This window comes from Talpa occidentalis, unplaced genomic scaffold (assembly GCF_014898055.3).
Source record: "Talpa occidentalis isolate TD23 unplaced genomic scaffold, MPIMG_talOcc4v2.1, whole genome shotgun sequence".
In the NCBI taxonomy this organism is placed as follows: domain Eukaryota; kingdom Metazoa; phylum Chordata; class Mammalia; order Eulipotyphla; family Talpidae; genus Talpa; species Talpa occidentalis.
In genome coordinates, this window is record NW_026555331.1 from 105,513,732 (window position 1) to 105,799,555 (window position 285,824).

Here is a 285,824-nt window from a genome sequence, read left to right on the forward strand (position 1 = left end):
GGCAGGTTGCTCTTTGGAATTGATGTTTCTGTGTCCTTTGGGTAAATACTAGGAGTGGAATTGCTGGATCATATGGAAGCTCTATGTTTAGTAGGTCCAGAAATCTCCACACAGCTCTCCATAATGGTTGGACCAGTTTGCACTCCCACCAACAGTGCAGAAGAGTCCTTTTCTCCACATCCTCGCCAACATTTGTTGTTGCTAGTTTTTTAATATGTGCCATTCTCACACTGGTGTGAGATGGTATCTCATGGTAGTTTTGATTTGCATTTCCCTGATTACAAGTGATGTTGAACATTTTTTCATATGTCTGTTGGCCATTTGCATTTCCTCTTCAGAGAAGTTTCTTTTTAGCTCTTCTGCCCATTTTTTGACTGGATTATTTTCTTTGTTGTTGCTGAGTCTCATCAGCTCTTTGCAGATTTTTGTGATCAGTCTTTATCATTAGTGTTGGGTGCAAAATGTTCTCCCAGTTGGTGGGGTTTCTCTTTGTTTTTGTTATTGTCTCTTTTGCTGTGCAGAAGCTCTTTAATTTGATGTAGTCCCAGCTGTTTATCTTTGTCTTCACTATCACTGCTTGGGTGATGTGTCTGTAAAGATGTCTTTGATGTGCAAATCCGTAGTGTTTCGCCTATATTTCCTTCTATGTTTTTATGGTTTCAGGTCTTATGTCTAGTTCTTTAATCCATTTTGAGTTGATTTTTGTGTATGGTGTGAGGTAGTGGTCAAGCTTCATTCTTTTGCATGTAGCGACCCCAGTTTTCCAGCACCATTTATTGAACAAACTTTCTTTGCTCCAATGCATAGTCTTTGCTCCTTTGTCAAGATTAGTTGACCATAATCTGTGGGTTTATTTCTGGATTTTCTATTCGATTCCATTGGTCTGTATGTCTGTTCTTGTCCAATACCATGCAGTTTTGATGATTATGGCTTTGTAGTAGAGTTTGAAGTCTGGGAGTGTGATGCCTCCATTCCTTCTCTTTTTTTCAGTAGAGCTTTGGCTATTCGGGGTTTTTGGGTGATTCCATATGAATTTCATCAATAATTGTTCTATTTCTTTGAAGAATGCCATAGAGATTTTGATTGGAATAGCATTGAATCTGTATATTGCTTTTGGTAGGATGGCCATTTTAATAATGTTTATTCTTCCAATCCATGAGCAGGGGATGTCTTTCCATTCTTTTTGTGTCTTCTTCTATTTCTTTTAACAGTGTTTTATAGTTTTCTGTATAGGTCCTTTACCTCTTTTGTTAGATTTATTCCCAAATATTTGATTTTTTTTGTTTCGATAATAAGGGGTGGTTTTTTGATTTCTTCTTCTTCAGATTTATTGTTTGTGTATAGGAAGGCTACTGACTTTTGCGTGTTGATTTGTATCCTGCACTTTACTGAGCAATTCAGGATCTTTTACTCCCAAATATAAGACCCCTTGGACATCATTATATGTATTTTCTCTCTTATAGGAATGGAGAAGATAAGACTAATTACTTGTCAATCATTCAGAACTCTACTTCTAGAAAGACAGAATCAGAGCCCAATACATATGAATGGGTCACTCTAGAGCCCAATTTCAGCATAAGGCAGGATGAACTGCACTTTTCAATGCAGGATTCTGGTGTAAATACAGACATCACAGTCATGTACAGGCCTGAGAGGGACAGTAAAATGTGGAAGTGGATTTGGAAACCAAAATATTATGTCAGCAGTTTTCTCTTTCATTTATTCTCTCTTATCAAAACCAACTTTTAAACTCAGGGGCCCTGTTAATAAAAACATAGATAATTTCATTTGGAAAAACCCAAGAGCTTCATGTTCAGGGTTTTTTTTTTTTTTAAAAATTCCTCTCATCCCCTCCAGGCAAAAGTGTTGGGCGGCTAATTCTCCTTGCAGAGCCCCATGGATAAATCAGAGCTGGTGAACTTCTCTGCTCAGAGTGAAGGAAGGTCAGTTATTAAATACACACAGAGCCCTGCAGCTGGGATCTCTGCAAAAAGAAGTGAAACCTCAAATACAACCCCCAAGTTTAAGTCTTCCTTTTCATTTGTAACACCCTCAAAATCTCTTGAAATTCACTCTTATTTTCATAGGCATTTTTTTTTCATGAGAAGTGTTTAACAATGAAAATGATCAATAAAGTTATTTTTTCAGGACTATTATCCAAACAAGCATTCTTCTTCAGAAAGCCTTATTTTTGTGTAAAGTATTTGGAGGCGAATATTTAGAAAAACAATACTCCAATGCTTTGAATTTATAAGATACAAAATAATCAGTTTTCACTGCTCTGCTTTTCCATCCGCAGGGGATGGGCAGGTTCTGACAGGCACACATTTCCCTCCACATGGAATGGGTAAACCCACCAAGAAAGAAGGAGTCTCTGAATCAACGGTGTGAAGGCCCCAGGAGAGCTGCATTGTTAGTTCAGGTGTGGCCCCTGACTAGTTTTAGGTGTGAAGGGGCACTGGTGAGGACCAGGTGAGTAGTGTGAGGTAGGCACCACCACTGTCACCCAGAGAGGCGACCTCTACCCTTTCTAGGTTTTTGATGTTATGCCATAAAAAGGTGCCACCCTCCCATCATCTTCCTTAGAATATTCGCTCTGATCAAATTGTGCAGTTCTTGAAGTCCACATTTGCCATCCTGATTGCCAGGGTCCAAAACACTTCTTGTTTCTGGATGCATGCACATTCACCCAGGTCACCAGGAACATCTGGGTTAGGGAAGGCATTAGTGGATTGATACAAAGCAGTGGGGTATCCTGGCACCTCGCTGACTCTGGTGTTGACAGCTTGTAGTCCAATCTCAGTTCTACTATGGCATTCCCTGAGTCAGTTTCTTCATCCATAAAATGGGTTAATAATGGAACCGCCTACCTCATAGTACTGTGGAAAGATGAAAAGAATGACTGTGGGACACCCAACACCATTTAAGGCACAGAACATGGGCTCAATAAATGTTGGCTAATGATGAATATACATATCTTGCCACATGCACATGTATATGTATATATTCCTATATGTATGTATTGCATTTTTGGAAAAGTCATGGCGTATTTTTGACTTTTCTAAAAACCCAATTTATGTATGTGTGTATATATATATATATATATATATGTATACATATATATTCATGTGTGTATATTTGCATAAGTGGATGTGGGTAAAAAATAGATAATACCATGAAATATCAACTTCCACGATTTCTAGGAAAGGATAGAGAAGACCATAATCTTGATGTTTCATACAAACAACAAATATAATGGAATAAAGCAGAATGGCCAGCTCAAGGACGTAAAATTGAGAAGAAGGAAAGATTGGTGAGAAGTGATACTTCCAAGGAAAAGTCCTGTCCAATGTAGGCATCACCCTATCCCGCAACTGATGGGATTGACCTGGAGCTATCCCAGCGCCTAAAGAGTAGTAAGTCCTCACACACCCCCACCTGGGGTCTGAATTAGGAGAAAGAAATGGAAGCACTGACAGCTCCACATTTAAGGAGGCGCTGACTCTTGAGGTTGTGTGATTGTCACCCTGCACTTGCCAGTCCCAGAGAAAAAGAGCCTTCTTAAATTTTATGCCTCAGGCACCCAGTTTGCTTTAGCCTGTATTCAGTCACCACATTTTTTCCTAAAGAAACAGTGGGAATTTGGTAGATTACTCCCTTGAGCCAGGTTGCCTATGGAACCTATGGGAGAGGTCTCTTTCTCTCTCTTCACCAGCGGCTCACCTTTCCCCAGCATGACTGCCCCTCGCCCTGTCTGGATAGGCTAGTAGGCCATGTTCTGGCTCCACTCTACACCAGATGTGCATTCACTGCAGCCTGGCCATACCATTAGGCTTACATGCATACTTCTACCTAGATTGCTTGAGCCTTCTGTGCTCCATCAGTTTTTGTTCTGTCTTCCTATAGTCCTAGTCCTGAGTTGGTTAGAACTGTCACTGTGATGAAAAGTCCTGGTGGTAGTGTCCATTTTCTTAGGGTACCTCAGCTACTATGCAAGAAGTACCCCAAACAACAGAATGTCAAGTCTGCTCACCTCAACTTTCAATTCCCCTGGATCCTACATAAGGAAACCTGCAAAAACAGTCTAGGGTTAACTGCTCTGATAAGAACCTCAGGGCACTCATTTGGGCATTGCTGGTGTGTGGATCCAGGAAAAGGAGATTAAGAAGAATCTAAGGTACTTTAAGGAGAAGCAAGAAGCGGTAGAGATCAGGGACAGATGTTAATCAGATTTCCTAGGACTTTTCTTATTATTCTAGGTTTTCTGGATGTTCCAGATCTTATTTTTAAAAAATTTTGTGACCTTTTAAAAAATTACGTCATTTTCTATTGAGATGTTAGTTTGCAGCCCTGCATATGATTTAGGGGTATAGACTCATACCTTTTAAGATGTATGTATATCACCACACCACACTCACCCACTCTTGTAGCCTTAATTCTACCCTCATATTTCTAGGGGTTGTTTCAGTTTAGTTTTACCTGTTTCTTTGTTTTTTTTCCCCTATATATTTCATATGAGTAAAATCATCCTGTATTTGTCTTTCTCCTTCTGACTTATTTCACTTTAGCATAATTCCTTTCAGTTCCATCCATGTTATCAAAAACAGTGAGAGGTCATCTTTTTTCTTGCTGTGTAGCACTCCATTGTGTATATATACCACATCTTCCTAATCTACTCATCTGTCCTTGGGAACTTAAATTGTTCCCATAACTTGGCTACTGTAAAAAGTACTGTAGTGAACATAGGAGTGCACATATCCTTTCAAATTAGTGTTTTTGCACTCTTTGGGTAGATACCTAGGTGTGGAATTGCTGGATCATTGGTAGATCTATTTTTAATATTTTGAGAAATTTCCATACTGATACTGTTTTCCTTACAGGATGAACTGTTCTACATTCTCTACGCCAACAATGTAAGAGAGTTTCTTCTTCTCCATATCCTGAGCAATACTTGTTGTTTCTGGTCTTTTGCATATGGGCCATTCTCATGGGTATGAGGTGGTACCTCATTCCTTTTTTTTCATTTGCGCTTCCGTGATGATAAGAGATGATGCATATTTTTTTTCATGTGCCTGTTGGCCACCCTTGTCTTCTGTGGAGAAGAGTCCCTTTAACTCTTCTGCCCATTTTTTATTGGGTTATTTATTTTCTTTTTGTTGAATTGTATGTGTTTTTTGTAGGCCTTTGATATTAACCATCGTTAGATATACAATGTACAGGTATCTTCCCCCATTTGGTAGGGTGTCTTTTCATTTTACTAATATTTTCTATTGCTGTGGATGCTAAAGATTTTAAGAACAGAAAGAAAGAAAGGGCATTTGTGGAAGAAAAATGCTTAGAGAAGACAACCGCTTGTGCAGCCACCAGCCCAGGTTCAGTCACGCTTCTTAAGCACCTACTGTATGTGAATCAGGGGCTTGCTGTGAGCTAGACATGCCAAGATAGATAAGCCCAGGGCCTCCCTGGTGTTGTAGAGGTTAATGTCTCAGTGCTATCAAGCTATCACCAGCCACTGCCACGTGATTTCGATCCCTGGATGAGGGAGCTACCCACATGGTGCAGCAATCCTCTCCTGTGTTGCCCACTGCTCCCCTCAGCAGTGTATTACAGTAGATTCTACCTGTTCTGCTCCCCACTCTGATTCTGGTGCTCTCATCCTCCCCTCACCTGCTGCGCCTCTGACCTACATTCCAGTCCTTGTATGCATAAATAAATAAAAGTAATTTTTTTTAAAAAAAAAGATAAGCCTAGTCTCTACTCTGAAAAAGTGAACAACTTATGAGAAAGACAGGCTTGTAAATAGATACATTCCAAAACTGTTTTATTGCTTGGACAGAATCTGCTCCAGAATGCCACAGGAGCCCAGAGAAAGTGACACTCCTATCTCTGCATACTAGACCAGCAAGGCTTCACAGAAAAGATAGTGCCTGAGTTGAGGAGTGTATTCATTCACTAACTCATTCATTTATCCAACAAATGTGCATTGAGTGTCAACAGCTTTTCAGACTCTGTGATAGGCTTGAGTAGTTCAGTGACATACACACTTTAAAGATGAAGTCAAAGTTAGAAAAAGGAAATCCTATGAGTAGGCACGGCTGATAATAATTTTTAGGGGTGATCAAATGGCTCATATGAACTCCCAATTCCTACCGTGAGGCGTTCCAATGCTTCCATTATTAGAAAGCCATTTCTTTGTCTGAATCACATTCAGTGTCACCACTTCAGAACATTAGAAATAGATTTTGACACAGGAAGGGCCAGCAAGGGCCAGCCTGAGAGTTCTTGGTGTGAGATTGGGATATAGGAGTTGCAGGAAGTACAAAACAGTAGTAATCAAGGGTTGACCATTCTTTTGCTTTCTTCCTGGGAGTGCTTGGAGTTGACTTTAGCAGGCCATCTAAACCAGCTTATCCTGCTTGTGCACAGTTTAGATATATGCTGCATAGTTTCATACAGACATAACCCCCAACCCCCGCTGCTGTCCACCATGAAAACACGGGACACCCAAGTTGAAGGGAATGCTGAATGACAGACACCACGTGGGTATGCAGTGGTCTGTGACCGGAAGGTTCACTGGAAGCAATTTGCAAAGGAGGCCTTAGAAAACCACCTGGATGGTTATTGTAAATTAAAAAAGGAAGAGATGCCACTTTTTTCTGAATAATTTTTAATACTAGGTTTATGGCTGGGTACATGTGATAGTCATTACAGCTTATTTAACTCTGAAATTATCTGGCCCCTCAAATTCCACTGGGACCGTAGGAATCATGGGTTAAATTTTGAAAACAATGTATGAAAGAAGATGTTTTTCCTTGAGAAGAATAAATTCAAACCTTAGGGGGAAAAAAGAAAACCAGGTCTCTGTAGGAAGGATGGCTATTGTTTCTTCTATCTGCTGTGTTTTCCATGTTTGAATCAGAAATTTACCCAGTCACACAAAGGTTACTTCTGTTGGCTGGCGTGCCCCTGGGTCCCACACTCCAAGTTGTGCCTTTTCTGGTGGGCTGTTTTGGAGGGAATCCAAAAGCATTCTGAACTCTGAGCTCTAATCTCTGAGGTTTCCACTTCTTTGGAGCCGAACATTTCATCAGGAGCTGGGAGTAAGTGAGTGAGTTACACCGAACAGCTGCGCGGTACCCACCGCCCTCTCCCCAAGGATGACAGGTTCTGAAAGGAGGGTGTTGCAAGCATTCCTGAGCAAGCCAGCTAATCTGGAGGCCTAGCCTGTTGGCTGGGGGCTACTTCTAAGAAGGCTCCCACTGGAATTACAGCATCTCACGACTCCTATCTGCAAAGCCCCCCTTCTTCAGAAAAGCAGCTATGACATGGAAGGGGCTGGTGGGGGGTGGGGGGAGAGGCGTGAGAGAGCCAAATGGGTGAAAAAGGAAGCTCTTAAGTTGGAAGGGAATTTCCTTTAGGGAACAGGATATTCTCTATCATTAGCTGCTCACAGGAAGGGAAAGGGGAAAGCAGGGCTTCTTTTCAAGTGGGGAGAAAGCAAGCAGCCAGTGAAAATGCCTGATTTGGAATGGCAGGGGGGAGACTTCTGTTGGGACTAGCAAGTGCAAATGTAAATGCTCAGACCCCTTTGAACTCTGGAATTGATTTCAACTCAGACCAGCAAGCCAAAGACATTTTATGGGAATTTTAACATGTCCAGGCACATAATTGGCATGGTGGCATCATCACCAGGTACAGGGCCCTCAGATTTGGCTGGGTTCTAGAAGCCTCTTTCTCCTGGCAGGAGCAAGGATGCTGGTATGTCTCTCCATGTCTGTGCCTGGCTTTGGTCAAAATTTTGTTCCAAAGAGGCACAGGAAAGTTACCTTAACATAATCTTTATCTACAGCACAGAGTCCCTTTTAGACACTTGCTGGAGGAAAAAAAGCAGGGGTAGGACTGTAGCAGCTGAACCCAGTGCTTGTGTGTGACTGGTCTAAGAAAAATCTACAAAGCATTTTCCCATCGAGGTTACAGGAAGATGTCAATTTGGAAATCTCCACCACATGTCCATTTTACCTGCCTAAAATAATAGCATAAAGAAAGCATTTACATTTGAAAACTAAGGTGATGATGGAGGACATGTTGGGGAGAGTGGAGAAGGGAAAATCCTCTGCTTCATCCTAGCCAATGTGGTCAATGACTTATAAAAAGGAGACAGTAATTTATAGAAAATCTTGTCAACCTGCCTGGAAGTGGAAAGGCTTTGTAGGAGCTATTGTTTTATTTATTCCCTGCATCAGAAGAAAAATCAATAACTGCCTGGCAAGTCAGACGTAAGTGAGTTATACAGGCCACTGACATGGTGGACCAAACTTTATAACAACCACATTTGCTGCTGTCAGGCCATGGGCTTCAGTGGCGCCAGCTGTAATTACGGCCGATCACCTCTAATTCAGAGCTGCCTGCCTTGATAAAGGTGTCACTGGGGCAACTGTGGCATCAGCGTCAATTGAGGATGTCATGCTCCAGGGCAGACTGCTGGAGAAAGCCTTTCCTGGCCCAGCCCCCTGGGTCAGGGAGACTGTTGAGCCAAACTGGCCCTTTTTTTTTTTTTAATGTTATTATCAGATCTTTAATTTGGTTATTCAAGACTTTTAACATTTGCAGTAATTGCTTCTGGAGAGATTAACAGGAAAAAAATTTAGACAATGTTTTAAGACCCATGGTGGTTGAGAGAACTCAAGATTGAGAGCTTTTCTACTCAGGGCTAAGTGGACTATTGAAGATGAACATATTTTAATGTTTTGTTTGCCATGATCCTGGTTTTTTTTTTTATGTTTTGGTGGGAATTTTTTCATCCTTTTTTTTTTTTTTTTTTTTTGGATGTACTGCTAGTTTACATAGTTGTTTGTATTTGGGGAGTACAGGACCCTTCTTCCAGCCCCCTCCTCAAGTATTGTAGCCATAATGCACCCATCACCAAAGCCCCCTGGTTTACCACTTTAGTCCATTATGCTTCTTTCCACCTCGTTCTCACCCCTCTTCTCCCTCCCCTCTCTGAGTTCAACCTTGCTTTTTCTTTTTTATTTTAAATATTTCTTTTACTCCATCCTTTATTTCTTCCCCAAGTGATATTACAATTACATATGTTATGCCTTTTGAAATTGTCCACAATTTTTCATCTTTTAATTTTTTTATTTTCAGTTTTTTCTCCTCTTTGCATTTTATTTGGGTCTTTCTCTTTCTTTCTTTTTTTTTTAAGATTTATTTATTTTTATACAAGAGTTGGGTACAGGCCGAGGCGCGGAAGGGTGAGAAGATTCACCAGAGACAGAGTGGGGAGCAGAACAGGCAGATGACCAAAATACACTGCTGAAGGGAGCAGCAGGTGCGACAGGAGAGGTCTGTCACGCCATGTGGGTATCTCCCTGGCCGGCCGGGAATCGAACCCGCGTTGCAGAGGCTGCGGACAGCTTCACTGCTCTGTGCTCAACCCGCTGCACCACCGTGGAGGCCCTCAACCTTGCTTTTTAACTGCTCTGAGTGACTTGCTGTGATATTCCCTGAAGCTGATGACAGCCCTGTCCCCTAGTAGCAGATATATTTAAGAAATCAAGAGATTTCTTTAAAATGTAGTTTTTGGTGTTGTCTGCTTGGGAAATGTGAAGAGACAAATGTTTATGTCACCTACTCCAACCACTGGTTACAAAACCCATTGGAGGCAAGACATTATCAAAAACCTATGACTATTTTGGAGAAAAAAATTGCCAACCCATGCCTTTCTTCTGCTTTTGTGGTATTTGAAAAAAAAAATTAGTGCACTTCCCATTTTTTTAAAATTGCTTTTTTTTTTCTTTTCTTCTTTTGGAAGGAGGCCTGAGGGGTGAGGGGGAAAGAAAAGCGAGAGACAATACAGTTTAAAAGTCCTGCTAACAAAGCAGCTGAGTGTCTGGGCTGTTCTTGGTAAAATCCTGAGCAGGAAAGAAGTGAAGTGAGGATAGAATTTGGCAATTAAAAGGGCTTCACTGTCATTTGTGAATGATCCTGTTTGACTCCCCCTCCCCCCTGCTCCAGGCTGTTTTTCCTCACTCTGTAATTAAAAAAGAGACACACTTACTGTTTGTTCTTCTGTATCCTTTTAAACTCACAGACAGCCCCACCCGCACCAGCACCGCCCCCCCCCACCTCCCCAACAGTAAAGGAAGGGATATACCTTGCTTTCATTTTGGGGGTGAACATGTTTCAATTCCTGCTCCTTGGGACACCTCACCTGGAGGGGAGGGGGTGCTGATCTCGGAAAGGAAAGCCGATCCTTGTGTTTTGCTACTTGGTTCCTTTCCCCGTGCGCATTTCAAAGAGCGACCACTACGGGCCATCGGAGAGAGAACTGTCAACCCCCAGATCCTGCTGCCTGCAGACGCGGGCGCGCGTTTGGACCAGAAGTGGTTTTGCCCTTGCTGACAGGGAGGTCAGATGCGAGAAATCTCTGGAGGGGTGGTGGCTGGCATTCAGCAACAGAAACTCCCATCCAGCTCCAGGGAAAAAAAAAAAAAAAAAAAGGCCCTGGGCGATGGAAACCTTGTCACCTGGTTCCAGCAGAAGCCCGGGCTGGTAACCTGTCCTGCTTATTCATGCTCAGTCCTTCCAACCTGTTCCCGTCTCCTCTCCCTTTGCCCCCCACCGTGTCTCCATCTCTACAAGTGTCTCCATTGTTATTTCCCTTTCCCCAAACACCAGGGCATTTTCTTTCAGCCAGCGATGTTTTTTTCCCCCCTCCTCGGAACCCGTGGACCCCTGCCCAAAAAACTCGCAGCCCCTCTCTGCGCTCCCAGGCGGCACTGTTTCCCCCTCTGTTTACTGGTTTCCAAGGGCAATTGCACCCGTAAGGCTCCCTGAGTCTGGAACTCAGCCTGGGGCTGTTTTGGTTACATTGAAGTTTTTGCTTCAGTTCTGCCAGATTTAAATGGTGACTTCACCAGCACTGAGCTAAAAGGAGAAGGGGGAGGAGGCCGAGCCCAGGAGAAAGAGAGCGAGCGAGCCGGAGGGAGAGCTTAGAGCCAGGCGCAAGAGAAGGGCCAGCGCATTACATCATCGCTTGGCCTGGAATCAAATGGGAAGGATATGACTCACTCAGGCTAGTTAAGCTTTGGCTCAAATTCTACACACACTCATTCCAGAGCTCTCATGTTCTGCACCTCAGGAGGGAATTCAGCCTCAGTGATGTCCATGAGGTTTGTTTTTAATTTTATTTTCTTTTTTCTGATTTTATAGAATTTTTTGCCCCTGCCACCTTCTTTTCTCAAGTCTGGGTCGCCCTCCTGCTCTTCATTTTCTCCCCGTGTTTCCTTTCTCCCCGGCTTTGTTCCGCCTCTTCTTCCTTCTTCCCTTTCCCCAGCCTCTCCGCTTCTCCTCTTGTCCCAAAGAGGCATTTCTTTCCACTTTGATAAGAGTTTTGTTCCTGTACAGCGACCTGAGTGAGTTGAACAGCGGCAGGGCTGGGCGGGAAAGGAAAAAAAAAAAGAGCAAACCAAAGCGACCGGAGCTAAAGGGCCACAGATATAAAGCGAAGCGAGAAAGAGCAAACTTGGGCGAAGTTTCTTTGCTGCGGTGTCGCTCCTAATCGGAGGAGACGGGAGAGAGTTAAAATGCAGGAACCAATCGCTTGAATGGTGATGTAATGCAAGAACCGCAGGGTAGTTAAGTAATGTGAGAGCTAGGGGGTCAGGGTTGCAAAGCATTTACCTGCTCTCAAGGGGTTTTCAGTTTATTATCAATTGCAGTGACTGTAACTGGCTTCAGACTGCTATCTCTAATTATTCGCAGACGCCCCTTTTTTATCTTTTATTATTAAAAGTAAAACTGTACTATGGTATTTTAAAAAAACATGATATTATCACAGCTGGGTATTATTTTCCACCAGGATTCTCTCTGTCTCTCTCTTTTTTGAAATAGCTCAACATGGTTATCTTTTCATAAAAGGTCAAAGTAGTGGTGGTGGCAGCCAGGAGGCTTTTTGAGTGTAACTGGTGAATTGTAAATGCATGGAAAACTATTTGGTGGGTTGTCTGAGTATGATAGCTCCGCCTTTGCGTTTACTACTCAATACACTGTAGTTTTTTAAAGCAGGTGACATCTGATGATATCTTTCCTCCCTATTAGTTCACCTAATGATAACAGCCATTGTGCATTTCTTTGAGAAGCTTAGCTTTCTGTTGTTTCCCATGACAATTAACTTAGTCCAATGCTATCTTTTAAGACTTGTATGATCTTCAAATGCTTTTAATATGAGATGCTGGAGTTATAGGAGAGATGATGATGAAAATTTCGGGATTGATCCGTCTAGAAACGCCTAGTTAATATTTGCAGGTAAGGAATTAACATGAAATAAATGCAGAGGGTCCAAATAATCGTGTTCTTAAGGCCTTCAGGATCTCGTGTACCCAGAGAGAGAGACTTTTGTGTTTGGAAAGTTATTGCCACACATTTGTATGTTTCATAAAATATATTTAGTGCTGTGGTGCACTGCCTGTGTTCGTGCTTTCAGTGTTATTAAATAGTTACACACTGAAGCCCTCTGCAACTCAAGTGCCAGCCCAATGAGAGAGCAAGTCCTGTCCCTTAGCTACTCCAGTCGTCTTGGGCTCATTTAGTCCCTAGTCATCGTACAATCAGCTGTATATTGAGGTATAGAGTACATGACGGGAAGGTGTTTATGTTTATTTAATGCATGTTTTGGATATAATTGATCAAAACTTTTCATGGACATCTTCTCTCCTTTTTTGGGCAGAGATGAAAGGGAAGGAGAAGGGTAGGTAGGTCATTTTTGGAAGAAACATCACAGTGTAGTAGAGGCCAGGAGCCTGAGTGCTAATCCTGACAACCCAGAGCAGGACCCTGTAGCCCTCTGGCTTTACTGCAAAATGATGAATCAGACAAGGTGGCCAGTAACCCCTCCCTCACAAGTGGTGCCAACCTGAGGGGATCTCTGGTGTTGCTTGGAAACTGGAAAGTTCTGTGTCCCATGTCCATGTGCTATAAAAGTTTTGCTGAAAGATAATTGGCAGAACTTTTCAGAGAAAAGTGTGTTTGAATTAAGATGAATGAGTGCCTTAAAAGAACTGAATGGGGGAGGGTGAGAAGTAGCATATGTTCCCCCACTTGGAAGATTGGTTTTTGTTTTTGTTTTTGCCTTTTGTTTTGTTTGTTCATGGGGTGAAATTTTTAGTTGTCAAACACTACCAGCAGTCCTCAGTGAGAGGTAATTGGTTAGGTGAGTCAATCCAAAGAGTAGCAGAATAGACAAGAGAGAATTTACCTACCCAGTGAACTTTTCTAAAAGATCCCACATGTCCCTTAAATGCAAAAAACGGTGCTACAATAAGGGAGATGTTCATGCTTCACTTACGCATACAATGCAGAACAGTATTTGTAATGAATCCCCCCTCCCTCCAGGCCTGCCTGACTACTTGCAGGTTTCTGTAAATTTCTGTAATTGTAGCATAAATTCAAGTTTTTAGATGAGATTGAAGACTACGTTGTAAAACCTGCAACAAACATGAAAGATGCTTGTTAGAAAGATAATTCTAACAATATCCTATTCCTGAGCCAAAGTTCGTGGTAGTAGGCTTCTTGTAAAGTATGTATTTATAGGCCCAGCTTAATTGTGCATAGGGAAGGACCACACTATACCTATCTGGGGGAAAAATTACCCAGAGCTGAAACAAAACCAGTGATGAAGGTTATTAGTCATTGTGCAAGGTTTGATAAGTGCCAAGTATGTGCCTGGGACTCCAGGAATAAAGATGGTATGATTTCTTTTTTCAGAGCACTACCATTTAAACTGACTCGGCTCCAAGTTGTTCACCCATAATCAGAAATGTCCTGCTCGTGATGGACAGACAGACAAGGCAAAAAGCCCAGCAGTGATCCTGGGTCAGACTTAAATTACTTTATCTTATATTACTTATCTGTACTTATATTTACTTAGATTACTTAATTTATATTACTTTATCACAGTGACGCCGAGCATAAAAATCATTGGCTTGCCTGTTTGGTGACTGTTTTGCTTATTATTGTTGTTGTTTACAGGAAACATTTATTGAGTTAATTGCAGACTCATATGCAGTTGTAGGAAATAATAGATCCCGCGTACCCTTTTCCCCCCAATGGTAAAATCTTTCAAAATAGTGCCATGTCACAACCAGGATGTTGCCTTTGATACCATCCACTACTTTATTCAGCTTTTCTGAGTCTTGCTTGTACTTATTTGTGTGTGTGTTGTTTTCAGCCATGTGAAAACTGAGCATAGGATTTGCCATAGTTCACCCAGGCTAACCCCCTGAACCCAATCCTCTCTAGCTTGCTGTCACTGACAAACTTTCCAGTACCATCTCTTGACTTGATAAAGGAAGGAGCTATGCTGGTCAATTGAGAATCCTGGTGATGTTGTCATGTTTTATGTGCCCTTGAGACATTACCTGAGTCATAGTTTTGTCCTCCAGAAGAGTCCCTAGGGAGGTACCTCAGATGTTGGCAGGTGAAGGTGGAGACAAGCCTTTTATGGGACAACAGAAAAAGCACAAATCTATCCCCTCTGTATGCCAGGCACAAAGCAGAAGAATGCCAAATGTTCGTGTCTGCATTTAACCATAAGCAGTGCTGAAATCAACCATCTTCCTCTCGCCCTCCCTCTTTGCCCTGGTAGCATATGAAGAAAGAGGCTGACACAGGGGAAGCAGCCTCTGTTGATCAGAGAAGCAGTATGTGTGTGAGTGGGTGTGTGGAGGGGTGTCTCCAGAAAGAGCATGGCCTTTGGGGTCAAAATGCCTGGGTTCCTCTTATCTGCTGTGTGACTATGGCAAGCCTCTTAACCTCTCTGTGCCCTAGTTTCTATCCCTTTTGTAAGATGAGGACAATCCTACCTACAAGGTGGAATTGTGAAACTAGGAGATCCCGTCTTAGTCCATGGCACACAGTATGACTGCAGGGCAGCCTGAGTGGCTGCAGAACTGGTCCTCCTGGTGGACTTCCTAGCGGAAGTCTCTCCACTGCAGGTCGCTGACTCCGCAGACCCACTGGTTACCTTGTTCTCAGGGTCGTTCAGGCTGCTTCCTCCTCCAGACTCTCGTCTCTTAGCTTTCTTATTCAGAAAATCACACAGGTCTGAGCTCATGTTAGGTACTAGAACCAGAGAAATAAAAGCACCATTCTGATTAAAGTGAGGTGAGGACTAACGAGTACTGATAACACATGCCTCATTATCAGTGACCTGAGTGGAGAGAGAGACATGCACAATGCCAGTCTGAAAAAGACCTTAGTGTCCCCATCCATACTCAGTTGTGGCTTTGTGAACGGGAAAATGAAGTGAAATGGAGAGGAACAACCAGTTGTGAGAACCAGATTCCCCTTTGCCTCAACCAAGAGGAGTTTGTATTTGCAGGTGTCTATAACGAACCTGCAGTTGGGTGAGACCAGTTTTCAGCTTACTCCCTCCCTCTCACATATTTTTTTCTGGTGGTAAAATGGTGTTTCAGAGATTTAATAGAGGGGACTTCCAAGGTGGCAAGTGGAAAAGTGTTATGTTGGTGAAGTTGGTGGAATTATAAAACTTTGATGGGGCCCATTCTGGGCTCCCTGCATCTGTGCTGGAATGGTCTTAGGCTGTGGTAACATTGCGTGGTCACATTGCATGGTAAAAAATATTGTCTTGTATTTTACTTAGTAAGCACTGGGCAAGAAGGCCAGGTGAACAGTAAGAAGCAGTCATTAGTTTGGACTTGAGAACCAACACTGTGTGGGCCTGACAGAAAGCAAGTAGGCAAATTTGGAACTGGGATTAAAGAGGGGAGAAGCGGTAAATTGAATCCTGGTTCTTCTTTCTGCTCCCTTGGGTTTCATTTTCATGTGCCTCTGACTGTCGAAGGGACTCCTTTTGCACTGCATGGTGGAATGCCAAGTGAGGGACATGGAGAGTAGCCAAAAAGAGGAAGGAAAATGGAGGAGGAAGGATACATGTGGACCAGGTCAATAAAATTTCTTCAGTACAGATCTAACCTTGTGATTTCTAAACAGACTGCTGCTCTGATTAAAATATACGCTGTAAGGCTTGGCACTTTCACAGGCGTGTATTTCACGACTTACATCCTTGAATACTGACATTGACTTGACTTAGCATTCCAGAGTCCATTGCATACAGCGCAAACATTGGATCCCAGGCCCATACATCTTTCCTTCCTGGACCTACACTGGCAGGAGAGTTTATTTAATGATTGATACAGCAATGTTGTACCCAAGAAGAATCAATCAATAGCTTGCAATCATTGTGGAGAGCATGACAGTGGTTGTGTATTAGCCAAGACCCGACCAGCTATCAGCAAAGTCTTCCTTTCCTATGTGATATCAAGATTTGAATTCTTGCTTATCATTTTTTTTTTCTTTGCCATCTGAATGACTGAATGAAGGGCTGGATGTGTTCAAAAAAGCAAAGCCTAGAAAAAACAAACAAACAGTAGCTCTAAATGACTGGGAAGGTATCTATCAATGCATTGACTCACTTACTCATCTTAATGGAAAAAGGGGCCAGAAAGCTGTATTGGATAAGCCAGAATGCCTAACGTGAGGTTCTGTGTAGTAGGGGCCTATGAATGTATTTTTTTTTTAAATCAGTGATCCTTAACAAGTTGACACATATGCTGATGTGGCAAAGAGGCCACCTGGCCTTGTAGCTTGTGGGCCTGGCTGTCTTCTTGGCTCTGCCCCTCTACCCTCAGTTGGGCCCAGCTCATTGTTAAAGGAAGGAGACTGCAAAGGTAGAGACTGTTTGTTTACTAGAGATCATTGTGGTCCGGCATGATTGTGCCCTGTGCAATGGTCTGGAGTCAGACAGATCTGTGTTTAGACTCTGGCCTGGCCACTTGCTGTGTGATTTTTCACAATTTATTGAAACTTTGGAGATTCAGTTGCTTTATCCTCAAATTGGAATTTAGTGCTATTGACGGTAATAATACTTAACATAGTAAGTGCTCATTAAATGTTAGTTATTTAATAATGTACCAGTTGACTTTCTGAAGACTGGAAAATAGTACATTTGGGGCATTGAAAATGTAGTGAGAACTACTGTCATTTACCAGGTCCTTCTCAGAAAGTTAACTGAGTCACAGACCGTGAGGTTGTGTGTGCTGGAAAGGAGAGAATCGTTAACATTGGCATTGTTCTACCAGACTGTCTCTTCATTGGCCAGAAAGTGAGGTTTAAGATCTTACTTTAAAGCAATTTATCTCAACATCAAGAAGAGCCACATCTTTTTTTTTTAAATAATAGTTAACTTCTCTTTTACATGGCATCAAGCAATTTTTCTTTTATGTCTACCTCTTCTTGACCTTCTTATTTATCATACTTCAGGCAGCTTAGCAACACTCTGCCATAAAGGGCTGATCTTCTTTAATTCCTTTGGAATTAATCATAATAACAGCAATTATAATAAACCCATTTAATATAAATGTAGATGTAAATTACTCATGCTTTGCATTTCCACCAGCATCCACCCTAATATGGACTACACAGTCGGTGGAGTCAGTGGCCTCTGTTTGTCTTAGTACAGACCTGGCCCCAGCTGCTTTTTGCTGTTTCCTTCCACTGAGGGTAACACATCAAAAGGAACATCATTTGATTTGGCTTCCTTCTCTCACCTGGACCTTCCTTAGCAGTAGAATAAGAATCCTATAATTCCAAATGCATCCATAGGCAGGAACCTTAGAAATCATTTAGTCCAGGAATTCCATCTTCTCACTCAAACTTGTGCTTTTTAGCCCTCTTTCGTGTCTGGCTCCTGGGGTTGGTGGCATGGGGGAAATGCACAGAAAGACTTAGCTGTGCGGGACACAGTGGAGTGACCAGCAGACTCCAGGAAACCACCAGGAATCACTCAGGCACCTGACTATGCAGACTCCACCCTCTAGTCTGGAGGGAGGTGAACAAATAACTTGCTTTCTGCCTCCAGCCAAAAGCTCCCTGGTGTCTAGTTAGTGGGTGGGATGTGCTGTCCCTGTGCCATAAATGAGGGGGGCAAACATCCCGGAGTCCAGTGCTCTGCTTCCCACCACTCTCTCTCCATTCCTCCCTCTCCCTGCACCAGCCCTGGCTACACTGAGTGCATGTCCGATGAGGACAGAGCTTGGAAGCCGCCCCAGAACCAGCACCCACCCACCTGCAGGATGTGACCTCCGGGCTCTGAAACACGCTGCTTCCTCCCTCTTCCTCCCCACCTAGGGAACCGTTTTAGACCACAATTCCCAACACAGCCCACTTTGCACTTTAATCCCAAAGAGACCCAGGCACTTTGTGGCCACAGAAAACTTGTCACTTGATTACGATTCTGAAAAAAAAGAGAGCAAAGGGTAATTCATAGTGTTTTAATGACTTCGCATCCTTTCCCACGGAGGCAGCGTTCAGCTGCTAGGCACAAAGAACTCCTGCCGCCTCTGACATCTAACCATGTGATGGGGCAGCATTTTTCATCATGCTTTATCACAAGATTCTTCACAGCCAGTTAACCCAATTAATCTTCCCACAGTAATTATCCAGGTGCTGCACTATTCGGCTTCCAGAAGTCTCCAAAGCTCCGTTGTGTAGAGATGAACTATTGTGTCTCCCGACCTTGAAAAGATGTTTCTAACTAATTAATGATTGTTAAGTGCTTGGAAAATGCGCTTTGGAAATACGCCGGTGCTAATATGTCTGGATTTTCCACTGTGCCGTTGTACTGCATGCAAGTCGGAAATCATTCTTGCCATTTGTAAATCATAGTGAGATGAATATGACCCTTTCTTTACTCAGCTAGGTATCTGCCTCCTCTCCCTCCCCTGCCACACATTTTTTCTTTGTCCATTTCTCCTGATTTGTGTATTAAACCACCTTTGGTGGAAGAGGCCAGTGTTTCATAGAATTTCTTCCATGAGGTGAGGTCCTATCGAGTCTTAACAGCCTTGTGGTCTTTAATGAGACAAATTGAAAACCGCTCTCTGCTGAACTGACTGAATTACCAGTAAATGAAAGGTGGCTTTCTGTCTGGTAAAGTGATTCTGAAAGTGTTTTTAGGTGAACAATAGTCATAAATATATTTTATATTGCAGCCCTTTATCCACACTCACATGTGTACGTTGGCATGAGTATAATTTGACAAAATACTACTTATCTTCCCTGTGTATAAAGTTCATGGGTATCTTATATTCTATTCAGTTTTCTAATGTTAGTCACTTCAGTAAACAGATTTCACTAATTTCTCACTAAAGGACCCACCAGTGAACGCATCCACAGTTTGAATCACAGGGACATATTTAAAAGGGCCCTGGAACGCTGGACAACTCCAAAGTTCCTTCTAGATCTCAGTGCCCTCATATAAAATTAAGGTGTTTGTCTTTAAACTGAATTTACCCTCAAAGTATTTTTTTTTAAATCCTCCTAGATGGAGACCCAAACTGATTCAAAAGCTGCCCCCCTAACTCACAACCCCACCCCACCCAACAGTTCTCAGAACACAGCCTGAATATTACCGGACTAGAAATTTCATAAGCCCCTTCTAGTTCTGGCATTTGATGATTATTTCATTTCGTAGGTAACAGAATTACCTAATGAAACATACCACATTTTACTTCCATTGATTCTGAGCTAAAATTCTCAATTGGGACTCTCCAGAATTTGAAGAATCTGCAACAATGGGAAATTTCGCTCCAGGACTTTAGTTCTTTGCTGCTTCAGTTTTATAGCTTGTTCTTAGGCCCCATGGGATGGGCTTCTTCAGGGAAAGAACAAGTTTGAAAGGCCTCTGGTCGGTGTGTGAGCAAGCAGCCATGTGAGGACGCTTATTTATGTCACAGTGGCTGCAATTTTCTTGCCTCCTAAATCCAGCAGGTTCTTGATTTTTAATACAGCTCAACTCATTTGGCCTGCAGCTGGTAAAATACAATTTTCTGGGTCTCAGAAAGAAAGACTTTGCAGACTTATAAAAAGAGAAGCTTGTAAGACTTCTTGAACATCAAATGGCTCTTACAAAACACCATTTTGATGAGTTAAGTGTAAATGAATCAGAAACATACGGATTAAATTTCCCTTGAAAGACACATGGGTTTAAGAATTAAGGGGGGAAAGTGCTTGGCAAGATGGATTTCAGGTTTTTGCCAAACCTCAAAATGTTTGAAAAATGGTTTGAGACATTTTTACTGAACGCAAAATGCCGCGGAGTTCACCCATCCCAGACATAATAGCGAATCTTTTGACAACAACTTTATGACAAGAAAAAAGTCCTGAGGGGCTGAGCCATTTTCTCCGTTCTCCTTCAGTCAACCCCTGATCCCTCCACTCCCTCCCCCCAGCATTTGATAGGGCTAAAAGAACTGTCTGATTGACAAACTAAAGTTTCAAGCCAGGCAATTACCAGAAAATAACCCCACAACTCAAAAATACTACCCCAAGTCAATTATACCATTTTCTAAGTGGAATAATACACTCTCGGGATATACAGTATTTGATATATTTTATTCATTGGGCAATGCATGGTTATCCTAGTCATTTGTCTGACATTGTAATGCCAGCTTCTTTGGTATAGCGGGGGAAAAGTCCACTAAAAGCAAACATATTGGAGGGAAATATCTGCCTGTTTGATTATAACAGCTGCAGTGTGGAAATGCTATATACTATAGAGTAGGGCATGTTGAGGTATTCAGGTTGCTGAGAATGGCGTTAGAAACTCGAATTCTGTCATAGCTCTTTCACTTAATAAGCGATATTAGAACTTTTCCACACTTCAAAATTCTCATAGCATGTGGAAACACAGGAGTAACATTTTCAGGACCCGTGGACTGATTATCTTATGAGAGTTGTGCATCTTAGGTATTAAATGCCTTCCAATTATTTTTTACTAGCTATTCCTGACAAAAGCAGGCTGACACTTTTACAGCCTCATTTTTCATACGCTAAAGCACAGAAGGAGTGGATTTTTGAGCAAGTTGAATGCAGCAAGTGAGGGGAAAAACTCTAAATGAAAGACTTGGGCTGTGTTGTTTGCTCTTTGAAGCTACCTTGTCCCATGCTCTTGTTTCATTTTCATATTTAAGCCGGGATGGCCAAGGTTTGCTTGCCTGCTTCCTTCCTGCCTTCCTGCCTTCCTTCCTTTCTTCTTTCTTTCTTTTCCTTTGAAAGAAAGGGTGTATTCAGTGACTGCCAATATCGATTTAGAAACTAGGGGACAAAAATGTACTTTTCAAAAGATTTTAAGTCAATGTAGACCAAAAAAAAAAAAAAAGAAAGAAAAGAAAAAGAAAAAGCTATCTTTCAATCTACATGTTTTAACTCTGTGCTCAAAAAATGGGAAAATCTAGCTACTATCTTGCTCATGCTGCCTCTCACACAGTTCTTTGAGGTAGGACCTACTTCTCCAGGAAACAAAAATCATTTATTGTAACAGGTATACCCAAAAGGGAGAGTAACAGGCACAGAAAACACAGAAAATGACTTTCAGTACCTTCACTAAAAATACTACGTAACAGTGATTGTTAAAATATATCTCTTCCCCTATATTTCATGCCCATTTGTATTTATCAAGCTCAAAATAAGACATAAATGCAAACTAGAAATACTAGAGTGAAAACAGCTTTACCAACTTTCTGTTTTGGAAAAAGCTTTAGAATCAGAAAAAGTAGGGTCAGATTCTAGCTCGACTTTTACCTTCCCCAAAGCAGCTGACTATAGGATAAAAGGGCCGAGAGGGCTGCTTTGATTGCAAAGCGCTAAGCCTTTGCCCAGAGCTCCCAAGACTCCCTCCCACTTACCCCAAACTTATCTCTCCCTTTTATGCCCTTGACCTCTAATTCAAAAAGCACCACATTCGTGCAGTACAGTCTATCAGATTGTTTTCTGAGTTTATAACTCAGCCACCTGTATGAAATAATGGAAAAATCAGCTTAGAAAACTCAAAATGTGTATGGTTCCCAATTTGGCATCTATAAAGTGATGGTGTGAAAGAGACCTGTCACCCAGCATGTATTTCTAAATAGGGGTCGTTATCAACTAAAGCCATTATTTTCAACTCGTGTTAAGCAAGGGGCAACAGTAATGTTTAAATATATATATTCAACCTGTGTTGACATAATTTTACACTTTAACAACCTACCTTGCACAGCTGGTTAATTCAGCTACTGCCAATGCCTCAGACTCTCTCTCTCTCTCTCTCTCTCTCTCTCTCTCTCTCTCTGATACACACACAAACACACACAAATGTGTACACATGCATGCCTGCCTAACTTCTCATCTTTCCTGGGGCAATTCATGTGTCTCCTCTTGCAGAACCCCTCCCTGAACCCCCCAGAGTATTAGATGTCAGGGGGTGGGGTGGGGGTGTGGGGGTGGAGAGGGAGTTCTCCCATTACACCCTGCGCTGACTTCCAGGCCTTGTCTGTTTCCCTTCAGAGATGATGAATTTCTTGAGGGTAAGGATTGCAGGATGATCTCTATTCACTCTGGGCTCTCAGCACAGTTCCTGAAACATAGCAGGAGCTGAGTAAATGTTTTTTAAAAATAAGCTTAAAAAATAATTTTGCTTGTGTTTCTGTGGGATTGAATTTGTACTAAAGGCACAAAAAGTAGGTGGGACTGCTATCGCTTGTCCACAGCCCTCCTGGTTCTTAGTCCTTGTAGAAAACGTGAGGAGTAAAATGCAGTAAAGTTCTTGCTTGGATGATGAGCTCCTTGCTTGATTTCAACATTCTCCCCTAACCTGTGTTTATCTTTCTGGTCTTATTTATATCTGTTTTCTTTTGATAAAAACAGAAGCTCAAAAAAGTGAATTTACTGCACAAGGATGATGCTTTTGACTCAGGTTGAGTTCACAGATAGATAGAGTTAAGATGCTGCCCTGTGTGTGGATAGATGCCCATTTTCTGAGTCATCTAACTTCTGAGTTTTCACTTTTTTAAGAGTATAATTAAGATAGGTTCCCAGGGATTAAAAAAAAAAATCTCTATGAGTAAAGCAGACAGTCCATATGTTGAGACCCATATAAGGAGATGTGTGGGCACCTGCCCAAATTGAGAGAAGCATTAAAGCTATTCAAAACCTACTGAAATGTCAACACACTTTTGAAAAGGGTCCATTAGAGATGCAAATGTGTGGTTCCTTGATTATGATAAGCACTGGAAAGAAAACAGTGAAACCCATTAGGAGGTTTTGAGAACTTAGTTTTGAAGAGTGGGGCAGGCAACCTGGTTTCTGCTAAGGGCTGGGCTTCATTTCCTTAACCTTCCCTGCATTCTGAACCAACAATTCTAATGATTTACATGGTCCTAGAAATTCCTCCATTTTTGGATAAAGCCAATTAACTCATCTGTGATTGGGCCAACTTTGAAATTCCATATATGTCAGATAAAATTTATTTTAATAAGATCCATTCTTTGGATTACAAACTGTAACTTGCTTGTATAAAGGATCTACTCTTAGAAGGCTCACTTCAAGCTTTTGATGTGTTTTGATTTGGTCTTGCGGGGGGTTTACTTATAGCAGGATGAACTGTAATTTAAAATCTAGAATTCTTACTACATAGTTTCTAGAAATCATTTCACATGAGGGGTATATTTCTACCTAAAAATCCTTAAGGACCTTCCTGTGAAAATAACTGATTCATCTAATCAGAAGAACACCTTTAATTCTGACTGAATTGTTCACATGACGTCAAATGATATTCATAGTAATGGATAAATTGGGGCATAATTTTTGTGTAATCCCTCTCGACATAAAAAAAAATGTAATTGATTTTTCCATCTTTCTTGATCTGGAAGGAATTGTATCAATTTCCAGGACGTCATAAAACAAAATATTTAAAGTATGTTTCAAATAATAAAAAAAAGAACTACTTAACTTAATAAAGATGTGGAATTCATTTATGAAGAAAAACACTGGCTGTGGACCAATAGGCCAAAGAGCTTGCCAGAAGTCTGCTGTAGACATCATTCTTGTGTGTCCACACTGCCCTATCACTCCTGAGCCCAGTCCATATTAAGAAAACGGATTCTCCCAGCCACATTGGACTTTGAAATCATTGATTTTGTTTACCTTGCTTTTGAGTAAAAAAATATAAGATATTTATTCAGTTTTCTTCCTTACAAGGAAAACAGTCCAAGCCACTTTTAACTAATGTTCTTCATGCCCTATTTTAATGAAAGAGGTTTGCTTGGTGTATATATGTATTTGCTGCTTGGAAATTTTACATAAAAATTAGGGTCTTGACCCTCCTGGAGAACTTCAACAATTGAAACCATTGGCAAAAATGGAAAACAAAACTAAGAACAGTTGAAGGCGCAGGCATTAACCTAAAAAAAAATAATTGTAAGTCCTGGAATGAATATTTCCATTTGGCATTTTTGCTTTTGTGCTTGTCAAGAGAAATAGCCTCAGGCTTCAGAAAGGCAGAAAGATCTATTACTAATAGCGTGTGCACTGATACCCTGGTACTCACTAATGTTGGATCAATCCTCTTAACTTCTAGAGTCCTTTCCAGCTATGTAATGGTATTCTCCTTTCTCCTTCTCCATCCAAATCAAGTAGAATATTCCAGAAAGTAAGCACATATTTTCCTAATGGTCAAAAGAAATCAGAATGACTTTATCTCTGGTCGTGGAAAGATATGTAGTCTCATCAGGGAGGTATGTGTCTAATGGCAGAGATTGACACTAAATAAATAATCATACTATTAACAGATTATTACGAAAGGCATGAAGAAAAATAAATACAACTACATGACTCTCTAAATTAGAAGCACCTCTAATTTGGTGTTCAGAGAAAACTTTAAGAAAGCAATATTAAACTGAGACAAAAAAGATGGGTAAGACTTGGTTAACAAAAGAGCAGATGGCTAAGCAGTCCAGGCAAAGGCAATGGGATGTGTTAAAGCCCTGAGATAGGAAAGAGTTTGGCAAATTCTGGAAAAGGAATGAAAGCCAAGGTGGTTGAAATATACCCTATCAGAGGGGAAAGTAGTAGTACAGGCATCAAAGAAGTAGAATATTTAAGGGATAATTTGATTAAACCCTCAATGCAAAGGAAAGTTATAGAATAATGCTGAGTGGGAAAATGTCATGATTAGGTCATCATTCTATGAAGCTCATTCTCATGACAATGCAAAGGTGAGACTGGAGAAGAGCAAAAGTGGAGTAGAAACTGCTGGAAGGATTATATGGGAGAAGATAATGTTATGGACTTAGATCTTGGCATTGGGAATAGGCCAAGTGGGTGGATTCCAGACTGTTCCAGAGGGTGGAATGGATAGAGCTGGGTAAATGGTTGGAAGAAGAGCATGAAAGATGTTGAAGTTAATGCCTGATTCCACTAGTAGTCTACAATCACATATATTTAAAGATACATAGAACACTTTCTAGGGAAAGGATCTAAAGATGAGACACTGTGTTAGTCAAGGGTCACCTGAGAAACAGAACCAATATGACATGATTATGTATCACAATCTCATCATAATAAGATTTATTATAAGGAGATGGCTCACACCAGTTACGGAGGCTGAGATGTCCCACAATCTGCTAGAGACCTAGGAAAACTAGAGGTGCAAATTTCAGTTCAAGTGCAGACCTGAGACCAGGAACACAGATGTAAAATTCCATCTAGAAGCAGGAAAAACTGATATCTCAATTCAATCAGTCAGGCAAGAGAGAAAGAGAAAATTCAACCTTCTTCCCCCTTTTGTTCTATTTGGGCCCTCAACAAGTAGATGATGCCCCCCTCCCTTCGCCCCCCTCCCTGGGAGACAGTCTGCTTTACTCAGTTCACCAACTCAATGCTAATCTCTTCCAGAAACACCTTCTCACAGATACACCCAGAAATAATGTTTAATCAGGTATCTGGGAATCCCATGGCTCAGTCAAGTTGACACATGGCATTAACCATTCTAGGCACCACAGGCAGAATCATCCGCAGGCCTCAAAGCAGAAGCCTAGGGAGCATAACTTTAGCTCTTTAGCTAGTAGCATTTACTACTCAGTAATGAAAACGTTTCTCCTAGCAATTCATAGACTTGTGGAATTATTGTCATTCTCAAAATGCCCAGGTTAGATACAGCCCCAGCGGACCTGATGACACCACACACTGAAAAAATAGAATGCTCATTGGAAATTTGACCTACCTTCTCCAAAGGATGTTACTGTGTTTAATAATAAGTGACTTGCTCTAGTGCTCACAAGAGTGAAACCTTCATTCTTGCTAATTAGTAGAATCATTGTTTTATGGGAAAAGAAACTACCCACTTTCTTATCTTTCAGGAATCCTGGTTCTTGCCCCATTTTGCTAAGTATTACTTGCACTCAGGGATGTTTGGAACCTTTTGTTTGAGAAATGGAATATTCAAGAGAGGACAGGGATGAGTTACCCATTTGTCCCCAGCTTTGACTCACAATTAAAATGCTGCTTCCCCAAATAAGTAGTTCTGGACCTGTCTATCAGTCAGGTTAACATGTTGATCTTATCTCAACATATAACTCATTAGCTGAAAATGTCCTTGAACATCATTGGCTGAGCCTCTTCATTTTACACGTGAGAAACAGAAATTCAGAGGTCTTGCGGACACAGCCCAAGATTGCCAGGCTGATCAGTAGCCGAGGTGGCCTTGCAGGGTATTCTGATTCAAACCCACAGTGTGAAGGGCTCAGTTCATTTGCTGTATCTTTTTATGATCTTCAGATTGACTCATCCAAAGAAAGTACACTCTGCCTTCTGTTCTGGTGAGTGACTGATTTCCAGGGGCCTCCGGAGAAACCAAACTGTCATCACAGGCCAGTGAAGGGATTTCTTGAGCCAACAGTCAACTCCTGTGAGCAAGCGTAATGTGGTGCCTGTCCTTTAAATGTACTGTCAGTCATTTTCCATTTCTATTTCTAGTAGGGACTATTGTCAATAGCTAAAATTGACATTTACTGTGCCCATAACCCTACCACAAATTAAAATCAGATCCCAAGTCCCACTGTGGAAGATGTTTATTAAGCTGTAGGAAGACATCTGAAATGATACCAAATTACATTCTAAACTTGAAACCCCAAATACCACATTTGTTTGGGAGTAGGAACAGGACTGCCTAGGGAATAATATGGGAAACTGAGCAAGTTGCTCGCTGGCAAAATGCAGGGCCACCATGGAAGGGAAAAGAGCCTGAAAAGAGATACGTTATATATAACCCCCAGGATGGCTTTTAACTAATCATTTAAGCCTAAACAAAATATCTCTCAGTATGAACTTAAAGGAAAAAGAAGTCCTTTAAAGTGTCAGGCCTTTAATGAACAGACGCAGATGTTCCAATTGTACTTATAAATATACCAAGAAGGGGCTTGAAAGAAATAGAATAAAACAGTCTATCAAAATGCAAGCTTGAATTCTAAGATTCGAGTCCATAACCATAATACAGATGAGAGTATACTTGGGGCCCAGAATCTTTGCATTACGTCTGCCTTTTAGCATGTGCATGCCTCTGGGTATCTGTGTGGAGGGGGTTATGTTTATGTATCGTTGCAATCTCAGTCTCTGAAGCTAACCATAGAACTCATCCAGTCCAGAGTGAAGCTTTACTGTGTGGCTTCTCTTTGCTTGTGTGTACAGCCCAAGAATAGCTTTGAAAACAGCAAAACCTGGTTGAAAAGCCCTTTCAGATCCTTGGATACAAGTGCAAAGTAAATGTTAAATATCATTATTATGAACTTTATTGCTATTATTTTATTAAGTGTTTCAGATTAATATCAGTCTAGCTTCATAAGTGCTCCTGAAAGTGGGAGAACTTGAAAAGTAGCTCAGGGAAGGTTGCACAAAGCAGGCACACAAGTTTCCTAGAAACTCTACCCCTTCCCCCACACTCGTGCCCCAGCCACCATAAGTTGATTGTCCCTTCAGAATAGTATTTTAAGTTATTGTGGATGTTAAAATGAGGATTGTCGGGGGTATTGTCACCAGGAAATGAGAGACTATGACCTATGAGATAAACTCTTTAAGTTATTCAACAAACGTCCATGATGCTATCGTTGTGTGCCAAACTTGGTGCTCTATAGTATTCTTCCTCCAGTCAGCAGGAGAGACTGATCTGTGCTCTGAGAGTACATGACAGTGACCAGCCTGGCCTGAAGATGTCAGAACACCCAAGAGGATCATCAGTGTACCAAATATAGCAGGGCTCACAGTGATGGAAATGTTACCCCAATCCCTTAGAGAAAATGGATATTTCAGGTTCTCTACTTCACCCAATATACAATATAGCTTTATTTCATGTTTTAAAATGACACTAACAATCAACTTGTTTTCTAACGCAGATTAATCTTTTCTTTGAAAGATTATTGATCATCCTCTAAGGACCAAGCACACACATACAATGTTATCTCATATATGATTATAAAATCATCTTTCTACCATGCCTATCAAGTGGGTATTATAACTCTGGTTTTTTGTTTTTTGGGTTTTTTTATGAGAAAACAGAAGTTAAATGTCTTGGGCAGATCATACCCTTGCGGTCCCAGGCAAAGCCAGCAGGCAGCCCAAAGCCCCTGTATGCCTTGTCAGCCACACAAGACTCTTTATTCAATTAGGTGGTTAATGATGGCGGCCAGCATTATCTCTATAATTTCTGTCAGCCACTCTGACTAGAATAAGTGAGAATAATAGACCTAATTTAGGACTCTGAAAGGTCTGCCAGTTCCTCCTCCTCCTCCCTAGAAACCATGCCAGATGGGGACGAAACTTTTTTTTTTGAGGTAACATTAATTTACAACATGGAACAATCTACTTTTTAAGAGGCTGGCAAGAGGAAATCCCCAAACTTCAGAAAGGCATTTAATTGTTTTACACTATTCATTCTTGGGAGATTTTTTTTTTTCTAACTTAAATCCCATGTGCTACTGTTTTATTATTGCTATCATTCTGCTTCAGTTGAGTTTAAAAGTAACTGGTCACCATTCTCTTAAAATAGGAATTTGGAAACTTGAAGATGATTATTATCACCTCTCTATTGTCTCTTCCACGGACTAAAGAATTCTTGTTAGGTTTACTTTTCCACTTAGGTCTTGCCTTCTGACCTTTTAGTATTTTCTGTGAGTCTTAGAATCTTCTCCAAGTTCTCCATTCTTTGCCTCCTCCCTCCCTTCATGATGTTCACCCCTTGCCTGGCAAGGATTTCTTCATTCTCCCACACCCCACCCTATGGCTTTCAGTTATCTGATTCCAGGGGTGGTTTAGAGCTTGTGCCTCTCTGCTGGGATGTAACCTAGTGAGGAGTTTGTTAAGCCTTGAGTCATGATTCTTTCCTTTCCTTATAGACAAGTTACCCTCTCAGCACTTGTGTTACTTTTATCATTAAGAAAAGAGCTTGAGAAATCAGGCTTTTGGCAGGCTATGGTTACCTAGTCCAGGCAGGTAGTCATGCATGGCCTAAACCACTCCTGCATCGTTGACACATCCCCTCTCCTGCTGGTGTGGATCATGTCTGACACCCCCTTCCTAAAGAGCTGAAATAATCCTAGCAAGTGGGTGGGTGGAGAGAGTCATAAATTTGGTCTCCCAGGAGAGGTATTTGAAAATTGCCTGAGAGACTATGTCGAGATTCAGAGGGGGATGAAGGCAGTAATGTTGGTGACCTAGTGGGGAGCCTGCAGAATGTACAGATGAGTAAAGGATGCTGGGGTGATATTTTTCAAGAGCTTTTCTACTTTCATTGAAATCTTTTGCAGTAGGAGATACTGCCATTGAGCTGCAAAATACATAATTATTGAGAGATCCTGAGACATATGGGTGTGGATTCCACCACAAATGACGCCTTAAAACATAACTGACAAGCTAAAGTCCAGGAGAAACCAAAGCTGACTTAGACTGGGAGTGGGGGCTGGGAGTGGGGGATGATGTGTCTGGAAGCTCAGGGAACTAGCTCTGTCTCTCCAGAACATCCAGGCTAGTGTGTTCGTGTTTTCATGAATTATTCATTTATGGTGAATGAATGCAAGCAGCAATCACATGTAAATGACAAGGCTCATAATCAGAGGGCTACTTATTTGTCCTTATGAAGCAAGGAGGAAGCTTATTAACTCACAAACAGGAAGAAATTTTACTTAAAGATTTGTCCTTATAAATAATTTTTTCCTATTCACCAGATGTATATCATTTATCTGAGCTTGCATCCCAAATCATCTTTTATTATGTGTCTCTTGATCTACATTTACTTGCCTTTTTAAAGTATAATGTTATGAATAATGCAATGGAGAAGTTATTGGCTAATTGAAAAGACATCTCTTCATGTCCTTCAATCTGACCCATGGCTAAAGTCAAATTGTTCAGGCATTTTTCATTTAGGGTCTTTTGTAAAGGGTCTTTACCAAGAGCCGCTAGATTTTTTACAGGGAAAAAAATAACAGGTTTTGAAAATAATTTTTTTCAACAAAACATCAGAAGCCAATCCAACTATATTTTTGGTTAACTTAAATGAACCAGGCTGACTGCATGACTAAATCAGATTAATGGTGCAAAAATTAGTCATTAAAAAGAAAAAAGGATGGAATTAATAGTCTCAGTACAATGGCCATAAACTCGCATGTCCCCTCCTATTCCTGCTTTCTCTGTTTAAAACACTTGAAAGCATTGATAAACATCTCCTCCGCCAGAGTAGATGCAATGTATATACCATAAAACCCAGCAAAGCCTCTAGCGGGATGTAGCTCTGTTGGCTGTATTACATTTTATTACTATCACTGACTTTTTTGCAGACAGACTTTCATTTATAAAAAAGATGTTATCAGATACTACATGTACAAAATAAAGGCATCAATAGTACAAACTTGTTTTTTTTTTCTTAAAAAAGAAAAGAGGTTCAAATTTATCTTTCATGGTACATTTGATTTCTGACACCCTTGGTGGTAATGATTCCAAAAGTGTTCTTGTCATTATCAGTAAGTGAGAGCGAAGCAGAAGTTTAGTTGACCAGGGTGTGGGTGTAATTGGTACCTCCGAGCCTAGAGTTCTAAACCTAGAACATTATACAGTGCAACTTTAGTGCAGTGCAGACATTCAATTTTTTAAATGTTGTGTGGATTGGAGACAGATGAGTGTTCCTGAATTATTCTTGACTTTGTCTTATGGACTGCCTAAAATGTAATTTCAGATGGAAATGAACTTAATTGATCCAAAAACAAATGGGTCAAGAACTCATCTGAAAGTGTGTACTTAATCTCAGGGGTACTGAGAAAAAGTACAGATTACCTTGGGGGTGCTTTTCAAGAATAGAAATGGATTGTATTAGGCTGGTAACATGAATTGTAGTTTCATTATGATTTGTAAATCAGTTAAGTTCTTCTCATTAGCAAAAATAATTTATTGAACACTGTTCTTGCATGTTCATTGCTAGTTAGAGAGAACCTGTATATCTTGTGTCTTTGTTAATTCAAGAATTATTTATTAAACATGTAGTAGGTAGTATGCACTTCCTTAACTTTCAGAAGCATCTGTATTTGTAGACAAAACAGTTACAATCTCTGGAGTATGAAGTTTATTTTCTAGTAGGGAGGACAGACATTTTAAAAAATCACTCAAAATCATTGATGAGTTACAATTGGGAAACTGAGGTGGTAAACTGCAAGATATTATAACTGACCATACCTGGCACAAGACCATGAAACACATCTAATTTGTTTATCATCATTTGTCACCAATTGGAAATTTGGTGGTCTAGCCAGTTTTCTACTTTGAAATGTGAGTATATAGTATACGAAGCCTGACACATATTGGATGCTTAATGGGTGATTGATTGGTTGATTCGTTGATTAAATAAATGGTGATCAGTATTAGGAAAAGTACCAGGTTACACAAAGAACACACTGAAAAACAGCCCTATCTGGTGTGGTTGCCCGGAGAAGGTGGTGAGGATCACTTCTGTTAAGGTTGCATGGCAGGAAGGAAGGTGGCAGAAAGTCCCCATGGTACTTGCATGAGGAGCTGGTTTTCCTGGGACTTCTGATGAGGTGGAGCATTTGCTGTTTTGCTAGCTTTTAGGGACAGGTTGGAAGTTCGAGGTGAAGCAGAGAATACAATATATACTAAGGCAAAATTCTCATCCTGTCTGTGTCGCCAAAGGACAAGCATAAGGTGGACAGTCCTTATGGGAAGACTCCTCTTTGACAGAGGTCTTGCTTTGAGCCTAAGAAACCCATGAAAGGAAAAATGCACATTTTAATCGAATTCTACTGATATTTGGGTGTCTTTTCACAGGCTAATTATTTCTACTTCTTTGTCTGAAATCCCTCATTTATTAAAAGGGGAAATACTGTATTTGCTATCCAACTTCTTGAGCTTGGCAGTGAGACTTGGTGCAGAATATGAGCTCATTCAAAAAAGGACATAGATTAGATGATGTCTTTTAAAAGATGAACCAGATAACTCTTGTTTTCCCACTTATTGCTTCTCTTGGCCTTTTGTCATTGTTTTCAGGAAAAACAAGATACTGAGGACTGCCCTCTTGGGAAATAGTTTGATTTCATTTTGAAGAAATATTTCCAAGGGTCCTTTCTGAGAAATAATGACATCATTTGAAATTTTTGTCAAATTGTGATGAGAGGAGTCCATTTGTCTCTATAGAAGGGTTTGGAAATCTAAAAGTTGCTGGGTTTTAAAAGAAATATATATGCAAGGATTTGTGGGCATCTTTATATTCATTAGATTGTAGTTCTTTTTTTAAAGTGGAAATTTATTTTTTTAAAGATTTATTTATGTATATAAGAACTGGGGTACAGTCAGAGGCGTGGGAGGGTAAGAGAATTCACCAGAGACAGAGCGGAGAGCAGAACAGGCAGACAGACCAAAGACACTGCTAAGGGCAGCAGCGGGCAAGGCAGAAGAGGTCTGTGGCGCCATGTGGATTTCTCCCTGGCCGGCTGGGACATCCTCACAGCGTGGCGCTCCACCCGCTGTGCCACCGAGGAGGCCCAGTTCTTTAATTAAAGCTAAGAGTTGGTATTGCTTAAGATTCCAGTCTTAAACTACAGGTTGTTGGGAGAAATACAGTGATTAATCTATCATTATTCTATTATTTGATCAGCATTCCATAATAATAGTAATAATGATAAGAAGCTAATTTTATGGAAAATAATATATCCAATATTTAGGAACTTATTAATATTTAATGCAGTGAGGAAAACATTTCCATTATCACCATTTTGCAGTTGAGGAAATAGAGGCACAGAACAATTAAGCAACTTGCCCAAGGTCACACAGCTAGGAAATAGTTGAGCCAGGATTCCAACCTAGGCACACCTGTTCTTGAGCCCATGCTTGTCACTACCCTATTTTACAATATAATGATCTATGGAAGAAATTAACCATATTGTCTTTCCATTTCACATTCTACTTGATTGTCCTGACAGTTGTCTTTCTTTATAAAGATAGGATTTTTAAAATTCTACTTAGAATTATATTTAAACTAAGCATTTTTCATTACTGTCTTCTCTTAAGATTTAAGAGTTTGATTGTATTTCCTCTTTAGCTCTTTAGTCTTCCCATTCTAGTGAAAAACTAATTTGCCAAGTTAGGTCACAACACTTCACTTATAAAAGTCTAAAGAAAACACATGTTTCTTTTCATAAGCAAATACTTTGATAGTGGGCAATGCTTTTTCATAGTCTGCAAATATGCAGATAAATGAGCAAGAAGTATGGGTCCCATAGCATCAAGTTCTTTTTTAGTCCCTTCTCTATTTGTAGTTCAATTGAACTTCTCTATTTGTAGTTCTATTGAACTTCTATTTGTAGTTCATTCGTGTAGTCTTGACATAGAACTTAGTGGTACAGTGTCTCAATTCCATTTAATGACCACCTACTGTGTGCCAGCTGCTGGGTTAAGCACTGTGGATAGTCCCATGAGCAGTTGAAGAACACATTTATTACCATCATAGAAGGTGTAGTCTTGCTAGATTAGGAACATATCATTTTCATTCCAAGGCCTAGAATGTGAATTTTAGAGTTTCACATGATTTCAAAATGGCTTATAGTCTGATTCATTCATTAAACAGATGATGAAATGGAGAACACAAAAGTTAAGGAAACATATTCCCCAGAGACCATTCCTCTCAACTAGCAATGGTGTCTGCCCACTATTCCTGCCATTTATTGCTTTAAAGCTTTTTTATCCTGCCCGCCCCCCAATGTCCTTTTGTTGTTGTGTTTTATCTGCTTAAGATTTCTTCGCTGTCTATGGTCTGATTTGATATTAAGATCAATCTTCTGATTTAATGTAATTTCTTTATCATTTTGCCTCTTCCCTTTGTCTGACAACATACCTGGCAGATGTCCTGTCCTTAGAGTTTGATAGACAATCCCAAGGTGCCATAGACCTTTTGAAGACCTGGAAAAAGAGAACAGTCTGCAGTGATCTTTCTCAGTCTTCCATAGAAAAGCACTGACCCTTAGCTCCTTCAAGCTACTTGGGTTTGTCCAAGGCCAAGGCAGAGTGGCAGACACGGCTGCTGGTTTTCAGATACCTTGAGACTGGAAAACATCCTTTGGGGCGGGGAGAGAAATGAGGACATGAAATCGCTTGCTATGGTACCTATCATTCTGTTAAGGACAGTGAAAACACAGTCTGTCATCCTTGACATTTTAATTGAAAGAAAAGCTTACATAGATTTCAGCCGTAAGCAGTATGTTTATACAAGTGTATAAAGAGGAATAATCTGTCAAGTTGGAAAACTCTTAATGCTATGGGACTCAGTTTAGTAATTGAACAATCCAACATGAGCTCACACATCTTACCTTGTTCCATGCCTCAATAATTTTTAGTAGAAATACTTTACCTAGAGGCATATGGTTATTAAAAAGGAGGCTCGGCTTGCTCAAAGTCTGGAATTATTAGCTCATGGCAACAAGCCTGCACTGGAGAAAGACTGTTGGGTCTTTGTTTTCACAACTTTACTGCAATTTGCCATCTTATTTTCAGAGCCTAACTGATGTGTTGTTGGGGAAGTTTGTATTTGTTACTGTTTTTTTTTTTAAGTAAGAAAACATAATTTCACATGGGTGAGTGACTTCTCATGTTAACAATATTACAGAATTTTACTGTCTCATGGTAAGTTCAGAGAGCAATGTGAATAGCAAAAGAAAATGGACCATGAATTTGTTTTAGCCTAGAAAATCAATAACTTTGTTAGGGGAGCCATCAAGGTGTGATGGGGGAAGCCCTACGTACTGCAACTTGAGTCCAGGTCCTGCTTCTTTTCATGACCCAAGTGACCTTGGGTAAACTAAAGTGTTTCTGAATTCAGCTTAATCCTGAGTAAAGTGGGAGTAGAATGACCTGCCTATCTCTTTGCATTATTTCATGTTACACAAACCTGAAAATACTTTGAAAAATAGGAAGTGTGCAAGTGCATTATAAAAAGTTTTATGCAAGTGCAATGAATTAAATAATAATTATTTTTATAGACACAAAGGAATTAGACAATTAATGCAGTCATTTCGATACCACCAATGCTTCAGTGATCTGAATGTTCCGGACAAATGATTATTTCTTAGGCCAAGTGACATAATCACCAGTCTAGCCTTTTGTGTCCCTGTTGATCAGGAAGCACAGATTTATTTTTTCTTTTAGTCTCTGTGGTTTTAGAAGCCCGAGCAAGAAGTTTAAACAACTTCATCTCTAACTGGTTTTATAGATGGGATTGGGTTAATTATTTACAGAATTTGTATAAAATAATTCCAATTATTTAGAATTCAAAGATACAGGTCCTTAAATAACCATTTTTCTCCCTCAGCATTCATTGCTAATTGTTCTGATTGGTATCATTAGGTAATTATTTTTATAATCCCAAGAGAATCCAGTACCCTGAAAGCCTTTCTTAATTAATGAGGGAACACTTGATATTTTAAAATCTGGTAAATCATTCCATGATGTGGAAATAACTGACCTACTAGGAACATTGTATTAAATGAAACAAACCATTCCCCAATTATTCAATGCAACTGGGAGTTCTTCTGAGTTTGGGGAAGAATGAAAACTTATTTTAAATTTAATTTAATTTAATTACTTTTGTGTCTCCATTCAGATCATCATTAAATTGTTTGATTGCTTTTTTAAAAAGAACACATCAATAAAAATGAATAAGCAAGATTAGTATCTCAGGTTGGAAACAAATAATATCATGTTTTTGTTTGTGGGGATGATATTGCAAATCAACACAATAAGAAGTAACATTTTCAGTTTCTTATACGAGTCTGCTTGTCCCTGTCTGTAATAGAAGGATTCTCCCTATGACTAGGTAAACAGACAATCCACAGAAAGCTCTGTGTGTGTGTGTGTGAGTGTGTGTGTATGTAAATGTATGCATTTGTATGTCCAGGTGCATATGGATGTATATGTATGTACATCTATCTGGGTAGATGAACAGATAAATGAAAGGATGGACGAGTGGATGATTGATTAGTTGGCTGTGAGATGCTCTTAGTGAATCTTCCTCATTATGAAACTAAAGAGTTCAGACTATTAATCTTCTTAGAGGCACTGACCATTATTAAACATGAAATGCTTTGATATACGGCTGTTTTCTTTTCATTGAAAGTTCCAAACAAAATACTAAGACTACAGAATATGAATCAAATGTTATCTGTGGACTGATTCACATTTTATGCTGATCTGACAGGAACTATCCACCACTGAATAAGACTTAAAAAAAATCAGTGAAATTACAATCTACTATAGAATTTTGGAACAACTGAGGCCAGCAGTTTCCTAAAACTGCAAAAGCTACCAATCTTTATAGTTACCCCATGCTCCAGAGATTCCAAGGGTTCAAATCAAGAAATACCCATCAACCTTACTTTCCTAAAAACACTCATTCCATCATTACAAACAACATACATTAGCTTATCTACATAACGATTCAGGCATACATCCTATTAATAAAGCTAATTTGTTTACCTCTATATAAACTCTGTATAAAGATTTTATGCTCTTTTATGTTTTCATATATACAAACTTCCTAACCATGCAAATATTGACCAATGTATGACTAATCATTCCATATGTGTGACTGTGATGTGTATCATATAGTTAGTATATAATATATATTCCACATGTAATTTATATATATACTTATGTACATATGTATGTGTAGGTATATATACATGCATGTGTATTCCAGAGGACTTCTCAGGCACAAAGAGTGGAAGACCTATTCTTCTGTGGAATTAGAATAGCATGCAAAAACATGTTGGCATCCTTTCCCCCATTCTATCCCCCACGTTTCCATGAGTCACCCATCAAAGGCAATGAACACCAAAGAAGGGGCTCCTCTTGATGCTCTGATGACGCTCTGGACTGGGATGTCCTTCCAGGAAGCCCCTTGAGGTCATGGTTTTCAGAAACATCTCTGTCTACAACTAAAACCCAGCAGTTAGCATAAAGGGACCTTTTTTTGCCCCCTAAAGAAAATGTATTAATTTTGGAAGCACTAGTTTTTCTCATGTCATCCAGGATCAGGTTATTTAACATGGAAGATTCAGAGGTCATGAGGGATTTTTATTTATTTGTTTGTTTTGTTTTGTTTGTTGTTAAGTCTTTAATTTAACGGTTTGATATTTATATAGCTCCCCCAAGGCAAAAGCATCAGGAGATTGAGAATTTAGCTGAAGAGGTCACTTGTTTGCTATTTTTAATAAACACAAGTAATTCCCTTTTTCCCTCAGCCCCACATTCCCTAGCTCATTAAATCAATTTAAGGCCCTTAAAAAAATTTTCTGGCAAATTGAAGCAAAAGCTCAAACTATGTACTCCCTGGAGGAATGCTTACCCAATTCCTACAGGTCAGGCCAAGATCAGTTTCTGTCAAACAGCCTAACACCTCGAGTTATTATGAAATGAGGGATTGGTAATTGGGGGCTGGGCTCTGGGCTCTGGACTCGCCCGAGAGGCTGTAGTGCCTTGAATCACGATCCAGCTGCTTTGGTTTGTGACCTGGCTTTGGTTTTTTTCCACTCACAAGTGGAGAACTATGAAAAAGTCAGGATGGATTTCTATTGGGAATTCATGAATGAAGTTGGCTGCACAAATGCAGATAGTGAAAGTGTATCAGAGTAAAACCAGGAGGGCTTCCAGGTAGAGGTGTGGTGGAATGTGGAGAAAAGAAATGTATACAGATCTCAGCCTCTGACACCTGCTAGAGGGCAGAGACTTCTAAGTAAACACAATTTTGCCATCAAGTCCCTTTCCTAAGATTCAGGGCTTGTGGGAGATTTACCAGCTTGTTGTCTATTGAACATCAGTTAGGTAACAGAGATCAGGAAATGAAGTGGAATTTGATGTATTAACTAGGAAGCAGCAAAGGAAGCCAGCCTTGTGTTTTATTTGTTATTATTTCCCTAATATCCTCAATTACATGGTTCCCATCAGTGGGTCTGATCTGCTGCTCTTGTAATGGTGGTGTTCCTGCCGGTTCTGGACACAGGGAAGTAGGTAGTGAATCCCTTCCCAGGACATCAGGAATAATGTTTGCTTTTTTTTTTCTTCTTCATTCCAGGCCTGTTCCAGGCTCTCTATCTTCTCTGCTACATCTCCACAACAGACAGAGACAGCCCATGCCAGCCTCCATGCCCGGGACCCTGCCTAACCCCACGATGCCGGGATCCTCTGCTGTCTTGATGCCAGTAAGTGCTCATCCTTTCCAATAAGTCTTGCTCCTTTTGAAAAAAGAAGGGAAAGGGCTGAGATCTAAGCTGACTGGGAATATAGTGGCTTCTTTTGCAGAGTTGAACTGTCTGCTGGTTTGTTTAGAGGGCCCAGCTGTCTGTCCCTAGCAATTTCACTGGCTTTGTCACCCTGCTATGCTTCCCTAGAGAGGCAGGGTCCCATGTGGCCACTGCTGGCTGACAGTGAGCTTGCCACACTCAGGGGCTGGAATTTGTTCAGAAACACAGTATATCGTAACTACTCCATTGTCTATAGCTTGGGCTATAAGACAAAGTGTGTTTAAAATTGCGGGGGAGTCATCTGACCAGGACTCAGTAATTTTTATAATAATGGCAATAATAATGATGACACATATTAGCTACTGACATGTATTTGTGTTTGCTTATCTTGTTCTATAAATCATGCTAGCAGCATTTGAGTGCTTTCCACAAGCCAGTCACTCTCTGAACACTTTATCAACATATGTAACAACCCTATGAGATAGATACCATTGCCAGCCCCATGTTTTGAGGGAGGAAAATAAGGTAAGTTACTCCCTGAGCTGAGATGCAGAGCAGCTGAGTTTTGAATTTAGGAATTCTGGCTTTCGGGCCACCTCTCAGTCATTGTAAGATGTATACATTTGCTCTTTTCTTGACAAACTTTTGAGTTCTAGTATATTATTACCCCATTTTACAGACATGAAACTGAGGCACAAGAAGCTGAGCAATGTGGCTGAGGTCACCTTTTAGGTGATGGAGTCAAGATTTCAATCTAGTTGGCTGACTCCCAGGTCAACACTCATAATCACTGTATTATACTGCCCCCTCCCCTACCCCCTGAAAACAACAGATTAACAAAGGAGGGAGATACAGACTACATGCAAAACCTCCTCTCCTTCCATGGGATCCCCTCCTGTACTTGCTCTTCCTCTCTGTGGCATGGTGCTCTGGTGAACATGGCCAAGGAGTTCTCCCTGGTCCCAGAGATGGTACGACAATTCAATTAAAACTCACCCACAACAATGTCGGCAATGCCTTGCCTAACATTTTAGCATGCTAAGGAATTGTCTGCATTTAGGATTTCATTTTGTTCTCACAGCAATCCTGTGGAAATCTGGTAGTAATAACGACGATAAACTCATTTTATACATAAAAACTGAAGAGTAAGCAGTTGAAGATGGTTGTCTAATGTCACCCAGCTTGTGAGTGAAGGTTTGTGACTAGAACCTACAGCTCAACTTACACTAAGCAACTCAAATCACCCCAGGTTGAGCAATTTGCTAATTTATTTAAGTGGCGACAAGGGTATGAGGAAGGGCTCCATGACCCTAATTCTAGAAATGGACCTGTCCCCTACAAATAGCCAGTATCCACCCTGGAAATGGTCTTTGCAAAACTGGGCTAGAAGGACAGATGAGCTGACAGAATTTATCTGCATTGCTCATCTTAAACATCTTCAATGGAAGGAAAATCTCACCTTAGTGCCATACCAACATAATTTACTGCATAGAGCCTTCTACCACAAGCTATCTTCATTTAGGTTCCTATATTCCTCTTGTCCAAAAATTTCAAAGACTCTGCTTCAGTGATCTTATTTTTTTCATTTGACTAAACTGTGTATCATTCCCAGGAGCAAAAGTTGGACCCTTGGACTGAAAAGTTCCAAAGCAAAATTGCTTGGTGTTGGTTTCCACCATATCACCTCACTGTACAATTTGACCTCTGGTTGATGCTTCAGAATGGAAGGAAAGAATAAGGTGTATGGTCAAGGAGCAGTATAGACAAAAAGTCATGGATTTCACCCCCAGGAGACCCCAAACTGTTCAGTGATATGCACTGATGCCATGATAAGGTGTCGTGTAGATCAGTGATTGTCAACCGGGAATGGTTTGGTTCCCCGGGGAAACATTTAATAATACCTAGAGATACTATTGGTTGTCACAACTTGCAGGGAGGAGTATAATTGGCATCTTGTGGGTAAAAGCCAGGGGTGCTGTTAGGTATCCTATGATGTGCAGGACAGCCTCCATCACAAGGGATTATTTGACCCAAAATATCTGTCGTGCTGAGGATGAAAAACCCTGGTCTAAATGACACTGATATAATGAATGAAAATTAACACAGAGTCTCCAAAAATCCTGTCCTAAGAGTTCTAGCTCCTAGTAATCTGCGCCTTTTCCTCCTTGTTATAAAGTAACCAGCTCCTGTGCTTTCACTTTGGCATTTCCAGCATGTTCTTCCCCTAGAGTTTCTGCTCCGGGAAACCATGTTTCCCTGGATATAAATATAAAGCTATATCTTTTGGGTGAAGTTGAGATTCTTAACTGATGGATAGTGCATGCTGCCAGGCCACACATTTCACAAAGCCCTAGATCTGGAACAAAATGATACGTTTGTCCATTCACTCACTCGTTCATTTCACAGGCTTCTGTTGGGCACGTTCTGTGGCCCAAGTTCTCTGTTGGGGCGTGTGAAGGACAAGGCAGGTGTGAACCTTCAAGGGAGTTCACTGGGTGGCAGTTTCCTGTCTTGAGAGTCACCTGCATAAATAATTTGGGAATATGACCACCCTTACAAAAGTCCAATGAACTGCATATATTTTAGTTCCTGTTTTGCAATTTGTTTCAAGGGTAAAGAACACTCTCAAAAAAAAAAAAAAAGAAAAGGTGAACTTCTTTACTAGGGTATTTTACCTCCCGAGCTATGGTACTTGGTCTTCATGAAAGCTGCTCTCAGTTGCTGACTTCTTCATTCCAGTAACGCATAAAAGCCACGCGCAGGATGCACAGCCTTATTCGCACAAAGCATTGCATAGCAGTTTGGAAATGGCTCTTGCTGACCCACCATAAACACGAAGATGGAAAAGTGCAATTTTTTTTACATAGATCAGTTGGTTTTCAGAATTTTGTTTAATTTGTGAGTCACAGCGTAGAAATAGTCATAAATTCTAAGTGTTATTACTAAAAGCAAGAAACGTGGACTCTGGATCGAGGCTGTGTTGAACATGCCTCCCCCTCCTTTGTTGAACATGCCAGCTAGAAGCTTGGAAATCCTGGACAATTGTTTGTGTTTCTGAACGATCCTCCTTCAGAAAACCAAAGACAAAAGCCCATTTGAATTTGATTTCTCTCTAGGAGAAGGTCCCCAATGGAAAAAGGTCAAATTCGATTATAACTTTTGGTCTTCTAGCCACTGGAAGTGGGAGAAGTAATAAGCATATTCTAGTGCATTCTTTGGACCTAATAATTAGAATGCACAAATGTCCTTAATGGCGCTGAGCAGTGTATTTAAAAGTGGTTAAAATGATAATTTTATGTTATGTTCATTAAGTTTGTTTATATTATGTTATGTATTATAATTACATATTCTATGTTTTTGTATATTTTACCACAATTAAAAATAAACTAGAGCATCTAGATTGCCTGGAGATTTACTATGCAAGGGAGTATTTTATTTTGCAGAATTGGTAAGGCTTCCAAAGGTTTTGCAGGACTGCTCTTGACATGTGTATCATCCAGGAATTGCTCTTGAAGGTATAGAAAATGCTCCTGTATTAAATTGCTCCTTTGGAAGTAGTCTCACACAGTCGTACCCCATAACAGACTCAGGTGCTTTGCTGTGACAGGAAGTGCCCATATGTCATTGCCAAGAGTGACCGTGAGCACCTCTGCTAATCCACACAGTAATGTCTTAATTATCCCACAGGCCTAGGGTGGACACAGGAGGAATTGCAGTTACAGAACCTCAACAATGGAAGGACCGGAAGGAGTCATTTGTTCAACTATCATTCTCAACTCTTGTCTGTCAGGTTTCCGTCCACTCTTTGAAGAGCTCCAGCGATAAGGAGCTCTATTTTCAAGACTACCTAGGCTAACTTTGAACAAAAACCTGGTTCTCTAAAATTTCCTACCATTGTTTTCATTTCCAGCCTTTGGCAAATGGAAAAAACATCTACAGTGAAGAATCTATTTCTCCCAGCCCCCACTCCCAGGAAAGTAATTTTTTCTGTGGGATTTGATATTAAATATTTTTGCTTTATTCTAGTTCTTTGAAACATGCTAATTTTCTACAAAACAGACAGTATTAACCAGACACACCCTTCCCTGATTGGAACAGAAGTTTTGTGCTATTTACTTTTTCACAGGAACACCTGGAGGCAAGAATGCCAGAACTGCATTAAAGTATTTGGATGATGTTAATTCTAGACATGATGATAGGACGATGTGGGAGCAGTGGGTCGCGTGTCATCTAGCACTCTCAGCTGGTTTCTTCATCTGCCCAAAGACCTAGCCCTGCTGTGAGACATAAAATTGCACCTCTCATACCTGTGCTGGGTCATTAGGATTGTGTTCATGAGTTAGAATGACAAGAAAAGTCCCCATATTGGAGAGCATTACTTTTAAAATTAATTTTATTTTTCTTGGTGCTAAACTGTTTCTGTATAAAGTTTAAGAAGAATAAAAAGTTAAATAACCATTTGGTATGTTTATATATGTGATATATCTCACACGGGTGTGTGTATATGTGTGTAGCCTTGCAGAACTTTTTAATGCATATGTTATTCTTTACAGCTATAAAAATAAGTGTGATTAGTGGTAGTTGCTGGAATGTTTGCAAAAGTGGAAATATCCCATACTTTTGTTTGAAAATGACTGAGGACTGCAACTTGATTCTCTTTGGCTTGGGAGCATCTTCTATGAAAGGGGCAGCTTTTGATGAGCCTTTGATGTGCTTGGGGTCAAGGCTCAGGAGTGTGTTGTTCGCCCTTCCCCAGACCACAGAGTTATTCAAAGAAATTCTAACTGATCCATTGGAAGAGAAAAGCAGCTTTGTCTATGACCTAGGTTGCTTCTCTCAGACTTCTGATTCTATTACTTTCCCTGCTCTTAGATGGAGAGACAAATGTCAGTGAACTCCAACCTCCTGGGAATGCAAGGTCCAAATCTCAGCAACCCCTGTGCTTCACCTCAAGTCCAGCCAATGCATTCAGAAGCCAAAATGGTGAGTAGTGGTTATAATCACCTTTGTTATTTCATGATTTCTTCTTTTGATTTCTATTCTCACTTCCAAATTTCAGTTAAGTCAGATAGATGGCTCCATCTTTGTTTCAGTGAATAGGTTGTTTATGGAAAAGCAGTAAGCGCTTGGCTCTGTCTTTGAAGATATTTTTCAGCAAACGTCAGGGTCAGACGGCCATGTAACAAGCATTGGGTCGTCATGTGGCCTTAATAAATGGGATATAGGAGTTGATGTGGGGTGCACCCAAGTATGTGTATATTTGCTCATAATGTGAAGGTAAAAAAATAACCCAGAGTTTCTCTACTTCCAGGAGGTCATAGTTTCAATGTCACTATTCCTGTTCCCATATTCATTAAAACAGACATGTGATTTTTAAGCACATGCTATTATGGAAATATTTGTGGTTTTTGTTATGGTTGTCAGATGTGGCATTGATTTGAAGGATCAGGTCCTTGTTTTCTTGCAGGGCAGCTGCAGCCCTTACAGAAATACTTGATTTCAGGTGACACCCTTCAGTGACTTTTAACATATGAGATTTCTGAGCTGTAAGGTCAGTCTGCCCAATCATAGTGACAGATTCATGCATTTGTGTTCTATTAGGTATTAATAATGGCAGTGCATGTCCATTTTTGCAATCTAAAGTAAATTTGCTGCTTTTATTTAGTGGAGTTACTTGAAATGCATCCTTCAGTGATTTGTGTAGCTAAATTCTACCACAATTAGTAAGGTATCAGATAATAACAAAGCACACTGAAGTAGTTTTTCTAGTAACTGATACTGATCCAATATCATAAAGGATAACTTTTGTTATAAGTTTGAGATTTATTTGGTTTGCTGACAAACAGCATTGGGAATCATGTCGTTTGGTTGGTGTGAGGATGTTAGTGGTGGTTCTGGAAATTAGTCATCAAAACCCAGTGACTTCGTTTTCAATGGCAGCAAGTTTTTTGATGCCTGCTTTGGTTACTTTCTTTTGGAAACTTCACTCATTTGACTTGCAGTTTCTTGACCCAAGGAATCAACCGAACTCCCAGTGCTGGCTACCTTGGGCAAATAAAATCTGTGGTCAAGAGAGTTCTTCTTGCTGTGCCACAGTCCCTATGATGTGCCAAATGGCACAGGCATCTTCAGCAAAGCTTGTTAAATCTTTTTGGAATCGGCAAATATTTTTTCAACTCAAGCCCTACAGAGCCAAACCAAATACTTGTTGGCAGAGTAAAGTTCAAACTGGCATCTGTTTTGGAGACCAAAGTCATGCCATTTACTTTTTTTTTTTTTCAAAGGAAAATAAAAAGTGAACTGTGAAGGTACTTAAGAAAAAAACAAAATTAAATTATTCATGTGTGTGAATAAGTGTTCTGGGTCTGAGCATCAGATGCTACCCATCGCCCCAACTGGATTATTTATGAATCATCTTGTTTGGTTCAGGGTCTGTATCCTTTCTGAGGGACCTCCCAGAGAAAGTTGAGGTGGATTTGAAAACACAGTCCCACAGCAATTTTCTCTGCCAGTTGATTTTCACTGGATTTTATGCCACCACTTGACTCAGAAGTATCCCCTCTTCTTGCTGGCAAAGAAGAAAAGTTCTTTCAAAGGGATCACAGGTTTATAATTATTTGTATGTATGAAATAAAAACATGGTATGGCAAGTTAATAGTGAATATCAGCTGGAGACAAAAGGTATTTGGTCTGTTCTTATAAAAACAGTGTTGCCCCACAAATGTTTGTCAAGTTCAATTTACTAAGCGAATACACTGTGCTGCTGATTCATGTTCTAAGTGAATGAATATTTCCAGATCTGTGATGTCTGTCTGGGTTAATGAACTCAATCATGGAGCTGGGCTCAGGGAGCACAGTTATTCTCCATGCTGCAGAAACCCCCCTCCACCCCCTCGTTAATTGCTGATACATTAACCTAAAGGGAAAAACTGTAGATTGGCCACTTATATTTTGGAAGAATACTCATTTACTTAGCATCTTGGAAAAGTATTAAGTAAGTGACTTTTAGTACATTACTTCACACCTATTCTTATTCTGCTTTCTTTATTCACTAGAGAAACCAGTGATTGCCATCTAGTAACTGCACAGTATTTTCTAGCAACTTTGGGTTGCTCAGATGAAAAGCTTTTATGAAATTTAAAATAGTGAAGAAAAAAAAATCTTCCATGATTTTAATGTCAGCCAGAGCCTCCCCAGGTTTCTCTGAACTATGGGCTTTGTTGTTCTATGCCTAATTTTCTTCCTGTGTAAGACTGGAATGGATTCCAGATTTCAACTAAGACTCTTGTTTCACTGTTTTCAAGGACTTTTCCAAAGGTCACACATGGGCTATTGTGATGAATGCACTCGGTGGGGTGAGTTCTCCGAGCACACAGAAACCAGAGAGCTGCTAGTGAGGTGGTGCCCACGACACGGTACTGCAGACCTGTCCTCACGGGCACAGCGGTGTCAGAGTGTCCATTTCTCACTCTCTGCTAGCCACAGACAAACTTCTCTCTGTGAAACCCAAGGGTGCTGGTGGTAGACAGGCATTTAAGACAGGATCTCTTTAAATCTACAACTTTGTTAAAAGTTCCCTTACTGGTGATGGTTCCATGGAATGTGTCCATTTTCCTTGACTCTAATTGGTCATTTCTATTGTGTCTGAGAACAAAACATGTGTCTCCAGTAAGCTTTACATTGTGGTGATCTGGGTCATCCAAAATTAAGAAACACACATGTTCCCTTTTAATTTAGTGTACATGAGTATCAAACAGTGCACTTCTATGTACTGTAGCCACATCTGCCCAAACTGGTTTATCATAATTCTGGAAGATTAGATTTTAGTTTTATGGATTCTTTTTCTGAAGATTTAAGGCAACAGACATATGGTTTCATAATTATGTAAGTGAATACATGCGTGGGTCTTATTTGGGGTCACAGCATATGTAGAACCGTGAGAGCCTCTCACCTTTCTAACCACACAAAACAATAGGTTCTTCCTCTGAGACTCCTGGGGTCATTGGGTAACCCCCATGAAAATGCGGTCTGTGAAAAGTGAAAGTCACTGGATGCCGGGTGGGCATTTTTCACATTCAAAGGGGAAAGGGAAGACGAGAAGGGGATAAGCAGAGAGAAGTGGAAAGGGGAAGAAAGAAGCAAGGGAGGGGAAGTGTAAACTAGACCAGAATACATTCCCAGCCCCTGCCGGTCCACGCATTTCTGTAATGATGTGGATTTGGTGTTCTCAGAGTGATGTAGATTTGTGTTCATTTCTTCTTGTGAGAATTAGACCAATTCTCTCTAGCTTTGAAAGGTTCTCCCTTTTCTTTTGAGAAACCAATAATAAAGTTGGACACTAAATAAGGGGTGGGAGAAATTTGTCTGTATGTCATTATTGTGTCTCACTAGTGATGAGGTGACTCCTAAGATATTGAAACAGACTAAGAGAACTGAATCCTCTTCTGGCCACTCTGCTGAGATTTCAGCCTGTTTGAACCTAGTTAATGAACCTGGAGAGTATTGATACAAGGGAGAAAGTATGTATGTCTGTGGCCTGATCTTGTCCTTTGATAGCACCATTTTAGGGCTGTTGTTCCCATTTTATACCTAGCGCAACTGAGTTGCCAAGAGATTAAAAAACTGGTTCCATAGACACATCAGTCTGCAAAGGCTGATCTTTCAAACTCCAATAAGTCTTTTCATCATACCTTGATCCTTCAGTAAAAATGTCACATCATGTAGTTGCCAGATATTGGTAACCATCAGGTTAAATCAAATTTTGTGAGATTAATCTATATTTACATACAAATGGAGACAAGAATGGCAAGGATAGGGCCTCCCTGGTTGTGCAAGGGGTTAAGACACAACCTATGATGCTATACGCAGCCACTGCAGGACAAGTTTGATCCCTGGCCAAGGGGCAACCCACATGGTGCAGCAGACCTCTCCTGGCTCACCCATTGCTCCCCTCAGCAGTGTATTTTGGTTGATCTGCCTGTTCTGTTCCCCATTCTTGTCTCTGGTGAATCCTCTTAACCCCCACCCTCTGGCCTGTACCCTAGATCTCATAAGCATAAATAAATAAATCTTAAAAAAAAAAAAAAAAGAATGGCAAGAACAGTTTAAACCTCCAGATACCCAGGAAAAAGATACAGGGTTTTGCATAGTATTGAACTGTCCCCCAACCCATTGGTTTAGCCAGAGTTCTGTGGCCTCTAGATTGACTAAGTCGGCTTCATTCCCTCTTTACCCAAACACATTGCTATCTTGGCATTTAATATTTTACTTGTCCCCCTCCACTTGATTGTTTGGAAGCTCCTTGAAGATAATCCTTGTACCATTTAAGCTCCTTGTGCTGAGAAAAGGTCTGTGAATGAGAACTGAATTGAATTGAGTTGAATTAAAATTATGGAATTAAGGAATTGAATCCTAGCTTAGGAAATGGGGATGGGATGGATGCAAGAGTTGGGGTGAGAGGAGAGGGTAAAACTAGATGTTAAGTAATCCGCTTGGACAGTAGCTGACCATATTTGATTTCTTTCAAAGATATCTAGCAATAATCCTGTCATATTTTTTCCTTGAAGAAAAGCAGTATATCTGTTCCTTCAAAAACCAAAGTTGGATTATTATTGGTCACCTACAAATTGAGATGGATCAAAACTAAATGCTGTTTCTTCCACTGTGGTGAACTGGTCAAGCTGTGTTCTGGTCATGGGCTATCCATATGTCATCCACAGTTAGGTTTGCCATGTATTGACTAGATCATAAATATATGCATTAATGAATGAATAAAAAAAAAACAAAAACTGGAGAGTTCACCTGGGAGATGCAGTTTGCCAAATTTCTCATTTCACAAATGAGGACCCAAAACCCAGTCAAGACTTAGAAAGATCAAATCATGTAGACATAAAGCTTAGCCCCTAACTCAGGCCTTCATCATTCTTCCATCTGTGCTGCTGATAAATTACTAACAGCACTTCTTTTCTTGGCTCATAGTTTCCTCCTGGCAGATTGGCAGGCAGAACTAGGGTGGTATAGTGAGCAATCCATGGTTAAATCTCCACTTTGTTTTGAATGTCAACCTGGGTGTGTTTGTGTTTGCTTTTCCCCTCCCTAATTATCGAGCTGGATAGCTGTTTGCCTAAGGTGCCCCTTGGCCACCCACTGTCCAACAGATAAATCACAGGAAAGCCTGACTCCATATGGAGTTGCCTGGAAAGTTTATACACAAGAAATGACAGTCTCCAGGTAACATCTCTCTGGCACTTTTAAGAAATGCAGTTCTTCGATTTGCCTGTTTGCTTTAATCACCCCCAGCTTTACTTCCTAAAAGTCTAGAATAAAAAAGAGTGATGAATGAATAGGCTGTCTGCTTTTCAGAAGCTTTGTGGCAAGGGAGGAAACACTTGTGACTTTAAAGATGCTCTCATTAAATTTTGAGTCTTTCCAGCAGCTCTGTGCCCTTGTAACCGGTGATCAAAACATGATGGTGGACTGAACCAAAATGACCACTTTGTTCAGAAAACTTCCTCCTCACTTCTGAGAAAAAAAAAAAAAGAAAACACTGTTTAATATGCAGATGAATAGGAATGATGTAATACTCCATGACAACAACAAAAAAAATCCACTCCTACTAATATGGATGATGTCTCATTTTGAAGGGAAATTGCCTTCTTTAGACACCATGGCAAAACAGTAGTTATTCACGTTAATTAAGCACTTGTGTATGTGGCAGAAACTGTGTTATAAAGCACCTCGCAACTTATCATCTCATTTAATCCTCCTAGCAATTGGATGGGATATACTATTAGTTTCATTTTATCAATGAATAAACTAAGAAATTGGGTACCTTGTGGATGAACACTCTGGGAGGTGAACCAGGCATTGGGCCCATAATGTTTTGCCAGAGGTGTCTGAGGGCATGATGATCCTGTGTTATTAATAGAAAATAACAATGCATTTCCACATATGTTGTCTCAAGGATCCTCTGAGCAGTCCTGTGGGGTCAGCAGGGATGTGTTGTGTTGTTCCTCACTTTATAGACACAGAGGAGTCAAGTGTCTTTTCCAGCATTGTCTAGTGGCAAAACCAGACCCTGATCCCAAGTCTTCTTTGATTTTTATCATGCTGTTCCTGGTGTCCCCATGGTAACTTATTCTCAAGAAAAGGAGACTCGTGAGAATAAAACTCAGTGGAATAAAGTAGGATGAGGCTTAGACATAGCCACCTATTAGTTTATGTCTATGATTCTGTAGTCCTCATTTGAAGGCTGGAGAGAGGCTGATCCATGTTTTTGTTTGGCCAAGATATGTGTTGAATTTGAGTTTGCTAGCCGTTATTAAAGGACTGAATTTGAGCTCAGCTGGTATTATTAATGGACTGAAAGCTGCAAAACATCTCTCAAAGCTAACAGATACCACAGCTCCTCTGTGTTGACTGCAGGTGCACCTTGCACATGCCATTGCCATTTTGCCCATATAAAGTGTATGTGGGGCTATCCCTTTCATACCGTTTTTTGGTAAAAATATAAGTGATTAGATTATAAGATCATGGATATGAACAACCATTTATTTATATTTCTACACAATCAGAATTTCTGTTCAGAACAGAAAATCCCACAGAATTTACATTCCATAGGCCGATGAGTATCCCCAACATAGGATTATACATTTGATGGTATTTCTTTCAAAGATGAGAATTTAAGAGATTATCCATTACTTATGAATCACCAAATTCAAAAGCAAGAAAGGAGCTCAGGGCTTATTTTAGCAAAACCCTCTCCTTTGAGAAACAAAGGCCTGAAGTTCAAGTTAATAACTTGTCTGGGGTCACATAGTTGCAGAAGAAGGGAAATTATAACCCAGAGTCCCGGTGTTCAAGTTTATGCAGCTTCATGTGCTGTTCAGGAACTGGCAGGGAACGCTCTCGCTGGAGCTGTGAAGGAGATGTGGTAGAGGGTAGGCCAGTGGGGGTGTTTCCTAAAGCCTTTCCTGCAGTTTGGTTATGGAGACCCAGTACCTGAATAGAAGAAGGTCAGGCAGTTTTCTCTTTTATGTTACTTGGGAACTGAAGCTAGCCATCAGACTACAAGAAGGAATGGGCCAGTTCGCTGTAATTCTTTCTGAGATTTGGGGGTCTTGACATGAGAGCACTAAGCTATTCGGAATGTGGATACTCTCTGAGTATTTATCTCTCAACACTTGGAGCAAACTGCCACCCATCAAAACGAAACTTCCCAGTTCTCATCCCTGCTTTCTTTGGGGCTGCGTGGATTTCTTTGGGCTTTAGGAGATCTATGTTGTGCTGGTGTAAAACAGGGAAGGAGTTCACTGCTCATGGATCATGAAGGAGTACTGACATGCCCATCCGAGGACTCTCTTCTCATGGCTCTCCTGCTCCACCCTCACCGGCGGCTCTGCGTGCACTCATGCAGAGATTTTCCTAGGACTTCGTTGTCTTCCTAGTTTTCTTTCTTTCTCTCTGCACCAGTATCCACCCTGTGTTGGTAACCATGGCAATAGGTGAAATACAATCCCAATATTTGCTCGATGCCTCTGTCATCCAGCCCAGCACGCGCATTGCCGCGTCTTGTTTTTGTGTTTGTTTAATGTTCCCAAGTCAGATGCATCTGGGCAAGGACACTACACGTGATCTGGGTTGGAACATCCCTCCAGACATTTTTCAGGCACATCTTCTTTGTGTGTTTGTGGATGTGTGTGTGCGTGTGTGTCCCTGTCTGCTTTGGAACATTGTGCAAATAAGTTCAGCTTGTGTCAGAAAAGCCAGAGGGGGGGAAAAGGAATTTTACAAATCTTGTTACAAGGAAGTTGTGCTTTGCAGAGATGTATTTCAGTCTTTTTCTTAGAATTTATGTGGCTTTCACTTTCCAAGATTTTTGCCAGCACAACTAATAGCGAAAGTTTGCTTTGCACTTTGGGACAATGGCTCTGTATTGATTTGTTTTTTTTTTTTATATTGGGGACTGAGGGGTGCCATAAAATGTGTATCTTCAGAACAATGCAAAGAGGAACATCTGGGCAGAGCAGGCAAAGTTGTCCTAAAGTTTGGGGATTTTTCTTTTCTTATAAAATAGAAGGGAGAATCCAGTCTTCAACTCCAAAATAATAAAGAACATATTTTCCCTGTTGGTATCCTTTTAAAACTTTCTCTTTATCATCCCCTATTAGTTTGAAAAGCTACTGGGATAGCACTATATGATTGTTGTATTTGCTTTAAATGAGTATGATGAATCATTAAGTTCTCAGCATAAAGTTCTAAACAATAAAATTATACATCAAGTGTTTTTATTTGGAAACTTTATTTGTAATCACTAAAACAGAAGATGTGTTTAAGGAGGATGAGATTTTCACCCAAATGTGCCCTTAGGTTTGGAGATTTAAAGTGCAACCAGAGAGGCAAGCAGTAACCTGACTTCCAAGAACAAACCAGGTTCTGAAGTGTGAGGGAGAGCAGGGGCACAGGGGTAGAATTTCAAAGTTGGCAAATGTTTCACGTGCACCCTTTCCTGGAACATCTGTCTCCCTTTGGCATGTCTGCATGGGAATGTGTCTTTGTTTCCATGGCGCGAGGGGCCTCCGTCCCTCAGTCCCTCAATTCCTCAGTCTGGTCCTGTGTCAACTCTGCTCAGCTCTGCACTCCGTGGGCACTCTCAGAAAGCCCCTCCCAGGAGCCTGGCATTCTCCTGAGACCTTCTTGCTCTCTGCCTGCCTTGTCTAGCTGATTCTATTTTCTTTACCTCTGCAAATTCTATTCCTTTTTCTTAAGACTCAACTCTAATGCACCTTTCCAGTGAAATCTTCTCAACTTCTATGGTTAGATAGGAACCATGCCTTCTGCTAGAGGAGGCTCCGTTGGTACCTTGTTTACCTCTTCCTTGCAGAGCTTTATTACATGTCCTTGTCTGTGACCCACCTCACCATCAGTCCGTGAACCCCTTAAGAATGGAAATCAATTTGATTCACCTCTGTTTTCCCAGGTTGGGTTCTCTCCTGAACATTCTAGGTGATCAGTAAATGTTTATTGATGGAATGAAGAAAGGAAAGTCTGATAAACTAATTTCCATAGAGATGTTACTATGATTTAATGTCAACCGCCTCTGTGAATTTTTTTTTTTTTAAGTTCCAGGGATAAAGTAGGTTTTAACTTAGAAGACTCATGCGCACAGGCTAGGATTCCAGGGCCTATATGACAAGTGGGTGGAGGGAAGATATACCAGTAGATCAGAATAGTTCTCACAGTGTCCCATATCTCTGCATCAGTATGTAGGGGTCCTACCAGCTTCTGTCAAGGGCAGCTCTGAGAGGCTGTGCTAAGGCCCCTGCTGTGACAGCACCTTCAGGTGGGGTAGCTTTTTCTACTTCAGTGTGCTTTGATACTTCAGTATTGAAATTCCCTTTTTGCAAGCCCAAGATTTTACTGCTTTTTTTTAATATATAAATTCATGGATTCCAATGTAGTACTAGTCATAATTAATATATAGCAGAAAATTTTTTAGAATATGCTAAAAAATATTTTGTCTTTTTCTCCCATTCATTCATATATATATATGGGGGGAGAGAGAGAGAGAGAGTGAGATATGCTATCATAACTAGGTTTATGCTGAACATAGTTTATATCCTTCCTTAAAATAATTTCACAAGACATTATGTGCATTTTCCCATATTGCTGTAAACATGTTAATATTGTATAATTGTATAATTTATCCCATGGTTATCCTATTCCGTTATTTCTCTTTCTGGACACTTAGCGTTTCTCTACTAAAAATGACCTTTTGATTATAAAAATTAATCAAACAAGAAACCTGATATGAAATTATTTAATTACATTTTTTTATTCTTTCCTTGGGATAGATTCCCCGACCTAGGATTATTGGTTCAAAGGGAAAAACATTTTAAAGACCTTAGGTATATACTGCCAAATTTCTTAAAATTTATACTAATTTTTATTCCTGACTATAATATGTCATCTTACAGCATTTTCAAAAGTATTGAGCATTGTCATTTTTCAGCAAATTCAAGGCAAATTTTTGTTTATATTTCTTATTTTATGGGTAGTGTTGACATCTTTTTCTGTATTAACTGGCCACTTGATTTTCTCCTTTGATACATTCCTGTTTGTGAGTATAATTTTTCTTAATTGGGGTTAGCATTAGAATGCAGAAAACAAATAATAGAGCTGGCTGTCCTCCCTCTGCTGCATTTTTAAATTTGTTTTAATTAGTTAGTTGTGCTAAGACTAATAGCATACCTTAAAATATATGTAGTTCTGTGGTTCACATGTGGTTTTGTTTTGTTCACATCACTTTTTTTGTTTGGCAACACAGTGTTTTGAGGGTTTTAAAAAATTAAGTTTTCTGATTTTTATAGTTATTCAACTTATTTTTGCAAGAGTAAAACTATTGACTTCCTTAGGAATACACTATATATGCAACCCTTCCACATTTTCTGTTTACCTAGCTAAGCCTTTGCTTATATAAATATATATCTAAATAAAAGCTAAAGATCTCTTTGTGTCTTCCATAATTACATAAGGCAAAATTATAGGAATCCTGCTCTTATTCCATTTATGAGAAATCAATCTTTGACCATTTTTGTTTCATGAGTCACTATGTAAGTAGTGGATTTATATGATTAAGCATAATCATCGTTCCTGGATGGTTAAATATCACTGAATGCATCCTCAAGCAAGAAAGTTAAACAGAAAATATAAAATAGTTAAAAGCCCATGGTGATATTAATGGAATCTATTTAATGAATAAATATGAGTAATTAATTAAATAATAATAGAAAACCTGCATTGAGTGCTGATCATGGTCCATGTTACTATGTGTTGTCCATGTACTAAAGACTCAGGGAGGAACTACATATAGAACACTGAAACTAGACATTTACATGTATTGCCTTACTTAATCATCACAACTATCCTTTAAGGTAGGTATTCCCATTGTTACAGGCAAATGAAATAATGTACAGAGGACAGTTTCCAAGATCAGTCAGTTAGCAAATCGCAGCCTCAGGATACAAATTGAGCTCTGAGCTCTGACTCTTCCATGCTGTGTCTTTGATTTGGTGACCTAAAATCAGCATGGAATTCCAGTAGGGATCAAAGGATATAAGCAATGACAATTAGTTGGCAATTTATAATCAGTGTCAATTATGTACTTGTTCTTCTCTTTTTTTTCTTTTTTAACAGTGGGTCCTTGAGATCCCTGAGTGTTTTGCCTGACATTATTGTGAATCCCCAAACCAATACATGCAGTACCTTATTTTCCTGCCTCCAGAGCAATAAGCAGAGAACAAATCTGAATGGCAATCCTGACCCTGGATGGACAGCTAGATTGACTGTATTCTCTCCCAGAGTTGAGTAGCAAATGCAATTCAAATCTGTCTCCAACAGGAGTTCAAACTACTCTAGGTGATGGAATTTGAAGGTTCTTTTTGAATATTTGACACCTTGAAGATTATATTGGAATATATCAAGTGTTGTGTTTTTAGCAATAGTCTCATGATGTTGGCTCATACATATTTTAAGAAATGCAAAATATTTTCGTACCTTTTATGTAGATTATCAGGTTAACCTCACAGCTCTCAATTGGAAGCAAGAATAAGATGGTTTTCTTGTGTTTCTGTTTGTTTGTTCTGTTTTCTCTTTGAGAAGCAGGATGAAGCTTTGGTTGAGAACAAAGACCTTGGATTCAAATTTCTTGGCTTCAAATCCTAGATGTATTTTTTGCCTAGTTGTCTAATCTCTCTATTCCTCATTTCCTCATCTATAAAGTAGGGATAATGAATGGTAGGGCCTTAGAGTTATTCTGAGAATTGACTGTGGTAATACAGGGAAATCTTTAGCTACAGAATCTGGAATTAGTAATTTCTTTTTTTTTTTTTTTTTTCTTTTTGTGGGACCCTTGCTGGCGGCCGGGGAACGAACCAGCGCTGCAGAGGCTGCGGGCAGATACATATGCAGATATAGATTTTTTATATATAATATATATTTCCTTTTGTTTCTTGGTTCCAGGGTAACTTTTCTTTCTTTTATTGGCTTAATTAATCATGTTTAAAATATACTTATAAAATGTCCATAGTCTCGAAGAAAAAACTGAGACTAAGAGATTAAGTAACTTACCTTTGATCATTGCACAAAGTTGAATTCAATTCTAGAATGCAACTCTTAGTTTTGATTAATGAACTAAATTACTGCTCTTCATATATAGACACCCATGGGAATTATATAGCAGTTGCTTTGAATTCACCAATTAATTGAAATACGTAAAAATAAAGATGACTCTTCATAAGTTTTTTCCAAGTAGTTAAAAACTTATTGTAGAAAACAGTTCAGAGCAGCATTTTAAAAAATTTCAAACATATGTTATTGTTTTATGGTTTGCTAGTTCATGAACATAAATATGAAAACATTTTATAATATTAAATATTTTAGTGTAAAAATATTAGGGCTAAAATTACACAGAAGACCAAAAGCTCACCAAGAAATATATATTAAATTCCATTGCTTAAAATAGAGCTTTACTATGTCTGTACAAATTACTTTAAATTATACAAATATTTGGAATATGTCTAGCCATGAGACTCAACTATGTACCCTAAAATGAAATGAGCAGTTGCTATGCCAACTTTTAGCATTTGTTTTTTTCCAAAACACCTAGAATCATTATTGGTTTGAATGAGAGCTTCCCTTATGCTCTGCAAGTGGGTTTGGTAGAAATGCTCATGGAGGAGATAGAGCCCCCCAGCTCATTGAATGAGGGTGGTTGAGTCTCTGGGACATGGTTAAGAAGGCTCTTTGCCAACATACCCTTTGGAACAACCATATCCATGATAACAGAGTGTGAAGACCTGATTATTTTCAAATCTGATGAATGAGTCCAGCTGTTCTGTTGACCAGTACGGGATGTGTGAGAACATGGGATCACAGCAAAAACATCTTTATCTCACTCCATCACTGTAGTGAATTTTATCTCCTGGGAATTTTCTTAAAGAACTAGTCTGGACAGAGTCGGGGTTTAATGACCAGGGGCTCTCTAAATGAGTCTTTCCTAAGTTCCAGTTATGCAGAAGACAAGGTCCACATTTGTGAGGAAAGATAAGCTAAAGAGTCATGCGTGTTCCTTAGACAAAGATACTTTGTCATGGCAACACTATTAATCTCTTAATTCCCAGTTCACTTGGTTCTAAGAGATCTGTTTTGTGGACTTAATACCTTTGAAGAAATGTCTCTACTAGTCCACCGAGGAATCAGTCCATTTATTCATCATTTCATTCAAAAATTTTTTATCAAGCACTTCCAAAATGACATTATACACTTGGTTTGGGGGATAAGACTGTAAATGAAATGCAATTCAAGCCCAATGGTGAAATCAGTAAATAAATAGACAACTAAATATGTTTTGATAAATGTTATGAGTGTCAAGTACAAAGTTTAAGTGCCTGATCCACCTTCTTGGTGACAGTGCTGTGACTTCCAGAGAAGCTCTACAAGACATTCTCTTGGGTTAATCTAGCACATATGCTCTCTAGTACACTTGAAAATTGTCTTAAAAATATAATTATATAGGTACGTGTATATTTATTCAAAAAGCATTTATTGTTTGTGCTATAGCTGTGGATTTTGCAAAGATGCATAAAACACGGTGTCATCCTTTAGATAACTAACATATGTATGAGCAAAGTAGGGGTCATACAAAATTTAAAACAACCGTATTTTGAATTTGAAGGAAGACTAATTATTGAGTTTAGGGAAGGAAAATTGGAGGGTCAGGCTAGTCTTTAGTTCTCATAAAATTGATTCTTTTGTTCTGGGTTTCAAAGAGCTACTGGGAATCAGACAGGGAGCTAGAGTTAAATTCCTTACCTTGCTTAAAAATACATTTCAATTTCACAAAGTTCTTCCAGCATAAGGGTGCAGCACGTAACTGAGAAGCTGAGGGCTCTCCTCACTGGCATATTCATTAATGTCTTTCTATTAAGACTGCCCTTTATACAATGGGGAGCTTATTCGTCTGTGCCAACTTACACGGAATAGTCTCCCTTCTAAATGGTGTTAGCATGGATTAGTTTAGGGAAGCTTGAGCCAGATCTTGTTTGTATTAGGTGACTGAAGAAAGGATTGGGGGTGGGGGGGAGTGTATTAAGGATTATGCAAATCACTGGCTGATATGTAGGCTGGAAACTGGAGACTTCTAAAAGCAGTATTTTATATGCCAATAGGTGAAGAAACTTGGAAGCAGTTCTAGGTATGTTATGGGACAGATGATGTAGGCGGAGCCAATGAAATTATCAGTAAACAATGATATACATGTATAAATTTTGTTTTCTGCATTGTTCAGTCAGTCTCATAAAACTCACCCCTGGCAGTTTATTCACTGGAGTTGTGGACAGTGACTACTTGTTTTTCTATTTGTTTTTTATTCTACACTAAGAGTGTCTGTGAAATGCAGTTGCGCTATTGCTTATCACAAGAGCCACTTGGTCTTCCATTTCTAGGCTAATGATGTACCTTATTGTTTGGGAGAGACCAGTCACTAAAATCTAAGTGGAAGAAGGAATTCTTCCAGTCATCCAGAAGGTGACAGATTTGGGGAAGGAACAGAGAAAAATCTCCCTAACAAAAATGATTGTAAAATGTGCTGAACTCAGGTTGAAATCAGGGCTTTAGAAATCGTGTAAATAGTGAGTGAAATAAAAGGAAAAACTGTTTCTATAAATCACTATTTTATATCTCCTTTTCCAGTAGAAAATCCTGCAAAACTGTGAAAAGCAAAATGGCAATTAGAAAGATGGTGTGAATGGTTTGGGAGAAAAAGGAAATATTTTTCCATTGTTGCTTGGTGTGTGATTTCTGAAATTTGGTTAAATGTAGTTTGATATTTATTCAGGAAAAGAAATTCAAAAAGACAGTGTTCGATCTGGATTTTATGCTTCAAACTTCTCAAGAACACATTTAGAGCATCTCACCTCACCACACTGGGTTTCCTACCACACCTGTTAAGTTAACTGATTTCTGTTTGACTCAAGATTGCTGAGTAACCAAAGTGCTGTGGGGCTGAGCACATTTCAAACATTTATACTATTGCCTTTGGAACTCCAACGTGGATCTTCTGCAAACAGCTCTATTACAGGCAGCCCCCAATTCTCACACAAGAGTTCCCAAAGTGTTCCCAAAGTGTGTTTAAAAGTCAGTCATTCAGAACTCAAAACACACTTTTCCTGTCAGAGATGTCACAGTGTCAGAGATGGTTACTTTCCCAGGGCGGTCTACAAAAGCCTTTTATTTCAGAATGTATCTGGAAGAGTCCCTCTAATGTGGTGAGAGATGTGTAGGACCAGGTCCCCCATCCCTGGGGACGATGCTTATTATTTACTGTGGAGGCAGCCACCGGGTCTTCAGAGAGAAGGAAAGAGCATATTCCTGAAATTAACCCAGCATAGACATTTGCAGAATGAACCTTTAACAGTCAAGCTGTGCTTCTTTCCTAGAAGATAGCTCAGTCTCTGTAGTTAAATGTATTTCAAACTTTCCTTTTATCACTGTGAACTGGGCCGCGGCTATTCCACACCACTACTGGACATAGAAGCCAGACAAATGCCGACCACATGATCATAGAAAGCAGCGTCCCTGGGATTCGTCATTAGCAAAGGCAGACACATCTCCCAGCTTAACATATTGACGTTTTCGTAGCTCTTAAAAATAACCACATTGTGCTATTCTCACATTCAATTGATATATTGTGACTTTTTCATGTTGAAGCAATTGATTGATCGATTCTTTTTAGCTTTGAAACTAGACACAGGAGTGATGGAGATAACCTAGAGAAAGATTTAAATTCCTGTTTGTGAGGGCAGAACTCATTGGAGCAATTTCTGTATACTTACTTTATCTCCGGGAGCAAGCCCTTCAGCTCCTCGTTATTAATAACCCCAACATTTTCAATTTTTTTGTCTACCTGGACATTATATCTTTGATTCCTGACACTATAATTTTCTGTCCCTCAAAATCCTCATTTGACTGTAATGGGCTACTTGGGAAACAGTCAACCTTTATCACAGACTTTTGCTTTTTTTCTTGCTTTGTTTTGTTTTTTTTAAAGATTTATTTATTTATTTATTCATACAAGCACTGGGTACAGTCAGAAGCGTGGGAGGGCAAGATAATTCACCAGAGCCAGAGGGGAGAGCAGAGCAGGCAGACTGAAGAAATACACTGCTGAGGGGAGCAGCAGGCATGGCAGGAGAGGTCTGCGCACCATGTGGGACCCTCACCCGGGGCCTGGGAATCGAAACGGCACTGCAGAGGCTGCGGGCAGCTTCGCAGCCCAGCACTCAACTGCTGCACCACTGGGGAGGCCCTCTTGCTTTGTTTTCATTGAGAGTTGAGATTTGGATGATGGCATTGATTGCTGAGATGGCCTGAGATGCTATGATTCCTTGTACATAGTCATCAGGGCTATTTTTTTTAAATAGAAGAAACATCAGAGAAATTGACAGTAGAAAACTCAGAAAACATTCTGTATTGATTTGTTAGCATTGCCCTAACAAAGTCATAGACCAGGTGGCTAAAGCAACAGAAGGTGTAGCAGGGGTAATTTCCTTCGGGAAGGTTTTGATGCAGGCTCTGCCCTTGGCTTGCAGATGGCCACCTTCTCTGTGTGTCTGTGTTTCAATCTCCTGTTCTTATAAGGACAATAGTCATATTGAATTAGAGCTCACCCATATGAGTTTATTTTACCTTAATTACCCTTTTGAAGGTAATTCTGAGGTACTGAGGAATAGGACTTCACCATATATACTGAGGGTGCGGGTCACATAATTTATCCCAGTTTCATAAGTTTCTTAATCTTAAGATTACAGTAATCTGATGAGTAATCTTAAAATTGGCTATTAAGCAATGCAGGGGTGCCAAGAGCCCCCAGCAACCCAAAATCCATATATAACTTTTTCTCCCTCCAAACTTGACTACAGTCATCCCTTGGTATTCCTTGGGGATTGGTTTCAGAGCCCACCCCTCCCTCCTCTCCCTGAACCCCCTCCTCTCACCTCCCAATCCCACACACACAGACATCAAAATCCATGCATGCTCAATTCCCATATAATCGACTCTCTGTTTCTGTGGGTTCTGTATCCAGGGATTCAACTGACATTTGAACTTGTTGAATTTGTGAATGCAGAGCTCTTGGATATGAAGACAATTGTATTTATTGAAAAAAAAAAATCTGCATCTCAGTGGAATCCAGAAGTTCAGATTTAAGAAAGCACTCTTCCTCAGGGTTGTACAAATGATGGCTTTGCACATGATGCATTCCCACGACTCTGAGAGTGCATGCCTCCTTAAATCTTATGCCTGGGCCACCTCTCTTGCCTCACCCTAGGCTCGGCAGTTCTTCAGAGGTAGGCAAAAGCTGTTTCCATATGTCATAGTTGTGGCGTTCTTTCAACCACATGCTGGCAAGCACCTACAATTTAAGAGTTCTCAGAAGTAGACTGAAGCTGTGGTTTTTAACAGGGATGAGGGGGAGAAGGGGGTCCTGAATCCTTACCTTGTTGGTGACAGTCACTGAACTAGGAATAGATTCTGAGATCCCTGCCATATCTCTACATTCATAACTCATTGGAATGCTTAGCTGTAGTCTCAGCTTATTCTAGATGACCTAAAAAGCAGGAAGGAATTTGGGAAACAGGTTGATGCCTTTTTGTGTACACCTATGCCCAAGGCTCAAAATATGCTTAGGTCTCTGGTATTTGCTTAGTGGCATGACCCGACTCAAAGGGCCCCTCTGTATTCTCAGAGCTGGAAAGGACAGGCCCACCCTCATCTCTGCTGGTGGCTGTGGCAATCGCAATGAACTTGTAAAAGCCATTTCTGCCATAACAGAGCAGAGCCCCTCAGCCAAGAACAATGTGTCCCCACCACCAGTGCAAGCTGCTGCTGGAACAGTTGGCTTGGGGCTGTCTAGACAGGAGCAAGATTCCCTCTTACCCCCTGCAAGGATCTGACCACTGAAGCAATACTGATGTTTTTCTTCCAGAAGGGACATGATGAGCGAGGTAATAAACATTGCTGTTTTCTAAGACATCAGCAAGCATAGCCTTGGTTTTCAGGATTAACGTGTCATGCCATACAGGACACTTTGGCTTCCTCCATTTAGAATAAGATGTGCTTCATCTGAGTCTGCACGAGGGATCCCATAGGATGTCCAGCTACGTGCTGGCTCATGTGAATTTGTACAGTCTGTCTGAAAACTTCCTTCTTCTGAGGGGAAAATAAAAGTTATCTCTCCCTGTCCATCTGACAATTCAAAATGTGCTGTAGATTTCCTTTAGAAGTTGATCTCTAAGAATAAATGAAGCTAATTTTAGAATGCCCCCCCCCATTTTTTTGTGTTACATGAAAGCTTCACCATTAATATTAGCACAAATAAATTCTCCAGTGACGTGAGGAGAAAGAAATTTTGGGTATAAGGGCATTCTGTCTGTGACTTTCTCATTCTCTCACGCCATGTAGAGCCACAGGAAAAATTATATTCAATGCGACATCAGTCTCTAGCAGCTCATTTTAGCCCCACAAGGGCTCCTTGAATTGTATCTTATAATTAAACTATTTAATTGGAGAGCTTGTTGCTCAAAGTGGGTTTCCTGAAGCCACAGCATCAGCACCAGCTAGGAATGTGCAGGAGATGCACTATCTCGAGCTTCACCTCAGATGCACTCAATGCAATGCTGCATTTTAACAAGGTCCTCAGGTGGTCTTTGGGCAGTTGCACCTCAGGAGCAGTGACACAGGAGCTCCTGAGCCTGCAGAGGTTCTGCCCAAGATAGGAATATTTAAATTATCCATTCTACCTGAAAACTGCTAATTAACTTTAGTAGTTGTGTGACAAAAGATGGTTTCTTCTTGTCAAATCCTTCTGTAGTAGTCCCCTGAGTTAGCCAACCTTTTTTAAGACCCCTTCAGCTTCTAATGAAGCTTAATTGATTAGCTCTTTTTGAGAAAAGCTCAGGCCCTAGTAAGTACACATTCCCACTGGGTACACAACTAAATAGTTTATGAGGTAATTCGTATTTTAATGTCTTTCCTAATGAGCCCTTTCAGTAATGAAATCTCCAGAGAAAACATTATTGGTTCACAGACATTTGTTAGGATACTAGACAGGGAGGTTGATGGAGGCGGAAGCTATAGGTTCCAGTGTAGAAAACAGTTTCAGTTCAAAATGAGTCTTAGTTTTTTTCTAAAAAAATTTCAAATAAAATTTTTTTTTAAAAAATCTATAAGAAAGTAAAAATCAAAATCAACAAAAAACTATGAACCAGAGACACTCTATGGGGGGTGAGGGACAGGGAGGGGAGGGATTTGGGTCAAAATAAGGGTGTTGCAGTTATATGGGAAATATAAAAATAAAATTTATTAAAAAAAAAAAAGAAAAAAATCTATTTTTCTAAACCCCTGTCTTCTCAATCATTTTCCGTATTAGAAATCAGACTTCCTTTCCTAGCAGCTCTGAAATTCCTTGCCTCTGTTCTCAGTAAATAATATGCAGATGGCCAATGTGTGTAATCTTTATGGACAAGAAGGAAAGATGGAGAGGAGATAAAGGGAGGGATACATGAGCACACATGCACACGCATGCACACACACACACACACACATACACATAATGTGTGCACACATTGTAGGTGACTCGATGGTCTTTCTCGTTCTATATTTTAAATATCCTCAGCAGCTTCACTTTCATAATAGATGATGAATACATCAATCACTCCTCATTAAGGCTAAAGCCAAAACAAATCCCATAATGAGAAAGAAGCATTTAGAACTGCAAAGTGGCTGAGCAACAAGACAGTTATCTGCAGCGTGGCAGAATTCTTTCCAAAGGGTGTTGCAGTCAATTCCCTTTAAGTGAGGGAGGAAGCTATGTCATGGGTTTTCTGGCACTGTCTAGAACCTGTAATGATGAAAGATTCCCTTTTCTACTTCCACGATCCAGCAGAGAAAAGACACACACATTCTTGAACCCTAACTTCAAGCTGGACCAGGAAAGAACCAGTTTAGGCTTATTTTCCCCCAGTTTCTTCTGCTGATGAGAGTTCAGACCCTGGTCTGGGCTGACATGAAGCTTGCGCATGATGGGGAGGCATATCATGACCCTACTTTGCATGGCACAAAGATCAAAGACTTGTAGCATGTAATGAATGATGAAAAACAGCCTTTGTTTACCAGTTTTGCCCTTTAATTTGTTAATAGTGCCCCTCCTCTGAAGGAACACTCTTTCTCAGCTGGATTCTGGAGATGGAGCAGATCCTGAAAGGTGTCTGGGAAGGCCTCTCTATAAACTTTGCTCACTGTGATGTCTGTTTCAGTAGGAGAAAAGTCAGAACAACATGACAGGGTCCATAAATGTGTTTTGTTGATCCTGTGGCCTTATGACTGAATTCAGATTAAGATTTGTTACCTGATGGTGTTGGATAAGCAGGATAAAAAATAATGACTTCATAGACACTGAGCTCTATTAGCATGTCTGTAGGTCACTTGGAACAGGGACAGTGAAGAGCCCAAGTATATTATGTTGTTTTCCCTACAGGCAAGACCTGGTTGCTTCAGAATAGTCTGTGCAAGTCGAAATGCATACAACCCAAAATTTAGTGCTAAATCCCTATGTTTCTGGGCATCATCAAATTTTCTGAATGAGGCAAGTGATTAGATTTTTAGGACTCCTTTAAAATTCAAGTTCTAATTCTAGTTGTCATTGTGAGAATGAATAATGTGTGGGTGGGGAAATCTCTTTATTCAAAGCCAGAGTCAGACCTTGGAGGCAGAGATTGCATTCTGAGTGTGAGCCTCTGAAACTAGAGAGACTCCATCCGGCAAAGGAGGATGACTTATAGAGCTCAACGTTGTAAAACAAGAGGCATCTCAGAAGTCTGGAGAAGAGTGTGCAAATGTCCTGAATTTTGTTCTTGAGAATTGAGACTTCTTTATACATGAAACACATGAGTTAGAACTTGGCATTGAAGCATATTTCTGGCCTCGGAAGCCTTTTTTAAAAGTTAACTTGAGTTACTACCATATGCTAGGTAGTAGCCCCAACATGTGACTAGGATTTTAGAATGGTCTGTAGGTCTTGGACCCCCCCAGACAGTGAATCTGTGTGTCCCTGCGATGTTCTGTCTGGAAAGTTGCTGAATGAATGAAGGAAAGATCTCAGGGCATTTTCCTTCCAATATCACAGCTGTTTTTTGTGCAGGGACTAAGACAAACACCAAAGAGCAGAGGGCTGTGATTTTTCGATTTCATTATTTGATTTAACAATCAATGAGCATTTGATGGTCTTGAAAGTCTAATAATCAATGAGCATTTGATGGTCTAACAAAGCTTCCTTGAATCAGTGGTAACTATCCTTGAGGAAGAAAATTGGAATAGAGGATTTATATATAGAACCCAGGCTTGGCCTTATAAGGCATGTGCTCTTGCCCCTATTCTGAGTGTTTAGGTATCTGTAGAAGCCAATAATACAGTGGTGATTTCAGCAACTACTCTTAACATTCTGGGTGAGACAAGTCAGCTTCTTCCCATTTACTGATGAGTTAATTGCCACTTAAACTCAAGTCTCCAGGCCAGTTATTTATTTTAATAATATGTTAGCCCCATGGCAGGCCCATGACTTCATGACTGCAGTAGTGGAGAAAGGACACATTGCCCCAGTGGATGTCTTGGTGCTGCATGTGGCTGACTTACAAGGTGCCCTTTTGATTTCAGTCACTCTTATCTCTTCTGCTTTGGGCCCCTTTGAGAAGTTAACCTACTGTTGGAGGACCCACATGCTTAAAGAAACAGTTAAAAGAAGTGGATTGAACACAACTAATGTGGTGAAAAGTATTCTCCAACAAGAAATCATTTGATATTGAAAATTGTGGGGCAGTTTGTACATTGACCAAATCTGATCCATTTCCATAAGCATGTTGCATGCTGCTTTTGTTAAAACAAAATTCCATAGATGCTGTATGAAATCAGATTTTGACTTATTGTTTTACATTTTATCAAATGTCATCTGCATTTTATAGGTCTCATAACAATGTCCATAGTGATAGAGTCAGCTGGCTTTGGGGGGCAATCTTGAAGGTTATTTTGTGTTTATTAGGTTGCTAGGGGTACCTAATACATTAGTATGAATAGAAGTGTTTAATGCAGTTGCCAGATTTTTGTGCAAGATAAATAGTTTTACATGTCTCAGAAGTAGAATCCAGTTGGCCAAGAAGTTGGCCAAGAGCTGAACTTTGACATCATTCTTAGCAACTAATATTTTTTAATGTACACAGTATTAAAAAGTACACTATATCTTTGGCTAGATATTAGATCCAAAATATAACTTTGAATAGTAAATCTATATGTGCAAGTGATCAAGTATATTTTCTAATTGTTGGTCATAGCCATAGACAGCATTTCAAATAGAAATGCACATTTTCCTTTTTTTCCCTCGATATTTCCAACATGAGAATATATGTTGTATACCTGTATGTTATAAAGCACAAAGATATGACAAATGTCTGTGAACCCACCACCCAACAGCAGTAATAGATCACCATTCATTCTAACTACCTGTGTGTCCTTGATGTTCCATCTTCCTACTCAGGTTACCACTATTCTGAAATTTGTACTCATTATTCCTTGGCAAATAGCTTTATTATGCATACATGAGTTGAACAGCATCCCATTTAATGTTCGTTTTTAAGCTTCATGCAAAATATTATCTGGTATGAAATTGTCCAGATTTGTTTTTTCACCCAACATTACAAATTTCTGATGAGAAAACTCATGCATTTCATTATAAAGGAGAGCGTGGCAGTAGGTTAGTAATTTTTAACCTGTGTCGCCAGTATCTGATACACAAGAAATATGTGAAATTCACTTTGAACCTTATATGAGATATGTTAATTCTTTCTTATTAAAGTTAGATGCTTACAGTTTCCATAGTTATTATATCTTCATTAGTAAAAGATGATTAATATATATGAATTAGGTCTTATTTTGCTGTTTCTGCAATGTGGTAATTAAACCCAGAGAAGATACATTTTCCATGATACATCTACACCTAATTAGCTTGTAATAATTATCAAATTAAATGCTCATTTTAAATATGTAATTGAAGTGTGATGAGTTGAAATCTAATTTTTATGGAAAAAATTTATCAGGTAATGAAATTTCAGGTTTCCATCAGCTTTCAGGACTGTGCTAAACATAGGTCTAATTATCCCTATGGAATCTTTCAATTATCCATCTGGTTAAGAACAGATTCTGAACATTTTTAAGGGCAGAAATGGAAAATTTGATATCTCATCAAGAATTAAGTGACCTATTGCTGAATAAAAGGTTTGATTTAGATTCTGTAAGTTTCTCACAAATAGCAAGACAGTGTTTCCCTTCTTCTTTAGTCAACAGAGGAAGCAATTTGATTGTCTATGGCTGAGCATGAACTGACCAGTGGGATATATTTATTGACTAAGATGCCATTCTCAGCATTTTAAAAAAGCCTCTATTTGTGCTTGATGGGATGGCCATTATTATCATTTTGTTAGGAAAGAGAAGCTGACATAATTGGAATTTACTTGTTTACCATGTGATAATACAGTGGGTTTTGTGTATAACATGTCCTCCAATTTCAGTAGACAGATTATATTATCATTTCTGAACTGACAGCACTTTTCTACTTGTGGTTTGCAAATATCCTAGAGAACGCAGCACCTTCCACATGGGACTTGCTTCCTTATGTGAATTGTCTGCGTCTTATAGGTTGCATCTTATATTTTTCTCTTTGTTATTGACATTCTGATTTTTTTTATTTTGAAATAATTTTAGATTTACTGGAAAGTTGCAAAAGTAGTACAGAGTGTTCCCATCTACTCTTCACCAAGTTTCCCCCAATGCTAATATCTCATGTAACTTATAGTGTAATTATCAAAGCTAGGAAATTAACATTGGATAAACTACAGACTTCATGCAGATTTCCTCTGCACCCAACTGCCTTTAGTTGTCATGTCTCCCTCCTCCAATTTGAGTTAGTTTCTTGATCTTTCTTCAGTCCTTTATGATTTTGACCTTTTTAAGAGTCAGTTATTTTTATAGAATATCCCCCAATTTGTGTTTGTTTGCTGTTTCTTATGATTATTGGGCCTGTGCGTGTTTTGGAAGAGTACCCAAATGGGGAGGTTGTAGCCTTTTTTGGTGTATCTTGTCAGGAATCCATGGTGATGATAAATCTTAGTATGGGTGATATTAACCTTGATCACTCAGTTAAGGTGATGTCTGTCTGGTTTCTCTACTGTAAAGTTGCTATCTTTCCCTTAGTAATTCAAAAACATCTCAGGAGAATAATTTGAGACTAAGGTAAATCCTTGTTAAAGAAAAATCTTCACATAGAAATCTGAACGTATGAAAAAATGCTGATATAATTTCCTTCAGTGACAAAGGAATTCTTCCAAAGGATTCATCCCAGGCTGAGTTTTAGTACATTCAAAATATAGTATGTCTCATAAACACTGACAGTTACATAACTTTTTTCAGGCAATGTCTACTACAATGTTCTAGGAATAACAAATGTCTTCAAATAATGTATGAATATATTATCATCCCAAATATAATTAGAAAAATAAGTAGAAGTTCTCTTACCTGCCAGGTTATCAAAATAAGAAACCACAGCTTATCTTTCACTTTTTGTCCTTTTTTATTTTTTTAAAAGATTTATCTATTTATGCATAAAAGAGCTGGGGTACAGAACAGAGGTGGGGAGTGAGAGGATTCACCAGAGACAGAGTGGGGAACAGAACAGGCAGATTGACCGAAGTACACTGCTGAGGGGAGCAGTGAGTTAGACAGGAGAGGTCTGCTGCGCCATGTGGATTGTTTCTTGGCCGGCTGGGGGATTGAACTCGCACTGCAGTGGCTGCAGACAGCTTCATAGGTTGTATCTTTTTTTTTTTTTTTTTGTGGGACCCTCGCCAGTGGCTGGGCATCGAACTGGCGCTGCGGAGGCTGTGGGCAGCCTCGCAACCCAGCGCTCAACCGCTGCACCACCAGGGGAGGCCCTCATAGGTTGTATCTTAACCCCTTCCACCACCAGGGAGTCCCCATTTTGTCCTTTTTTCAAAGGAAACTTTTTATTTTATTGAAATAGGAGGTTAGGGGAAAATGTACATATCTAAGTGGAAAATGTTTTAAAAGTCCTGTTCTGTAACATACTTAATACCAAAGTAGATGAGATAAGAGGATGTCAATTACATGCCATATGATTCCACTTTCTGGAAAATAATTTGGCAAGATATAGTGGGTCCTTTGAGTGTGCTAGCCTTGAGGATGTCTGTATCCTCCAGTTCACCTAAAAGGATCAGTACTGAGAAAATAATTGCAGACCTAGCCAGAGATTTATGTTCAAGGATATTCATTACAGTGTTATTATTAAGCATTAAGGAAGTAATTTGGGAAATTGGAAATAATGTAAATGCCCAAGAATAAGGAAATAGAGGAATGTTGTACAAGAATGAAAATCAAGTTTTAAAAAAAAACAATGTGAGTAAATATTCAGGTGGCAACAATAGTATCATATGTGGAAAGAATAGAAATTACATTGTGTATACAGTATGTTCTCTCTCCTACACACACACACACACACTCATACACAATTTGTAAGGATACCTAATATAGTTATATTTCAGTGTTAGAATCATGAGTGATGCATATTTTCCTTTTTATACATATTTACTTTTCAACTTTAGGCTTCTTTTATTAACAAAAAAAGAGATATTTTTGAGAAAATTAAAATTAACAATAATCCCACAGGTGCCCTTTGGAGAAATGAACTCTTTGAAATCTTTTTCCAACCTTATGTGGATTGTGACTTTAAAAAAACTAAATGGCATGCTACTTTCTGAGTTTATTCTAAATTTGTATGTACAGATATGCACACATATTCAGAGATTATGATGAACTCCTTGGTTAAATACAGTGAATACAATTTTAAAAAGTTATATTTGTAATGTGAGAAAAAGAGTCAATGTCTAGATTTTTTAATGGTAAATAGAATGTCTGTGGGATCTAAGAACTGCGATGCTACTAGAAAGGATGACAGAAGGTTAATCTTGCCAGGGAATACAATTTTTCAGGGGAAAAAAGAGGATATTTTTCCTATTATTTTTTAAGGTTAGTCTTTAAAATTAAACTTATTTTTTAGAGAAACCTCCTTCAATCCCATCAAATTGCAGAAAACCAAATATCTAGCTTTCATTTTTAATCAAACAGGCTAAATATTCATGTTTATGTGACTAAATGAAACTTTTGTATGCGGTGTCCCACTCCATCTGCATGAATAGTAGCATTGTGACAGGGTGAGGTCACTGCAGAAGGGAAAGTGAGGTAAGAACACAGCTGAATCTACAGCTTTTCTGCTGCAGGGTGCACCAGCTCTTTCTTAAAGCCACAGAACTGCCATTCTCACACCAAAGGGTCTACGTTTGTTTGTGCCTGGCTGCAGCTCCACTGGCCTGTGTGTGGTGCTGCACTGTGTGTCGTGAATAATTCAGCTGTTCCGAGAGAGCCAGGGTGCACAGAGCTGCGTTCGTGCACAGTTTCTGCTCCTTTGAGCATCCACTGTGGCACCTGCTCTCAAATGAAGGAATGGCCTTCTCCATTCCCACTGCTCAGCCCCAGGCCCAGGAGGAATCGTGTGGTAGTGATGCATCCACCACGCTGTGTCTTCCCTACCACACAGTGGCAAGCTGACACCCCAGAGCCAAGTCACCAGAAGATTGATTAAAGAAGCATGTCAATTCATATTTTACCTACAGTTCCTTCTAATTTAGAGGATTAAGCCGGTTGCCAAGAGCACGCTGGCGAGTAGCCCCAGCCAACACATATTTAGTAGAGTTGTGAGAATGTGAAAAACCACTCCTTTTTTCCCCCAAAAGCTCTCCAAGTTTTTTTTTTTTTTTTTTTTTTTTTTTTTTACCATGGAGAGGGAGACTACTCTCCACTCAGTATCAAGCAGCATCCAGTTCCAATAATAAGACTTTTTTTCTTTTCTTTAGTTTTAATAGACTCAATTAAAGTACCCTTATCTCTCTATCTTTAAAAAATAATTGTCTTTCTTTCTTCAACATCATCTTTAGAAACAATTTCCAGCTGTCAATCACAGTATTTACAGAGCATAAATAATAAGATTTCTTAAGGACACGGATACCATGTCTTTGCTTGTGCCTACCTCCATAGGTGCCCCAATACCACAAATAGCAGCTGCTTTTCAAAAGTGCTCCAGACAGACTGTCTCACCTGAGGTCTGAGCTTATGAAAGCCCATTTCATAAGAGGGTAGCCCTCCCTGAACCATAACATAAGAATGGGTAAGGTTGGCTGTTCTTTAAAATTACCAGGTCCCGTAGACTACATTTCAGGAATAAATACTAGGTATAAACAAAAGCTAAAGGTGGGTTAGGTTAGGTATCCTGGGGACTGTGTGATCGATCCATGCCTTTGAGAAGTTTTTAAGCCTGTTGAAGTGGGGGAGCAGGAAGTTCATGAATGCAAAACAGTTTATGAGCAATGTGCCATAAGGAGGAAATACTATAGAAATTCAGAGAAGGACAATGTGCTTCTGGAGGGGTGGGCCTGGAGAGATCTCAGGGTAAAGGAAGAAGGAAAGGAACAGGTTGTTGTAGGAACAGGCTTGAGCGCCTCCAATTGAGGAAAATGGTGTGAAGAGGGAGGTGGTGATGCCTTATTTATCATAGCCGCTCAAGATACAAACTCTAGAAAAGATGAATCGACTGACCAGATGACCACTCTGGGAGATGGGCGTGGTGAGTTGAGAGACAGCGTGAAGGAGACAGGAGGACCAATTGGCAAGGCACACTGGGCTTTTGCCAGACCATGGAGCTCTGGAATGCCACTCTAAGGAAATGGTCATTATCTTTTAGGCAATAATGAGTCACTGAGGATTATGAGTAGGGAGGGACACAATGAAATCAGTTTTCTGGGAGATGCATCTGGCAATGCTGTGCAAGAAGCACATATCAGCTAATAACAAGGAAAAAAAAAAGCTAAGTTAGGAATAATCATAAGTCCCACTTTGAGCAGTATTAAACAGTGATTAAATGGCAAATGCTTTCGCTGCTCATTTCTGCTGATGCTGTTGAAAATATGTCCTAAAGGCTGCTCACAGGAGTGTGAAATGAAGGTTTCCAGGCTAGGATCTAACGATGACTCAGGTCATCTCTCAAACTATGCATCTCAGAGGCTAAACTGCGTTTTTGAAATGTGTCAGAGTCTCAAGTCCATTCATTCATCCATCATTTTTTTAGCAGACATTTGTGCAAGCCTACTATGTGCTGGACACTAATTAGCCTAAGGGTATCCAAGGAAATACATGCTATTTTCTCAAACTTACATGTGATTGTTCTAGGGTTTTTGTACAGAACATAGAAAGCCCAGAGTTGATAGCATATCTCTTACCTCTGTAATCCACATTCAGCATTTGCTGGTCTTACAGAGGGTCACTTACTTTAGGATCCTGGATGGGAGAGAAAAATGTAATGGAAGGCAAATTACAGTGGGAGGAAGGGTCTGCCAGATCCCTTTCTCACTCATGAAAAGTAAATTGTCTAGCCCTTGAATTTCAGTAGTATGGAGACATGCTTAGTTTGCTTTCAGAAAGAAATCTTTTCCAGAAATTTTAATTAAGAACCTGAAGCTTCCCTGACCAGCACAACCACCACTGGTGTTCTCCAGAGTGACACTTCTTTAATTCTTCACTGGGTATTAGTATCAGCCACAATCACATGCTTCCAACTATATAACTAATGTTCAGAAACACTGGTTGGGGGTTGACAGCAGTTTTCAGGGAGAGCGAGCAAGGTCATCTGGTTATCCTTGCATCATGTTTAAATTACTGGTTACAATAATTCAATAATTTTATGGATAATTGGTTCAGGCACTCACCTTTCTAAGAGTGTATAATCAACCATTAGTAAATGAATTTTGACAGTCTGCAATATGTTGTTTATAGCTACCAAGTTTAAATGTTAATTCCCATCATCTTGCATTATGCCCATTTATCAATTACCCATGCTCATTTTTTTAAGCATACTGTTATATGGTATTTTCCCTAAGCCAGCACTGTTCTAAATGCTTTATAAATATTAGCACACTGAATCCTTTTAACAATCCTAGGAAAGATACTACTACCATCCTTATTTTACAGAGAAGGAAATGGAAGCACAAAAAAGGTTAGTTTAGCTTCCTGAAAGTTACAGAGCTAGTCAGTAGCAGAACCAATATTCAAACTCAGGAGTTTCACTCCTAGAGTTCATGCCTTTCACTCTGCACCCCCATAACAATAGGCAACAAAGTGAGGAAAAGAATATATACTCACAGTACTAATAGTGGGAGTGAGTGGTAGTGGTAGTACAAGTGCAGCACTGACAATAGCATCACAGTAGTAGCACCACAGTAGCGACATTACAGCAGTCACATTATAGTAGAAGTGTTATAGTAGTAGCATTGCAGTAGTAACATTACAATAGTAGCATTACAGCAGTAATATCACAGTAGTAGCATTGCAGTAGTAATATCACAGGAGTAGCATTGCAGTAGTAGCATTGCAATAATAACATCACAGTAACATTACAGTAATAACATCACAGTAGCAACGTCACAGTGGTAACATCACAGTAGTAGCACTGTAGTAGTAGTGTTACAGCGGCGGCATGCAGTAGCAGCGCTTGAGCAGCAGTGGTAATGGTGGCACTCCTGCAGTAGTACAGTAGCAGTGACAGCAGCAGTGGTATTGTAGCCACAGCAGTGACTAGCCGCAGCAGTAGTTGTAGTAGCAGTAGTGATGGTGGTGGAATGGGAGCAGCACCTTGTAGCAGTGTGGCCACTGCAGGTGACCTAGTAGTAGCAGTGCAGCTGTGTATCAGCCAGTGGAATCGTGGCCGCAGCAGCAGTAGTTAAGCGAGGGTGGTGCTGTAGCAGGCAGCACAGTAGCCCTGGAAGAGCAGCAACAATCACTAGAAAAGTGGCAGCGGTGGGGGTTATGATGGAGTAGGAATGGAATTAGCGGGGCGGCGGGGGGGGGGGGGCGGCGGTGGTGGTGGTGGCAGCTGTCATCTCTGTCATCCTTTCCTTGTCTTCTCCATTCAGACATGAAGCTACTGATGCTTCGAAAGGCTGAATGATGGGTAAGAACAGTGGCAGAACTGGATGAGTGACCCCGTGTGTCTCAGGTTCTTGCTATCTCTCAGGATGAGCACAGAAGAAGAGAATAGCTGTTTCTGTAGCTTGTAGGAATCACTGCTCACATGTGTGAATGCTGATTCCAGCACGGCCATTGGTTTGGTGATGCTGCCCCAACTGAGTGGTCCATGGATGGCTCTGTGTGGCTGTTGTCCTTGGTCACATCTGTGTCATGTTCCAGCTACCAGTTTGTTGAGGGCAGCTGGGAAGCCTGAGGGCTGGCTTTGAACAGATGGGGGTCCATTGGGAAAAGTCAGTCAAATAGTTGTCAGTTCAGTGAGACAGACAAGCCAGTAGCCTCCTGCAGACACCCTGGGGTCTGGCCAGCAGTCTGTAGGTCACTGAGTCAGGCCCCTGTAAAATGCTCCGCCACTTAGAGCAGTAAAGACTGACTAAACATGTTTATATGTAATTTGAAAATGGTTCTTTCAGGAAACGTGTGGTTCTTTCAAGTCACTTTAAAACCTGAGATTTTACTTTAGTTTATTTATATTCTAGCCAAAAAGAGCCCAAAGTCGAGCACAAAGTCCCATGATGTATGGAGTCCTCCAGGAGAATTGTCAGAGCTGTTTTATATATTTTGACTCGATCAATATAGCCTTTCACAGTTCCTAATTAGTTTCGTTAGTTGACTTACAGAAAAGTGTATTTAAAGTGAAACGTCAGTAATTCCACCAAGGGAACAGCATTAATGAAAAGCACACACTGTCCCGAGGCCCGTGGAAGAGCAAAAGGCTCAGTCCTGAGCACCCTAATTTGTACAGAGGATGATTAACGCAACTATTTTCCTGGTTAGAAAACACTTCAGTGGAAACCTCAGAGATTTTTCAGGCATGATATGTGTGTTTGTGTGTTGCATGCACGGGCACACTCACATGCAAACACACACATTTTTTTTTTCCTTAAGCAAAACAAGAAAGATTAACTGAGCTTCTGCAATACCTACCCACGGCACTCCTGGAAACATATATGCCATAGAGATTGTATTGGAAATGCAACAGAGTTTGGGCTAAGGTACTGTGTATCTTGCCAAGTAGAAAGGAAATAGTTCCAAAATAAAGAGAAGGAGCAATAAAATATAAATTTACCCAATTTTGACATTTACTTTTGCCAGATATGTGCAGTCTGACTTCAGTTATTTATACTTACATGGGATTTCTTAGAATAATGTATTTGAAGAATGCTGTCTCAGAATTTCAATAGCCAGAGCAGATGTGTAGTGTACTTTTGTGGTTTTTACAGTAGATATGTGCAGTCTACCAGAAATTATCACTGCACAATTAGATTTTTACAATGTACACATTCATGCAGATGAAACCGTGTTCCTTAAATGAGGGCTTAGTTTTCTTTATTTCCTGCTGAGTTTACCAAGTGCAGCCTTGGCTGCCAGCATTTCTAACTAAGTAAGTTTGCTGCAAAACCACTTCCATTCATTTGTGTTCGGGGCAGGATGGAGGGTCACTTGCCTTTGTATAGAGAATGCTAAATAGGAGTGTCATGAGCGTTCACTCTAGCCTGTCTACTCCCGCATCTCACAGTGTACAGATCACGCAACTTTTCAGAAGGGGTGATGTGCTTAAGTTTGTGTTTGTCTGTGGTATATGCCATGGTTGTTTATTATGTGGAAGTAATGGAAGCATGCCAATCCACATCACTAATGCAAGTCTGACTAATGACATCAGCAGTAAACTAGAATTTAGCTTCTAACCACATACAAATGGGTCTCAGGCTGTTGGTTATGCCATGATGTCAACCTGATGCCCCCTTCATTAGCTGATGTGCTTTTAAAGGTAGATGCCAAGAGAAAGGAATTTGGTTTTGTTTTCCTAATGCACAAAACAGGTTTTGAACAATAGAAATACTTCTCTCTCAACAGTTTTCTGGCTTGTTGATTTCCCAACTCTGTTAATTACACCCTCTGAGTCTGTATTTCCAGGTCTTTATTAGAACACAACATTACCTACAGGAGAGTTGATTTCTAAATAAGATTGGGTTTCCACACACACCTCTCTCTCCTCTCCCTGGAGACTCTGTTGGGTATCTACATGTGGCAGCAAAACCAGACTAACCAAATTATTCTGCACTTCTGATGCATCACGGCAGGTTAAGACAGTAGCCCGACCAGTGGGGAAAGATGTTTACAAGGTGCTACTGATGATACCACCTTGAAGATCCCAAGGAATGATTCAGACCGCCAAGGTTTTAGCTTCAGCCAATGCTGCCTCTGCATGTTTGTGTTCATCTGATGGGCAGTCTTGCCATGACTTATGTGGGGCATATATTATCATTTGTGGCTGTCTCTTTATGAATCAGCATTTGCCTTTTGGTAGACTGTTTTGTCATGCACGATGAAACTATTTATTAAAAAGTATTTCACTCTAAAATATAGCACTGGCTTGTGAACATGTGCCCATTCAGGGCAGATCTGTGTTTAGAGACAAGTAATAAAATAATAGAATAAAAAAAAAGGAAGATGAAAGAGGCAAACCCTACATACAGTTTTCATATTAATGCCTCTATGAACCTACACAGCCATTTTCTTGGCACAGAAATAAATACAAATGAAATTGTTGCTGAATATATGAGAGAAATTTAATTAGGTGTAATAATAGCACTTTTCATTATCAAAGCACTTTACAAATGCTAACTAATTAATCTGCCATAATACTACCAAGTGACAGGAATGTATATTCTACTTGTGCTGAGATTAGCACATATAGGGTGCTCGCCTCATAGGAAGATGGGAGGCCCACATCCGCTTCCTCCTGCTTCCCACACATTAAACCAAAGCGAATTTCATCAGGTGGGGAAGATAGAACAGTGTAAGACTGACAGGGCTAGGAAGACACAGCAAGTGGATTCTAATACTGTTCAGAAATTCTAGATAAATCAGCAGCTGCATGATGATTGCAAGTTCAAGAAGACAAAGACTGAGGTGAAAGGATATGTATTTTTTCTTTTTCTTTTTCTTTTTTTTTTTTCACTTAGAGATGAGATGTGTTGGTTAAGCAGGGGGGAAGCTCGGATGAGACCAGAAAAGGGAGTCTGTACCTGTTGTTACCCAGTGTGAACCATATATGGCAAGTTATTAACTACTCTGAACTTAAGGTTTCCTCCTCTATAAAATTGTGTCAGATTAGCCCTTTAAGATCCCTTTTGTTCTAAAATTCGTGGGTCTCCGCTCATAGAGCAGACATATCTCCATTCTTCAGAAGGGTCCGGGCAGAGTGTTTTCTACTTGAGTACCTCTTCATCTGGTGCACAGGGACACAGTATAAATCTCCACACAGGTCATTTATTTAATTAAATTTAAACTCAAGTCCTAATTGAAGAGTTCTCTGCCTGGCACTGTACCAATATCACAAATGCAAATAGGATAGGTGCTTTTTCATCTGGAGAAAGTCATATAGCTAACATTTTGTATGACTGGGAGAGAGTCCAAATTTTTTCCTACATGTAGTCACTTTTAACGTGTGAGGTGTCTAACGTATGTGTCTATGTGTCTATTTATATTTTCTTTTATGGAAATGTTTATGTGAGGAGTAAAAGTAATAACTCAGCAAAATAAACCAATTATATATGCCAGGATTTGAGAACTTTTCAGAGTCTTTCAATGTTTCAAATAGTCTTAAAATTGTTTTAAATATTGTCATATAATATTGTATTGAAACCCTGGTTGTCCTTGCTAGCAGGATGATTTTTAGAAATGAATTTTTATCATAAAGATAGTGTGCAACACCTTAATCTAAACTATACTTAACTGGCTGAGGATAAAACTAGCCTGATTATCCAATTTCTTGAGGAAGAAAGTTTGTAGTGAGGGGAGGTATATTTGCCAGCCGAGTCAGCTAAATGAAAGCTTTCTACTCCCCCTTCATGCTGATATCCAGGTAGTTTTGATGGCCATTATGCAACCCACATTTATTTGTTTTTGAAATTTGCCTATCACATTTGGCATACAATATTCTTTTGCTTGTTCATCTGGGTCAGCTAACTTAAATTAAAATAAATTAATCTAAGATAAAATAAATAATTTTTACAAAACCAATTTTATTCAAAAAGAATTTCACAGTTCTAGGTGTGGAAATGATGTGCTCACATTTTCAGGTCACATAGTTTAGATTATTTTTAACTTTCTTTGTTTTGAATGATATTTTTTATTGAGGTACCATTGGGTTACAACACATGTATGATTCTGAGGTATAGATTCCTACCTCTTCAGATGCATGTTACCATATCAAATTTGCAATACATTGTATTTGGTGATTTGAATGTTCTGGTAAATGTTTATTAACTATTTTATTTGTTTTTATTGTAATTTTAACAAGGACTTGTATTTTGTGCCAATACATTTTAGTGATCTTTTTGTACTTATTTGCATTTCCATATCACTGTGTACCCAGAATTGAGATCTTTCTATTTCTTAAACCCTCTTTCCTACTTAAGACAAAAGAAAACAAAACCTTCATAAGCCCATTTTTGCATTCCTCCAGCAAAATAGTTATCTGTTCTAAAAGTAACTCTTAGCCTTTTTGTTTGTTTGTTTTTGAAACTCATGGATGACCTGTAGACAGTATGAAACTGAAAGACGATCTATTTTTTTTAACTTATTTATTTTTTTAAAGATTTATTTATTTTTATACAAGAGCTGGGGTACAGGCCAGAGGCGCGGGAAGGTGAGAGGATTCACCAGAGACAGAGCGGGGAGCAGAACAGGCAGACGACCGAAATACACAGCTGAGGGGAGCAACCGGCGCGACAGGAGAGGTCTGCCACTCCATGTGGCAATCTCCCTGGAAGGCAGGGAATCGAACCTGCTCTGCAGAAGCTGCAGAGCTCCTCTATAAAATTGTGTCAGATTAGCCCTTTAAGATAAGGACAGCTTCACAGCGCTGCGTTCAACCTGCTGCGCCACCGGGGAGGCCCTAACTTATTTACTTTTTAATTTTTTCATTTCCTTATTTAAAAAATCAAGTTGTGAAAATAAATTAATTAAAAACTACATTCTCATCTATGTCCTTACACATCTCTGTCTAATTGTGCTTTAAAACTGAGAGACATAAAAATTCCATTTAGAGATTCTTGGCTCTAATCATTAACTAGCATAAATACCGAATCCCAGAGGATCTTATTTACACAAGTGTTCAACTTAAATGTGGGGTTTGTTTCTTACCTTCATGGATATCACCCAGAGACCATATAGATTATCAGGAGCTTTTAAAAAATAGTGGAAATTACAATAGATTAGAGACCTCCAGAACTTAAAGAGGGTAATCAGATCAGAAGTTCTTTTGTTTTTCCAGTGCACTTTTCCTAATGATCTATTCTGCTCCTTAATGTAAAAACACATTTGCTCTCACAATCATGAAATTCACCTATTGTGGATATCTTTATCCATTATTAACAGGTATTCAAGGTTTGTGGTGTGTATGTAAAGATATCTATCTCCTTTATGGAATGCCGTGCTATTTCAAAGGGAGTCCTCTTTTTTTCCCCACAGTATGCTGCTCAAGAGATGTCCCTATTTCTTAGGGTTTTGAATGGGGACAAAAGCTTAGTCTTCAGGAACACAAAAACCTTGAATTTGTTGCTTCAATATTGTCTGGGAGTCTGTGGTGTCCCCCATGCGGTTATACACCTCCTACCCGAACCCTCCATTATCCTACCACATTTCAGTCTTGAAAAGCTAGTGCTGCTACAAGCCACCATTTTCTCTCTGTGCCTAACAAAATTACAGCATCGACCTGAAAAAAGGACCCTTGGGTATGTTTACAGTGGCTTTTCAATATTCCTGTAAACTAGCCTGTTCTTATACTGGAGTTTGGTAACAAGCAAATGTATTTCCCTTAAAAATCTTTCCTGAATTTTCTTTTTAATTCATAGGTTTTGAAAGCACAATATAATCACGGAGCATGGAGATTATTTTACTTGTTTGAGGGTAGTATAGAAATGCATTCACGGGGCTGGAGAAATTTCCTTCAGTGACTACTCGATGGATATAGAAACCATTTTTCTAGTGACCTGAACTCACCCCTCAGTCTCAACATTTCTTATGTCATTCTTTATTTTTAAAAAATTCAACCAAAACATAAGTGATATAATGTTAACATTATAATAAATTACCCAGTGTTACAGACAAGCCAGAGCTGAAATGCATGGAAGGTCCCGATTCTCTTCTAAGCCGACTAACCTAGAAGTTTACACTTTTAGTCTACCGTTAGCCGTTTGGGTTTTGGATGGCAAACACAACACTTTGCCAAGCTGTAAAATTCATGATGTTTAAGAGAAAGATCAAAACTAAAACGAGAGGGTTTATATGTACAAATATTTGCTTAGTGCAAATATTCCTGTTGGATAGTCTCAGGCCATTTGATTCTGGTGGGTTAAAAGAAGTTCTGGACTGTAATTTATTTGTTTTCTATTTTCATAGTATGCTTTTCCACGTTTTAAACCTCTTTGCAAACATTACTGATTTGTAAAACTGCTATCTTCCTGTGAAAAGTAAATATCCCTCTCTGTGAACTATTCGTTTTTTAAACTAACGTCTGTTTTACATAGTTTAAGAAGTGAGAGGTTCTTTCACATTTCGAAGGGTCACTTACATTCTGTTGGTGTCCGCTGATCATCTCTAGTCACTTCAGTATCTTATCTGACCAAATAAAATGCTGTTTCATGGATGTATGTGTTACAGTCATATCTGTTCTTTGTTTACACGGCCATGAAATATCTAAAATATTGGTCGTCAAAATGGTGACAAAGATAAGCTAGTTATCTCATTGTTAATTAGATGAGTGATGTTTCTATTATTTTGAATTAAAAATATTTGAAAGTAACCCAAAGCAGAGTGTATTATGAATTAGCCTTTGGATATTTCATCCACTATAGTCCCTGTGTCATTATAGAAGATGTCAAAAGCAGAGGCAGGGTTGGACATGTTTACATTGCCTTTCTGGTCTCATTTTCTTGAGTACGATCTGAGTGTTTTTGTTAAGGGTTAAGAACATAGGAGTCTGTATTTCCTAGATGTTTTACCTTTGTACAAATTCAGTACTTTAAAATATGAAAATATTTGTTCAAGAATCTTTATCAGCATTTCATTCCAGAAATAGGAAGGCAGTTTAGTGCAGTTAAATATATAGCTGTCATTTTTTCCTTTGGCATTCCTCTCTCTAGTTGAGTAAATGCCATATTTGCCTTATCAGTATCTTTGCCCATATATCTATTTTTATATTTCTTTGCAAGCCGTAATGTAAGTGGATAAAAAAGGAGAAGGAAAGAAAAAAAAAAAACACAAAAATGATCAGCATTACAAAAAAGAGTAAAATAGTTGTCAAGACATGAATGGCTGAAGAGAAGGAATTTTGCCTATGCCCACTGATATTTCCAGCTGAAAATCTGTTCCTCACACATTACCAGATCTCAAACCCAGCAGGATTTATGGTGGTCACATAGTAATGTGCTCAGAGAGCAAGTGGGGAGGTGGGGGAGCAGATAGAGCATGTTTCCAAATATGGCCAGCACCTGCTTCAGATCCCGACTCCCTACTCAGCGGTGGCAGAGCCAAAACTTGGGATGTTTACAGGCCACTTTGCGAATTTGTTCCAAATCTGACTCTAATCTCAGGAGTCTTCTCTGGGTGGTAGAGCAAGTTAAAACAAGGGCTTTGATATTAGAATAACATGAGTTTAACACCTTGCATGAGTTATTTAGATCTCTTGGGGCTACAATTTTCTAGAGTCGAAACCAGAAGTCCTAATACACACCAAATGAAAAAATGAGATAATTCTTGTTTGTTCCTTGGCACATGCTTTGTGCATAATAAGAAGTCAATATTACTGATTTAGCCATAGTGCTCATTTTATTTGTTATATACCATCTCTTAAAATTACTTAAGAATCTTTTAGCTAAACAATTGAGAAATATAACACATTCTAATGAAAAAGGAGAAAAGGTGATGCTTCCCAGCTCAGGATTTTTGTTCCCTGCTTACTTCTCCATAAGAGATTTAAACAGACCTCTCCAGCCCTATCTAATTGCCGTCTAGCTTTCTCCAGAAAGTACTAGGAAAATTGCATTGGTTGGTCACAGTCAGCATATAACATTCCAGGGCCCGGGAGTGGGAATATCAATATTTCAGCTGTAAGACTGAAGACTGTCCATCAGACTGTGGCTGTTGAGATGGAAACCTGAGTGTGTCTTTCATCGGTAGCTAAGCCTTAAATCATGACCCTCTCTCAGGCTTCAAGTCAGTCAGACCTGAGTACACCTCTTAGACTTTGGGGTCCCCTCAGCTCCTAGCCTCCATTGCCGTGCCTCCTCAGCAATGAAAAGTTTCATTTGCAAAATAACACTTGGGAGTGGTGACAACTTGCCTTGAACCTCTATACGGTGTGAAGTAAGTCTGTGCTTGTCACGGGTGCACCAGTTCAAACACAGCCTGGATGTTTTTTCTATGCCAATGTTTGGTTCTGATTCTTTTGTTTGTGTGTTTATTTTAAAAAGAGGAATACACACTTGATTTTAAACTGCCTACTGGGAGAAAAATTCTGGAAGAAGAATTACCCGAGACCCTATGTTTTATCTTTATGTCATGACTCAATTTTTCTTTTTTTTTTTAAAGATTTATTTATTCATGCATAGAAGAACCGGGGTGCAGGCCAGGTACGTGGGAGGGTGAGAGGATTCACCAGAGACAGAGAGGGGAACAGAACAGGCAAACTGATTGAAATACACTGCAGAGGGGAGCAGCAGGCGAGTCAGGAGAAGTCTGTCGCGCCATATGGGCATCTCCGCGGCCATCCGGGGTCGAACCCGCGCTGCAGAGGCTGTGGACAGCTTCACAGCACTGCACTCAACCGCCTGTGCCACAAAGGGAGGCCCATGACTCAATTTTTATAAACTCAAAATGACTTCATTCAGGTTTATGTGCCCAACTAACATAGCTCATTTTTAAATTGTTATATCATGTACAAATATATATGTTTTTTATTTGCATCATGATTATGTACACCAGGCTTAACGGCAGGCATTGTGCCACTGGCAAGTCAGAAAAGTATATGAGAGAGAGAGAATGGAAATTCTGAGATGGGTCAGCCGGGCTCTCTCGGGCTGCAATGTTCACAGCATTGTTTTCTTTGTTTGAGCTTTGCACTATCCTTTCAGGAATCTTCCTATTAGTAAATATCTTAACAAACCTGGGTTCATTTTGAACTTGGCAGTGGTTCTGATTAGAGATGTTGCAAAATAACCGTTTAGCCCAACATGGCCCTGAAGACTCAGACTTTCCAAGATGAATCAGGACAGACGTGGCACAGACTGATGAGCATTTTTAACCTTTAACCTGGGGGTAGGGGGAGGAGAGGCACACTGCAAATTGGCAAAAACTCTACCGCCCTAATTATATTTCTGTGGCTTTTTCCATGTGAAGGAAGGTTACTTTCAAAATTATGAAGAGCACTGTATCTATCCAGCCTTGCTTCAAAGCTCCCAACCAAGGGGCAGAAACAGCCCCTTTGCCTAAAGCCTCTGTAACCTAAAAGCAATTCCTTAAGCATCACTTCTTTCAGAGCCATCAAAATTTCATCCTGCTTAAAGACATTTGCATCCATTCAGGTGGCCTACAGATACATTAAAAATCAATTTCACTGTAAGAAGAAAAAAATTAAAATTTGGAGAGAGGCTCTTGAGAAAAATTCTCCAGCTGTCCTTAAGCATTTGAAAGTTGGTCAATTAAAAAAGATCCGCATAAGGTTAGAAAACATTTATGAAATCTTGGGATTTTTACCTATTGGACTCATTTGTTAAAAATGCAGAATTAAGTGTGAGTTGGCTGTATCCTGAAAGAGAGAAGTGAGGGTAGAAGCAAGAGTCCAAGGGGTAGTTCCAGGAGTGTGGGGGTCGTGAAGTGCCCTTTTGGAAGGAAGCCACTGTCTATCCTTTCTCAGAAGGGAGAGACGAAAGGTTTATGAAGAAGACTCTTGAGGGAAGTGGGAGGGTGTGGACACGAGACATTTCAAGGAAGTGACCAATAGCAACTGCAGGCTCTTGCCAAGCTTCAGTCTTCCATGCATTTAAGAGTGAGGAGAAGCTTTGGGATAGCTTTAACTTCACTGACATGAGAATCTGAAAACCAGGCTGCATAAAGAAGGGATGAAGAAACCCCAATATTTAATCTGAGATATAACAGTTATCCTTATATTTGAAAAATCTTGGTTTCAGAAAGACAGATATCTTAGTGTGAAATAAGAGGCTTTATAGTCAATGAGTCTTTTCTTTCTGGATCAGGGGATAAAATGACAACCTTGTGAGGAGTCTGCGTATGTGTTGGGAGAAGAGGGACTCCTGTGTGGTCTCTCCTAGTTCCAGTTCTTCTATTGAGATTTAAGGGGTTAAGCACTCACTTTGGGACAAGGACTAAGCGAGTCCTATACACAATGAAATTGGGTCTTGAGCGCCAATCTTGTCCATTCATGATGCCTAGAGAAATGCCTTCTACCCAAACGAGTCAACCATGGTGGCCATCCTCCCAGAAGGAGACCGTTTCAACCAGTTGATAAATCAGAGCAGAGCAGCTTGCCCTGAGGAGAGTCTTCAGTCCCTCTCAGCCCTTTCACTCTCAGACAGCCTCCTGGGCAAAGCAAGACTTTTATCCTCCTTCCAGACTGTGCAGAAGACCCTTCCCTGTGAATGGATAAGTGTGTTCACCTCTAGTCATAAGTACTGGGTGTAAATTTAGTCCCCTGGAACTCTAAAGAAAACACATATCTTGTCTGAATGATGAAACATTAACATGCAGAGAATTAGGGAGGTAGTGAATAAATGGATTTTTTTTTTCTTTCTTTCTTTTTGCTTTCATGACTCTCAATCAGAGCAATTAGTCTGTTTTGACCAGGCCTGCGGTTGTAAGCTCATTCAGTGGGGACCCGTCTGCTTATGGACCTCACTAAAGGACATGGGGGCTCAACATGCATATCCTGGTGCAGCCATGAAACAATAAAGACATTTTCAAGTGGGTGCAAGTAGACCTCAAAGTGAATTTTTTATGAAGAAGGACTGGGGAAGTCTCTTTGGGTACCTGGCTGAAGTGTAATTCACTGGGACCAAGAGACCAGTTAGAGTGTGACAATGGCTAAAATGAAGACATCCATTATTTGCTTTACTAGGACAATCCAGGAAGCTGGGAATTGGAATCAGATTTAAAAGATGAATCGGATCATTGGAACATTTTCTCAGGTTCAAAATCAACACGGGTGGGGAGGAGGGCGGGGGCGGGGTGGTATTGCCAGTAGTGAAATTAGGCCAGTCGTTGGCGGTAGGGCCCATAGTTCTGCACAACTGCCCCCGGCGGGAGGTACTGCTGGCCAGTGAGGACAGGAAACTGAGCTCAGGCTGGAGCAGGACCTTCACAACTTCTCCCAACAGCCTCATTCTTGCCTCAGATGGAAAATTTTGTATAGGAAGTGAGAGTTTTGAAAAAGTGAGCTGTGAGGAAGGGGAGGGAAGAGTAGAGTGAACACGTTGGGGCTTCAGCCAAAACTCAGGCTGTTATCCTGCCTAGAAGAGCAGAACTGTGACTACTCTGAGGCATGAACTGGCTCCAAGCCGTGGGCGTCCAGGGAAGCTCTTTGCCTCGTGTGTTGCAGCATCTGCTTCTAGTTGCTCGTAAGCTGGTTCCTCCACCAAAGCTAGGAATAGGGAGAGAAACAACAAAACCAGAGCATTTAGATGTTCTTTTACTGCCGTGCCCCAGAGCATCTCTGTTAATCAACCTTCTGGAATACAGCACAAAAAGGAAAAGAATGGAGCATTGTTTGTTTAATATGAGGAGGTACATTTCAGATTTTTCATCAGTCTGTTTTTTTCAATCATTAGTCCACTTGCTATTTTGGTTTTCATAAACAGAAGAATAACTAAGAAAAATGAGAGAAGACTCAACTATGGTAAAGACATGAGTTGATAATCTACGTATGGTTTTTGCCAGTAAACAAAATGTGGGTGGTCCTTAAATTCTGAGTCACAACATAAGCAGTACTTTTTTTTCTCTCTTTCTCTCTCACTAACCAAGGTGTTCTCTCAATGCTGAGGAAACATGGATTAATAGCAGTGCCCCAAAGAAGAAGTTGGCTGCTAGCTGGCTTCTGTCTGAATTAGTCATCTACAGCTCTGTGCCTCAGTTCCTTTCTTTATTCTGATGATGAATTGATCTCTAAGACCTCAGTAGTTCTGTAAGCAGAAAAAAAAAATCTGTTTCTTTAAAGAAGGAAGATGAGACTTAGAATTCCATGGTCACAATCCCCAGGATTTTTCAAGGAAAAAATTCAGAGTTAATGTTCCTATTTTTTTCAGGGGAATCATCTGAAAACAGGGAGAGTCTAATCACAAATGAGTCTGGGCAAGTTCTTCCTCCTATGAGAGCCCTGCTTCATCTTTACTAGGAAGATAATGACACCCACCTTAGAGAGAATTGTGTGAATGAATGCTTGAAACGATTCTTATTAGGCTCTTTGCACACATTAGAAGCAGGATGTTTCTCGTATCTTTCTCTCTCTGTGTGGGCATTTCATCTATAGCCCTAGCCTTTCCAGAAATTTCCAAGTGTATTTTTAAAGGACAAGTACCTAAAACAAAAACAAGAATCTGTATTGAGGCCCAGACCTGGCACTGCATAATGTTTAAAGCATTGCCTGCCAATTTACTGTGCCAGTAATATGTGATTTACAGTTCCCTATAGGTGGGTGGGTGGGTGGGTGGGTGGCAGGGTGGGGCCCAATCTCTCAAGAGAAGACTATTTTTCTCACTTGTAACTTTTTTCTTTGGTCATTTTAAAAACAGTTTGAGTGTGCTTCATGAAGTCAGAGAACACCCCAGCCTTGCTCTGCATGCTTGTTGTGTGAGTTTTTGCTTTCCCCTGGCAATGAAGTTCTCATGAGGGGCAGGTCGCCTTTTTCTCATGAGGGGCAGGTTCTCATGAGGGGCAGGTCGCCTTTTATCCTGGTCGGATAAAAATTAGACAGCAAAGGACAGTTCTCATCCTGAAACTCACTCACTTTCTTGGGCAGTCACCTGCTTTGGCTGCCCAACCTAGATTTTCAGTGGCCTGGGATAGTTTCACTTATATAATTCACTTCCCCAGAGAGCAGATGTTGGTGGAGTTTCCTGAATGTTTCAAACAGCTAGAAACTGGATGCTCAGGTTAATAGCCAAGAGGTGTTGGAAGCTGAGGCAAAAGGGTGTGATGGTAGCAGTGTGGTCAGAGAGACTGAAGGGGGCAACTGCTGGGAGCAGACTGGCGTGAGGTTCAGGCTGCCCGTGAGGCGCCAGGGGAATGTGACACTAAACCTACCAAGAAAATCTGTGAGCTCAGGACCTGCGACCCTTGCTTCCTTGGGGATAGCGGGAAGTAAAGCGTGTTGAAGGCAATGTGGGCGCCATACAACTTACCCCATATGACCACCAATTCATCTCACCAAACACCTAAGAAGAAAGCAACAAGAGTTGTTATGAACAAAGGAAACAGAGAAAGTAAATTCTCTTTGAAAGACCCCTTCCATGTACAGTGAGTAAAATTCTCAGTTACAGGTTTTGTGGAGCACAGCAGCACAGGCTTTGTAAAACATGTCATTCCTAAAAAATAAATTAACTGATATCCAGGGAGATTAAGACTTTTCCAAGATTAGTCAAGTTTAAGACAAGAACACTCAGTTTTCCTAAGTTAGCCTTTCTCTTACGGATTTGGAGGTGAACAATTGTGACCCAGCTCTGGTCTACCATTTTGCTCCATTTTGAATGTTTATAAGCCACTTCCTTAATCCCATTGATCTCAATTTCTTCACTGTGAAATGGCCTGTATAATAGCCGATGTATAGGTTATACATAGTATATAATGTAAAGATTAATTTGTAATTTGTTTGTTACAAGGCAAAGTTTTAAGGAGTTTTAGAAATTGCCACCATTATTTGCAAGTATGTAATTTTGCCTTTAAATCTATAGGCTAGCTACACTTTTTAAATACCTTAATATTTTCTTAAGTAGCTCGGTTTTCAAAAGCAAGCATCTCAAGGCTAATTTGTTGAACTTTATCTACCTTTTCTCTTCTGTCAAGCTCTTTTGTGAAGAGCAAAAAAAAAGTTAGGGATCTAATTTCAAATGTTATAGTCTAGTTGAATATATAATATATATTTACTCTTTATTAGGAAAGTAAAATAAGCAAAAACATAAAAATGGCCATAGGGAAATTACTTTGTGCTCTAAAGCGTAAATACTTAAAGTTGTATGCAGTTGTAGAGCTATTCTTTTAAATTATTACTCTAAAAAGTTTTTAACAACTGAAGCTATTCCAGACTGTGGTGAACTAAAGCAGAGGTAGACATACAAAAGGCCAGAGAATCAATATTTTAGCTTTGTGGGCCATATGGGTTCTGTAGCAATTACCCACGTCGACCATTACACCCCAAAATATCCATGGCAATCCTGAGTGAATGGGCATGGCTGTGTTCCAATAAAACTTTTGAAAAATCAGATAGCTTGCAAGAGGACCAGAGTTTGCAGACCCCTGTCTTAAATAAACCCTTTCCTTTCCCTAATTTATCTCTTTAAAATAATAATTTTGATTGACACCACTGTCCCCTAGAGCTCATACAATTTCACCTAGTATGGTTCCACCCAGGTTAGTGGCTTGAGAGACTTAGGGCACACTTAAATTCAGGGCTAATTTTTAATGAAGGGAGTCAGCCTGTAAAGGCATTAGTCACCTAATCTTATTCTAGCATCTTTCACTTCAGTTCACATGCCAGAGCTGTACAATATAGAGGTGGACGGAGAGTTATTTTCCAACATGAAGATTCAAGCTGGAAGATCGCCCAAGTCATTTCTTTCATATTTCCCTCTACTTAGAGGTTGTTCATTAACTGATTGACAGGGGAGAAGTTCACAGTCTTAACTTCTGAGGCATTCTTTCATTCTTTCATCTTTCCTTCTTTTATAAACTGAAAGAGCTACAATATAAGGGTTTTTGGTTTTTGTTTTTGTCTTTTAAATGCTAACTTAGTTTCCAGTTAATAGTTGCTGTCAGGTATTTCTGTTTTCTATCAAAAAGTTGCTTTCACACTTTTAGAATTTTGACTTGTAGGTAAAAACCAATGGCTGCTGCAGGTAGTAGTTGGAACTGAAGTGGGACAGTGAATAACATGAGTTTTGTCCATTTTTTAACATTCATTTTGTCAGGGACATGTCGCTCCATTCACACGGGCCTTCATTTCCTGGGCTATTAACAACACTATCCAAAGCCAAATATCATTCACAAAGTTGTCTCTGGGTCCTTTTGAAAGACAACCTTTCCTTAGCTTCTCTTCAAAGACCTTGCATTTTTCCCAGAATGCTCCATTTACAGTATGGACATTTGTTATTCTGAGACTTACTCTTGCCATAAGGTATTACATAATTATTTTCCCTTTAGGTATAATTACAGAATTGCCAACCCTGTGACTCTGTTTTGCATTATTTCACACGTATTTTCTAGTTTTGATTTAGGTCTCTGCGTGGTAGGCTATAAATCAGTAGAGTGGGGGTGGGTAGTGAAAGGACATCAAAACACAGCCCCCACTGCTATAGAATGTTCCTCAAGTGACACTCCATAATTCAAATACTGCAAACCACGGGGTAGCCAAAGCAGGGCAATGCGACAGTATGAGTTGTTTTTGTTAATAGAGATGAAATTATGGGTGTAACTAGCTGGCAGTCCTCAAACAGACTTCAGCAAACTGTTTACTCAGCTGTCCTCAGGCAACAACTTAATACTTGTGGATAAAATTATTCTCCCACCATCTCCCAAGTGGTATATTCCAGGGATCCCAATTTGTTCTCACTATTAGAAAGAAAGAACAAGTTTGCAACCCTCCAAACACAGTTTGAGATTCTGTTACATTTTGTTTTTCATGTATCAGCTTTTCTGCATCATGATTCATAAAAATCTCCTTGTCCTTTGTGTTGTGTGGCTCAAAAATAACTGAGGAACTGAAATCTAAGGTGCATTTCTGGCTTTATGAAACCTTGTTGTCACCAACTCTAAAACCTTATTATGTTTTTCTTTGCTTGCACTATTCCTTTCACCTGCAATGCCTTCCCTTTCTTTCTTTGCGTCAAAATCATACATCTTTTTAAGTCCAGGTCAGGTCCACCTTTCTAGAAATCTTTCCTTATGTCCCAAACTCACTCAACAGAAGTTGACCTATGAATTTTTCTCTAAACCAATTTTTAAAAAGTACCATGCAGTATTGAAGCTATACAAAATCATATGAGAAATAATACAATAATCACCCATTTACTCCCCACCTATAGAGCAGAAGGACCCTGAGTACTAGTAGAGCTATTATCTAATTTGGGTATATTTTATTCCCACGGGTACCCTCACATAAAAAATATATATTATATATAAAAATATATTTATAAAATTAGATGTACTAGAAAAATACACTGTATAATGTATATAACATATTAAGGAATAGCAATATTAGGTGATATACGTAAAGTATTAATCATATTCAGTATTTGAATATATCTTAAGCTTTAAGAAATGTTTTTATGCTATATGTATTCTTCTAGAATTTGGTTATTTTTGGAGGGGCTTTTTTATCTTTATCAGATCTATCATGTTGATTTTCACAATTCATTCATTTCTACAACTATATGGTATTCTTCATCAAAATGTCTTTATCCTTCGTTGGTGTAAATTTAAGGTGTTTTCATTTGAGCCCCTGAAATGTTTTAAGTCATATTATTACACTACTAATGTAACTTACGATCACTAATAACTCAAAATTTCCCTAAATATTTTGCCCTCTGTTCAAGTAATTTCTTGAGGGCAAAGGTCAGATGTTGCTCATCTTTCTGTTTGCCACAATGCGTGTTATTATGTCCAATAGGTGATCCATATGTTTGTTCTTTTGAAATAAGTCTCCACAAGATAGCTAGCTAGGTATTATCACCTTTTTACAAATGAGAACACTAACACTATGTCTTTGTCCCATAATTCCACTTTAGAAGTTAGATTTTCTGGTTCCCTTGGCTGGGAAGTTAAGCAATGCATCCAGATTATTTTTAATCTTTAGGTTCTTCTTTCTATGTAAAATGTATTCATAAACCCCTGAAAATTTTAGTCCAGAACTTGAGACTTATTTGAAAAAAAAGAGCAATCATATTACCTCTGCTTTTCATTTAGGAGAACTGCATCTCACAGTGAGAACGCCAATGGTAGAATTTTTTTTTTAAATTTAAACTGAGATAGAATTTATATAAATAAAGTTTTCCTTTCATAAAGATACATAATTCAGTGGGTTTTTTACTTATAGAGTTGTGCAACCGTCAACATGATCTAATTTCAGAACATTTTCATCACCCCCCCCAAAAGAAATTCCTTACCCATTAACAGTATCTCTCTTCCCCCCTTTTTAGCTCCAGGCAACCATTAATCTATGTTCTGTCTCTAAGAAGTTGCCTGTTTGGGATATTTAATATCAAAAAGATCACATAATCATACTGTACCAGGTCTTTTGTGACTGACTTCTTTCACTTACATTATGTTTTCAAGGTTCATCCACGTAATTCATGCCTTCCCTCACGAAATCCACTGACAAATATAGGGATTATTTCCATAAACATATAGGTAATAGGGAATGTGGGTATAAAATGAATTTAAATTATATTTACTATTATCATTTTTACTATTATCATTTTATCATATATCAGTGCTTCATTCCTTTTTATTGTCAAATACTATTGCACTGTATTGCTATCCCTCACTTATTCATCTGTCTGCAAATGATGGACAGTTGACTTGCTGACTTTTTGGCTACTATAAAAAAATGCTACTATGAACCTTCAAACACAAGTTTTTGTGTAGACATATGTTTTGCATTCTCTTGAATATATACTGATGTATATAATTGCTGTTTCATGCTTTGAGGAACTATGAAAATTGTTTTGCAAAGCAATGGTACCATTTTACATAATAGAGTCTTATAAAGAGCTCAATAGTCTAATGAGAATTCTATCTTCATTGTTATCTTTGTAGTACCCAATTTAATGTTTTTAAAAAAGTGTCTGAACCAACTGTATTGTGATGTGTCATTCTACTTAAAATTTCCCCAAAATTTCATCCTTGACCTTCCATTTGTGAATGGAATAATTTTACTCTAAGTTACATTATGTATTAATCTCAATTTGATGTCGTTTCCATACAGAAAAATTCTTGTAGTAATTTCCCTCCCAAGCTTATTTATATGTACCAAATTTGAATGACTTTGGTATAAAAAGATTAGTAGAAATATACCACCTGTCTTAAAAATAGAACTTTTCATGTAGCTACATTACAGTAACAATGTAGGTGATTCATATTTAAATGAAAAGAAAAAAATAGCCGGTGGGAAGTATCAAGTTCTGCAAACACCACCACGGAACAATCAGAACAAGAACAAATTAATCTGTTCTCCAGATGTTTGCCCATTGAAAGTTCTGGGACTTGTGATTCATCCCTGGGAGATTTTTCTTTTTTCCACAATGTTTTTTTTTTTTAATTTCTTAATGCTTGGTGAATTTTTAAATATTATTTCTTTCTTTCTGATTGAACAATAAATGTGAATTGTAAACACAATTTTTAGGGAATACAGAAAATGTAGAAGAAATTAAAATAAATAAAAGTAAGTAAAATGCCATGCACTCACTCAAAGATGACTGCTGTCAATAGAATATTTTCTTTTGGTCTTTTGTCTCTACATAATTATTCTTTGAAAACATGATTTCTCTGGTTGAATGATATTTCTTATATGAATGTAGTTTGATTTATGGGACCATTCCTCTGATGGAGCACTGTTTATTGATCTTTTCTATGTTTGTTGATGTTTTCATACCGAATAGTGAATACCTTTAATGTGTTTTCACATAATGGTGGGAAAGATGGCCCAGCCATATAGACTCTACCTACCCTTCCCACGGAAAAGAAAGTATTATGAAAAAATACTCAGAACTTGCAGGAACTTGAAAAAATCTTCATGTAAACAGAGCTGTCTAGTCATACTTTATAATTTAATGTGCAATTAATAAAATGTTGGGCAATATTTTAGTCCAATAGTGAAAAGGCAATAGCAGAAGATTATGATTATTGTGCATAAAAAGAAGCCTGATGACACTTTAAGGACTTTTGGAATAGTAAATATGTAGGGCTAAGAAATCACCATATCCTCTCCCCTCCTTTTAAGATTTGACTATCAGTTGTCACTGGCACCAATTTTTATTATAAATCTGTGATTCTTGGTTATATCAGTGATATGACACTACTTAGACTTAATTCATGCCTTCCCTCACAAATTCCACTTACAAATATAGGGATTATTTCCATACACATATAGGTGATAAGGAATATGGGTATGAAATGAATTTAAATTATATTTACTATTATCATTTTTGCAAGCCCTGTAAGGAAACAGAAAAAGTTCAAAAAACAACACAAAAAGTGACTGGGAATGTAGTGTAAGATCACCACTATAATTAATTAATGTGATCCAGAATAATAAGCATTATTTGGATAATTAAATCAGACTGAAAAAGAAAGTTAACAAAATAAACTTATTTCAAAATAGTGATAATTCTTTCCCCCAAATTCTTCCTTATGAGACAGACATATCAAATATATTTTGATGTTATGTTAGTATTTCATTACATATTTTTATAGATTTTTAAACATCTCATTCATTCTAAACAGAGGAAACCAATCATTTTTCCCAGTGTTGTGAAATACCAGCCAGATTTCTTCCCTCTCAATGCATTCGCAATCTTATAAAGAGCTCTGGTGAGTCAGAAAACCCCATGCATCAATTTTCCAAATTGGATTTTATGTGATTAAAAATAAATTTAAATCAAACAGAGACTTTGGTGTGCTTCTGAGAATTCCCATGTCAGGAGTTGGCAAGCATCACCCATGTGTAGGTGTATGTGTGCTCACTAATACTGTATGAGCATTTAGTACCTTATTTGAAAAGTTCTTTCCTGGAAGAAGAGTAAAGGGTACATTTTTGGAACTCGGCCTGCCACATCCAGCTCTGCTTCAGAGGTAAAGAAAAGGGAGTGGGGAGACACAAAGAAAGTCCACAGTTTAAAAATTAAAGAAATGGGCTCAGTGGACTTGTGATCCTGGTGTATTTATTAACTGGAGTTTTCTTTTCTGCATAGCCTTTCATAGATGAAGGAGAAGGGAGGAAAATGAGTATTCTTATAACACAAAAGTGCTTTTCTCCCAATTATATGGACTATCTAGTCCAAGTCTTCTTATATTGACTACCATCAATTAGTGGCAGTGACTTTTTTTTTTTTTAACAGAAAAAATTGACCAATCAAATGCATACCCTGCTTTTGGTTAGTGAAAGAGAAAGGCTGACCTGGAGAGATAATAAACATCTGGAATCACTTTAAGTAAATAATGATTCTTGGTGGTGAACAGAGGAACCGAAAAGGGAGATGTTTTCCACGAAACCCATATTGTTATCTAGATGAGGTCTCTAAGCCTTTTTGGGAACTTGGAATTTGTCCCCCTCAAAACATCCTGTAAGATCCTGCTGAAAACTGCCTGGTGGTGACACCTTTCTGGTCACTCCGGATGCTGCCAGGTTATTTCCTCTGACCCTCAATTTTTTTTTCTTCCACTAATTTACACTCATAGCTGTTCAGCTTGGGTGTGTGTACACTATTTCTCCAACTAGACAGTAAGTTTCCTGAGGGTAGGAACAAAGTCTCATCTCTACCAGCCATCTCCCACACCCTGTCAGCCTATTTGATTAGTTCTTGTGTTTGGGCAAGGAAATGGCCATCTGTAGCATAACCCCTATGCCTTTATTTATTTATTTTTTTAATAAATTTTATTTTTATATTCCTCATACAATTGCAACCCCCTTATTTTGACCCCAATCCCTCCCCTCCCCACCCCCCACCCCCCCAAAGAGTGTCTCTGGTTCATAGTTTTTTGTTGATTTTGATTTTCACTTTCTTATAGTTATTCATTTTCCTGGTCCCTTATTTAAGTTTTCTAGATTCCTGGTATGAGTGAGACCATCCGGTATTTTTCTTTTTCTTTCTGGCTTATTTCGCTGAGCATGATCCCTTCCAGCGCCATCCATGTTGCTGCAAATTGCATGTGTTTCTCTTTTTTGAATGCTGAGTAATATTCCATGGTGTATATGTACCACATCTTCTTGATCCAGTCATCTATTTTTGGGCATTTGGGTTGTTTCCAAACTTAGCTATTGTAAACAGTGCTGCTATAAACATAGGGGTGCAGGTGCTCTTTGGAATTGATGTTTCGGTGTCCTTTGGGTAAAAAGCTAGGAGTGGAATTGCTGGATCATATGGTAGCTCTATATTTAGTAGGTCCAGAAATCTCCACACAGCTCTCCATAGTGGTTGGACCAGTTTGCACTCCCACCACAGTGCAGGAGAGTTCCTTTTTCTCTACATCCTCGCCAACACCCCTATGTCTTTAGATTAAGGAGGTGAAGAAAATGAATGTCAAGTGAATGTTCAAAGCAACAATCTCCTGGCGAAGCTGGTGTGCCCACACCACAGAAAACTCAACTTTCCCAGGCTAAAGGAAAGAAATAGTCTTTCCCTAATAAAAAAGGCATTCCATAACTCAAAACAAAATTAATGCTGTATTTAAATGATTCTAAATCAATTTAGATCATCTGTACTTTGACTATAGTGGTTCTTTCAATATACTGGTGGTTCTTTGAAATATACTAACTATATATCCAACATACATGCTTTTTTTTTTTTCTTTTGACCTTTAATAGTTGCAGCCTATGTTTTCCTCTTCAACTCTGAGGTTTATATTTACGACAGAGTAGTAAAATTTATTTAAGCCATCACTGCCCAAAAAAAGTCATGACTGTTTAATAATGGTTTGCTCATTAATGGGCCACATTTATGAAGGTGTCCCAATAGGCTATACGATCTAGCCTAGGTGTGCAGGAGTCCAGATCACCCAGGTTTGCGTAATTACACTCTATGCCATTCACCCAGTGAAGATATTGCCTACTAATGCATTTCTCAGAACATTTCACCATCATTAAGTTCTCCATGGCTGTAGTGCCATATTTGGAATGCATATTTAATTAGAATTTGAGGAATAGATTTGTGTTATTTCTGTAACATTGACATCTAAAAGGAGAAGTATTCATTTCTGTCAGTGCCTCTCCCCACATTTTGCATTCTAGTGGTGGAGTGCGTCGGTTGTGGGTTTTGTGTGGAAGACATGTAGCTGGGATGACCTTCTGTGGGGCAGATGCCCCGGAAGACCCAGGCACAGTAATGAATGAAGCCATTTGGAGAGATCAGTGCCCTTTGATTATCCTGCCTGCAGCAAAGCAAATGGATACCCATTCTCTACGGAAAAGAGAAATCCTAAAAAATCCCTAATTTGCCTGTTTTGTATGGAAAAAAAAATCTGTCTTACTTGCAATCAATAGGCTAAAGGGGGAAATCTAAGAACTTCTAAAATGTCTATAGATGGTCTTTTTTTTTTTTTTTTTAGAGGCATGTTTTATTTATTTATTTGTTTGTTTTTGTTTATACATGCACTGGGTACAGTCAGAAGCACGGGAGAGTGAGAGAATTCACCAGAGCCAGAGCAGGGAGCAGAGCAGGCAGAAGGACCAAAGTACACTGCTGAGGGGAGCAGCGGGCGGCAGGAGAGGTCTGCGCGCCATGTGGGACCCTCCTCAGGTGGCCGGGGAGCAGCCGGGGATCGAACCGGCGCCGCAGAGGTCGCCGGCAGCTTCGCAACCCAGCGCTCAACCACTGCGCCACCGGGGAGGCCCTATAGATGGTCTTAATGAATCATGATGAATGATATTATCTGGCAGTGTTTGTATTTCCAAAGGAATAAGGTTGCAAATATAAAATGTGTGTCCCATTAGAAGAACCTCTGGAAGCAAACTCCAAAAGTCAATCTGATAAGTACTTTTGTGGAAGATCAAGAACTACTCAGGGAGGGCCTCCCCTGGTGGTGCAGGCGATTGAGCACAGCACTGTGAAGCTGTCCGCAGCCTCTGCAGTGCCGGTTCTATCCCGGCTGGCCGGCGAGGGTCCCATGTGGTGCGCAGAGCTCTCCTGTTGCGCCGGCTGCTCCCCTCAGCAGTGTATTTCATCAGTCTGCCTGTTCTGTTCCCCTCTCTGTCTCTAGTGAATCCTCTCATCCTCCCGTGCATCTGACCTGTACCCCAATTCTTGTATAAATAAATAAATCTTTAAAAAAAGAGAAAAAGAAATACTCAGGGAGAAATTACCCATAGCCTTTCCTTTCACACCACGGTAACTTCCATACAAAAGTGAGGATATTTCCCTCACTTGTAAGATATTTCTCACACTTTAAAAGTATAATTTATCACTTGAAATAAATTGAGACAAGATAGTTACAAAGAAGAGTCATGAATTCTTCCAGTGAAATGTCCTGTCAGTCAAATTGTCTGTTGTTTTATGTAAAGAATTGATTTTTGCTGGAAAACCTTATTTAGACTGCCGGGACAGAAGACTTGCACGGTTTTTTCTATTATTAAAAAAACTGAAAATAAACTTTAGAAGTCCATCTTTTACTGGAGATGTTGCTTTAATTTAAAAATACATCCTTTTATTAATGTGAAAACTTTAATTGAGGGACTTTTCTTACCTGTGAATCAACAGCCAAAACTAGATGAATATGCATATGCATAAATCTCTGTTCTTTTGGTGGAAATAGCAGTAAGAATGTATTTGACCCAGCCTTTATAAAGGCAATTTTTAAGGGCTTACAAGGCATATTTTAAGATACAAAAAAATTAATTAATGCTAGGATAGTTATTATGTTGACCTTGCCATGTCCAGATATAAATGTCACACAGATTTGTCAAGCCCCATGTTGATACACTGTCAGCAGGAGAAACTGAAACAGCACCCTTTACTAGAAAACTTGAATGCCTAAGAAAAATAGATTCAAAGTGAGGCAAAATATACCAGTTTTTTTAAAAAAATATATCAATATATCAACAAAATTATTTTATTTTACTTAAGTTGATCTGAAAATAGAAAAGAAGAAATGAAAGAAATACTAGTACATAGCCACATGAAACTTCCTTCCCATTTTTGAAAGCAGAAACTCCCAACCAGTCAAAACTGATGAGGCAAAAGATGTTAGTAGAATGATGAGATATATTTTCACTTGATTTTATACAAATCAATAGTCTTTTTTGTGTTATTAGAAGGCACATGTTGGATATACTATGAGGAGCTTACATTAAGAATTTGGTTTGGGTTGCATTTCAGAAATTAGCAAATTGTTAAGGGAGAAGGGAAGTTCAAAGTCAAAGACTGAACAAACCAATGGTGAAGGGGAGAGGGACAGTATAAGCTCCTTCACAGGCTATGCAGAGCAGGCAGGCTCAAGGTGCCCCAGCGCAAGATGGCTGTGCTACCACACACTTTTACCAGCACACCTGAGGATTTGTTTGTTTCAGTCACATACTGCATGCATGGAAGGGAGGAAAAATGGAAAGAAGGGAGGGACAAAAGATAACCTGATCTGACATTTCCAGAAGTTGGGGAGAAATCCTTGCCCCTACGTAATCAGTGATTCATATGGAACAATAAAGAGGTTCTAACTCTGGGAAGCTAGCAGTGCACACCTCCAGAATACTAACATTCAATTGAATACTCGAGGGTCTCACATCTCACCTTAGAGGAGGCTTTGGTCTAGGCTCACAAATCACATTTCCCTTAATATGCAATGTCCCCACTAAAGTGACTGCCTTGGCCTTAGTAACATCCTCTTCAGTCATATTTGCTCCTTGATTGTCCAGAATATTTGTCACACTCATATCATGATTTCTCTCTTCTCGTTTTTTATCTGTAATATCATTTGTCCCAAATTACATATGAAAATTTGTATACTTGCATGTTGGTCCAAAAGTCATCTTCTTCCAAGTTTATAACACACTTTATTTGCAAAGCTAATGAAGAAAATTATTATATTCTGCATGAGAACATGCACCGAAATGTATACATTATAATCATTGCTTATGATCAGGTTATCTTAAAATAAGACATTAAGTTGTAGGCATCCCATTTTTTCCCCTTTCTTCTCTGCATGCTGCCACAGGATTAGCAGAAAATGTGTGGTTTGGGTCATCGAGTGGACATGTGGCTTAGAGCAGCCAAGAGCAAAGTCAGACAGACAGCTGCAGTGAAAGGAGGAGGGCCTTGAGGGACACCTGTTTTCAGAGCTTTGGGGGAGATCTTGAGTGAATCAATTAAAATCTCTACCTTAACTGGCTCATGGCAAAAAAGGGCACCAATCTTAGGCAGCACCTAAGGATCGACATAACCAGTAATATCAGTAAAAGCATTGCAAGCAGATCTTGGCACAAATTAGACTGTTAATAAACCCTTCATGGATTTCCTTTAGTAAGTCATTTGCTGAATGAATGATTTCTTAGATCCTGGGTAAAGCTGACCTGGACAAACTGCTGATATGCTGACAGCCTTGTTTATAAATAATCACCAATGAATGAGAAAAAAAACACAAGTGACAACCAAGATGGGTCCAGAAAGGACTCCATATTGTGTCTAAAAGTGGCCACTGAATGGGTGATAAACACTAATGACCGTCATTACTCAGATGACTTTGTCCTGTCCTGAGCATCTTCCCACCCTAGTATTTCATTTCAATTGATGGGCTTTCTTGTCTCACACCAAGCGTCTGGGGTAGACGGCCAGCGCGACACTTCAAGTCTTGGGGGGTAAGAATGCATGTCTCCACTTGCTTGCAGGGCCTGCGAGAGACAGCTTGACACGGGCATCCTTTGGCCTTCTCACCGCCCCTGCTAACCCAGCCCTGATAAATAAGCCAGCTAATTGAATTAATAAACAACTTTCTTATTTTTTTTATAGCCAGCTGGCATGCAATCAAAATGTGTGATAAATTATCTGTCACTGCTTTAACCACAGCAGGAGGAAAGTGGAAAAATTAGCCACTTCAACCCTTTCTCACTGCTCTCAACCCTCTTGCTCGCTTTGCTTAACTATAGGATTTTTCCCCCTGCCTGGTCTTCTCACTTTGGCAGAGGTCCAAGACCAAGTCGCTATGGGTGGAGAAATGTATTTGGCTGCCCTGATGATGGATCTTTAAGCCCAGGCACTGTGGTGGGATGCTAAAATTCCACACCAGCCTGTGGGAAAGCAAGACTTGTCTGCTGTCCTGGCAAGGAAGGTTTGGTTATGAGCCTGTGGTTTAAGCTCACAAGATTCTCGTTAAGGGAGGGGGTGTGATGTGGTTCAGGAGTGAAGTGTTGTGATGTCTGCTTTTTCTTACTCCACCTCTAATGCCAAACAGCTTTTGGGCCTTCTGGAGTGAGTGCGAAGGACTCACCAGAGTCCCAGGGAAAACAAGCAATGGCCTGATGCACCGTGGTGCTTTTCACCCACTTTTGCATGTTGGCAGTTTTTTTTTTTTTTTTCCCCAGTTTCTCCTTCTGCCATTTTTACTTTGCATACTAAAGTCTGATTTTAAGTCACTGTTTCTAAAGGAATTGATTTTTTTAAGCGGCTCTTCAAGATTGTTCTCCAGACTTGTGCAGCCTATAAAAGCTTCTGGACAATTTAAGGAGACTCCTTTATTCATTTTTCTGCTGATCCCTGGTGCAATTTCTCAAAGTCAGAAAAATAAGCAGTCGCTGCCAGGTGAAATCCATGTGTGAACATCATTAGGCTTTTCTGTGTCTTCTCATCCTGCCTTGGGGAGACCTCCTGAGAGTCATCCATGTTGGGAAGCATCTGGATTGTATGTCCCAGAGTAGCACTGTGATTTTCTTAGAGGTGCTTTCATTTTAGGATGTTGCCTTGAGTAATAATATACAAATCTTCCACAAGAAATGATCTGGAACTGGCAGTAGAGTTAGGTTGGGTGAATGCAGGGATTCTTAGGCTTCCAGTCACTTACACCTCCCAGGACCGTTTTTCCAGTGCACATGTGCTTCACTGTCTGTGGGGAGCAAGACCTTCATCCACTACCTTTAAACAGGACCATGTGGAGATGGGATTAAGTGAAGAGATTTTTTTTTTTTTTTTTTGTCTTTTAGGAAAACAGAGCTCTTGGGTGCAAATCACGCCATTGCTAAAGTCAGACCTTGGCCATTATCAGGCAAAGATGGGAAAATGAAGACCATGCTCTTTGTTACTATTTGATCATTTTCTTGAATTGGAATGTTTATTAGAAGTTTCTTTTTATGTTTTCATTGGCATTTTCAGACCAGATTGTGCTGTGCCTGTCTGTGGATCCAGCAGCTTCTTAATGGGATGGGGGTGGGGTTGTAGAAAGAGGAATTAAAGTAATTCTGAACCAACAATGTGAAGTATTGTGCTTGTGAAACTCCAGGACATTCACACCTCTGTGGAACAGTAACTGGCTGCCCTGAAGAATGCACTTGAACTCCATGGGACAGAATCCAAAAATTCCAACAAGGATCCTGTTTAAAGGGCCATAGGAAAACCTCAGAGCAGACTTCTGCATTATTTCTGAGACCTAGTCATGTGACACTGAAGCTTCCCCTTCCCTTACCCACTTCATCATCTTGCACACACACGCACACACACACACACACTCTACTTTGTTCCATTTCCTTGGATGAAGGACAGATCTGATGGTGTTGGGAGGCAGATGGAGACAGTGGAAAGGATATTATCAGTGATAGTGTGCGTAGACTGAGGAAGACAATTGCCAACTTAAATGAAGTTTCAGGACTGCCCATTTTATACACCTTTCGCCCCAACCCTTACAAAGAAAATGCACAACATAAAACAGAAAAAATTCAGACTTAAATTTTGTTTTGGTATACTCTGTATTTATTTACAAACTATCTGAAAAGAGAGAGGAAGTTAGGGGAAGTCATGTGGATACTTTGATTTCCATACTTCCAGGGCCCTTTTGAAATTCTTTATGCAGAGAAGGTAGGGTGGAATGTGAAGAAGTCCCCTGTCCTACCTCTAGTGAATAAATAAATGTTAAGTCTATCTACTAACAAGATATATGAGGACATTTACTAGATCTCTGGATTGGGGTTCATTATTTGTAATGAAGTATTAAAGAGAGAGTAGAAGTATTAAATTCACTCCTAGTGCAGAACCCACTCTCAGCACTTATCTGCAGACAAGTGGAGTATCCTCTTCTCTCACCGTATGGAATAATTCCATGTGGGCAAATAATATATTACTGAGATGAGAATGTCAGGGCTGAAGATTTTAGTAATCCCCTTTAAAGACTTTCATAGGGCTAGAATTATTTGAATAATGATGGATTGCAATCCAATAACCATTCTAGGAAACCAGGAAAAAATGGAGAGAAGTATCCCAGCTACCATTGGCAGAGGGTGGTTATGACATAGAGGATTATGCCCCCAAAGGTTGTGGGATCTGCCCTTGCCTCCTAGGATGGCAGATCTGAGGAGAGCACCCCGGTGAGAAGAAGCAGATGCTATAGGTTTAACAAACTCTGCCCCTCTGCCCTCTATGGCATAGGGGCTAATGCTGTCACTGACTCTTGACAAGAAGTAGCCCAGACTCAGAACACATTGACTCAATGCCACGGAAAATACACAGCACATGGGCTGTTAGCATTTTCAGATGTCATATCTGTTTCTTATTTAATGTTCAAGTTGCAACTGAGTCCCAGATTAAAGTGCAGGGTAACAGAGGAAGGATTGGCAGTCTAGAGGCATGGGTTCTAATTTGTCTTCAGCCTTGAACTTGTCTTGTGATCCTTATGACTTTTAATCTCATACTGTCTCTTTGTTTTTGAATCTGTGAAACAAATCTTAATAAATAAATTTTAATATTTTGGTCCAGGTGGGGTCCTAGATTTTTCCGGTTATTAGTCAGTTGTTATAGAAAACTAAATTCCGTGTCATCTCCATTGCCATTCATAAGCCAGAGTGCACTGATGTGTTTTACCAAGGACAGAAAGGACATGTCACACAGAAAATATTTTGTAATTTACTTGGATTTTTATACCAGCCATTTTAATATCCATATCACAATAGTCTTATGGTATCCCTTTCAAAGTAATAAAATAAATAACTGATTGGTAAATGCCATTTAGTCATGGTTTAGTTAACCTGGCAGTCAAGTTAAGGCAGGGTTTCTCAACCTTGACATTATTGACATTTCTTTGTGCCTTGTAGGATGTTTAGCAGCCTACCTAGCCTCTGTTCCCTAGATCCCATTGTTCCCCTTTCCAAGTTATGACAATAAAAAATGTCTCCAGATACTACCAGCTGTCCTCCTGGGGGCAAAATCACTCTCCATTAAGAACCACTGGGTTAAACCATGACTCAAAGCCCCAGTCTAGGCCAGAATTAATTACGCCTGTTTGATACGCTGCAATCAAAAAATGCTGGTTTGCTCCACTACACCATGCAATATATGTCTATTTAATTCAGGTCAGATCTAACTAACCTTGGTCTAAAATCACACTAGAAATAACCCATTTTATCAATAATTTCCCAACACCTCATGAAATGGAAACTACTAGGTTTCAAGCTTTTCAAAATGGGCAAAATCATCTTTGTATTTCTTAATGTGCTCCATGTAAATGTCATTAATGTATGTTGAAGGAATAAATGGTGCCCCCCAAAAACACCAGGGTTGTACAGAATGAGGAGCTGCTGTGCTCAGTTACTCTGGGTGATCTTTTTCTATGGGAGGAAATGAAGCAATTCTTTGCCAGTTGGAAGGGAAGAAGGAATCTTTGGGAGGGAGACTGCCATTACCCCAGCTGAAGTGGAGCCAGGTTAAAACCCTCTTCTCCTTAAAAAAAAATGTCATGGAACATTTAATGACCAGCATTAGTGCATCAGAGCCCAAGCTGTGTATATTACCCATATTCCCCTAGAGCACATAAGAGTGAAAGACTCAGTTACTTTAAGTCTTCTGTATTCTGAAATTGGCATATATTTTGGCAACGCGGGGTGTTGAAATCCGAGATGTGCATCTGACATGTTAATCTCCCTAAAATAGTTGCCTCCCTGTTTTTCCTAATGTACTTAAAAAGTATGACTTTAAATTGCATTTTAAATGTCTTACTCAGTTGTCCTGACAACCTCTTTTTCTCAGAATAAACAGAATCACCTATATCTATCACTAGAGTCCTAAGTACTGCCTTGAGTTTGTATCACATTTGTTTTATTGGTCCTCATTGAACCAACCTTGAAACTCAAAACAATATTAAATCTAAATTCACAAATATTTTAATGCAATTGTTATGTCTGAACCATGAGATTTGTGAATTCCACCTGGTAGTATTTTGTAACCTTTAAGTTCCATAAAAAATCACAATTGGGGCCTCCCCAGTGGCGCAGCGGTTGAGCGCTGGGTTGCGAAGCTCCCCGCAGCCTCTGTAGCGCCGGTTCGATCCCCGGCTGCTCCCCGGCCACCAGAGGAGGGTCCCACATGGTGCGCAGACCTCTCCTGACACCCACTGCTCCCCTCAGCAGTGTACCTCGGTCCTTCTGCCTGTTTTGCTTCCTGCTCTGCTCTGCCTCGGTGAATTCTCTCACCCTCCCCCGCTTCTGACTGTACCCCCCCCCAGTGCTTGTATAAATAAATAGATAGATAGATAGATAGATAGATAGATAGATAGATAGATAGATAGATAGATAGATAGATAGATAGATAAATAAATAGAAATAAAATAAATCTTTAAAAAAAAATCACAATTGACTTGAGGATGCTTGCCTCTTACCTGGGTAGCTATTGTTATCTAAGCAAATGAATCAGGTTGATGCAGCCCCAACCCTGCACTTCTCTGGGGGTTTCTCCAGTTTAAAATAGTCCAGTCTTCCCAATAGATCCGTTCATTGGGTTCAAATGGCAGGTGCTTTCAAAGCACCGCACTTTGTTAGCATGGGTGTAAGATTCTCTGTTTTGCTCCTCTTGATAATGTACTTAATTAATTGACAAGTGCTGTTACAGAGATCTGAATTCTATCTAAAATAAAAACTAAACAAAGAGCAGTGCAATGGACAAGAGTGAGTTCTGAGGGGCTTCCATCTCTGCAAATGAAACCAAGACCCCAAATTAACATTCAAAAGAAATGTAGCTGTTATTTCAGAAGGTGGATTAATATAGTAATAATGAGCATGGATCATGAATACACACTCCGAGCATCCCCTAATTTTATCCTGTGGCACACACTATCTTTAAATGAGAAACAGACTAGTCAAACATTTTAAACCTGGAATGCTAGAAGTAAGAGACTTAAAAGAATGAGGACACGCCCATTTTCCACTTGCCCCCCATGCATGTCTCCCCAGACTTCCATCCAAGAACACCAAGGAAAACAATGTTATTTACCTAGTTCAACTTAAGACTGAATTGAAGGCTTTGAAATTAATACTTTTAACAAAACCAAACAGTGTATTTTCTCATCTTGGAATCTTTTTGAATGATTTTTTCCACCAAAGGGGGAATTAGTTAGGGTTAGTTGCAAAAGAGAATATTTGCTTTTTGTTTACAATTGATTTCTAGTATATATGCCTCTCACTTCCAGAAGAGATTTTGAGCAACTACTACAAATCAATTCAGTTCATTTAAAAATAATAGTCCTACACTAAATCGCAAATCTCACCCTACCTAATAAGTTGAGTGTGTGATTACTGACAGTTGTCCTCTTTGGCAAAGCATACTATGTGAGGTGTTCTACCAAGGAAGCTTAATAATGATGTAATTCCCTTAATAAATGGGATTACTAAGGAAGGAAATCAAAGGGTACTTTTGAGCAGAAGAAAGAAAGGAACAGGATAGCAGACCCTGAAATGGTACCAAGAAAAGCAATCCCTCTCCCTCTTGAACAAAGATTCCCACTGAGTGGGCTTTGTCTCATCAGTTAGTCAGACCCGAACCCAATGGTGAGCTCACTTAATGTGGACACATTGGAGAAAACGCCTCAACCCATGCCTGAAGCTAATGTAATCTGCCTTGCGGAAGCCATTTGCAAATTCAGATGGCCCCTCTGCTCAGCTGGGTTTTTTCACCCAAGTATTGATGGTCTTTAAATGTGATGTTATGCTGAAAATCAGGCTGGCAGCTGGTGAAATGTGTCACAGAAAATGGGAGAACAGGGCTCCATTGCTAGAACTTCCATCACTATTTCCACTTGGCTTAGCGGCTAACACATTTGGTTAACCATTCTGTTAGCCTCTGGTTAACCACGCATGGTTTGAAAACCTTGCAGAAGTCGGAAAAGTTCGCTCCATCATTATTCATATAAAACACTACCCTACAGGATGCAATTTATTCCTAATCTGCCACACCAAATTCCAACTCTCGCTGGCATATGATGAAAGGAAGCCACATCTTGATAATACCATTTGGTGATTAATCTATCTGGAAATTTGGGAGAAGTGAATAATGCTCAAAAATAAAAAGGGGAATAGAGCTTGTTTTGAGTTTGGAATACTTTGACTCAATCCCGTATCCACTTCTCTTTTATACTGATTCTACCTTCTCGTTATAATAAATGCATTCAAGAACTCTTGGGCAGAAAATGTTTTCCACTTCCAGCTTGAGCTAACTTCATTTCTCTCCTGTATGTCTTCTTTCTTCCCCCTGCCTTTTGCCTCTCTCTTTCCTTCCTGCCTTCTCCACCAGGCCCTCTGTCGTCCACTATCTTTATTCTCGCCAGGTCAGCTAGCAGGCTGCAGCACAGTGAACATCAGGTTTAAATCCTTTCTCTGCTCTGACTCCCAAGCAGGTAGTTTAACATTTCTTCACAGGAGTTCCCTGCATCTCGAAAAGCTAGAGAATGATCTTTGTCACCAACTTTAGAGTCTTAATAACTGCAAAGAGCTTTGCTCTCTCTAGAAGGAAGGTATTGATTTAGGGTAAGCAACTAAATTATTGTCAGTCCCTGGTGAGCAGTTGCTTAAGAGAAATTTGGAGTCAGAAAAGAAATCACTTGAGCTGGAAAAGAAGACAGATCATGAAAATGATATCTTAAGCTTGTTAGAAGATAAATTCTTAGACAGACCATTTTCAAATAATAAATCAACCAGAAAGCTTTCTATTTAGCATTTTTAGAATGGTACTCAGTTGTGACAATGTGATTTAAAGAGCTGGTTCCACATTCCCCACCCCATCACCCCTATTACTGGTGTTGTAGGCAGTAAAATAGTAGATTTAGATCTCTGGTTCATTGACTTGAACACCATGGAGACAATAGAAGTGGAGAGATAAAAAGATATTTTAGCAAGGGCCTGTAATTCCACTCTCAAAAATGTGCCAAACAGTTCATGTATTCTGTTTGTCACACCTCCTGAAAGAAAACCTAAATACTTCAGTGAAAATCCAGAAACTAGAAAAGAACATAGAAAAAAATTGATATGCTTTAATACCTGATTATTAATGATTTTTTTTTTAATGGGGGTGAGAACCAATGTAATTTGGGCATATGTCTGCTTAGAAAGAAGTTGATCTTTTTTTTTTTCTCTGGTTGAAAATGCTCTCCCCTATCACTTTCTGGGGCATAATTCAAAAGCTTTCCTTAAGCACAACTTTCTATACACACACAAGTCACCAGACTTTTCATAAATTATAAATGACTTCTCTTGCAAAATGCCTTAAATGTAGACATACAGGGGATAAAAAAGATTTTGTATTTTGCTTTGGCTTCCTCCAGCATAGTTTTGTTCTTCCTGGTGTGGTTTGCTTAAAATATCGAAGACTGTGCTGTGATAGTTTTTATTAATGATGATGCTCCTTCATCCTGAGTTTTCTTCTGGTCCTCCCTGCTCAACAAGGCACTCTTGCTCGCTCTCTCTCTCTCTCTCTCTCTCTCTCTCTCTCTCTATCTCCCTCCCCCCTCCCTCCTCCCTTCCTTCTTTCCTCCTTCTCTTCCCTCTCCCCTGTCTTTCTTCTGCCCCCCACTCTCCTCTCATATCAGTGTTGAGACACTTAAGGGAACTCGGACAGGGGCAAAGGAACGCATAGAGAACCAGCCTATCGTTACCATATTACCAAGGAGGAAAACAGAACCAGACATACATAGAGCATTCCAAAAAGACTTGGCTATGATACCAGGCGTAAGGACAACTTATACTTCAATGCAATCTACTGCCCACAATTACAGAGAAACATCTGGAGCCTTCTCCTTACCATAATAACTATAAGGTTGCTTTGGCCAGACCCCTAATGTCTCTAACAGGGACCCAGTGGCACACATCTTGTCATCTCCCAGCAGCTGGAATCAAGCCTTCATGAAGATGGCAGTGTATAACAACTGTCTTCACAAGTTTCCTTAGAAACAGGCAGACAGATATCTGGGAAAGCTCATTCTGAAGCTCCTGAGGCTCTGAGTTAATGAGAGATGTCCTGTGGGGATAGAGCATGGATTAGGGGCAGTGCCCTTGGAAGGGCATGGGGAAGGCTCCCTTGGAGGACCCGGCCATGTGGTGGTGACTGGGCCTCCACCCCAGCACACACCACACAGTCCTGGAGTCCACCTCAGGTGTTCTAGTGGGCTAGTCATGATGCCCACCAAACATCTACCCCAGGGCTACATTTTGCAAAAGGTCCAATTTATGTAACTTACGTTGCCCTGTGTCCATCTTGCTTGGAATAATGGGAAGTGTGGCAGTGAAGTGAAATCCTTTCCATAACTATTAGTTGGGTGAATCATCCCCTTTCTTGCCATTGTTAGGTCACTGCACTCAAGAAGGGTCCTGGAATACACATGATCAGTGGTGTGCTGTGGGAACTTGAACTCTGAATTTCCTGACTTCTGTGCAATTAAAATCCCAAATTGAATGTTGCATTAGCATGGATTTTCCATAGTGAGCTATAAATGCAGAGTTCTATGTTTCATATGTATTTTTCTAACATATGTTACTGCCTATGTTTCTGATTAAAAGCTTGTCCAAAATAAAATAACAAAGGATTACTTTTTTCCAATAGAACTTTCTGCATCTATAAAAGTTGGAAATAAGCCCTCACCTAAAATTACCCAGTCTTGCAGGTGCTGGGATTTGGGAGGTGAGTAGTGTTTGCAAGTAAAACAAAGGGCATTATTCTCCCTTCAACCACCACCAAAAGGTGTTGTTTCTGTGGAGAAAATTATAGGCCAGCTTGTCAAAGTCATTCCATGGTTAGGTACTACTCCTGGAGACTTGCAGGCGGCAGGCAGGCAGGCAGTCAACAAATAGGTATTCCAAGTCAGCTGTGTATTCAACACTTGTCAGGGAAACCAGCCAGGAGGACATAATATCTTCTTGCTTCAAATTAGTACCCAAGGTCATCTCCTCGTATTTAAGGAGTTCAATAATCTAAAAGGAACAAGAAAAACCTAAAATTGTAATGTGGCACTATTTTACCTGGTACTGGGAATGGTAATAGAAGCTGATATGTGACAAGAAACCCTTTAGGTTTCCCTTAATACACCCACACCCTATTCTTTACATACACACACACTCACACTCACACACACACACACACACACACACACACACACACACACTACCACCACCATCACTATCACCTCTACCCAGAAATTGAACCCAAAGCAATGGATCAATTTATCAGATTTTTTTTTCAATGATGAACACCTTTTAGAAATAATCAGATGGGGCCTCCCTGGTGGAACAAGGGCTTAAATCTTAGCACTGTGAAGCTATCTGCAGCCACTGAAGCATGAGTTCGATCCCTGGCCAAGCATGAGTTCGATCCCTGACCCACAGCAGACCTCTCCTGATTTGCCCGCTGCTTCCCTCAGCAGTGCATTTCATTCAATCGCCTGTTCTGTTCCCCATTCTGTCTCTAGTGAATCCTCTTACCCCCCACACCTCTGGCCTGTATCCCAGTTCTTATATCCATAAATAAATAAATCTTTAAAAAAAAAAAGAAAGAATCAGACAAAATTGCCATGCTATGTGAGTATAAGGATGTTCATCACAGTGTGTTATGATAGAGGGAAAAGTTGGGGACAGTGTACGTGTTAACCAACTGAGAATTGGGATACTCCCCCAGAGAAAAATCCAATAACTATTAGATGGGATGTGAAGTCTTTGGTGGACAGAGGGGAGCAGAACTTTCACTGTTGCATTAAGTTCTCTGATTTAGTTTCACTGATGCAGCTGAACAATCACATCAGCTGTTTTCAAGTGTACCTCACATAGTGGTGCTTTATAAAATCACCTCATCCTCTGTGATATATGTAATTGTCAGGATACATCTTCCCTTTGTGGCCTTTGGGCAGAACTGGGTGTTTCATGCTCTGTTTTTGCTAATTGAGCATAAGATATTACACTGATCCCCATTCAGTTCCTCTTACTGGGTTTCTTTATGGTAGTCTGCCATGATCTTTGGGGATGCTGCTTTTTCATCCAGTGTATTTGACACTCTTCACTGGCTTTATATCATACATGATTGGCTCAAGCTTCTACACTTTCTCTTGATTTCTAAGCCAGCTAGCCGAGGTAGAAAAAAGAGGGTGCCACTGTCTAGGAGCCCAGTTCCCTGAGACACATGTTAAAGACCTGGCATTGACTGTAGCTGTCATAGGATGAAATATCGCTTTCTGTCTTTATTTTTCAAATACGGAGTTTTGGTTAAAATGACATCCTGATGAATATGAGTAATTCTCAGATGAAGTCAAGAGTTTCTATCAGCATCCTATTAAAAGATAAGAGAAAATGGGCCTCCCCGGTGGCGCAGCAGTTGAGCGCTGGGTTGCGAAGCTGTCTGCAGCCTCTGCAGCACCGGTTCCATCCCCGGCAGCTCCCCGGCCACCAGAGGAGGGTCCCACATGGCGCACAGACCTCTCCTGCCGCCCACTGCTCCCCTCAGCAGTGTACTTTGGTCCTTCTGCCTGGTCTGCTCCCCGCTCTGGCTCTGGTGAATTCTCTTACCCTCCCGTGCTTCTGACTGTACCCAGTGCTTGTATGTATGTATGTATGTATGCATGTATGTATGTATGTATGTACAAATAAATAAATAAATAGAGAAATAGAGAAATAAATAAATAAATAAAGATAAGAGATTATGGGCCTCCCCTCGTGGCGCAGGTGGTTGAGTGCAGCGCTGTGAAGCTGTCCGCAGCCTCTGCAGCGTGGGTTTGATCCCAGCTGGCCATGGAGATGCCCACATGGCACAGCAGACCTCTCCTGTCTCGCCCGCTGCTCCCCTCAGTCTGTCTGTTCTGTTCCCCGCTCTGTCTCTGTTGAATCCTCTCACCCTCCTGCGTATCTGGCCTGTACCCCAGTTCTTGTATGCATGAATAAATAAATCTTTAAAAATAAATAGAGATAAGAGATTCTTATTATGCTTTGTTTTTAAAACATTTTTAAATGATGTAAAATTTATATAACATGAAATTAACCCATTTGAAGAGTACATTTCATGGCATGTAAACTTTAGCGCCATCATGCAACCATCACCATTATTTTGCTCCAAAATAGTTTCACCACCCCAAGAGGAAATACTGTGCCCTTAGAGGGACCCTCTCCCCATTCTCACCTCCCATCTCCTGACTACCACTAACCCACTTCCTATTTCTATAGATTTGCCTGTTCTCGATGTTTCATATAAATGGAAACATATAATATGTGACCTTCTGTGCCTGGCTTCTTGCTTTTAATGTAATGTTTTGAGATTCATCCATGTGGTAGCAGGTGTCAGTAGGGACTTCATTGCTTTTTATGGATTAGTAATATTCCATTGTGCTCCATCCCAAATTTTAAAAGTCTAACATATAACAAATATATTTTAACTCTAAGAAAAAGCTTTTTAAATATTTCACTTTCTTTTTTTTAATCAAAAAGGAGGTTGCAGTTAACCACCCATCAATGAACTCCTCCACACCACCCCATAAACTTTGTATATCCTTATGATTTATACAACTTCTTATCCCATTGTTCATCTCCATTTCTAAGGAGAAGCATTTGAAGTTCAGGGTGGAACATACAAAGTGCTGGAGCCAGACTTAAAAACCAAGACTTCTCACTTCAACTCTTCAGTTCTTCTGTAGTTCCCCACAACAATTATTTCTTTTTTTTTTTTTTTTCTTTTCGACATTCAGACAGCTCAGTTGTCTGGTATATCCCTACCTCTCAGCAAACATCAAATCATATTCTTTCTCTGATGGAATCGGGAGCTCAGGATCCTACCCTCATTTATTAGGTAGGTTAAAGTCATGGAGCCAAATGGTTTCCTTATCTAAGGACCTAAGCTATGTTATAACAGAAGTAAGACTAACTCCTGCTCTCAGAATAGCAGTTTGTTCTGAAATTCACTAAAATGAACACTCTCTTAAAATGCTCACCATTCAGCTGGAACATGAAGGAGAGCCACTGAGTCAAAAAGATGCAGGGAAATATGTCAAATAAAATAATTCTATAAAAGTACAATCATTAATATAGTCACTTAACAGGAATAAATTGAATGCTCACTCTTGCAGAACTGTAAAATTAATGTATGGCTAGATATTGATATGAAAAAGCCTGGCAGGAAAATTGCTAAGATTTGTCTCTGTGGTTTGTTTGGCTTTTTCATCATCGAAATGTAATGTATCATCTAGCACTTAGTTCTGCTTCACCTCACTTTAGAAGTTATGCCCACGAGTGAACAATGGGAGAGTAAAATTAAACACCAAATTCTATTCTTTGCTTATATTAAAAACTGCTGAAGTTCTGCTTTTCTGAGGTATAGCCCATATTAGTGATTTCCTTGCATCATTTTCCAATGAACTAGAGTATTAATTTATAAAAGTTTTTTTTTTTTACTAATTACATCATTTCTAATATCTTCAGAGTTAAGTCTTTTTAATGACAACATGACAAAGAGTATGGATATTTTTCCTTTTAGATTTCATTGCATCAACCTCCTCCCAGGTAATTTCTCCATCCAACCTGGTAGCCTTTTTTTTAGTTTTATTACCGAGTCAAAATCTAAAGCAAAAGATTACTTAGATGGTGAAACCTTTGGGGCTGAGTTACATTGTGAAAGTTTTGAGTGATTAAGCCAGGTATGATTTAGTTAATTATCTTAATGATGATCCTGAAATAAATGTGAAGTTTAAGCTCCATTATGCTATCAGAATTTTGCAATAATTCTCAATGGACATCCTGAGACTCAGAGATAAATCTAGGCATTGAACCTATTTCTACATTGGCAAAATGAAGCTCCAAGTTATGTAACTCACATGGAACTCTGTGAGATCTCTCTTTCTAACTGTCCTTATCTCTCCACCAATTTTGGGATCATTTCAAGATCCAAACTTGAAATGATAGTGTCATGAAATTCAGGATGTACATATCAGTTATTTGTTAGTAATTCAGGCTGAATTTCAGAAATCCTTGATACTGAAAGCAAGTCTGTAATCATTAACATAGCAGTCATATCTCCAGTCAAGGCTGCAGTCTCATGCCATTGACCATGAAGACCATACAGAAGCTTGCTTTGACCACCTCAGCTGAGCAACTACATCTGGGGAGCAAGAGAGAAATATGAAATTCCATTTACAGCAACACCTTGGGGAGGCTACTGAGGCAATTATTTTGTATGAATATGGATTTCATCTTATTTCTATACAGGCAGCCTCTTATTTGTGGTCAACTCAGCAACACTGTTTTGATATTATCACATTCTTTTCTTGAGCTAAACTCACCAGCTGTTTTTAATTAAAACCTTTCTAGAATGAGCCAACCTTCCCCACCCCCACCCAACTGAATTGCAAATAATATTTAATTCGACTTGGCTTATAGAGTCTATAAAACATAAGCAATAAGCCTGCACTGAAGATGGAGAAGAAATATTTTTACAGTTCCACAAGTGTTTCTAATTGGCAAAAGCGAGTTGTTAATGGGAGATAAATTGCCTGGGGTGTGTGTGTTGTGTGTGTGTGTTGTGTGTGTGGTGTATATGTGTGTATGCTCACACAGGTCCACACACATGCACACATGTGTCAATAAAGACGTGAACATGTACCTGGGCTTCACAAGATGAGCTGTAGTGCAAAACTGTGCCGAGCTAGAGATTAAAGAGGCTGGGGCTGCTTTGTGAGCACTCAACAAGGCTGGTAACCCATTCCTTACCCGGACTTAGATTCCAGGCTGCGGGCCCACCCTCCATCAGGAACCGTGGGCAAGGACCTTGTAAAATCTACAGACCTTATGAAAATGACCCCTATTGACTGCAACCAGCTGGGTCAGGCTTCTTGCTGTCTCTCCTGAATTGCTCTTTCAAATAAACGGATGTGGCAGAGGACATTAGAAAGTAAACAGAATCATTTTTTCTTTCTTACAGTCATACCTCAGTAATAGCCCTCAGTAATAGCCCTGGTTTTTACAGCTGAAAAATATATGTTTACTCGCTCATTAATTTCCCTCTCTTTCCCTTGCCTTTTCTTGGCATTGTGTAGAATGTTACTTAAAACAAGACCCAGTTCAGCTTCAAAAGGAAAAAAAAACATTCTACAAAATACAGCTTGGACTCATTTACTGCTCATTTATCATCTCTGAGAGAGTGGGGTACTAGGGTACCAATATCTGTATTTGATATATTTTAATGATGCACAGTGTGTGGTTTGTGTTGCCATCAAGATACAGGGAAGCAGCATCCTTTCAGACTCTGAGAAGTGCCTCAAGCTGTTTGACGTGACGTGGAGAATATTAAATGTGGCATATACATAGCAGCTTCATGATAACCTATCTTCACTGCTTTCCTTCAAAGATGGCATAGCTGGTGCTCGAAGGGTGGACTTACCCCAAGGCCTGAAATAATCTAAGGGATGGTTGAGAGTCTTCATTTCCACACTTAAATGAGTTTTTTTTCTCTCTTGAGCTTTGAAAAAGCCTTGGTTTTAGTTGTTTCCCATTTCCTTTGGGTAAGTGGGCAAATAATGATACTCCTAACTCAGTCCCTGGCACATACTAGAAACCCAATAAATATTTGTTGAATGAATAAATAGTTACACGGAATGTTATATTCCTTAATGGTATTATTCTCTTGGTGTGAAACATGCAAGAATAGACTTGAGGCAATCAAGTAATTTCCCTTAACAGTACAAGCTAATTATTTGAGAGATGACGATCTGCTGCATAGTATTTGTCAGGCTCCATTTGCTCCTAATTAAAGATGGAAAAGTTGTTTGTAGCACTGAAGGAATAATATCGCGGCCCACTCCTAAACAGCTTGTCAACTTTCCATGATACTTTTTCAGGAAAAATATATCAAGATGAAGTTAGTGTGTACGCCTTAGGTTCATTTATGTTTTCTTTCTTCTGTTACAATTTTTTGGAGGGCATACAGGGTGCGGAGCAGGGAGCTCTTCAGATGGCCCTTTTATAGCCCATCAGTCTGCATGATTTCTACCATCGATTCTTAGTTGACTCTAGTTATTCTCCCATACAAATGCAAGCTTCAGTAATCCAAGATGAAAATGCAGCATCCTCCTCATAAGCCTCAGAAAGCATCATGTATTCATTTATTCATGCATATGTATATATATTCCAAAAATAAGAATTCGATGTCCACTTATGTGGACATGCTAGAGCTTGACTCTAACACTGAGCAACATCTAACATGATTCCTACTCTGATCAAGCTTACAGTCTGGAAAGGTTAGAATATTAATTGAATTCTAGCTACACAGTGAATTTTAAAAAGAAGAATATGGTTTTACTGGGGTCAGGTAACTATAGGAGTTGAGTTAGAGCAGGAGACCAGGGAGAGTTTTACTGAGGAGTACCTGGAGCTCAGAGCTGTAGAATGTCTGAAAAAAGGGAAGGAATATTCCTGGCAAGAAGTGTATCACACACACGGCCTGTGTGGCCTGCTTGGGGCGAGCAAGGACTGACGGGAAGGCAGGGCCATGCTCAGAAATGCCTGTGCATAAGCCATAATAAGACTTTGACTTTCATCCCCTGAATAAGCAGAAAAACCTAAAAGTGTCACATATGCATGGAAGTAGCGGCAGAGAGAAGAGATAGGTGGACCTCTTCAGACCTCTGTGTTGTGGGAATGTAAGTAACCATTCTTTGCAAATACAAGGGAAGTGATCGTATTCAGTCCTGGATAATCTATTGCTGCAGTGGAGCTTCCTGGAAATTCTTACCATCCACCCTTCCCTCTGCCAAGTTTCAGAAAAAGTGTTTTTGGCTTTCCACTTGTGTGCCGAGTGACACACACACAGGCCGCTGCCGGATTGCACAGCCCCGGCCTCGTACTTGTCAACTTTTCTAGGCTCTCTCTCCTTTCTGCTCTTTCCTTTCAATGATGGGAGGTGACAGAACACGTTTCTTCTTTTTTTTTTTTTTTGCAAAGTGTGCACAGCATACCTTCCCACTCCCTCTCACCCCTTCTCAAAGGGGTTATGGAGGCAGCATGTGGGGTCGCGTGGCGTAGCCTCTTTCTGGCCCTGCAGGATTGCTCTGAAGATTAGGTGAGTCTATACTTCTGAAGCCTGAAATGAAGACTGGCACGTGGTGAATATTCAATCATGCCGGCCATTATTATTTGCTATTTTTGTCAATACAGGAAACTGTCCAAGTACATTGTTACAGTGAAAAAAACAAACCCAAGGCTTAAAACTGTGGACCTTCATGGGGTCTGCACAAACGTTTTCTCATAAATGCATAGAGAATGTCTGAGAACACAAGGGGTTCTATTTGAGAAGTGGTACTGAGAGACGGAAGAGAGGCAGGTGACTTTCACTTTTACACCTAAGAACTGAGTTCTCATCATAGTTGATTTTTTTTTTACTCTGCATCTATATATTTTTGTAATAATAAAATTATAAACAATGGTTTAGAAAATCCATTGATACTATCTAGCATGCCTATTTTAAAGAACATAATGATTTCTGCATACTATTTTTCATAATTTTCTTCACTTTAAGTTTGGAGATAGCATATAGAAATTTTCTTGGGGTAAATAAACATATCTGCAATTCATTTGATTTTCACTTCTTTTGTTTATGTTATGTACAAAATAAAAGTTTTGAAACCACATGCTATTAGGATGCCAGTGTAATAAAATTACTCTACCTCTGTGTGTATATGTGGGGAGTTGTCTGGAATGCTGTTTACCCACCAAATATAAACAACGCATTTGGTTCATTTGTTGCTGACTTCATTGTACCTATAAGCAGTGCTTAAATTTTTTATAATGAGCATTTTTTATAAAAACAATTAAATCATTTTTACGATTTGAAGATGAGAGTATTGGTTCACTTTTCTAATTAGTAGTAAACAAAATACCTAGCCAATTTTCCCAGGGATTCAGGAAGTCTTACCATGATGAAGGCCAGTGGCTGTTTGCAGTGGTCTCTATCCATGAAAAAGGAGGCAAGTGCACTCAGTGGTGACTGAATCAGGATATAAGAAATGTTTTCAATGATTATAATCATTGGATATAATATAATCTGCCAAGGCCCTTCCTTTTTTTTTTTTTTTTACAAGTAGAGGTTCTTTGTTTAACTAAAAGATTTTGATTGGGTTAGTAGTTATCAAGTTTAAACAGCTGAAAATACTAAGTTCAGTACAAAGTAGACCATGAATGCTTTGATCATCATTTAAATACAATTCTTTCCTTTTTGCAGTGATTACACACCACTATCATTGATAAGATAAGAACACAAATCAGGAGAGAGAACTTTGAGTCCCCTAGTAAATACTTCATGAAGCCACGTGAGCATGCCAACTAGACTGTCACCTGCAGGAAAGACACATTTCCAAGGAGTAACTGTATTTTGCAATAGTGAGCACATCAAGCCCCTCAGGATATGATGATAATTGTTTTTGTACAAGAAAAAACAATTTTGAAGAAACCGGGACTAAACTGATTATTGACAGAGTCTTGACATCAGGAATGACAAACAGTGGCCCATGGGTCGAATCTGGCCTTCTGCCTAATTTTGCACATGACCAAGGAATATTTTTGACAATCTTTAATAATTTAAAAAAATTGAAAGTAAAGTAGCACCTCATGTGAAAAGGACATGATAATCAAATGTCCTATCCCTAAGTAAAGTTGTATGAAACACTGCACGCCATCCCATATACATATTGTCTACTGCCAGTTTTACACTAAAAGGACAAAGTCAAGGAGTTGTCGAGGAGCTGTGACAGAAACCCTGAAGCACATGGTGATCAAACAATGTACTATTTGATTCTCTATAGAAAAAGTTTGCTGCCCCTGCCTGACACTCAGAGAGCACTTATTTGTGTGCATGTCTCTTTGCTTGTTAATGGATAATGCTTTTGTGTTAGAAATACACCTGGCAATAGATATATACCTGTTCAGTATGATTCGAAGAAATGCACTGCTCCATAGTCTTCTACTTTCCTTACTCCCTTTCATTTTAAAGATTTATTTATTAATGCATACAAGAACTGGGGTACAGGCCAGAGGTATGGGGGGTGAGAGGATTCACTAGAGACAGAGTGGGGAACAGAATAGGCAGATCTACTGAAATACACTGCTGAGGGAAGCAGCAGGCAAGACAGGAGAGGTCTTCTGCGCCATGTGGGGAGCTCCATGGCCAGCCGGGGATCGAACTTGTGCTGCAGAAGCTGTGGATAGCTTCACAATGCTGTGCTTAATGCCTTGTGCCACCAGGGAGGCCCATTTTACTCCCTTTTTGAAATCAAGAAACTCGTTATGTGAGAAAAATTAGACTTGGGTGGGACCACGAGAGATATCAAGATAACAAGATGGAAAGGATCTTAACATTACCTCCAGAAGTTAAAGATGACTAACCTAATTTACAGCCCTAAAATAACAGTGCTGCTCTTGTATTCTAAGATTTAAATTATTTGTATTCAAAAAATCTTTGCAAGGAAAGCGTTTTGTTTTGTATTTTCACGTGACCTTTATACAACACAGTGCCAGATCAGATGGGCCATTTGTTGAGTGCCCCATCATGTTGAGCAGTTCTAATTGGTTTAAACTTGCATTTGACTGTCAATAGAATATGAACAATCGAACAGTAGGAAATACCTTTTAGTAGAGTGTCCAAATCTTGAATGGATCGCCCGCTCATCTGCTCTGACAGTTGGATTAATTAATATTTGTGGCTAACATTGGTTCTCTTATTACTACAATATATATGAAAATTTGAAATTAATATAAATGCCATATTGCTACCAGTAAAAAAAAAAAAATGTTAACAATAATACCATAAAGTTTTAGAACTGAATACGAGTTGTTTTGATTCAAAACCCCTGTTGTATATATGACTTCAGCTGTCACCCTCCTGTTTTGTTCTGTTTCAGAGGTTGAAGGCCGCCTTGACTCATCACCCCGCTGCCATGTCAAATGGGAATATGAACACCATGGGACACATGATGGACATGATGGGCTCCCGGCAGGACCAGACACCACACCATCACATGCACTCGCACCCGCATCAGCACCAGACACTGCCAGCCCATCACCCCTACCCGCACCAGCACCAGCACCCAGCGCACCATCCTCATCCGCAGCCCCATCACCAGCAGAACCACCCACATCATCACTCCCACTCCCACCTTCATGCACACCCAGCACATCACCAGACCTCGCCACACCCACCCCTGCACTCCGGCAACCAAGCACAGGTACACCTTTTCATGATCTCCTTCCCACTTCTTGTTAATAGAGCAAATTCTTACTTGGGAGTAGAAGGGAGGGGTGTCGCTGACAACAATCTGGGAAACTGTGTTCATTTCCCAGGAGGTAACGGCTACCCATAGGACCCTAGCAGATCTTAGTTTCCATAAAGATGGTAAATTTCAAGCCTCATCTCGAAGGATATATATAACCTTCAAGTTCTCTGAAATCTATTTTTGCAATGTGTTACAAACTTAGCCCTAATAAAGCAGTAAAAAGAGTAGGATTAGAAAAAATTTAAGCATGTGAAGAAAGAAGTGAATAAAGAATGAGAAAAACAAGTTAATTCTAATCATGGCTCTAGCTATGGTGCTTTTTAACATCATAGAGATTCTATTTTGGTCACCTGTAAAATGGAAGTTAAATACAATGGGCAATCGTCTGAGTAACAGAAGTTAAAAATCTAAACGGTAACAATTCTAGGCAGACAAAGAAGCTCGGTAATGAATGCGAGGGCCTAAGGTGCTGTGTAAATGGTGAAGAAAGGTGACTCATCCCACCCAATGTGAAATGCGTTGGAGGAGCAGACAGAGAGCCAAGTTCTGTAGATGATCAGTTCAAGAGAAAGGCCAAATCCCAGGGGTGGAGAGTCACCAGGAGTGGCTAGAAAGAAAGCCCGTATTTAGACTCAACAGAAAGAGGGTTGGGGGACCAGGCAGACGTTATGTCACCCAGGCCAAGAGAGGCGGGTCTGTGTACCCGAGTTTGCTTTAGTAAGTGGATAAAGGGCATGTCTAGGAGCATGGCTGGCCCTTGGATCTTCATGCAGGATGACCTCCATCAGTCCCCTCCGCCCATCCCATGTTGCCAGGTTCCATCCAGCTGGGTCAGGATGGTGTCTGAAATGTGGGCCCGCCAAATAACACTTATTCACTGTCTCCTGTATCGTGTTCCTCTGGGTGTCACACCAAACAGCTTTCAAGCTCTTGAACCCTCTCTCTTAACACATACCAAACCCAGATAGCCACCCATAAATGTGTCACTCACAAGCAACTCTCTAATCTATTCAGTAGATAAGCTAATTCTTTAGATGAGTTTACTTTTGCCAAGCTTCTTAGAAGTGTTCTGTATAGCAAATAAAAGTGCAGGCTTCGGAGTCAGAAAACTCTAATTTCCCCCCCACACACCTTCCTTGCCCTGTGGTCACTCTATTAACTCTATTAACTGTGGTCACTCTATTAACTTTCCTCAGTATTCCCATCTGCCAGATGGGATAATGAAAGACTCATAGACTTTGATAAGTATTAAATAAGAGACTATAAAGCACAGTTTTCAATACTTGTTAGCCATGATCAATTCCAAATAGGTATAATAGAAGTTTAGCAAGTAGTTTAGCAATAAAATGTTTCCCAAAGCACCTTTGTAGCCATCTGCTATAGTAGTAGGACATGAATTTAGAAGAAACTACAAATGATAGGCAAATATATTGACATGTGTACATATTTTTTAAGGAAAGGGATAGTATCAAATTTTGGTTGCCTTTTGGGCAAGTTACTTCACAGTCAAGTTTAACAGTTCATTGACTATAAAAGCTATTCATTAGGTAATTACCAATTAGCCAAATGCCCTCCATTTCAAGTCAGTAAGTGGCCAATTGTATATGCAATTAGTTAATTGCTATTATAATTAGCGGTACAAACAATTGCTTTTTTATCCTATATCAAAAAGGAAAAAAGTCCAGGTGGGTCTTGTTAATATTTGAACAAGATCATTTAGACAGTATGCAAAATGTTGCTCTTATACCATATTAACTTGGTTGGTTACTGAGATAGTGTCATGTTGCTTAAGTGTATGATCATCCGTAGAGTAGGAATAGAGGTTTATTTTAGGTCTTTTCAACTCTGAGATTCTAAGGTGACTTGGCATAAATTATGTATTTTTGAAATCACAATTAATTATTTTGGATCATAATTTTCAGTGTATCTATGTCCACAGAATTTCATTTTAAAAATAAAACTGTAAGTAACAATAAACACCAAGAACACCAATTATGATCTTAGGGTTGCATTTGAATTTCTCCTGACTTTTTGTGATTCTCTTGCATATAAGTATGTGATTTCAGAGTCCTGGTGTCACTTCCTGGTCACCAGGAATTTCTCTTAAACAAATCAAATCTCGAATCCTGAATCTGGACTGAATGTGAAACCATGACATCATTTACCTCCTTGGGTGAAGGCACAGAAAAGCTTCAGGGAAAAAGGTTGGTTGAAGTTAAGGGAAGAGGCTTTAGGTTGAAGTTAAAGGAAGAGGCTTTAGTGTGGAGATAGAGATTTAGCCTCCTGAAGAGTCCTGTAGAAAGCTGGATATAAGAAATCACTAATTCACACACACAAAAAAAAAAGAAAGGCAGAAAGAACCAAGTTAGCACATTCCCTCCTAATGCTCTGCTTTATAGCAGTTAGCTCAGGGGTTAGCATCTGAAATGACAAGTGTTAAATCTTTGCCAGTAACAAGGATTACATCTTCCACAGTCCCTCTGGTGAATAAGAACTTAGACAATTAATTTTGTTATCCCTGTGTGATTGGGAGGAAAGGAATCAGCAATAAACAGTTTTTAAAAATGTCTTTACTTTAAATAAAATTACTGAGATACATTCCAACCTCAGTTCTGAGCTGATTCTTTTACAGTTAGTCATATAAAGTTTGGTAGAGTTTAGAATTAAAGTATATCACTATCAGTTAGCTCATGTCAAACAGTAGTCATTATTAGTGCAATTACAGTCATTCTGATTGATTTCAAGCAGAGGGTTGAAATGTTGTAGAAAGGTTGCTGGGTTTTTCATTTTAAAAACTTTTTGCCTGTTATTTCTGCAGGTTAAATGTCTCTTGTAAAACAGCTTTATAGGTATTACAGCCATAAGCCTGAGTGACTGAGAAATGGAAGGGGAAAAAACACCCTTTATTGAGAATGAAGAAGGAGAAGGTGTACAGTGCATTAGGGAAAGCATTAGTGTCCAGACACATAAAGAGTTGGTTGTAGAAATTTGACTAGGTGCTGTGTGTCTGCCTCATGAAGGGAAATAAAGCTGTATGTGTGGGAGTCTCCAAAACCTTCGATGTTCTGAGCCCCAAGCAGACCTGACAAGGAATCCATAAGCATAGTAAAACATTTTAATAAAGTGCTTTGCCACTCCTAGGATTTCCTTATAATGTGTGGTTTACAAGGATGCCCCACCGTCCTTCCCCAGCACAGAGCTCTGAGGAGCAGGTAGACCCATCTGGAATTTGCAGGTCAAGCCAGTCTTTTGTGCTAAGAACTGGGAAATAGTGAAAACAGGATGTCCCTTTCTGGGTGTCTCAGGGCTCTTTGACAGACGCACAGTGGCAGCTTGTCCCTGAGGTGTGTTCTAGAAACATGCTTTGAAGCCATGAGAATGAAAGGCGCTCACAACCCGCCCAGGAAATTTCTGCAAGTGACGGCAGTCTCATCAATATTGTTACAATAACACTGACCTGTCTTTTTTCACCTATTGCTATCCATTGGCAGTTCACATTTTTTAAATGCATCTTAAGGGGGGGGAAAGTATTTCCTCTCATGATTCAGTCAAGCCCCTCTGTCAGGGAAAAATCTACTTGACTCTCATTTCACAAGTCGCTCCTATATCCTGCTAAAACATCATAGAATATAGCTGAGTGCCACTTTATTTTCCCCCCAGGAGTGTGATTTCACTGTTTACTTCATTCTTAGAAAACAGGTTTGATAAGCACTCTAGGGCAATGACTCTCCGCATTGAGTTTCAGCACTTGCCTGGGTTTCTTCCCTCTCCCCTCACCATTCCCTCTTTTGCAGCAGGTTTCACCAGCCACACAACAGATGCAGCCAACCCAGACAATACAGCCACCCCAGCCCACAGGGGGGCGTCGGCGGAGGGTGGTGGATGAGGATCCTGACGAGAGGCGGAGGAAATTTCTGGAACGGAACCGGGCAGCTGCCACTCGCTGCAGACAGAAGAGGAAGGTCTGGGTGATGTCACTGGAAAAGAAAGCAGAAGAACTCACCCAGACAAACATGCAACTTCAGGTGCAGGCCACTGTCTCTTTCCCGGGACTCAAAGGCCCTGTGTACAGCTGGCATTTCCTGCCCCGGCAAACACTTGTTGACCTAAGCCTTAATACCACATGGTATAGCCCACGGGGCAACTGCAGGCCTCCTCAAGCTTGGCTACTGCCAGGACATCTACAAACAAAACAAACCACTCAGTGTTAAATCTGTCTGTCTACCAAGCTCTGAGGAGGGAGAACCTGCCCAGCTAAGTCTCAGGGCTGGGAGCACAGGCTTTGTTCTGAGGCTCAAACCCTGGCTCAGCAATTACCTCTGTGTTTAACCTTTCCTGCTCTCAGTTTCCTCATCCACAGAATGGGAGCAATAACCTCACAGAGTTGTTGGGAGGAGTAAGTGAACTAATGTGTACAAAACAGTTTGCACAGTGCCTGGCACCTAATGAATCTTCAATTAAAAAGCTGTTCTTTATATTCACCAGGTGAGGGGGCTGTTCCGGCTTACACGGATTCACTGTTGTTGAGTGGAGGAAAGAAAGATTTCTGGTTATTATTTTGCTCTATAAGAAAAGGCAGCTTCCATCTCATTTTCAAAATCGACAAGATTTGCATCTTGCATCAAGACTTTCGTTTTTCATAGGCAGTTCATTCAGGGACATTTTATAACAAGGCCACTTCTGGGAGTGAGAGAAGGGGAGGAAACGCCAGTCTCGTGGGCCTCTCCACAGACTTCATGCCATACAAATGATGCAGTTGAAGGCACTTGTTCTAACACAAAAAGGAATCCACAGCTTGCCAGCAGAAAAAAAGGCAACTAGATGGATCTGTGACAAGCACTGGGGCTGGTTGGGGGCGCGGGGCTGGGGAGTGGGTAGCAGTAAGCATTGTGGGTTATAAGCGAGAGCTTCCTGGAGCAGAGAGAATGGCTAAAAAGTGGAGGGTCAGAAGGGAAGATTGCCCCAAGTGGGAGGATCTGCTCCATGATATTTCATAGGTCACCTTCCCCTTCCCCTACCTGGTTCTCTGCACATCCTTAAAAAGAAGCAATTAAGATGCCAGCCCCCAAAATCTGTGTATGTTCAATTCCCTGCAATAGAAATGATCTTGGGGCATGCAGTGTTAAGTTAAATGTATCCAAGGAAAGTTTGGGGTATACATGGGCTGAGCTTTATAATTTAGGGAAGTGCACTTTTTCCTCTAAAGATATAGAGGAAATAAGATAACATGCTCCCATTACCATTTATGCTGTCGGAAGGTGGGAGCTGTCTTATTACCCTCTGCCCCACCACCTGCCCCCCATTTCTAATATGTGTCTGGCATGGTGAGCTCCTTGTCCACACTCAATATGTGTTTGTTGAGAAACAGGGGAGCTCCCATCTCAAGTGTCCAAGAACTGGCTTCCTGACCAAGTGGCAAGGAAGCAACTGGGCAAGTCAATCCATCAAGGGATGGCTGGACTCAGCACCTCGACAACATGCCAACTTGAAAGTCTGTCATTCTAGAACCTGGCAGGCACAGTAGTATGCAAGAAATTCTCAGATAGAACATGGATAAGTGCTTTGAATATGAATAATCCTAATTTTTATTTTATGTGTGTTGAAAACTGCAGTTAGAACATCAAACCTTCCAGTTTCATAGATATCATTGGTAAGGATATGTCTAAATGATTAAAAATGAGTTAATTTGTACAAATAGATTAAGTAAATGCAAATTCTGGTGTATATGGACCTGGCAAATATTATAGTAGTAGGTCTATAATGAGCAAAGTGTGGGGATCCCTGGAACTTGCTACCGGTTCTGAGGTCTATAAGATAAACTTGAAAATGTGCAGTTTTCTCAATCTTGGCACTATTGATTTAGGGGCTTAACAATTCTTTGTGGTATCCCATGCATTGTAAGCTATTGAGCACTATCCTTGACCTCTACCCACTCAATGTGAGCAGTATCCTGAGCCTACTCCCCAGTTGTGACAGCTGAAGTCTCCAGACTGTAGTCGCCAACTGATATGTCCCTGGGGAGGAGGGAAAGCTCGGGGGACAGAATCATCCCTGGTTTAAAACCACTGCCTTAAATGAAGGAGCCAGGAAAGACCAGCTGATATACATCCAATGCCAACAAATTATCGTAAAATCAGTTTTAACTAAAATGAGTCCTTGCAGAATTACTCCTGGGCATTGACCATGGTTCTAAAAAATAGAAATGAGGAGGGGGTCATTGCAAAGAGCCAGCAAAAGCATAGATGCCACTGACTTTGAGGTCAGCTGCATGTCATGGCTCATCATGTAATAAAAAATAGGCTTACTGATTACCACTTTTATGAAATACAGAAGGCAAATTTGTCCTTTACTCGATCTTCATTAGTTAATTTTCACTTCTCTTTAGAGCCAAAATGGCTAAGGCAAAGAAATACCAGAACCCTTGCTCCTGAAAACCTAAAAAAATTCTGTAGGGGCTATACAACAGATACCAAGATTTTTGGTTGGTAAAGTAGTGCCCAAGGAAGGAACTGTTTCTGAAAAGACTGAATTGTTAATATTTTCCAACCTCTGCTTGGCCTCAGAGGGACAGAAGCCACAACCACTCGGTGTGTTCTGGGATGCTCAGCACTTCGCATCATACCTGGTGATGCTGAATAGGTGTTACCTCTGATTCTGCTACCTCTGAATGACCCTTTCCCTCTCACTGGACCCTTGTCAAAAGAAAAAGGTGTCTCTCTTGAGGCTGGCCCAGTGAGCCAAATTTTAAGTCAACAGAAATAGAAGGTGCTAAGCAAACAAACTCCAGCCAAACGGAATACCCAGGGTCTGGATGGCCAGCTGCCACTTTTGAGTTGTTTTCCAGCATAGACCCTTCTAGCTGGGCTTTAGAGTTCCAGATTGGAAAAACCAGACCTAAGAAAAAAAAATCAAACCCCCAGACTTCATTTCCTCGTCTCACAACAAATCTCTACCCAAGAGGTCAACACAGGTATAGGAATTAAGGGAAATGTGAAAAACCACCCAATCTGATTTTTTACACTGAAGTCCGGGGACTTGAGGGAGTCTTCCCCAAAGAAACACAACCCACAAGTGTCAGGATGAGGACCCACACAATTCCTTTGTCCGAACCCATGCTCTGTGACCTTCATTCTCGAAAGTTCTTCAACTAAAGGAATTCACATTCTTTTTCTGACAGAGTGGCTAGGAAAGCTCTAAATCCATCCACGGCTGATGTAGTGCTCAGTGGATCATTTGTGTTCCATAGATGATATGGAAATCATCTGGTCACTCATGGAAATAATTGCTTTTCTTTTTGAGTGCAAAGACACATGGCCTAAGTCGCTGCTGAAATTTTAGACACACGAGTCCAGGTTTGGGACTTGGCAAGAGAAAAGGCCAGATGGGAACTGTTGTTTGACAAATTGAAAGTTCTTTGTTTTAGAATGAACCAAACCTGGCCTCAGCTAATCTACACACATGCACAGAAGTGTGTGTGGTGGGGGAGGGACTCTGTATTGCAGGACCCATTTCGATAATTATTTTTTTGGCAGAGACTATTGCTTACATCGAAAAACATTCTGGGTTTATCATATAACAAAATGACATCTCCAAAGCCAAAAACTGCAAATGTGGCTATTAGGGACTTCTTGGAGTGTTTGTTTAAAGTATGTTATTGTAGTATTGAATGTCTCTACAGAGGTGCTGCCTCAGCCCAAGGCAACCTTGTGAGCTTAAGAACAGATCCATCTAACTACATCCATCCTCTCACAATCCCCGTTGAAATGGCTAACTACTTCAGAGTAGCAAACCCAAACTAGTTTGGAAAAACAAAAAGACTAAGGGTTGATCCAGTAACAGAATCAATACTGATTATTAAAAGTTTGCTTTTGTAAAGTGCTTTTATATGAGGGCCTAGAACTATTATTATAACATACCCACGGGAGTTAGAAAAATTGTGATTTGCTTCAATTCATAAAACAAGGTAATTCAGAGTAAGAAAATGCCTCTAGAAGTCCTGGTTTTTATTTCCCTACTAGAGCTGCAGGCCACATTTGATTTCTTTCAAGCATTTTGAAACATTTGCTATCTGGTTGTTCTCTTCCAAAATGAATTCAAGGTGATTCTACTTATGTTACCTTGAAAAGGATTTTTATTTAAAATATAGTCTTGTGTTTGTGTGTTTCCTACATCAATCAGCTTATCAATATGGAATCTTTAAGATGATTATGCATGTGCACAGCACATGATTTATTCCTCTCTCTCTAAGGCAGATTCTTAACCTCTCCTAAGCCAAAGGCTCCCTTATAGACTGATGAAGACTCTCTCAACAGTATGGAAACAAAAATTGTGCTAAAATGAAATGATACATATTGCTTTGGAATCTGCCTTGATAAGATTTCTTAGTACAGAAAGGGCTAAAACTGGCTCCCTTATATAAAATATAAAACTTGAAATAAAAGCATCTTTGAGAATACCAAAAATGTTAACTAATGCATAAAAATGAAGATTGAGTCCTTCCTTAGAGAAGTACATTATTCTATAAATTAGTTTTCTCAATAGAAGGTAGCACAGAAATAGTCATAGCATTAAAGAAAAAAAGTATTTTGGTGGAAAGAACTTAGAAAACTACTCTAACCCTCGTTTTACAATTGTTTGGGTGACAAGTTGGAAACCCAACCCTATTTTCTCCATTTCCACTTTCAAGTTCCTTTTTCTGCTGGAGGCAGAATTTCCTGTGAATTTCTGTTGCATTTGTGCCTATCAGACTTTTATTTCATCCTTATCAGCATCATAGTTACGTGTACATGATTTAAAAAAGAGGCTGATTATTTATGTCCGTGGAGGATCTGATTTGGTATTCAGTGTTCAGTCATAACATAGCTAAATTACATAATTATTAACACATTAAGAAATATATCCATATTCACAATATCTTTAAAATGATGGTCAGTTGTCACATTTCTACATTTTTTAAAATTTATTTTTAATTTATTTTCTTGCATCATTGTTCTCCCCTCAAGTGTAGTCCTCATATTTCTCCCACTACCATATCATCCATGAACCATCACCATAGTCCCTTGTGCTCATCCCTTTCGTCTTCTGACCCTCTCCTGCCCCCTCCCTTGCTGTTTGCCTCAAGTCTATGGTCAGCTTGCAAGTTTTGCCTTTTTTTCCTGACCCTTTGTTCAGTTTTCCTATGCTCCACTTATAAGTGAAACCATTCAATATTTTCTTCCTCCTTCTGGCTTATTTCGCTGAGCATGATCTCTTCCAGCTCCATCCATGTTGCTGCAAATGGCCCGAGTTTCTTTTTTGATTGCTGAGTAGTATTCCATTGTGTATACATACCACATTTCTGAGACCCCGCCAGCCCCAGCCCAGTCTGGTGAGAAGTGGGACATACCCCTGTGGAAGAACATAGTTTCTATGTAGAAACTATGCAGAAAAGGTGGCTAGATTAAAATTTTTTACCTATCCTTACAAGACTCAGAGCCTCAGTTTCTAAACTGGTATATTAAGAAAACACTTTGCTATCCACAAAGGCCACTGATATTATTACTTTGTGTCAAACTTTTGTTCTAGCACCACACATGCTACTCATCCTGATAATTGGTGCTATTTTATTTTGGCCTCTCATTCAAGCAACAGGTTTATTATGAAATGATTTGGGGTGTGCCAAGAACTATAGGCAGTTAGCTCCTGTAGAAACCCAGAGAATATATTCCAAGTGTTTCTTAAGGAAGGGGCAGTGAACCTTTTGTACCTGGGAATCAAACACTGCCTAGAAAAGAGTGACTGTTTCAGGACCAAATGGGGCAAGAAACGCAGACTAAACTCTCCAAGATGGCCCCCAAACAGGAATTTTTTTTCCTCCAGAACTAAAAAATAGCAAATTTTGTTTTAAATACTTACCTTGTTTGTTATTTCCTAGGTCAAAGTAGAAAAAGGTGGGTAGATTAAAAATTGGAACTTGACTCCATTTTTTAAGACTCATTTTCTGCATTATCTGCAGCTGAGAGTGTCTCCTTAGGCTGCTGATGCCTCACAGTTGTGATTTAGGAAGGGTGTTATTTCTATAGTCCAAATGCAAATAAAATGATAATATGGTATTTCATCCTGAAACAACAACAAAAAAACTCACAATCCTTTTTTGTTTTGTTTTTGTTTGTTTTGCTTTTAACAGGGATTGCCTTTTATATTATGGTCTAAAAGTGACTTTCTTTTAAACATGCTATTTTAAGCAGCTAGGGAGCTGGGGAAAGCAAGGAAGGCAATCTGAAATGGGCATAAAATCAGAAAGGAAAGTGTATTTAAGGCTAAATAAATTATCCTATAAATAAAGTTATCCCACTGAGCTCGAATTGACAACGGTGACTTTTAGCTTTGACAGAATCCCTTATCAATCACAGTTATTTGAAGGCAGAAAGTGTGATGCTCTTTCCTGAATGTTCTCAGATTTAAGTGCAATTTTCCTCTGCAATTAAGTGATTTATTCATCATTAGTGCTAATTTCTCAGATAGGCATTTTTATTTTGTATTTTTTTCATGTGGAGGAGAAAAAGAAAACATTTTGCATGTGATATTTTAATTATGTTGTATGTAATTCAGCATGCAGTTCCTTATAATCTATTTTTCAAATGAATTTGAAAATGAGAAGTATTTATTCTGTGAAACAGGTTTCAAAAAAAAAAAAAGACTTTTCAAATTAACTTCTAGAATCCCAAACTTACTTTCCTAGGTGATAAATACATGCCTGAAAGACCAAGTTCATATAGAAAGTGTAGCTACACTTAATGACAGCAATGTTTAAAACGTCCTTTTCTATATGTTAGCTTTTTAAAAGTCTCCAACTTGTGGAATATAATGCCTGGCAGCCACAAATGAACACTAACCAGAGAAAGGGTGTTTTTCAAACAACTGCAAAATGGCTTATTTGAGATCATTCTAGGTTTACAGTTTACTTTTATCAAGTGGATGCACCTGAAGCCAACCATCTAGTCTCCATTTACACTGGTAAACAAGGGGTGCCAAGTACATTTTTTTTTACAAAACTATGAACCTGTTTGTGAATTACTACAGAAAGTGGATATTCAGGGCATTTTCCTAAGTCAACAGGAAAAAATACACACAAAATCCACAACACTCTGATATTTGGGAAGGAAAGAGTTTATAAACTGAAATTAGCCTATCTAGTTAATGAATCAATCAAATTAATTCAATCTGCCCAAAACTTCATTGTCCCTTGTCTCCCTGGACTGACTCATCCCACCTGGCGAGTATTAATAATTGTTACACAGGTTTCCATGCTTCCTGCTAAATGGACATCACGCAGAGAAAAGTGCTCTGCTGAGTTATAGCTCACTTAGCACTTGTTTGGGGGAAATCTGATGGTAGATTAGTCATTTCATTAGCAGCCGCTAATCCTACCACACAAGTCTTCCCAATACATGCCTCACATAATTCATCTTCTCTTCTTACTGAATGTCAACTGAGCTTGTAAGACAGTGCAGGTGATCACTATGGTAGCTAAATTTATTGAGTGTTTAATATGTGTTAGGCATTGGTCTAAGAGTTTTCATTTAATCCTCACAACCATAGAACTTTGCACTCTTTATCCTCATGAATAAGGTTACTGATGCTCTGCTGGGTTGCGGTAGCTGTCTGGGAGCACAGTAACTGTAAAGTGGGGTTCCCACCCAAGTAACTCAGCTCTAGAGTCCAACTCAAGGGTGTGATCTGCCCTTATGGTAGGATTCAGCTTTTGAGTTAAAATCTGGTCTCTTCAGAAAGCTCCTGGTAAATGTGAGGGCCAAACCAAGAGCCCATTGCAAATGTTCAAGTGAACCTGACTAAATAATATTCTTAATATCATTCAGACATAACACAAAAGAAAAGTTTGTTCCTGTCATTGTTCACAGTGTCTGGGACTGTGGGTTGGTCTTCTCAACATGACCTTGGTATGTCTCTTTCCAGAATGAAGTGTCTATGTTGAAAAACGAGGTGGCACAGCTGAAACAATTGTTGTTAACGCATAAAGACTGTCCAATAACAGCCATGCAGAAAGAATCACAAGGATATCTAAGTAAGTCACTGACTTTTTGCTTTTTTAGCGTCCAATTTTTTGCCACTAATTTTGCATTGGATTTTATTGAAAGGGCAGAAGTACAGATTGCACACCTAGGCAGCTATCATACTAGAATTCTTGAGTGGCTGCCAGACTGTTGTACCAGGAGGAATCTTTCCTTTCTGACCCCTGCCCACCACCATCCCACCATTACCTCCTGATAAGATTCTGGCTAGTCTTTCCCTGGCATTCCACATTGTAAAATCCTACTATATTCCAATTCTGCAGCTAGTGGGAAAATGGACTGCTGGAGCCCAATTACCAGTGGGGTAGCAGTCTTCTAGAGAAATCCATGGGCTGGGCTACAGGCATTGGGATTCACTCCAATGGGAATCCCACCCAATGCCTCAGGATATGCTGCATGTGATTCACTGGGCTGGAGAGCTAGTAACCTTGTCTTGGTTTACCAGTATGTAAAGTAGATCCCTTTTGTAGATTCCCATTTCTGTAGCCAAAATATCAATAGGTTAAATGCTAGTTGAGTAGGGGGTGGTGGGAGGAGCAGGGATTCATGGCTGAAGGTCAATTTATTTTCAAATAATTTTTTAGATTGAGCAACCCAGATTCTCCCACCACATGTGAGTATTTTTCCACATTTGATATATGGATGGTTATTTGACAATACAAGATGGGGACATTCACATACCAAGACTACAACACAGCAAATCATTTTGCTGATATAGAAAGCATGGCTTTGCTTGTAGCTATAAAGTGGGAAGGCATAGCTTTGTGACAACAGTTTAAAACATTTTGAAATTAACCTCCAGGAGGAAATGTGTGAGACTCTTCTATTTCTAGTAAATGCCTAGGAATATTTTTCTGAGCGGTTCACGGGTCCACCCAAGAAAGCTATATTGGTGTGTGTGTATGTGTGTTTTTTCCTAGGTCCAGAGAGTAGCCCGCCTGCGAGCCCCGTCCCTGCTTGCTCTCAGCAGCAAGTCATCCAACATAACACCATCACTACTTCCTCGGCAGTCAGCGAGGTGGTAGGAAGCTCCACCCTCAGTCAGCTCACCACCCACAGAACAGACCTGAATCCGATTCTTTAAAATCCACGGGTCAGACCTTGCCTCCAAGAAGAGCTGTCGCGTACCATGCGTCCTTTCTTTTAAGGGCATTTTTAGAATTAACTCAGATCTGGAAGACTCCTCAGCCCTTCAAAGACTGGCTTTCATTTTTATAGTTATTATGGAAATGTTGTCTTTTATACTTGGTTATATAAGAAAAAAGGGAGTTATGCAATTAATAGCTATCAGCTTGGGAAATGCTTTGGTGCTTTTCTCCAATTTTCTGGTACCACTTACTTGTTTATAAACTGAACTTTCTGTATATAGTCATGGTTTCATTCTTATCAGTCCAACCCTTTGCCTGAAACATTGACTCTTGTTAAACCGCAGCTTTTAGCCAAAATGAGGCATACCTAGATGTCAAGTAAACAGATCCAAGGTAACTGGGTGAGAAATTGAAGGCATCATAACACGCGTTGAGTGTGTGCTGTGATGTCACCAGAATCCCAGATAATCACAGAGCCTTTTCCCCTCTTATTATAAAAGATTATAAGATCCACTGATGTCCAAATAGAACCACCAAACATCTCACCACCTCTCCTCCTCCTCTCGGGCCACCTTCTCCATGTCCAGTTCCACTCTCCATTTCCTCTTTTTCTTGGACTCCCTGTTTACTCTTCAGTAGAACTTTCTTTTGTCTTATTTTACCCCATTAGCATTGCATGTCAAGAAGAAAATAATGTTTAGTGGGAAAAAAAGCAAACCTGAAAAATGTGGACCTAACCATTGCTTCCCTTGCCTGTGACCCACAGCTGGAGTTCATTCAACTCTTGCTTTTTATAAAATAGTAACCAGGAGATGCTTAATGTGCCTGATTTAATGTTTTTAATATCAGAGCAAATAAAAGGTGGCTTAGACATAGGTGAAGCGTTGTTGAATGCCAGCTGTCGGGATACTAGGGAAGAGAGCTTTGTAAGCCTCGATTGTGAAATCCCAAATTATGATTCGGGGGGGCTCTAACATCACACCCTCGAATTACAACTGGTTTTATATGGCCTGTCTGTAATGTTGAAAATCCACGCACTATATAATAATTCAGAAGGCCTCTATTCACTACACAGATTACATTGTTCAATCATCAGCTGCTAATAGCCTAAGATTTACTGGTATTTTTTTTTTCTTAAGCCTATGGAACGAGCTTTGCTGTTCTGGTGGGTGAAAGCAGACTAGAGGAACAAAGAGAAGAAAACCTAATGCTTCCATAGGGTTGCTTTTCAGGCCTCCCACAGCAGTTAAAGCACTCTGGCTGCTGAAAGAAACCCGTGGACACGGCTACCCCTCACTTCTGAATAATTCTGATTTATATTTTCAACAACTGATGTGGACTTGCCCATTGTAAAAATCAGAGACCCAAACCACAGTTGTGCCTCCTTGAAACAAGCCATCCTACTGTGCTAATGTTTGAATATTGCATCTCACAATACCAGGAGCTCCTTTCTCGCTCGCAGTCTAGACAGGTGCTGGTGTTTCATCTCCATTCCAATGCCTGACCTCCTAAGTGCGCGTGTTTGTGTGTGTGTGTGTTCAGGAGATTTAAAAGAATAGTATTTTACAAAGGTGTGGCTTTTTATAAAAGTTGAAAAAGGGAAAGATGGAAAGATTTTTTTTTTTCTTCTCACAATAGTGTAAGAATCTATTTTGGAGAAAAAAAAAGAAAATATGGTCATGAAGCCTGATTTTTATTATTAGGTTTCTATCTAATAACTTACTTTGTAAATCAATATTCATCAACAATTTTTCCACCTGTGCAGTACTTTGAAAAGAAGGTTTGACGTGTCCAGTGAAACTCATGACAGGATATATCCTGTAAAGATCAAAACAAAAGCAAAAGAAAAAAAAAGAGAAAAGAGAAAAAAGAAAAAAAAATGCAAATGAAAAGGATTTTCTATTATATTTTAGGCAAACATATCATTTTTAAGTATTTTAAATACTGAATTCATAGTTTTTTTTTTTTAATCCTAGCCGTAAACAGCTGTTTTAACCTGTCTTCCTAAGAAATGTTTAAGACTGCGCTAAAAAAGACATTAACATCATCTCTATTTTGAAATAAAATATAATTTTTTCAAAATTCCTTTTAGGACTATCTATGTGTCCCCCTACAAAAAGGAAAAAAGAGCTCTTTGAAATGTTTGTTTGGTTGGATTTTTGAATATTTTTATTCTTATTTTTATTTTTGCTTTGTTTCAAGTAAACAAAAACTTTTCTTTTTTTACTGCATGCATAGCACTTAATGATATGGATTTTAAAAAAATCCACTGATAATATCAGAATGTCCAGGGAGTAGGCTGTCACTGAAATGATGGTTTACTTCTGATCCACCTCTTGATTGAAATATTTAGTTGTTAAACTGAAAGCCTTTGCAGTTAAGAACTTGCCTGAGTTTTAATTCAGCAACTTGACAGTTTGACTGATGTGCATTATATATAGCTCAATTATGTCTGTTTTTTATGCTAAGTAGGCAAACCAACCACACATGCACGATAGCAAACGGGCCTCAACGTATAATTAGAATAAACTGTCTTCTTGTTATACTCAGGGCCTTTAGGTATGTTCATTAGCAGTGTGGAAATACAGTCAGTGAAAGATGCCAACGAGCCTTAGTGCTTCTAGAAATCCCGAAGAAAAACTCATTGGTCAAATCCAACACTGGGCTTATCAATATGAAGCATTTCACTGGCAGGCCCAGCCTTCGCCAAACAATAAGGTGAATTAATCAGTCAACCCGAAAACGCTGCCTTCTTGCTCTACACTTTTTGCCAATCTGGGAAAACATCTCCTTGTCACCCCATTCTCCTCTCCCCCTCTGTGACTGGGCCGTCGATCCCCATTTGCACGAATCTGTTCTAATGGCCTCAGAGCACCCGTCCCAGGAGGAATGGTCCCTGCCCTGCCGGCACTGCCTCTCCTTACTCGCATGGGGTGTTGTATCAGCAGGATCTGCCTCTGAAGTCACTGCCAGCCCATCTGGAAACTTCCACCGTGCCTCCTCTGCCTAGGTACCTGAGTCAATAACTAGATAAGTGCACCTGATAGTGTTTCTAATCCTCACCTCAATGGAGGCATCCTCATCTTGATCGTTTCTTGTAAAGATAATTCTCATAAAGATATTTCTCAATATAGGCTGCCAGGGCGGAAATAGTGAAATCCTAACTAAGGATGAATGTGCTCATTTTAGAACCCAGTGTTAAGACTCAGTGTTTCCCGTTCACACTCTCACTCACCCCTGTCCTACCTCCATGTCAGTGTATGCAAGTCACAGTCTTAACGGGGCCTGTAGGGGCGAGGCAGTCTGTGTGCCATCACTTGTGTGATTATTAGGGTGGCTTTCTGGGAGCACATGCTCTTTGGAGCCTACTAGAGCAAAGAAATCAAAGACTGCCCGTCTTCTGCCCAGAGGCGTGTCGGTGGTGAAGTTCAGGTGGTTGGTGCCTGTGAGTGAAATCAATTTTGTGTGTTAGTTGAGTTTGTCATTAAAATTATAAACCAGCTGAGGTAAAAGATCAGTCTTGACTGGGGGGTTTTAAGCATCAGTAACTGCTATAAACCTAGCCATCCAGTGAGCACAGAATGTGCTTCTTTCTGGTTAATAAAAACCATCTAAGAAAATATATATGTATGTGTGTGTGTATACAGTGAAATTTCAAGGACCAAAGCAAAATTTGAACAGGAATCTATTAATTTAGAATTTTATAAGATATTTATTAATAAATGTTATTTTTAAACATTCCATTTGAACAGTATTCTTCTGTAGGATCTACTTGTTTTCTAAAGTATTAGTTCATAATAAACTGCTCTAGTTGTGTGTATCTTCCTTTTTCAGGGTTTCAAATGGCTATTCTCCATCATGTGGTGGAAATGTTTGCTTAGATCTCTGTGCATAGAAATTTTAAGGATTTTTATTGCTCTGTGAGTTATTTTTTAAATCTCTGTTCCAAACAGTTTTTTTTTTTTAACTTTTTTTTTTTTTTTTCATTTTGAAAGTAACGTCTTAACCTTTTAGGAAGCAGAGTTTTGCTAAAGGGAATCAGTAACTTTAACTGGAACAGCTTTCTTGAAAAAGTGTAAAAACTTCATCTCTGCTTCTCTCTACCCCACCCCAATTTCCTAGGTTGCCTTGCACTAATCAGCCTCCTTAGTGCCCTTTTTTGTCCCTTCCCGAACAATGTGCAGTAGCTTTAAGCCATTCAAGCTCCATTATGCAGTATATCTGAGAAGGGGAAGGAAACAACCCATTTAAATTTGAATAAAACCGTGCCTATGCCAACAGTAGCAACTTTAGAAACTTTAGAATCTCTTTTCTGCGTTTAAAGTAATTTATATTTTAAAATTGCACTTTAGCTTTTTTGATCCCTTTCCATTTCTCTTGTTCTCTCTGGAACCTCCTCCCTGTCCTCAAACTTGCCTTCGCTCTGGACCTTCTCCAATCCCCCTGAACCCCTAAGGCTCTGAGCTGCATCATTAAAAATACTTTCACCGAATATTCGCACCAGGTACTTTTGCGTGCGTTCATTAGTAGCATAGTGAAGACGTGTTTTTCACATCAGCCTAGGTGAAGCCTGCTACGAGAATGCCAAGAAGAGCCAGTTTATACTCTTTATCCCTGTATTCATAGCATGTTTTTTTAAATGTTATATTATGCAACAGATGTGAGGCAGCAGCTAAGCTACATTTAAGAATTTTCTATCTCATCTTCCAAACCAAAGTGTCCTGATTGAGCCAGGAGACTTCTTTCGTGCATCGTGGTGCACTCGGACTATTGTCCTAGCCATCGTCTCTCTGAGGCTGCTGAAGTAACAGCGGCCCTATCTATTTCATTCCTGGGTCTCAAAAATACAATGTTGCCTTGTAAGGTTATTAGGGACAGCACCTCTATTGTACAATTATAATCTAACGACAAAAAGACACAGAAGCAATAAACTTACAAATAAAATCCAATACCAAAACAAAGAAATGAAAAGAAAAAAAAATTCTAGCTCATCATGTGAAAATGAAAAAATGTCCATTCAAAATATTTTACTATTCCTTGTGGAATTTTTCTGTGATGTAATGCTTGTAACCAAATTGCTTAAAGAGTGTTTATATATTTTTTTCCTTATAAATTGTCTATTTTTTAAGAAAAAAAAAAACAAAACTATTTAACCGCAAGATGAAGAGGAGAGTAAGTCCAAATTGCCAGCATTTGTTGGAAGATTAATATTCTCAAGTGGCACACTATACCTTTCTAAGCTTATCATTGGAAGAGAATCAGCAATTATCAACTGTTATATTTAGACCACATTTACAATATCTAATTCATTGGAAGTCAAGATTTAGAAAGCTCTTCTTAAGCCATTTAAGATTTTCTTACATTGCAGTAGAACTTTATAGGATTTTTTTAAACAGTCATTTTTAGCCTCTGAACTGAGAATGTGGACTCTGAATAAATTAGCATTAAAACCATCATTAAAATTGTATGCACAATAAACTCATTAGATTCTGGCTTGCTTTTAGAATACCAATGCTATAGACTAGAGAAGTTAATGAAAGGTATTATCAGTGCTCAACTGGAGGGGGTTTCAGAGAAAGAGCCCTTCCCAACCAGCCAGTATAAAAGAAGACCTACTCACCCTCTTTCCTTCTAAGTTCTGCTAAATCACCTCTGCCTCATTGAGAGAGGAGTTCTGCCTTTAAGGATTGTCTTGGAGAAAAGATAAGCTTGAAATGTTCTCCCTGGAGAGGACATGGGGTTTGGGATCTTATGAAAAGACCCAGAAAAAAAAAAGATTCCATTCAAACACAATGTTCTAGGACAATTGGAATATAAAGATTGTCCAAAAATAGAATTAAAAGAAAAAAGTTTAGCACTGTGCAAAGTGTTAATTAAGAAGTCCCCCAAAAAGGTGCTGTCACTTTAAGTTCTGGACTTGGGTGGGAGGGGGGATTGTTTGTAATTGTAAACAGCAAAGCATTTGTGTTTGTTTGTCTATTTGTAAAGCAACCACCTTCCTATTGGAAGGAGAAAAAAATTGGGGTACATACATGTAAATACTTGCTGCAGCATTTAATATGTTTAATTTTATGTTAAGCTTTTCATTGCGTCGTGAACACATTTATTGTTACCAATGGACAAAGCGTTCATTAAGACTGTTCAACTAGGTCAGATTTTTACATCTCTTTCTAGCAAGAAGAGACAAGATTTTGTGCATTTGTACAAATGTTAATAATATCACTGCAATTCCAATATAATAAAGCACTCAAATGCAAATAATATATGAACCCTTTGTATGATGAATTATGGGTTTGGTGCTAACCATATCTATTCTGTACACAGTCCCAGTCATGCCTTGTAAGCCAAGGTTTACTCTTTTAGGGCACCATTATCTAGAAACAAAAGGAGGTGAGATGTTCTGCTTCCCAGTCCATCACTTCCACTGCTGCATTTATCTTCTGCCCTGAGGCCACTAATCTAACAATCACAGTGGTTTGGTCACACAGCTCTGTTGCACTTTGGGGTTAGTTGATTTTAACAATCAAGAAATGGCAGCTGGGGCCTCCCCCATGGTGCAGAGGGTTGAGCACCACGCTGTGGAGCTGTCTGCAGCCTCTGCAGTGCGGGTTCTATCCCAGCCAGCCGGCGAGAATCCCCTATGGCTCAGCAGACCTCTCCTGTTGCACCCGCTGCTCTCCTCAGCAGTGTATTTCTGTAGTCTGCCTGTTCTGCTCCCTGCTCTGCCTCTGGTGAATCCTCTCACCCTCCCACGCCTCTGGCCTATACCCCAGCTCTTGTATAAAAATAAAATCTTTAAAGAGAAAAAAAAAGAAATGCAGCCAGCATAAATCTGCATTCCAGTTTTGCATAACCAAGAATCACATGCAGACTACTCAGGTAGTCAGGTCCTGGAGTTCTTTGCTTTACCTCCAGAGAAGTCCTACGGGCAGTCTTAGATGTACTTTTCTAGATCTCTTCCTGTTTCCTCTTTATTTGTTTGTTATTTTCTTAGTCATTCTTCTTGCTTACACTCAATGTCTAATTCAGCAACAAGACCAGAATCCAACCACAATTTATCACTAATTTTACCATTATAGCTCTATCCAAACTACGTATCTCACCTGGACTACTGCAATACTCTTCTTTTTTTTTTTTATTTATACAAGAGCCGGGGTACAGGCCAGACACATGGGAGGGTGAGAGGATTCACCAGAGACAGAGGGGGGAACAGAACAGGCAGACTGACAAAACATTCTGCTGAGGGGAGCAGCAAGCGAGACAGGAGAGGTCTGCTCGCCATGTGGGTTGCTCCGAGGCTGGTAGGGATCAAACTGGCGCTGGAGAGACTGCGGACAGCTTCACAGCGCTGCTCTCAACTGCCTGCACCACCAGGGGAGGCCCTACTGCAATACTCTTCTGATAGCCAGAGGGAATCTTTGAAAATGGAAGTCAGAACCTGTTCCTCCACTGCCCAAAATCCTACAAGGACTGCTTACCTCATCAGAACAAAAGTCAAATTCTTTACTACCAAGTACTAAAAGACATAATATGGCCAATCCTCCCCAAACCCTGTTAATTTCCTGAGCTCACCTCCTACCATTTTCCTTCCTCCTCACACCTATCCAGCTCCATTGTTTTCTCTAAGGTTCCTCAAACACCCCATGTACCATCTACCACAAAGCCTTTCCACAATGGCTTTTATTCCTTCTGCCCAGTATATGCTTCCCCCCAAACAAAGCATAACTCACTTCCTGTCCCTAAAGCCTTTTCTGACCTTCCTACCCAAAATTAAATCACCCTCCTGCTTCATTTGCATCTGCCCTGCCCAAGCCATATTTTTTCTATAGCACTTACCACCATCTACCATAATTGATATTTAGTTGTTGTATTTTATTATCTCCCACAAGTAAAATGTAAGCTTTATAAGATCAAGCGCATTTTCTGTTTTGTTTACTCTCATGACCTAACATCTAGAGCAGTGGACACACAAGGGCACACAAGAAACAGTGGTGAAATAGATGAATCGCCATTTCCTCTCTTCCCATCATCTGGTGGCCACATGGTCATATTTTAAAACCAAGTACAGGACATGTCATCTGAAACAGCCTTACAGTGGGACAGGGTGCTTGAAATTGGGACAGGAACAATTTGGGTGAGGGAGAGTGAATGCTATTCTAATGGTAATCCCATCTGTTACATTTATATTTATACCACTCCATACACTCATAATTCCCAAAAAAGTGTTTCTAATACCCATTTCACACTCAAAATTTCAGAAGCTATTACTATTGGATAAAAAAAATTGTTATGATCCCATATTTATACTTTGAATATAAACAACTCTGATTTCCACCCTACCTTTCATCGCTGGTGTCCCTGAAGCTTCCTAATGTCCTTTTATTGTATACTTGCTACTGTGGTTGGTTGTTGGTTGGTTCCTGGATCACAGTTTAATTTTGCATTATATTTTTCTTGTCGAACAAAAATAATTGTATATCAAGACATCCCACCTTGCGGTTTGGGACCTAACCATCTTTATTATGAAATCAGAAACTTTTGGAGCACAGTGAACCACTTTTTAAAACAAATATAAACAAGATATTTTGTGAAACCTATTCCCAGGGTAGTAATGCTGATTTGTCAAGACAAGCTTGACTGCAAAAGGGGTAAATAGTAATTATTAATATACAGTGTGGGTTTACATTTCCCAGCTCTGGTCAGCCTTCACTCCACCAGAAAGGGCTGTCCATGTGCACTTGCTGGGCCACTCAGGGAACATTCAAACTATACCTTCCCGCAGGCTGATATGAGTTCTGCAAATCAGAGCTTCACCAGGATATTTAGATATTTAGTTTGACTTGATTTGAAATGTAGTCACACAATCATGTAAAACAATAATATTATGGCAATCAAAGAAATGTCAGATTTTTTAAAGTTCATTGCAACTACCATAAATTTTGAATGATGGTAGATATGGTTCTTAATTATTTTTGGAGGGAGGGGGTCAGTGATTTGTATGAGCAGTGTTGCCATGACTATCAGGAACTGAAGAGATCATTCTAAAAAAGCTGGAAGAGAAATTATATTTAAGCATTTCAAACCTAAAGCCTGGTATATTGGTATTAGGTTTATTAAAGCAAGTTTGTGTCTCTCACTTTAAAAAATAGAGATATTTTATTTGTAAATTTAATCCAAATTGAATGATTCATATATTTTAAAACATTTCCTTATTTTTTTCAAATATTAAGCAATATAAAGAGAAAGAAATAGCTTTTTTCCCTTTAAGCTCCGAACCCCCTCCAGGTTAGCACAGAATGTGCAAACATAATCGTTTTCTATGTGTCAAGTCATGAAACATGTTTGGATGAGCATGCCATTGTTACAAACACATTGGCATTCTTTTTTGCTAAGATATGAGATTAAATGTCCACTGGGCCAACAAATATGCCAAGCTGGGTACAAGTATCCAGTGTACTACATGCAAGGCACTGAGCAATTGTGTGTGCTAATTTCCTTAGTTATCTAAGGAACTCAGGCCTCTGCAGTGGACCTTCACTATGGTAGCCTTGAGATTTAGCCCCTAGGACAACAGAGAGATCCATGGAGGAACCCTCCCTCCAGTCAGGTACTTGCGTTCAGGGTAATGAACAAGGTGGGCTCTCGTGTCAAACTGCCTGGATTTGCATCTAGGTCCCACTGCTTTCTACCTGCCTGGACTTCGACAAGTTCTTTAACTGCTTTGTGCCTCAGTTTTCTAATATGAAAAATGTGAATAATAATAGCATCTATGTCATGAGTTGCTATAGAAATTAAATGAAAAAATAAATATATGAAAAATAAATGATTACATATAACTCGGAGAATGATGTTTGGCATATAAATTCTCAAACAATTTATTTATAATAGCTTTGTGTTTTTTTTTTAAAGATTTATTTATTTATACAAGCACTGGGTACAGTCAGAAGCGCAGGAGGGTGAGAGAATTCACCAGAGCCAGAAAGAGGAGCAGAACAGGCAGACTGATGAAGTACACTGCTGAGGGGAGCAGTGGGCGGCAGGAGAGGTCTGCACGCCATGCGGGACCCTCGCCCGGTGGCTGGGGATCGAACCGGCGCTGCAGAGGCTGCGGGCAGCTTCGCAACCAGCGCTCAACCGCTGCGCCACCGGGGAGGCCCGTGATGTTATTTTTAATGTCATAATTAATAAATGTTCTACACATATACATGTTTTGCACACACACACACACACGCACACACACATGCACACATAGTTTCCCCCAATAGCATTTAGATCCATACGAAGAGAATAATCTGTCATATCCAAGTGTCAGTGACAGCGCTTGGCTTAGTAACCACCCTGTAAGTATTTGAGCTGTGGCTGAGACAATGCTATGCATTCCCCAAATCTTTTCATCTTCCTCCTGGGAAGTCACAGAGGACCACCTTTCCCGGACCCACTCCCCTGGGCATGACTGTGTGACATACTGTGGCCAGGGAATGTGCCTGGACGCTGAAGACTCTGTGAGACTCTCTAGACTCAGTCTTCACTTCCTCAATGAGGTCCTTGCAGAAGATTCTGAGGCCCTAGAGGGTGAGCATCGCGGGCTGGAAGGCTCCAAGGCATCATGTAAAAGAGAGGTGCCCAGAGAGATGACTGACAGAGCACTTTGGAGTTTGCAGAGCAAGAAGAAATCTATTTCTGTTGTGTTCAGAGTTATTATTATTATTATTATTATTATTATTATTATTATTATTTTATAGCAGATAACTAGTTTGACTAGTACAGAAGGAAGGGAGGGAGGGATGGAGGAAGGAAGAGAAAAAGGTGAGGGAGGAAGGGACAGTTACTTTCTTTGCCTAATGGAAATAAGCAATAATACAAAGTTGGACTTAGAACTGGGAGAAACTTTCAGAAAGCAGCTACTTTAACTTTCTCATTCTGCAGTAAGGATTCAGAGGTCAACGTAGTTAAATGACTTCAAGCTTAGAGGTCACACAACTGAAACTAGATGCCAGATCTCCCGATTTCTAGGACCAATGTTTTATTTTGTTTTTCCATGGGGCCCTGTTAGTTTCCTATTTTGTTTTTCCTTAGAATTGAAAATATTATTGTCCTCCAAATTGAGTTCTTAAAAGTAATATAATAAGAAAATTATTTTTAAAAATAAAATAGGGGGTCCTCCCTGGTGGCACAAGGGGTTAAACACAGCACTATGACACAATCCGCAGAGCAACCCACATGGCGCAGCAGACCTCTCCTGTCTCGCCCGCTGCTCCCCTCAGCAGTGTACTTTGGTCAATCTGCCTGTTCTATTCCCCACTGTCTCTGGTGAATCCTCTAACCCTCTACATCTCTGGCCTGCACCCCAGCTCTTGTATGCATAAATAAATAAATCTTTAAAAAAAATAAAATGAAATAGGAAAGGGAGGATAACATTTAGCTCAATGGTAAAGGTGAATTGAAACTGATTACACATTAATTTTTTTAGTTCTTTCAAGCAAAAACCGACATTGTCCCAGTTACCTTGCCTAATTTGTGTGTCTGCGTACACAGCCTGCTTCTAAAGGCCCAGGTCCTCTGGACCCAGTTATCCTGTTACTACCACAATATCCTCTGAATTCAAATACTGTGCATTAAGCATTAATGATGGGGTGATGATACTTATTTATGCTTGGGTCACTCCTTGACTAAATCAAAATAGCATTAACTAATTATAGATTAAAATAGCTAGATACAAAGGAGGGTTTCCAAAACCAATTCCCAAAGTTGCTTAGTTTTATTTATTTATTTTTTTAATGGTTTTAAAATTCTTCTGAACAGTAGAGAGTAAATTCATCAAGGGTAATAAAATAAAAATTGCAAATGAACAGGGCATTCAGGAATATTTTCTTAATTCACAAATCTCACAAGTCAGCATTTCCAGGCCCAAATGTTGTTTCTGTCCTTGACTGTTTAACCTGGCAAATAAACCTCTCAGTTGCTGCATCTGAAACATCAGGACAGCAGTGTATGACTTGTGAGGCATCTAGGAGACATTATATGACGACCAGCACAGTCTTAGGTAGTGTGAGTATTTCAAAAGTGGCAAAAAGCCTTCAGACGAAGAAATGTGAACTTCCCCTGAACTAGCTACACAACATAATCCATGAAAAGTTCATAAGAGTTTCTAATTCCATAGAAATAGCCAAATACTTTGTTTAACATAGAAATTGAAAATCTGAGAATTGTGGGGATCTGGAAGGATCAGGAAAGAGGAAGACCCCGTATTGACAGTCCTGAGTCTTTTAGAGCCATTGTCATCACATCCACAATTTGCTTGCAAGCTCGCTGCTCAATAGACTATTTCAGTCTTCACTGAAAGTAAATTCTCCTTCCATAACCATCCTGAGAACCCAGGATGGCTTCCTCATTAGGGTCCCAAATACCTACAGTACTCAATAAAAAATACATTAAACTGTTTGGGGTTGGAAAGGATTGTGACTGATTGAAAAGAATTGAAAATACAGAAACTGTGAAAATACAGTGTAGGGTAAGGTAAAAAAGTATCAGGCTTTTCTGCCCTCCCGCCATTAGGATTGGTGATGAATCTGTGGTCCTGAATGCATGCGTGATGGCGGACACCTGGAGTAGGGTGTGGGCATATGTAGACGGGATTCACCTGGGCTGAGACTGGGCTTATAAGGGCGGCGGCACGGGGACGCCAGTGGAACAGCAGAAACACCAGGAGGAGAACAGAAATGACATCGAAGCAGAGGCCACGAGAGAACGCTGGAGAGCCCAGAAAGAGTGAATATTCACTGGGGGCTAGGAGGCTTGCCCGCCTGCCTGCCTGCTACTTGGTAAATCCCCATAAAAATCGTGTAAAAGCCACTAAAGGCTCCAGGACTCCTCCTCCTTCACCTGTCTTCACGAATCTAGAAATCCTGCTCTGTCCCAACCTGCCACTACATACAGAAAGATGAAAGTCTTTCTGCAGAAGGATAGAGTCAAAAGAATCACAGGGTATAGCTCCTTCCCAAGGTTGGGGGCCACTAGTGATTTAAACTTTATTATTTTTTTATTTTTTTGTTAGTGATTTAACTTTAAATCAGACAGCATGGGCATAATTGCCTATTTTGTCCTATTTCACCTTTCTGGCCCAGAATCAAGGGGAAGGTCCAGAAAACCAGAGTCGATCGAGTCGATCTCTAAACTCAAAAACCTTGTTAAGGAGATTAATCTGAAAAAAATGAATAAAACCAATGTTTTAGCACAGGGCAAAAAACACACACAGACCCAAACAAAAAAAAAATCCCTGTGTTACAGAGACATTTGAAAACCAGCAATGGAGAGCATTTGCAAAACAATCTCCAGATAAAAGCTAGACAGGATCAGATCACTTAAACAAAGGGAGAGAAACCTGATTCCCCTGGCTCTGTGTGACAGCAGTTGTGCAAGTCAAGCGAACACTTGATGGCGTTGCTTTAAGAGGACAAATCAGAAGAAAGCAATGAGAAGCTCCAGGGCCTCCCCACAAGGCTGCACTGGTGATCTCAGGCCAGCCAAGTCGGCATTGCCTGGGGGCAGAAGAAATGCAGAAGCTCAGGTTCTGCCTTAGGCCCAGTGAACCAGAGTCTGTATTTTACTTTTTTTAAAAAAGATTTATTTATCTATCTATCTATCTATTTATTTATTTATTTATACAAGCACTGGGTACAGTCAGAAGCGCAGGAGGGTGAGAGAATTCACCAAGCCAGAGCGGGGAGCAGAGCAGGCAGAAGGACCGAAGTACACTGCTGAGGGGAGCAGCAGGCGGCAGGAGAGGTCTGCGCACCATGTGGGACCCTCCTCCGGTGTTTGGGGAGCAGCTGGGGAGGCCGTGGGCAGCTTCACAACCCAGCGCTCAACCGCTGCGCCACTGGGGAGGCCCTTTATTGCTAATTTTTTTTTTTTTTTTTTTTTTGAGCTAGCATTGGTTGACAACCAGAATGTCTTCGGGGTATAGGTTTACACCTCTTCAAGGTATATTAACCACACCACAGTCACCATCAGGGCACCCATAGTCCTCCCCCACAGTAATATTGAGTCCCCTCCTCCCTTTGCTCCCAAGCTTCTCCCCTCCCCTTCTGATAGCCTCAATTTTTAATAAGAACCCCAGGTCACTGAGAAACAGTTAAGGTTTGAAAACAAGTCCTTTTAGATGCCCAAAACTTGGAGAACTTGGTCATACTGTAACAGGGTGGTCCCCAGGAAAGGGGGAGGTTCCAGGTTTCCTGCCCCACCCAAGGGAGGGTGCAGTTGAGCAGGGAGAAAAGAAGCTGCAGAGGAGGCTGAGGAAGGAAGGAAGCAGCATGGAGAGCCAGAAGGAGACCTGGAGGAGGCACATGGGGCCAAAAGACGCATGAAGAAACTGCGCTTGCCTTTTGGTCGTGGACTGAGTGACACAGATGTGGGTGAGAGACACGTGGGGAGGTGACAATGGCGGTTTTTGTCTTGATTTTGATTTTGCTCTTTTCCTTACGGGCTTGTCTGGTTGTTTTGATCCTTTTCTGTGGGTCTCCCCTGGAAGATGCTTTAGACTTATGGGAGGATTTGGGGCCTTGCTCTGGGCCAATCCTGCTTGGGTGAAGGGGACAGGTAACTTTGGGTGCTTAATTTAGAAACAAATTCTTTGCCTTTCCTGTATTGTTTACTAATTGTATTAAATTTCCTTCCCATTAAAGTCTCATGTTTTGTGTTGATGCGGTGGATGGCAGAACCCATTTAGAGTAAGCAGGTTTGCAGGGTCTGGGGTGCCCCTCTCCCTGCCCTGTAACAGATTTGGTGCCCAACGTGATTTAGGACAGAGCTATCCATGGTTAGTGAGCCCCATGGGGAAATTGGGCTTCCCTGTGGCACTGGCTACTATAAGCGCAAATGTGATTTTTATAGTGTGTTTGTTTCATATGTCTATTTGCTGTGAACCCATTTAGAGTAGGCAGGTTTGCAGGGTCTGGGCTGCCCCTCTCGCTGCCCTGTAACAACATTACTACTTACTGTACATAAATGCACAAATACACACCAGCACAAAAGTCAGTTTTATGGTAGGGATGATATTGTTTTCTGATTATTAGAAATCCGAAAATGTTTCGTTATTTTGAGTTGCTCAGTTATTATGAAAGAAAAATCTCCATTAAGTCTATCAGATGGTCAGACCCTTTAAAGGTTCTTAGAAACCACTGAATTTTATGGCCAGGGGCCAGCAGCAGAGCTGGGAACCTGCATGAAATAGAAAATCTCAGGATTTGCCTCAAGCTTTTTAGACCTGAAACCGGGAGTGAGAGGCCCAATGATCTATGACTTAACAAGCCCTCCAGGTGATTCTGACACCCTGATTTAATTGCAGAACAGATTGACCCACCAGAAAGTGAGGTCGGGCAGGGGCCCAGATTTCTCAGAGAAACAAACTAAAACTTAGTTATGACACGTGTTTCCTAGGATCACAGTACTCACTGGAGAACCAGTTTAGCCAAAGGCAAAACGTGAGTAACTTCATTATTTCTTAGAAGGATTTTACATGGTGGGAAACAGTGAAATATTTATTCTATAAGAGTATTCCATGAGAACATATTTTCAAAGAAGACACTGTATTATAATCTGCTAGCAGGCTAGAAAAGATAGAAAAGAATGCTGGCAATTTGTCTGGTATTGTTGCTTCTGTCCTTTTAAGGTTCAATAAATGTTCTGCGTCCAGGTCACTTCATTTTATTCTTGTTAACTTATAGTTTCAGATTACAAACACTTAATAATCAAATAGAGTGGCTTTTGTGCATCCTATAGTGTTTTCAGCTCTTTGTGCTAATGGATAAATTTCTACTCTCTTTCCAAGTGTTCACTTATCATAAGAAGCATTTGAACTCCATTTTGGTATGCAAACAGCCAAATCATGCATTCAGCCTGCATCTAGTTCTCTAGAACCAGAAAGCCGCACAGAGACAGGTCAGGCCTATGTGATTTTTATGTTCAGGAGTCAATTATACCAGCTCAGAGAGATGCACTTAAGTAAAGTGCAATCTTCTTTAATAGCTGTCTTTATGATACAGGGAAAGCCAGCATCTTAATACCTGCAGTCTTATTATCAAGTTAATCAAATTTTTAATATCAGAATACGTATTAAAGTTATATCACTTAGTATAGGCCAAGACTCTTCCTCCCCTTCCTAGTCCATTCTGCAGGCCACACAATGCCATGTTATGAAAACGATCCTTCAAGCCTGATAAAATATTTAAGACATGTGTCCTGATAGTGTTATGTAAGCAAATACCAAGAAAAGTTCAACCATTAGTGAACCTGATCAGGCCAATCTCCAAGGACAGGGAAAGCAATCTAGCAGTAGTGACAGGACTGGTGTGCAAACAGAGATCCCAAAAGTGTGGGCTCCTGCCAGCTTGGAACCCAAATACCCCAGTACACTTCTCAAAAAGCCATCCACTAGTGGGGCCTCCTTGGTGGCGCAGCGGTTGAGCGCTGGGTTGCGAAGCTGCCCGCAGCCTCTGCAGCGCCGGTTCGATTCCGGCTGCCAGACAAGGGTCCCACATGGCGCGACAGACCTCTCCTGCCGCCCGCTGCTCCCCTCAGCAGTGTACTTCAGTTCTGCTCCCTGCTCTGGCTCTGGTGAATTCTCTCACCCTCCCGCGCTTCTGACTGTACCCAGTGCTTGCATAAATAAATAAATAAATCTTTAAAAAATAAAAGCCATCCATTAGTTTAATTGTTGCATCATTACCCAGGTTCATTAGACACCAAATCTAGGTGATGTTACATAGGAAAAATTGAATATTTGTGCCTTGAACATTGAAATCATAGGAAAAGGCAATGAACAGGTGATCTTGAATGCAGGGCAAAGATCACAGATGATAAATAGATACATACATCCATATACATACCTATATACATAAACGCACATTTCCATGTATGCTGGTGCTTACTCTTGAATTTCTGGCTATTGAGAAGTCTGAAGCAATGGTTCTTTTTCTTAGTGATCTTCTCAGCAAAAGAACTATAAGTCACACTGAATGAAACTTTAAGATTGGAAGATCAGATAATTTTATGAGACCTTATAACTGATGAATTTCTTCCTTGATGAGTCATTCAGCCTCCTGGATGCATCAGTCTTTTAAAATCACAACTCCCAAGCCTATAACTTAGAACCTAATTGCTATCATGATTTCCTCATTCAAATTCCCCAGTGCCATTGGAGCTCCAGATCTGTCTTTGCAATTGTATTCTGGTCCCCAGTTCGGTGTCTGTACATAATGACAATTTGTGGTATACATTAATAAATGCATACAAGGACAAGCAAACTTGTTCCTTCTCATTCGCCCTCTCAGGCCAGCTTGTTGCCAAAAAGCCCTAGTACATATTTCCCCCACTCTCACTCCTATCTCTAAGCCCCAGTTCAATTTCTACCTTCACAATAAAACTTGCATCTGCCACCTTTTTCCATTACCACTTCCTTTAGAGTCTCATTATCTCTGAGCTGGGTTACTGCAATGCCCTGCTAACTGGCCTCCCCTGCTTCCATCCATGCCCTTGACTCTCCCAAACTGCCAACCCAGTTCCTTTTTAAAGTAGAGATCTCCCCCACTTCTCTCTCCCTCCCTTTCTTCCTCCTGCCTTGTTCTCCCACTCTCCTCCCTTTCCCATGCACACAGACGCATGTGCACAAATACACACAAGGACGTACACACACATATACACACTCAAGCATATGCACAATTCTACCCCAGCTCATACACCTCCAATGACTCTTTCCTGTGTACCAAGCAAAGTCCAGAGTTAGCAACTTAATGCAACACAGAATCACTCCTTACATCTCTCTACGTCCTCTATATCCTGGCGCCCACCCTCACTCTATGCCCCCACTAGCCCATTGATGCCTTTCCCCACACAAGGTTGCACCTTCTCCCTATGTGACAGACTGACCATATAGTTCCCTCTGCCAGGAATCCTTCCACTGATCCCTCCACCATGAGGGACACTGCCGAGCTCACTCATCCTCCTAGCACAGACCCGCTGCTTGCTCTTCCCCAAAGCTTTTCCAAGATGCTGCCAATTAAAACATCTCCATCTCCTCTATTCTCATAGTGCTTTCATCATATCCTTACTATAGCACATACACATCTCAAGATGCTTCATATCAATATTTACATGTGTTTGTCTCTCTCCTTCTAAATTATGGCAACTACAGAATCAGGGTGTAACTTACTCATTCCCATAATCCCATATGGCATCTAGCACAGAGCTGAGCATGAGAGAGCCAGTGTTCAGAGTGTGTTTGAATATATGCCATTAACTTCTATCATAATTCAAAGATATATTCTCTCTCTCTCTCTCTCTCTCTCTCTCTCTCTCTCATACACGCACACACACACACACATGCACACACACCTGCTGGCCCCAACTCTAAATAAAAATCTACCCAGCCCCTGAAACTCACATGCACAAACATTTAGTCCAACAATGAACAGGCCATGGCCTTCGCATTGCTCTTGTAACCCTTCAGGCCATTAGCAAACTCCTCGTGCGATGTGCTGGTCCTTGCAAGCTCCTGAACAGCACAGGTACATTAGGAGTCACTGCCCAGCTCCTGGCCACCCCCCAGGGATGTGCACTGCCCGAGCTGGGAAAGCCTCCTCCAGAAACCAGCAGAGCCCTGGAGCCTGAAAGCATAAAGAGGTGCTCCTTCAGGCATTTAAGCCAGGCTCGTGGGTGGCATTCTAGATAGTAGGCAAATCTCAAAGGTGATAAACTGTAGAAAAAAGTTAACACACAAAATATTAAATTAAAATGATAGTTTAGAGGGAAAAATAGACACTGGAGATGAGAGTTTGGAATTTTAAAATGGTTATGAGATAAAAATTATTTATTTTTATCTCTACTCTTTTTTGAGGTGGAGAAAATTAATTTTTTTCCAGATCATTCCCTCCTGAGAGATTATACTTGGCAGCCAGAGCAGTTATAATTCCTTGATTGGCAAGAGCTGTTAAAGATAATGTCTAATTAAATCTTCTCTTCTGAAAATAAATAGGCTAGCTAGCTGCTATTCACTGCTCTTCTACTTCTCCCTTATCAGTGGTTATTATCAGTTCAAGAAAATTTGGGCTTGGCTTATCCCCAATTGCAAGTAGGAAAACATCTTCCTGTCCTTACTCTTCAGTTTTTCTTTTACTGCTAAAATGTGTTTGAAAAGAATTTATAAGCAACAATCCTCTCTAACATGACCTATATATTAAGTGTTAGAATAATTCTACTCTTTAGCTTCCTCTGCAACAAAGTTGTAATGTTTTATTATTGATATTATCAAAGTCATGTGATCAGCAGCTTCTCCCTCCCTCCTTCTTCTTGCTCTCCCTTCCCTCCATATAGACAGTATCATTAAACTTTCATCTCTTAAGCAGAAGAGCAAAAGCAGAAAATGTTTAATCTAGATCATGTCAGGAGGGTTTGGGGAGCTACACATGTCAGTAGTTTGAATCATAGAAGAGACCAATTTGGGCCCATCCTGAACTGCAGCCACCTTCATGTAGGAGCTTTCACCAAGGAGCCAAGGCAGTGAGAAGAGCAGTGAAGACTCTGCTGGAGCTCAGCTAGCTGCCTCGCTTTCATGGCCTCTTCCCTCCCTCCTGCATCTGCAAATATGAGTTCTCCAAGCCTATCCTACAGCACCAACCAACACGAATAAACCCTTATGGGGCCAAGTTCCTGGAATCAGGTGGCATGTACAGTCGTTGCCCCATCCCCAGGGCCCTGTCAGGAAGGCGTGTTCACCAGGACAAGGCTGCCTGGCACCACGGGCAGAACTGAGTCCTATACATGCCCTGCCTTTTCCTACACACACCCCCCAATGATAAAGCTTAATTTATAAATTAAGCACTGTAAGAGTTTAAAAACAACTAATAAAACAGAATAATTTTAACAATATTCTGTACTGAGAGTCATATGAAGCCTCTCTCTCTCTCTCTCTCTCTCTCTCTCTCTCTCTCTCTCTCTCTCTCTCTCTCTCTCTCTCTCTCTCAAAATATCATACATAATATTTTTGGCCATGATTGACCTTGAGTGACTGAAACCACAAAAAGTGAAACCACAAATAAGGGGTGACCAGTATATTCATTTATTCAATCAATCAACGTAATTCAACTAAGCTAAAAAAACACTCAACTAAAAATTATAAAAGTCGGTAAGACTCAGCTCCTGCCCGGACTCAGAGTCCATCGGCGAGGATGGACAGGCAGTGCTGGAACAGGCTGACGGGTGGTGTTAAAAAGGGGATCCAGTGCTGGAGGCCTCCAGGAGGCCTGGTGGACTTCACAGAAGAGGGGTGCCTGAGAAGAGGTGACCTGCATGGACCCTCCCTATGGGCACAGCTTCCAAGAGGGCAGGATATAGGACAGAGAAGCAGCCGTTGCTATCAGAGTGGAAAATGCAGGTTGTATTTTAACAGAAACAACATAAGTAAACTCTTAAGCCCAACGTTTAGGTTTTTGTTTCTCACTGTGGCAGACTGAAGTTTCTGAAATTGACGACAGTATCTCCCATCTTCCCCTTCTGCAATGTGGCCTTGGCCATTCCCCATTGGGAGGAGGAGACTAAGTCTACAGTCCTTGAATGTGGGTGGACCCTGTGATGATTTTTATCAGTAGAGTTCAGTGAAAGAAACACTGGGGTTGTGTTTCAGGCTGAGACCTTCAATGGCCTGGCTGCTGCAACTTCCTGTCTCTTGGAAGCCAGTCCTCATGTGAGGAGTGTGCCAACCCCGAGTCCACCATGCTGTGAAAAGGTCAAAGCCACATGGAGTGGCTTCAAGGATGAGAGAGAGAGAGAGAGAGAGATACAGACAGATAGATACACAGACAGATAGATAGACAGACAGATAGATATAGGGAGGGAGGGAGAGAGAGAGGGAGGAAGGCTAGAAAAAGGAGTTGGAGAGGAGGAAATGGAGGAGTCACACTGAAGTACCAGACATGTGAATGATAAAGCCATCTTGGAAAGAAACTTCCAGCGGCCCCTGCTGACTCCACTTTGAGCAGAAATAGTCTGCACAGTGAATCCCTTCCTGAAACCTGACCTGAAAAATTAAATGGTTGGTTTGAGCCACTAAGTTCCTGGATAGCTTGTACAGTGAAACACATACCAAAACATATAGGTCCTAAGATGGGTATGTGATACCAACCGGTGTCATCTTGTTAGTGCAAAAATATGGGGCTGTCAAGGAAGCCCAAGTCCCTCCCTGTTGTCCTCTGTTTGGTGTGTCCTTCATCCCCTTCTGGGACTGATCATCTCCCTTTATGTGAGGTCAAAGGCAAACAATACAGCAATTCATAATACTCCTTCTGATGCCTTAAAGACCTTTTTGTGAAAGCTGTAAGAGGCTACCGGGGCATGGTCTTCTGAGCTCCACCTCTAAGTAAGGAGCTGTTCAAGTGACAGCCAGTCAAATAATGAAGAAAACACCTTTTGTCTATTTTTCATCCTTGCTACAATCTCCAAAGGTGTTCTCACGCACAGATTAACAAAGACTTAGGTCTTCATCACTCATATGACCTCAAGAGCATGATTGCCGGCTCTGAAGGCTTTCAAAATCTTCCAGAGAACAATGCAATATTACACTGCAGTGCAGGGAAAGACTCAAGTTTTTATGCATGGTTAATAAAGGGGGAAAAATCTGCTAAGGGCATTGAATTTTACATTAAGGGGGGAATATTGTAGTCTTAGAAATAACAGCATAGGTCAGAATCACTTGCTTTGGGACTGTGGGTGCCCACTTTCCACTGAAACTGAAGTGCCCCCCAAATTCACCGAATGAGCGAACACACCCAGAACATGAGGTAATGCATGAAGAGCCATCGAAGAGTTCAGCCTCATTTCTTCTTTCCCTGCCCCCACCCATCCCAGCCCCAGTTCTGAGCCCGGGATTCATGGATTCAGATTTCATTCCACTTGGAAATGAGCACATGGCAAGACTGACCAAAACACTTGTCATCAGGCAGGACCTTTGTGAAATGGCTTTCAAATTGGCCATTTCATATTTTTGTTATTCCTTTTGCGATTCATGTTAAAAATATGTTCCATGGATGCCAGCTTGCTAAGATGCAAGGAGCCCTTGTCATTCAGCAGTAATTCCATGAAAAAAGAAATAACGGCATCCACAGCCCTGGCCGCCCGCATCAGTCCTTCCCCACACACCCCCGAGGCCCTGTGGCCAGTCACTGTGCTCTGCAGGGGGCACCGGGTGGCCACCACAAACATAGCGTCCTCCCAGGAGCCTTCTCCCTGCAAAGAGAGATGAATTTGTCCCCGTGTCTCCTGTCTGAAGTCACCCAAGGACTGGGTGTAAAAGGCTGCCTTCGTTAATACACTGTTATCACAAGCAGCCTATCTCTTGAGTGAAATTTCACGAATGGAGGTTCCTAAGGGAAAGATGCCATTTCAAACCCTCTGCCAGATCAGCTGGAACTGGGAGGCAACGGCTGACATCTGTGGAACAGCTTGGACCAGGACCTTATGTTCTGTCAGCTTTTAGGTGGGGTCCACTCAAAGGCTCTTGCCAAATTTTAGCCGGGCCCTAGCCCCACCCTGGCCCACATTAATCGTCCTTACTGAGCATCTCAGGAAAGAAACAGTAACTTCCCCTAAGCGGCTCACCCTTCCTCAAGTGTGTTAGAAAAACAGTAGGGAACTATCAAAATACGACAGAGGAAGATGTTGTTCAGGCAACCTTGGGCTATCGTCATAATGCTCATGATAGTGAGCCCAAAGTGTCCGTGTATGCAAGGCGGTTTGTCAGCAGATGTCAAGGCGCTAGAAGACAGGAAGGCCCAGAGAGCTCAGCCTCCCTTCCTACCCCGCACAGGGCTGGCTTCGGGAACCCAGCCCTGGCTATGACTGGGGATGTCAATGACAGAAGAAAATTCTATAGCAGCATTAGAATCTATATCCACTCAGGGACACTCAGAAGCATTCCTGTTGTATCTAGAACCTCTGTACATAACCAACAGAGCTTGAATTAGAAATTTCTTTTTTTTTTCAGGGGGGTGGGGGGGGTACCCTCTTTAGTACACAATTCCCAGGGAGTGGAACTTGAATGCTTTTCACTTCATGGACTTCTAGATAATTACAGTTTCTTGCTCTAGAGGCCATAGTTGAGTAGCAATGAATCTGACACCAAAAAATCCCATCTCCCGTGAAAGAGAAGGAGAAAAGGTGGAGTCAGCAAGGCAGTTCCATCCTCCTTCAAGGCCCCAGGGGTGAGATACAGAATAAAGACAGCCAGTGAGACCATCTGGTATTTTTCTTTTTCTTTCTGGCTTATTTCGCTGAGCATGATCCCTTCCAACTCCATCCATGTTGCTGCAAATTGCACTCATAGCAGGAATTTAGAAAATCTAAATAAGGGACCAGGAAAAAGACTAATTATAATAAAGGAAAAATCAAAATCAACAAGCAAATATAATCCAGAGACACACTATGGGGGAGGGGAGGGCAGGGAGGAGCACAAAAGGGGGGTGGAATTGTATGGGAATATAACAAGATGAAAAGGCATACATTGTGCAAAAATGAAAAATGATGTAAAAAATATATAAAATTTTAAAAAATTGGGGAAAAAAGGCAGCCAGTGAAATGGTCTAAATGTTGCTTTCTTTTTTTTTTTTTTTTTTTTTTTTTTTTTTTTTTTTAGAGCATGTTATTTAATTTGTTTGTTTGTTTGTTTATACATGCACTGGGTACAGTCAGAAGGCGGGAGGGTGAGAGATTCATAAGAGCAGAGCGGGGAGCAGAGCAGCAGAAGGACCGAAGTACACTGCTGAGGGGAGCAGCGGGCGGCAGAGAGGTCTGCGCGCCAAGTGGGACCTCCTCCCGTGGCCGGGAGCCCGGGGATTGAACCGGCGCAGAGGCCGTGGGCAGCTTCGCAACCCAGCGCTCAACCGCTTAAATGTTTTTCTTATTGCCTTCTTTATTTTTTAAAGAGTTAATTTCATGATTTAGATGCCCATAAAGAATCAATGCATTTTAAAAGGATGTCAGTCAGGTATCATTTCTAAAGAATGGATTTTTCTTAACTTTTCTGAAATATGGTCATTACTGCCTCTGTTACAAGGGGATGATAGGAAAAGATTTTGCACATAGAAATCATAGAAATAAGAGATTTCAAGGAAACCTTAAGCTGTCGGTGCTCTCTGATCGTTGGGCAAGTTTGCTGAACGCGAGGCTTTCTACACAGCAAGAGTCTGCTCCACACTTAAGGAATGCAAACAGGCCCACACATTCCATGATGTCTTTTTCTAACATCCAAACAGGAAAGCAGTGGCATTTGCTTCAGAATTGTACTTCTTCTCGGGGAGAAGACCCTTAGAGCAACTCAGGAAAGCAGAATATTCATGTGACAAATGGTCTCTTGGTGGTTTGCATGGAGTTTTTTTAAAACTGACCCTTTCTGGGGAGAGGTGAAGCCCAAAGTCACTATTTTTATTTAATTATTTTTTAATCGAAGTACCACTGGTGTGTTGAAAGTGTGGGATCCGCCCCCTCAGGTGTTATCACTGTAGGGCAACCCTCAGGAGCACCCACGTTCCTCCCCCTCAGTCCCTCGGTCACTGCTGTTCCATTGTGATTTTGTACCCCAAAAAGTCCTAAAAAGCTGGAAATAACATTAATTATAAAAGGTTGATTAAATTAAGTTTTGATAGATTTATTTGGTATGATGCTTTCAAGTCTTTTAAATGGTAACAAAATTTTTCATTTTCCACATCAATAACATGTTCATGAGACATTATGTGAGACATAAGTTAGACTGTAGAGTATAACTGCATATATTGGTTTTTAAAAGATGCACATGACCCATAAAAAACATCTGGAGAAACATATCAAAATCACATATATGTCAAAATGGTAACAGCATTTATCATGGAAAGCTTGGGAAGTATTATAAAGGGAATTTTCTTCACATTTTTTATGGTGTGATTATATTTTAATTTAAATATCTACTATGTTGCATTAAAATAATGATATTTCTCATTCAACTCTCTTTTCCTTAAAATGGGTGCTTTCAGCACATTTCTGAAATGGGTTAAATACAGACTTTCATTCAATACTAAAGATCCTGGGATGGGTAGGAATGTCTCTGTGCTCAAAGACACATTTTTGTTGTTGCTTATGTTATTTATTTTAACAAAATACCATTGCTTTACATCCTTGTTAATATTTTGACAGTGTAGGAGTTCTCCCCTCGGGGTGTGGTCACCTCCCACCACCAAAGCACCCAAATCATCAACGACAGTCCATTGTGCTCTTTCTCCCGCTTTCACTCCCCTTCTAGATGCCTCAAATCAGGAGGTCAGCCTTCCAAGGTGGGTTTTAAAGTTTGTCTTTGTCTGACCCTTTGTTTGGTTTCTTTATATTCCACATATAAGTGACACCATCTGGTATTCATCTTTCTCCTTCTGGCTTCTGTCACTGAGCATAATTCCTTCCAGTTCCATCCATGTTGCTGCAAATGGCATGAGTTTATCTTTTTTGATTATTGAGTAGTATTCCATTGTGTACATGTACCACATCTTATTGATCCAGTCATCTGTTTTGGGGCAATTAGGTCGTTTCCATATCTTAGCTATTGTAAGTAGTGCTGCAACAAAAATAAGTTTCCCTTTCAAATTAGTGTTTTCTGGGGTAGATACCTAGGAGTGGAATTGCTGGGTTGTAAGGCAGATCCATTTTTTAGTCTCTTGAACACATTTTTACCAAAAAGGACAATGCCCCCCAAAATGATAAAAGTGTTAAAGACATGTTCAAGATCTAGAAGGCAATGAAGAGTAAACAGATCACATATCCAGGGTATTTTAAAATTCTCGACCTAGATAGGTTTTGGAAGTGCTATAGACACATTTTATTCATTTAGGCCCTAGAAATGCAGAATACGTAAAAGGTCTTTTGGAACTGAGTGGCAGTTATCTTTGGAAAGGTATGTGTTAAGAAATATTTATTAAACAGCAAGTAAACAGGATTACATGGAGACTTGTTTCATCTTTCTGAGAGAGCCTTGGGGCTGAGCCTTCTCCTTCCATGTACAAGCCCACCTCTGCGGAGACAGATGTAAGGGGAGGATCCTGCAGCTATCATCACTGAATGACACGGTGGTGTAAGGCTTACATGCCAGTAAGGCTGTGCCGTACAAATGGGAGTTATCAACAGTCATTCAGTCCAACCCAGAAATGGGTTTTATACCAAAAAGTAACACAGCTGCATTCTCTTCAAGCTTCCCACTATTTTTTTCCTCGTTAACCTACAGGATTAGCAGATTATATAACTTTAGATTCCTTTAATAGAATTTAAACTGATAGTAGAATGTAAAATAAATAGTAATCAAATACATTTCATCTGAAAATTGAGATGCTTTACATATTTTGCTTCTTTTGATAGTTCACTATTTATTCGGATTCATTAACATTTTCTTTTCACCATAATCAAATCAAATGATACTAACATGAAATGCCATTTTTCTGCAAAATATCTTATGATCAAAACATTCTTTCTGTAGGTAGTCTTGTAGCCAATATTGTTTGTTGTTGTCCTTGCATCACATTCACTATGTACAGGCATCCGTTTTGCAAAGAAAGAACATTGGAATGCAACTAAAAATGAAATTTTGCTCACATTTCCCTTGTCAGCCAACCGTGATGATAGTCACAGAGAAAGAAAAGTTATCTGTACACAAATTTCTCAGTTAATGTTTTCAGCTTCCCAACTGTGAGTCTGTATCACGCACACAGGGCAAGTCATGGAATAGAAAAAGTAAAGAAAACAACCAGGCAGAGCACAGCAAAAATGATTCTCAGATGCTGTGAAAAATAATACTGGTTACCAGAAGTGCTGAGGGAGGAGGCAATGGGGTAGGAAGGGGGTAGCACATGGCACTGGAGCTTTGGTGGGGGGTGAGTGAGGCATGTGCACACACGCAGGTACAAAAATGTACCTCCCAAATTGTATCCCTAGGTAAATGACTGACAACTTAATAAAATTTGAGAAAAAGGGTAGAAACATCCTATCTGAAAGATAATGTAACTTAATAGACTCCAGCAATGGTGACTAATTTTGAAAAAGAAAAGATTTCCTTCCCCAACTAATTTTTAAAATTCATTGTGAATAAGATAGAAACAGAGAACATGTAATCTCACAGAGCAGGATTTCTCCAGCCCTGATTCTGCCTCTCCCCTTTCTCTGCTGCTCTGTCTTCTTGTGCCCTCTCCAACTTTCTGAATAGTAAAACACACGCGCACACACACACACACACACACAACATTTATACTAGCCAGGAATTTACCAAACCATAACAATAGTAATAAACATGAGAACATTTTCTGCTCTTAACTGTAAGAATAGGTGGAAATTATGTACTAGATAAGTCTGGATTCAGACCTCTGGCTTCAAAACAGGGGGGCTTCTCCACACCACTTCTTGGCACGAAGTCCTAAGTCCATGAAACTCAGAACACTGACTTGTTACTTAGGGAAATGAGAGGGGAAGGCTAATAACTACTCCCGTCTTGATTCCAGAATTAAACCTAGAATTGAAGAAAAATGTAGCCCTTATTAACTTGGAAAATCACACACGGCAAAGGAAACAAAAATTCCCTTTAAAATCTGCACCTTACTTTTTACCTTTATTGTTAACCAATAAAGTCCAAAGTGAAAGCTAAACATTGATTAAAGACTAATTCAAAAATCTGAGAATTCAACGTTTTAATTTTGTTTAAACGCAGTCCTAGGCTTTTTTCCTTTCGTTTCTTTCTCTTATTTAGCTTTAAATTTTTACTACAGTCAAGTCAAAGAATTCCAGCAGAAACAGCCATCTTCCTGAAACGTCTCATTAGGGTAAAATACCCCTTCTTTGTATCTGAGTTCCCCTTTTTGGGTGGGGGAGAAAGGGTAAGATTCTGACCTAAGAGAACCATGGGGCTTCCCAGCAGATGCTTGCCGCCACGCTCTAGGGCAGTCTGCTTTACAATGTATGTGGGAGAAGTTTTCTAGACTCTACCTTTCCACACCTCATAACTCACCCTACAAGCTTCCATGCTCAAACTTATCAAGGTTGGGAGTGGGGTGTTGTTTTTTTTTTTTTTTCGATTATTTAAAAGTCTTCATTGCAGTTACTTCCTCTTAAACAGACCACCTCTTTCATTAGGAATATTTATGGGAAATAATATATTTGTACAGTTGAAAGCATCACCTGTTTTGCTAAGTCAGTTCTTGTCTGAATGCAAATAGACTGTGAGAGGGTTTACTCAACAACACTTGCTAATGGAAAGTACTAATCAAAACTTTTCTACAGCAGTAAATTTTTATATTTTTTAACCACTGGATTCCAATTAAATGTATTCAATATAGCAGGCTTTGATTAAAAAATTTAAAAAAGAGATTATGTATACAGCACTGTGGAAAACAAGGCAGGTTAGGTATGCAGGCACTTGTACATTCTTAATAGAAGTTTTTACCTTAATGTAAAACCCAATAAAGTGTGCTCTATAATGTGCTGTGGACTCTATGTTGATTTACCTGTGTTACACCGTCAGCAAAAATCAACTTTACCAGGTACACACTATGCTTATATATTTAGTGCATATAAAAATGCATATAAAAGATCCTTTTTTCTTTTTATAAAGAAGTGCTAAATTTCATTAGGGCACATTTTTTCTTTAAAAACATTATTTGTTAACCATGGATAGACTGATTGCAAATAAAGGAAGTTACAGCACTGAGCTGATGTTTATAAAGGGAGGGAAAAACCTTAATTTGAGCCTACGATTTCAATGAAAAAAAAAAAAAACCAGCATAAATACAAGGTTTGGTCTTACTTTCATATACATTAGCAACATCTTTCAAAGAATCTCCTTGCCTTCACAGATACATAAATATTTTCCTAAATGACTCAAAAAAAGATGTTATTTAATTGAAGTCTATGAGGAGAGGTCTGGTTATGGATGGCTGAAAATCAATTGGGTCTTTTTTGGGGGGGATCCCAATTTTTCTTCATCTGATGATATTTAAACACAACATATTTGCACATTTCCTGTAAAAATTTCACAGACCTTCCATATGTAGGATTTTCCCCTCATATTTAAGTTTCAGGATTAGTTGCAGTCTTAAAAAAATATTTAAGACTGTGCTTTGTGACAAGGCTTGATGAATCTAGGTTGAGTTTCTTTGGGAAATATAAGAAGCTTCTTGACAACTGAGAAGTGTCCCAGACACTCATTCCTGTCAGAGTTCTCCAAAAACCACACATAAGCTGAGGCCAGGAGGAGCCTACATCACACAAGAAAAGACGAACACGGCTTCCCTCCCTGACCTGGGTTATGTTTGAGTGAGAAATGTGTTTATTGCTTAGTCTCGTTGAGTGTTTAAATGTCCCTCTTGTGCAAATTATGAGTACTGTGAGTGCAAATTATGAGTGCAGCCATTCTTTGTAATTTCCACTGTCTGATCTACTTGACTTGTCCTTGCTCACCACCCACCTTTGAGAACTGCAAGAAGTCATGCCCATTATTAATTTTAATATTTCCATTGCATTAAATCTTTGGTTGAAGACTGGTGGTGATTTTTCTTTCCCTCAAAATCTATATTGCTTTCAAAAGCATTTCATTTAGACTCTGCTTTTTTTAATAGAGACATGGCATGCAGACAGTCAGAAGGAGAAGAGAACTCACCAGTGCTGAGAGATATAATTTCTCGACTGTCTTCGCAACCCAGATTGAAAGACTCTGCTTTTTTAAGGAGGCAAGAGAAAGGAGAACTGTGGAAGATATAATTTCTACTCTCAAGATTGAAAAACAAACGACAGACCAAAAAAAAACCTGCCTCTTTGCCTTGGGTCCTTAAGTCTAGCTCATATGAGAAGGGTGGTTAAATGGGGACGAGCTGCCCATCCGGGCTGCAAACTCTGCAACAGTCAGGATGTGGAGTTTAGGAAGCAGCACCCCTCTGCGCCCTGGCTTGTTCAGTGCAACCCACCGGTTGTGGGGGGCCGTGATGGAGGGGGGCTCAGAGAACAGCCACCAGTAGGGAGGGGCTAAGGCAGGTTGCCTCTTCCTGGGCCAGCAGGCCTTCTTATACCCTGCCAGAGCACGGAGACACGTTGCTCACGGGTTTCAAGAGTAGAAGGTGGGGACCCACAGATTTGACAAGCAAAGCAGGAGAGCTACCCCAGGTTTCTCCTCCCCTGTTCTGAGGCTTCCACTTCCCATCATGACAGACGCCCCCTCCCACACCTTCGGGGTAAGGAGGGAAGTGGAGCCACTAACTCTGTGCTTTCCAGGAGTCCTGTCTGCTCATCCCTAAAACATGCAGGTCAGGTAGCAGACTTGGGAGGTGACCTGGGGAAAGAGCACCCCTGACTGACAGGGGGGCCCTGGTATAGCAGCACCTGCTCCAGTCTGGCCGCGTTTTCCTCAGCTCGCGCGCCCTCTTGCGTCTATATGAAGAAATGCACCTGGAAACCTTGGAGGAAAACGCGGCGCATGGCCCAGCGGGGTTTTTTGAGCCTTGAAGGAAGCAAGGTGGACCGCTGCTTCTGATGGCCAGTCACCGGTCTAAAACATTCAACTGGGCTGTTCCTCAGCGTGTCAAAGTTACAGGACCTCGGGCCATAGTTTCTCTGGGCAATATGTTAGACACCAGTGATCTTCCCCAGACAGACATTTGTGAGACCCCAGATTCAAGGGGGAGCACAAGGAGAGGTCCTGTGACCTTACAATTTTCTCTCTCTCTCTCTCTCTCTCTCTCTCTCTCTCACTCACACACACACACACACACACACACACACACACACACCCTTGGAAATTTTGGACTTTTTATACCTGGACCAGAAGCAAGCTGTATTAATGGCCTGCTGTGGGTACCAGTGGCGTGCTTGCAGCTATGCAGAAATATAGCAGGAGGAGGACGCCAATGAAGAGAACCAGACAGCAGTTTTGCCTTGAGGGCCCTCAATCTATCACCACTAAAGGTAAAACACTCATTTATCCCATTGCCAAACATCCTGAATCATCCGCCCCCACAGTACATTTTCTTTGCACTCCCTGTTTCTATATATGGCAAAGGGGTGACACTTACTGATAGTAGATGAGAGCTGGAGAATGTTGGCAAGAGCAAACTCAATCAGGCCAGGAAAAGGGAGTCTCCTCTCTAGATTATCAGCTGAACCACTGGTGCTTGGCCAAACCAAGAAGCCCAATAAAAAATCTCATCCCTTCTCTAACATTTCTACCCTTGAATCAAGGCTCGAGGCCTGTTCCATGGTGCAATAGACAAGCACATTTTTTTTTAAGATTTATTTATTCATTCATACAAGAACTGAGGTACAGGCCAGATGTGCAAGGGGCTGAGAGGATTCACCAGAGACAGAGTGGGGAGCAGATCAGGCGGATCTACTGAAATACACCGCTAAGAAGAGCAGCGGGTGAGACAGGAGAGGTCTGCCGCGCCATGCCCACATGCCGGCCAGGATCGAACCCGCACTGCAGAGGCTGCGGATTGCTTCACAGTGCTGCGCTCAACCGCCTATGCCACCACTAGACTAGCACATTTTAATCCAAAACCTTGATGAACACCTTCCAAGCTGCAAGTCTGCCCTCTGCTATCTGGCATCCTAAAATAGCTTTTATAACCACCACTGGCCTGCAAATGAATTGCTGTATTCAGTGATAACTTCCAAGGGATTCTACTGACTTCTCCATGGTCTTTACCTTTTGGGTTATTTTCTCCTTGATGTCATATCTTCCTTGGGCTTAGTCGATTCTTTCCTGATTTTACCTCTGGTTAGTCTGTTTGTTTCATCTCTCCCTTAGAATGGTTTTCTTCTCACCCTGATCTTTATAATTATAGAGCAAGTATGTCCAAGAGTTCTGCACTGATCACCTCAATATGCAAATCTATTCACTCTCCCCAAGAGATGAACTGCCCAGAGGTGATTTACTGTCTCTGGCATGGGCCTTTCTGCTGAGTGCCTGTATTCTGCTGCTGTGGACACTTAGGTGTAGCACGAGGACCACTTCACCAAAGAACCCCTCGCCTTCTTTCCATCACTTCTAATGTGTTTCTCATGTCAAAATCCTAGCTGAATTAATGGTACCCGAAATTGTGGCAATCCAAGAGCCCACATGGGGAACTCAAAAGACATTTTAGATTTTCCCCAATTTACATTGCACATCCAATTAGCACCTGAGATTTATCAACTCACTGCAGATTATCTCTGGTCTCTACTCCTCCCTAGCTGCACTGTGGGTGCCTCAGTCTGGGCCCACCTCCAGGGTGAATGATCTTCTGATGCCCTCTTCCACTCATCTTTCTAAAATGCAAATCTCCGGTGACACCTTCCTATTTCGGAAATGTCCAGGGGTTCTTGAAAGCTTTTCTTGATCTTTCCCCCACCTTCCCACTCCCTCTCTGGGCTAATAGACAAGTGGTCCTTCTCTGTGGCCTCTGCAACCTACATATTTAGCACTTAGTACCATGTAATATTCCTTCAAGCATAGAGAAAAGTGCAAAAAATAATATAATAAATACTCACATACTTATCACCCAGTTGAACAAATCTTTGATTGCATTAATCGCATGATGAAAATAACTGAGATCCTTTTGTGATGCATCTTTTATTCAAGTCACCACTGTTCAAGTTTGGGGTTGCTTTTCTTGCAACTGGTAGACTTGGCTACCAGTGCCCAAGAATAGTTTTCTCTTGCTGTTCATCTCTGAATCCCCAGTACTTCCTCAAGTAAATAAAGGACTGAGTAAAAGTTGACTGGATTGATCTATATTCCCCCTCCTGTGGACTGCTCTTCATCACGTTAGAATGCAATCTCTTAAAATGTAACAGATTAAGTACAGTGCTTTTAGAGTTATTTGATTCTAATAAGTTATTCCTATTCACTAGAAGTGTTATAATTTAACCAGTTCTGTTCTACATTGATGGCACATTTGAATCAGCTGGGGAGATTAACAACAGAACCACTTTCTGGATTCCGGCCCTAGCAATTCTGATGTATATGTGAGGTGCCTCCTTGGCATTGAGTTATTGAAAACTCCTGGGGGCTATAATGTACACGAGGCTGAGAGCCTTTAGTGCTACCTATGTGGCATCAGTGTCGCTGTCATTAGCAGCACAATAGAATGGTGAGGCCACACTAGCTGCTTTTTATGTGTGTTCTCCAATTTAGTATATTATCCTTATTTTTTTTTAAGATTTATTTATTTATTTATACAAGCACTGGGTACAGTCAGAAGCACAGGAGGGTGAGAGAACTCACCAGAGCCAGAGCGGGGAACAGAACAGGCGGACCGATGAAATACACTGCTGAGGGGAGCAGCGGGCATGGCAGGAGGCGTCTGTTGCGCCATGTGGGACCCTCGCCAGCGGCCGGGGATAGAACCGGTGCTGCAGAGGCTGCGGGCAGCTTTGCAGCACAGCGCTCAAACGCTGCGCCACCAGGAGAGGCCCTATTATCCTTATTTTTCAAATGAAGAAAGCGACACTCAGAAGGCTCACTTGCCCCAAGTCCAACAAGCCCACACCCTGCTGCTGTCACTGCCCCAGCCTCCTCTCCGTGACCATAGTTCCAGGCCTGGGCTGTGGCTCTGACAGAGCCCAGGATTGAGAGAATTTCAAACACCCTTAAACAGAGTTAAGCAGGGCCTCCGTGGTAGTGCAGGGGTTAAGTCTCAACACTATCAAGCTATCTGCAGCTGCTGCGGCACGAGTTCAATCCCTGACCAGGGAGCTACCCACATGGCACAGCAGACCTCCCCTGTCTCTCCCCCTGCTCCCCTCAGCAGCATATTTTAGTCAATCCACCTGTTCTGCTTCCCACTCTGTCTCTGGTGAATCCTCTCACCCCTGCATCAAAAGAGAGAGGGCCTCCCCTTGTGGCGCAGGCAGTTGAGCGCCACGCTGTGAAGCCTCTGGTTCGATCCCGGCCAGCCGGCGAGGGTCCCACATGGTGCAGCAGACCTCTTCTGTCTCGCCTGCTGCTCCCCTCAGCAGTGTATTTCAGTCAGTCTGCCTGTTCTGTTCCCCGCTCTGTCTCTGGTGAATCCTCTCACCCTCCCGCGCATCTGGACTGTACCACGGTTCTTGTATAAAATAAATAAATAAATCTTTTAAAAAAAAAAAAACAAAAACCCATATTTAAAAGAGAGAGAGAGAGAGAGAGAGAGAGAGAGAGTGTTAAGCAAGCCCAGGGCTGCAGTGCTCTCTAGGACCCTGCGCAGTACTGCTAACGCTGCTTCTTTCTTGCGTAATTTGCTAAAACTTGCCATAAACTCCTTGCCTGAGCGGCTGCCAGAGACTCAAAAAGGTGGAGTCCCTCTTGCTTTGCCCACCACACCCTATATGACTATAGGAATTATTCCTCTCAATTACATTATTTAGCCCTCTGTTCCTCCCACCCCTCTCAGGCTGGACTGCTATTTCCATTGCTCTGTCTCCTTTTCTCCTGTTACTGGTTTGACATGGTACCATTACACCAAAAAATGTGCCTGACTTACAGCTTGAGATCACACTGCTCCTGCTTTTTTATTCTCCTGCTCTAGGTTTTAAAACAAATATAGAAGGCAAATATCTCTATATGTTGATTTCTTTATAGCTGCAATGCATACTCATTCAACAAGAGCGTCTAGCAAGAGGCAGTCACTCTAGAAAGAAACTAGATTTGTTCTCTTGGAGTCATAGAGTATTACAGTTTGCAGGGATCTCGCAAATCTAGTCCGGAGTCGGGGGAGGTTGCAGAATAGAACTTAGAATTGAAATATGTGGTGCTGGTTCAGCAGCTAGGCAGTGGGCAGCGAGGGGACAAAGGTCGAATTTTGGGACAGTGTACTCTGGAGTCTCTTGCCTGCAATCACTTAGGAGACCACTGTGTAGTTGGATCACTGGGTAGTGAGCCAAGTGTCCTTTGGAAGGGGTCATACAGATTGTGGGGGTTGTTCAGGTACAGATGAGTTGAAGAAGGAACCAGCAGTTTTATAAGAACAGAAATATATTCCTCATATTTAAGATCTGACAAATTAGTTAGGAGTCATTTCTTTTTTGTTTTTTAATTAAATATTTTATTTTGAGACAATTGATAAATCGCATGCAATGGTAAGGAACAACGCAAAGAGATACCAACCACATTCTGCTCTGAACTGCCCTGTGATAACAGCTCAAAAAACTGGTGTACAGGGGCCTCCCTGTTGGTGCAAAGGGTTGGGCACCGTACTATGAAGCAATCCGCAGCCTCTGCAGCATGAGTTCAATCCCTGGCCAGGGAGCAACCCACATGGCTCAGCAGACCTATCTCTCCCGCTGCTCCCCTCAGCAGTGTACTTCAGTCAGTCTGCCTGTTCTGTTCCCCACTCTGCCTCTGATGAATCCTCTCACCCACTGCACCTCTGGCCTGTACCCAAGGTCTTGTATGCATAAATAAATAAATCTTTTTTTAAAAAAAGGAAACTAGTGTACAAAGGGAGGAGATTTAAGGCAGTGCTTAAAGAGTGGGCACAACTATTGCACAGTACTGGGATTTAACATTGATTCAAGGCACTGATTTGTTTGTATATCCCGGTTTTACTTGTGTTTGCGTGTTTAATCCTAGGCAAGCTGATCCCATGGGTAGACTCATTTAGTCATCACCGCAAAGATGATACAGAACAGTTGCATCACTACATAGATCCCTCTTGTTGTTCTCTTACACCTATACCCATACTCCCAACCCTTTTCACTCTTTTGCATGTTTTTAAAAAATGAGTTTTGAAATTTTTTTATTGAAGTAACACTGCATCCTACACTCCATGTTTCAGGTGTGCATCATTCTAGATCTACATCTCTATATTTCTTGATTCCTAGCAGCACTGAGAAAACATTCAAGCAGCAAAGTTCCCAAGCAACTTGGGAAGAAAATCAGATGAAAGGTGTGGCACTCAATAAAATCTTTTCTGTTGAGTAAAAAAACTCAGGGCAAAATCTTATGAGGGGAGTAGCTTCCCCACCAAAACTGGCAGCACTGTGAAGTTGAGACATGGAGGGCAAGAAGGTAAGGAGGCAAGGAAGTAAAGATGACATCATTTCTCTAAAAGAACTCTGGGTGTGGTTGCTGTCTCACAGAATTGACTGGAAGCAGATAGATGAGAAAACTGCGAGTGGTTTGAAAATGACTCTCTGAGACTTAATGCTTTGCAAGCAAGAAATGGGCTGCAAAAGCCATGCAGGTCTCTAGGGGACATACTCCCCAAGACCCACATCAGATGTGACCAAGGAAGCTAATGCAAAAGGTAAAAACTTCCAGGGGTGGAAATGAAAGCCATGGAGAACCCCAGCTGCTATTATTGACCGGAGATTGTTGTTGCCTCATAATCTCCTCTTGTCCTAAAGGGAGCGCATTTTGTTGTTGCCAATGCCTGTACCACTATTATTTCTAGGAGGGAGGCCATCCTCACTTGATGAAGGGTACATCTGGACATCCTGGACTTTGAGCAGCGTGCAATGACTAGGTGGGACTTTAGCTCATCCCCTTGGAGACATGTAAATTGCTTTACGTGTGTTTATGAGTAGACTATTGCTGAGACATTTTCCATTCACTAAATGTTTATTTATTCTCCCATATTCAAGCCCCCTGCAATTAGTCAGGGTCTTGTAGGCAGTTCTGGCTAATGGGCTGTGACCAGAAATAGTGTTTGCAACTTCTAAGCCAAAGCACTTAGAAGTTGGTGTTGAACTAAATGACTCTCTTTACTTAGTTGGAGACCAGAAACCATTCATTGTCATGGCAGCACCATAATACCAAACCAGTCCACATTGCTGAATTGTCACATGGAGAAGAGATGATCAGAGAGTGAGCCAGACCACACTGGAGTTTGTGTCAGTAAAATGTGGTGTGATATTGAGTCACTGAGATCTTGAGGGCATTTGTTACTGCAGCTTCACCTTGACTTGCCTGTCTAACACCATGGATCTAACTTCTGGGGTGTCATTCTGTTCAGATTCCATGACTCTGAAACCCAATTAGCCACAACTGAACATTTTATTAATCTTCCCAGGGATATAAACCCAATCATAGGCTCACCGTGGCGTATTACTCAGAAAATCACTAAGCCGGTGTAGGGTAAGGAAAAATGTCAGGCTTTTCTGCCCTCTCACCATCAGGATAGATGATGGATCCTTGTGGTCCTGAATGCATGCCTGATGGTGGGCACCTGGAATAGGGTGTGGGCATAGGTAGATGGGATTCACCTGAGCTAAGACTGGGCTTTTATGGGTGGCGTCGCGGGGAATGCTAGTAGAAGCCTAAAGAGAAGCCAAGAAGCAGCAGAACAAACAGAAGAGCAGAGAAGCAAAGAGAACACCAGAGAGCCCAGATAGAGTGAGGATTTGCTGGGGGCTGGGAGGCCTGCCAGCCTCCCGGCCCCCCCACCACCCCTGCCTGCCATATGCCTGGTAAACCCCAATAAAAGCCTGCAAAAAGCCACTGAGGATTCTGACTCTCCTTTACCCGGTCTGCCGGATCATGGAAAACCTGCACTGTGTCCTGTCCTGCCCTCTACAGCAGGCAATGGGAATGGATTTCATTACTACCGAGACCTTATCAGATAAATATTGGCATGCAAGCCTTTTCTCATTCACTCACTCAGTAATATTTGTTGAACTTCTAATATGGACCAAACATTCACATGCCCTGGAGTTATGGTATGCAAGAAAAATAAGATCTCTTGTCTTACGGAGCTGACAGTCTTGTTGGAAATTACTAAGGGTGCATAAAAGAACAAATAAGGTCATTTCAGATAATGGATAAGTACGACTAAAAAAAAAATAATCTGGACAATAAGGTGGAGAGCAAGATGAAGTCAGGGAAGATTTCTTTGAAGAGATGACAGTTAAGTAGAGACCCTAAAAGCAAGAGCTAGCCCTGAAAAGACCTCCCAGGCAGAGGGATCAGGGGGTGCAAAGCCCTATGGTGGGTGAATTCTGATTTGGTGTGTTTGACTTTTCAGCTACATAGACATCTGTTTGGCTAGCATGACATGAGTAACACTAAAGAGTATAGTGTCAGAGAAATCCATAGGTGAGTTGGATTTTACTGTAAGGCAATGGGAAGCTCTTAGATGATTCTAAAGAGGGATGTTGTAGGGTAAATAAATGACTTTCAGGCTTTTCTGACCTATAGCCATTAGGATTGCATGCCTGATGCATCACCTGCATCTTGTTACGTTGTTATAAGTTGTATTATTTATTTCTGTGGGCCATGGCTGCAGTATTGATACATTCGCCAGGAGAAGCAGAGGCAAGGAGAGAGAAAGGCAGGAGAGAGGGAATGCCAGAGAGCCCAGAGTGAAGACTTGCAGGGAGCTTGGAGGCTTCCTGGCCTCCTGGCCCCCGGGGAACCCCTGCCTGCCATGCACCTGGTTGTGCACTACATGTGAAAGCTCAATAAAAGCCTGAGAAAGCCCCCGAGGGCTCCAGGGCTCTCCTTCTTTACCCTGTCTGCATAGGATCTTAGAAAACCTGCTCTGTGCTCATCCTGCCCCTACAATTGGCGTAAGTTGGCAGGATGGTGTGGAGCCCTCTGAAGACCTCAGGTGGGACTGAGAAATAGCAGACTGAGCCTGTGACAATGCTGTACGTGCCATGGCAGCACAGGTGGTGACCAGAGCCCAGGAGCTGCGGGAAGAGCTAAAGATGCTGCAGTAGCACAGGAGGTGAACAAGGTCTGGGAGCTGTGGGATGAGACCTCTAGTGGAGGAGGAGATGGCCCACGAGGACCAGCCCACGACCCCTGAGGCAGCACAATCGTCATGGAAGAAGGACCATGATTCGGAGCTTGCCAGCTGACACAAGGAACAAAGGATGGACTTGAACTGACAATCTCGCCAGAAGGCAGAGGAACTTTGGCAGGGTAATGTTATATTTTGGGGATCCTGGGGGAGGATGGTACTGATTGTACACCCCGGGAGATGGGAATCTGGGGGTGACCAGTGGCCTCAGTGTTTAAAAGCAGCCTGTGCCCTGCCCAGCAATCCTAGGGCCACAGCCTGGAGAGGAAGTGGCCAGAGTAGAGGAAGGGGCAGGCATGAGAAGAGCCCAAGAGGCTGAGAGAGGAAGCCCTTGCCAAGTTCTCTGCATCTATGCAGAAAAGCCACCTTAGAAAGGCAAAAGCTGGTGTGAGATTGGGAAGTCCTGAGTGGCTGTTAAGCAGCCTAAGTATGCTAAAGTAGGCCCGTGAGTCTCTTCAAATCACGTGTGGGTGATGCCCTGCTCATTGTTGAGTTAAGAGTGAGTTGCTGAGGAACCGGTCCTTGGGGGATGGGTGGGGAACGTGGCTTGTGGCGCCCAGCGCTGAAGAGGGGACCCAAGAGAGGCCGCATGTGGAGCTTGTATCCATGGATCCACGACCCATGTGCATATGCAACGGGTTGGCCTGAGTGCAGGGGTCTGCGTATCACATTGGTGGCTATGAAAGTCCAGTGTTGGAGTGAACGCCGGCAGAAAATCCTGAGGATTCGACGATTACCCCTAAAGAGTACAGAATCGTCAATCCAAGAGCTAGTGCATCCTGGGGGTGGATGCGGTGTGTGGCTTGTGGCCGAGATCACAGCCAGAGAAGGCCAGGAAGCCTGATGGCTCCTGGCATGTGATGGCAGATGCCTTGTATGAGCAGTGCCTTCAGCAGAATTAAGTGGTGGATCATCTGCTGGTGCCAATAATGGTCTTTTGCCACTCGGTTGGTGCCCTGCCTGGAATTATTTGTATTCTGTTGTATTTTGTTGCTATATGCATTTGTATTCTATTTTCTTTTGTGGGCCATGGCTGCAGTGTTTATGTTTGCTAAGGGAAAACTGTATATAACTTATATGTAGACTGTATGGAAGAAAACCTTGAGAGTGGATTATAGGGAAAATGATTTTCAGGCTTTTCTGCCCTCTGCCCTTAGGATTGCATGCCTCATGGTGGGCACCTGCATCTTGTTATATTGTTATAAGTTGTTTACTTCTGTGGGCCATGGCTGCAGTATTGATACATTCACCAAGAGAAGCAGAGGCAGGAGAGACAAGGGGAGAAAGAACACCAGGGAGCCCAGAGTGAAGACTTGGGGGTGGGGGGCTTGCCTGCCCCTCCCTATCCCCCGCCTGCAGTGTACCTGGTTGCTGCATGTAAAAGCTCAATAAAAGCCTGAGAAAGCCACCGAGGGCTCCAGGACGCTCCTCCTTTACCCCGTTTGCATAGGCTCGTAGAGAACCTGCTCTGGGCCATCCTGCCCCTACAGATGTTAATTGGACATTGGTTCACAGGGAGCTGTGGCCACAGTCTCAGTGAGAAAGGATGGGGCTTTGAAGGTGGATGATGAGAAATAGTCCTTGTAGTCACAAGTACAAAGAGAGAAAGCAATCACGAACAGCCTCTTGGTATTCAACTTGAGTGGTTGGGTGGAAGTGGTGCTATTTATAGACATGGGCAGACTTGCCAGAAGGCTGGTGGGGGTATTGGGGAGTGTGCAATATCAAGGATTCTACCTTTGAGATGCCATTAGACATTGGCATGACGATGGGAGGGAGGCAGGTGGAGTTTCAGGGCAAAGTTCCGCCTGGAGACATAAATTTGGGGCTCATCAGTTTATAAATGTTATTTAAAGCCAAGGAACTGAATGAGATCACTTAGGGAGAGAGTGTAAATACAGAAGAGGTCCCAAGACTGGGGTCTGGGACCCAACATCCATCTGCAGGTCAGGGAGGGGAGGAGCCATTCCTCCAGAAGAGTGAGACCTTTTCTACTCCAAAGGGCTATTTGCTTTTTAAAAGATGTCCTAAGACATATAGATTTTTCCACATATCTTAGTAATAAATGTTACATAAGTCTCCTGTGAGTTTTAAGTCACACATGTGACTTCCTGTGGGGTTAGGGGGGGCAGCTGTGGTAGAGTAGAAATGTGTGCTGCTATCATCAGAAAAGTCTGGAAGCTTTTGACCACTTAGCCACTGACTAGTGATGTTGGCCCCACTGTCCTCCTCCTGAAATTGGAAGTAATAGCAGCCTCTCATTGGTGATTGTCAGCATTAAAGAAGGCAGTGAACACAAACACATCTTACATACTTTTCAGCCATGCTCTTCCTCACAGCTAACTCCACTAGTCACAAGTGGCCATGAAAATGAAATCAAGTTAAACATTCAGTTCTTTCAGATGTAGCAGGCACAGTTTGGGCCTCCCTGGTGGCGCAAGGGTTAAGACACAACCTATGAAGCTGTCTGCAGCCACTGTAGCATGAGTTTGATTCCTGGCTTGCCAGGGAGCAACCCACATGGCACAGCAGACCTCTCCTGACTTCCCTCAGCAGTGTACTTTGGTCTATCTGCCTTTTTTGTTCCTCGCTCTTTCTCTGGTGAATCCTCTCACCACCCCGCATCTCTGGCCTGTACTCCAGCTCTTATATGCATAAATAAATCTTAAAAAAAAGAAAAGATGAAACAGGCACAATGAATAAATATAATGTGGACTCCTGGTTGAGACCTGGAACAGAAAAAGACAGTAGTGGAAGAACAGGTAAAATCTGAAGAAAGTCTGTAGGTGGTTGGTTGACAGTATTGGACCAAAGTTGAGTTCCTGTTTGACAAATGAAATGGGAGTATGTAAGTTGTTAACACAGGAGAAGCTGTGGGAAGGGTGTACAGGAACTCTGTAATTGCACAATAATTCTTTAAAATTCTGTTTTTCAGTCACAATAACCATATTCCTACTGTCAGTCATGTGATAGTTCTGCTCTGGACCATTTCTATCATGGCAGGAAGCTCTGTGGGAAGGTGTTAACCTGCATTGCAGTAGGTAATCCCACCGTACTGCAGAATAATTTCTGCGGGGGAAATTCAGTAGTTTCAATGGAAGGCTAAGTCATGTCTAGACTTAGCCTCAGGCTACAGTGTAGTAAAGGAGCCATGGCTGATAATAGATGGGAAATTGCTGCTCGACACCGGCTGCCAAGAGGTGTGAGAGATGCATGTCCTTCACTGGGGACTGAGGAGCTCAGGGAGCTCAGAGGAGACTTCAGGGGCCTGAGAGGCTTGGCAGGGTCAAGAAAGGTGACAGGCCAGTGCTTGCAGTAGGTAGGAGCAGATCATGCATGACTGGAAATAGACACTGAGAACACTAGCCATTTTCCTGACATCTGAAGGGCCATGAATATCCACTAAAGGATTTTAATGACTATGTGGAGCGGGAGTAGCAGAGGGTGTGAGAGAGAAACATGGTCACACTGGGTAGAAATTAAGGTGGGGGCCTCTCTGGTGGTGCAAGGAGGTAAGATGTAGCCTATGATGCTGTCTGCAGCCACTGCAGCGTGAGTTTGATCCCTGGCCAGGGAGCAGCCTACATGGTGCAGCAGACCTCTCCTGGCTCACCCGCTGCTCCCCTCAGCAGTGTGTTTCAGTGGATCTGCCTGTTCTATTCCCCACTGTGTCTCTGGTGAATCCTCTCGGCCCCAGCATCTCTGGCCTGTGCCCCAGTTCTTGTATGCATAAATAAATAAATCTTTAAAAAAAGAAAGAAAGCCAGATGGGTCCAGTTTAGACAGTAGGAATATGATCTTATAAAGATGCTTGGGGTTTGTTATTAATCAGTTGGTTATATAAAATAAATGATCCCTGCTCTTGAGACCTTAAACCCAAGATGCTCACTTGCTAGATAAAATTATGTAACATATATAACATAATTATAAATATAAATATAAAATATGTAAATGATAAATGTAATTATAAATATAAAAGTAAATTATATAACTTCAACAAATGATTCCTGGACCAAGGCTCCAAAAGATTAAGTTCATTCACAAACAGCCTTCCTGAGCTTTCTGATTGCTGTCAGTCCATCCCAGAATATACTGAGCCAACCTTCTGGACCCTACGACTCTCAAATAATAAGGAAACATTTCCTTCAAGCACTGAAATTTAAATTTTCTGTTATTCTAACATGGCAGATAGGGAAAAAACTAACCTGCCACTTGCCCCTTGCTGGTGTCAGCTTGGCCTCAGGAGGGTTATCGTGGAAGACTGGGATTGGTTGATCAGGACAAGTCTACTGGCCAAGTTCAGTGCCAGCATTCACAATAATAAGTGAAACCATCAATTTAACTCACAGAAGTACAACAGTGCTTGGAGCCTCCTTTGTGAGGGATATTATCTCTCTGAAATAGCTTGGGAAAATAAAAACTGTTATTTTATGTCAGACTCATTTAATGTATATTTATTTGTTTGACTTTAAAGCTATCTCAGGGATAAAGGGCTTATCCTGAAGTTTCCTCCAGCACTGGTGGAACATTACTTAAATAAATCTGAACGAGATCATAGGCTGGAAGAAAAGGAAGCAGAATTAAGAAGTAGAAAAAAAAGGGAAGTGCCCTAATAACATTAGTTATTAGTTCCTTAATACTGTTTTAGATGCTCTTAGGCTTTATGCGCCTATCACTTTATTTCTCCTGAGAGGGTGAGGAGGAGAGGCTGAGAATGGAGTTGTGGAAGTGTGGGGGCAGGAAGATAATGCATGCTCTCCTTTTTCAGGGGGTGTCTCTCCCTGATGAAATCCTTTATCCCAATACAAACAACATGAAAACCTTAGGCCTACCATTGCCACAGTGCTGTGTGTTTCCTGTGATGTCTGACATTATTTTAGTCAGGACTAAGTATTTTCTTAATCTGGATGGCCTTTCATCTGACATTCTAGAACATTTTTTTGTATCTTCTTTATTATTTCCTTCCTCACTAATGATGTTTCTGTAACCAAAGTATGCTTTTGGAATGGGTCTTCTTCATTAACAGAAGGAGTGCAGGGTTTGATTTATTTGCAAAACTCCTGGGACAACTTTTGGGTTTAGATGTCAGAGAAATTCTTCATTTCTTTCTAAACCATTAGTTTTATCATTATGGAAATAACTTCCATAATTGATAAAACACTGTCAACTGATTTTGACAGACTATTAAAACACTTTTGAAGATGTGTAATCTCAAGTTCCTGTCTCCTGGGACTTGCTTGGAACATGCACACCCACATTTATATTCTCTCTTAAATGTCAATGGAAAAAATATCTTTCGTGATAAGGTCATTGTAATGCACAAAGACAGTGATCAAGAATCATTTTCCTCCAGTCTTGCCCGAGTCATGTTATTATTAATAAAACAGGGTAAGCTATTCATCTTTTCCACCAGCTGAGAAAGTTGAAGCTTTGCCATAGATAGAAAGAGGACCACCCGGTAAAAGGCAGAGCATGTTGTGAAGTATGGAATATCTATTTTTTAACTAAACTTTTTCACTTTGAGGTAATTATAGATTCACATGCAAGAAATAACAGAGCACCCACATGCTCTGTGCCCAATTGCCTGGAAAGGCAACATCTTGCAAAAGCTAAGGAATGATATCTCAACCAGATTATTAGTGTTGATATTATTCAGATTTTACCTGATTAACTTGTACTCATTTGTGTGTGTGTGTGTGTGTGTGTATGTGTGTGAATTCCATGCAGTTTTATCCCATGTGCATGTTTGTGTATCCATCATTGTGGTCCAGATACAGAACAGTTCCAACCCCTGGAGGGTCCCTGGTCTTGCTCTTTTATGACCATACCCAGATCCCTCCTTCTCCCCTGTAGATAGCTATTTTCCTCTAAGGTGTTTTTTTTTAAACTTTGAGGCATAATAAAGAGAAATCAAATTATGAAAAGTATTTGCCTTCAATGAAAGCATTTGAGCTTTTAGAAAAAGGTGTCCTCTTTTGTGGAATGATTTGATTTCTAAGATTAGATTTCAGTCCCTCACTCATCTATCTGGCCAAACACCTTTAACTGGGCTCCCATCTGCATAAATGTGTGCTGTAGTTTTGTTCTCAAGGCAACAACCATGATAAGAAAAGAAAAAAAATATGTGTTACTATGCTTCATTTTTGGGCAAAATTCCATTTATAATATTCCTTTGAAATGATATATTGTCAGATAAATCAAGAAGTTGCTTCCAATCCTAGGGGTTTCTTGGATAGTCTAGAGTGACAGTATCCAAGATGATGATTAACTTCGCATTGGGACTAGCATACTAGCACTCTCTGGAATAACCGATTTGCTACTTAGTTGAGTATGGACCATGAGAATGTCCAATTTTTTTAAGTCAGCATCAGCATCTATCCTTATTGCAAGCTGAGATTTTATGTGTACGTGCACACACACACACACACACACACATATGTATAAACTCAGCTAACTCTCCTCCTCTGCTTCTGTAGACATTTTTACTCATCTGATAGAAAATGCCAGTGAGCAAGTGCTCAAGCCAGCCCAATGGTTCAATAAAATACGGCCTTCTTGTCACCCGTAGTGCTTAAATCATTTGTTGTCAAACTGGGTGGTTTCAGAGCTGACATTTACTGCTGTTTGCTACAAAAGAGACTGTAGCTTCAAGGAGAGGGCCAGAAATGTCATTAGTACTGCCAACAATGAGAACAAGGACTTGGTTATCCTATTGCGATCCTGTAGTTCTTAAGATAGATGGTTTGTAAGTGATGGACTCTCAACAAGAGATACTCATGGAGTGTTTATCCAGTGGCCTCATGCATATGCAGACAAACTCATACAATGAAACCTTAAAAGATCCTTTATCTTCCCTTTCTTGGGCCCCCATCTTTCACCTCTTTTATTCAGTTCTCTTTCCAAAGCTTCCGTGTTCAATCCTGCAGAAATAGGAATGAATTTAGAGTCACTTTCAGAGATTCAGTTCAACAAAGTTTATCAAATGCTTATATATGTTTATGGCACCATGATAATTGCTCTGGTGCATACCAAAATAAGTTTCTTCCCTCTAAAGGAAAGCAAGTCATATTCCAAGCACTTATATGAGTCAAATATTTGGATTTGTCATTTCAGGCTAGTCCCTTGATTCCTCCATGGTACTGTGAATTTCTGTATCAGGAAACAGGAGCAGGGTCATATTTGGAAGTTTGGCCACACAGCTAGTAAAAAGCCAAGCTGAGATTCAAGCTGGGTATATCTGATTCTAAAGTCTAGTTCTTTCCAAGCCATTTCTTTTAACTGGAGAGAATAGGATAAATGAAGTACAGGAATGGTGAAATGCAGCTAGACACAAAATTGCAATACAAAGCAGGCTGTAGTAAGTTGTGTGAGAAATGTTGAGTTGAAGAGTTAAAAAGAAATTCAATATAAAATTTATAGTCCCCGGGCCTCCCCGGTGGCGCAGCGGTTGAGCGCTGGGTTGCGAAGCTGCCCGCAGCCTCTGCGGCGCCGGTTCGATCCCCGGCTGCTCCCCGGCCACCAGAGGAGGGTCCCACATGGCGCGCAGACCTCTCCTGCCGCCCGCTGCTCCCCTCAGCAGTGTACTTCGGTCCTTCTGCCTGCTCTGCTCCCCGCTCTGGCTCTGGTGAATTCTCTCACCCTCCCGCGCTTCTGACTGTACCCAGTGCTTGTATAAATAAATAAATAAATAAATAAATCTTAAAAAAAAAAAAAAAATCCCACTTTAAAAAAAAAAAATTTATAGTCCCCTCTCAATGAAAAGCTCCCAGTTGCTCGAGTTATGGGTGTTATACAATCAACCATCAGCTGTTAGCCCTGTCCCATCTGCAAGATTCACCTTGCACAGTCCCACCCATTCCTGAGAAGCCCTCATCCACTGAACCGACCAATATGGAAGAAAAAGTTTGGCCTGCTTGGCTGAACTTGGGACATCTGGTAAGGACCATTATGGCTCCAGAGCGTCCCTTGTGTTAGCTGAATCTATCACTGAGTCTTCATTGCAGCTCCTTGCTGCCACAAGTTTGGACCTCAAGTGCACCCCTTTATAAACATCCTGCATGCTAAACTCTAGCTAAAAATTTGCTTCCCAGAAGAAAGCTATCTATTACAGTTGGGTAGATGCAAAATTTGTACACAGCAAACTTGCCACATGAAGTGAGCCTTAGAATGATTTCATAACTCTGTAGGCAATTGGAAAGGCAATGATGGATTTGCTGTGGGAAGTCTCAAGGACTAGATAAGGAGTCAGTGCCTTGTTGAGAAGTAGGGAGCCTTTGAATAGAGACATGGCACGAAGCAGACTCATTTAGAAAAATGAAGCGATCATACACACACACACACACACACACACACACACACACGCTCACTTGCATACCTGTAAATCCCTAGACAAATCCAAGTTTTAGCGATGGAGAGAAAGAAGATTAACCCAGAGTAGGAATTAGCAAACTACAGACCTCTACCCAATTCAGTTGTCCTGTTTTTGTAAAGTGTGATTGGACCACAGTTGTGCCCATTACTTTAGATGTTGTCTATAGCTGTCTTCAAGCTATAGTGGCAGAAAAGAGTAGTTACCTACAACATCTAAGACATCTTCTAGGTATTGGCACACTTGACCCTGCGTATCAGAAGTGAGGAAAGGGTGACCAAAGAAAAGGACAGGATAGGGGTAGTGTCTGCAAGACCCAGCCACAGGTTGGATTGAGGTAGAGAAAGTGAGTAAGAGAAGTCCCAATATACCTGATAATTCTAGCCCAGGTCCCAGTGAAAGTGGTGTTATCATCCATGAAAATGAAGAAATTAGGGAAGAATAATTTCACTTGATGGCTGGTTTAATCCTGGCTACTTTGAGTTTCAGAGGTTCGCAAAAATGTTCAGCAGGTGGATGAAAATGTAAAGCTGGTACTTTGGCAAGGGCTCAGAGATGGTTTTCACTTTACAAATATGTGTACAGACAAAAAGTGAAGGAAAGCTGATGATTCTGTATAATTTTGCCTTTAATCTTTCACTTTTAAATGAATTGAGCTCTGTCTCATATTTGAGGGGGTATTCAAAGAGTTAATACTTAAAATCAGAGAGTTAAAGTCCGACTTTGCTGATCATTAATATATTAAGCAGAAAATGAGAAAAGGGCAGTAAAGTTTTATTGCACTAGAGAGGAAATATTTTAGAACCAGGCAAGGACCCTGAATGGAAGCCATTTGACCTTGTTACTGGCCCCTAGGCAACACTCGAAAACGGTCCCTTGTTCCCATTGATACCTGCGTTGTCAGCTATTAAATGGTTTTCTGCAAATGAAAGAATTTCATCGTTAGACAACTTTGGAGAAAACCACATTTTAGAAAGTTAAAGCTTTCTTTATTGTAGAATTTTCCAGAGCTTGTAATATGTTAATAAATGCTGGAAATCCCCGGGAGGTAGACACATAAGTAGATAAGAAAACCAGGGCTTAATGCAGTGACTTGCCCAGGATTACACAGCTATTAAGAAACAGAGCCAGGAATCAGTCAGGAACTGCTTCAGAGCTTGTGGCAATTATGCTTTCCTAAGAATGATAATCACAAAGCATGATGATGGTGGCAATGGGGAAAAGTATCTCTGCCAAGATGTCCCTTGAGAGACAGTAGCAATACTTAGACCAATATATCGGCCACCTGGTGACCAAACAGTGCTGTGTCAGCTGCTAAAATTCAGGGGCACCTGTTCATAAATACTTACTTACCCTATCGCACGAATTCTCTAGTTGGCTGCTGTAGCCTTGCTGATCTCATTTGATTCAGCTCTACCCTGTGGCGGCTTCAGATCGGTTCTCGTCCACAGAGTCCTCAGCTATCTGGGATGCAGGTTACCACTAGCACAGGCCTCTCACCGCAGAGGGGGGGTGAAGAAATTGAGCCGATTATTCAATCTCTTGTGACCCATGTGTAAAATTCAGCTTGGGAGCATGTCATAAAAAAAGTCAGTATGGGGCCTCCCCGGTGGCGCAGCGGTTGAGCGCTGGGTTGTGAAGCTGCCCGCAACCTCTGCAATGCCGGTTCCATCCCCGGCTGCTCCACGGCCACCGGAGGCAGGTCCTGCATGGCGCGCAGACCTCTCCTGCCGCCCGCTGCTCCCCTCAGCAGTGTACTTCAGTCCTTCTGCCTGCTCTGCTCCCTGCTCTGGCTCTGGTGAACTCTCTCACCCTCCTGCACTTCTGACTGTACCCAGTGCTTGTATAAATAAATAAATAAATCTTTAAAAAAAAAAAAGTATGCTTTGTTTCTGTAATTTACAAATCCTGGCCCCACAAATTCAAGTTTTGCCAATGCAGAATGTGACAGTAAACTTGTATTAATCTTTCACCTACCTGTTTAAAATGTGCCCAACTTTGATTAAGATATATTCTTAGAAAATACTCCAGGAGTTTACTAAATAAATTAGTAAGTTGTCTACAAGCCCCTTCATTCCCTTTACATGAGAATGTCCCCTGGGGCTCTCTGCTAATGTGTCTCTGGATCTTGCCTTGCTAGGGGTCTGCAATCCAACTGCCTCACCCAAGCCAATGGGATTGGGGTGTCAAACTAAGGCTGGGGACTTCGGAGAACTGGGTATGACCAGCATGCATGTTTTTGAGTACCCCCAAGCCTGCAAGTACTGCCTGGGCTAAGAGTATAAGGGGGTGGTCAGAAAGAGGGGTGAGTTGCAGAAAACTGGCAAAATTAAGGGATGAATAAAAGAGGTCTAAAGGTGAAACTGCTGAGAAAATAAATGGAAGGAAGGAGGGTGAGCTTTTGTGAGGGTTTGGGCCTAGTTCCTAATAAATCTGAGATGCTATTCTAAAATTTCCTCATGTTCGATTATGATGATGAAGAAGAAACAATTGATAATAAAAGAGAAGTAACAATCATAAAATGACAATCATAAAATGATGCGTGACCTCACCACTCAAATTATAAGCCAGTCTAGTATAGCATCAACCTGTAACCTCTATCTCCTTCCTAGAGGAAACCACAGTTGGAATTTTGCGCTTAGTACTCCGTTGCCTTTAAAATGCAATTGTTGGGCCTCCCCGGTGGCGCAGCGGTTGAGCGCTGGGTTGCGAAACTGCGCGCGGCCTCTGCGGCGCCGGTTCGATCCCCGGCTGCTCCCCGGCCACCGGAGGAGGATCCCACATGGCGTGCAGACCTCTCCTGCCGCCCGCTGCTCCCCTCAGCAGTGTACTTTGGTCCTTCTGCCTGCTCTGCTCCCTGCTCTGGCTCTGGTGAATTCTCTCACCCTCCCTCCCACACTTCGGACTGTACCCAGTGCATGTATAAACAAAAAACAAACAAACAAACCAGCAAAACAAATAAATAAAAAGCATGCCTCTATTAAAAAAAAAAATAAAATGCAATTGTTACAGTCTATATATGCGATCTTAAACATGCAGGATACAGTGCCTAATCCTCCTAGTATCTGAGTTTTCTAAAAATGGTATCATGTTACATACAGCCTCCTATCCTTGCCACCATTTCATTCCTGAAATTCTTTTGTGGTTTAGAGTCACAGCAGTTCATTCATGTTCATTGTTCCACAATGCACTTTGTTAGAAATACACTACAGTTATTTATCCATTCTCCTGTTCATAAACATTTAGGCTGCTTCATTTTTGCTCTTATGAACAATTCTATTTTGAATGAATCTGTATGTGTCTCCAGGGACACGTGCTCAAAAGTTCTCTAGAAGATGTGATTCAGAGTAGAATTTCTGGCTTATAAGGTTATCAGCTGTGGTTTACAAGTTTATTCCAAGGCGGTTTTATCAGTTCATAAGCCTCTAGCAGGTTATGAGAGTTCCCTGAAATTTTTGAACCATATTTTCACCAACACTGTGTTTTGTCATAGAACACAAATCCCATTATAGTTTTCTTTAAAGATTTATTTATATATGCATCCAAGAATTGGGGTACAGGCCAGAGGTGTGGGGGGTGAGAGGATTCACCAGAGACAGAGTGGGGAGCAGAACAGGCAGATCTACTGAAATACACTGCTTGAGGGGAGCAGCGGGTGAGACAGGAGAGGTCTGCTGCACCCTGCCGGGCTGGGGATCAAATTCGTGCTGCAGAGGCTGCGATAGCGTCATAGGTTGTGTCCTAACCCTTGCGCCACCAGGGAGGCCCAGTTTCAAATTTTTTTTTTTTTTTAAATACAGGCATTTTTTATTTATTTATTTGTTTGTTTGTTTGTTTTTTGTTTATACATGCACTGGGTACAGTCAGAAGCGCAGGAGGGTGAGAGAATTCACCAGAGCCAGAGCAGGGAGCAGAGCAGGCAGAAGGACCGAAGTACACTGCTGAGGGGAGCACACTGCTGAGGGGAGCACACTGCTGAAGGGAACAGTGGGCAGCAGGAGAGGTCTGCACGCCATGTGGGACCCTCCTCCTGTGGCGGTCGCCGGCAGCTTCGCAACCCAGCGCTCAACCGCTGCGCCACCGGGGAGGCCCCAGTTTCAAATATTTTAATGAACAGAATAAGAGAAAAGATGTTGAGGATTTTAATTCAGTGTTTATTTAAAAATAATAGCTGTTATCTAGCTTCTGCTCCTTAAAGCTAGTCCAGGTTGTTATTATTAGAAATGCATATTAGTTATTCTAACTGTTCTATTCTACCTGTATGTACTCCATTTTCAGGTAGGGAAGTAGCACTTTCAATACAAATAATTCTGACTTCTGAGTTATTCAGATGAAAGTGGTTCAATTTGACTTTATTTTTCTATTTTTGTTGTGATGTGTAAGACATCAGCTGAGACATGCTACAAAAATGATCAACCCTTTGTGTCCCTTAGAAAATAAAGTCACATTAAAATGTTGCTTTTGAGTTTAGCCTGAAGTAGCTGTAATGACAACAAGTCTTTATATTTCTCCAGTATTATTTATGCAGGCCTTCACATTTATAAAGCCAAGACGAGGTGACTGGATGAACTCAAAGTTTTCTTGGGGTGAGGAGGGGTGCTTCCAGACTGCTACAAATGCTCTTTCCTTTCTATGGGCCACACATTTTATAACTCATTTATATAAACAGCACAAATCTTCTGAGCATTTTCCATCCAGTGAATGTTGAATAAATTCTTTTCAATGGTGACATTGACTGCTTCGGCTGTTTATTTGGACTTCCTCGCCAGAGATATAGTCATACAAATTGAACAACCTTTTAAATGTTGTGCCCAGGATGCATTGTAAGTCATGTTTATGAATGGAGTTTTATATTCTCTATGAAGTCACAGAGAGAGAGCGTAGCACACACAGCACTTTCAGTACAGCCAGACACATGACAACGCATAAAATGTAGCCTGGACTTGTTAAATGCATGCCTTTCCAGATGGATATTTTAAAGGAATTTGCAAATTGGTTTCCAAAGAATTGGCAATATACATTCAAATAACTCCTGTTAGTGAGAACAAGTTCACAAGCTGGAATCCATAGCTTAGTAAGAAGTAAAATGAATAGATATTTTAAAAGTAATGACAGGTAATACAGTTGGGGAAGAGAAATAATGTCATGAAAAGAAAGCCAAATTGAAACCTATAATCAAGAAGCATCTTCCATAACAAATACAGTGTTATGTGTTATGTTGATCAGAGAGGTAATTTTGCATGATTTGGGGCAGGCAAATAGCCTGTCTTGTATGGATTTGTGTATTTGGTATGTGCTGATGTGATGCAGTCACAGTGAATGAGCTTCGGTAGGAAGACAGTTAAACGGTTAGGTTTTTGCTATGATTACTAATTAAGTGTCGGTCAGAAGTTGTCTTCTAAAGCTTATGTTGAGTGTTCTGCGTTTCCCACCTTTCTCTCTTCTGACCTCACAGTTTCTGGATTTTTTTAAAAATTCCCCTTTCTCTCCACTTTTAAAACCTCCTTTCAGATCACATGTCTCTTGGTGCCCTGTAACTCAGGAAAATTTCTTTACATGGCAGGGTATTAACACAAGCTATATTTAGAGGCATATTGGCCACAGTAAATTAGAAGAAAATTCTATCACATCTTATCAACTTTTTCAAAATAAATATGTTACATCTTTTACATCTGTATTTATGTATCCCAAGATGCAAATGAATACTGTCATGGATAAATGAGGATAAATGATAACAATAAAATACAGATTCCTCCAAGTTATTTATAATTCTTTTATTAATAGGATGTTAAGATTTAGCAAATAAAAATACAAGCTTCCCAGTTAAATAAATTGCATATAAAGAGCTAAAACTTCTTTTAGTATAAGTTTGTTCCAGGCAATATTCAGGACATACTAATAATTTTAACAATCATTTGTTGTTTATCTAGAATGCAAATTTAACTGTATCCTATGTTTTATTTGACCCTAATCACAGCATCTTCTATAAGTAATTTAAATAAAACTAGGCATTTTTTTTGCCATCTCCCCAAAAAATAATCCAAAAGCACTGAAAATAATATATTACAGGTCTTCACTGGCATTCTCTTTCTAAAAATCCCCTTTACCTACCTCTCCCTGCAGACTCTCCTCTTCTTGACTGCCTGCCACTCTGTCTCCTGTACTGTGACCAAAAAGAAAACAGCCTCCTGGCTTCCCTTTCACACATTCCCAGGTTCTCTGCCTTGCTCTCTTCCAACCACTTTGTTTTTTCCCTCCCCCACCCCAGGTGGAGCATTGTCTTCAAAACGTGCAAATCCAGGCCTTTCTACTCTAAGCTCTCCTCTAAGCTCTGTGAAGCACAATTAAGGTCTGGAAACCCAGCAGAACAAATGCAAATATTTCTTAGAAATCAGTGAAGGATAAATACTGTGAATAATTATACTTTGATATCTTCATGCTTTTCACAGGTAGGTCCTTCTGGGAGGTTCTCAGCTCTCTGAAAGAAACTCTTAGCATCTCTTTCCTGACCATTCCGTAGGGCCCTGGGGCTTCCTGTCCATCCCAGATACTGTCAGAGATGTGACAAGACTCCCCAGGCCTGCCAGCTCAACCTGGCAGAGACCACAGATACCTCTGGGAATTCCACTGGGATTACCCCCTGAAAGTGCTAGCTCTTTTCTTGGGGTCTCTACCTGAGCACCTTGGGCTCCAAGGCGCTTCATTGTTGCACCTCCCAGTGCAAGGGCTAATAGAAGCAGTGACAGAAAATGGCTCATCTCCTTTGTGATCTTACAGAAAAGTTTTCAATGTTTCCACACTAACTTGGAGGTTGGTTTATTTTTTGGAAATATTCTCCAAAAATTTTGATAAAATTTTAGAGTTTCCTTCAATTCCTAATATTTTGTTGGCAGTTTTTAAAATCTGTTTATGAGAGATGAGTCTAAAATTGTCTTTCCTTGTTGTGTTCTTCTCAGGTTTTGTTCTCAAGGTTTGCTGACATAAAATGAACTGGCAATTATTCCTGCTCTTTTAATTCTCTGAAAGAATTATGTAAAATCAGTATTATTTCTTTCTTAAATGTTTAAGATTTATTTATAGCAATGTCTCTACTCTGTTCTTGATTTTGGCAATGTCGTACTTCTCTTGGTTCTTTGAACAGTATTGATGTGGGTTTACGTATAAAATGGATTGGTCTTTTTATTTATTTATTTATTTATTTATTTATTTATTTATTTATTTATTTATTTTTGTGGGACCCTCGCCGGTGGCCAGGGATGGACCTGGCACTGCAGAGGCAGCGGCCAACCTCGCATCCCAGCGCTCAACCACTGCGCCACCAGGGGAGAACCTGGATTGGTCTTTTTAAAAAACAACTTTTGACTTTGTCGATTTCTCGCTACTATATATTTAACTTTTATTACATTGATCTGCTTTTATTTTTATTATTTCCTTCCATTTTGTTTGTAATTAATTTGCTGTTCTTTAACTAGTTGAATGTTTAGAGGGTTCGTTTTCAATCTTCTTTTCTAATAGTACACAGATAATTAACTACATATGTAGCTTAATCTGTATCCCCTAGGTTTTCCTATGTCATGTTTTCATTATCATTTAATATAATTTATTATTTTCAACTTTCTCATTATAATAGAGTCTTTACCCATGGTTATTCAGACATGTGTTAATTAATCTCTAATGACTTGGGAATGTTCACATAATGGTCCTTTATTATTTTTGACTTCAGGTCTAATTCCATTATAGTCAGACAACATTCTATACGTTGTCCATCCTGTGAGATTTGTTACCTTCTTTATAGGGACTATCATGGTCTCTTTTGTTAAGCTTCCCGTGTGCATTGGAAAAGAATATTTATTCTACTAACCAGATGCTGGTGGAGAGTTCTTTATAAGTAAATTTGGTAAAGTTAGTGCTGTCTTTTGAACCGCCTGTGTGTTTTCTTAACTTTTGTCTTTTTATTCTATCAGTTACTGAAAGGGATTTGTTTAAAACTACAATTCTGTGCATATGACTATTTCTAGATTCTGTTCTCTCAGCTTTTGCTTCATGCAGTGTTAGATACTGTGCACAAATTTGCAATTGTTATATCTTTTATTTTTATAAAATACCTTATTTACCTAATTTATTTAGTAATTTTTACTTAGTAAAATAACTACATTAACTTTCATTATCTTAATATGTGCATTTTGTATCCTTTTGTATCCTTTGGTTTTCATTATTTTTGTGCTCTGTATATTCTCTTATATGTAACATATACTTGGACTTTGTTGTATTTTTCATTAACAAATAACAAAGTTCATTTTCTCATATAATTGCTTGGTTTAATTTTTAATTATTTCATTCTACCCCTTCGAATAACTCATACATAATATGTTATTTTACTATCTTTGATGGTCCTCTTAACAAATTCTCAGTCTGCTAAGGAATATTTAAATATATCCTTTAACATTTTATTAATGATGCTTTTAAAAGGACTAAGTCACCAACACCCTTAAATGATTCATGCGAGAAAACATTCAGCTGTGAAATATAAGTGTAGACATCAGAGAGAAAAAAAGTCCTTTCAGTAAATGTTGGCCTATCGAGGTTTACGTTCTTTTTGCTGGACAATCAGTATAAATTAGTGCAAATACATAATTAAGAATTATTGTAGCTAAAAGGTCCAAGACCCCAGAACTGGTATTGGGCTTCACTGACTAAAGATATCTGAGGGGGTGGGGGGGGAGCGGTGGGGAGGGGAGGTGGAGAACGTTAAAAAAAAAGTTCTATAAATAGTGAAAGGACTTAAGTTTTCCAGGAAGAAGAGAGAACAGTAAAGAGGGGCTTACTAGGAAACAGGACAACATCTGGACACTGTTGAAATCCTGATCCCCCATGGTTTACCCCAGGGTAGACTCCAGGCCTGCTCTTTCATTGGAGAGATACATGGACATCCCTGTCCACGTCCTGCTTTCCTTAATGGACTAAGAAGTAATGCTGCTTTGGGAGTAGCTGTCCCTAGGTTTAACCACCATGAGTACAAATGGTGACTTGGCAAGTGCACCAATAGAAAATATGAATCCCCTAGGGAAGTTAGGCCTTGAAGCCAAGACGCTTCTCTGTTGCCTCTGTCTCTTTTTCCTATTTGTGCAAGGGAGGTGCTGCTAAAGAGATGAAAATCTGCCTAAGTGTAAAGTTCACAGAAAGCCTTGCCAGAAGTTGGAAGGGCTTTGAGATGAGGTGTGAGGCTCCTGTCACGGAGGCCCTGCACGAACTTCCTCTGGGCGTGTCGCACATCTGGAGCGCGAGGCCCAGAGGAAATCTTTACGACCTCTAAGGGAGGAACATGAACTCACCTATCTACAGTTTGTGTGGCTTTTCTTCTCCATACATCTCTCCTTCTCTCCTCCCTCCTTCCTCCCTTCTTTCCCTTCCCACCTTGTCTCTCATTCTCATCCTTTCATTCCCTTATTCTTCACCTGGGTTTTTTTTTTTTTGTTTGTTTGTTTGGGCCTTTGTTTTGTTTCATTTTTCGCTGAATTAAATCTCTTTAGTCTTTCAAACCAAGCCCCATCTTGGCTCATGGCACATATAGGATAAACATGATTTTTCCCTTGGACAGTTCTCATGTTCTGACACTTTAGAATGTCAACAATCCTCCGGAGCCTGTTAGCCTCTCCAGGTGGGTGTGGTTCTCATTATCTTCTGGCCAGGTGTCTCCCCCTTTTTATTCCCCTGATGGGGCAGTTTCTCTCCCGCTCCTCCCAACTTTGTTCATCCAGAGAATGGAGAAGAATATATTCAGTGTCACCCAGCTGGTTATTTCATTAAATTCTCAGGGCTTGTGTAAGAAAAGTAATAGCATTTTGTAGCTAGATTACAAGCTAGTATAAATAGCAATATATTGGTTACAGAATGAAATTTCCAATGGAAAGAGATTCTAATTGGTGATCATAAAGCATGATGAAAAACATTTTAGTCGTGCCATTTATATTTTAATTTATTCATTGATGCTTGGTTTGTTACTGATGCATTCTCTGTCCCCTGCTCTGAAATTCTGTTGATGAGAGCTTCAAATTGTCTTTAGAAAAGCATGAGTAACATCTATCTGAAATAAGTGGTATATTCGAGAAGTAAAGGCTAAAAGCTGCTGTAACAAAAGAGATGCCTCCCCCAACCCTAATTACAGTGACTTAACTAAGATTGAATTTTATTTTTCTTTCACATAAACAGACATTGGGACAGCTCTACTCTACACCACCATTGAGGCTCTTAGGTATCTTTCATCTTGCTTCTGCGCCAAACTTAAAACGCTGTCATTGTGTAAATGATCAAAGCTGGGTGATTGCTTTGTCTGGTTTAAACCCAGGGGAAAGGGACAAATAGGACATATGAGCCAAACAATTTTCTTTCAGGCAAAGAGGAGGGAATTGTTTTTCTAATAGAAGCTTACATTTTTCATTGGCAAAAAGAAAAAAAACAAAAAACCCCGCAGATATTCCTGAATGCAAAGGAGGTTGAAAAATTTAGTCTCTGATAGGGAGCCATGTCTCCAGGAAGAAAGAGAGAAGATGAATTGGAAGAAACGGTGATCTGTAACATAGTCTGAGGTATCACACCTGAAGCCAGTGACCATCCTACTCTGGAAGGCTCAGTGTTAGTAGGGTTAACACTCTAGCTCTGAAGACAAAAAGTCATGAGTTCTAGTGTGGGCTTTTCCACTTACAAGTTTTCTGGCCATCAGCAATTTACTTAACTTCTTTAGAACCTCCATTTCCTCAAATGTAAAATGGGAAACATAACAGAACCTGTCTTAAAGATTATGGGAGCTAGGTGTCTTCCCCCTACCTCTTTCCACTTTCCCTGCAGCGTGGAGGGCCATGCTGGTGAAGGATAGTAACTACCCTGACTTCCAGGGATTTGTCGAAACCTCGGAAGTGAGACCTTCTGGCCAGACATCGGGGATTTCGTATTATTGGAGTATTTGTTGTATCCCTGAGAGTTGCAGCTTTCTATAATTTTGTTGTGACTGAGCCAAGAAAGAAGGCATGCACAGATTTCTGCAGAAATGATGATTTCATGAAAGATGCTGAGGAGATGAGGAAGGCTGGGATCTTTCAGGGATCAAAGTGATCTTGAAACATAAAGGCTTGACTTTCTATGGCTTGACGTCCATGGGAGTTTGTCACTGACTTGTGTTCCCGAACCATGAAACCTGAATATTTGAACTGGGGAATAATACTTTCTCTTCGTAAATAAACAATTAAAATTGTGAAAAAACTAAATGAAATAAATATGTATGTATGTGTATATGTATACATATATAGGTCACATTGTACACTTTAAATATAATGTTGTCAATTATACCTCAGTAAAGTTGGTTGTAAAGATTACATAAAATATACAAGTGTTCATATAATAAATGTTTAATAAATATTACTTTAGTTTCATGAAGGGAGGAATTGATCTCTTAATAATAATAAAACTTTTAGGCCATTGAGAGGTCATCCCATAAAGTGCTTCTTTGTTTCAGAAAATTTATTTAACAAGAGCCTCTTTTATAGAAGCATTTAGATAGTAGCTTTTAATTTATCAGATAGTTTTACACTTGAAAGACAAGGCTATAACAGTAGTTCTTTACTCGAAAATATCAAAATCAACAAACAACTATGAACCAGAGACACTCTATGGGGGTGGGGGGCGGGGAAAGGAGGGTTAGGGGTCAAAATAAGGGGGTTGTAATTGTATGGGGAATATAAAAATAAAATTTAAATAAAAAAAAACTTCAAATGTTAAAACCTCAAAAAAAAAAAAAAAAGAGAATACGTGTCAGTCTTCTTTCTCTCGGAAGAAAGGTTCATCCATGTTGTATGTATCAGTAATTCATTGCTCTTCTTTTATGAGTCATATTCTCTGTCACTGAACTGTTATGTGTCAGTTCTTCTGTAGATGAACATTGATATTTCCTCCTTTTTGTTTATTAAAAAAGCTGCTGTGGAAAAAAAAAACCCAAAAAACAGTAGTTCTTTTCTCATTGAATTTGGAGGGATAAGTGAGACAGTGGTTTTCAGAAGCTAAATTCACTCTCTCACATATAATAAACACTCAATGTGTGTTAACGCAGTCTTATATAAGGTAAATGCTAAGTGTTGCTACAATCAATGCTATGGAAATATGAAGAAAGAAAATATAATTCAGACTTTCAGAAATAGGGAATAGGAGGTGATTGCACCTCAACTGGGTTTATAAAAATGAGTAGGATTTCAAACTTTTGTAATTTTATTTTTTCATTTTCAAAACATATCACAAGGTGAGTGTATTTAATCACACTCAGCTCATACAGCAAATGGGGGAGGGGCTAACAATTCATGCTATAGCATGTTCAATGAACTGGTGACAGAAGATTGGTAAAAGGAAGGGATAGGAACTTGGTTATGTAAGACTTAGAACCAAGGGGCTCCATAGTCATCTGGCATCTGCTCAGTGTTGTATCTGATGAGAAATGGACATGATGGGAACCCTGGGAATCTCTGTAACATTGTGCTGAGTTGCTAAGCAGTCCTCCCTAGGTTCCTGTGTGTGTGCATGGTAATCCTGCAAGTCTTGGATCCTTGGTCATCCCAAGAGCCACTCTATACTTCTGTTCCAACTTCTCAATTTCAGTGATGCCACAGTTAAGTAGGGGATACACTTGTTACATAGCCGATCACTGGCTGTGCAACGTCCAATTTGGCTTTAATGGAAAAAGTGGCTTTAATGGAAAAAGTGGCTTTAATGGAAAAAGAAAATCAAGCAGAATGTGTAAGGTGGGTCAACTGTATGTTATATTGGAAGAATAAGCAGGAAGGGTGTTGGGTTACTTCTCTGTCCTCGAGTGCACTGAGATCTTTCTTTTCTTTTTTGGGGGGTTGGGGGGGTGAACCATTTTAATCTGGTGGTAGCACATAACACTGTACAGGGAGCACCACTCCACCACTCCTTTTTCCTCCGGGTTATAAGGAAGTTCTCAAATAACTAGATTTGCTATAGCCTGGTCCCCTGCTCAGAGAGAGGGAATTGAGTGGGGGAAGCACTGGGGTCTGCTTTCAGGTCACTCGTAGATCCAGTTCTGAGCTCAGCTCTTGTAATCTACCAGTTCTTCAGGGTGAAACCACAAGCCAGTCAGTCTCCTTCTCGGCACTCTCCACGGAATCGCTACCATGAACGATGTTCCTGCCAACTTGGATGCAAAAGTCCCCATGAATGGTCCCAGGCTTGGAGTCTGCCGGGTTGGTCTCCCCAAGCATCACTTGGCCTGTCCTCACAACATTCAGGCCCTCCCAGACCATGGCAACCACTGCCCCTGAGTGCATGTATTTCACCAGGCCAGCAAAGAACTGACAGTCCTGCAGGTCAATGTAGTGCTCTTTGAGAAGGTCTGCAGAAGCCTGTATGAATTTCATTGCAACAAGGCGGAATCCCTTCTGCTCAAAATGCTTAATGATTTCCCCTACAAGGCCCCCCTGGACCCCCATCAGGTTTGATGGCAATGAAGGTGCGCTCACTGTTGGCCATGGTTCCCTCCAGCTGCTGGGGCTCGAACTCAGCCTGCTGCTAGCGGCACCAGAAGCCCTCTTTCTTTTCTTTTGTTTTTGGGTCTATCGCTTCTTGGCCTTTTGGCTAAGATCAAGTGTTTTTGGGTCTAATCTACCCTTTTCTTTAAACCTCTGATCTCTGAGACTAAGCATTCGCTTCTTGGTCACATACCTCCTTGTTTTGCTACCCCAAGTTCATGCCAAATGCCTGTTTCCTTCAGCTAAAGTTTTGAAAAGATTTTTAAAAGGGTGTTTTCATCAGAGAAAATAACATGAGGAAAAGATGAAGGTGAGTTATCTTGCAGCAATTTCAAAGACAGGATGACCTGATCAGAGCTTCATGAAATAAGAGTAGAAAGGTTGTGGAGGGGAGTATGTGAGGTCGGATAATGGCAGGTGTACCTGGGAGTTTGGGCTTCACTTCAGAGGCAGAGGAGAGGTTCCTCAGACTGTCACACCCTGAACCATGTGTTAAGGTGACCGTCTCCAGCAGGACCGTCTCCACAGGCTAGATTAGAGGGGAGGAGGCGGAGAGAAACTGCCCCATCAGGGGAATAAAAGGCGGAAGACACCTGGCCAGAAGAGAATGAGAACCACACCTGCCTGGAGAGGCTAACAGGCTCCGGAGGATTGTTGAAATTCTGAAGTGTCAGAACATGAGAACTGTCCAAGGGAAAAATTATGTTTATCCTATATGTGCCATGAGCCAAGGTAGGGCTGGGTTTAAAAGACTTAAAAAGTGGGAAGGGAAAGAAGGGAGCAAGGAGGGAAGAGGGGCGGAGAGGAGATGTATGGAGAAGAAGCAGCCACACAAACTCTAGAAATAGGTGAGTTCACATTCCTCCCTTAGCGGTCATAACCCAGACAGTGACTACTGCGACAGTCCAGGAGGAGGACAGCAGGGCCTGATTCTGGACATTGTCATTGAGAATGGAAAGGATAGAAAACATAAAGAGATCGATACAGAGATAAACTCAATAGGTTTTAAAAATGACCCAAAGGAGAGTAGAAAGTTCAAAATACCTAAGATTACTAAAGTAATTATTATAACCACGTGAAGATATATCATACCTTCAAACTGGGAGCTGCTGAGAAAAAAATCTATGAAGACATAAAATTTCCAATGTAGATGACTTGTGGCAATGGTGTGTCTTGTGTGAATATCTAGGGGGAAAAAAAGCACAAATCTCCAATGAGAGTCCCTAACTATCTTCAAAATTTGTACTGGCTGGGTCTTCAGAATTCACCAGTCACATTTACTTTAAGAAAGATGAGCTGGGGGCCTCCCTGGTGATGCAAGGGGTTAAGATACAACCTATGAAGCTATCAACAGGCACTGCAGCACGAATTCGATCCCTGGCCAGGGAGCTACCCACATGGTGCTGTGACCTCTCCTGCCACGCCCGCTGCTCCCCTCAGCAGTGTATTTCAGTCAATCTGCCTGTTCTCTTCCCCACTCTGCCTCTGGTGAATCCTCTCACCCCCCACACCTCTGACCTGTACCCCAGTTTTTGTATGCATAAATGAATCTTTAAAAGATGAGCTGAAGATGATTTCTGGGTCTAGTTTAAGAGTACTTGGTATCAGACTATCCCTCTTGCTGAGAATAAACATCAAAGTTGGATAAAACACAAAGAAAAAGTTCCAGCGGCTTCAAGCTATTAGAGTATCCAAACACTAGAATCTGGGAATAGAAAAGATTTTTTAAAAGTCTTTTTTTTTTTTAGATTTATTTATTTATTTATACAAGCACTGGGTACAGTCAGAAGTGCGGGAGGGTGAGACAATTCACCAGATCCAGAGCAGGGAGCAGAACAGGCAGACTGATGAAATACACTGCTGAGGGTAGTAGCGGGCGAGACAGGAGAGTTCTGTCACACTATGTGGGTTTCTCCCCAGCCAGCTGGGAATAGAACCCATGCTGCAGAGGCTGCGGACAGCTTCGCAGCCCAGCGCTCAACTGCTGCACCACCGGGGAGGCCCAAGAAAAGATTTTAAAAGGATGTTTAAAACCCAAAACTCTGTATTATCTTCCCCCCAAGTTCTGAAAGACAAAAATAAATTTCAACAAATGGAAAGACATCTGTCCTTGAACAGGATGGCTCAACTTGATAAGGTTATAAATTTTCCCTAAGATAGTTTACACATACAATGCAATTCCAATAAAAATACCAATGAGCTATTTTATGAAATTAAGTTGATACCAAAGTTTATATGGAAAAATAAACATATAAGCAAGTCAGAAAATAGGGAAAAAAATTATGTAGGGGAACTAGCCCACCCTAAAACATACCATAATGCCTCTATACTTAAAACAATGTAGTGCTCAATATAAATAAATAAAACAAAAAAAAATCATGGTACTCATATAAGGGCAGTAGAATAGAATACAAAATTCAGAAATAGGCTCAAATACATATGAAAATTTAGTGGACAATAAGGGTGACTTTTGACAGCACTGGAGTAAAGCTGGACTTTTAAAATAAAATAGTTGGACAACTGAGAACCATTGTATGAAGAAACTAACAAGTCTGCTTTTTTTTTCTTACATCATTGTTAATTTTTGGACAGTATTTGATTTCTCCCCTCAGATGTAATCCCTGTATTTCTCCCACCACCATATCAGCTGTGATCTATCACCACAGTCCCTTGTGCTCATTCCCTCCCCAACCCCCCCACCCCCGTTTTTGACCCCTCTCACTCCCCCTCCCCCTGCTGTATGCCTCAGATCTATGGTCAGCTTGCAAGGTTTGTCTTTTTCGTGACCTTTTGTTCGGTTTCTCTATATTCCATATATAAGTGAAACCATCTGATATTTATCTTTTTTTTTTACTTTACAGTTACTTATCCTTGCACATACATCTTTGTGCACATATGTAAGTATTTCTCTAGACTAAATTACTAGAAGAGGACTCCAAATTCTTCATCAATATCTTTTTCTCCTTATTTGCCAATTGTTGACTTAAATCCTTTCTCTTTTTACCAGTGATAGGTGAAATTTGATATTTCATTGTTTTACTGCATTACTAATGAAACTTCGAGCTCTTGTCTATTGGCCATCTAGAGAACTTTTGATGACTTACCTGTTTATTTCCTGTGTGCATTATTCGGATGGTTTTTTGATCACTTCTTGTTGATTAATAGACTTCTTTATTGGTTTTGAATATAAATTTTTGTGAGATATGACTATTTCTTCTGAGGTTGTTGCATGATCTTTAATTTTATTTATTATATCACCCAGACATTTTTTTGTTTCACTTTAATTAGAGATCTAAGTTTTATATCTTGTTTATTTAGGCCTCCCTGCCTTAAGATTATAGTGAAAAATATTCCCTACATTTCCTGTAGTTCCTTGGGCTTTTAAAAAAATATTTAACATTTTAAGCCATCTGGAATCTATTTAGCTTCGTGGTGTCAAGTGGAAGTCTAGCTTTATTGTTCTGCAAATGGCAAGTCAATTATCCCAACACCATTTATTAAATAGACATGCTTTCTCTATTCATGTGAAAGACTATAAATTCAGAAATCCCTGTATATACATGCATGCTTCCTATTCTGCTTCTTCAATCCAGTCCTAAAAAATGACTATTAGTTTAATTATTACAGCTTTGCAGTATATTGATAGATAATAGGAAAATATTATACCTTTAATTTTTCAAAAATTATTCACCAATTCCTTCTTATTTCCTCTCTTAAATATTTAGAATCTCCCAACTAAGTCTATAAAAAAAAAAAATCTTGATGGAAATTTCATTGGGAATGTACTGAATTTTTAGATTAATTTAAGGACAGACTTGTCATTTTTACAATTGGTATTTCCTAGTCAGGAAATGGTACATTTTTGTTTGATTAAACCTTTTTAACATCTTTCAGTAAAAAATTTTACAGTTTTCTTTTTTAAAATCTTGCATACTTTGGGTTGCAGTTATATCTAGGGATTTATTTTATGTTTCAAGTTGGTATTATTGAATGGGATCACCTTTTTTTCCCGTCAATACAATATGACAGTATATAGAAGCGCAATTGATTTTATACAGTGATCTTGAATCTGAGTACTTTATTGATGTTTTTGACTCATTAACATTTTTAAGACGATATATGTATTAGCTTACTAGGTCTGCCATAACAAATACCATGGACTGGGTGGTTTAAACAAAAGGGATTTGATTTCTCACAGTTCTGGAGGTTGTGAGTCTGAGATCAAGCTGTCATATGCTCCTTTGTCTCTGAGGCCTCTCTTCTGGGCTTGCAGACAGTCATCTTCTCTCACTGTCCTCACATGGTCTCACACGCATGTTTCTGGTGTCTCTTTCTGTCCAAATTTCCTGATCTTATAGAATATTAATCTTATTGGAACCCACCCTATAAACTTTTATTTTGACTGAGCACTTTAACCACTTTATCTCCAAATATGATTATATTCGGGGGGGTTAGGACTTCAACTTACACATTTTAAAAGGTACAGTTCAGGGCCTCCCTGTGGTGCAGGGATTAAAGTGTCAGTGCTATCAAGCTATCGCCAGCCACTGCAGCAAGAGTTTGATCCAGATCCGGCCAGGGAGCTAACCTGCTTGGTGCAGCAGACCTCTCCTGTTTTGCCTACTGTTCCCCTCAGCAGTGTATTTCAGTCAATCTGCCTGTTCTGCTCTCCATTCTGTCTCTGGTGAAGCCTCTCACCCACCCCACACCCCTGACCTACACCCCAGTTTTTGTATGCATAAATAAAAATAAATCTTTAAAGAAGCAGCTACAATTCAGCCCTAATGACAATCATTTCTGCAAATATTGACAGTCATGTTTCTTCCTCTTCTTTTAATCTCTACTTTGAACTTCTTTTTCTCGTCTTTTTGTATTAGTGAACTAATAAAGTATTGAATTATATGGTGGTAAAGGACAACCCTTTCTTTCTTCCAATTTGAAAGGGAATACTTCTAAATTTCCACCACTCCTTAGGATGTTGACTCTTGTTTTCTGATTGGTCATCTTTATTAGGTTGAACAGCTTCTTTTTCTTATAGCTTTTGAAAGGTCTTCAGTTCCTGTTGTTTCTTTTGTTATTTTAAAGTTGGTTTATAGAGCTGGTATTTGATTCTAGTTGAATATGACTTTTTCCCACTAGCTCACCCTGATTTCAATTAAGTTTTTTAAAAGTTTTTAAAGACCAATAGGAGGTTTGTGGAAGAGAGATTTGGGATGGCCGTAAAGTCTCTTTTCAATCAGACAATTTTTTTTCCAGATTTATTTATTTATGCATACAAGAACTGGGGTACAGGCCAGAGATGGGGGGGGTGAGAAGATTCACCAGAGACAGAGTGGGGCACAGAACAGGCAGACTGACTGAAATACACTGCTGAGGGGAGCAGCGGGCAAGACAGGAGAGGTCTGCTGTGCCATGTGGGTTGCTCCCTGGCCGGTTGGGATTGAACTGGCACTGGAAAGGCTATGGATTGCTTTATAGTGCGGCACTTAACCCCTTGCACCACTAGGGAGGCCCAATTCTTGTTCTTTTTTCCAACCATCAGCGAATGATTATATTTATGGATGACATGAACTTTTTTCCAAAGATGTGTTTTGTAAGTGCAATGTTTTATACAACATGAAAGGTTAATTATAATGAGGATTCAGTGATGATTCAGAACTTAAGTGCTTTTTAACCCATGGAATAGAAAACATTCCTTTAGTCGCTCACTGCCTTAATCTTCATCATCCCCATCCTTGTCACCCTTTGTCTTTGTCTTCTTTAAAAGGCACATAGAGGGCCTCCCCAGTGGCGCAATGGTTGTGAAGCTGCTCATAGTCTCTGCAGCGCCGGTTCTATCCCCGGCTGCTCCCCGGCCACCGGAGGAGGGTCCCACATGACGCACAGACCTCTTTAAAAAAATAAATAAATAAAATAAAAGGCACATAGAAAGTCCTGCATTTAATGTAAGTTTACAATTTATCACACAGGAGTGGGAAAGCCCAAAGAGAAAACAATGCTATTCAACCCTATTCAACAGCCATCAATGAATATCCAGGGGTAGAGCTAAGAGTTGCCCCTCTTTGGTGCCTTCCCATCTTGGTGTTGTTGAGCGTGCCGGGGAATTAGAAGCGAGTAAAACACAAGGAACTTATAGACCAGTTTTTGAATCAATCTGCTAAAGCAGATTTGTTATATATTTTTTTTTTCCTTTGGGTTCTGTTTAATTTGTTGGCAGTGCTTGGGTCAATGCAGATAGCACTTAATTGCAAATAATTCTGGAACTTCTTGGCAATGCGGAACTAGCTGAAATGAGAGAAAAGCAAGTATTCTTATATGATGAATAATATTAGGGCCCAGGGGGCATTTAGAAGATGGAAAAAAGGAGTGGGTTAATTTTGAACCATTTTCAATTTCCATACCAGTCATTACCCACATTAGTGGATTTATTATGCTCTTTTTCTTTCTCTAATAGGAGCCTTGTAAAATTCAGCGTATCATCAGACAACCTAATAATTACTGTATTTAGGGGCAAATGTTAGATCCTAGACAGAGACCATTTATTATATCCCATTCCCTAAAGTTTGACTGAATGGTCATTTTTCTGCTTCCTCATTAATAATCATAATAAGTAAACTGCAAGAAAGGGGAGGAAAAACTCAGCAAATCAAAACTTAGAAAACTGGGAAGGTCAGAGCAATAAAGCATCCTGCCATTACTCACAGACTGTGTGAGATATTAGAATTATGATTCTTAATTTTCATGACCAAAATTCTAAAGGGAATGAAAATGGCACCAAATGAATCCATTCAATTAATGTGAAAGTCCAGATGGAAAAAAAGAAAAACAAATAATTCCCTGAATCTGCCTTTTATCAACTCAAGTCCAAAATTGTAGGCCTCCCTGGAGTCTAAGAATCACAAAACAAAAGCTTAATGTGACCAGTAATTTAAGTATTTGCTAACCTTTTGTCCTTAAAGCTCTGTGCAACAACCCGAAAAACATTACGTGATGAAGCTGCCTTGGTTGGATGAGCACTGGGTAATGGCATCAATCTTCGAATATTCCCAATCCAGGATTTGAGAGACAGAAACAACTCCACCCCAAAGATTTTTTTTAGAAAGCTCTTTTGTTTTTGGATTGTACTCAAAGATATTTTTTGCTGAATTTCCAAAAGAAATTACTCATGTACTAAGCATACCCCTTGCTTCATCACAAAATATGTTCTAAATACCCAAACTCTAACACAGTACAATTTCACGTCAAGGAGATATTTTTGAACTACCAAATAATTTTTTGGTTACCCATCACTTGGCTTTTAATTTGAAAATGCCTCCTGTGCCAATCAACGTAAATGTCTGTTCTGAAAGATTGTGCATTTTTAACTTTATCCTTGCCTTTCTGTTCTCTTATGCAAACATGAAACTAGTAGCTTTGTTCCCATTATGGTTTTCTTCCCTGCCCCTAAAATCTGAGCCTTTAGAGTGGGTGTTTAAAGACACCTTCTCCAAGTATTTCCTAAGGCTAATGCAACAAGAACACACTCTCTGTTTTTGAAAAGTTAGATCAGTTGGAAACTTTTGAACAACCACTTAATGCCAATGCTGCCCTTGATCTTCCTCTTTACAGTACATGGGGTTTACACTTTGTGAGCCAGATCGGATCCCAGTAGACTTCTGCTGAAGAACACAGGAAGAAATCCCCTCTCTTGTCTGCAGGGAGTATGTTCCAGCCAGAATGCATAAACCATTGAGAATATTTCCCATGGAGTCTGCTGAGAGGGCAGTGATTCATTGCCCCCCAGGCATCTGGTTGGGTAGGAAGGACTGGGGAGCACTGCCTCACCCCCCACCCTCCCCCACCTCACTGTGATGCTAATGGGAGTTACATTTGAAAACCTCCCAAAAGCCAAATCCTGGAATACTGTTCTTTCTCCCCACAGGTTTGCATTTCTCAGAAAGCAACATAAGGAGACATAAAGAACCAGAATGTAAATCATGTCCTTGAAGAAAATCTATAAATCAAAAGAATGGATAAATATATTCTATTTACTCAGCCTCTTTGAAAAGACGCATTAGCTAGATCAAGACAAACCCATGTGCCCCAGTTTCATAAAACCTTCCCACAATGACCAAATAAAATCAACCTCTCCTAGTGACCCTCAACTTTAACACTTCAAAGGGAAGCACACGATTGCTTTTATTATTACTAGGGTATTTGACAGCAATCCAGAGAAAGCCCATGAAAACTGGGATCAGATAGAGTTAATGCCTTCATGGAAACAGAATGCCACTCCCTAGGGCTGAGCTCCTGCACATCGTTAAGGGAAAGATGGAAGGGAAGCCATCTTAAGAACTGACATTAAAAATTGAAATCCATTCTGTAAAATACAGGCTTTGTGTAAGTTTTATAGCCCTAAGACATCGCAGCTAAAGGGTAGTAAAAATTGCATGTAAGAATGGTACGGTGATTAAATTGTCCCTAAGAACTCTTGATCCAGGATTAGGCATACAGCTATATAAACTTGCATTGTATTCATACAAAAACTCCACCCAAAGCAAGCAGAAGTTTCCAAATTTCGGTGGAGGAAACCAACAGTCCAACAGAAAAATGGGCACATAATAGAAAAATATATGTTCACCGAAAATGAAATGGAAGGGAATACAAATTTGTGAAAGCCCAACTGGTCAGAATTTTTTTTTTTAAAGGAGTGCTTTTTTTTTAAGATTTATTTTTTTAATTTATACAATAGCTGGGGTACAGGCCAGAGGTGTGGGAGAGTGAGAGGATTCACCAGAGACAGAGTGGGGAGCAGTACAGGCAGACGGACCAAAAGCACTGCTGAGGGGAGCAGCAGGCGCAACAGGAGAGGTCTGCCGCGCCGTATGGGAATGTCCCTGGCGGGCTGGGAATGGAACCCGCGCTTCAGAGGCTGTGTGATAGCTTCACAGCGCAATGCTCACCCCGCTGCGCCACCGGGGAGGCCCCTGGTCGGCCCCTGGTCAGATTTGTTTTTAAGATTAAAATCTTATTGATGAAAATTAACTGAACTCTCTCCTGATACCACTCTACATGGTACAGAAAACAAACCCATTCTCTGTTACTTACCTGAAACAAATTGTAGCTTGGAAAACCTATTGTAGTATACTTTAAGTCTTATTTACTCTATGTAGGAGGTGAGCTTCTAAGATTGCCCCAGGGATCCCCAATTCCTGGTATATTTGTGCCCCTATTTAATCCTCAAGTGACTTCTGTCCAACCAGTAGGATATAAGAAAGGTAATGAAGGTCATTTTGTGATTAGGTCACAAAGAATTGTGACTTCCATTTCGTTAGTAACTTACTACCTCTTGGGCCTCCCTGGTGGCATAAGGGGTTAAGTGTCAGCACTATGAAGCTATCCTCAGGCACTGCAGCACGAGTTTGATCCCCAGCCAGCCAGGGAGCAATCCACATGGCGCAGCAGACCTCTCCTGTCTCACCTTCTGTTCCCCTCAGCAGTGTATTTCAGTCAGTCTGCCTGTTCTGCTCCCTGCTCTGTCTCTGGTGAATCCTCTCACCCCCCACACCTCTGACCTGTGCCCCAGTTCATGTATACATAAGTAAATAAATTTTTAATAAAAAAAAAACTTGCTATCTCTTGACTTTGATGAAGCAAACTATATTTGAAAAGGTAGATGTGACAAGGGACTAGGAACATCCTCCAGCTTATAGCCAGTGGGAAATTGAAGCCCTGAGTCCAACAAGCAAGAGTCTTAATTCTGTCAGCAGCAGCAGTGATGACCTGGAAAGGGGACTCTTCCTCAGGGAAGCGTGTGGATGAGACTGTCCATCAGGCTGCTGCCTTTCATGAAGCCTGTAGGCAGCCCTGAAGCTAAGACTATGTCAGATTCCTAATGGACAGAAATTGTCATGTAACAAATTGGTCTCTGCTGCAAAACTTTAGGGTAATTTGTGGCCTGCATAAACAACTATCAGGTTTTCTATGATATTGCAAAAACCACTTAACTTTTCTAGGCCTGAGTTTTTTCCTCTACCCAGCACACAGGACCACTTAATAAATGTTGATGGCTAAGTGAATGTGTCACAGAGAAGTTGAACTAGATAATTGCTAAGATTCCTCCTAATGCAAAAACTTGACAATGTTTTATTTAGAAGTAACAACTCTCATGGACAGATTTTTAATACAAGTTGTATTTTTCCTTTGATAATGTTTTTTTTTTTTTCTATTTTTTTAAACTGTCTTACATTTTTGATTTGCCTTAAGAAAAAACTCAAAACAGAAGCCTCTTGTTTGAGACCTTTCCTCACCAACTTTTCTTGTTTTAAAAATAGTCTGACCTGTGGGTGTCTGCACAACCTGGCAGAGGATCGCTGTGAACCCCAACACCGCCTTTGATGTAGTCATGTGCCCTCAACCTTCCAGTAGATCTGTGCATGTTTTATGATCACCTTCTCACCTGCTTCCAGAGCACACGTGCCTTTCATTTAAGATGCAAGGCTCCCGCGGCCTGGCCTGAGTGTTGGACACATTTCTTTTCGCCTCCCTCTGAATTCACTGGTGGAACCATTTTATAAATCTTCCAGGTCATTTCCAAGAAGCTCTGGTACTAAAATACCATAGGTCTGTGCTGCTTTCGTAGGGATTAAATTTTGCTTCATTGTGGGTAAAAATGGTGTTTTATAGGCTGGAAACAATGTCTTTGATGCTAAAATCATTCCCATGGTGGACTCTAAAAACCTTTTGGAGCAACACTTTAAAATCTTTACCAGAACTTCTTTTAACATTTGAAACAACTATGTCATTGTCTATAGAGTTATTGCAACAGCGAGGGAAATGTGCAACCCACCGGGTCCCATCTCACACCCAGCACGGGTTAGCACCCAGCTCTGACCTGTCAAATAGAGAGAAAAACCAGTCATGCAGCACAGAGATTAATATTCAGAAGAGGCTTTTATTTTCTGTTATTCAGATCGGGATATTTTGTTTTCCATGAGGACTCATCAACTTGCCAAATTGTTCTTATAAGGGCATTCTATCAAAGACAATGATATGAATTTCAATAAGCAAACAAAAACATTACATTGAAGTGTCTCTCTTTTCAGGTAGAATACTGGGAAAAATAATATAAAATGTATGTACATGAAAGAGGCAGTAGGTCATAACTTCATGTTTTCTAGAATGAGAGCTGTCTCTTAGTTTTTCAAGGGATTCAAAGGCTCCTCTTACCCTCACCATGGGCCTTGCTTGTCTTTAAAGTGCAGCTTGTGATGACTCCACACAGAACTTGGGGGAAGCTTGTCAGGTGGCAATTTCAAAGTCTAATAAATACTTGTACCTAGTGTTTCTACATTAGCTCGACCATCCAAACCAATGAAAAGCAGCAGAGTAGTTCTGCACAGGTTAGGAACTGGCATGTCCTGGCTACAATGCTGGTATTTGGGCGGCAAAGATCAAAGAAAGAAGTTGTTAGGAAGGAAAGGTAACTAGTACCAAGCACTGTGGTTTCTGCAAACTGATTTTGTGTTTTGTGACCACATTTAGTGTCATTTAAAAAATAAGCAGAGCTCCATGGCATTTCACCGAAGCACAGGATTTCATGCTGAAAGGGATCTTGGTGCTCAGCTTAATCCAATCACTTCATTGTCTGGGTTGAGTAAACTGAGATCATCAGAGTTGAGTGACTCACCCAAGACCATCCACCTAGTGGAAGATGCAAGGCTCTGCCTCACAAAGAGGCTGTAACAGGGGTGAGTGAATGGCACTGAAGACTTTCAGAATTAATGATGTTCTATGGTTGAAAGATGGCTGAAGCATGAATGCTCTAAGTTAATAATTTTTATTAATATTTTAAAATATATATTGGAGAAGCACACCAGAAAGACATCTCCATACTGAGCTACAGGGAGAGGCATCCTGGCTGTCAGCAACTGAGGCTCTCTCAGTGCTTACTAGCATCCATTCTCCTTACGGATAGCGTGAATACCCACAGCAGCTAAAGCAAAGTCTCTTTATTGCCCTATCAGAGAAGATTTTTTCATTAACTCATGAAGATTATGAAGCTGCACTAAAAACACAGACTGCTAGAGCCCAGAGAACATGCTGGCCACACAGAACCAACCTGGCCCTCAAAAAGTAGAAATAGGTCTTGTTACCTGCCTGTGGCCTGACTTCTGGCCGGGAGGCTGAGGGACACACCAGAACATTGGAAAACTAGAATTATAATGACACAAACAAACAGTAAAATGGTCAAGGGTAAATATGCAGCTTTAGGGCCACAAGTCAGTGAGGCAGAGAAATGCCTTGGAGGGTGGGGGAAGGAGACATGATGAAGCCACTGAGCGGGACAGGGAGGGAGACATGAATGAGATGAATGTGTAAAGCACAGGGACTCAGGCAGCTGCCGCAGAGTTGTTACCCAACATGACTGGGAAGAGGTTAATAGTTGCAAGTACACAATTTTAATGGCCATATGGGCACCCCTCACTTTGTCCTGCTTTGCCCTGCTGTGCTTCACAGATACTGTGTTTTCACAAACCCAAGGGTGTGGCACAGCCCGCCTCAAACCCGAGCCTGCTTTCACTTCGTCTCTATGAGATGAATGCCGTGGCGCACCTGCTAGACTGCAGGGGAGTGTAGATGTGACTTTTACCTGCACTGGGAAACCAGAAATTCCGTGTGACTCACTGTATTACAGTATATTTTATCTACTCTGTACATTCCCAATTATTAACATGTGCATAATAATATGATGGCAAGGGCAGAAGTTACAACTAATGCCATCCTTTTTATCAGAAAACCTGCAACTTCATATATATTGACTGTCCGTCATGAGGACTAACCAGCTATTTAATGGCAGGTCCACTGCCTGGATGGGCTCCAGAGGAGGAGGAGCAACTTGTCCTCACAAGGGGATAAGAGAAGCCATGAAATGCACCAAAGTGGGATGGGATTTCTGGGCTATGGGCATCTCTGATTCCTCCCCAGCCCCATCACTGATCTTGTTCCATGTGTGCACACTTTGCCAAGATTGTTGCTTTTACACATTGATCATCTATTCATGACCAGAAATCACTCAGTGGATGATGGTCCTGAGGAGAATGTCAGGCCAGTGAACTGACATCGCTTAGTGCGTGATACCTGAAAGCTGGGCCCCACTTTTCTGTCTTCTGTATAGGAACAGCGCACAGAACCAAATAAGGCCAGTGCCTGCATTTTCATGAGCATTTACCTTCATTTTCTTGTGCTGTCTGGGAAGGGAAATCTGGAGAGTTCCACCTACACAAACTCACAACTTGGTTTATCTTCTTTTCAAGTCTTCTTCTGAGGCCAAGACATTGATGAGATGAATAGTCCATTTATTGCCCGGAATTGGGACATCACAGTCTGTCATTTCGAGATGTGTTTTTTATTGTGAACTTGGATACTAAGTGAGCACTTAAAGTGGCGAGGGAGCGGGGGAGGACCGGGTGAGCTGGGAATAGCCAGTAGGAGTGAATGGACTCATCTGAAGACTGATTTAAGGGATGATGGGGTCACAGTAACCCCAACTTGAATATTAGTTGGGCCACGGCTGTAAGAAAATAAACAATTCTGGAATAAAATATGTGGAAGGGAGCACCCAGGATACAATCAATAAAGCTGACATCATTTAGTGAGTTAGGGTTTGCTTGTGATCCCCACTGCCAAAAGGGAATTTGTAGATAAGGCAAAGAGCCAGAGATGCTCTTTGTCACCCCATGAAATAGAACCATTGGTACAAAGATGCATGATGGTGCCCACCTGCCCAACAGCTTTTCTAAGAGAACAAAAAATGCGATGCAAATGCCTGAGGTGGAGAGGGGGCACAGCTGGATTAGTCATCACTTACACATGGATCAGAAAGCATCTTAGAGCTACTGCTGTGGGTACGGTTTGACCAGGGAGAAATGGAGAACATCCCAGAGCCCAGCAAGGAGAGCTTGGGGCTCGGATAGAGAACTGGGCAGAGAGAAAATGGCGACCACTAGAAATGGAGAATGAAAACTTCTAAGGGGTTAGAACTTGACTGACAGTAGCTGCCTTGCCCCCATTTCAAGATTAAGGCATGCTCCCCCAGCCTGAGCATCGCACCTCCTTCCTGCCGGTCTTCACTCACAACAGATCAAAACACCTTAAGTTGATCTAAAGGCCAGTCAAGCAGGGACGCTTTTTCTCGTCTTGATGGCCCAGTAGCTGTTGTTTCTCCTCAACTACTGAGCAGTTTGTTTCTTGTGAACCTGCAACTCCTGGAACTACACATGTGTCTTCTTTGTTTCAATAGCAAGCAAACTCCAGACCAATCTTACCTACCCTTGCCAGAGCCCCAGTGGTTCATGCTCGTTACCGTGCATGTTGACTTACCTCAAACCTGGTTCCAGTTCATGACCTTGGATTCTTTTTCTTATCCCTTGCCCCTATTTCTATTTCTGTTATGTTGCATTCTATACAGATTTCAAAACCACCTTAAATATTTTTGACTCAAAGGCCTGGCCTGAATAAATGGGGCCAGCATTGCTTTTAGAAGTTGTGGTCTATAAAATACTGCTCACCCTTCCCCATCTGGGCCTAGTGAATGATTCCCCCAAAGAAAGGGAGCACGAGGAAGGGCCATTCTGCCATCCACAAGGGCGTTCACAAGATCTTGTATGGAATGGGCTTTGGAAGCATGGTCCTCACACTCAGACCCAGAAATCTGCCATGAAGGAGGGGGACTCCAGATGTGCACCCTGACGCCAGGCTCAACCAAACCATCGGAGCCAAAGGAATAAGGCGTGTCCCGCTGCATCCTGTGTGCTTGCCCAGAAAACTTCATGTCTACTTTTGGTGCCTAGATATTAGAACTTCTAAACTGAGTGATGAATTCTGTGTATAGATTTCACAACTGATTGAGAAAAAAGGTCAAATAGGAAATGCAGAGCTTAAAAGTAAACAGCTCTTGGGCCTCCCTGGTGGTGCAAGTGTTAAGATGCAACCTATGAAACTATTCGCCACAGCCACTGCAGCAAGAGTTTGATCCCAGGCCAGCCAGGCAGCAGCCCACATGGCACAGCAGACCTCTCCTGACTCGCCCCACTGCTCCCCTCAGCAGTGTACTTGGGTCAATCTGCCTGTTCTGTTCCCCACTCTGTCTCTGGTGAACCCTGTCACTGCCCCCACACCTCTGGCCTATACCCCAGCTCTTGTATGCATAAATAAATAAATCTTTTTTTTAAAAAAGTAAACAGCTCTTAGTCTAGGATTGGTGTGATGCACACACATGCCTTTGAAGAGAAAATATTATGGATGTAATGGTCAAATCTAGCCTAAAACCTGGGTCACCAACATGCTGTATATAGTGGCTGCCTATGTATCAGTCACCACCTTCAAAAAGCTACGGTCATGGTGGATGAGAACTAAGCACTGATTGTAAAATAACGTTTAAAACCAGAAAAAAATAAAATGAAATACTATTTCCCTTGTTGTGATGTCTTTGTAAAAAATGCCTTTTTAGAATAAGATCAACACACAGGAAAATGGTGAAATTGGAACTTGGAAGAAGGATTCCAAATTTCTTGTTCTAATTGCTGGTTCACACACCTCAGCAAGCAATGAAAATACTTTAGATCTGTAATCAAGTAAGCTCCTCCATTTTATCTTAACAAGGAAAAGAAAAGTGTACCTATATAAATTCAACTGCAACTTTCTGTGTGTTCCATTTATTTTTTATTTTTTAAAGGCACAAATCATTAATATGAAGTTTTTTTAAGAGCTGGGATACAGGCCAGAGGTGTAGGGGGTGAGAGGATTCACCAGAGACAGAGTGGGGAACAGAACAGACAGACTGAGTGAAATACACTGCTGAGGGGAGCAGCGGGTGAGTCAGGAGAGGTCTGCTGCAACACGTGGGTCACCTCCCTGGCCCCGGATCAAACTCATGCTGCAGCGGTTGTGGATAGCTTTATAGTGCTGTATCTTAACCCTTGTGCCACCAGGGTGGCCCACTGTGTGTTCCATTTTAGATGATGGTTGACACCATCATTTTGTAGGCTGCAGTCACACTTTCCATATTAATCCTAGTACACCAGTACATCTGAATTCACTTACTGACAGTCTGTTTCATTTACAGGAGGAATTTAATGAGAACCAAGGTAGCTGTACTTCACTGGTCAGATACCAGTGATTTGGGGTTTCCTGGCCTCTGCATTTGCCAGGGGACATCCTGGTGCTTGTATTCATTGCTATGTAAAATGTTAAATTTGCAAATTCCCGTTAACAGCCACCAGAGGGCGATAGGCACTCATAGTATTCAAAGCACCCAGGCAGATGCTCGGCGCGTAGTGTTTCTTTCCTTCTTTTTTAAAAATTTTAATTCCATTATAATTTTTTAAGGGGTCATGACTGAACCTCCTTTCAAATGATTGAATGCATCAATGCAGGTAGAGTGCTTTACTGCATAAACATTTAGTAAGCTATTATTATTGCTACTCAGACCTTGCTGGGAAATAAAAAGTAGAGAACCACTTTGCTGTGCTAATTCCACCTAACATTCAATAACAGTCCAGTGCAGGGTTATACATATCAGGGCTACTGAATTGCTTGATTTACTCAACTATAGATACGTGGCTCTATCGAAATACACTGAATTGTTTGGTTCTTATTTTTTGTTAATATGTATTTTCTTTTCCCCCACCCGCCATAAAATGGATTTTGTGAAATATATACATTGCACATACCTTTTCATTAGGGAACTGGGGGTGAGATCATGAAAATATTATATTTGTTCAGTTACCACCACCACAAAGGCAGAATTAGGGTCAAGACAAGGCGTGTTGCCGCTCACAAAGGAGCGGTGGGTAGTTTCTCCAACAAGCGCTTCACTAATGCAGCTAAGGGAGGCGCTAATGAATTTCCCTAAATTTGTTAGTTCCGTGTCTTAAGGGTAGATATAAACAAATATATTTTTATATGAACAGAAAACAGACTTTCTGATGTTTACTTACTAATATTCCCAATTTAAAATTTAAAGCCAGTGAGTCGTGACGGGCAGTTAGGTCGTATCGCCACACGGTGGCGCTATTTCATCGATATGAGAGATGAGAGCTGCTAGAACAACCTGCTGGTGACAGTCCTGCTGAAAACAGACTAGATTATGAGATCCGTCCAGTTCGAATGACATATTGAAGTCGAGTTTAACATTTACAAATAATTTTTACAAGCTTTCTAAACAATAAACTAGGCTTTACCAAAATTCAAATGTGAGAAGTATGAGGAGCAAATGCTGAAGTATGGGCTGTTGCAGAAATTTCACATAGAGGCTTCATAATGTTAACTTGTGCTATTGCTTTTCATAGGGGTATTTTGTAGCTCTCCTTGGGTGTGCAAGGTATTTTCACTTTCATTATGACATTTCATTCTCCAGACCACCCAATAGAAGCTGTAATTCCATTTTACAGGTAAGGAAACCTAGACACTAGGAAGTTAGTTAGATGGCTGGTTCGGGCATCCAAAGATTGCCAGAGAATAATGAGAATGTTTGGAGTCCTAACACTGGTGCCCGTGAGAAAGTGTAAATCCCACGGGCACCACACCTGAGCCCCCTTGGCTCCCTGACTTCTGAATGCGCCTGACACCCTACCCAGGAGGAAATGGTTAGCTCCTAAGGTTCCTATTCTTTCCCATTGACCAGCACAGACTAACCTGCCTAGTGCTGAGCCTGAAATGAGGCTCATGCTTCCACAGTCCCAGAATCCCACAGGAGCGGCGTCCATTCCAGAAATGTGAGATGATTTATTACCTGCACCTTCCCTTCATCTGGGGAGCTGAAATCTGCATCCTGTATCTAGTCTCTCACATAGGGGACAGCAGAAAACAAAATATCATCCCCTCATTTCTTATTCATAGAGATGGCAATGTATAATATGATTACATATGTGATGGATTGGATCCGACAGATAGCATAAAAAGAAGCCAGAGAACATTAACTAGGGAATGGATTTTTCCCTGATATTCAATGTCTCCTGCAGTCAACAGTGAGGGGAGGTGGAGGGCCGAGGGGGGCAAGTGCAAAGAGACACACAAACAACTTCCAGCACCAAACTCTCAAATAAATTACTCTGTCAGGCAAGTGCTCACTACTCTGTGCCAGGTGCTTGGCTATGTGCTTCATTGCTCTCGTTCTAATTATCTTTGTTTTACAGACACAAAAAAGAGGTCCGGAGCACTGAAGGTCACCAACAGGACTTAGAAACCATGTCATCCAGCACACCCACTCATTCCGACTGAGGGCACTGCCGCCCCCTCTAGGCTGCTGTTCACGACCTCCCTGCAGGCCACCAGCTGCTGACCCCTCAAGAAATGCAGAAAGTAAGAAGTAAATGAAGCTGGAGCCTCAAACTCTTTTGGCACGGTTCACTGCGAGCTCTAGAAGAAGGCCTGTAGGGCTCTAGGGGAGGAGAGGAGGCCAGATTGCACTAAGAAAGTCTTTCTAATTAAGCATTTTTGGTACACTGCCTAAAGAGATCTTCAGGAGAAAGAACCTAACCCTTCACGTTTCCAGTAATTGTTGTGACTTACTTTTCATCCTCAGTAAATAGTCAATGTCATGCCTAATTTTGTATTTGTAATGGTAGAGCACCCCCCCCCCAAATTGTATAAGCTTCAAGCTTTTCTAAGCCAGGACCTGCTGTGCCTTTCTTGTAAATATTTTGCCTCTCGCCTCCTGAAAGCCTACAGCAATTTCTCATAAATCTTCAGATTGTCATCCTCACCATAGAGCCTGAATGTGAGGAGAGGCAGAGAAGAAGGGAAGAAGAGAGAAAATGGGCAGGAGGATATTTAGTTATAAGTTTAGTCTGTGGAGGGAGAGTCAGGGTCTATTACTAAAGTATTAGGGTTCTTTGTAAAAGAAAAGGTTATGAGCACCTCTTTTTTTTTTTTTAAAGCAAAATTCTAATTATACTAAATCTCTTACCATAGTTCTACTTAAGATGGCTTCCATGGGCTTTCCAACAATAAGACTATAACAGAGTGCTTCTCAGGAAAGGGGGAGGTTCCAGGTTTCCTGCCCCACCCAGGGGAGCGTGGAGCTGTGCAGGGAGAGAAAAAGCTGCAGAGGAGACTGAGGAAGGAAGGAAGCAGGATGGAGAGTAGGAGGAGCCCTGGAGGAGGCACATGGAGCCAAGAAACACGTGAAGAAAATACACTTGCCATTTGGTCGTGGACTGGGTGACACAGATGAGGGTGAGAGACCCGTGGGGAGGTGATAATGGCGGTTTTTGTCTTGATTTTGATTTTGCTCTTTTCCTTCCAGACTTGTCTGGTTGTTTCTGATCCTTTTCTGTGGGTCCCCACTGGAAAGTGCTTTAGACTTGTGGCAGGCTTTGGGGCCTTGCTCTGGGCCAATCCTGCTTGGGTGGACTTTTACCCACGAGGGGATGGGTAACTTTGGGTGCTTGATTTAGAAACTAGATTCTTTGCCTTTCCTGTATTGTTTCCTAATTGTATTAAAGTTCCTTCCCAGTAAAGTCTCGTATGTTTTGTGTTGATGCGGTGGATGGCAGAACCTATTTAGAGCAGGCAGGTTTGAGGGGCCTGGGCTGCCCCTCTCCCTGCATTGTAACAAGCCCAATGGCCCTATCACCAGGGATGCTGTAAGGTAAGAGAGAAGATGTAGACTTTGTCCAGGCAATTTCTGGACATTTTGTTACTGAGAACCACATGGCTTTATTAACCAATGATGATCAATCGTGTATTCCTTTGTCCCCTTCCTGCTCTTCCAGTTGGAGGTTTCGAAATTCCTTAAACAGTTCTAGCACATGGTAAGAAGTTTGCAGCCTCTCCTGTCTCCTTTGTCCAGAGTCGCTGGCACTCCTCCATCTTGGTGCTGTGTCTGCAGAGCTCTAAGTGTGGCTTAGATCCTTGGATCTGGGGAAGAGTAATTGAGCTGTCATGCCAGTATTTTTGGCCCAAACTAACTGGACTCGCCATTTATACTGATCATAAATAAGCTTCAGAAATATAAACAAAAACATAGTCAAGTTCTGTCCTTTCATTTCTTGATATAACACATCTATGCATTTTTTATGATTATAGAGCACAGCTGCCGCTTAACATTGACATTGAGAGATGATGGAAAAAAGGGGAAATGATTTTTAATTGGGAAAGGGCAAAGGGATAGAGGAGTTTCCTCATTTTTTATGCTCATATGAAGCAGGATAAAGTGCCTGTTTATCCCAGTAAGCCTGTAAATCTCAAGGAAACCCAGTAGCTGCCCACCCACAAGGTCCCTGCAAATTTCCTGTTCACAAAGGTTGACCTTCCAGACTCTTTGTTCTTGGTTGTCCCTCATTAATATGACCTGACACCAGAACTGCTCTGATAGCTCTTGTGGAGAGTCAAACATTTTGTTCTTTTGTCTTCCCTAATTGCTAGAAGGAATTCTGGCTCCCATAGCCTTCAATAAAATTTAGTTTTTGGAAACAGGAAAGAGCCTTTACAAAAAAGTAAATATCATGACCTCGCCATTCAAGCTTGGGTAGCTTGATGTTTACGCATTATATTTTGAGATAGTCAAATTGTAATTGAAGCCCACAGTTAGATGTAATACAGTTTTTAAAATGTCCTCCTTGAAGACAAGATTTAACTCCCTAGGGTAGCTTTCTTTGTCTCCATTTCTCTGTTTCCACCTTTTAAAAGGCTATCCTCAAAAGGTTTTATAGGATTACTATAAAAGGTTATGTATTGACAAGCAAGGTTATGTATTGACAAAAGGTTATGTATTGACAAGCAAGGTTATGTATTGACAAGCAAGCTATTAGAACAGACTCTGGTTATCTGAAGTTTAAGTCGGCTTTCCAAAGCGCCTAAGGTGACAAATGCATTCTTTTGTACGGCTACTCCTTTCCTCGCGGGGTTAACTAAGTGGCCTGGTAGTGTGTGAGAATAAAGGGCCACTTGCAAAGGCTCACCACTTCCGAGCACAGAACCCCCTCAGGAATTTTTTGAGGTCCAGCTTAGAAACAACAACAGCAGCAAATCATCTATATTTTGCAACTGAATCATGCCTATTTTTCATATAGCAACTCTTTTCAGAGCATTCATAAAACACTTCTCATATTTCTATCCATTGTAGGCATTTCTATTTACAATAGAAGCAGTTCTGAATTCTCTCCACAATGAAGGAGCAAGGGATCAGCAGGAGAGGGGTCGCAGGAATACCGGGTGGGCTGCGTAGCGGAGGGGTGGGGCTCAGTGGAGACCCACAACTCGGCTAAGTCAGAAGCTACAGCGCTTCCTTGAACCCCGCGCACTTCCCCTGCACCTCCCCAATTCAGTTTCCCTATTGAAAAATCAATTTTAGCAGCCTACAAAGTGCTACAAGGTGAGGTGACCGCTAGGGGGCAATATGGTGCCAGGCAAGAACTTGGCCCCATATGAAGGTAAAGTAACAGACATATACTGTCCATAAATAAGATTGAGTCACTATAAAGACGTGTGCTGAGCAGGCTTCCCAACCCCTCTTCTCCATGGCCATACACTCCCCCAAATATAGAAAAGTAGCCGAGTGATGAAATACTGTGTATGGTAATCCAACATTTTTTTCTTAGTTTCTGAGGTTTGGTTTGGAAGGAATTTTAGAGTACCTGAACTCCTCAACATTGGAACAAGTCAATTTCTGGAAGCTTCCTCTTCCCATAGCCCCAAATATAATGTCAGAGAAGTGTCTCAACCAGGAGGATTTTGCATACCAAAAAATCGCTAGTACAGGGATTGAGGAACCCTGGTTCAGAGGACACAGCTGGTGGATGCATTTCCAGGAGACAAGGCAGTAATCCAATCCCGTTAAACCACTTTCTTGCTGTGGATATGTACCCCCTGTGCGCTGTGGATATGTACCCCCTTCGCGCTGTGTCTCTTTTCCCCAAGTCAGTCTGATTGCAATGTGGAGGCAGATACACCAGTTTTCCAGAGCCCGACTTGCTTGGGAGAATCCACTGAAGTCATCTGCCCCTAGGGTACCTGGACCGGAGCACTCTTCTTTTTCCCAAACAAAGCTCTTCCCTCACCACGTGGGGACTCCCCAATCCAGCTGACATAGATACAAATGTCCCCCGAAACCCCACCCATGCAGTGGTCAGGAGCGCCAACTCTGCCTCCAGGCAATAAGTGCTGGGAGCTGCCTTCACCACTTGGCTGCTGTGTGACCTGAAACAAGTCACTTAGGCTGTTCTAAACTTGGATTGACAACAGTACCCACCTCCTAAGGGTGTGTGAGGCGTCAACAATCTAAAAATAGTCATGTGCAGTCTGGTAGGTCCATCAATGAGAGAGGCATTCCTCTCTCAGGGCAAGATTCATTCTAATAAGACCTCATTCAAGTGCACATGCAACTTCTGTCACTGGATCATCACTTTTAGCTTTATGAAAAAGCTTCTGCCTGAGTCGTCATTACATGCCTCCGCTTTTTAGCACTTTGAGCCATTTTGCCCAGAGATAGTGCAGACTAGTGGCTGCAAACTCCAGACATAGACTCCCTGAGCCTGAAGCCTGCTCTGCCTCTCCCAAGATCTCAACCAGCTTACTTAACCACATGCCTCAGTTTTCTCATCTCTAAAATGGGTATGATAATGGCACCTATCACTATAAAGATTACATAAATTAATACTGCTAAAGCACTTAGAGCAGAGCCTGGCACATGCTAAGAACTAAGTAAGATAGAAGTAAATAAAAACAATAGTGATGAGGTTAATAATCTTCTCAACATGTGAAAAAAAAAAAAAAAGAAAGAAAGAAAACCCAAATGCCCAGACTGACAAATGATGGAATGGTGGAATGGCTAAATTTAAGGCACAAGAATTCCAAGGTCATTTCTGTGCAGCAGGTGGGCTTGAGGGGCCGGCTTCCCTGCATGGGGAGCATTCATCTTCCAGGCGCTGAGCATTGGGTCTCATCCACAAACTTTACCAAGTATCTTGAACACCCAGGGAGTGCATGATACCCAAGGAAGAGTCAGACTCGGGGAGACCCACAGCTTGTCCACCTCCACTCAGAGAGTTCAATCAATAACTGCGGTATTGATCGGACATTGTTATTAACCTTCTCCACAACTTGCAATCCAGCTTCCCCACATCCTGAAACAGCGTGGCTTTTTTCATTGCATGGCCCTCTGAGAAGGGTTGCTGTCTCAGGAGACACTACATTTGAACTTCCTACAAAACATAAGCTATGGATTTTTCCTTCTAAGGTGGTGTTCACCTTGGAATAGAACACCATTCAGACAGTTAAAAGCAAAACCAAAGGGAAATAAACACAAGCAAGACATTACAGACTTTTTCTTAAAAACTATCCTTCAAGGGTCACCCCAAAAGATACCTGTATCTCCCAAATGAAACACTTACACTATATTGTAACTATTGGCTCATTTCTCTGTCTCTCCATTTTATGAAATCTTAAGGAGAGTAAAGTCGTTGTTCACTCTGTGCCCGCCGCAGCCCCAGCATAGCACCCGGCACCCAGCAGACCTCAGAAATGCTGGCTGCTCCTTGGCTGTGACTGGCCCAGACCCATGAGGGCACCGTGTCCATCAGAGGATAGAAGGTAGAGTGAGAGATGATTGTAGGTAGGGCATGGACCACTATCAAGTAACATTGAATCATAGGACAAAAATAGCTATTTTTCTTTCAATTATCCTTCAGTCTTTTTGATTCCTTCAGGGAGAAAGTCTCCATTCAGTGGTAATATGTCTTCTCTCTCTCTCTCTCTCTCTCTCTCTCTCTCTCTCTCTCTCTCCTCTCTGTGAACATCTTCTGGGGAAATCCAAGGATCAGAATATTTACTGGGCAAAGTTGTCTACTTACAATGCAATCATTGTTCTCATTACATCCACTTATGTTTTATTTCTCTCACTCACACAGATGATACCATCAGTTTTCCACTTTCCATCCTGCTGCAGCCACAGTTGTACTCAGCTAATACCCCAGGTGTTCTCATCCACTTCCAGCACCTTTGTACTTAGGAGGGACCACAGGACTCATCTTTGGTAAAATGTGAGAAGAAACGGCCTATATCTCTTCCGGCCTGAGACTCATTAGCCAGGGAGCTCAGGAAAGACTTTGCCTACCAGTGGAGGTTCCATAGCTGGGTTGATGAAATAAACTGACAACAAACAGATTGACAGAAGGAAAGGGACACATATTTATTAACTTTATATATTGCATGGGGGCACCACGGGTATAGGGTGAGTAAAATTATCAGGTTTTCCTGCCCTCCCACCATTGGGATTGATGATGGATCTGCGGTCCTGAATGCATGCCTGATGGCGGGCACCTGGAGTAGGGTGTGGGCATGCTTAGGTGGGTACACCTGGGCCAAGAGACTGGGCATATAAGGCCAGGGCAGCAGAGGATGGTGTGGTGTGGAGCAGCATGGTGTGGAGTACCAAGCAGTGTGGCGGAGTGCAGCGCGAATAGTGGAGAACGTGAAGACACCAACAGGTAGGCTTGAACCAGTGATGAACCTACCCGCTATGGGATGGTTGCATTACAACAGGAAAAAAACATCAATGCCCACAAAAATCAGTAAGATTTGAGAATTTATATTGTGTATGATGTTGCGGGGGGGTGTGGAAGAAGACAATTAGGGGGAAGTACATGAGTTTTAGGAAAGATGAATGGACCCTCAGAATGACAAATGGGAATTTCTAACAAAGTTTGTCTGGATGAGCGCCTGTTCCTCGCCTCCTATCCTGTGAGAAGCGTCAATCTTCTCTGGTTGGCAAACTCCCAGTTAGGGGCTATGTGTCTATTGCTTTCCTTTTGGAGAATCGGTTTTCAGGTAGATAAGGAGAGTCAGAGAAAGCTTCTCTCAGAATTTATTGTTTTTCAAGTAACTTTCACTTGAAATAATCAATATACCAAAGCAGCACATTTGGGGGTAGCCTGTCCTGAACTCCCTCACCGCATTTTAAGATGGCATTATCATAAAATGGAGGAAGGCAAGATGCAGGAGTCCCCTTCCAAAAGTCATCTTCAAGAAAAACTGGAACGTCATCTGACTTGCACTGGATTTTGCACAAATGCAAAATGCACCTTAGCGAGGTTGAGCCGCTGAACTGTCAGGTTGATTTGTTACTGCAACAAAGCCCACCCTATCCCGACTAACAAAGGGTATTGTAAGATGTGAGTGGATTTAATGAAATAGCAATAATATTGCAAAATATACCAAAAAAATAGGAAAGTGGTACTCATAGGATTACATAGGGCTTAGAGGAGGTCCTCTGGAAGTACTGGCCAGCCCACCGGCACCGTTCCCCCTGCAAGACCAGGACCTGGCTACAGGCTGCAGTGTGAGTGAAACAGAACAAAGGGAAGAAGTAGCTTTAGGCATCAAATCTGAGCCTCTGTGTCCTTGGAGACCAGCTGAATTAACCAACTCTAAAAAGTAGAAGCAGTATAATTAGAATCATTAGGAGCTTGGAGGAAAAGACTTAAAATTATCTACTTTTCCTTGGGTGGCATGATGTATACTCACTACCTTTTCTTTTAAGAAATTCAGCTTCTTACAGCCCTGTCACCTCTTTGGACTGCAGGCATAATTCAATACCACGTACTTCAAGGCCAAGGTTTCCTTTTCCAGTCCTCATGTTCTGATTTAGATTAAAGTCCAAGTTATTTATTCATTCTCATTACACCAGACAGGGAATGGGTAAACACATATTTCCATCTTGGAGCTGATTTAATATGATTAAAAACAATAGTATTTTAAAGTGGGAAACAAGGCCCGTGAAGTCGATTGCTTTCAAATAAATTCCCCAAAGAAGGGTCTATGTGGGATGGAAGGTGAGATTTAAAGATCTCTGGGGCATGGAAATAAAACAACAAAACGGGGAAAACGCAAAGCAAGTCATTAGGGGATCTGACTGTAACTCCAGTTAAGCTGTTTGTCTTTGAACAAGTTGCTTTACCTCTCTGTGCCAGCATTCTCCACCCCCAAAATGGGAGTATTAACAGTAACCTCAACCAGGTAAGCAACACCGATGTGAAAGCAGATGATAGATACGATGGTATTGTGCAAATTGTATTACTATCAGCTAACATACCTTGAGATCTTATACATAATAGGTGCTTCATGACGCTGCACACTTGAGCTCATTTAATCCTTAATTAAATGAGCAGAGGATTAACTGAGGATTAAATGAGCAGAGCCCACTGTGTTATTATCCTCTTTTGGGGTTAGCGGGGAGGTTCTAAGAAGGGTCTAAATTATTAAGTGGTGGGGCCAGAACTGTGTGACCACAGAGCCTCAGGGGTGGGCTCCCCAGCCTCCGGGAAAGGACACCAGGGGTGCTGGGGAGCACACGCGTGGGTTGTTCTCCACTCCGAGATGTGGGGGCTCGTACTGTCCAGCCCCAGACTTATTAACTACATCCGGCCACATGGGGTTAATCTGAATCAGGTGGGAGTGGACAGGCAGCCAAGCACAGCCGGAGTGTGCCTCGCTGCTTAGCAACAGAGAAAACAAGCAAAGCTCTTGAAGGAAGGGAAATGAGCCTGGGTGGGTGGGAGGAAGCGGGGAGCAGAAGGAGGCGTGGGTCCTGCTCAAGCTGAAGAGCAGTGACCAGCAGGCACCCAGGCCTGCTGGCATTGGCCCTAGGAAGCGGCAAGAGGGTTTTGTTGGTGCTGTGGAAGTATAGGTTTTGCCCCTCAAGTGTGATCTCCACTGCGCCCCACCCTGGTCTCCCCTCCCCCCCGCTCCCTGGATGCCTCAGATCTATAGTCCGCTTTCAAGGATTGGTTTTAAAGTTTGCCTTTGTCTGATCCTTTGTTTGGTTTTTCTATATTTCACAAAAAGTGACACTATCCGGTGTTTATCTTTCTCCTTCTGGCTTATTTCGCTTCTTGTGAGGAAGACACGGCCATGACCTAGTGCTTTCTTTCCCCCGCTTCCCCCTCTTATTTAAGTTGAGGTAACATTAGTTTACAAAATTGTATTTGATTTAGAGGTATAGGATCCTCCTCTTCAGAGTTACGTCACCACACAGCACCCACCTCCAAGGCACCCACAGTTCTCCACTGTAGTCCTTTGTGCCCCCTCCCTACTTTGCTCTCGATTTCCCTCCCTTTCTAGTAGCCTCAGTTCTGCAGTCAGATTTCTGGAATATGTTTTTGGACTGGGTTTGCCTGACTCTTTGTTTTATCTATATTCCACATGTAAGTGACTGCAGGGTAAATGAATTAATCACACTTTTTATACCACTAGTTTCTGTAGCTATTACCTGTGGCCTTGATTGCATTGATGCAGAAGGCGCGTGGGTGCAGGGCACGGGTGTCTAACTGTGGAGACCTGGAGTATGGGTGCAAAGATTTGCAAGGGGCTGGGAGGCTGTTGCCATCACCCCCAGCCAGGCCCAAGCCTACTTCCTTGTGTGCCAGCTTCCCTGTCAGGTATGACTGTGTACCTGGTTCCCTGAGACCACTAAAGCCTGAAAAATCCACTGGAGACTCCAGGATTCTCCTTTATCTGTCCAAATCAATAGTGAACCTTCCCTGTTCTTGCTGGCACTACAGTGACACCATCCAGTATTTGTCTTTGTCCTTCTCGCTTATTTCACTTAGCATAATTCCCTCATAGTTTCATCCATGTTGCTAAAAATGACAAGAGTTGGTTGGTCTTTTTTTATACAACTGAGTAGCATTGTGCATATGTACCATAATATCTTCCTAATCTACTCATCTGTTGTGATTGGGCATGAAATTTCTTTCCATAGCTTGGCTATTATAAATAGTGCTTTAATGAACATGGGAATGCATATATCTCTTCAAATTAGTGTTTTTGCATTCTCCAAGCATTCCTGGGAGTGAAATTGCTGGGTCACATGGTAGATCTATTTTCAATCATTTGAGATGCCCCCATGCTGTCCCCCAGCGCCTGTACCAGTCTGCATTTCCACCAAGTGTATGCAGCTTCCTTCTCTATACCCTCGCCAGCACTTGTTTCTGGTCTTTTTGATGCAGCCATTCTCACAATGTGAGGTGGTATCTCACTGTGGTTTTGATTTGCATTTCCCTGATGATAAATGATGATGAGCACTTTGTTTTCATATGCTTGCTGGTCATGGTATGCTTTCCTGGAAGAAGAGTCTCATAACTCAATAAAAAGAAAATACATAGGTCAATCCAAAAACAGGCAGAAGAGCTAAAGAGACACTTAGCTGCCAGGCATTTTGACACGCAGACCAGGACTTGGTGTCTGTTTGGTGCTCTTTTTCCCCACTCTGTGGCTGGTGTGGTGCTATCAGGAGTTTGGAAGTTTGAACCTGGATGTCAGTCACTTAGCTAATCTGAATGTCTTCTCTATTGTTACCTGATGGCTCTGCCAATGAAGTGCCAGGGCCAAAAGTGAAGACCATGAATATGCTTCTCCTCCAAGTTCAGCCTTTACCTTGGCATCCAGGCTGTCTGGCAATGGATGGCCAAGGCGCCAGTGGTCAAAATGCCTGTTCTGAGTGAGACAGGCCTGGTGATTGGCCCCAGAGAGAACACAGCTTTCAGAAAACAACGTCTACTGAGATCCCAAGAGGAGAAGATTCTACATTAATAAGAAAACCCCATGGAGGTCCCAACCATCCAGGGAGGAAACTCAGGAGCCTCCTGGCTGTCATCTGCATTATGTAAGGAGGCAAAAAAATGGATCTCTGTCCTTGGAGGACGTTACTTCTGTTATACAATTAGAAGGGTAGGGAGGAGCTGTGCCCCAAATACTTCCATGAAGAGTTTACTGAGCCCCCAAGGAATTACTATTAAATTATTAATAAAAATGCTGTGGTTATGATTTTTTTAAAAAAGAGCCATTTTGAATTAGGATGAAAGAAGATGGTATCTGGCATATGCGTTAAAATAATTCGACAAAGAAAAAGAAATATTGCAAATCATTGATAATCATTCTTCTGGGTAATGAATCTTTGAGGCCTACAGTATTTCTACTATCACACTATTCCCATTTTTATGTGTATTTGAAATTTTTCTAGGAAAAGAAAATATATCCATGGAACAGAAACTGAAAAACTTACAAATGTGCCCAGGATATATTCCTTTGATTTAAATAACTTGAAAACATCTGCAAATCCCAGCAAAGTCTTCATGCCTAACATCTTTGTGTGTTTTATCAGCCACTTGGTGAATTAATCAGATAGCAATGTGATTAGTGCAGGGAATCTGTAAATAACAAATGAAGGAAAGGTTTGTTTTGGGGAAAAAAGAGTAACAGGTGTGTAGCAGGGAGCTGGCGTACATGGAAATGAGAAGATATTGTGAGTGTCAGAGAGGTACTTAAGAATAACTTCTCAAATGAGTTCTCTGATAGGAAGAACAAGTAAAGCACCATGGATGGATAGTCAGAGAATCTGGGTACTAGTCTGGCTCTTGCCACTAACGGATGCTTGTCAGGGGGGCATGTCATTTCTGTATCACTCATCAGGTTTCTAGAGCACCAAAGTGGGGTGAAGGATACCACTGGCACTGTCTGGAACCTCGATTTTGGGCGGCTGAGTTTCTCTTGGGGGAGGATGCTGACTAGGCAAGCTCCATTTAGCATGGTCTGGCACGGAGTGTGCACTCTGGGAAGGCATTAGGGAGCTGGTAAGTCTTCAGCAGAATACAGAAGGCTGAAGATGAACTGGGTGTATATAAAGAGGGGAGACCGGTATCACAGGAGGAAGGAATTGTAAGCACAAATTTGTTGGAGATGTGATACAGCTCCCCAGGGACCTAGTGGGGCTGGAGCACAAGTTTTTGTTGTTGCTGTTTTTTAAAGATTATTTATTTGTGCATACAAGAACTGGGATATAGGCCAAGGTGTAGGGGGGTGAGAGTGGGGAGTAGAACAGGAGGATTGACTGAAATACACTGCTGAGGGGAGCAGCGGGTGAGTCAGGAGAGGCCTGCTGTGTCATGTGGATAGCTCCCTGGCTGGCCCAGCATTGAACTTGTGCTGCAGTGGCTGTGGATAGCTTCACAGGCTGTGTCTTAACCCCTTGTGCCACCAGGGAGGCCCTGGAGCACATTTTTAGGGATGTGGCAACTGGAGAAGTAGGTTAGGCTCAGTCCATTTGATAATTCATCATCAATTATCGAGCCCCTACTCTGCGAGACAGTGTGCTGAGGGACCAGGATACAGTAGAGAACAAGTTAGAGGAGAATCCCTGCCTTGGCAAAAACCACAATGGTACAGGTACCCTAAGGTGAAGGTGAATAAAAGACAATGAAAAAGACAAATGAAGATCGAATATATGACCTGACAAGTTGACAAGTGCTAAAGGTAAAATCCATTCATGGGAGGGGAATAAGAAATGTTGGGGGGGTTCAGCTTGGATATTGGAATCATGTTCTGAAGGAAGAGAAGAATGTGCTTGCTGACTGCTGAGGGGAGAACATTCTAGAAAGAGCTTATAAACCCTGGAATCCCAAGGAGAAAGTTTTATCCTTTATGGAGCTGATGAATTCTAATCCAGGGATCCAAACCATCAAATTTCATTTTTCAGAAGACTCTTCGTTGTTTTATATAGCAGGCAAGTAGACAGATTAGGAGGCCAGTTGGGAAGTGCTTTCAGATTCCAAAGACACCGTCAAGTTCTACATGAGAAGGATGCATGTAGGTTGGTGAGGTCTAGGGAACCAGAGAGACAGAAAAGTAGGAGTTGTGTGGGGCTGGCTGGGGAGGAGGAAGCAGAGGCTGCAGTGACTGCCATGTCCTGATTTCCGGAGGGAACATCATTGGGGGATGCTTGAGATGGCTTCCTACTAACTAGGTGCCATCTTGGTCATTGTCTTCCCACCATGTGCCACAGTTGTCCCCAGGACACGATGGGTGATCCCACAACCCCTCACCCCTGCACATGAAAAGCTGCTCCTCATGCTGGGGGCCAGCATTATCTCTTTCCATCACGTCACAGTCACAGCAGAATGGCCTCACCCCATGGAGTGGATGGTCCTCCTCCAGCTGGAAATCCTTATCTTTTGATTAGTTGGGGGGTGTATTATTTTTTACTGAAGTAACATTGGTTTACAAAATTGCATATGATTTCTAGAATAAGTTCACTCCTCTTCACATGTATGTCTGGTCACCACACCCACCACCAACACACCCATAATCGTCATCACAGTCCATGGCTCTCCCCTCCCTCTGCTGCGCTCCATCTGCCACCTCCCCCCTTTAGTAACCTCAATTAAACTGGCAGGTTTTTAGGGTTTTCATTAGTTTTGTCGGCTCCTTCGTTTTTCTATGTTCCGCATATGACTGCAATCATCTGGGCTTTGTCTTTTTCCTTTTGACTTAGTTTGCTTAGTGATTAATCCCCTCCAGTTCCATCCATGTTGTCATAAATGGCAAGAGTTCATCTTTTGTTATTATTTTTTTGTTGTTACATAAGTGAGCAGCACTCCACTGCTCCAGTATAGCACTTCTCCTTAATCCACTCCTAACCTGATTATTGAATTATAGTCACTCTCAGCTTATTTTAAATGGTGCACCCACTCTTAAGGGGCACATAGCACTGATAATTTCAGAGTGGAGGGGAATACCACTGTGTCTATTCATTAGCCAAAGAGCTGCATTTTATTTCTTGTGCAGGTTGACTGTACAGCCTTTGTATCTGTTCTACTCCATTAGGCTAATTCGTTTTCAAATATAAATTAAAGCTGCTTTTCCAATCCTACCTTTCTGTCTTTTCACAGAAACATCCCACTCTACCTTTAATGAGTTGGCAGTTTTTTTAAATGCAGAAGGCATTTCTTTGATGTTTTGACACATAACCTCACACTTGGCTGTGTAAGATGTTAACATCAAGGGGAAATTGGTGAGAGGAAGCATATGGGAACTCTCGGTATTATCTTGGCAACATATAAGTAAACCTAAAATTCTTCCAAAATAAAAAAAAAAAAATGAAAAAGAGAAAAGACTCTCTTAGCATATACCTCACCAAGAATTACTGTTTTTTTTTTTTAAGGCATTAAAGACCTTATAGCATTATTTATCTAGCTGCCTGTAAGATTCACCTGGACTGAATTTCGGTTCCCATTTCTAGGGGAGGCTAGAAATTTGTTAGATCAGCAGTGGGGTCCAGGGTGTGATTTTTAACAAGCATTTACCCTGGTGAGTTTTACCAGGAAAGTTTGAGAAATACTGCATTAGAGTTCAGTGGGATGAATATAGCTTTCAGAAGCAGGTAAACTTGGGGTTACATTCCAGCTGAATGACCTCTTTTATGAACCAGCTGTTTACTTACCAGCTGTGTGACCTTTTAAGCCACTTAATTTCTTAGAGAATTTGTACTAATATGGTCCTACATCAGACCGCAGTGACATTAAATGAGGCACGGGGCTTAGCATGCACGGGTTTGTGTTATTGTTGACCAAAACACTTTATGTTCTAGTTTTTCTGTCTAAGGAAAGCATAAGAAGTTAGTAAACTGTGACCCCTGTTTTTGAACAGCTACACAAAGAGCCATGTCCTTTTTCCAGAAGATAACTAATGCTAAGGGGGTAGGAAATAGAAGCTCCTCTCCAAGTCTCCCTTTATTTACTCCCTTTATTTAGGGATTGTGCTTGCTCCTTCATTTTCTCACAGATGGGCAGAGATTTTTGTCCTTCATTGTGTCAAATGAGGAGAGAGTCAGCCTGGACATTTCCCAGGAGGGAAGGTCACTTGATGGTCTGCAGAGACCCCCAGACAAGGCTAGCATGTGAGCAAAGCCCTTCTATGAGTCTCCCCTTCCCAGACAGCCACCCCAATGCAGGCCCTAGAACAGCTGGGACACCAGTGCACCCTCTCCTTTGGCAGAGGACAGGAAGCAGTGTGGGTCCTGCAGGAACGTGGGTTAGCATTGTCTTTCATGGGAAATAAAGGGACAGTAAAGTCCTTTGTTTTTTGTTTCATTGACGGTAAAAATCACCCCTGATTTTGACAAGTCCTAAGCTATAGTACTAAAAAAACACTAGCTCCTTTGTCCCTGAAATAATACATTAAATTTTCATCATCTGTATTCACAGCTTAGAAAAAAATCTTTTCAAGGTGCTGCAAAGATGAATAGGTAACAAGCACTGTGAGAGGTAGATTAGACATGAGATAGTAAGGGCGAAGCCTTAAGTTAGAGCATAGGTGCCAAGGCCTTATAGAGAGGACACAGGCAAGAGTGGGAGAAATCCAAAGAAAAATGAGGGGGGTAATCCTCCACAGCAAGGCCACTCCAACCAACCATTCACCATGGATGGAATGATGGAATGGGGTGGTCATCTTCAAAGCCTCTTCCTACAGCCATCTGTGGTGCTGTTCTCAACAGCCATCCGTGCCCAAGAACACTGAACATTACATGGTAAAGTGGGAGGCTCTTTGACTTGTTTAAAATACACACACACTATGGGGACCAACCAAAGCCAAAAGGGAGACTTTATTGGGAGAAGCTGAAGATGCACAATGACAAGCAGGGAGGCTTCACTGGGGTCAAAGAGTTGGACATGACAGTCACTCAGAACCAAGGCAGTAACTTGTCCAGCTTTCTAGGGTGGACAGTCTCTGGTCTCTGCTTTTATTGACATCTCTGATTCATGGCAAAACTACCCCATCCCCTCACCTTCCACCTCTCTATGCACGTGACTTGAATCAGTGACCCCAAATGGCAGAGCCCTCCCATCTCCAAACTCCAGCACAACCACTAATAGTTGGGATTCAGGTCACTGGAGAAAGGTTCTGTTGTGGGTTAGAAGTTAGCCCCCTTGGGCCTCCCCAGTGGCGCAGCGGTTGAGCGCTGGGTTGCAAAGCTGCCCGCAGCCTCTACAGTGCCGGTTCCATCCCCGGCCACTGGGCTAGGGTCCCACATGGCACGCAGACCTCTCCTGCCGCCAGCTGCTCCCCTCAGCAGTGTATTTCGTCAGTCTGCCTGCTCTGCTCCCCCATCCCGCGCTTCTGACTGTACCCAGTGCTTGTATAAATAAATAAATAAATCTTTAAAAAAAAAAAAAAAAAGAAGTTAGCCCCCTTGTGGGATCAGACAAAATAAGCCTGACCCAGCCTTAGTCATTCACATGGTTGGGGGAGAGGGGAGCAATTCTGTTAAGAAAGGGGCTGGTCTCAGATGTTGCCCTTCCCACCCCCCAAATTTACTAGAAGCGAAAAATGCTAATTCAGGAAAGTTTCAGCACCTTTGTTACCTTTTCCATCTCTCTTCTCTTCATGGTCTGTATTATACATTGAATGTTGGGGATCTGGATGAAAAACAAAAGAGAGGTAAGGAAGGTAGTAAAGACAAACCAATTTAGCTTAAAGATTATCCAGGAATTGGGGCCTCCCTGGTGGTGCAGGCAGTGAAGCACAGTGCTGTGAAGCTGTCCGGAGCCTCTGCAGCACGGGTTCGATCCCTGCTGGCCGCAGAGCAACCCACATGGCGCAGCAGACCTCTCCTGTCTCACCTGCTGCTCCCCTCAGCAGTGTATTTCGGTCAATCTGCCTGTTCTGTTCCCCGCTCTGTCTCTGGTGAATCCTCTCACCCTCCCACACATCTGGCCTGTGCCCCAGCTCTTATATAAATAAATCTTAAAAAAAATTTTTTTCCAGGAATAGACACAGAGACTGCAGACCTATCCAGCCTGTCTACATGTTTTTTCTTCCTTCACATCAGAAAAGAAACATCACCTAATTCTGCACGTTCACTTAGGGCCTGGAGGAGAGTGAAGGCCCCCCTGCCCTGGAGGGGCCTTCCTGCGCACAACAGGCAGGGCAGGCGGAAGGCACAAACAGGAGAAGCTATAAACTGCCACACAAAGGAAGAAGCCAGGGTAGAAAGGTTAGGAATGAAAACGGATCTGATAGCAGGAAAGCTGGTTCGAATTAATGAGACAATGCAAGCCTTGACATTCTTGATGGATGTCAGTGGTTAAGTGCTAGCTGGACCTTCTGAGGTTACAACCTCCATTCAAACCCCAGCCCTGGAAGGCAACCTGAAACCCAAGGCCTTGGGCGGCCGGCATCTGTGAACACGGCCTGGATTAGTCCCGTGGCCTTAGGAGGCCCTTGCAGGCGGCGGTTGCTTCCTCCCTGTGTACCCGTCAACCCAAAGCCAGGTGTGCTCTGGAGGCCACAACAATACCAAGTAATTAAGAGAAAATGTTCTTGGCTGTGTCGAAGTCATACTCTTTTATGACAAGACAAAGGGTTAGTTGATGAACTAATTTTTGGCGGGGAAAACCACAGGCTCTGTTATTAAATGAATGCTTAGGGTCTTTGTTTGTTTGTTTTCAATAGCCCCATTATAATTTCAGTTCAGATCCTCCAATGCTCATGTTTCCTAATTTATTATCGCTTGCTACGGTCCTGTGGGATACCGTAATTGAATTTTACTGGCATCATTACCATATCCACAAACAAGTGAGTCTTCGTGAACTAAATCATTCAAAGCCTGTTCGCTGGCCCACAGGAGAGTGCTCAGAGCGGAAGTCTGTCCTAGCACAGAGAGGCGGGTGTGTGTCCCTGGCAGGAGACTGACCACTCAGGGGGCAGCGGAGGCTGTGTGGGGTAGCTTGAACATCTGCGAAGCAGCAACTGGGCAGGAGTACCGGAAGGAGGGAAAGGGAAGATAGGAGGCTCAGCGAGACTGCCCTCTAATGCCAGATTGTAATCCCATTGCAGTCAAAAACAGAGAAGCTTCCAAGAGATGGGGAATCAACATATTTGGTGGAGAACCAGGAAATTCCACAAGGAGATGTGAAATTCCATTTAAAAAAAAAAAGGCAAATCAACATCCTACATCCATCCTCTCCTTATACGCAATACAGGAAAATAAGTCTTTATTCTAGGGCAACACAGACACACAGAAGTAATCTAAATCCCTCTCCTCCTTGTACAACAGAGGTTCAGAGGGGTAAATGAATTTTTATCTCTATGTGATGTTTAAGATTAAAAAAAAAAATCCACATCCTCCACAATTCCAGATTATCCCCAAATATAGGGCAGCAGAGAGGCAGAGTGTAAAGAATATGGGTGCAGAGAAATCAGCAGCTGCTCAGCTCCTGGGAGTCCCTGGGCAAGTGCATGAGCTCTGAGCCTTGGCTGCTTCATCTGGAAAATGGGAATAAAAATACTGTTGGCTTTTGTGAAGATGTGAAAAGGCTACAGGTAGCTGAGAAAGCAGCTGGTACTGGTCTCAGCTGAATCTTATTATACCTTGGCATTTAAGGAAACAGCACTTCTTTAGGAAGTGCTATTAGGAAGACAAGTGGCTGAGATGATGGGACTCATCCAAGGAACTGATTCTTCCCAAACACAGGAAGAAGGAAGGCCCCAGGATAAGCACATCCAAATTTCTGAAGGAGTAAGAGCAAGGACTTTGGTAATTTTTCCTGGGCAGTTAAAATCCCACATATCACTAGGAGTGTGCCCAGGCTTTGCTGATTTGTGTCCTCTTTGACCTGGAGATCACATTTCAGTGCAGATACTGCTAGTGACCAGAAGACCTTTCTGATGAAAATTGAAGGCATCCTGCTGCTTCATCTCACAGGCCTCACTCCCCCACATAAGATTCTTTGTCAGAAAAAAATTAGCTACTCCACCATTTCCTCCCCTGACTTCATCTCCTTCATGGTTCCTTTAAATACTCCTAATGGCATGAACCATCAACAGATTGACTTCTGGCCTGACTTGGAAATAACACATTCTTGAGGCAACCCATTTCTATGGTTGGAACTCCCTAGTTCTTAGTACTTAGCTCTAGCAGACCTAGAAAATTAATGGCAACCACTTCTTTCTGGAAACAGAGCCTCTCATCTCCTTAACCTCATGCCAGTACTTCTGTGGCATGAGAGCTCACACCACTCCCTGCTGCAGCCCCTTCCCCAGGACAGCTTCCTGGGACTCTCCTCCACCTATCCCCTAAGCTGGCTTGGTGCTGTTTGTGAACTTAGGTCTCAAGTTTGCCTCTAAACTCCAGGCCTGAAAGCAATTAGTATTGTGCTGGGGAGGGGGAGGGAAGCCCGTTAGCACAAGCCTCATCCAAGGTCATATCCCTCACCTCTGGCCTCCCCTAACAGCCTGAGAGATGATAACACAGATTATGCGTGTTTTGCAGCCTTATTCTGCTCCTTATAAGGAAAAACTATGCCCCTTGAAAGCTTACAGACCCGAGTAGCTATTAAGAATCTAAGCTTGCAGATGAGAGACTGATGTCACTTTCCCTTTTTAGTAAAAAGAGAAAAAAGCCAAAAGAGAAAAGAAAATGTAAGAAGCTACACAATCTTTCGGTCTCTCACACACTCTCACTACACACACAAATTCTTTTCTACAGGATTGTTCAGCCTTCTATGGATGTGTATTCACAAGAAGAGAGCTATTGGTTTCTGTCCCCTGGGGTAATGATGATGAATATGCCAAGGTCAGCAGCTTCATCAACCATTGAGACTGTTCACTCTGGCAACTGCAGATATTCATTTACCTGGTGGGCCTAGTTGCCTACACTTTAATTCATGCCTCACTGTGTCGCTGAAATGTCCCTTATCTCAGAAAAACACTTGTTTTATTGTGCTTTTCTGGTGCAGAAAAATTCATAAATTATTGCTATACCTGGGTCTCTTTTTTTTAAGTCTCAGGCATGATGTCATGGGGGAAGAATTTACTAAAAGAATGAGGACTAAGGGGAAAATAAAGCCACCAGAGTGTATGCACCTATATTTTGTTCTATGTCCTAGAAAGCAAAAAAAAAAAAAAATCAGACTTTGGTAGATCCAAAAATTCTTTGATGAAAAATATTTCTTACCATAACTCTTTTCCTGATAGGAGTAAATTTTACATTTAAAAGATTTTACTAGCATCTATTGAGAACCTACTGTGTGAAATGCACAAAGTTAGATGACAGGAATACCAATATAAAAGAAGACATAATCCCAGATGTATTCTAAACTACACAAAATCTAGAAATAGTACACAGAGGGGGAAATGTGTATTTAATTTTCCATTTGTTGGATTTTTAAGAAGTATGTTTCTATATTAAAGAGAGAAAATAGAATCATATTGTACCCCAGTCAAATATAGCATCTTACAGCATCTATCAGTCTTCAGCTGTTGCTATATAGATGCTAAATATATTGGGTGGAATTGCAGCTATTAATTGACTTGCCCCAACACATGCATGCATGCAGCTTACATGAACATGTGTGGGCTCTGTTGGTGAAGTGAAGCTTGAATAGCTGCCTTGAGGCACCATCAATAAGCAGGTAGTCAGGAACTCTAGCCGGGTCTGTAGAGACACAAAGATAAACACAAGATGGGATTCTTGGCCTAAGGGAGCTTATAAAGCAAGAGAAAGAACTAACCCCACAACACACAACAGTGAAGCATTTGTGGCTGTGGATGAGCTGCCTGTCTATCATTAAGTATTTAAGGATCAATAATGTAACAGTGGGTATTACTTTTTTTTTTTAAGATTTATTTATACCTACAAGAGCTGGGTACAGGCCAGAGATATGGGGCAGGGGTGGGGGTGTGTGAGAGGATTCACCAGACAGAGCGGGGAACAGAACAGGCAGACTGACAAAGTACACTGCTGAGGGGAGCAGTGGGCAAGACAGGAGAGGTCTGTTTCGCCATGTGGGTTGCTCTCTGGCCCACTGGGGATCGAACTCGTGCTGCAGAGGCTGTGGATTGCTTCATAGTGCGGTGCTTAACCCCTTGTGCCATCAGGGAGGCCCCAGTGGGTATTACTTTTAACATATTAAACAGATTGAGAAAACTAGGCAGAAAATTAAGACCAAACTACTTAGAATTGAATGGTAAATGGTTGAATTGGGGAAAAATAATGTTCTTGGTGAATTTGACCAACAAACCCATGATGCTTTATCAGTTGTCATGTCTACAAGAGGTGGTAGAGTGCTAGGGCCATAGCGAGGCCAGTTTGCCTTCACATCTAGATTCCAACACACTCATGAACCTTTGTCAAAATACATAATTTCTCTGTGCCTCAGTTCCCTCATCTTTAATGTGAGAATAGTAATGGTAGCTAACTCAGTGGTTTATGAGGACTGAATGAGTCACTATCAGGAAAACTCTTAAAATATTGCCTAACACAAAAAACACAAGTCTTAGATATTTATATCCCCAAATAGGAAATTGCCATTTTATATAATATACATTTTATGTTTTTACATATGTGAAATAATAAACATGTAAAATCAAAATAATTCTCAAATGGAGCGTGTCCTTTCTACATGAAGTTTTATCTTGCCATTTAATAATTCCTTTTCTCTAGGCATTATTAAAATTAACACATCTTATTTCCCTGTGATAATGAGATATTTTTTGTCTACCTATAATTTTGAGATTTGGTAATTATTGCACAGTATTGGGTTTGCATAATCCTTGCCAGAAGAGTACCATCTGTGGATTATTTTACAAATCAAGAATCCCACTGTATCTATTGATAATTGCTTGTGTTCCTCTTCCACTAATATTATTTCAGCTTGAAATTTGTTTAAAAGCTCATTGTGCACAAGAGAAAGTCATTCCCTTTATACGACAGGGGTCCTTTCTAACAAAATGTAGTATATAGAAATATGTCTGAAAATTCATGGCACCATGATGATGAAATTCTCAAGTTAACACTAAAAACCCCAACCATACATTCTAGAAAGTATACAATTCTTTACTTTCCTTGATTTGAATTCTTTTAGATGTTAAATAAATGTAATCTAATTCATAGAGCTGTTGATACAAAAAGGAATTGTAAATTAATTTTATTTGAAAAGGTGTACCCACGTTTAATATAATGTTGGGGGAAAGAAATAAAAGAAAACATATTCATTATTGCTAATTTGCACACACATTAGCATAAACTATTACACATATTTAACTTAAGAATATGTGTTATGTGAGCTGGGACTACATCAAATTAAAGAGCTTCTGTACAGCAAAAGAGTAACCAAAACAAAGAGAAACCCCACCGACTGGGAGAAAATCTTTGCACACAACACTAATGGAGGACTGATCACAAAAGTCTACAAAAAGCTGATGAGACTCAACAAAAACAAAAAAAATAATCCTGTCAAAAAATGGGCAGAAGAGCTAAAAAAAAACTTCTCCAAAGAGGAAATGCAAATGGCCAACAGGCACATGAAAAAATGTTCAACATCACTTGTAATCAGGGAAATGCAAATCAAAACCACAATGAGATACCATCTTACAACAGTGAGAATGGCACATATTAAAAAGACTAGCAACCACAAACGTTGCGGAGGATGTGGAGAAGAAGGAACTCTCCTGCACTGCTGGTGGGAGTGCAAACTGGCCCAACTGTTACAGGGCAAGGAGAGGGGTACCCCAGACCCCTCAAACCTGCCTGCTCTAAATGGGTTCTGCCATCCACCACATTAACACAAAACATGAGACTTTAATGGGAAGGAACTTTAATACAATTTGGAAACAATACAGGAAAGGCAAAGAATCTAGTTTCTAAATCAAGCACCCAAAGTTACCCGTCCCCTCGTGGGTAAAACTCCATCCAAATGGGATTGGCCCAGATCAAGGCCCCAAAGCCTGCCACAAGTCTAAAGCATCTTCCAGTGGGGATCCACAGAAAAGGGTCAGAAACAACCAGACAAGCCCGGAAGGAAAAGAGCAAAATTAAAATCAAGATAAAAGCTGCCATTGTCACCTCCCCACGGGTCTCACCCACATTTGTGTCACCCAGTCCACAACCAAAAGACAAGTGCAGTTTCTTCACATGTCTCTAGGCTCCATGAGCCTCCTCCAGGTCTCCTTCTGGCTGCATCCTGCTTCCTTCCTTCCTCAGTCTCCTCTGCAGCTTCTTCTCTTCCTGCTCAGCTCCACCCTCCCTTGGGTGGGGCAGGGAACCTCCCCCTTTCCCGGGGACCACCCTGTTATACAACCACTATGGAGAGCTCTGTGGAGATTCCTCAATCTGCTGAAGATGGAGCTTCCATATGATCCAGCAATCCCACTCCTCGGTATTTACTCAAAGGACACAAAAACATTAATTCAAAAGGATACCTGCATCCCTATGTTTATAGCAGCACTATTTACAATAGCTAAGCCATGGAAACAACCCAAATGCCCAAAAATAGATGACTGGATCAAGCAGATGTGGTACATACACACATTGGAATATTACTCAGCAATCAAAAAAAATATATTCATGCAATTTGCAGCAACATGGATGGAACTGGAAGGGATTATGCTCAACGAAATAAGCCAGAAAGAACAAGAAAAATATCGGATGGCCTCACTCATAGCAGGAATTTAGAAAACCTAAATAAGGGACCAGGAAAAAGACTAATATAATAAAGTTAAAATCAAAATCAACAAGCAACTATAAACCAGGGACACACTATAGGGGGGAGGAGAGAGTAGGATGAAAACAAGGGGGGATGGGAATTGCATGGGGAATATAACCGTGACGAAAATGCATACATTGTACAAAAAAGAAAAATGATGTAAAAAATATATAAAATAAAATTTAAAAAATTAAAAAAATCCATTATGTGAGCAAAATCTCCAAAAGCACAGTCTGTCAATTCAAGAAAATTTGTTATTTACTGAACATAATAAATGCTTGAAGACTAAGCCTTAATTTTAAAATTAAAGCTATGAACATGCTTTAATATCACAAAAGATATCTGCATATGACTGAAGATATTTGAAGTCTGTATAGCAACAACAAAATCCAAGCCCAGCTTAAGTATTACTAATTAATTGAGTTAATTTTCACAGTATAACCTGACAGAAGAGTTATACCAACTTCAGGGCATAAATACTATTCTCAGTTTTGGGTGTTGTCTAGCACCAATTAAAACTTACAAGACTTACATAAATTATAGAACAAAAAAAGAATGAAAAGCAACCTATTTAAAGATAAAGTGATCAATAAAACTATAAGATGATCTGAATGTCAAAACTATTGAGAATTTAATTAAGTTTCTTATATTAAAATAGTCTTATATTAACAGATCTAGTTGAAAGTTACATAACATTCATAAACAGATATGGAATTTGACAGATAGAACATTTTTTTAAAGAAACAAAAAGAAATGCTGGGATAGAGGAGGAGGGAAATTCAGTGAATTCCTTAAAGGTCTAATTAGCACACTGGATCCTGTTGGAAAAAGATCAGTAACTTAAAGGTAGGTCAATAGAAATTTTCAAGCTGAATTACAAAGGTTTTGACTTTGTACAAAATAACAGAATATCCAAGAGCTGTGTGGAACAATATTAAATGGTGTAATAGATAATTGGATTTCCAGATGGAGAAGAGAAAGAAGGCATCACATATTTCTTCCTAAAATTAAAGACAATCACAGATTCAAGAAGCTCAGAGAGACCTATGTGGTTAAAACAATGTTTAACAAACAAAAACATATCATTTAAGTTGCTGAAGCCCAACTTAAAGAGAAAAATTTTGAAAGCAGCCAGAACAAATAGACATTATATATATATATATATAATAAATGTTAGAATTAGAGTAGGCTCCTTGTCAAATGTTGAGCCAGCTAGGAGACAATGAAGAAACATCTTTAAATTATTGAAAGAAAGAAAAAAATCAGCGAAGAATACTCAAGAAAAATCTTACAAAATAAAACATTGTCTGATGAGTAAAAAGTCAAGACAGTTCATTGCAAAGAGAACATCACTATAAGAAATGTTAAAAGAAGCTCTTCAGGTACAGGAGGATATAATATGCAAATTGAGATTTACATAAAACAAAAGACAGCAGACTTTTTTTTTTAAGATGAGGATTTCACCAGGAGAAAACTGGTGAAGTAGCTTTACATTGATCAAAGATAAAGAGGTACATAACAGTAAAGGGTTGCCTAGAAAATAAGATAACAATCCAAAACAGAGCTTCAAAATACATACAGCAATTGAGATAACTGAAAGAGAAATAGACAAATCCACACCCCTCTCTCAGTGAACCGAACAAGCAGGAAACAAATATCTGTAAGGAAATAAAAGAGCTGAACATTATTGTCAAGCAGCCTTACTTATTGACGTAAGGCACCCCCCAAGAAAATAGCAGAGTTCACATTCTTTTAATGTGTACATGTCTATGTGCACATGACCAATACAGAAAATATTCTGGCCCATGAAAGAAGCCATAACAGTTTAAAAGCTTTGGAGTCTCTGACCACAAAGAAGTCAAAGTACAAATCAACAACACTTTCTGGAAAATTTGTAAATATTTGGAAATTCAACAACATAATTCTAAATAATTCAGGCAGGCAAATCAGGAAAAAAATCACAATGGAAATGAGAAAATATTTTTAATTTGATTAAAACTGGAATACAGTATATCAAAATGTATGGGGAAATTGATAGCCTTTGTCATCAAATGATCATATTAGAGAAGGCCTCAAATTAATAACCTAAGTTTTTACATTAAAAAAACAGAAGAAGGGGTTATAGCCAAACTAAGGAGAAGGTAGAGAATGATAGTAAGAGCGTAAATCAATGGAATTGAAAGATAAAAACATTAAAATCAATGACATCTAAAGCACACTGCATTACTCTGAAGGCCATTTGCGGACTTGTGCAGAGCACTGGAGTCTTCGAGTTGTCCATGCTTATTCCCAGCGGAAGCTGAACAAAGCAACGATTACCCTTCTTTCAGCATTCAGTCCATAACAAATGTCCTTTTAGTCTATTTAGTGCCACATTTTTTGTGTTTCTGTGCTTTTTCTCAGTGATTTAGCTATTTCAAAGGACCCCAAAGCATAGGACTGAAGCACTGGCTAGTGTTTTTAAGTGCAGGAAGGCTATGACATGTCTTAGGGGGAAGATATATTTTAGATAAACTTCATTCAGGCATGTGTCATAGTGTTGTTGACTGTGAGTTCAATTATATAGTTAGTTCATTAACATTTTATATATATATATATTAAACAAGGTGCTTTAAAACAGAAACACATCAAAAAAAAGGTGATACATGTCAGGGATCTAACCCTGTATCTCCCATAGGAGCAATGTTTCAATATTCCTTAAAACAGTGGTCTTGGCAACTTTATAGAGCATAATTAACTTCAAATAACAAGAATCAACTGTTAAGAAGGAAATACATTCAACTCATGGTGGTAGTTGGCTACGAAGACAGTATATGGGAAGGATATTGGGAGTTTTGTTAATAAGAACTAAAGCTGAAGACAAACCACTTGTTGACTGCTGCTGAACAGTGCTAATACGGGTGTTTGTTATTACTTATAATTACTTTAGTTCCCTAAAGTTAAAAATCTTTAGATGAACACCACAATTGGAAGAAAGCGAATAGAGCATGGGTACCATGAAAGGTATGTTGCTGCATGCTACCACATGTTATAACAAAGTTACATGTAAATCAGCTGTAGTGTAAGTATGACTTAATTAAAAACCGTAACTTGGATAGGTGAATAACTTTTACAAGGCCAGGGTAAGACTTACTATGATGGTGCTGTCCTGTTAATGCAAAGCTAGCATTCATTTTATATGTTTAAAGGAAATGTTATTAGGGATTTCATTGTCAGAGGCTGTTGCTTAAAATGTTGCTGCATGACCGTTTATTTCTATCTAGCATTTGATATCATTTTGCTGCCAAATTATAAAGCCACTTTTCTATGTCAATAAGGGATCAACACTGGTAGCTTAAAATCTCTCAAACAGAAGCAATGGGATATTTGGATATTCTGCCCCAAGATAAAATATCAGGAAGCTACATTTTCCAGTATTTCAGTAATGAATATAGCTAAGGATTATCTCCAAATACCTATCTCCCACACAAAATAAAAAGACTACTATTTGCGACATGATTAAGAAGGATGAAGTGACCCAAAATCTCTAGCAGAAAAAGCATCTGTGCATGCAAAGAATCCTTTTAAGTGAACTAAGTAAAAGGACACTTGGAGATACCATCAAAGTTAATGGGAAGTAGGGACACCCTAGAAACAAGACCATTTACAAATCCTTAGTTCAAGGATGAATTAACCAAGAGTTGAATAAACTTACACCAAGAGTTGAATAAACAGAAATGTTTGTTCAAATAACAATATAGTCACCTTATAAAAAAAGAAATTCATGAATTCTCCTTCCACACTAAATTAAAGTCTCAACTAACCAGAACAAGGGGGGGGGGGGGGGGCGGTTTGCTGTGATCTCATTATCTGAATTCTCTGCTTAGTTAGGGTTTAAACAGAAATGCCTTGTCCATGAAATTACTAAAAGTGTATCACACAACTTTCTGCCCTGTGCCCAGAATACTGTTACTAATAATACATCTAATATTTATTGAACACCTGTCATGTAACTGGTGCTGTCAAACATTCCTTACTCCCCAAAATAGGCAGGATCCAGGACCCCCATTTTCACAATACAGAAGCCGAGGTACAAAGAGATAAGGTAAACAGAATGAGGACTGAGTGCAGTCTCAGATAAGTAGGAATCTTTCATCACTTCCTTCAAATCTTTCTGAACTTCAGGGATGCTGTAATTCTATGGTGAAGGTATAAGACTGACTAGGATTCTGTTTGGGTTCTGGTTCACAGCTGCAACTTTGAATGGTGTATTTTTGGCATTAGGAAGCTTCAGTGTCACTTACATTCATGTGCTAGGAGCAGAGTGGGAGTGGTTTTCTACAAACATCAGGTAGGCCAGTGTCTATTTGATCATTTCCTAATAATTAGCAGCTGCCCATGTTGCTGCACTTCTGGTGAAGACCAGTGCATGACCAGAGTGAAGATGTTCTGATCATATGCAAATTATTATCCGGCAGCATTGCAGAATTATCTGCCGTATGAAAGCAACCATCTATTGGCCACCCTAAGGGTGTGGCCACATCCAGACGGCCTCAAGGGCTCGTTAATTGAACACTCCTAATTCATTTTATTTTTTTCTTTGGGAATTTTATCTTTTCATAAACTTTGTAAAGGCAAAATGATCTCCAGTTCAATAACTCCTTATTGACCATAAGCATCACCAGAATAATTCAGCTTCCTTCAAACACCGGGTGCCTGAGACCTGGTCATCTTGCTGTCACTGTATTTTCACACCATTCTGATGTCTACTCTTAGACCCATCTCATTGTTTCTTTGGGCATAATGTCACACAACCATGTCTTTAAAATTAGGTCTCTGCTCTTCTGAGGGAATAGAAATCAAAAAACATTGAAAGAGGACAGAAAGCTTATGTTTTGTTTTCATTAATGAAAAACTGTAGAAAAGTGCAGGCCATGGTAATCAAACTATATAAAATATTTGGAAACTGCAACAATAAGACATCTCCATTAGTAAGTGGGTTTATTGACGTGACTGAACATAACAATGTATAACATTTATTCATTTCTCACTTTCCAGTGAAATGGTTTTTACATAGATCCAGGAATTAAGCATTTTCAGTGATGTTCTGCACTTGAAAGGGTAGGAAAAACCAAGGTCTTTTTTCAGACTTTCAGTGGGACTCACTATTAAGCTGCTATGCAAGAACAACAGCAAATGGATGGGATCTGAGTGCATAAAGCTAGGGGGCAAGAAAGGTGAAAGGCAGCTCAAAGGTTGAAAATAAGAGCAAACGACTACACCTCTCCCACATACCAAGATGCTCTGAATCTAGAGCAGGGCCTGGCAGCAAACTGAGAATGACAGTCTATTTCCTGTGGCTTATTAAGTTTTGGCCCCACAGATAAGACTGCCAGAAAAGCAGCTGTATTTTAAGTGGTCTGGACTTTACTCATCTGAACATAACCAAAAATCAGCTCATTTAGATCCCTGGGTTCCTACTCGGCTGTTGGGGCAAGGGCAGGACTGGCCCAGTCAAGGCCACGGAGAGAAGGAGTGGACTGGGGTTGAAGGACCCCTGGGCTGAGATAGATTCCTGAGTCACGAAGATCCTCAGGGGTTTAAGGCCCTAACAGATGTTTCACTGAGGGCCTTAGCACCATTGTGGTGGCCTCCACAGCACCCAGATGCCATCATAAACACAACCACAGTGAATAACCACTGTGACACCCTCTAGGGACTGCGTTTCTAGACCACACACAATTATTCATGTAAACCAAAGCACTATATTTAGTGATAAACATGTACTTCATAAATATCAGGGAACGAAAGTATACCAAATAGTTGAAAACAACTGAGCAAATAAGAGTCTAACCCTAAGTTCAACACCAAAACATTTAAAAGAAATACTGCAATTATTAACTAAAAGATAAGATTTAATAACACAATAAAACACTGGGTAGTGGAGAGATTAATTTGTAAAATATATCATTATTTCACAGTGAGGTTTAAGTACTCATAACAATCTTTTGGTTTTAGTAGAAACAAACACCCATTGATATACTTTTTTTGTCCACATTCTTTCCCAATCATTTTTTCCCTTCTACTTTTCCATGTAGAGTAAGACATTAACGTGGCCAGACTTGAGAGTATCAATTGACAATCCCCTTTTGCTCCCCCTCCAATAGGAAATGACCTTTATCACTTAACTGTGCAATTTGAGAGAAGTGTGGCTCAATGTGTCAATGAAAATAGGAGAAGCACCACATCCTGTTTATTCCAATCTGGACACATTATCAGAAATGTGCACTTTAACTACAATGCTGGTGTTCCCCACGGGGCCATCACTTATGTCATATTACATTCTTTGATCAAGTCTGCCATTGAAATGTCCATATACAGAGTTAAAAAAAAAATAAAGTTAAAAAGCCACAGGAGCAACCCTGACCCAGACGTCTTGCATGCAAACTCCTTCTAGAATGTACGTAATCCTGGTTAACCCCACTTTCAGCAAAAGTTCGTGGGGTGTTAATGCTAATAATTTTAAGATAGTTAAACCACCGGCTCAACTAAAGTAGTCCTTGAGTTTATTAGTTTGTTAAATGTTAGAGCTCTTCACATTGTTGAAAAAAAAAATAGCGTCTCTAATTATTTAAACATTAAGTTTTCCTGAATGTTCTATTAACCAAGATGAAAGAGTTCCTTGGCGAGTGTGTTAAACTTTACCACCTGTTTACAACATCACCCTTCTTGGCAGAGACCACCAGGCCGGTGGAGCCAGTTGCCAAGGCTTCTTTGTAATGGTAATAAGTTCCTTTTTCCTGAAACAGAAAGAAAACCCTTCTGTTTGACACTGAACAAACAAAAAGCAATGCACCCAAACCTCTTTCTGGCCCTGTTTGGGGCACAAGCACCCTTTTCAACCCCACAGGGGGCCAGGCTATGGCACTGTAATGTCACCAATGCCATTCTTATAACTGCACAAGGTCTCCACATAAAGAAAACCTCCCATCTCTGGACCCCACCATCCATTAGTCCCCTCATCTTGGCCTTGACCACCAGATACCATCCATTTACTTCATGAATGACACCTGGGAACTGGGGTGATGGTGGCGAACGAATGGGTCGTCTGTCCCCTCTGGCCTCTACGGCAAGTGCACAAAACGGGGAGAGGAGGTCTGATTAAGTGAGATCTTCCCCTCAGGCGGGTTGAGGGGTCCCCTGAGCGGTGGTGGTCTCCACTCCCTCTGGGGGCTCTGGACCTAGTCGGCAAATCGCTGCAGGAGATGGTCGTCCCGTCTCAAGCTGCCGCCCGCACCGCCACCCGAGCTGTCCATAAAGCGGTCGCAGGGGAACTCGATGAGGTCGGCCTCGCTGAGCGCGCACACCGTGGTGCGCGGCCGGTGGGACTGGAACCCCGAGAAGTCGGCAGACACGCCGGTGCCCATGGAGCGCAAAGGCCTGCGGGTGGAGTACATGTGGCGAACGTGCACCGGGGCCCCGCCCTTCCGCCTGGCCCTCAGCTTCCTCCGCAGCCAGCGTGACGCCCAGGCCGCCAAGGCCAGGAGCACCAGCAGCGCGTTGACAGCCAGCAGGGCCAAGGTCAGCAGCTGGTAGTCAACGCTGCCTCGGCTCCCGGGCTCCGGGAGGGTGACCAGCCCGGCGCAGTGGTCCCTGGGGGCCACGGGGCAGACGCGGCCCCCGAGCACGCCCTCCACGCACACCAGGTACGGGGTGTCTCCGCGCAGCTCGCGCAGCGTGGCCGAGTCGCTGCGCTCCGGCAGGTAGACGAAGCGGTGGAACTTGGGCTGCTGCCCAAAGCGGTCGAAGAGCAGGCGGAAGCGCGCGCCGCCCTGTGGCCGGGGGCTGCGGTGCTCGCGCACGGCCCAGCGCACGGAGGCGCTGTCTGCGCTCACCGCCTCCACGGTCAAGTTGCACAGTATGAACTTGTTGAAGTCGCACGGGTCTGACACCAGAGGCGGCAGGCTGACCCCGCCGTCGGAGTGGGCGGCGCTCTCTTGCTGCTTTGCAGACAGGCGCTGCTTAGCCGCGCGCTGCCAGGGGTCGCCCGCGGGTGGTGATGCAGCGTTGGGCGCGGCCGTCTGGGTGGGCTCCGCGTGGGCAGGATCGGCCGGAGTTGGACGTCCCCTCTCGGGTTTCTCCAGAAGGTCCAGAGGGTGTGGCGCTGGGTCCACGGCAGCAGCGGAGGGGCTAGGCTGCTGGGCACCCGGGCCCCGCCGGCTCAGTCTCAGGGCGCTGCGGTTGCCCATGAGCTCCCTGGCGGCCCCATCCCTGGCCAACCCAGGCAAAAATCGCCCCCGCTGGTGTGGCTGAGGCTGCGGCGGCAGCTCGACGGCAAGGCCACCTGCAGGGGGCGCCATCTCCCGTGTAGCTGTGGGTAGGGGCCGCCGACTCTCCCCGGCGGTGGGGTAGGCTGAGGGAGAGGGATCTGTGCAAGATCCGTTCTGCAGCTGCTGGTCATCCAGGTAATCCAGGTACTTGCCCCGCAGGGCCGGAGGGTGGCGACACTGCACGAAGACAGTGAGGAGCCTGCCCTGCGAGTGCCAGTCTCCCATCCAGCGCTTCAGACCTCGTAGCCGGCAGTCGCAGGTCCAGCCGTTGCCGTCTAGATCCAGCCGGTAGAGCGCGGGACTGGCGGCGAAGATGTCTCCGGAGAGGACGCTGAGGGCATTGTCGCGCAAGCTGAGCTCCCGCAGCCGACCCAGGTGGCCAAAAACAGAGGGGTGCAGAGCAGACAGCTCGTTGCCGCTCAGATCTAGCGCCTCCAGGCTGTGCAGGGGCTCCAGCAGCGCCTCGGGCAGCTGGCTCAGCCTGTTGCCCTCCAGGCGCAACTCGCGCAGGGCCTCCAACCCCCAAAAGGCCTCCGGTGCGAGGTGCGTGAGCTGGTTTCCCTTGAGAGACAGTAGGCCGAGACGTGGCAGGTGTTGGAAGACTCGCGGCCCGAGGTGTTGCAGGCTGTTGGCCGAGAGGATGAGGGTGGAGAGGGAGCGCAGCGGTGCGAAGGTGGCCGCGTGGCGCAGGGAGGGCTGTAACTCGTTGGCAGAAAGGTTGAGGAAGCGCAGCTTGCTCAGCTGGGTGAAGGAATTCTTGCCCAGAAAGCGGATCCGGTTGGATTCCAGATGTAGGTAGAGCAAATTGCCCAACGGGGCGAAGACCAGGTCCGGCAGCGCCCCCAGGGCATTTCCGTCCAGCCGCAGCTTGACCAGACTCTCCAGGCCCTCGAAGGAGCCTCGGCTTAAGCGGCTGATCTCGTTCCCATTGGCGTATAGAATGCGCAGCTTGCGCAGAGGGGCCAGAGTGCCTGGGGCGAGTGCCTGCAGGAGGTTGTTTCCCAGGTAGAGTTCCTCCAGTCGCAACAGCTTCTCGAAGGTCTTGGGGTGCAGAGAGCGGATTTGGTTGTACTGTAGGTCCAGCCGTCTAAGCTGCCCCAGGCGGTGGAAGTCGAAAGCTGTGATGTTGGTTATGAAGTTGCCCCCGAGACTGTAGGTGAGCACGTCCTGGGGACTCGGCAGCGAGCTGGTCTTGGGCACGGCGCGGAGACCCCTGTTAGTGCACAGGAGGTGCTGGGGGTGCTGGCAGTCGCAGCGTTCCGGGCATACAGACTCGGCCCTCGGCCGGAGCGCCAGGCAGCCGCACACCACGAGCAGGAAGCGCACAGCACGGGCAGCCTCCATCGCCGCCCGCCCAGCGTGCTGCGGCCGGATCGTCCTTTTGGCCCGCCCGCACCGTGTCTCCTCTGCATTCCCCTTGGCCTCCCCAGAGTCGCTAAATGGCCTCTTTCGGACTGCTGCGCCGTCCAGCCCCTCCTCCGCCCTTTGTCCGGTGGCTGGCCGGGGTCTCCGCGGGCGGCCTTTGCACAGTCAAGTCAGGCTGCGCCGGGCGCACTGCAAGCTCCGGGTGCTACTTGTTGCATTTCTGCAGAAAACTGTTTCTCCGGGTGCGCCTCGGGAGGCGGAGGGAGGGAGCAAGTCCTGGCGCTTTTTGTTTGCAGCTTGAGTCCGGAGAGCTGGATTCCCTGGCACGGATTCTCCCCGCCGAGCGGATTCCCCAGCTGCGGGCGGGAGCCTTTCCAAGAGCTCCTCGGGGCGCGGCTTGGCTGCTGCGCCCCGGCAACTCGGCCCCCGCAGCCCGCGCCCCCGTGCTCTGGGTCGGGCGGCGAAGCGCGGCCTCGGTGGCTCACCGCCGGAGGAGCCGGGGCGCGCAGGCTGTGTCCGGAAGGGACCCAAGTTGGCGAGTGGCTAGCAAACCAGGCGGAAATTCATTCTTCCCACACTCTACCCCCCGGGGACGCAGGCGGAGAAAGAGGAGACCGCGGAGAGAGGACAGACCCCGGCTGGGGGAGGAGGAAACGCTAAGTGGCTCCACGTCTGGTCAGCCCGAGTTTGGGACGCCAAGTGAGAAAAGTAGGGATTAAAAACAGCTGTATAGGTCGGACAGGCAGGGCTGGGGGCGGGGGTGGATTACCGGGCGAGCAAAGGGGATTTGCAGACAGAGACCTTTTTCTTTTAGGAGTACACCAGTCACTCCTGAGCTATGGGAGTGCGCCTCTTCTTAGTTTTAAAGTCTCTTGCTTTTCCAGGTGCCACCCTGCGAGAAGGTTGGGCAGCACTCGAGTCCACCAGCATTCTTTTTGGGGAGCAAGGTTGTCTGCAAAGAGCTGTTAGGGCTTTACTGTCAGAAGAAGCTAGGTCAACCCATTCTGACTGCTGAACATTTGGGGTTTTGGGATTTATACTAGTAGCCCAGGAGAGGCACCTCCCACTTTTAGGAATCTGAATTAAGTATTTGCTTGGAGCATGGGGAAAACGCAAAACTGGTTGTACCATGAAAGGGTCTTCGCCAGATTTTGATCATTTAGTGCCATTAATTCTCCTCCAATCTGATACACACACGTATATAACACCGGTAACTGCTACCTGCCAAATGGCTGAGCTAGCAGTGATGATCTTCAAAGTCTTTAGGCCCCACGTTCTGGGACCTGACTTGGCCAAGAAAGCATTATCACTGATGGTCAGTAGGGAATGAGCTTTGTGATTCCTTTGAGGGTTGCCCATGCTGAGAATGAGAATGGACGAGGAATAGCTGTTAATTACTATTTGTTCATGCAGACTCCCTTGCTAAATAGTACTGCTTCTGCTCCTCCCCGCCCCCTGATGTTAAGAAAATGTAATTTTAAGGACTTACTCTGAAGTAAATTAAAGGAAAGAGACATGTCCTCACCTCAAGAGACTGGCTTTCTCGGGGAAATTTAAGTCATTTGAGAAAGCTGCTTGGGTGGAGGTGATTTTTAATGATTCCAGTGTTGGGCAGTGAAGAATTGCCTCATTTGGCAATTAAAATAGGCAAATGAGAGAGCCCAGTTCTGAATTTAAAGATGAGATCATGGCGTCATGGTCAGTGAAGACTTGTGGATGAGTGAAGACCTGAGTTCCAGGGAAGTGAGTGTTGGAGAACTACAGGTAGTAGGTAGCCAGATGTCCATTCAGGGCACTGGAAGCACTGCTATGATTTGTTTGTGATGGGCTTTGAGTTTCCCAGTAAAGGGGAATCATGGGAAACCAAGTGTCTTTCTTAACAAGAAGGAGGATGAAGTTACCTGAGTAGTTTGGTCTTGACTCCAGTCTTCTTTATAAAGGTATGGCTGCCCAAGAGGGGAGACCCATGGATAACACAAGTTCTCCTGATATGAGCCCCTGAAGTTGTTAGGAGGACTTTCAGTTCTTGCTGGGAACAGAAATAATCTTAATGTTTCAGAGGACAGAATGAGGATTTGCTGGTTTTCAGATGAGCCATTGGGTCTACCTAGAGTGGAACTGTGGCCACATCTGCTTTAAGCCCACGTCTTTAGGACACACCAGCTGCTCTCTGAGCTGGGAAGAGGTTGAAAACTGAGAGAGATGCAGAAATCAGAGGCTACTCCTTTACAGGAGCTTCATGGCCTCCAGACATTTCCCAGAAAACTGCAGCGAGCAGGGGCAGCAGGCAGTCTCCTCTCAGAGGGCCAGCAGAGTCTGGACTAGTCACTCTACTGGCACTGTCTTTTCTTTATAGATGGCTCTAAGTGAGCCTCCCAAAGTTATCAAACTCCTGCAGAGGTTCAGAATTTTTTTAATGCCTTGAATGTCTTTGGTATTATTGTCCAGTATTTAATATTTCTACCAGTAGTCCTGGATTGCAAGTAGAAATAACATCATATGTGGCTTTATCAAAAGACAATTGCTTTTCCATAAATTCCATTTTCTTGAAGTAGTCCATGTGTCACACATAGTTAACCTTGAAAATGGATCTATTGTGCCATATTTCACATAAGTATAAACAGTTCCTTCTAGGTGTCACTGGCACCCTCAACCCAGTTTCAATAAAAAGCAAGATTTTGAGCTCTGCAGATAAGGTAGCAACAGAGACAATTTCTGAATTGCTTCTGAAAAGGTGTGACTATCACCCTTTTAAAAAATACATCCATCCCTTGTTAAAGGCATATAACCTGGCTTTACAAATGAATGTCCTTTAAATACTTCCCAGTAAATGTATGTGATATTCCTCACGTGCACCCAGTGCTCTCCATTACTACACACATTCAGGTGTTTGATGTATCTTCAGTCCCTCTCTCATTCAGAAATTAAAAAGGTGTTTTGTTTGAATTTGGTAGTACTTAGAGCCCCCTGATAGTGAAGAACTATGAAAGCAACCCCAAAACTGCATTTGCTTGTTCTTATTGCTGCTGGTTTCAGACAGGAAACATTTAGTGAGACCTTAGCATGTTTCAAATCCCAAGCTAAGCATGGGAATGCCTTGGCTGAGTAGATGCAGCTGCAGGCCTCACTGAGCAACAGCTTAGTGAGAAGGCTGATGAGCAAGGTGCTATTGCACACCAGGTTGTAAGAGCGGTGGTGGGGCGAAGCCTTAGGTACCCTGACAGGGCACCTCCTGGACTGGGCTCAAGGAAGGTTTCCAGAAGACAGGCAGCCTTTCAGAGAAGGGGAAACCTGTGCTGAACTAAATGGCAGTAAGCATGGCGCTGATGGAGAGGAGAATGATTTAGGACCCTCCAGATCTTCTTTCTGAATCTTTGGAGTACCATTCATTTGTGAAGCCAGGTTATTTGCCTTTGACAAGGCATACAGATAAGGTAGCAGCAGAGACAATGGAGAATTATCTCTGCCTAAATAAACATAGTAGGTGCTAGACAAAGAATGTTATCTAGCTTTTTCCTGCCTTCTACAGCCTTGAAATATGTCCCAGTGATGTGTGTGGGTCAGTATTCATAGGACATCCCCACTAAGGTATTCACATATGGAACACACAGAGTATGGTGTGGACACTCTATATAGCACTGTCTTGGGCTAGCACAGTGTGGCCCACTTCCTGGGGCCTGTACTTGAAAGCACCATGTGGCAGTCCTTCTCTGGCTGCTTCCCTTCCCATAAGAGCAGAATTTCAGACTTCCAGAGGAATGTGCCATATGCACAACCCCACTCCTGCTCAGGGTTCCTAGGACCTTGGAATTCCCTGCCCAGCTGCTTAAGTCTGTGTAGGCCATTTTCCCATCTCTCCTCTGGGGTCCCAATCAAATCACAAGTGTATGTGCTCTTAGGGCCAAGGGAAGGAAATTGTACAGAAGAATCCAGAGGTGTGGGCTGGAATTTCCACTGGGAGTTCTAGGAGATCTCTGGGAGACTCCTCGTAACGCAGGAACCTGACTGGGAGGGAGCCATGGACAAAATACATTCTCTGACACTCTAACCCTAGTTTCACCAACTATTGGAGACTGGCCTGTCCATCTGTTAGGGGGAGAAAGTACATGTACTTTAATTTAGAAAGAACAAGAAAAAAAATTATAGGAGTTTGAAGGAAAGCATTATTTTAAAAAGTAAATTCTACTGTATTATAACACTGACTATGCCTAATTTTATATAAAAAGCAATAATTTTTAGTAAAAGCAAGGATATAGTTGTCTCTGTTTAAATGTCTGTCTGTAATTATGCAGTGTCTTTGTTTATGGGTGTGTCCAGGCTTGATCAGGTTCCAGGACAGTCAAGTATTGATTTTGCTTAAATGTGTAATTTGCATCATCACCAGTGGGGAAGGGGTGGTGGTGGGGGAGTTGGAATGCTGTTTGTAAGAGAAGCAAAAAATGGTGTCAGCTCACTTTTGGAAAGCTGGCCCTTTAAGTCTCAAGTGTCCTGGAAGGTAGTTTCAGAGGTCAGAAGCATAAACAAGTCAGGGCTGGTCCCATGACACATGTATGTGGTGCAAGGGCTCTCGGGTATTCTTGCCCAGGCATGGAATCTTCTTGGGCCTGCCAGGGATGTACTCTGCTTTCTTCCCAAGCATGCTATAATCCCCATGAACTCCAGCTCTAGAGGCATGCAGGATTCTAGGCCATGTCTTCCGCTGTCCCTGGAGCCGGACTGCTTTGACCCAGGCACTGCTCTGGTGTAGCACTGGTTAGGAGGAAGAGGACTCGGGCTAAGTTCCCCTCTGCAGGGAATGATAGAGCCTCTGAAGCGGCATCCAGGGCAGCTTACTCAGGGCAGCCTGCAGAGACAGCAGCTGTTTCCTCACCCTGTGTGAGCTGATCCCATGCAGGCAGTGTGGTCCTGAAACCATTGATGATGGAAGCCCAGAGACCTCAATGATCCCTTGGCATATTATTAAACAGCCCCCCAAACTCCCATTCACTTTCTAAATGTGTCTCAACTCACCCTGTTTAAGAGATGCATTTCAAAGAAGCTTGTTTCATTGCCTTGAGGATTAGAAATGTGAGTAAGAGGACCCTTGGTTTACCATATATCTGCTGAGTCTCTGTTTTTCCCCTTAAGGGAACATGACAGATCCCTGTCTTGCTATCAGTCAGAGTCTCTGAAAGTAAAGCCCCAGTACCTACATTTCTAAGTCATCAGCTGATTTTTATGCACATTTAAGTTTGAGAAAACAATAGATAATATTCCCACACACCTGTTCGTGATTGGCTGATCATATTATAATAACAGCGATACTAATAACTGGCTCTTGTGTAGTTTTGAGTGCCAGGCAGTGTCTCAGCACTTGCATAGTTACTCATTTACTTCCACATAGAAACTGTTGTTATCCCATTTTACAAAGGAGGAGACTGAGGAGCTTCTAGCAAATCCAGGACCCTAAGCCTAATCCCAGAGACTCTGGCTTAGAACCTCTGGAATAGCATTCTGGGATCTTTATTTAGCATGTCTGAAGGCATTGTCTTCGGTATTGTCACTGAATGAGAATTCTTGAGGACCTATTCAGTCATTTCCATGTTTCTTTCCTTTGCTAGAAGTGTAGGGGTAGAAAGAGGAATGAGACAAGACCCACATTTTATAAGAGCTCAGCATGGATGGGGACTTGGATGTATGTAGGTGCTAACCAGGAGGTTAGTGCCAACATCACAAATAAGCACCACTCATAGTAATACCAATTATCTTGTGAAAAGAAAATGATAAAGAAGTAGAACCTTTGTAGAGGGTTTTGAGAAAAGTTTTTCGAAGGCTTTTGTAGGAAACATCAGCCCACATAACACTGTATGTGTTTAAGGCCATTTACAAGGTGACTGCTTCTGATACAATGGATTTCATGTTCAAGGAAAATCCTTATCCATCTGTTCAAAGATGCCTGGCTATTTGAAACCAACATGTATAAACAGATTGCATATCTCCAACAACCACAGCGAACCATAGGCACTTCTGGCAAGCCAAAAAAGGAAAAGCAGTTGTTGACCAAACATAATGACTTAGGAAATAAGGCAAATCCACAAGCTGTTTATGGTTACAATACAGTTTGTTTTTATGTAACAAGATTTATAGCCATAATGTAATGATGTCCTCCTTTAGAGTGGAATTGAGTCAGTAGCCTAAGGACATGCTCTAGGTATAAAAGTGTCTCTTATTCTTAAATGCTAAAATATTTGTCATTACTCTAGAAACCAGACCTATAATTGTATTTTATGGTACAATTTTCCACTATTCTTTTCTGAATTTTTTCATACTGCAGTAATAACATTTACTTGGCCATTTATTTCCCCACCCAGCTGGAAGGGCCATAGTCTTGTTTTATTTCATTTTTGTGGTACTCTGCAGCTGTTGTTGAATTGTCAAAGGATTTTCATAAAAAGCTACATGAAAACAACAACCAAATAGTTCAGAGTTGTCTTTATGTTGTGAGAAAATGAATGACTGTTTGCATTCTACTTTTCAGCATTTTCTAAAGGATGTACAGTTACTGTGTATTTCTTTGAAAACAAATTAAAGAACAAATCCTTTTATATCTAAGATCTAGTTTTTAATCTCAACATATGTCTTGTGAGGTAATTAGGTGAGGGTTTATTAATGTCCCCAGTGTGGCGGAGAGGATGCTAAGAACTAAAGAAGTTAGCTAACTTCTGGAATGATCCATCGCTATAAAGATCCAGTTCAGACCACAATCTACACCATTGGCTCCAGACCACAGACTTTTAGTAGTTGGGCATAGATAGGCTCCCCCCTGATACATGTCTGTGTGGACAATGAATGACCTAGTTTGGGGTGATATTCAAAATGTTTGATAACTGGTACAGCCAGAGCATCGGCAGGTCAGGTTAGCACCATCCAGCCGGGACAGCTGTGAGCAGCCAGCCTGGCCAGGCCAGTGCCTAACAGCTGCAAGTGAACTTACCTGCGCTTGATTAAACTTTTTGAATGCTGCTTTAGACATCTGCCTTATTTTTGTTCTTAATAATGACACTATTTAAAAACAATTTGTTGAAGGAATGGGCACAATAATGAGTAACCATGAGAACTTCCTGGTTCAAGTTCTTCCAAATTACAAACTTTGGTTAATCAAACTTAACAACAGAGCTTTGGTAAGATGGCCAAGGTGATCTCCTTTGACAAAACACCAGTTTTGTTTTCAACTGATAATGCAGAAATTACCTACTGTCTTTTCAGGAGCTCACAATGTTTGAAGGGAATTTAATTCTTAAAAATATTACTATTTTTCTTCCAACTTGAATTGTTATATTAATGGTCTAAAAACATTTGTAGGAGTCTGCGTCTTTTTGAAGAGTATTGACTTAAAAGATTAGCAGTTTATTCTGTAAAATTTCAGTAACTCATTATCAAAACCAGGAGGTACATGTGTCAGGACCCCTTGCCCCAGAACTACAGATGTCCCCTTGTCCTAATGTCACTGTATAGAGCTAAAATAAGGGAGTCAATTTTATACCTGTGCCATTGAAAAACTGTGACTCTATCCAGGCAAGAAACATTCTGTCAATCTCAGTAATGGAAATAATCTTGGACAAACAAATAATTGACTAAAACAGTGTAAATAACCTCAAAGTGTTTGCAGATTTCATCAAAAGGCCAAATGTTTTATACTTAAGACCAGAACATGGCAGGAAAGGAAATTAGAGGAAGGAAGCATCCATCCTTTTTTCAGAGTCTCTGTAATTTTCTATAAAGATTTGTACTTTGATTATGATTAGTAGCACCATATGCTGCAGGGGGCTGGGGGCACCCAAGATCAAAGGCTTCAGTCAGGGCACTGGAGCCTTCCTGTGGGTAGTAGCAAATATTTCTCTTGGTAGACTGCTAATGGACATTTCTCCTGGGCCCTCCACCCACCCTACCCACCCCCCACACTACTATTTAATTTCCAAATTATAATTGATATACCTTAAACCTGAATGCTTTTTAATCATCTTTTTCATTGTCTGCTATAACACATTGTAGAGCAGGAAAAAAAGGTTGTTGCTAAAGATATTTAATGCTAAAGAATTAGCAAATTATAAATTGTCAAGTTTTTAATATGTATGGCCTTAAAAATTAGGAGAGTTAATGGGCTGCTGAACATGCTTTTCTTTGGTTAGTGAGAGAGCAAAATTTTTTTTTTTTCTAATTTTCTCTACCAGCAAAACTTTTCACAATGAACCTTTGGTTTTGTTAGAAACCTTTGGTAAAAATGTGTGATAGTGTATTAGCTCTTACATTCCCCTTTGCCCTGCCATGCCCTCCTTTCCTGGTTACAAATGTTTTTTCTTCTAAACTGTCTTTAAAAATCGATCTTGGTGGTAGAAATAATCTTGCATAAACAATTTACTGTAAAAGTGTAAATAACCTCAGAGTCTCTGCAGATGTCGTCAAAAAGTCAATCATTCGTCATCAATCTGGGTTGATGGGAAAATGGTAGCCATGTTGCTGGCAATCCACATCACAATCTCTGATTAATGGCTCAACCTTTTCTATAAAAAGGAACAAATCACCTATGTCCAGTGGAAGAGTTTGAGGAAATATATGTGAAGATGCTTAGAAACTATAGGTGTTAATGGAACTAGATGTTACTAACATTTCAACTTCAAATGTGTTTCCTGAATGAGAATCTGAGGTCCTTCAGGGCAGAACCTAGGCTTATACACAGCCATTTGGTGTCCTCTGTAACGCCTGACTCAGGGTCTTGTCTTCAATTGTAGTACTTTAGTAAATGGTAGGTTGGGCAAAAGAGGAAAGCCGGTTCTCAGGTGAAGGGGTTCTTCTGCCTTTCCTCGATATTCTGTTTCCATCTTTTCATTGTTTTCTTACTCTTCAGCAGGCTGCAGGGCCTGAGCTCTAGCTTCAGCTCATATGCTCTCTCTCTGGATAGCTGTCTGGACAGGTCTAGAGGCCAAGCCAGCTCTGTGATCATTTCTGTGATCATTTAGTTTACATGGTGAATCATTGGACTACTCTGGACATCGTGTTTCATGAGTACTGTGGTTCTGATCATCATTGTTTTCCTGAGGGGTTTTATCAGCAGTAGTGGCCCTTATGAAGTCAAAAGATTATAAGAGCAAAAAGGGAGGTTTTGTGATTTGTTTGAGCCACATACCATGTTTCCCTCTTTTTAAAAAAAGATGTATTTATTTATACAAGAACTGGGTACAGGCCAGATGCGAGGCAGGGTGAGAGGATTCTCCAGAGACAGAGCGGGGAACAGAACAGGCAGACTGATGAAATACACTGCTGAGGGGAGCAGTGGGCGAGACAGGAGAGGTCTGCTGCGCCATGTGGGACCCTCGCTGGCCGACCGGGATTGAACTCGTGCTACAGAGGACGTGGACAGCTTCACAGTGCAGCACTCAACCGCCTGCACCACAAGGGAGACCCGTATGTCTCCCTCTTGAAAAGTCACAGTGCATGAGTGCCCACTGAAGGCTGTGAGAAAGTCACAGTGGGAGTGGGTGTGGCAGGTAGGACTGTTAACCTAGTTTGTGAAACACTGTAATAAATGCACATTCAGATCTCTTCCAGCTTCAAACATTAAGGATTCTATTACATTTCTTCAAGATCATTGGGATTTATGAAAAAGTGATTAAAATGTGTTGCTTCATGCTCTGCCTGAGTGATCTCAACAACTCATAGAATCTGATTGGTTTAATAATAATCCACAATGAGCAGGATATGATAGACTGAAGTTGCCTCTAGTTTCTCACAGTCCCAGAAAACTTTTCTTTACCACCAACCTGCCAAACTAGAAAATTACTAGACTTCTCTTCCCACCAGGACACAATAGTGTCAGAGCCCCGCGATTGTGAGCACCATTGGGCATATTGATGATTTTGGGCTAAATAACCGTTGACTCTTCAAAAGTATTATTTAGTCACTATGCTAGTACTTGATGGGGTGTTTCCTGGGAACCCAACCATTTGGGAACTTTTCCAGTGGTGAAGCCCTCAGGCTCATTAGTCCGATATCCTTGGGTGTCAGCACCTCACTTGATAATCACTGCACGACTCTCATGATTCCCTGAGGTGATGGAGTAGAAATTCCAGTTTAACTAAAATTCCAGGGTGGTTTTCTTTCTGAAACAGGTGGTAGCTACAAACACCTGCCAAAAAAATAACCATTAATGATGAGCATTTACAGAATGTCATGTGCCAGGCACAATTCTAAGCCTTCTGCAAGTATTCAGTCATGTAACTCTCACAGCACCCCATGAAGGAAATGCAGTGGTTTGTCGCATGTTACAGAAAACACAATGGAAGTATAAAGGTCAAATAGCTGCCTCAAGGTCACACAGTGAACAGTTAACAGAGTTACGACTTGAACTCAGAGTTTATGAAAATTTCAGTCACACTTCTCACATGAATCTTCCATCATGGTGTCCTTGTCATCACTGGAGTTATTTTTTCTTGTATAGCATTTTCCAGGAGATAATCTGCTGGAACTAAACCTTTTTTTGATATGATTCTGCCCATGGAAATTTCCCAAGCCACCAATACTTATTAACAGATAATTAGATCATCGGTTTTCTTTATTCCTGCTATACGTGTTTATTCATGATCGCCACAATATTTATACTTAAGTTATTGCTTCCTCCCCCATCACTATACTTATTTTTTATTTTTATTTTTTTAAAGATTTATTTATGCATATAAGAGCTGGGGCACAGGCCAGAGATGGGGGGGCGGTGAGAGGATTTACCAGAGACAGAGTGGGGAACAGAACAGGCAGACTAACTAAAATACACTGCTGAGGGGAGCAGCAGGCGAGTCAGGAGACATCTGCTGCGCCATCCCTGGCCGGCCGTGGATCGAACTTGCGCTGCAGAGACTGAGGCTTGCTTCATAGGGCGGTGCTTAACCCCTTGCGCCACCAGGGAGGCCCTTATACTTATTTATTTTTTTTAACAGAATTTTTTATTTTATTAAATTTTTTTTAAGATTTATTTATTTATTTATACAAGCACTGGGTACAGTCAGAAGCGCGGGAGGGTGAGAGAATTCACCAGAGCCAGAGCGGGGAGCAGAGCAGGCAGAAGGACCGAAGTACACTGCTGAGGGGAGCAGCGGGCGGCAGGAGAGGTCTGCGCGCCATGTGGGACTTTCACTGGCGGCCAGAGAACTAACTGGCGCTGCAGAGGCTGCGGGCAGCTTCTCAACCCAGCTCAACCGCTGTGCCACCTGGGAGGCCCGCTTATACTTATGTTTTAAAAAAGACTAGCCTTTTGTTATTACAGATCCAGTATATTTGCATGTAAAAAGCCAGAAAATGCAGGCATGCAGCAATAAGAACAGCATATTTCCACTGCATAGACTAGATAATGGAAATATCTGTGTCCTCATCTCCATGTTAGGTTGCATGGCAAAGGTTGTAGGTGGAATTAGGTTGCTAATCAGATAAACTTGAGATGTGAGAGTCACAGGAATTATCCAGGTGTTCCCAAAGTAATCACTGGATTCCTAGAAAATGTAAATTATATCGCCAATTTGGAAAAAAAAAAAAAAAAAAGCCATTCTTAGGACTTTTTCAACGTGACAGCTCTCTTCCCTGGCTGCTTTGCCAGTCAGTCTGGTTCTGAATTTCTTATTGCACCTTACCTCTTGGGCCCAGTCTTACACTTGACTGCTTATGCCTTTTATAGGCCCAAGTCTTAGCTCCCCACATAAGTTGTTAAGTGTCCTAAAACAGTGATGATTGTGCCACCTAGGTGCTCTTTACGGCAATGATTGTTGGTGTTGGCTACAGGCTACGGGTCTTAAACAAAAGAGATTTATTTTCTCACAATTATAGTGACTGGAAGTCCTAAATTGGGGTGTCAGCAAAGTGGTTCCAGTGAGCCCTGTCTTTCCTAGCTTGTGTATTGCTGCCTTCTTGCTGTGTTTCACATGGGGGCAAAGGGAGGGGGGGAGAGAGAGAGAGAGAGAGAGAGAAGAAGAGGGAGAGAGAGGAGCACGCATACAAGCTCTTTTCTTATAAGGACACTTATCCCATCATGAGCCCCCACCACCATGACGTCACCTAAATCTATTTAGTTCCAAAAGGCTCTGTCTCCAAATACCACCTCATTGAGGGACTGGGGGCTGGTGCTTCAATATATGAATTTTGGGGTGGGAGACCCATTAAGTCCATAGACTTGTACTTGGGGTACAAGAAAAAAAAATAGCAATGCTTGAATCTCATTCCCAGAGATTCTGATTCAGTTGATCTGAAGTGGGACATGAACATCTATATTTATTTTCATTTCCCCCCGAAACCCTGTAGCCAGAGTTGAGGAGTGCTGCTGTATACTGTCCTGTTCAAGGGGAGGGCTGTGGCCCAGCAGCAGCAGCAGCACCTGGAAGTTTGTCAGAACTGCAGTCTCTGGTCCCCCCAGTCCTGTGAATCTGACTGTGTTGTAACAAAATCCCCAGATGATTCGTAAGCACCATAAAGTTAGAAAAATCCTGGTCTACAGCATCTTGCATGGACTTGCATACAGGTATGAGACTGCTCCATCAATCAATTCCTGTTTGAATTCAAACAGGTTTAGATTTTTTTAGCAAACGAAGTTTCAGCCTTTCTTGTTTTTGGAAGCCTGTCAAAGTGTGGATCTGGTCTACAAATAATTGCATTTTACTGTGAAGATTTTATATGTTGCCTATATATCATTGTCTTTCAGCAAACAAAAAAGCAGCAGATGTACCTAATATTCAAAATAAAATCCTAATGTTATTGAAAATATTCTACCACTCTAGCAATTCCATCACAATGAATGATTGCTTTCTTAGCTTCAGGTGAGCTTTAAAGCTGATAATGAAATAGAATATGTACTTGTGCTCCAGCTGGAAAAAAGGGAAAGAAGTGGCACTTAGTGCAGAGTATGAATGCTATGTAACTAATCAATAATTCAGTCAACTAAGGAAAGAAAACACATGCATGCTTAAATAAATAGTAGAGTCCCTAATGCTTAAATTATCCCTATATGTGGGAAATGAGAGAGATGTTATATAAAATGCTATTGTGTAGCATAAATATTCTAGTTTTCAAAAGATTTTAATAAAATAAGCATGTTTAACACTAAAATCATTAAAAGGAGTGGTCTTCCTTGAAGGCTGTTCAGGGTCTTGTCTTCCATCAAGGTCACTGCTGTGGTCTTCAGCGTGGATGCAGCTCAATAAAGTACTGAACAGGAGAGTCTAAACAGATACTGAAAATAATGAATTTCCACTTTCCCTTTTCAGAAGAGTTCTAGATATTTTTTTAAAACTGCTAATTCAAGAAACTTTCGTGTTTTAAATATCCTCCTAATTACTATAGGTGCATTTTAAAATTCTAGCCTCAGGCATAATTTCTGCATCTGGAAATTTGTCTTCCTCATTTTTCTTTCCATCTGCAACTGATAAGTCCTCAGTTGTTAATGATGTGATTAAATGGCTTGCTCGATTGTGTCAAAATGACTTTTTGGTTTAGTTCATAGCACCCTTATGTTCTGTCCACCAAACTAAACATAAAAAAAGATGCTAATGTATGTTAAATATGCATACATGTATACACACAGGCAAATGCAGCTTTAAAAGAAAGGAATCTTGATTGTATTTTGTATTTAAATTCCATTTTCCCAAGTGCTCAGGGTTGACATTCATCTAATTAGCGACCTGTTTCAACCCAGCAAGTTTTTATTGGATATCTGTTGTCTGTCCAACAAAAATACTCTCTGAAACTAAAGATCTTTTACACTGGGTATACATAATTATAATTTGTATTCCAATTTTGTAAATCATTGATAAATGAATTACTACTTCATTAAAATCACTTCTAAAGGATGTATTATTTTTTTCTCATTACCTTCCAAAATAATGCTGGAAGATAATGGTATTTCTCCCTTAAACATCATGTATAACATTTTCTTTACACTATAAAATAATGTGCAGACAGAATTGTTAAATTTGCTGTTTGCTTTTTTAGCAAAGTTTTTCTTTTTATTATTTAATGAAAAATAACAGATACACCTCTTAAAATATAATTGAAACATTAGAAATGAATATCCAATGGAAAGCAAATCCCCATTTTTCAGAAATGTTCTGTGCACATATACACAAATATGCTTTGTATATAACTATCTTTATGTGTCATCTTATTCTTTGATTATTTTCCACAGGTGAAAGCATACCATACAATCTTCTATATCTTGGTATTTTTCATGTAAGTAATTTTGGAGAGATTTTCAGAACAGAACATGTAGCTCAACCTCATTTTTAATGCTGCAACCATGTTACAGATATGTAACAGATATGTAACAGATGCGCAGGATTATGTAAAATAGGATCTGAGAATCTTGGAAATAAAACTGTTGGGTCCAACAATAAGCACATCTATAATTTTGATATGTAAAGTTAAATTTCCTCTTAAAAGACTTGAACCAGTAGACAGTTTCCCCAGCAGTATTTGAGAGTGTCTGTTCACCTGGATAGGCAGCCACACATCACTTTAGCAATCTTTCCTCCTTTCTCTTTTACATCATCAGGGTCTCCCCTTCGCAACTGGACCACTTCAGTCAGAATACAAACATGCTGTTATTCCAAGGATCTTAAAAGAAAGATCTATTTATGACCCCATTTGCTCTTTCCACGGCTACCCCATTTTTCTGTTCCCTTTTGCAATGGAATTTTTAGAAAAATGATATCTACACTACCCATTTTGATTCCTTTTCTTCTGAAATCTTAGGGTTGTTCTTCACCCCAGGGTTATGTGGACACATTAGCAGAGTCTCTGGGCCAATCAGATGTGAAGGAGGGCCAGCAAGGCTTAGGTGCCAGGAGCACACTTCTACGCCATGGTGGAATCCTTATTGCTCATGATAGTCCCAGCCATGGCTGCATAACTCAGTGGTTCCTTGGGCACCTGGGAAGATGTGGCTGTGTCTGGGAGTCCACTGTTTTTCCTCCTGCCTCCCGATGGAGATATAACCATCTCTGTGTGTTTCCACATCATTTGCCATTATAGCCAGTATATTGAACAAATGAGTCTCAGAGGATTCAATTACAAAGCAAGCTTATTTGTATTTCTCAGTAACTTTAAAAATTCATTGCATGGGATATTTCTTTACCATCACCTGTGTGGAAACTCAGGTGGACCCCATGAGTTTTCTAGTCACTCTTAAGTAATACAAATGGATCTCTAGTCACTTCAAATCACAAAACACACTCTTATTTTAGAAAGTACATTCTCCATGTGATAATCAAAACCTTACTTAGCAGATTAACCCAAGCCAGTGAGCAGCCTTCAGTAGGGGTGAGGCTACTATCAGTTTCTTCTTTCTTTTCCCACTCAGTGCTTCTACTCTTACTACCCTGTCATGCTAATCACAGTATCTGGCCCCTCCAAGAGGGGACTTTGGAGAGGTAGAATGGAATGAGAATGGAAAAGGTCTTTCTTGAATGCTCTTATTGCGGTCAGGCTTCTTCAAGCTTGGCATATTGTAGGGACAGGATGGACACCGTGCAGGTTTTCTTTTCCAGCAGACCGGGTAAAGAAGGAGTCCTAGAGAGTCCTCGGTGCGTTTTGCAGGATTTTTATTTTATTTACCAGGCATATGGCAGGCAGGGGTGCTGGGGGGCCAGGAGGCTGGCAGGCCTCCCAGCCCCCAGCAAATCCTCACTCTATCTGGGCTCTCTGGCGTTCTTTCTGCTTCTCTTCTTTTTCTCTCAGCTTCTCTGCTCCTACTGGCATCCCCGTGACGCCATCCTTAAAAGCCCAGTCTTAGCCCAGGTGAATCCCATCTACCTATGCCCACACCCTACTCCAGGTGCCCGCCATCAGGCGTGCATTCAGGACCGCAGGGTTCCGTCATCTATCCTAATGGCGGGAGGGCAGAAAAGCCTGACACATTTTACCTTACCCTACACATATCTTTCCAAGCTAACACTCTTATTTGGGGGTTCTTCAGAGACCTAACAATAGTAGAAGATGCCGTCACTGAATAAATTTCTTGATTTCAATGGGTACTGGGGTCTGGAGGGACAGAGTCAAGTGGCAGTGCTTACCAGCCAGGAGCATTTTCTTTTTTTTTTTTTTTTTTTTTTCATTAACATTCAATTTTATTTTCTCATCAATGTATTTTTTTTTTTTATTTATTTTTTTTTTTTTATAAATTTTATTGTTATATTCCCCATACAATTGCAGCCCCCCCATTCTGACCCCAATCCCTCCCCTCCCACCCCCGCCCCCCTAAAAGTGTCTCTGGTTCATAGTTTTTTGTTGATTTTGATTTTCACTTTCTTATAGTTATTCATTTTCCTGGTCCCTTATTTAAGTTTTCTAGATTCCTGCTATGAGTGAGACCATCCGGTATTTTTCTTTTTCTTTTTGGCTTATTTCGCTGAGCATGATCCCTTCCAGCGCCATCCATGTTGCTGCAAATTGCATGTGTTTATCTTTTTTGAATGCTGAGTAATATTCCATGGTATATATGTACCACATCTTCTTGATCCAGTCATCTACTTTTGGGCATTTGGGTTGTTTCCAAAGCTTAGCTATTGTAAACAGTGCTGCTATAAACATAGGGGTGCAGGTGTTCTTTGGAATTGATGTTTCTGTGTCCTTTGGGTAAATACCTAGGAGTGGAATTGCTGGATCATATGGAAGCTCTATGTTTAGTAGGTCCAGAAATCTCCATACAGCTTTCCACAGTGGTTGGACCAGTTTGCACTCCCACCAACAGTGCAGAAGAGTTCCTTTTTCTCCACACCCTCGCCAACATTTGTTGTTGCTAGTTTTTTTAATATGTGCCATTCTCACTGGTGTAAGATGGTATCTCATGGTAGTTTTGATTTGCATTTCCCTGATGACAAGTGATGTTGAACATTTTTTCATATGCCTGTTGGCCATTTGCATTTCCTCTTCAGAGAAGTTTCTTTTAAGCTCTTCTGCCCATTTTTTGACTGGATTATTTTCTTTGTTGTTGTTGAGTCTCATCAGCTCTTTGCAGATTTTTGTGATCAGTCCTTTATCATTAGTGTTGGGTGCAAAAATGTTCTCCCAGTTGGTGGGGTTTCTCTTTGTTTTTGTTATTGTCTCTTTTGCTGTGCAAAAGCTCTTTAATTTGATGTAGTCCCAGCTGTTTATCTTTGCCTTCACTATCACTGCTTTGGGTGATGTGTCTGTAAAGATGTCTTTGATGTGCAAATCACGTAGTGTTTCGCCTATATTTCCTTCTATATATTTTATGGTTTCAGGTCTTATGTCTAGTTCTTTAATCCATTTTGAGTTGATTTTTGTGTATGGTGTGAGGTGGTGGTCAAGCTTCATTCTTTTGCATGTAGCGACCCAGTTTTCCCAGCACCATTTATTGAACAAACTTTCTTTGCTCCAATGCATATTCTTTGCTCCTTTGTCAAAGATTAGTTGACCATAAATCTGTGGGTTTATTTCTGGATTTTCTATTCGATTCCATTGGTCTGTATGTCTGTTCTTGTTCCAATACCATGCAGTTTTGATGATTATGGCTTTGTAGTATAGTTTGAAGTCTGGGAGTCTGATGCCTCCATTCCCTTCTTTTTTTTTTCAGGAGAGCTTTGGCTATTCGGGGTTTTTGGTGATTCCATATGAATTTCATCAATAATTGTTCTATTTCTTTGAAGAATGACATTGAAATTTTGATTGGAATAGCATTGAATCTGTATATTGCTTTTGGTAGGATGGCCATTTTAATAATGTTTATTCTTCCAATCCATGAGCAGGGGATGTCTCTCCATTTCTTTGTGTCTTCTTCTATTTCTTTTAACAGTGTTTTATAGTTTTCTTTGTATAGGTCCTTTACCTCTTTTGTTAGATTTATTCCCAAATATTTGATTTTTTTTGTTTCAATAACAAAAGGGATGGTCTTTTTGATTTCTTCTTCTTCAGATTTATTGTTTGTGTATAGGAAGGCTACTGACTTTTGCGTGTTGATTTTGTATCCTGCCACTTTACTGAACTGATTGATGAGTTGAATTAGCTTTTCTGTGGAGTTTTTGGGGTTCTCTATGTATAATATCATATCATCTGCAAATAGTGATAGTTTGACTTCTTCTTTTCCTATTTGGATTCCTTGGATGTCTTTCTCTTGTCTTATTGCCCTGGCTAGGACTTCCAGTATTATATTGAAAAGCAATGGTGAGAGTGGACATCCTTGTCTTGTTCCAGATCTTAATGGAATTGCTTTCAGCTTTTCACCATTGAGAATAATACTGGCTCTTGGCTTGTCATAGATGGCCTTTATGATGTTGAGGTATGTTCCTTGTATCCCCAGAATTTCAAGGGCTTTTATCATGAATGGGTGTTGCACTTTGTCGAAAGCTTTCTCAGCATCTATTGATATTATCATATGGTTTTTATATTTCTTTTTGTTGATGTGTTGGATAACGTTGATTGATTTTCGGATGTTAAACCATCCTTGTGCCCCTGGAATGAATCCAACTTGGTCGTGGTGAATTATCTTATGGATACATTGTTGGATTCTGATAGCTAAAATTTTATTGAGGATTTTTGCATCAGTGTTCATTAGGGAGATTGGCCTGTAGTTTTCCTTTTTTGTGTTGTCCTTGTTCGGTTTTGGTATTAGTGTAATGTTGGCTTCATAAAACGTGTTTGGTATTGTCCCTTCCTTCTCAATTTTTTGGAAGAGTTTGTGAAGGATAGGCACTAATTCGTCTCTGAATGTTTGGTAGAATTCATTTGTAAATCCATCAGGTCCTGGGCTTTTGTTTTTGGGGAGGTTTTTTATTACTATTTCAATTTCGCTAATTGTAATTGGTCTGTTTAGGTGTTCTATTTCTTCTTTATCTAGCTTTGGGTGATTGTAGAGTTGTAGGAATTTGTCCATCTCCTCTAGATTGTTAAACTTGTTTCCATATAACTGTTCATAGTAGTTACTGATTATTCTTTTGATTTCTGCTGTGTCCGTTGTGATTTCTCCTCTTTCATTGATGATCCTGTTTATTTGTGCTTTCTCCCTTTTTTCCTTTGTGAGCCTGGCTAGGGGTTTGTCTATTTTATTGATTTTTTCAAAAAACCAGCTCTTGGTTTCATTGATCTTTTGGATTTTTTTTTAGTTTCAATTTCATTTATTTCTGCTTTGGTTTTTATTATTTCTTTTCTTCTACTGGTTTTGGGGTTTTTTTGTTGTTCTTTTTCTAGATCTTTGAGCTTCGAGATGAGGTTGTTTCTTTGCGTTCTTTCTTGTTTCTTGATGTGAGCTTCTATTGCTATATATTTTCCTCTTATTACTGCTTTTGCTGCATCCCATACATTTAGGATATTAGTGTCCTCCTTGTCGTTCAATTCAAAAAATTTTTTAATTTCTTCTTTGATCTCCTCATTAGTCCAATGGTCTTCCAGTAGTGTGGTTTTTAATCTCCATGAGGTAGGAAGGTTCCTTGCCTTCTTTTTATGATTTATTTCTAGTTTGATGCCTTCATGGTCAGAAAAGATGGTTGATATGATTTCAATCTTGGTGTATCTGTTGATGTTTGTCTTGTGCCCCAGTATGTGATCGATCCTGGAGAATGATCCGTGTGCGCTTGAGAAAAATGTGTACTCCGTTTTTTTGGGGTTTAGTGTTCTATAGATGTCTGTTAAGCCTAATTGCTCTAGGTCCTTATTTAGAGCTTTGGTTTCTTTACTTATTTTTTGTCTTGTTGATCTATCCATTGTTGATAGTGGTGTGTTGAAGTCTCCCACTACGTATGTGTTTTCTCTGATGTCTGTTTTCAGAGAGGACAACAGTTGTCTGATATATTTTGGTGCTCCTTCGTTTGGTGAGTATATGTTAATGAGTGTTATTTCTTTTGAAGTATTGTCCCCTTGATCATAATGTAGTGACCATTGGGGTCTCTTTTTATCTTTTTGAGTTTGAAATCTGTTTTATCTGATATAAGTATAGCTGTTCCTGCTTTCTTTTTTGGTCCATTTGCTTGTAGGATTGTTTTCCATCCTTTAACTTTGAGCCTATTTTTATCTTTTGTAGCTAAATGTGTTTCCTGGAGACAGCAAAAGGTTGGGTTTTGTTTCTTAATCCAGGCTGCAACTCTGTGTCTTTTTATTGAAGAGTTTAGTCCATTTACATTTAGAGTTAATATTGATATGTTAACATCTGTATTTGCCATTGTGTTTGTCTTTCCTTTGATTTTATTTATTTATTCTTTTAATAACTTTTTTTTTTTTTTTTTTGGCCTTCTTTCATTGTTATTCGTCCCTCTGAGGTTCTGGCTTTAGGACTCCTTGTAGTATTTTTTGGAGTGGGGGTTTAGTTGCAATGAAATTCCGGAGTTTCTGTTTGTCTGGGAAGGTCCATATTCTTTCTTCAAAGAGGAAGGAGAGCTTTGCGGGATAGAGTATTCTTGGTTGGCATCTGTTTTCTTGGAGTCTGTTGACTATGTCCCTCCACTCTCTCCTTGCCCGTAGTGTTTCTTCGGAGAAGTCTGATGTCAGCCTGATTGGTTTTCCTTTGAATGTTATCTGTTTCTTCCCTCTTGCCAGCTTCATTATTTTTTCCTTGTCCTGGATTCTTGGGAGCTTTACTATTATGTGTCTTGCTGTATTTTTCCTTTCGTCGTGGAAGTTTGGTGTTCTTCTTGCTTCTTGTATATCAATTTTCAGCTCCTTCTTCACATTTGGGAAGTTCTCTTCAATTATCTCTTTGAATATTTTCTCTGTTCCTACATCTCTCTCCTCTCCTTCTGGTATTCCTATAACTCTTATATTTCCTTTCCTCATGGAGTCAGATAGTTCCCGAAGTCTTTCTTCGTTCTTTTTCCTTCGTACTTCTCTTTCCTTTTCTGTTTTGGTTCTTTTTATTTCTGTGTCTTCAAGATTACTTATTCGTTCTTCCATTTCATCTATTCTGCTTTCATTGCTTTTCCCAGAATTCTTTAGTTCTTCCATTAATTCTTTGATCTCCTGCATTTCTTTTACTTCCCTCTTTAGGGACTCAATTTCTTTCTTCTGACCATTGTTTTCCCTCTCTAAGGACTCAATTGCATTCTTCTGATCGTTGATTATTTTTCCCTTATCATTGTTTTCCTTTATGACTTCTGTCAGTTTTTTAATCACGGCAATTTTAAATTCTCTTTCTGGAAGGCTCAGAAATTCTTCCAAGTTATTGTCTTTGCAATCTGGGGGCTGGCTTTCTTTTTGTGGTGTGCTTTTTCTCTGGAGAGTTGCTAGGTTGCGTGTGGTTCTTCTCCTCCCTACTGTCTGTTTTCTAATTTGCCGTATGCGTTGGGACACTGTGTTGTTGGGACTGGCCGGCATCTTGGGTGGGCTTCTCTGTTCCCCTCTGGTTCTTCCAGGAGTCATCTGTCAGTTTCAAGCAGCCTTTAATGGAGAAAGGTCCCTGTTCTAAAATGCCGATGTGGGGACACACTCCCCTGTGCGCCTGGTCTGCCCCGGCGGTGGGTTCCTGCTCCCCTCTGGGCTTGGACTGCAGGCCAGAGGGGGTCTGGCGTGGGCGAACTTCCCCCGCTCACCTCTGGCTCCAGGAGCATTTTCATTCTTCAACCACACCTATGTCCTTTTGGTATTGACAGTTGACAGAGGAAGAAAATGCTTGGCGCAGGTTTGCAGATGATTCCTTGCAAGTTGAATGGCACCAGGTGAGTGGGGGTAGCTGAAACCCTTCAACCCAAGTCAGAAATGTGGTAAGGGAAGTTCTCTCAAAGCTGAGCACTGACAGGAGACATGGACAGAAGTAGGGGTGTATAAATTCATGGCTGACTAGTGGCTAGATTGGCATATGGAGGATAAAGGAGTCCGAGGAGGCAGTTTGCAGCTGGATCTCTCCATGTGGACACTGTCCTTTGTGAATGCTTGCTGTAAGCCTTCCACCAACCAACAAGCTCTCAGTCATCAATTGGATGGTACCGCCTGTTCTGTGGATGCTTTATCCTCCTTCGCAGCCACTCTGTGGCTTGCTCGATAGACTCATGTAGAATGTGGCTGTTGTGGCAGAACTGGAAGGCACATGTTGGCTTGACAAGATGAACTTACCGTAGCTGATCTGGCTCCTGTCACTGCCTCACCTGCTGACAACAGAGGCCAGTGCCAAGCCCTGACATGGCATCATTCCTCAGGGGAAGCATTCGTTACCTGGTAGTAAGTTTATTACATTGAAATCCTGCCATGATGGGAGAAGTTATTGGAATTGTACTGCAACCTGCAAGACTACTAAAGACTTGGACCCTTCAGAAATGAAGGTTTAGGTCTTACTCCTGGGTAAGAATTCCAAGCAACTGAAGTGTGTTGGTTAAAGGTACAGGGAACATGGCATGAATAGTGGAAGAAGCTCATTATCAACAATTATGCAACCGTTATCATTACCAACCCGCTAGTCTTGTTACCAGTTATAAAAACAAGAACTTTCGTGGCTCTGCATATTTTCTTCTTTGCTTGTTTATAGAACACTAAGTGTTAGTAGTTAACTTTACAATTTAGTTATGGAATATCCAAAGTGCAATGGTAACTAAAAGAGAAGAGAGATTGGCCCTACCCCAGAGTGAATACAGTAGCTAAGGCTGCCTCCTGACAGTGGTCCCACTGTGCACCCTGCCTTTTGCGGAGCCTGCATTCGTCTGTATGAGGCATGTAGATGCATTTTGTTAGATGGAGTACAATGGAATATGTGGTTCTGAATATCAGAGGGTGGATGTATCAGATTGTGTCTTTTGGTAGGTCCAAGTTCATCCTTCTAGATACCTTCCAACCCCTTTCCCAGACTCACTCATTGACTAATTTCACAATAGGTTCTTCCAGTGGGAGGCACTGGCATAGGTTCCAGAGTGGGAGGAAGAGAACACCATTGCCCCCACTACTGGCGGCAGCAGGGACATGCAGGGGCAAGACTGTTCTACTAGGGCCTCCAGCAGCCTGGAGGTGGTTTCAGCACATCTGCAGGCAGCGTCCACTCAGAGGCTCCAGCAGATGGGCAGTGGCGGCTTCCAATCTTTAGGTGAGAGCTCCTTTCTTTGCTCCTCAACCCTTCCAGCCGTTGTGCTTTTTAAAAGACCAGCTCCCTCTATGACACACTTTTCTGCTTGAAATATACAATGATTTCCCTTTTCCTGTTTGGGCACCAAATGGTACAGAATCTTTCCATATCCACACAAAATGAACTTCCTCATTCCCTAGTTTTTAAAAAAATGCATCATGTTTATATAAGAAGACCTAGATAATGGGTACTTAATTTGCTCTTCTCTTTCAGTCAGTAAGAGCAGCATGGTATACCCATCTTAGGAAAGTATTGTCAAGTCATATATCTGGCAACGTTTGTCTTCTCCATTTGGAATTATACCCACCAAAGTTCTTAGGTGAGGATATAAATGACTGAAACGGCATTAAGCTAGGCTCTGGAATCTAGAGAATGTCTAGTTATTTATTGCTTGATATTTATTGCTAGTTATTTATTGCTTGATATTTATTCCCAGTTATTTATTGCTTGATAAGTATTCTAAAATATCATACGTGAATATCCTGGCCTTATCTATATCTTTCATGAATTGCATGCGTCTCGAGCCTTGTTTTATATCACCTCTTGAATATGTAAATGTGATGTGTGCAGGTGGGGTAGTGCCTTTCCCATCTGTGATTATCGTCATCTGAATGTGTCATTGAGTGGCACTCAGACGAGCCCTCTACCTTCATGTGAAAGGGTTCTGTTTTTCTCCTGAGGAAGAAACTGATGACACAGCCAATACTGCACATAAGGTAGTGACTCAAATCGAGGTCTAGTTTGTTTTATTATTGGTCTAATTCCAAATCCCTTTCATGCAGCAGTGCTCCTTAGAGGCCATTTTTTTCCTTAATTATGAAATAGTTTAAATGATTTGTGGGCAGCACTCTGTCAGTCAGTGCCCGGGTCCACCTTGGGGCTGGAGGACTGCCCAGTCCAGCACAATGCCATTGGCCCCAAGAGGCTGCCCTTTTCCCTGTCTTGGCCATCTGCTCTTCTGCTTCTGCTAGACAAAAGAGTGAAGCTTTCTTCAGCTCTTTGCTAATACCATCCCATAATTCTGTTTTCTGATTTATCTTCTTTAATTAAACAGCACTTTTGCTGTCTTCTCGTATTTTAGGTATTCACATCATTCTAGCATTCTGTTTTCAATTCTTAGACTTGTTTGAATTTTCTAAAATGCAAGCAATTGGGTCCTGTTTACAGTTGCCATGGCAACTGCCCATCAGCCTTTTACTTGGGAGGCTTTTTCTTCAGCAGCTCTCCACTTTGACAGCAACTTAGAGTGTGACAGGAATCCTCAAACATTCACAAGCATGTTGGCCAGCAGGGAGATGGGTTTGCATTCCTAAGGTGAATATCCAGCCTTGTTTCATATCGTTCCACTCCTGTAAGCTTCAATATAATCCCTTTAAAGCATGAATCCCTGGCAAATCCAAGCCGCTGTGGTGTGCAAATTCTAATTAAGGACAAAAACCAAAGCTGCTTTTGGTCATAATGCTGTTATACTGTCAACCTCATTGTCAGCCAAATTAACAAAATATATTTCTAGTAACCCAGCTCATGGTGCTAAGAGATCAATAGCCAAATCCACTTAACTCTCAGAAGCTTAAATGTCATTGAATCACATTTCCTGTTTGTGGCACTGAATCCTGGAAGATATGCATAGAATACATGCAAATACTTAAAAAAAATGAGAAGACAGGAAATGATTTTATGTTACTTCTTATGTTTTAGTAATATGATCACATCTAATGCAGTTAACAAAAGTTTATACTCCTAACACTTAATATTAAGCAGCAATTATTTAATAAAACTGGTACATTGATTTGCTCATGTTTTTAGACAGCCAGATCAACAAGTTAAGTCCCCAACTGGATCATGCACACATTTCATGGCAATTCGCTTTACAACTATCAAAACAGGTGGAACATGGAATTTCCATCCCCAGACCTTCAATAGCACATTAGAGATCTCACTGCATATGCTTTTATTTTTACAAGAATTCCGCATACAAGCAGAAGAAGGCACTATTAGAAGCTCCAGGTCTGACCTCCTTACAAATTAGTTTTACCTCCTGGTGGTACATATTCCCTAAGCTCAAAGTCAAAGTAAACTCCTAGGTCTCCATCTGCATTTCAGTCAAAGCATTCAGTTCTGTCTCTTTCATCCTAGTTTTACTGTTGGGAGTACCACTGGCTTTCTCCTCAGCTGTCAACACATTTGGAACAGACTTTTCTCTCTGGAAAAAGATTGTACAGCAGTCTGGATTTTCATTCATTGTAAATGAGAGAGACTTTAAAAAAAATTGTTTAAGAGTCACTGCACAGCTTCAAGTGGGATTTGGCCAACAGTTGGAGTTCTATTAAATCAGCTCAACCTCTGGCTTAAGTAGCCAAGAATAATTAAGACTACAACGATATGGAATATTTTCATAATTATCCATTCATGTTTGCTTTGCTCACCCACAGATGAAGAGAATTGAGAAAATTTTTCTTAGTATATCTAATATGAATTTCATTCCTTCTATTAGAGTTCAGAATCCCCTATTCAGGCATAATGGAAGAGGACAATCTGTTTGCTATTGCTGACAGGACTTAGCTCTTGTAACTGACAAAGGAGTTCTGATATGACACTTTGCAGAATTTTTATTTGTAATGAAAGAGAGGGCTGAATTACTAAATGCATAGTGGTTGCTTTCATATTTAAAGTTAAGTTAGATAAAAATTGATTTTAAGAGTTTCATTGCTTCCTGAGAGTGAAACTAGGTCAGATTTTCCATTGTTAACTCCAAGATAGACCAACAGTTGTGTTTCATACAAAACACCACAAAATCCAAAAGATGGCCAAATTCTGAATTTCCCATTAGAAAGTACCTCAGTTCATTCAACGACAAATGTTAACGAACACTGATGAAGTGCCAGGTATACTACAAGGAGCTGGGAACGTAGAGTCAAACACAATAGAGCAAAGTCCTTGTATTTATAGAGCTGATGTAGTTTCTCTTGAGGGCTTCTGGAATAAATTGAAACATTAACAAAGTGTTGGATTGGTGAGCAAACTGGTGTTTTGCACTAAATGGGTGAAGTCACAATTATAATAAAAGCTATAATTAAAAATACACACAAAGAACTTCTGTGACTTTCTTTTCCTTTATGCAGCTTCAAAATCCCTAAATTTCTTCACTGTTGTGCTGATTATAATGAATAAAATTTTTATATGCATTTTCCCTATGGAAAGGGCTGCTTTCTGGAAACTGTCTTGCCAAGAAATATACATCTTTTCTGGGGAGATTCAGACATGGAGCTGTAAATGATTCTGGCAGGATGAGTACTAAAGGGAGAGGATATTAGCAATTGGAAAATAGCTTTGTTGCCACAGGCTACATGTGATGGCATTAGAAGCCACATGATAGAATTAGACTGAGGATATGTGAGGTCTGGTTTAACTCAAAACATCCAACAGCCCACCATGAATTGATTGTCGGACAGCCAGAGAGGCAGTAGAACATACCTTTTATTATCTCTGGGATGGGGATCTTATTTTGAAATGTAGAGGCTTGGGAGAATGATGAGAAATCATCATTATTCTCCTAGATGCTTTGCTCTGTTCCACCCCCCTCGCTTCCTAGTCTTGGTCTGGAAGAGTTATAAACTGCACCATCCCTATTGCTACAAGAAAAGAGAAAAAAGAAGAAGCAGGAGATAGAGGAGGAGAAGCTGGGGGAAGGAGATGTTTTTCTGCATTGCAAGTGACTTGAAGGTTTTGGACTGTGCTGGCTAAGGTGTAGCTGCTGCCACATGGGCCCCGCCCACCTGGGCACCTGGGCCCTTCTCCAGTTGCCTCTAATCATTTCAGCCAAACTGAGGGTTATTTAATGTTGTCGATGGTAGGTTTCCTTTCCTCTTCAATTTCTTATTTTGTCCTGCCTTTGGTTTGTTTTCCTTTGAGTAGCCCAAGTTGTAAATAAATTCATTCGTTGCTATGGGCAAAAGCAGCTTCAACAACCACCCAAAAACACCTGCAGGACACAAAGGTGGTTCACTTGTAAAATATGCAGTTACACCAAAATGCTCAAATGAGTCTTCTCTTTTGGCCATAAACATGCCCCTCTACTTCTTCGGCATAGGCCCCACAGCTCTTCCAGAACGAACCATCCCCAAAGCAGATGGAAGGCCACATCAGAGAAGAACTTAGGTTTTTTGGCCTGATTTCTATTAAGTCTTCTCTGTATTTTTTTTATAAACATGAACACATGTTTATTTTCATACTTAAAGAGGTTTATAATCCTGGACATTGAAAATAAATAAACTTTATATTTCCTAATTGATGGTTCTGTCGTAGGTGGTTTTACTTGATTTGAGCTATGTTTCATTGTGTTACAAAATGATTGGGCTCCTTTAAGAAGCCACAAGCTCTAGACACTGAATTGGGAAAAATTAGTCACCAGAGAGAGAATTAGGAACAGCTTGGGGCAGCTAATAGTGGTAAAATCAGAGACCCAAGAGGAGCCAAATGCCTCTCTAGGAACTACTCCAATGCCTCAAGCCCACATGGAATGGGAGAACTTCATAGGCACCATCTTGGTAATGATGATGAAGGCTTGGATTCTGTGAAGCAAGGATGTCCCATAGTGTTAAATAGCTGACTTTGACCTCCTGCCCGGGAGGGATAGGAGGGGATTCAGGTGCAAGCACATAGTGTCTTTGTCTCAGTTTACAGGGTTTGGTGGTCCATGGGTCCCCTAATCATAAAATTCAGTGACTGTTGAGCACCTCGTGTGGCCCTTGAAGGAGTCAGTGGCTTTATGATCACTTTCCCCAAGTTGCTGAAATCAGTTCAAGATACACTGGATCTCAGTTAGTTAATGGATATTATTAAAAAATGCAGTATGAGTAAATGAGGAAAATAGGACATAGTATTGTTTCAAATGCGAATAATGTATAATCTATAAATGATAAGAGTGGAGGACTAAATTGAAAGTTTAAAAGAGACCATATCTGGCTTATGCACCTACAGATATTTCTATGTTCTGCATATTTATGGAACTGAAATTAAGTGTTTAAAATGCACCCAGTCCCAAAAGCACACACTCAAAAAAAACCTTATCTAATTCTCCCTTTGATATTTGCTTTCATGCACACACCAGAGCCTGCACCTTATTTACAATGATACAATCCTAGCACACACCGAAGTGACTAACCTTTAGCTGAACTCCAGACTGGCTGGAGCTGGGAGATCACAAATGCAGAGCAGAGGCACTAGCCTGAGGTGAAGGTCCCACCAACAGAAATTAGAACGCCAGTAATCTGAGAGAACCCTCCTCATTCTTATTCATGCCTTGTAACTCACCAGTGTACTTCAGCTAAGAACACATTCTTTACTCAGAGCCCTCTCCGGAGCCAATAGTATTTAACTACTTTTTTTTTTTTAAGATTTATTTTTATTTATTTATACAAGCACTGGGTACAGTCAGAAGCACAGGAGGGTGAGAGAATTCACCAGAGCCAGAGCGGGGTGCAGAGCAGGCAGAAGGACCGAAGCACACTGCTGAGGGGAGCAGCGGGCGGCAGGAGAGGTCTGCGCGCCATGTGGGACCCTCCTCCGGTGGTGGCCGGGGAGCAGCCGGAGATTGAACCGGCGCTGCAGAGGCTGCAGGCAGCTTCGCAACCCAGCGCTCAACCACTGCGCCACCGGGGAGGCCCAGCATTTAACTCCTTTATTCTTAACCCTGGCCCCCTAACTTTTATAACCTTATTCCCTTTCTTTTTTTTTTTGAACTTACCTTTAATTCTTTTATTTATTTTTTTAATTTAAATATTTTATTTTATATAATTCTTACATCTTTTTTCATCTTTGTACAATGTATGCATTTTCATTTTGGTTATATTCCCCATACAATTGCACCCCCCCCCTTATTTTGACTCTAGTCCTTCCTTTCCCCACTCCTTCCTCCACCCCCCCCCACAGTGTGTCTCTGGTTTATAGTTGCTTGTTGATTTTGATTTTTACTTTGCATTGATAGACTTTTTCCTGGTCTCTTATTTAGGTTTTCTAAATTCCTGCTATGAGTGAGACCATCCGGTACTTTTCTTTTTCTTTCTGACTTATTTCACTGAACATGATCCCTTCTAGCTCCATCCATGTTGCTGCAAACTGCATGTGTTTATCTTTTTTGATTGCTGAGTAATATTCCATTGTGTATATATACCACATCTTCTTGATCCAGTCATCTATTTTTGGGCATTTGGGTTGTTTCCAAAGCTTAGCTATTGTGTTAAATAGTGCTGCTATAAACATAGGGATGAGATGCACTTTGGAATTACTGTTTCTGTGTCATTTGGGTAAATACCTAGGAGTGGAATTGCTGAATCATATGGAAGCTCTGTGTTTAGTAGGTCAAGAAATCTCCACACAGCTCTCCATAGTGGTTGGGCCAATTTGCACTCCCACCAGCAGTGCAGGAGAGTTCCTTTTTCTCCACATCCTCACCAACATTTGTTGTTGCTAATTTTTTTAATATGTGCCAATCTCACTGGTGTAAGATGGTATCTCATGGTAGTTTTGATTTGCATTTCCCTGATTACAAGTGATGTTGAACATTTTTTCATATGCCTGTTGGCCATTTGCATTTCCTCTTCAGAGAAGTTTCTTTTTAGCTCTTCTGCCCATTTTTTGACTGGATTATTTTCTTTGTTGTTGTTGAGTCTCATCAGCTCTTTGCAGATTTTTGTGATCAGTCCTTTATCATTAGTGTTGGGTGCAAAAATGTTCTCCTAGTTGGTGGGGTTTCTCTTTGTTTTTGTTATTGTCTCTTTTGCTGTGCAGAAGCTCTTTAATTTGATGTAGTCCCAGCTGTTTATCTTTGCCTTCACTAGCACTGCTTTGGGTGATGTGTCTGTAAAGATGTCTTTGATGTGCAAATCACGTAGTGTTTCGCCTGTATTTCCTTCTATATATTTTATGGTTTCAGGTCTTATGTCTAGTTCTTTAATCCATTTGAGTTGGTTTTTTGTAGGTGTGTGAGGTAGTGGTCAAGCTTCATTCTTTTGCATGTAGCGACCCAGTTTTCCCAGCACCATTTATTGAACAAACTTTCTTTGCTCCAGTGCATGTTCTTTGCTCCTTTGTCAAAGATTAGTTGACCATAAATCTGTGGGTTTATTTCTGGATTTTCTATTTGATTCCATTGGTCAGTGTGTCTGTTCTTGTTCCAATACCATGCAGTTTTGATGATTATGGCTTTGTAGTATAGTTTGAAGTCTGGGCGTGTGATGCCTCCATTCCCTTCTTTTTTTTTCAGGAGAGCTTTGGCTATTCGGGGTTTTTTGTGATTCCATATGAATTTCATCATTAATTGTTCTATTTCTTTGAAGAATGACATTGAAATTTTGATTGGAATAGCATTGAATCTGTATATTGCTTTTGGTAGGATGGCCATTTTAATAATGTTTATTCTTCCAATCCATGAGCAGGGGATGTCTTTCCATTTCTTTGTGTCTTCTTCTATTTCTTTTAACAGTGTTTTATAGTTTTCTTTGTATGGGTCCTTTACCTCTTTTGTTAGCTTTATTCCCAAATATTTGATTTTTTTGTTTCAATAATAAAAGGATGGTTTTTTTGATTTCTTCTTCTTCAGACTTATTGTTTGTGTATAGGAAGGCTACTGACTTTTGCGTGTTGATTTTGTATCCTGCCACTTTACTGAACTGATTGATGAGTTGAATTAGTTTTTCTGTGGAGTTTTTGGGGTTCTCTGTGTATATTATCATATCATCTGCAAATAGTGATAGTTTGACTTCTTCTTTTCCTGTTTGGATTCCTTGGATGTCTTTCTCTTGTCTTATTGCTCTGGCTAGGACTTCCAGTATTATATTGAAAAGCAGTGGTGAAAGTGGACATCCTTGTCTTGTTCCAGATCTTAATGGAATTGCTTTTAGCTTTTCACCATTGAGAATGATACTGGCTGTTGGCTTGTCATAGATGGCCTTTATGATGTTGAGGTATGTTCCTTGTATCCCAAGAATTTCAAGGGCTTTTATCATGAATGGGTGTTGCACTTTGTCGAAAGCTTTCTCAGCATCTATTGATATTATCATATGGTTTTTATATTTCTTTTTGTTGATGTGTTGGATAATGTTGATTGATTTTCGGATGTTAAACCATCCTTGTGTCCCTGGAATGAATCCTACTTGGTCGTGGTGAATTATCTTATGGATACATTGTTGGATTCTGATAGCTAAAATTTTATTGAGGATTTTTGCATCAGTGTTCATTAGGGAGATTGGCCTGTAGTTTTCCTTTTTTGTGTTGTCCTTGTTTGGTTTTGGTATTAGTGTAATGTTGGCTTCATAGAACGTGTTTGGTATTGTCCCTTCCTTCTCAATTTTTTGGAAGAGTTTGTGAAGGACAGGCACTAATTCGTCTCTGAATGTTTGGTAGAATTCATTTGTAAATCCATCAGGTCCTGGGCTTTTGTTTTTGGGGAGGTTTTTGATTACCATTTCAATTTCGCTAATTGTAATTGGTCTGTTTAGGTGTTCTATTTCTTCTTTATCTAGCTTTGGGTGATTGTAGAGTTGTAGGAATTTGTCCATCTCCTCTAGATTGTTGAACTTGTTTCCATATAACTCTTCATAGTAGTTACTGATTATTCTTTTGATTTCTGCTGTGTCCGTTGTGATTTCTCCTCTTTCATTTGTGATCCTGTTTATTTGTGCTTTCTCCCTTTTTTCCTTTGTGAGCCTGGCTAGGGGTTTGTCTATTTTATTAATTTTTTCAAAGAACCAGCTCTTGGTTTCATTGATCTTTTGGATTGTTTTTTTAGTTTCAATTTCATTTATTTCTGCTTTGGTTTTTATTATTTCTTTTCTTCTACTGGTTTTGGGGTTTTTTTGTTGTTCTTTTTCTAGATCTTTGAGCTTCGAGATTAGGTTGTTTCTTTGAGTTTTTTCTTGTTTCTTGATGTGAAGGCTCCAAGAATCTTATGCAGTGACAAGGACTTTGGCAAAGGTTTCCTCTCTGCTAATCAGGCCATCACATTATGTCTGTCTCTGTGGTCCCTTCATGCCTGGTAGCCATCTGCTGCCTCTGGGCAAGGCTGAAAACCCCAATGCCTATGCCTTCCACTCCATAGATGATCCACCCCAAAATTCTTCCCCTCTGGGATCTTGCTCCAACCTGGCCCCTGCCAAGAAGCAGAACCCATTGAACTTGCTCCTCCCTCCTTTAATCTGCTGGTTCTCACCTGTTTTTCTAAACTACTCAGCTTTTCTCAAACCCTGTCCTCCCCTTGGGCCTCTGGCTCTTAGAAACCAAAGGCCAGAATTCTTCTGCTTCTCATCCTGCCACTTGCCTCACCAAAGCAACAGACATGAGTCTGCTACATGCTCAAATGGTGGATGAAAAAGGAAAACTTCAAACTATTCTGACACAAGGCAGAAATGCACATTACAGGAGAGAGGCAGATAATCCAGAGAACAAATGGAAAGAAATAAACCAGGTGAAAGGAAGACTTAAAGCATCTTACATTTTCTTTTTTTTTTTTAAAAGATTTATTTATTTATACAAGAACCGGGGTATAGGCCAGATGCGTGGGAAGGTGAGAAGATTCACCAGAGACAGAGCATGGAACAGAACAGGCAGACTGATTGAAATACACTGCTGAGGGGAGCAGGGTGTGAGACAGGAGAGATCTGCCTCACCATGTGGGAATCTCACCAGCCAGCAGGGACCAAACTGGCACTGCAGTGGCTGTGGATAGCTTCACAGCACTGTGCTCAACCGCCTGCGCCACCAGGGAGGCCCAGCATCTTACATTTTCGACTGAGCTTTAAAAACTGGGCAGCATTTCACTTTGTAGAGCATGATGGGCAGAAAGAGAGACCCAAACAAACAGTAAATAGAAATGGTATACAGTTGAGGGTACTCAGTCCTCACTTGACTAGATGTATTTGATCAGGTAAAATAAGTCAAAAAGTAGATTGGAGCCAGTTTGCACCGGGCCTTCAAAGTTATGGTGCTCTGATGTTAACTTAAAGATATGAGGTGGTCACAGGGCCATGGGAGAGTAGGTTAGAGTTGTGCATTATAAAATGAAATAGTAACACTGTCTATATGGATTCATGGTTGGGGATGATGACGGCAAGGCTAGAAGCAGGTCGGACTTTCAATAGGCTATGCAATAGCCTGGAAAATGGAAGGAAAAAAAGAAGAGAGATGCAAAAGATAGTGCTGACATAGAACAAACAGGATTTGATCACTGATTGAAAACAAGCAAAGGGCAAGAGAATGATGATTGCAAGAATGGCGACGTGCTCAGCAGAAAAAGCAAGACCAAGAGAGCTGCTGGTCTCGAGAGAAAAATGATCTGTATGGTCATGCTGAATCTGAGCTTCCATCAGGAAAGTTGGAGCTGTGGGTGGGGAGCTCAGAAGAGAGGTCATGACCTTCCCGTGATAGGAAGGGGATGTGGGTAAGCATGCTGCAGCAGGATGTTATGGTTAAGGGGGAAACTGAGGTATACAGTGTTGGATTGCTTTGATCTTCTCAGCGAAGTAGGAGGCAAGACTACTTGCTGAGAGAAAGAGGAGCATATTGTGTGTCATCTTGGAGCTTGAGAGTGGACACAGTTTGAAACAGCTGCACTGGCAGACAGGAACAGTCAATTCCAGTGGAACAAAAGAACAGACCCATGCAACCTCGAGTTTTCTCTCCAATGAATACAGAATCCTTTTATGGTGGTTTTATGAAATCTCTCCAGGCAGATGTGAGAAGACGTGCTCTTAAATTATATTTCTAGAAATTGTCTTTATTTCTCTGTGTAATCACATCATTAATTTTATCATTCACTCTGATTTCTGCTAAACAATGCTCTCTTCCTTATAGGTTGTGATGTGATTCATTATGACTTTGTTTTTTAGAAATTTATTAAGTGCTAGGATCCCTCAATTTGGTAAAAATGGAGAGGCAGCAATTATTTGTTGCCAACATTCCCAACTCCCATCTTCTTTCCCATTGTTGAACTGCTGGCCCCAGGGAAGTTCACCATCACTTGCTCTCTACTCCTAAAGCCAAGTTGCTTCCTTTACTCAGTGGCTTCAGGCAGAGAGAGGGAAACAACTCATCACCAGAATGGCAACACTTGGGGCTTTAAGGCTTCTGTGCATTTATACTTGGGGCTGGGGAAAAGTCAGGAGGGGCAAGTCAGGAGTCATCCCCTTCTTAGGGGTAGGCATACAAGCTGCCCCTTGGTAGTTCAGGAGCCTGTCTTTATTTGGTCTTTTCCAAGGTTTGCACCCCCACGCTTCCCTTGCCTCTCTAGATTTGATTATTTGTTTTCATTTAATGGTACCATTCCCTAACTGTTGGGAATTTAGGGATTTGTGTGAAGTGGAAAGTAAGAAAAAAATAACATAACCCCTCTGCATCCTTAGCCTTACCAATTTTGTTTTTACTAAAGAGAATTCCACGGGAATTTTTGGCACTAGGTTTTATTTTTTTAAGACACCTGATTTTAGTTTTTGTAACTGCATGTAACCTAGTAACACAGGGTTATTGAATTCTTTTTCTCATCCTTGTAACATTTCCAACTTGAATGTGTGACTATCAATTCTTTTCATTTCTGCACAAGGAAAAATAGTTACATAGAAGAATTGGAAATCACAGAAAATTTGGAAATGGATTGCTCAGAATTGCCTGCTCCCTGGACTGGTACATCTTTCTCGTCTCTCTGCATCTAGCACCTCTACTTTCTACCAAGTGGGAGGAAAGAATATGATTTAGAAGCAAAGCTACCTAGAGCTTGGTTTATTTATGAGGCCCAAAGAGAATTTCCATGGCTTAATATATAAGAAACTAGATCACTTACGGACCTGATCTTAGGCTCTACCCTAACACATGTTAAGATTTTTCAGGGACAGAAGGAGCTTATTTGAGGGAGCCATGACTTATTAGAGATCCTTTTTCCTCTGTCCCTCCTAGCCCTCCCAAGAAAAATTCATTCTGGTGAAATCTCTTCGCTGAACAAACTACATCATTTGACGAAACAAAATCCCTCTCCATTCTTCCATCCATTCTGTTTAAGATCAGCTTCAATTTTCCAGAGTAACATACACTCCAAACTTTCTTTTTTGATAGAATCAACATGTTTTTTCACTTTTGTTTATTTTCCCCCCAAAGCCTTTGGCATTTCCCTCCAGTGAGTCACACTATGGTACCATCTCAAAATGACCTCCTTAAAGGATGTTTTTCTTCCCAGGGGAGATGGGAAATTGGTAAATGACAGCCTGGCCCAATATGTTACTGAACAGCATGTGGGGATTTTAATAAAGAAATGCCATTTCACATGCCGCTAACGCCATTTGATGGATAGACTTAAAGGGAGAGAGCCTGCTAGATCTTTCTCTGACTCTACAGAGATAAGATGGGAAAACTAAAGTCTAGTTGTTAGGGGCTTATTCAAATTATGGACCTCAGTCCTTTTACCCTCTCCATTTTCATTTGACAACTCAGATTTTGCAACAAAATAAACTGTCAGAGATGGAAGGATTAAAAATAAGAGAGAAGACAGACACCATTTTTCCTAACACACTTATGCTTCAGGCCATGGTTAGTGCCTCTCTGACTCTGGAAGTCTCTACTATCCTTCCCAGTCCTGGTGTGGAAAAGTCCTTCCTGGGAATAATTAGGCACTCCCTTTTCTCTGTTCTCAAGTGTGGTACTTTCTGGTATAAAAACACTTGCATCCTGGGATTCTAGTTGTTAGTACAGTGGTCACCCACCTTCTGTTCACATGCCTCCTCCCCCCACTTAGTGGGTCTGAAGCTGGAGAGTGGGCCAAATCTGTCTAGGTGCCTTTAGCACCCAGAATAGGTCCCTTTGCATACCAAGTTGAATATGGCACACTGAGTCTAGGCTGTCAAACTGGGGTATTTCTGTTCCTAATGCTGATAGGGGTATCTGGATTTTCTTACTTTCTTCATGAAACAACCCTGCCTCAGTTCTCTCAGGTACCTACATTCATATAAGAAAATGTAAAGTATCTGTAAAATTTACTAGAGGTACACTTGAGTTTTATACCTTTGTACTTGCAAATATTCACTGGGAAATTAGGAAGATTACCAGGGTATATTCTCACTGCATGTCAAAATATGGAGGCTGGCTTTAATCTTTTACTGAGCTGTGACTTCTGCATGTGGTGGACATTTTTGGCTCTTAATTGCCTTACAAGCAGGCCTCTTTTTCCTGGTAACAATATTTTGTTGTGTGTGTGTATGTGGTGGTGGCGGTTGGGTGAGGGTTGTGGGGGATTGTTTTCCCCTTCACGTTGGGTGCAGTCTTGGTGGCTCTGAGTTTAAGGTTGCCCACCCTCCCTTAATCTGGGATGAGTTTTCCGTGGTTACCATTGGGTATGTTGTGGAATTGCACAGGGGATGTTTTTACTTCTTATTTTTTTAATGAACAATTTGAAAATTAAAGATTTAAGGAAAAGATTAATATTTACCCCAAAGATCTGGCTCAATGCAACGAATTTTCTTGCTAAATCTGTTTGAACAGTAACCACAGGTCTGGCCTCTTCTACTCTAATGCACAGAGCCTGGGGGAATGCAGACAGACCCACGTCAAACTCGTGAAGCTGCCAAAAATCCCTTTAAAATGATTGAACAGATGTCTTTCCTTGGGGTCCAGCGGATATAAATCACAACAGCCTGCTTTCAATTCCTGGGCTCTGTGTCTTAGGGGCAACAAAATCAATCATTTTCAGGTTTGTTTTCTGAATGTTTTTTAAATCTTCAGCATTATAATGGCAATAACTACTACAGTATGCAAGAAAATGTAAATACATCTGTTCAGGTAGCTGCATTTCTTCCCTGGACACAAGACTTCTTGTGTGATGGTGGAACTGAACAGACCTTCTGAAACTGGTCTTCTTTGTAGCTAGGCACCACCAAGGTCTGCTCTGCAAAGGCTCAGGAGGAGAAATGAAATGGTTCCTGACCCTTAGAACCAGAGGCTCGAATGGCATACAACTGACACAGACAAGGCCCACCTAGAGCAGCAGGAAGACCGGGGTGTTGTCATTCTCTGCACGAAAGGAAGGGAACTCTGGACATTCCAAAGTCAATCAGGGCTCGAGTCAAACAGTTTGTCACAGGAGCTCAGTCCTTGGTTTCTGGTCTTCTCTGTCATGTTTTTGGAGACTTGAGAAGAGAACTTCCCATGAATAAATAATTAAATGAAAGCTCTTAGCATTTTCAAGGGAACCACAATTCTAATTTAAATTAATTCCTGTTGGGTGGATACTGCATCTAACAGTTTCCAAGAATCTGGTTTACACAACTTACAAAAAAAAGTGCATTTTGAATAATGCTACACACCCCAGCCCCTGATGGAGTTACTGACATTTACCCATTGATTGATGTCATCAGGTGGGGAAGCGCTTGGGGATCAGGAGGCAGCGCTCCTCCTAGGTGTAAAGAGGATGGGGTTTCAGGGGTGACACCAGGTTTGAATCTGGACTAACTGTGCCATTGGCTGTCAAGGCTCTTTATATCTGTGAAATTCCATGACCTCGTCCGTGACCTGGGAAAGCTAACCACCTCATGGTGTCTTGGTGAACATCTGGTGGATTTTAGGGTCCTAAAAAGGATAGCTGCTGTTATCCAGATTCTGATTCACAGAATCTGCAGCTGAAATGAACCTGGAGGCCTAATAATTCCCTCGGTGGGAACAGCCTCTCAGTGGTCAAGGTTGGAATTCCAGGCCAACTCCATGCCCTCTCAATAGGCAGCCCCACTACAACCTACCTGCTTTTCTGCCTCTTTATAATTGTACCCAAGGTCCCATTTGCCTTTCCCACCAACACACACCCTCCACACCCCCCCACACCACACACACACACACACACACACACACAGCATCATGCAACAGCATTCAGCAAGCTTCCTCTGCTCTGCTTTCTCCTCATAGGAGTAGGGAAACAGGTGCTGATGTTACTAATTTCAGATTCTGCAGAACCCCAGATTTCTCTGTCTCAGCCAGCATGTGGCCAGACTCTCCCTCTTTTACCTCCTCTAATCCTTCCTTTCCTCAAGTGTTTGGCACCCTTGCATCTTCACTGTCAGGCCTAGGGAACCCAATGCTCTCCTTGGGGTATTCTGCTGAGCACATTTAGTCTCTACAACATGACCCAAAGGGCAATTCCTTAAGATTCTAGATCCAGATGTGTGTGTATAAACTCACAATATACTCCAAAATTTAAGTCTCCCTCTCAACCCCCAGTCCCTTCTTCCCCTACTGTTAATAGTTTATTATCGTTCAGAGACACTGTTATTTACAAAACTTTTGTGTCTCCTTCCTTTCTTGTTTTTAATCATTTTTTCTCTTTCCTCACTTTCTTCCTTTCTTCTTTTTTCTTGTTAATAAAAACATATTACATTGTTAGATGCCTTGCTTTTTTTTAACTCAACAAAATTGGTATGAAGTTTAAGGCTACTTTTTTTTTTTTAAAAAGATTTATTTATTTATTTATACAAGCACTGGGTACAGTCAGAAGCGCGGGAGGGTGAGAGAATTCACCAGAGCCAGAGCGGGGAGCAGAGCAGGCAGAAGGACCGAAGTACACTGCTGAGGGGAGCAGCGGGCGGCTGGAGAGGTCTGCGTGCCATGTGGGACCCTCCTCTAGTGGCAGGGGAACAGCCAGGGATGGAACCGGTGCTGCAGAAGCTGCAGGCAGCTTTGCAACCCAGCGCTCAACCGCTGCGCCACTGGGGAGGCCCCATTTAAGCCTACTTTTAAAGTTAGACTTTTCTGTCCTTTGAACAGTGGTCTCCAAATCTTTATGCTATCGTCATTCCTATCATTAGAAAATTATGGAAGGCATACCAAAAATGTAATCTTTCATTCATTTATGAAGTATAACCATGATACTATATACTATTTCAAGAAACTTTAAAAAGATACAATAAAGGTAAAATTTTAAAAGTTAATTTTTAAAATTGTTTTATTTTTAGTGGTATGAAATCTTTTTGCATCCTGAAATATTACTGTTAATATTTTTAATAGGATCAATTTGTTGGCGATGCTTTGTCATTTCTGAAAAATTTTTGTGATACAGCAAATCAAATATCTACTTATTTGTTCAGCTTATTTTGACTTGGTTTCAAAGGCCATCTGAACTGAAAAAGGTATTTCACCAAGATATGCATATCCAAATGGCAGAAAGCCTTCATTAGATAACCTTTATCAACTCCCCCCAAACTCATTTTTCAATCCAATCTATCTTTTATGCAAAGATGTTTGTTGAAAATTTCCCTGATTCAAGGGTTTTGGATTTTTCCCCCTGTAATATATGCACAATGCATGGAAACTCATCCAAACATCTGTTTTCAAAATACTCTTGCCATAGACTGAGCTTCTTTAGAAAAGAAATTACATTCTTACGATTGTTAAAGTATCACTTCTATCTTGAAAGGACAGATTGTGTTTACTTTTTAAAAAGTATCTGCTAGATGACATTAACAATAGCCACTTGCCAGGACAGAAAATAACACCTCGTTTTAAGATTTGTCATTTTGTCTAAGAAAGAATGCATGACTTGTTCTCAGATTCAACAATTCTTTTGAATTATGGATTTTATGGATTTTAAGTGGAGCACATTCCAAATCACATGGCAAAGTGTTACAAAGATATTGATATTTGAAGGTTTTCTTTTTATTAAATTAATCATATTAGTAGCATCCTATCAGCATGTAAGTTGCAGTACTTGGCAATATGTCAAATCCCAAACCATGAGAAGATGTCTCACTTCTCTTTTCCACAACCCCACCCCTGTGAAAGCTGTCTGCTGACAGTAATGACAGTCACAGGAGACATGCCCCATGTCTGGACTTGGGAGGGCACAGTGACCATTTGGCATTAAATATTAGTTAAACTTAATCTCATTTGGAATGAAACAAACACAGGTTGTCTACTCTTTTCTCCCTAGACCTCATAGATTGTCTAGAGCATCTCATGTTTATCCCACTTGGAAATTCTTTTTGTTTAAGGATTTATTTATTTATGCATACAAGAACTAGAGTACAGGCCAAAGGTGTCAGGGGTGAGGATTCACCAGAGACAGAGTGGGGAACAGAACAGACGGATTGACCAAAAGATACTGCTGAGGGGAGCAGTGGGCGAGCCAGGAGAGGTCTGCAGTGCCATGTGGGTATCTCCTTGGCCAGGGATCAAACTCATGCTGCAGTGGCTGTGGGTAGCCTCACAGTTTGCGTCTTAACCCCTTGCACCATCAGGGAGGCCCCTCCCACTTGGAAATTCTGAAAGGACAAAGGATTTTCTCAAATTAAATCCAAAAACTTGTTTTCCTTTAGTCTCTGAACTACCTTCTTTTAAGTAAGAGACCTTCCATAGTCAGTATCCATAGCACTCTAGGGAGGGTTCGAGGGAGTTGGGAAGGATTGGTCTGGGAAGGCTTGGCAAGTTGCCCCCCTCCCAATATGTCCCAGTATCCTAATGCCTGGGACAGAGAGGTAATAAAAAGGACATCATCTACCATTTCCATTTATTGAGTTATTAGTGTTATTCCCTATGCTAAGTGTTCTACAGACATGGTTCTCTTTGTTAGCTGTAGTTATTTTCTCTTACCTCACTGGAAACACTGAATTAGAGAATTCTGTCCTGTTGCTCCTAAGGGAAAGAAAGGATTTGATTCCTACTGGCCATTGGTCACATTTTTGTCAACCAATCAATACCTAACCTTGTTTTGTGTGTTTCTGTTTAAAGGCCACTTATTTAATATTTATTGTTGGTTTGTTAACGTTGAATTCATGGGACAGCACTAGAGCTCATGCCTGAATAAAGCCTGCCTGACACACACATTTCCCTCTAAGACATGTGACAGCTGTCTTGCTCATAGAAATACTAGACAGCACTTTGGCATCCTACTTAGAAGCCCTGTTAAGCAGAAAACCACCAACAAAAAGCAGCAAATAAAACAGTTATATGTTTGCAGCATGAGGTTGAAATAAGAAGGCAGAGCAGAGCCTTGTTTACTCAGCTGAGAACATGCACATTTGGCCACTCAAATTTTTCATCATTGCATGTTCAAGAATGACTGCAAAAGTGAGAATTGGCATCAGGGTTTCAAGTAAATTTTCAGTGAGTAGGTGAATACAAATACCGACACCATGGATAATGATGATTGATTAGTGTCATCTCCTGTGCCTTACTAATTAAGTACTATCACAAATGATATGTGAACTGGAAGGAACCTCAGAAATCTCTTCTGGCTATTTTTGACACTTTGGGAGGCTAGCAC

General features: G+C 41.0%; 3 protein-coding genes and 1 pseudogene across 6 annotated transcripts; 1 reads left to right on the top strand and 3 right to left on the bottom strand.

The window, feature by feature from the left end:
* The first annotated feature begins 10,962 nt into the window (after positions 1 to 10,962).
* CREB5 (cAMP responsive element binding protein 5) lies at positions 10,963 to 133,519 on the top strand. 4 transcript variants are annotated; one of them, XM_037509717.1, is made up of 7 exons: positions 10,963 to 11,174; positions 38,510 to 38,636; positions 43,551 to 43,661; positions 119,289 to 119,612; positions 123,458 to 123,685; positions 131,616 to 131,724; positions 132,652 to 133,519. In XM_037509717.1, exons 1-7 carry the CDS (start codon positions 11,128 to 11,130, stop codon positions 132,813 to 132,815), a joined length of 1,110 nt encoding a protein of 369 aa, XP_037365614.1. In that variant the 5' UTR covers positions 10,963 to 11,127; the 3' UTR covers positions 132,816 to 133,519. The 4 variants fall into 4 exon arrangements, with proteins under 4 accessions (XP_037365614.1, XP_037365610.1, XP_054548415.1 ...); XM_037509713.2 differs by having other exon boundaries at positions 11,062 to 11,174; positions 123,455 to 123,685; XM_054692440.1 differs by lacking the exon at positions 132,652 to 133,519 and having other exon boundaries at positions 11,062 to 11,174; positions 123,455 to 123,685; positions 131,616 to 132,276.
* Positions 133,520 to 192,401: 58,882 nt separating this feature from the next.
* Positions 192,402 to 208,323, bottom strand: LOC119250223 (rRNA-processing protein FCF1 homolog; annotated as a pseudogene).
* Positions 193,072 to 193,486, bottom strand: LOC119249525 (nucleoside diphosphate kinase A 1-like). Its single transcript, XM_037516955.2, has one exon. It carries the CDS (start codon positions 193,470 to 193,472, stop codon positions 193,098 to 193,100), a length of 375 nt encoding a protein of 124 aa, XP_037372852.1. The 5' UTR covers positions 193,473 to 193,486; the 3' UTR covers positions 193,072 to 193,097.
* Positions 208,324 to 236,002: 27,679 nt separating the features above from the next.
* TRIL (TLR4 interactor with leucine rich repeats) lies at positions 236,003 to 245,250 on the bottom strand. The gene has a single exon (XM_037509730.2). The coding sequence runs from the start codon at positions 244,462 to 244,464 to the stop codon at positions 242,032 to 242,034; it is 2,433 nt and encodes an 810-aa protein (XP_037365627.1). The 5' UTR covers positions 244,465 to 245,250; the 3' UTR covers positions 236,003 to 242,031.
* Positions 245,251 to 285,824: the final 40,574 nt, after the last annotated feature.

What these genes read in the sequence shown, in the direction of transcription:
- CREB5 (XM_054692440.1), top strand. Translation starts at nt 11,128, where the DNA reads ATGTTCTGCACCTCAGGAGGGAATTCAGCCTCAGTGATGTCCATGAG. An exon ending in ACTCCGGCAACCAAGCACAG is followed by an intron (nt 119,613 to 123,454) that starts GTACACCTTTTC and finishes CCTCTTTTGCAG; the next exon opens with CAGGTTTCACCAGCCACACA. An exon ending in AGACAAACATGCAACTTCAG is followed by an intron (nt 123,686 to 131,615) that starts GTGCAGGCCACT and finishes GTCTCTTTCCAG; the next exon opens with AATGAAGTGTCTATGTTGAA.
- LOC119249525 (XM_037516955.2), bottom strand. Translation starts at nt 193,472, where the DNA reads ATGGGGGTCCAGGGGGGCCTTGTAGGGGAAATCATTAAGCATTTTGAG.
- TRIL (XM_037509730.2), bottom strand. Translation starts at nt 244,464, where the DNA reads ATGGAGGCTGCCCGTGCTGTGCGCTTCCTGCTCGTGGTGTGCGGCTGC.